The 288,358-nt window shown below is 40.2% G+C and overlaps 1 protein-coding gene across 4 annotated transcripts; it reads right to left on the reverse strand.

Annotated features, from left to right (window-relative positions):
- Nucleotides 1–20,382: 20,382 nt before the first annotated feature.
- Nucleotides 20,383–183,917, reverse strand: LGR5 (leucine rich repeat containing G protein-coupled receptor 5). Of its 4 annotated transcripts, XM_036251768.1 has the most exons (19): nucleotides 183,913–183,917; nucleotides 180,736–180,982; nucleotides 120,879–120,950; nucleotides 104,911–104,982; nucleotides 96,207–96,278; nucleotides 77,854–78,069; nucleotides 75,777–75,848; nucleotides 72,673–72,741; nucleotides 70,853–70,924; nucleotides 66,656–66,727; nucleotides 66,436–66,504; nucleotides 66,223–66,294; nucleotides 62,118–62,183; nucleotides 61,090–61,161; nucleotides 27,043–27,114; nucleotides 26,144–26,269; nucleotides 24,652–24,797; nucleotides 22,908–22,991; nucleotides 20,383–21,661 (listed from the first exon to the last, which is right to left on the reverse strand). In XM_036251768.1, the coding sequence occupies exons 2-19, from the start codon at nucleotides 180,945–180,947 to the stop codon at nucleotides 20,574–20,576; spliced, it is 2,724 nt and encodes a 907-aa protein (XP_036107661.1). In that variant the 5' UTR covers nucleotides 180,948–180,982; nucleotides 183,913–183,917; the 3' UTR covers nucleotides 20,383–20,573. The 4 variants fall into 4 exon arrangements, with proteins under 4 accessions (XP_036107661.1, XP_036107665.1, XP_036107664.1 ...); XM_036251772.1 differs by lacking the exon at nucleotides 77,854–78,069; XM_036251771.1 differs by lacking the exon at nucleotides 70,853–70,924 and having other exon boundaries at nucleotides 183,913–183,916.
- Between the last annotated feature and the right edge of the window lie 104,441 nt (nucleotides 183,918–288,358).

The following is a 288,358-nucleotide window of genomic DNA, read 5'->3' on the forward strand; positions in this document are numbered from 1 at the left end:
AAAAGGAACACGTCCTTCCTGGTTTTATCAAGAAGAGATTTACAATTTTTGAGGCCAATTTGATTGGTCTTAAGTGATGAGACAGTGGTGAGTGCTGGTCGGTATGGATTTTTCCTTCAATGTGCAGATGCAACTTACTGCATAGAAGATAGTGAATAGAATGTTAAAATTACATGAGTCATTTGTATCACACGTTGCATACAACAATGAATGTTTTACTGCTATGCAAGACATACATTTTGGAGGCCACCCAAAATATAAATGAATATGACTCTTCGGGTGCTATAATCTATGAAGTAAAAAAAAAAGAAAACACCTAAAACCAAGCATGAAAACAGCTGTCAAAAAGAATATACTGCATTTGCCCTTTACTTGGTAATTTGAAAGCTTCAAGATGACCTACTCAGTCAAAATCAAAGATGGATTCACTATGTTGTTTGGTCAATCCAGTAAATTTAATCTTGCAAGTGTTCTTTACCCAGTGATGGAGGCCTTAGGAAAGAGAATGATGGCCAGTAGCCTATGGGGAGGTGAACCAATTAGGAAGAGTGATACAGGACTGGGAGCTGTTTGCACTAATGGAGATAATCAGGGCATCTGCTGCCAAGACCAAAACAAACACTCAACTTGGCACATCATACAGTAAAAAATGAGACTGCCTGTGGGTAGGGCTGGCACTTCCTTGCTGGTTGGAAATGAGTTACAAATAAATAGTTTCAGGAAATAAAACGAGTGTGAACCAATGTGAGTAATGAAAACATATCTAAAAGATCTGGACATTAGATCTAGCTCCACTAATTAGCTGTGTAATCGTGACAGGCCATTTCATTGCTCCTTGTCTGTTTCCACATCTATAAAATGTGAAAATATGTGCACTGATCTCGGGTGTTGAGAGATCAAGTAATAGAAATTATCTTTAAAAAATAATATTTGCAGCCCTGGCCGGTTTGGCTCAGCGGTTAGAGTGTCCACCTGCAGTCCGGAGAGACCCGGGTTCGGTTCCCGCTAAGGGCATGTACCTCGGTTGCAGTTTGTCCCTGGCCCTGGTTGGTCATGTGGGTGGCAGCCACACGATGTGTCCCTTTCACATCGATGTTTCCCTCTCTCTCTCTCTCTCTCTCCCTCCAACTCTATCTGTACAAAAAATGGAAAAATGTCCTCGGGTGAGGATGAAAAAAATAATAATATTTGCAGTTTCAGATCATTTTCCAAAATTTTGACGGCAAAGAGATACTACAAAATGATAGTTTGTTTTTTTCTGGATATAATCTCAGAACCATCATTTGGAGCATATGCCCCTAACTGCTCAAGCATAAGTTAGTTGCTGTCTCTAAGAAACAAAACAGAGAACATTGCCATCTAAATTCAGATTACTCCTGGTATTGTTCAAAATAACAGGTAAAACTATCCATTAGCAGATGGTCTTAACTTTAAGTCAAAAGGGATCAATGTGAAGATTTTACTGTAAATGAGGCCCAACCTGGTGTAATCTGTGGCCCCAGTGGTGGAAAGATAAAAATCACAGAATGTGAGCAGAGGATAATTGGTAGTATTCACTTTGGGTGACTGATTAATGAGGTACTCTTTTTTTTTTTTTTTTATCCTCACCTGAGGACATTTTTCCATTTTTTGTACAGATAAAGTGGGAGGGAGAGAGAGGAAGTGTGAGAGAGAGAGAAACATCGACATGAAGGGACACATCGAGTGGCTGCCACCTGCACGACCAACCAGGGCCGGGGACAAACTGCAACCGAAGTACGCGCCCTCAGCGGGAACCGAACCCGGGTCTCTCTGGACCGCAGGCCGACGCTCTAACCGCTGAGCCAAACCGGCCAGGGCTAATGAGGTACTCTTAAAAGCAATGTGATCTGGTGAGGAGAAAAAGAAGTTATGAGTCAAAAGAGCCAACAGTAAAATCCAGGACTTCCATCTTGTTGCAAATGAGCCTTCTATGTTAGGACTGACGAAAAGAAAAAAGCAATGGCTTAATTAAACAAGATAGAATTTTCTCTCAGGTAAAAATCCAAGTAGGTGAACTAGGGCTCATTTGGTATGGTACTCTGTGATGGTGAAACCTAGGACCACCTGTCCTGTTGCTCAGTCCTTTGTGACCTCTGTTCTCAAGAGTGCTGCCACATAACGGTTCTGCTGTTCAGGTCCCTCGCGTGTCAAGAGGCTGGGGTAGTAGGGACTGAAATTGAGTCCATGATCAGCATATCAAGCATCCTAGGGCACTGATTGAGTTGGCCTGGAGGAAGGGGGGGCCTCTAAAATTTACACAAAGGGACTGCCAGAACCCCAAATTCAATGGGGAGGGTAGGCCCTTTTCTAAATTGAGTTACAGCTTTCTGCGGGTGGTGATCCTGATGATTCAAGATGGCTTTTCCAGTCCCAACCCTTTGGTTCACATTCCACTTAGCAGGAAGGATAAACAAGAAAGATAAACCTCTCTTAATACTTCCAACAAGCTAAACATCACCACATCTGCTTTTGTCCCATTGTTCAGAACATAGACATGAGCCACTACAAAGGAAGCTGGGAGATGTAGAATGAAAGGACAGACTACATATTTAGGAACAGCTGAACATCTCTGCCACACCTCCATTCAACAATATAGGATGAGGTTAGTGGCTTGAACCAAATTGCAATCTCCAATAAAGATACTTTAATGGTGAACCATGAAAATCTCCCTTCAGGTAGTGAAATAACCTTCCATCCTTTGGTACCATCTCCCTTTGAAATGCGACTTCATCCTTCTGCTTCAGGTGATGCCACCTGCTTCTTGATCAGCTCTGTGCATCTTTATGCAGTGTCCCACACAGAACCAGGCGTATGACCAACCCAACCCATTTTACATCTCCTTATCCATACACTATTAAAATGGAAAAAAAGTGCAGAAGAGTATTGTTAATCTCCACTGAATTTTGTCTGGGGTAGATACCTTCAGTTGTATATAAGAGATATTTAAACTTTCTTCCTCATTGCAAAGATATTCAGAGGAAGAACAATATTCTAGAGATTGTAGCAGGCAAAATCAGGTACAAAATCTTTTTTCCAATTATAGCAAAGCAACATATCAAGAATTCTCATTTTTTCTTTTTTTATTAATCCTCACCAGAGGATATTTTTCTATTTATCTTCAGATAGGGTGGGAGGGAGAGAAAGGGAGAGAGAAACATTGACGTGAGAGAGACACATTGACTGGTTGCCTCCCGCACGACCCCAACCAGGGCCGGAGATGAACCACAACCGAGGTATGTGCCCTTGGCTGGAATCGAACCCACGACTGGTCTGCAGGCCGACGCTCCACCGCTGAGCCAAACCTGCCAGAGCTGAATTCTCATTTTTTCTATTGGAAAACAAAGTGATGTCAATCGGAAACAATGACGTTTGGTCTACTTGAAATCAAAGGTCCCTCCATACCCCAGAGGGCTAATTCTGCTCCTGTTAAGACAAAGGCCTTGGGTAAAAAGCACAAAGTGTTCTTCCTCTTTTTGTAGGCCACTTCCTTATTGTTACTTCTAATAAACTTCTAAGTGGTTAGCAAGTTTTAACCCAAATGTCAAGCAAGATCTTTTTCTTTCTTTTTTTTTTAATCCTCACCCGAGGACATTTTTCCATTTTTTGCACAGGTAGAGTGGGAGGGAGAGAGCGGAAGAGAGAGAGAGAGGGAAACATCGATGTGAAAGGGACACATCGAGTGGCTGCCACCTGCACGACCAACCAGGGCCGGGGACAAACTGCAACCGAGGTACATGCCCTTAGCGGGAACCGAACCCGGGTCTCTCCGGACCGCAGGCGGATGCTCTAACCTCTGAGCCAAACCGGCCAGGGCAAGCAAGATCTTTTTCTACTATGGAATGGAGTTTTAACATTTGAGGAGTTAATCAGATGAGTATCAGACACACATGAGTTGCAATCTCTTCAGTGAAAATGGAAACTTTCCTATAATTAATATATCTCCATGCCCCATTTTACCCTTAATTTTTACAATTAATTGGAAAATGAACTTTGTTGACAGATGCAATATACTGTGAGTGTTAACATCATTTTATAGATGAGCACTCGGAGGAAGGGAAGTGAAGAAACTTGCCAAGGTCACACAAGGGTTAGAGCTGTTAAGGGTTAGAGCTGGGATATGAACCTAGACCACCTGACTTACGAATCTGAGTGTTCAGCCACTACATTATATTTCTCAAAGTAACCACTCAATCCATGTTTACTAAATAATTGAATTAACCTAAATGTGTGCTACACAAACTCTGTAGACAAATGTAAACAAAGGATGGAGTTGTCTATAGAGTACTATAAATATTTCTTAGTGCTTTAGCCGACATTTTCACTCATTTTTCTTTCATTTGAAATAAATTTTCTCCTGTCTGCCTCCACAGCTGTGCTTTTCTCTAACTCAGGATTGCTATCTTTCTTTTCCTTTTGTCTCCTGTTCTCCCTTGCCCGAAGAGTGATATATCGCTCAATTCTCCCATAAGACCAAGCTCCTGTGGGCAGTAGAAGGCAGTCCTCAAACTTGAGCTTGCATCAGAATCCCCTGGCCGGTTAAAACACACACTGCTGGGCTCCAGCTCTGGAGTTTTGACTCAGTAGGTCTGGAGTGAAACTTGAGAATGTGAATTTCTAGCAAATTTCCTAAGAACCACACTTTGAAAATCACTAGTGTAGTTACTCAAATGCTTCTCAGACCTAGCTTCACTATTTACCAGGTACATGATCAAACCTTTGTTTGATCAAAACTGTGCTATAGCTTTCTCATCTAGAACATGGGGATGACAGGCCTCATCTCATAGGCTTGCCGCCTAATTAAATGAGGTGTTGTACACAAAAACACCCGATACTGAACTGGTTAAGTCTCCAATAAAGGTTAACTGTTATAGTGAGCTGGCTTTTCCAGACATGCAACTACTTAAAATATATTTAACAATAATTAATAGCTATTAGCAATGAAGAAAAAAGTATTCTTCATTCTTAATACTTCCTTCTCCATAGAGGAAGCTCTGGTACTACACTGTCCTGGCCGCTCAGCCCACTCGCTGACTTCTTCCAGGGGAGTAGGAATGATCCATCTTAAAGTTTGGGGGAGGCATCTGACCTGCTTGGGTAACCCCCGTTCTCTTTCTCTCTCTTTCTTAAATTTGGAACTTGGAACCATCAATTCTGCTGTTCCATAGAGTAACTATAGAGAACCTGGTCTCCGTGTGGGGAGGCCGTCATCCAATGCCTCTTGTGTCTTGGAAAAGAATATGGCTAACTCTGGAAAGCTCACTTGCCAAGATATTTAAGCCACAGTCTGCAATATTAAGTTTATGATTAGAAAATGTGACAGAATTGATCATATCTGCATTATTATTATGATTATTATTATTATTATTTCTCACTTCTTTAGAATACAGGCCAAGAGAAAGGGTGCTGTTTATTGGAACCCTTCATGTGCAGTATGAGATTTGAGCCTTAGCAACGTAGTATTGTGACCTTGGCAGATTACTGAGGTTTATAGAGGCTGTATCCAAAGATGAATGTGTGTTTTTATACAGACTGTACTGCTGTTAAGCAAGACTGGGGCATTGGAAAGCTGGGAAAAGGCCGGGTCTTTTGTAAAATATGGTAGCACAGAGCCTTCTACAGATAAAATCTCCTGCCCCCAGTGCTCCCAGGAAGGTGTCTCCTAGGAACTGTGATTTCTGGGCAAAAGGGGGGGGCACTTTGGCCCTGGCCGGTTTTGCTCAGTGGTTAGAGCATCGGCCTGCGGTCCCGAGAGACCCAGGTTCGGTTCCCGCTAAGGGCACGTACCTCGGTTGCAGTTTGTCCCCGGCCCTGGTTGGTCGTGTGGGAGGCAGCCACTTGATGTGTCCCTTTCACATCGATGTTTCTCTCTCTCTCTCTCTCTTCCTCTCTCTCTCCCTCCCACTCTACCTGAACAAAAAAATGAAAAAAAAAAAAAAATGTCCTCGGGTGAGGATAAAAAAAGGGGGGGGCACTTTGTGAAGGTGCGAATAAAACTGCCTAGATGCTCAGCTGAAGTTCTCCCCTGAGGTGACTACCATACTTCTGATTACTCACAGCCCTATTGGTTAAACCTAAGGATTGAATTAAAAGAAGAAAACACAGTGAAGGGTATGGGAAGAAATCATGTTCCCGCTTCTGATGTTTCCTTCCATATGGGGGGAGCTCTATTACAGTAAAACTTCCGGAAGCACTCCATCCGCTCACTGACTTTCCCTGTGGCGAGGAGAAGCGACATACGATAGAATTTTGGACAGTGGAGTTGCGCATTTTAGTTGGAGAGGTCTGGTCTGTGAGAGACAATAACCTCACAAAAGCCCTTCACACTAGATTGAGTAAAAAAGGGGGGTTAGTTGAAGTCATACAACAAGCAACATCATGGACATCTCCAAGAACAAGAAAAGAAGCATGACCAGGCCACCGAGGAAATGGAACTTTCTAGAAAGTCCATCTTTCATGGGGCTGCTTGCCTCCTCTTCTTTCTCTTTGCCACATCTTTTGTTTTTCTTTGCAAAGTGGCTATTTCTGCTTCCCAAAACATTTAAAAAAATAGATAGATTCTTTAAATATTTTTTAATTATTTTAGAGAGAGGAAGGAGGAGACAGAAAGAGAGAAAGTTTGATTTGTTGTTTTACTTATTTATGCATTCATTGGTTGATTCTCCGGACCGCAGGCCGACACTCTAACCGCTGAGCCAAACTGGCCAGGGCTGGTTGATTCTTTTATGTGCCCTGATTGGGGATCAAGCCCGCTACATTGGCGTATCAGGATGATGCCCTAACCAACTGAGCTATCTGGCCAGGGCCTTCCAAAACTTAAATGTACATGCAATTTTTTTTTTTTTTTGGCTTTTCATGGTGTTAGTGCTCGCCAAAATTCTGTTTAATTTTTCAGTTCAAGCACACACATCCCATCATCATCTGACTTAGATGTCTTAGTGTCCTAATTTTAGATCCTTTGGCGAGAAGATCTGATTGACCTAGTTTAAACCAAGGAAAATTTAACAGGGGTTGTGGCTGGGAAGCAATTGCAAATATGAGGCATGCCTTGGCTGGACAAGTACCTCCGATCTGTCTCCCTTCATAAGGAAAATCAAAATTAGTCATATATACAGAACAGCCCAGTCAAGAGTCCCCAGAGTCTTCTAATAGATCCTCGCCCATGGTTCCCCGCAGAGAAAGGTGACCCTGGCTGGTTCCTTAAGCATCGAAGGTCAGGGTTTTGACCGTGTGACCAAGAGATAGCCTATCCATTGTCCGGGCAGTGACCTGAGATGGCCTAGCCCCCAAAGCTCTGCCCTACAGGGACAATGATCAATCAAATCCTCTCCCTTCTGGAGTTGGAGTGGAAGCTACAAAAAAAAAGGCAAGGCAATAGTAGTAAGTGAGGGTCCTAAAGTGAAACCTTGGGGAAGTGCAGTCACTTTGAGGACAGTGGGCTGAAGTCATGAATAATACCAAATCTATGAGTTAGAGAAAAGTTACAGAACAGAAATGGTCAGTTGGTAGCAACAGAAGTGGTTGAAGCAAAAATAAACACACAAAAACTGGGTTAGTCGAGTGGTGAGAGATCCATAAATTGAAGGGGTATCAGGAACTCTCCATTCCTAGAGCTAGCCTTCCAGCTCTCCAACACCACACTAAGGTCCTGAGGGAAGTTTGACTGTCCCTGTGTTCCCTTGAGACTCTTGTTCTTACTACCACGTGGGTCCTTCCAATCACTTTTCACTTTCCTCCATTACTTATGATCAAGGAAGCCTAACTGACCAGTTACTAAATATGTCATCTCAGTGTTGTAATATCTACAGCCTGGCATCCAAAACAGGGGGAAGGAAGAAGAAAGACAAAAAGTGGAGTGAAAGACAGATGTATAAGGACTTGAAATAGCCCTGGCTGGTTTGGCTCAGTAGTTAGAGCGTCGGCCTGCGGTCCAGAGATACCCGGGTTTGGCCCCCGCTGGGGGCGTGTGCCTCGGTTGCAGTTTGTCCCCGGCCCTGGCTGGTCATGCGGGTGGCAGCCACTTGATGTGTCGCTTTCACATCGATGTTTCTCTCTCTCTCGTCCTCTCTCTCCCTCCCACTCTATCTGGATAAAAGGTGGAAGAATGTCCTTGGGTGAGGATTAAAAAAAAAAAAAAAAGGCTTGAAATAGCTAAAGAGAAAAATTGACAAGTGGTGTGTCTACTTGGGTATCCATGCTCTCTGGGCTAGTACATTCTCTGACTTTGTGCTGTGTGTGACTCTTTGACTTCCTTGCTGTTACCTGCCCCTCTTACTCCCTGGGGAGAGATATCAGCAGAAAGAACAGACGTTCATTCTGCTATTGAGACAGACTAGTAAGCCAGGACAAGTGGAATAGGGAAACTGAGACAGATAAACGGTCAAGCAGTTTACAGCCATGTAGTAAATCGCAAAATCATATCTTTCCTAACCAAGGGCACTTAACAGTAAATGGTTTACACTTCTTTTCCCCAGTCATAGGGTAAATAGCTTAAAGCACCCTACTAAGGGAGACAGAAGTAGAACTCCAATTAGTGACATTTGTGCCAACCACACCCAAGGACAGATGAAGTCGGGAATAAATCTCATTATGGTACATTAGCATAAAGCTGGTGAATGTTTTATTGAGATCCTCCCCTAAGCCTCCCCTAAACTCCCTGCTTTTAAAACCCTCAAGATGGCCCTGGCTGGTGTGGCTCAGTGGTTGAGCGTCTTCCCATGCATTGAGAGGTTCCTGGTTCAATTCCCGGTCAGGGCACATGGCCAGGTTTCAGGCTCAGTCCCCAGTAAAAGGGGCACGCAGGAGACAGCAGAGCGATGTTTCTCTCATTCCCTCTCCCTTCCTCTATCTCTGAACTCAACAGAAGCATATTTAAAAATAAACACACAAACCCTCATGACGAGGGACCCAGCGCATGTGCTCTCCCTGTCTTCCAGGTGCGTTACCTTTGCCTTTCTCTCTCCTAAGCTCTAAGGCCCCTTCTTTTGCTTCTGTAAACTGTTTCCTGAGCCCTCCTAGCCCAGCTGGCTCACGTCTGCTATCTCTGTAACTTTCTCAATAAACTTTCTCTTATAATTTGAGTCCTTGTCTCTGAATTCTTTCTTTGCTGAACACAAGAACCAAAGTCCAATTTTGCCGCCAACACTAGAACTTTAGAGAAGAGGGTGGGGAACATCGGCCTGTGGGCCGCAGGCCCGAGACATCGCTGGGTCTGGCCCCGCCAAGGCAACTGCAGGCAGGACTTAGAACTCAATCCATCTAGGAGTTTTTTTCTTTTTTCTTTTTTTTAAATTAATTAATTAATTTTTGTTACAGATGTTTCTCCTTTTTTCCCCCCTGATTCCTCCCTCCCTTTCCCTCTCTGCCCCGTCCCCCGCTTTGTTGTGCATGCCCACCGTTCATGCCTACATGCATGTAAGTTCTGTGGTTTATCTCTGGGAGCTTTTTTCATGGCAATATACATTTATATTAAGTAAGTCACAATAATAGCGTAAATTTTGAGGGACAAGCAAATAACGTCCATTATGGGGTAGACAGAACACATATGAGTACATGACGGGACAGACACATTTGCTCCTCATCGGCTGCCTACAACCCGTTTGCCTGTATTGCGGTGACTCGGAGGACAGTCAGTGCCAGGCTGGCTGGGAGTGTACACGTTTTGAAAGGGTTAACACACTGTGGTGACATAACGGCAACCTGGTGATGATGAGACGAGATGTGATGATTCCTCACGACGTTGATGACCTTGCCTCTGATGATTCTGATGTTGTCGACTTCTTTGTTAACGCAGATGATAACTCCAATCCAACCTTCATACACACGTCCACAATCAACAGTACTCAGAAAAGACCTCAAGAGTCGATGATACGAACATTGCATATGTTCCAAATCCAAGATGCAGAATTAGAACAGCGATCGAAGCGAAATAATCACGTTGCTGGCAACACACACACTGGAGTTAAACTTAAGTTGTGTGACATCCTATAAATGGTGACTACAAAAAAAAGAAAAGTTAATGCAGAGTGTATATTTTTCCAAGAGAAATGGACAAATGATTTTTTTGTTGAAGTCAAAGGCAAACCTGTGTGTCTAGTTTGTGATGATGCATTAGCAGCAATGAAAAAGCCAATCTGGAGCGTCACTACAGCTCAAAGCATGCTCAACTCAATGAATTGGGAGGCCAAATGCCTCTGGATAAAATCAATGCTCTTTAGTGGAGTTTGGAATCACAACAAGCCACTTTCACTAGGCCTTGTTGTGACAGAGACAAGGTTTTTCAGACCAGTAAGCAAGTTAATCACTAAGAAGTTGAGGCCTCCTGTAGAGGGAGAGTTTGGGAAAGAGAGCATGGTGGCTGCTGTGGAGTTGTTAACACCAGGCACAGTCAAATTGTTTCAGTGTTAGTTTGTCTCAGGGAACCATCTCAGATCAGATTACTGATTTAGCACAAGATATTGAAAAAACACTGAAGGATTCTGCAGGGAATTTCCAATTTTTCCCTCTGGCTTGTGACGAGATGACAGATATAACAAATACTGCCCAACTTGCCGTTTTCCTTCGTGGGATAACTGCAGTTTGACACTCGAGAGGAACTGCTGTCACTGGAAGTCATACATGACACTACAAGAGGTGAGGACTTGTTTTATCAGTGACAAAACTTGAGCGAACATTTAAAAAGTTAAGTGACCTTACTTCAGATGGAGCTCCAGCCACGGCTGGCTTGCAAAAAGAGTCAATTGTATTTGTCAAGAAAGAACTGAATCATCTCAGTCTTGAGCCAAGGGATTTAATTATATGCCACTGCATCATACACCAAGACAGTCTCTGTGCACAGTCGTTGCAGCTCAACGATGTGATATCGACATCAGTGTCATGCATACATTTTGTCAAAAGTAGGTTCAACAGCCACCAGTTTAAGGAGTTACTGAATGATCTTGACTCTGAGCACCGTGATCTTGTTCATCACTGTGAAGTGTGGTGGCTGAGTCTCGGGAACATGCTCATGAGGTTTTACAAACTGCGGGATGAAGTCAAGCAGTTCATGGAGATGAAGGGAAAACCTGTCGGGGAACTCAATGACAGCAAATGGCTGTGTGATTTAACGTTCATGGTGGACATTACTAAGTACCTCTCAGAGCCGAATGTCAAGCTGCAGGGCCTCAGCAGCTTCTCAGCGCCCTGCTTTCAAATGTGAAATCATCTGAAGCTAAATTAAGGCCATGGAAAGTGTGACTGGAAAGGAGTAACAGTGCATTTCCCCACTCTGGAAGGACAAAAGCCCTCTATGACACTTGAGTATGTTGGTGAACATGGGAAACGAATTGAGGCATTTAATGAAAAACTCAAAGACGTGAAAAGTAAACAAATGGAAGTGAACATCTTTGCTACACCATTCAATGTGGAATGAGCCGATGTGCCTGATAACCTACAACACGAAATCATTCAGCTGCCAAGTGATGATGAGCTGAAAGCTGGGTACAACCACTTCCTGCTGCTGGAGTTCTGTAAACACTACGTAAGCAGTGATGGATTTCCCACCTTGAGGAGACGTGCACTGAAATATGCATCTGCGCTCAGAATAACGTACTGCTGTGAGCAGTTCTTTTTTTTTTCTTTTAATGAATTATTTATTTATTTATTTGTTACAGATATTTTACCTTTTTACCCCATTGGCACCCCCCACCTGTGAGCAGTTCTTTTCAAAACTCACTATCTCAAACAGTCAACTGAGCTCCAGATTGATCGATGCAAACCTAGAAAAGAAGTTGCGAGTAGCAACGCCATCAGTACCAGCTAACATCACACACCTCACCAAAGAGAACCAGTTCCAGCCATCACACTAGGGGAGAGTTAATTAAATGTTTGATCAGATACAGCAGACTAATTTTTAAGTTGATAATTTTGTTTGGTCCACGAATGATGTTATAAATATTCAAATACCCTTGGCAGAAAAAAGGTTCCCCACCCCTGCCTTAGAGAGTTGATACTGTTTCATCAGTAGCTTTAGAGAAGAATCGGAGGTGGTCAAGAGCTGAAGTGTCTAAGGAGGGGTACATTTAAGGCCCAAGCCTTTCATCACCACTGAAGGGACTGGCTGAATGACCATCAGTCGTGACACACAAATATGTGTTCTAGGTTTCAGGATGTTGATTTAAGATTTTACTGCCTTCCTCAGGAATTTACTAAATCTCTAAAATTCCTTCTGCGATTCCGACAATGATTCCATTGTGTGGGTCCTCCCACCACCTCTTCAGATGCCAGTTGTAGGTCCCAGGTTGTTATCTGTGCATCTGACAAACTGGCCATAGATGGGAGGTTCCAAAGACTCCTGCCTTGGGTTCAATTAATTTGCTAGAGTGGCTCACAGAACTCAGAGAAATATTTCACCTATTAGATTACTGGTTTATTATAAAAGGACATGGCTCCAAAATAACCAGATGGAAGAGATGCGTAGGGCGGAGTATGGGAGCAGGGCGTGGAGCCTCCGTGCCCTCTCCAGGCAGTGCCATCTCCCCACAGCTCCAGGCATTCATCCACCGGGAAGCTCTCCATGCCCCGCCCTTTAGTTTTTTATGGAGACTTCATTACATAGGCACAAATGATTAAATCACTGGCCATTGGTGATTAAACTCAATTTCCAGCTCCTCTCCCCTTCCCAGAGGTTGGGGTGGGGTGGGAGGGATGGGAGAGGGGGTGGGACTAAAAATTTCAACCCTCTAATCACTGGATCGGTTCCCCTGGCAATCCTTAGGTGACCTAGGGACTTCCCAAAATTCACCTCATCAACATAACAAGAGACACGTTCCGACTCTCATCACTTGGGAAATTTGAAGGGTTTTAGGAGCTCTGTGCCATGCATGGGGACCAAAACCAAATATATTCCTTATTATCAATCACAATATCACACCTTCCAAGAAGACTAACAATAATTTATTCAAAACATTGAGAATTGAGAAAGCCATTATTTGATCTGGCTTCTCACTCACTATAATGAACTTTCTTTGGTATCCAAGACATCTGATGAATGAATCTTGCTTAGATAAGTTCGCCTGTCTCCCTGAACCACTTACCAACTGGTTCTTATTCACTGAGAGAGGAATTCAGCTGATTTCATGACTGCCTTTCAAGTTCTATTAAATAAAACCCAAGCTCTAATCCTAGCTCCTCGTCTTTGACATTAGGGGTCACCTATCATTTTCACTCTCAATTTCTTCATCTGCAAAATGGCAAGTCTTGCTCTGCTCATGTCATATGTTGTTAAGAAAGGGGAGAAAAACAGTAGCCCCTTATTAAATATTTCCTATGTTCCAGGTGCTGTGATGAGAACTTTATACACACGGAGTTATTAATACTCCCAACCCTGTGAGACTGGTGGTATTTTTACTGAGGAGAAAGTTGGGACTGGATAAGTATTAGGTAGTAGGTAGTAATAAAACTAGGATTTGAATGCAGGTTCTATCTGGCAGCAAACCTTTGGGCCTAACCATTTTACTCTTTGGCCTGCTATGAGCTGGGACTTAAGATAGCACTTAGTAAATTTCAATTATTCAAATATTTCAAATGTTTTTCTTTAGACTTTATTCTCACCAAAGGATATTTTTCCACTGATTTTGTTTGGGGGGGTGGGAAGAAGGGAGAGAAAGAGAGAAACATTGATGTGAGAGAAACACATTGATTGGTTGCCTGCTGCATGACCCTGATCAGCACTAGGGATGGAACCTGTAACTCAGGTATGTGCCCTTGACTGGGAATCAAACCCGAGATCCTTTAGGCCATGGACCGATGCTCTAACCACTGAGAAAACTGGCCAGGGCAGATGTTTTTTCTTCAGGTAAAATGTTTCAGTTCTTCTCAATTATTTTTTGGTGAGTTATTTTCTCTATTCATAGTGTTAGATTCATTGTCCTCATGGAGTGGCATATTTTTAATGTCCCACTTAAAATGTAGTAACCAGAATAGGACGTCATGTCCTGATGTGACTAGAGTTGGAAGGTCCATATTCCACAATGCTTCCCGGCTTATCACATCTGTTTTCGCTCATTTTCTGAATCCAGACAAGCTAAAGCTTTGTTATCATCCAATCCAATTGGCGTCAAGGGTCAGACATGCTTGAACTTGTGTTTAAGATGAATGAGTCATTGTCGAATCTGAGTTCAACATCTTCACTTACAAGGAAACTCTACCATAACCTAACTGTACTTCAGGGCCCAAGAGAGAAAATTGTTGGTGTTGAGTGGCTTGGAGGGAAATAGTCTCTTTTACTGACGTAGTGGTCTGTAAAATAAAATTGCTGAATTCTGAAGAACATGAATGGACCCAGAATGATCACAGTGAGCCCCATCTTAGCTAACAGGCTCAGAGCTACATGTAATGGTATGTTTAACACAAAAAACAAGATATAGTTATTTTTTCAGATGTTGGAGCTTTTTTTGGTTCTAAATGAACAGGGTGTTGCTAATTGTATTACCTTTTACTGATATGTTTTTCCATTTTTGGTCAAAACAAAAGGAAAAGATGTTTTCTATTTCATTTAAGAATGGTTTTCTCCAGTAACACTTGTGAGAAAAAAAATGTGTAATAAAACATCTACTTAAGCTATTCTTATATTAAAATGTCACTCAAAACAGTTTGCCATAGGTGACATGTGCATAGAGGAACTAAAAATGAGTTTTATTGGTGGAACTGGTTGAATGCTAAAGCAAAGGGAGTTCCTTTTTGAATAAGATCTTAGCTTAGTAGGTGCCTTTCCTGAGACCTTTCTTGACCTCTGTATCTAAGGTAAATGCGGTATCGCGTCCTCCCACAACTACATCAAAGTTACAACTAAACTACAGAACAACCATCCTTCAAAACTGCCTGAAATCAAGCTAAATGGAAGTCCTACAACTACGGAATTAAAGCAGCAGCCACATGGAGACTGGTAGGAGGGGCGGAGGTGGACGGGTTGGTCCCACACCCATATGTGGCGGATAAAAATCAGGAGGCTCCCGCAGCTGGGAAGGTCCTTCCTGAGGACTGAGGGGTCCCCGTCCCACACCAGGTGCCCCGCTCAGGGTTCCAGTGCCAGGAAGAGAAGTCCCCATAACTTCTGGCTGGAAAAACCAGTGGGAACTGAGGCTCAGGGAGGCTGAGGCGGCTGGAGCCCCAGGCAGCTCCCTAAAGGGCCCGCGCACGGACTTATCGGACTCTCTCCCTCTAAGCTTGGAGGGGAGGCAGCTCGAGGGGCACCAGAGACACACAGGGAGGAACTGAGCTGTTTGGCACTGGAGTGAGCGCTGGAGAGGGGGCTTTCTCCGGGACAAATGTGCTGTCAGAGGCCTTTGTTCTTTTGGTGAGCCCTTCCCTGGGCGGCAGACAGCTGCCATATCTGGGACTCCAGCAACCTGGCTCACACTGGTAGCCCCGCCCTGGTGACTCCCTGAGGCCCCGCCCCACCCAACTTTCAGGCCCACCCAAGCTGTTGCCAGTTGCTTAACTGTCTTGGATTCTGCTTAAGGTTTTCCTAAATTGTTTTAAACAAGCAGGATCTGGTCTCAACTAGCCCCATACCTCCTATTAAGTAATACATAGAAACAAACACAGGGAGGCAGCCAAAATGAGGAGACAAAGAAACAGGTCCCAAATGAAAGAACAGAACAAAACTCCAGGAAAAGAACTAAGCGAAATGGAGATAAGCAACCTAACAGAGGCTGAGTTCAAAACACTGCTTATAAGGATGCTCAATGAACTTAGTGAGAACTTCAGTGAACTTAGTGAGGGCCTCAAGAGCATAAAAAAGGACCAGTCAGAAATGAAGGAGGCACTAACTGAAATACAGAATAATTTATACAGATTCAATAGTAGAGTAGGTAAAGCCAAGAAGCAAACCATCGATTTGGAATATAAGGAAGCAAAAATCACCCAATCAGAACAGCAAAAAAAAAAAAAAAAAATCCAAAAAAATGAGGATCATGTAAGGAGCCTCTGGGACAATTTCAAGCATGCCAATATTCACATCTTGGGGGTGCCAGAAGGAGAAGAGAGAGAACAAGAAATCGAAAACCTATTTGAAACAATACTGGCAGAAAGCTTCCCTAACTTGGTGAAGGAAACAGACATACAAGCCCAGGAAGCATAGCGAGTCCCAAACAAGATGAACCCCAAGAGGCCCACACCAAGACACATCATCATCAAAATGCAAAAGGTTCAAGAGAAAGAGAGAATCTTTTTTTTTTTTTTTTTATCCTCACCCGAGGACAATTTTCCATATTTTGTTCAGATAGAGTGGGAGGGAGAGAGAGAGAGAGAAACATTGACGTGAAAGGGACACATCGAGTGGTTGCCACTTGCACGACCCAACCAGGGCCGAGGACAAACTGCAACCGAGGTACATGCCCTTAGTGGGAACCGAACCCAGGTCTCTCTGGACCACAGGCCAATGCTCTAACTGCTGAGCCAAACCGGCCAAGGCCAAAGAGAGAATCTTAAAAACAGCAAGAGAAAAACAGTTAGTAACCTACAAGGGAGTTCCCATTAGACTGTCAGCTGATTTCTCAAAAGAAACTTTGCAGGCCAGAAGGGAGTGGCAAGAAATATTCAGAGTGATGAAAAGCAAGAACCTACAACCAAGATTATTCTATCCTGCAAAGCTGTCATTTAGGATCGATGGCCATATAAAGACTTTCCCAGACAAGGAAAAGCTGAAGGAGTTCATCACCACCAAACCATTATTATATGAAATGTTGAAGGATCTTCTTGAAGAAAAAGATAAAAAATATGAACCAAAAAAATGGCAATGAATACATAGCTATCAACAATCGAATCTACAAACAAAATGAACAAGCAGAACAGAAACATTCTCATAGATATAGAGAACATTTTGTTGGTTGCCAGATGGGAGGGGGGTTGGGGGAATGGGTGAAAAAGGTGAAGGGATTAAGAAGTACAAATTGGTTGCTAGACTGACAAACCTCAAAGGGAAGGGGGTGGGGGGGTGAGAAGAAATAAACCAAAGAATTTATATGCATAACCAATGGACACAGACAACAGTGTGGGGAAAGGCAGGAGGGGGACGGGAGTGGGAATGAGCCCATCAATGGGGGAAAAATGAGGAACATCTGTAATACATTCAACAATAAAGATTAAAAAAAATAATAGTTAAAAAATAAAAAAAAATTAAAAAAATAAAGTAACATGCCTATCACTGACTTGCTATTCAGTTTCATTTCCCTCATGTCCCTTTCAGATATTTCCTTGTTTATATTTGCTTATTGTCTCTCTCTTCTCCGCTGGAATGCAAATTCCAGACCTTGTCTTATTATTCCACGTGCACAGAACACGGCACATAGTAGGTACACAACGTGTGTGGACTGAGTGCATCCAGTTTTGAAAGCATAAAATATTGTTAACCACTTACTCTAGGCTAGTGCACCTGTTTATGTTCTTTAGATTTTTTGTTTTTGTTTTCTTCAGTCTTTCAATATTTATCATATCTCTTTTCTCCTTCTCACTGTAGACTGATTTACCTGTGGCTGTAATCCCAGTCATTCTGATTTGCGGTGTTACAGGGGAGAGCATTTAGTAGACACTTGATAGAGCAGTGTTTGGTGTGAGATGTATTGTACCTAGATTTTGCTGATAAAGTAATAGAGCGTGGAGATTTTTAAAGAAATACATGTGAGTGGATTTGTTGTTTTCCCTTTGAAAATTACTTCACTGACTTCTTTTCTCCAGCGGGAGAGAAAGGGGTGGGCTTCCAGGACATGTTCCTAACTTTGGACACTGAGAAGCAAGTTCGTCGAGAAGAGAAACTGAAGCCCATTGCTCTGGAGGCAACTTTTGTATTTGCTGCCTGGGCTAAGAGGAGTTAGATTAAGAGGAGGGAGACTATGTTATGATCCTTGTTGCAGCTGAAGACAAACCAAGTGTGGACTGTACAGTAGGACTCCATTGGATGCCTGTTAACGAGAGTAGGTTGAAGCATGTGGTTATAGCTGATGAATGGTAGGAAATTCAGTGCTAGGTGCCCTGGGGTCCCCAGTAAATCTGGGTTGATCCTAATAATAATTTTGGGCCTCCAAGCAGCATTTGATGGTTTTATATTATAACCTATACAGGGAGATCAGGCATCCCACTGAGGCTGGGAAGGTCTGGCCCAAGGTGTTTAGAAAAATCATTTGTCTTATGTTTGGGGAACAGAAACTGAAGGGGACCGGTGTGTTTCTTTGTGCCCTGAGAGTCCCATGTCCTTATGTTTTGACCTTGACATAGTCATGTAATTTTTTTTTTTTTTTTAGTTTTTATTGAATTTATTGGATTGACATTGGTTAATAAAATTATATAGGTTTCAAGTGTATAATTCTATATCACTTGTTATATATATATATATATATAGCTTTTGAGAGTACATTTGCTAATGCTGGGGATGGGAAACAAAGGAAGCGCTCAGGGTAGAAGCAACGGGAGAGGGCTGGGCGGGGCCCTGCTCTGCTCTAGAAACGTGCAGGGAAAGCAGTAGCCAGGGCGGGGCTGCTGGCAGCTCACTGGGAAGTCAGGACCTAAGAGCGGTATGTTTTTTTCAAAGGAAGAATATATAGAAAAGTCATATTCATATTAAATAATTAAAAAATTGATTTGTTATTTATACATTTCTTTCTTTCTATTTTTATCTTTTTTTTTTTTTTTTTTACATTGCACAAGAAATAGGTTGTGGCTATGAAGCCCAGACTACCAATGGGGACCATCAACTTCTCCAAGTCATTCGTCATGACAAAATGGCTGATCAGTCACAGTTAAAACAGTCCAGGATTCAGTAAAGATATTTTGTTTTGTTCTTGTGAAAGATTTACTTCTTAAGGTAAGTCCAAAATATCTAACATACTAAAGTGTAAATAGTTAGATAGCAAATGTACTTACACATCAAAAATAAAAACATTTAGGACATCATATATTTGCCTATGGGCTCAATAAATAATTTAAAAATATTTTGTTTTATAGTCACACATTTTATTACAAATTTCTTTATTTTGTACCCAACAGAAAAACAAGTTTGGAAACTATTTACAAGTACTATACATTTACATATATTATATACAGTTAATGAATTTAAAGGAAATAGGCAGAGAAACACAATATATATGGAAGAATATGCCACTGTACATGGTTTATTATCATGGTCATTTGTGTTACTGAATCTTTACTGTAGTAATAAATACAGTTCTATATTTACACATCTTATAAAACATCTCATAAATGTATTTTTTTCAATTCCAAGTTAAAACATCTGATCAAAATAAACATGCTTATATAAAAATAAATCTACCTAACAGTCTTTTGGTTTGAATGTATTGAAGCTAATGCAGTATATTAAAGTTACAAATTAATCCTTTGACCTTTAGTATTTAATAATTTTGCCTCTTAAAATACCTAACAAGTATTAAATATGGAATAAGCAGAGAAGTCATGTTCCTGACATTAATGTGTTGATCCAAAACACAACACAGCTAAAACCAAGCTAAATAAACAGGATAATATGTTACCAAGTCTCTGTTGAGTCTAAAGTGATTTCAGACATCGTTGCTAGAGCTACTAGAGATGCATGTGTGAGAAGTTATGTCAGTGGACTTAATTCATGTCATGCCTGCATTTGATCATTACCTTAAGATGTATATCAGTTTGAGTCAACTGATAAAACCTCCTGCGAAAAATGTGCATGCACCCAGGAGAAAGAAAAAAAAAATCAGAGATTGCTACCATCTTTACTAGGTATGCCCATTGCCAGCAATGGACTTTTCTGCTGACTTTTGGGCACCAAGGAGTTAAAAATGAATTCAACAAGGCAAACCTCACCTGTACAGGATTGCCTTCATGGCAATTTAAGAATTTAAGTTCATTTTCCTTTCAAAATATTTGTAAGTAGTTTTATGCCACTGAGGATGGAGCCATTGAGTGCTGATAAATGAGGCATTTCTAAAAACGAGGTGCATGCGAGTAAATGAATAGTGCCTTATATTAGCCATTCGTGGGGTGGGGGGGATTGGTGACATGGAAGGACCCTTGCTGCGGAAAGGCAGAGGAGGACTAAAACATCTCCACATGGTCGTTAAAATGAAATCCTCTTGATTACAACCTTTGCTTGGTACCGCAGGCCATTGAAAACCCTTATTTTTCTAATACCTCCAACCATCGTTGCATCTTTTAAGGGGTTTGGGTGCTTAAAACTCCTTTTGTGAGTCAGGGTCACACCCCTCCCTCCCCCAGTCAGATTGGTGATTTTAAAAAGAATTCAATGGAAATCATGGAGAATCTTTTTTGAACATTTCAATCTGCCTTTAAAAAAATCTGGGCTTACCTAAATAGTGTGACTGATCTATCTCTTTGCTGAACAAATTACACAAGCAGCATTTAGACTCACTTTTCACTCTGCAGTCTCAATAGGTTTTCAGCTTTTTCACTCTGAGAGATTTAAAAAAAAAATCAAGTTTCAACTCAGCTCTTTTCAGTTACTGCTCAGATATACTCAATCTCACATTTTGGGGCTTTCAATTTTTGAAAACGTTTTCTCTCACATTTAATTAGAGACATGGGACAAATGCCACCGATGAAAGGTGACAGCTTTCGGTCACTGGATAAGCGGATGGTGAGCCGGAATTGGGCGGCAGGTCGTAGGCTATGCTGGCGCTGGTAAACGTCACCAAGGCTTGGGTTGAGTCACAGGACTGCTTCTCGACGTCGTCAGAGTTAATGGACATCAGACTCGAGTGTTTCGACCTTGCCCAGAAGTGGGCTTGCTTTCCCAGGCTCCCCAGATCCTCCTTAAAGTGGGGATTGAAGAGGATGTAGAGGAGGGGGTTGAGACAAGCAGGAAGTGGGCCAATCACCAGAAGGATAAACTTAATGACCTCGGGACTGATGAACGTGAGGTTCAGCAAAGAGGAAAAGGACAAGAAAGCCACGGGGCAGTAAAGAATGCAGTTGGTGAAGAGCAGGAGAGCGATGTGCTTCACCATCGAGCAGTCCCAGACGTTCTCCAGGTCTCCCTTTTCCAGGTTGCAGTAGAGCTTGGTGTAGGCGATGGTCATCACCAGGAAGCAGAGGGAGTTGAGCAGGACGAGAGCCACCATGTAGCTGGTGGTGCTGGGCTCCCCGAAGGGCAGCGGCAGGCAGAGCGGGGAGGCGCTGTACTCGCGGCCGCCCAGCAGGGGCACCGTGGCGATGGTCACCGCCAGCACCGCGCACAGCAAAATGATTGCTTTCAGGCTGGAAAACGGAGTTTTCGTTTCAAACTTTGCAGGGCATTTCACCGAGAACCCGCGCTCCAGGGCTGCCAGGGTCAGCAGGAAAACAGATGATTCCGAAGCGAAAATGGACAGAAACCCCACGACTTGGCACCCTGCCCCCTGCTCCCACCACGCGCCGTGCCGCGCGAAGCTGCCGAAGGTGACGGCGTCCACGCCGGCCAGCACCGCGCTGGACACCCCCATGAGCATGTTCACCGCTGCGATTAACCCAATGAGCAGCTTTATGGAGGAAATGTACAGAGGGGCCCGGAACACTGTTGAAGTCACCAGGGCATTACAAGTAAGGGCCAAAACTGCGACGGTCCACACTCCGATTCTGATCAGCCAGCTACCGAACAGGTACTCGCAGAGCTTGAAGGGGCCTAGAAGTCCAAGGAAGAAAGACTGGGCGTCAAATCACGGCTCACCACTCTTGCCAGATTACCTCTTTGTTTCTTTCATTAGGACACCAATAATGGCCACAGTGACACCCAGCTTCCTTGTGGCACACTTCACTTTCTTCGACCACCATCACTGCTCCTGTGGCACTGACGAGGTTGGCACACCAGGAGCTCATGTGTCCCAGCTGTACACAGACACATGGAGATGGGGAATTTAAATCACTTGATTCGAGTCCCCCAAAAACAGCAGTGTTAGGGCCAGGTAAAAAGCCAGGTCTCCTGGGCTTTTCATTATGGTTTTTAAAAAAATGTTTTTATTGATTTTTTAGAGAGAGAGGAAGGGAGAGAGAGAGAGAAACATGGATCTGCTGCCTCCTGCACACCCCACTCTGGGGATCAAGCCTGCAGCCGAGCACATGTCCTGATCAGTAAGAACCTGGACCTCTCAGCCCATGGGACAGTGTTCAATCCACTGAGCCACACCGGCTGGGCTCATTATGGTTTCTTTGTTTGTTTGTTGTCCCCAGAATGCTTCAAGAAGATTCTGTAACCAGAAAAGGAGAATCCTAGGAAAATACTCCATAATACCAGAAGAGGCAGTATGGATAGTATGAAGGCATGTTTCTTGAAACTCTTGTCTTAGTTTTAGAATGGCATCTGATGTTTGAGAGAGCAAGGGACATTCTAATTGTTGAAAATAAAATGCTAACCTTCCCAGATGTCTTTTTTTTTTCAACTGGCCCATCCTATTTCTGGGAATGGGACAATTAATGAAGTCCATAAAGATATATTTTATTTATATGTATAAACTATTACTTGCTTTAACCAAATAGCTATTTAGGGAAGACTTGAAATAAATCACTGTAAAAAAAAAAAAAAATCAGTGATGACAGGAAGCAAGACTGTTGCATACTACTAGTTCAGGCTAAATTGCTAATATCATTTTAAAAATTGCATATGCTCACCACCACCACCAAATAAAAAGAATTCCATATGCTTCTAGCTCCAGTTTCCATGAACCTGAATTAAAAGTCTCCCACAAAAAATATTTTATGAATGGAGACCAACTCCAGGGAATGAACATTTGTATTTTAAAGGTCCCCATGGGGAGGGACAGCCAGGAGCCACAAAGGTGGCACAGATTTCCCTTTGAAGGGCAGCCATATGTCACTGATGGCCTCAGAGTCAGTGGGAGCTGCTGCTGAGGCAGTTCTGGCCCCGTTCTCACCTGGGGACGGTGAGCATTGCACCGAATGAAGGGCTTTCAGGTCTTCCTCAAAGTCAAGCAGGAAATCTTCAAGATCACGCTCATCTGCAGGGATGAGAAGTCCTGGAATGATTAGTTCTATCTCTTTTCAAGGCACCAAATATCAGGGAGGAGGCTTCTGGGCTGCCTGCACTTGAGGTGTCACAAAGGGATGGAAGGTCGAACATTCTGCTCTTTCCTGGGCTCTGGCTTTCTTGTAAGTCCACTACAAAGTTGCCTTTGGATGTTCTACTCAAGGTACTATATGATACAGTATTCCAGCAAAACTGGGGGGAGGGGAAAATAACCTCGGACTCCTGGTCGGAACATCTGAGCTCTCTCATTCTGTTCTTGTTCCTTGGAACTCATGATGGCCCCAAATTGCCCTGACCTAAATTAGAGAGAGGCTGTGGGCCTCTCCAGTGGAAGAACCATTTTATCTAATTTTCTGACACTTAGCTATAGTGCAAATGTTCTGGGCTGTGTTCTCTGATGGTGCTTGGTTTAGGTTTCTATGACACAAGAGATTTGCCATCTGACACTTTCCCAAATATGCTGATTTGTATGATCTGTTGTGGGGCGTGGGCATGAATATTTTTAAAAACTTCCTTGTGATTCCAGGCCCAGGGTTGAGAATCACTGTCCTTGAAAATAAACTCCATGAAAAACCTTGCGTCTCTTGTTCACTGTGTACCTCTAGGACCTAGAACAGTGCCTGACACATAGTAGGCGCTCTAATTGTTTGACTTTATTTTTTAAGAGCAAAAACTAAAGCAAGAACAAGCACAGGACACGTGCTGTGGCCTTAAAACAAAAAAGTAGATGGCCAACATGACAGCTCCTTAAGCCGACGTGTGGGGGAAGAAATGTGAAGGTTATGTGCAGACAGAGTGAATCACCCTTGCTTAGGAATCAACAAATCATTCAGGCCCAAAGGAAGAAAAGCCAGTCTGTTCAGACTCTGTGCAAACATGCAGAGTTGGCAGGGGAAGGAAAACGGGGCTGTCCAGAGCACCTCCTCATTACCACAGGTGTGGCTTGAGGTACATTGCTGTGTATTTAAGTAAGGTCTTACTTCAAGGAAAGCCAAGTGCTCCACAGACATTATCTCATTTCACCTTCCTGACAGATACCCCTGTGGGGCAAGAGGGGAGAATGCTTTGGAATTAATTAGATAAGAAGTTGGATTCTTAAGCCCTTCTGCTGAAATATGGGGGCATCTAAAATGCCTATATCCTCCACATAGGAACGAAAATGGACTCTGTCTTCTGGAGAAAAGAGCCCAGAAGCATGTTTGAGATAGGTAACCACAGAGATGAGGCCCTTTGAAAAGTTTATGGAAATATCAATATTAATAATTACCCCATATTTATACTATATATGCTAAGGATGATCTAATACATATAAGAATTAAAAATTTGCCCTGGCCGGTTTGGCTCAGTGGTTGGAGCATCGGCCTGTGGACAAGAGAGTCCTGGGTTCAGTTCCTGCTAAGGGCACGTACCCCCTCCCCAAAAAAAAAGAATTAAAAATTCACTTAGAGAAGAGCTGAAGTTTTAGAATGAATGCTCAAGGAACTTTCTCTTTCTCTGGGAGTTTTTAAAAAGTGGGATGGACTCCCAGCTTGCTGGGGATTACACAGGGAGGTGTCTGGAGTTCAGGTCTGTCTGATGACTTTTCAAGACCCTTCCAGACACAGTTTCATCACTGGGACAGCTGGTCTTACCTTGAACTTGAAACATTCCAGCATCTTTCTTATGAAGATCATCTGTACTGCTGTTGTCACCTTTATTCCATTGATTAGACATTTTATAGACATTCTCACACACTCCAAATGCACAGCACTGGTAAGCGTAAGGCATTTCTATAACCCTTTAAATGAACAAAACCAAAGGAAAAACATACACTTAGAGAAGTAAATTGTTATCCTAAGCAAAACAAGCCAAACAGAGAAAGATAAGTATCATATGATCTCACTTATTTGTGGAATATAATGAACATAACAGTCTGAGGAATGGGGTAGTCCCAGAGACGTGGAAGTGGGGTACAGACTGACAAACCTCAGAAGAGGGGGTGGTGGGGGAGAGATAAACCACAGAACTTATATGCATGTATGCATGAACAAAGGTCATGGACAACAAAGCTGGGGACAGGGCAGGGAGGGAGAGGGAGGGGGAATCAGTGGGGGAAAAAGGAGAAACATCTGTAACAAAAATAAATTAATTAATAAAAAAAATAAATAGAGAAGTAAATTGTTAAATATAGTGTTCATCTTCTTTCACTCAATAATTCTGCCTTTGGATTTTAGCCTTAATGCATAATCTAAAATATTAACCATGTGCACAAAGAGGTTTATTACAGCACTATTTATAATAACAATGGAGTTATTAAAATTATTGCTATGAAATGTTAATAATTGCTGAGGTTGAGTGATGGGTATATTATTTTCTCTACTTTTATGTTTGAAAATTTCTGTAATAAAAATGTTAAAAAATGACTGCTAGGAAAATTGTAGCACCATTAAAAGGTACTTATGGGATGACAAAATATTAAGTGACAAAATTATAAAAGTTTGTATATGCACTATGATTCTAACAATTAAAAATACATTGGAAACAAAGTCTAGAAGGAAATAACATAAAGAGTTGTCTAGTGGGTATTTTTAGATGTTTTTTCTCCTTTCCTATTTTCCAAACACTCTACTGTGTTATGGTTTCAAAGTATGTGAAAAGTACTTTGATTAAAAAAAAATGTATACATAATCTTTCAAGGAACTTTTTTAAAATTTTTTTATCAATAATAAGCATAAAAGGCTTTAAAGAGCATTACTTCCTCAAGCAAATATTAATTTAGTACATTTTATTAGAACATATACACAAGCTAGATGAATTTAAAAATGTAAACAGGAGTACAATAATGTTATAATGTTATTTAATTACATGTCCTAGTTTATATCCCATGGATCAGTGGTTTTCGAACTCTTTCCATGAACTCAGTGATTCCGGGAGGCATCTTTGGGAAAACGGAAATGTGGTCAGGAAGACCCGTTCTCCCACTTTGGGACTTGTCCTAACAATGCCCCAGGGGTAGTGGACCTGAGGGCATGAAATGCAATTCAAAAGAGTCCCATGACCTCATAAATTTTGAAAACCACTATAACACGTCTGTTATTTCACATGACCACAAATGTATCTTATTATTTTTAATGACAAACTCACTTGAGTTCTGGAAAGTTTTCAGATGATATCAAGCTCTGTAAGGCATGATTTCCTGTTAATTTTAAGTGAGTTAAACCATGTAACCCAGTTACAGGAAAAGACGACAGGCGGTTGGACGATAGATCCCTGCAAAACATCAAACAACAATTGGCTTTTAGTGTGTGTTAGCATAAAACATTTACGTTAAAAAAGTAACCTAAAGATTATTACAATGTTCCATAAAAACTTCTAAGCAGGGTCCTCACTCGTAATGGTAAAAGTAACCATTTTGGTTTTAGCTCCTGATACCTTTTATTTTACAATCAGAATGGCAGGGGGAAATGTTTTAATCACATCCAGATTAGAATTTCTATGCTCAGCTTAATTTTGCTACAGTGGGAATATCATAAATGAAGTGGCAGGTGTTGCCTCTAATTTGAAAAGTGATGCTGACTGGCTTAAGTTAGGGGTGAGGGGTAAAGTGTTGGGGATTTATTCCCCTCCTTTTCCCCTTAGCTTCTGTCTGACCAATTCCTTCTTTCTCTATTAGACAAGGGAGATGGAGACAGAAAAGAACAAAAGGTGGACAGGGAGGGAGAAAAAGGGACAGAAAGGTTTTCTATTAGTCAAGATGGCCAACTATAAAATGAAAGCCCTTTACAACTGAATTGACAACTTATTTCATTCCACTTGATTACTCAGCAAAAATGGAAAGTTGCACCTCAATAACAAGAACCAGCTGTCACCCAGATCTTCAGTTATCCACATAATGGCCCACATGGCCTTGGAGGGGTAGGGCTCCGCTCTGTTCTGCTATAGCTCTAGTGTGAACACTGAGGGCTGGGCAATTTGTGTACTGTGGGCTTAGAGGGCCCCTAATTATGAAAAGACCTGCCATAAACAAGTAATAAAATACTCACAGCTTTCTTAGAGATGGCAAAGTAGAAAATGCATTGGGGTGAATAATGGCAATTTTGTTCCAAGCTAAATTCCTATTTAAAAGAAAAAGTGAGAGGATTACATAAAAAAATAAAAGAGATGATCATGTGAAGTTTTACCATATATATTTAGTCTTCTAACAAAAATAAATTTTCATTCAGGGCAGGAACAATTAACTTATCAAATAATCCTTAAGATAAAGATATTAGTAGTATAAAATAATTAAAGAGAGAACTTTAAAGTAACCTTGTTTAAATTAATCAAGGAAAATTAGTCAGGCAGATATTTTAGTTTTTACTCTCTTCTTGCTAAAAAGTTGACTTTAACATGGCTGTAAAATTTTATTAGGGCATTTTTGAGATGAATAGGGGTAGGAGAGTGGGAAGAGGCAGGAACTTCTGAGGTTGGTTCTTCCTCCGACAAGCAAGTACATTGCAAGTTATACAATGTCCCTGGACGTGTAATGAAATTCAACAAGAATTTGTCTGCATTGCCCATGTGTGTCAGGCCTTAAGAGAAACAGAGATTCTTTCAAAAAAAATTTTCAGTAAAGGAGACAGACATCTAAATTCTTAACTGGGAAATGAATAAAAGAGGGGCCAGCATATGTTGGAAAGAAAATCTTTTGATAACAAAAACAATCTACAATTTATGAGAAATATAATTTTCTCACCCTTCCCCCTCCACAGACACATATGTATAATGAAATGTAGATAATTCCACAGGAATAAGGACTTTTACATTAAAAAAAAAAAAAAGTAGCCCTGGCCGGTTTGGCTCAGCGGTTGGAGCATCGGCCTGCGGTCCAGAGAGACCCGGGTTCGGTTCCCGCTAAGGGCACGTACCTCGGTTGTGGTTTGTCCCCAGCCCTGGTTGGTCATGCGGGTGGCAGCCACTCGATGGGTCCCTTTCACGTCAATGTTTTTCTCTCTCTCTTCCTCTCTCTCTCTCCCACTCTATCTGAACAAAAAATGGAAAAAATGTCCTCGGGTGAGGATAAAAAAAAAAAAAAGTAGCAATGAAGTTAAAATTCGCATTTTTAAAAATGCCTAACCAAAAAGGGTAACAAAAGTACAGATATTTGAATAAATGGAAAGTTATCAGAGATCCGAGATGGCACTTCCCCCCAGGACCAAACTAAATTACATCTGAATCATAGAACAATCAACCCGCATAACCAACTGACCAGCTGGACAGAAATCTTACAGCCAAGGATTTCCCGGAGAACCCGCATCGAGGCTCGCAGAAAGGGCAGAGAGGCAGGAAGTGCTGGCCCTGCTCCCATGGGTGGCCGCTGGGGGGATATCTTAGGTTCGAGGGCTTCCCCCTTCAGAGAGAAGGGTCTCAACCTCATGCCAGGCTCCCCAGCCTGGAGCACCTGAGCTGGAAAGAGGAGCCCACATAACACGTGGCTGTGAAAAAAGTGGGGATTCTGTTTGCCAGGGAGAGAATGGGGGTCTGCTAGAAACTCAGGGTCCCTCTTAAAGGGCCAGTGCACAAAATCTCATTTGCAGCCACTCACCATGGGCTCTGGGTGGCTCAGAGGGTTAGTGGCTTCAGGGAGAAGGCTAAAGTTACAGAGGCCAAGGTCCCTTCAGCTCAGTCCCTCACTCATACCACACACAGATGCCATCTTTCTTGGGTTGAGCACTCCCTACCATACAGCATCAGCCTAAGGGAATGCACTAACTCCACTCTGCCGACTCCCTGTGGCCAGGCAGTGCCAAGCTCTTGTCCTGAGGGGGAGTCTGCTGGCTGCTGCCAGCCTGGGCTCACAGTGCAGACTTTCTGGGAGGTCTCTTAAGGAGGTCCGGGTGGACTTGGATTGTCAGAGAGAAACAGGAAAAAACTAAGTTGTGTGACTCTAGGGCGAGGACAATATCTTTCTTTACAACAAATCAGAGTAGCTACTCCCACCCCCGGCCCCTGCCACCCACCACCGGGAGATCACTAGCCCCATCCTTCTGACTCACTGTGGGCCTGTACTGCCAAGCTTCAGCCCTGCGGAGGAGTCAGCTGGGCGCCACCACCCTGCGCCTGCAGTGCAGACTTTCTTGGAAGGCTCTTGAGGAAGTCTGGGCAGGCTCAGGGGTGGAGGGACTGAGTTGTGTGACTCTAAGACAAGGGCCATTTTTCTCTTGCACACTGGTGCCACCATTCCTATGCAAACCCTCCCTCCACACAACCAAATATTGGTCTGTTGTAACCTGATGAAGTCTGCTGGTCTCACCCTGATGACTCCCTGAGACCCTAACCCACTGCAAAGGTCTGCAAGGCCCTGGGGGTGGGGTGGGGGTGGCAGCTAGACTTGGTACACCCTGAAACTTTTGCTGAGTGGCCTCAGACTCAGCAATGTGCTAAGTTTGAATTTGTATCAGCCTGGTGAACACCACTCGCCTCTACCTGGTGACTAGCTGGGAAGCTACCTCACACAACTCACATACTGCCAGAGGCTCCTTCAGTGACTGAGCCTAACAGGTGGAGGCAGATCTCAGGATTTCTTTAGTTTCTGCTGACCTGCCCCTGGGCTTGGTGCTGGTAGAAACTGGCCTTGGTGTGTACCTCGGCCCCTCCCATTCACACCCAGGCCCAGCAATGACAGCCACAAGCTGTGGATCACTCTACAGCTCCAAACAAGTAGCTCAGGGTCTGTTACAGGCAGCAGCTAACACTGACCTGCACTGGAATCTCTCCCAAAAGGCCCTAGAACCAATACATCTGGTGGTGAACTTCAGACCACATCAGAGCATGATCCAATTAGCTCTACAAGTGACACACTCACAGGGAGATCTTGGCAGGCACCAAACTCTACTGGATAGAATTCCGCTTCTTGGGCTCAGCCCTGCACATCAGCTCTTATACTACGGTTAGGGTCAATCCTCATAGTCATCTTGAGAGTCAACCCCGCCCATGAATGGGGCAACAGCAATCAAGACTTAACTACAATAAGAGGGCTCATAAAATCCACACAAAGGACATTCCTGGAGCACTTAGTACAGGTGATCAGGGAGACTGTGCCATTGAGCTACACAAGACACCATCATATCAAGACTGTGAGACATAGCAGATCTACCCAATACACAGAAAAAAATACAGAGAGGCAGCCAAAACTGGAGGATAAAGAAACATGTCCCATGTGAAAGAACAGGAGAAGTACTCAGAAAAATAACTAAATGAAATGGAGGAAAGCAATCTACTGGATACAGAGTTCAAAATAATGCTTATGTGCTGGCTGGTTTGGCTTAGCGGTACAGACATGGCCCTTGGACCAATGAGTCAGGGGTTCAATTTTGGCCAAGGACACGTATCTCGGTTGCGGTTCATACCTAGCCCCGGTTGGGGTCATGCGGGAGGCCGCCACTCAATGTGTCCCTTTCACAGCGATGTTTCTCTCTCTCTACCTCACTCTATCTGAACAAAAATGGAAAAATGTCCTCAGGTGAGGATAAAAAACAAAACAAAAACAAAACCAAAACAAAACAAAAACAATGGTTATAAGGATGCTCAAGGAACTTAGGAGAAGAATAAATGAACACAAATGAGAACTTAAAGAGACAGTATGCATTTAAAGAGACATAGAAACCATAGAACAGTTAGAAATGAAGAATACAATATCTGAAATGAAGAATACACTAGAAAGAATCAATAGTAGGTTAGACGAGCAGAGGACCAAATCAGCAATTTAGAAGATAAGGTATGAGAAAACACTCAATCAGAGCAGCAAAAAGGAAAGAAAAAAAAAATTAAAAATTAAAGGACTTCATTACTACTAAACCAGTATTACAAGAAATGTTAGAGACTTCTTTAAGAAAAAGAAAGAAAAAATGAGAAACATAACTATAAAGAATAAAATGGCAATAAAAACATACCTATCAATAATCACTTTAAATGTAAATGGATTAAATGCTCCAATCAAAAGACCTAGAATAACTGAATGGATAAGAAAACAAGACCCATCTATGTGTTGTCTACAAAAGACCAACCTTGGAACAAAAGACACAGACTCAATGTAAAGAGATGGGAAAAGATATTTCATGCACTGGAAGTGAGAAGCTGGGATAGCAGTATTTACATAAGGCAAAATAAACTTTCAAACAAAGATTATAAGAGACAAAGACAGATGTTATTTAGTGATAAAGGGATCAATCCCACAAGAGGACATAACCTTTGTAAACATTTACACACCAACATAGGAGCACCTAAATATATAAAGCAAAACTTGATGAACATGAAAGGAGAGATTGACAATAACACAGTCATAGTAGGAAAATTTAACACCTCATTGACATAAATGGATAGATCTTCCAGACTGAAAATCAACAAGAAAATAGCAGTCTTAAATGACACATTAGACCAGATGGATTTAATTGATATTTCTAGAGCATTTCCTCTCAAAGCAACAGAATAGACATTGTTTTCTAGTGCACATGAAACTTTTTCCATACAGAACAAGTTTCAATAAATTTAAGATTGAAATAATATCAAGCATCTTCTCTGACCACAATTGTATGAAACTAGAAAGCAATCACAAGAAAAAAACAGAAAAACACACACTATGCAGGCTAAATAACATGTTACTAAACAATGAATGGATTAACAATAAGATCAAGGAAGAAATAAAAAGATACCTTGAGATAAATGAAAATAAAAACACAACTCAAAATCTGTGGGACACAGAGGAAGCAGTCCAAAGAGAGAAATTCATAGCATTACAGGCCTACCCAAAGAAACAAGAAAAATCTCAAATAAGCAATCTACCCTTAAACTTAAAGGAAATAAAAAAAGAAAAACAAAGCCCAAAGTGAGTCAAAAAAAGGAAATAATAAAGATCAGAGCAGAATTAAATAAAACCGTCTAAACAAACAATACAAAAGATCAATGAAACCAAGAGCTGGTTCTCTGAAAAGATAAACAAGATTGACAAACCTTTAACCACACTCATCAAGAAAAAAGGAGAAATGACCCAAATAAATAAATCAGAAATGAAAGAGGAGAAGTAACGACTGATACCACAGAATACAAAAGATTATAAGAAAATGTTATGAATAACTGTATGCTAATAAATTGGACTACCTGGAAGAAATGAATTCCTAGAAACATACAGTTTTCCAAACTGAATCAAGAAGAAAGAGAAATCTGAACAGACTGATTACAACTAATGAAAAGGAAGAAGCAGCAATAAAAACAACAACAACAACCTCAAAAACAAAAGTTCTGGACTGGAAGGTTTCACAGGTGAATTTTACCAAATATTCAAATAAGAACTAGCACCCATCCTTCTCAAATTATTCCAAAAAATTCAAGGGGAGGGAACACTCGCAAGCTCATTTTATGAGGCCAACACTGTCCTAATTCCAAAACCAGATAAAGATACTACAAAGAAAGAAAACTATAGGTCAATATCCCTAATGGACATAGATGCAAAATCCTCAACAAAATATTAGCAAGCTGCCCTAGCCAGTCTGGCTCAGTGGATAGAGTGTTGGTCCATGCATCAAAGGGTTGAGGGTTTGATTCCCAGTCAAGAGCACATACCTGGGTTGCAGGTTTGATCCCTGGCCCCTGTTGGAGTGCATGTGGGAGGCAACTATTCAATTTTTCTCTCTCGCATTGATCTCTCTCTCTCTCTCTCTCTCTCTCCCCCCTCCCTCTCTTCCACTTCATAAAAATCAATAGAAAAATATCCTTGGGTGAGAATTAACAGCAACACAAATAAAATATTAGCAAACTGATTCCAGCAATACATTAAAAAGTTCATATACCATGATCAAGTGGGATTTACTCCTGGGATGCAAGGTTGGTACAATACCTGCAATTTTTTTTTCTTTTTTTCTTTATTGATTTTTAGAGGGAAAGGTAGAAACACTGATGAGAAAGAACATTGATTGGCCACCTTCTGCATGCCCCCCACTGGGGATTGGGCCCAGAACCTGGGCATGTGCTCTGACCAAGAACCGAATTAGCAACCTCTTGGTGCATGGGTCGAAGCTCAACCACTGAGCCACACCGGCTGGGCCATTATCTGCAAATTAATGTGACATACCACATAAACAAAATGAAGGATAAAAACCACATGATCATATCAATAGATGCAGAAAAAGCATTTGTAAAATCCAGCACCCACTTATAATAAAAACTTTCAGCAAAGTGGGAATAAAAGGAATATGACCTCAACATGATAAAGGCCATGCATGACAAACCCACAGCTACCATCATACTCGGTGGGAAAAAACTGTGTTTCCCTTAAATGAGGATTAAAGAAAAAAGACAGGGATGTCCACTTTCATCACTCTTATTCAACAGAGTACTGAAAGTCCTAGCCACAGCAATTAGACAAGAAGAAGAAATAAAAGGCATCTAAATTGGAAAATAAGAAGTAAAACTGTTATTTTTTTGCAGATGACATGATACTGTATATAGAGAACCCTAAAGATTCCACCAAAATCTACTAGAACTGAAATACAAATTCAATAAAGTAGCAGGATACAAAATAAATATGCAAGAATCAGTTGCATTTTTATACACCCATAGGGAACTATCAGAAAGGGAAACTTAGAAAACAAACCCATTTATAATTGCATAAAAAATACCTAGAAATAAATTTAAAAAAGGAGGTAAAAGACCTGTACTCAGAAAATTATAAGATACCAAAGAAATTGAAGATACAAATAAATGGAAGCATGGGCTGTGCTCATGTATAGAAAAAAAATAACATTATTAAAATGTGCATACTATCCAAAGCAATCTATAGCTTCAATGCAATTTTTATCAAGATATCAATGGCATATTTCACAGAACAAATAATCCAAAACTTTATATGGACCCACAAAAGACCCTGAATAGCCACAGCAACCTTAGAAAGAAGAAAAAAATTAGAGGTATCATATGACCTGATATCAAACTGTACTACAAGGCTATGATAGTCAAAACAGCATGGTACTGGTGTAAAAACATACATAGATCACTGGAACAGAAGAGAGAGTCCAGAAATAAACCCACGTCTATATGGTCAATTAATATTTAACAAAGGAGGCAATACTTACAATGGAAAGAAGACAGTCTATTCAGTAAATGGTGTTGGGAAAATGGACAGATACTTTAAAAAAAAATGAAAGTAGACCACCTTGTTATACCATACACAAGAAGAAACTCAAACCTAGCCAGTGTAGCTTAGTGGTTGAGCGTCAACCCATGCATCAAGAGGTCACCAGTTCAATTTTCAGTTAGGGCGCATTCCCAGGTTGTGGACATGATTCCCAGTGGGGGGCATGCAGGCGTTGGCTGATCGATGTTCTCTCTCATCAATGTTTCTATCTCTTTCTACTTCTCTCTCTAAAATCAGTAAAAATAAATAAATAAATAAATAAAAAGAAGAAACTCAAGATGGAATAAAGACTTAAATGTAAGACTTGAAACCATAAAACTAGAGCAAAACATAGGCTGTAAGACCTCTGACATATCCCTTAGTAACATTTTTTTTTTCTGACATATATCCTTAGGCAAAGGAAATAAAAGAAAAATAGACAAATGGGACTACATCAAGCTAAAATGTTTTTTTTCCAGTTATCAAATATTTTATTGAGTATATTAGACATTCCCTACATTGTCATCTTGACTGAAACCCTAAAATAGTTTTGCACAGCAAAGGAAACCATCAACAAAATAAAAAGACAATCCACTGAATGGGAGAACATTTTCGCCAAAGATATATCTGATAAGGGGTTAATACCCCAAATTTATAAACAACCCAACACCAACGAAAACAATCCAATTAACAAATGGGCAGACAACCTGAATAGCCAGTTCTCCGAAGAGGAAATACACATGGCCAGTAGACATAAAAGATGCTCAACGTCACTAATCACCAGAGAAATGCAAATTAGAGCTACAATAAGATATCACCTCATACCTGTCAGAATAGTTATCATCAATAAATCCACAAATGACAAGTGTTGGTGAGGATGTGGAGAAAGGGAACTCTCATGCACAGGTGGGATGTGGAGAATGCAGATTGGTGCTGCCACTATGGGAAACAGTATGGAATTTATACATCAACTTCAAGCTTTGTTTTGTTTTGTTTTTGCCAAAATCTGTGTATGAACTTTATCATATATATGTTTTAAATATCTTCTGTTTTTACTTCAAAAGGTTAATTGAAAATGAAATGTTATATCCAAATCCTACCTGGAAAATGATCATAATTTGCCATGAAGGAAAGGAGAGCATTAAATAAATATAATTAACATAGTAATATGAAATCCCAGCCAAACAGCATTTCTTACTCAAAGGTTCTGATCCTTAGGTTTGTTTGTTTGTTTTTTGTTTAAAAAAGAAGATTAGCAGGAATTTGAGGGAGTTAAAGATAACCTTGCATCAAACTGGAGAGTTTTCCTTTGTAATAATTACAAATGCTAAAGTAGAATGGAAAAGGGAATTATATTATGAAAGTGTGAATCTGTATTACTTAATGTTGAAACCCTGCTACTTATAAACATTTCCTACACTATTCTGTCTCCCATGCTTTGGGAACCAATGGTCTAAACCATTTGGGGCAAATAGAATATTTGTGCTTTCTAAAAGATCTGCAGAATTGAAGAGTTCACAAATTTGTTTATTACCGTACATCCCAGTTCAATCCCAGTCCAACTTCACACTACTGTCCCAGCATAATCATTAATCACACATCCCCTTTTATACTCTAAAGTGTCCTGATTTGGAACAATTCACTATATAGTCACCACACTGATGCTTCGTCTGTCCATCTTTTTCTGAGTACCTGCTCTGGACCTGGCTCTGTGATAATGATGGGAAAGAACTCAGGAATGGCAGATCAGGGCAAGGGGGGGAAGGGAACCACTAATGACAATACAAAGTGATGAGAGTCGCACACAGGGCTCTGCCACATACTGTTGGGATCACAGGGAAGAAGGGAAGATGAATCAAAGGAACACGGCAGGTTCCTCAGTGAAAAGGTCAAGATCAGTAGATCAGTGATGTAAGAACCAATGAATTGGCTTCACAGTGGCAGGTAGGTCTTTCCTTTTTATTTTTTAAAAGCTGATCATAAACATCTGATTCTTTTTAAAAAATTGTTTGTATTGAATTTTTTTTTTGTAGAGAGAGATAGAAACATCCATGTGAGAGAGAAGCATCTATCGGCTGCCTCCCACACGCCCCCTACTGGGGATCAAGCCCGCAACCAGGGCATGCAGCCTGACCAGGAATCCAACGGGGACCCCCCAGTCCATGGGTGGACACTCAATCCACTGAGCCACACTGGCCTGGCAGATCTTTCCCTTATAAAACAATGTTTTACTTTGCATTTCTGCATGTTCAGGGGACTGGTGTGGTAAGAAGTAAAATGGGACAAAGAAATACAGTTTCTTACTCATATTCTTCATTGGTTCTAAGGCATAAGAAAACCTGCCCTGCCTGGTGAATCTTGTAATATGTAGAAATAGATAAAAATGTTTACTAGTTTTAAAACATAAATCACATCATGTTACTTCCTTGCTTAAAACCAACCCTTCATGGGTTGATTGCTGTTCTCAGAATAAAATCCACACTCCTTCCCATGGCCCACAAGCTCTGCCCTTGGTCTGCAGCCACACTCCTGCTGACTCGCTACGCTCTGGGCATCTTGAAAAATGCCAAGTTCCTTCTCACTTGAGCACTTTTCTTTACCTGTGCTGTTCCCTCTGCTGGAGCACCCCCCTCCAGTACTTTAACAGTCTGACTCATACCCAGCGAAGGCCCACCTGAAAATGAAACCAGCACTGAGTGAAGCAAGCAAAGCCAGGAGGTCTGGAAAGAGATTCCTGATGACGTCCAGCCGGTGTGGCTCAGTGGATGAGTATTGGCCCATGGACTGGGAGGTCCCGGCTCGATTCCTGGTCAGGACACATGCCCGAGTTGTGGCCTCAATCCCCAGTAGGGGGTGTGCAGGAGGCAGCCGATCGATGTATCTCTCTCACATCGATGTTTCTCTCTCTCTCTCTCTTCCTTTTTCCCTAAAAAAGCAATAACAAAAAAAATGTTTAAAAAAAAAAAAAAAAAAGGGATTCCTGATGTCACAGAACACCTGGGTTAGCTCCATGAGCATGGAGACCTCTGCCTGCTTCACCCACTGCTGTGCCCTGGTGTGTGGAGCCAGCCGGGCAGGCTGGGCGCTGGCCTCTTTCCTGCAGAAACACATGCAGTGCTGTTGGCAGTTCCCATAACAAAGTCCAAGCGCTACATCACTACACGCTTCTCAAACGACAAGACGCACAGCTCCCGTTCTGTGCAGGGAGGATGAGAAACAGAGTATTCAGTTCATCGTTCTGGAGCATCAAGCTAACTACAAAATTTGGAATAATTAAATACTTTAATATGAACCCACACAAACATGGGAGAAAAGATGAGCAGGGGAAGGAGAAGGGCCCCAGGAGAAACAGTCCAGTTTCTTAAATTTCATTCAGATGGGGGCTGAAGGGTGGACCTGCAGTGAGGACAGCTTCTCCTCTTGACCCCTAGGGGTCACCCTCCAAGCTTAGCAGGTATTTTGGATAAGATGCTCTGGAAACCATGCAGACGTTAAATACCCTCCTTATACGAATCCCATGTAGAGAACGCCATGACAGTTTGCACACCTCCATTGTCCCCTGGACCAAGTCCTCTCACCCAGGGATCCTTGCACACACAGCATGTATTTCTAGAACCTCTCTCACCCGCAGCTGTTTGCATCCACCCTCTGGCTCATCTCCCACACCATGTGACCAACCTCCTTGGAGCTCAGCACCTTCAAGTTCAGCATTTAAAACGCAGGGAGTGTTGCCCTGGCCCATGTGGCTCTGTGGTTAGTGCATCGTCCCGTGCATCAAAGGGTGATGGGTTTGATTCCCAGTCAAGGGCACGTACCTGGGTTGTAGGTTAGTACAGGTGGCAACCAATTGACGTGTCTCTTCACACTGATGTTTCTCTCTTTCTCTCTCTCCCACCTTCCCTACCTTCTACTCTCTCTAAAAATCAATGGAAAAATTTCCTTAGGTGAGGATTAACAAAAAAATAAAAATAAAATGCAGGGAGTGTAGCTTGATGTCCCTCAGAGTCTTTGTGGCCCTGTCTTGGCCATCCACAGCTTTAATAGTTGTATTGGCTTGACTCTTGCCCTTTTGAGACGCTGCTTGTCAGTGGATGGCCCCATCGTGTGAGTTTTAATAGGAAACTAAAGATCCTCCTAGCCACTCCTTGCTGGCCCTGGCTGTGGCCAGAGGGAGAGGCTGTGGTTTTGCCATCAGGCTGCCCAGGGTGGAGGGAGTTTTCATTGTTGGTTCCCTCTGGGGCCCACTACCCCTGCTGCTGCTGGGGGGCTAGGCTGGGGGTGGTGGTCCTTGACTCCAGGTTGGCTGGGAGAACGGTCATCTTCGACTCCAGGCAGCTTGGCGGAATGGCAGGCTCTTTGGCCTTCTGTCCTGGTGGCTGAGCCTTCTGGGTTTGGGAAGGGCTACAGTTGCTGGAGTCAAGGGAGGGGCAGGGCCTTACCCTGATGGTATAGCCCTTCACCAAAGTGCCCATCACTTTGTCATATTTTCTTCCTGTTCCTGACTCCTGGATCTCATCCTGCTCAAGTCCAGGTTCTTCATTATTTCTGTTACCTGGGGTCCATGTCACCACAGGTCCATGTTACTGTTGAGCCATGAGTCTTTCATTATATCTTCCAAGCTTCTTCTTTTGTGGGGTTGAGGGTGATTAATATTTTTATAGTTTCTGACCTTCTATAGACATATGGTATGGAATAGGGAAGTCCCTGCCTAGTGTCTGCTGCTTCAGTTCCCCAAATTCCTCCCCCGCAAATGGCAGGGTCTCTGTCGCTTTCCTAGAAAGATCCCCCCAGGCCTCCATGTATCAACCTTGGGGTTGTCATAGGTTTGGCGCTGGAAGAGCTCTGGGGCAACATGAGAGGGTAGCACAGAACGTGCTCAGCTTATGCTCAGTAAATTTACTCCTGAGGCCAAAGTCTGCAAGTTTGACATTCAGCTCAGCATCTATACGTGTACTTCCTGGTTTCAGGCCCCGTGGACGGTGCCCCTCTGGTGGCAGTACTGTACTGCTGATACCAGCTGCCGAAACACGGCTCGGGTCTCCTCGCTCGTGCAGCTGTGGTCCTCAGGACAATCAAACAAGTCGCCTCTGCTCACACGCTCCATAAAGAGGAAGGACGTTTTCTGGGTGGCAATCACCTAGAATTACTTTATGATATTTGGGTGATTCAACCCCTTCATACAATGGACTTCTCAAAAAACTCTACAGGAGCTCCAACAGAATTTTTAATGACTTTGACAGCCACATCTGTTCCAGTGGGGATGTGCTGGATCAACCTCACCTTGGCAAAGGTTCCCTGGCTAATGGCCGATATGGGGCTCCTTGTGGGCAGAGATGACTGCAAGTTAATTTGAGATGGTGACTTGTACTAACTTACAATACTATCAATGAATGCTAACTATGCTTAACTATGCTAACAGACAATAATACCTATACAAACTATGGAAACTAATAATAACTGCACTAACTATGCTAATAATACTAATAAATAATGCTAAATATATGTATATATATTTAAATATGTTTTTATGGATTTCCTAGAGAGAAAGGGAGAGGGAGAGAGAAACATTGATGCTAGAGACATATTGATCAGCTGCCTCCTGCACACCCCCTAATGGGAATTGAGCCCACAACCAGGGCATGTGCCTTGACCAGGAATTGAACTGGCGACCTCTCAGTGCATGGGACAACAGTCAACCATCTGAGCCACACTGGCCAAGGTGATGCTAACTATATTAACTATACCAAAATTAATTATACTAACTAAAGAAATTCTAAAGTAAAAACGAGAAAAAACAAAGAATATAAAGGAAAAATAGAAAAAATTAAAAAATGAGAAGAGAACGAAGAAGAGAAAAATTGAGGAAAAAAGTGGGAAAAAAGAAAAATGAGAAAAGAGAACAATAAGTAAAATAAAAAAGAAAATAATTTAAAAAATGAGAAAAAAGTGAAAAATAAGAAAAAACAAAACAAAAACAAAACAAACCCAAAATGGAAAAAGAAAAAGGAGAAAACCAGCTGACTAGTCCAAGTCCACAGCTCACCACAAATCAGCTTCCAGGGCTGCGAAGGACAAAACCCTCAGCCAAGCCAGAGTCTCACACAGGAGCTGCCCGTCATTCCATCACAACAGCACCATATGAGGTCAGAGCAAGAAATGGATCAGTCACGGCTGGGGGATAAACCGCAGTGATTTTCTCCAGACCCCTTTACTAAGGGAAAAAAAAAAGCTCCCACAAAGAGCTTTTTATGTGGAATATTAAAAATTGATATTTATTTTATTAGAAATAAAGATCTATAAGATACAAAAAAAACCACACATCAATTAAAAATAGAAGTTTGACTTATTCTCATGCTCCAGGACTCAATTCAAATGTCACCTGCTTAGAGAGGGCTTCCCTGATCCATCCCTCCCTACCTACCTCACCCGCCCATCACCTTTGTCATCTTCATGGCTCTGACCACAGTGTATCTGACTCTTGTTTACTACTGTCTGCCCTTCCCATGAAGGGACAGGCATGACTGTAGTGGTCCCTGTGTCCAGCACAGTGAGTGGCAACAAGATACATGTTTAATAAATATTTGTCGACTGGATTAATAGAAGAATTTGGTGGGGCAAGGAGGAGGAAGATATGGCCAATGACTCATATAAAAATCTTTAAAAACAGTCATGTTCTGGACTACATCAAACTAAAAAGCTTCTGCACAGCAAAAGAAACAATCATCAAAAGGGAAAGGCAACCACTATAGGGGAGAACATCATTGCCAATGATACATCAGATAAGGGGTTAATTTCCAAAATGTATAGAGTGCTCATACAAAAGAAAGACAAAGAACCCAATTAAAAAATGGGCAGAGGAGCTGAATAGACAGCTCTCCAAACAGGACATACAAATGGCCAAGAGACATATGAAGAAATGCTCAACATCACTAATCATCAGAGAGATGCAAATTAAAACAACAATGAGGTATCACCTCACACCTGTCAGAATGGTCGCCATCAACAAATCATCAAACAAGTGTTGGTGAGGGTGTGGAGAAAAGGGGACTCTAGTACACTGCGGGTGGGAATGCAGACTGGTGCAACCACTGTGAAAACAATATGGTGTTTCCTCAAAAAATTAAAAATTGGACTTCCATTTGACCCAGTGATCCCGCATCTAGGAATATACCCTACGAAGCCTGAAACACCAATAAGAAAGAATATGTGTACCCCCATGTTCATAGCAGCACTATTTACAATAGCTAAGATCTGGAAACAGCCCAAGTGTCCATCAGTAGATGAATGGATAAAAAAGCAGTGGTACATATACACAATGGAGTACTATGCAGCTGTAACCTTTGAGACGATATGGAGGGACCTGGAAAGTATTATCCTAAGTGAAACAAGCCAAGCAGAAAAAGACAAATACCACATGATCTCACTTACATATGGAATATAATGAATATAACAGTCTGAGGAATAGGGTAGACCCAGAAACATGGAAGTAGGGTACAGACTGACAATCCTCAGAAGAGGGGTGATGAGGGGTGGGAAGAGATAAACCACAGAACTTATGTGCATGTATGCATAACCAATGGACATGGACAACAAAGCCGGGGATGGAGCAGGGAGGGGATGGGGAGGAGGGTGTCAATGGGGTAAAAAAGGAGAAACATCTGTAACAAAAAATAAAAAAAAAATTAATTAATTAAGAAAAACAAACAAACAAAAACAAAATAGGGACAAAAGGAGTACCTCCCTCAAAGAGTTGTCGTAAGGTTTAAGTTAGTTAATACATGTAAAGTGCTTAGAGCTGTGCCTGGTATGCAATAGAGGTTAAATAAACACGAGCTATTTGTGCTCAATTTAGAGTTAGCCCTAAGGTTGATTCCCAGCTCCACTGGGCTAACTAGCTGTGTGCCCTGGGAAAAACACTTCACTTTTCTGATCTTTGGTTTCCTAATGGATAACGTGGAGATTAAAGATAAAAAAGAAATAAAAAAACAAAAAACAAAAAGCAGTCATGTTCTGTCCTCACTCAGCTTTAGGGGCAGATAAGATAGGAGAGAGGAGGGCTGAAGCCTGGGTTCCAGGTATGTGGGCGCTCGGTGAGGCGGGGGAAAGGCCAGCTGGTGGGGGCCTTGCTGTAGAGATTAAAGGAGATTTGTCCCTCCAGGGAGACTTGCCACAGGAAGCAATGAAGCTGCAAGGTACTTTTACATTCTGAATATCCATCTCCAGATTACACAAACGATTTCTCAGGTGACCTTCAGCAGGCCATTTAGGTAAATTTCTGTTACTTAAATGAACCATCTTTGTGGAAAGAAGTGATGATGAGGCTCGTTAATTTACATTTGTAAAAACACTTTGAGATCTGTGGATGAAAGAATTCCCGCAGAGATACAAAGGGTGGGGAAATATGTTGGGTCAAATTCTACCCTTTTATGGCGGCAGAGAGGGAGCAGGCAGAATGGAGGGCACTTAGCCTTTGGCACATTATATTTCAAATTAATCTTGTATGAGAGCTCCCTACTTTTAGTACCTAAAATGTTTCAATCACATTTATAATATTTTATTCTAGTAATTATTTTCCTTTCACATACCTCTCCTAACATCTCAGCTTTTTGTAAAGGGGAATCTTTAGAGGGATTTGCCTGTGAGGTTTCCCATCTACAACATTTACTATGAAGAACATGATAAATGCCTATGATCAAACCATGGCACCTACCTACTCACCCCCAGGTTCTTTTGAAGGCAGGCACTACAATGCTACTCACTGTAGCATTCCTAGATGTAGCGTTCTTGCACATAGAAAGTATTCCATATACATTTGATGCATAAAAGAATAAATAGTTATAAATGTTGGTGAAATTGAAACATTTGAGTATAGCTCTATAGTCTAGTTTTTTAATTTTTAGGAAATAATACTAACAGAATAGAACATTTTCTTAGCATAATGCTCTCTTTTGGCAAAATAAACGCAGACTTAAAGATAAGACATTTAATGTAAAACTGTCGGGGCAAAAGCCAAGCTTGAGAGAGAGAGAGAGAGAGAGAGAGAAACAGTCAATCATCATCTTTTTCAATACACTACATCAATTACATAGTTGCGATGGTACCCAAATGACCATGTAGCTTTTTAAATGTTTTTCTTGACCTCATTATTTTGTTTATTGTGGGAAGCAGGTGGGCAATAAATAATTTTATTACTTCTTTTCAGGAATAGGCAGGATCAATTTGCCTTACTGTGCCTGGCCCTTCCTGAAAGAGGAGCGAGCTCCTTGACCTTTTCAATGAATCTAGACAAGTCCCTGGGAATTGCTTCTTTAGATCTTGATGTTCTTTCTCTGTTCATCGTATCTCTCTGGGATTTTCTTTACCTCTAAAATCTCTTCTTCCTTGGGAGATAGCGAGGCCCTTCCAGCTGCACAGGCCAAGCATAGTTGAGTTCTTTCCAGGTCAAGTCCTGCATGCGTTAGTGAGCACACACCAGCTCATTACTGTGCTTCCTAGACCACAGCCAAGACTCTGGTTAGATGAATACTGCACAGGGAGCCACAGGAGAGGCAGTCCACAACCAGCCTTAGGACTCAGGGTTTCTCCTTGTCTCCTCATACATGAGCTGTGTGAATGGAGGGGGCCAATCTACTCCTTGGACTCATTGGTCACTGAGAGCCATAGCTCACATTTCTCCTTTTTGTGCCAAAGTGATCTCAGCTTTTGAACTAGTTGTCTTAAGACAAACCCATCACTTCACGCTGGCTGGAAAGATGGAATGCACAGTCCCTGGGGACTGATTGGTAAACTGCTATCCTTCTGATTCGTCACCTTGACAATATAGTGTTGAACACTATGACATAACAGAAAACAGTTAAACCACTAAATTACTCTGGGCAAGGCATCCTAAACAGAGGTTAAGCTGCTATCAAGAATATGTTTGGCATTTCAAAATAAGTGGCCTTTGGATGATTGCAGAGTTTTCTTTAGCTTCTGACAGGACACCTATGTGTTCTGTTTGATTGACAAAGAGCCTGAGGGTCTTGACTTGAAAGAAAGCAACTCAGGGTATCATCACCATCAACTACTCAGCCAACATCTTATATTTATTGAGCAACCACTGAGTGCAAAGCATGTTACACTATACACTATAAAGAAAATACATCTTTCTTTTCAAGGGAAAGCACACTTTAAAGGATGACTCCAACAAATGGATATACTCATTTTTTAGTTACTTATTTGAGCACAATGCAAATAGACAGGTTTCTGGGGTATTAAGGAGGCTTGTTAATGGTTTACACGTGGGTACATCTTTGCACTCAGGTATTGGTTCTATAAATTGTCTCAGAGTCCCCTACATTTAAAAATGGCATCAAAATCCTGCAGGGACTGTGGAAAAATAAATAGGAAACCCCATTTGTTTAGAAGAGCATTTCAATTTGATACCAATCAGGGAGCAACTATGTTCATGTCTAACCTGCTAACCCATTGATTTTTCTCATAATGACATGCTTAGTACCTTCTGTGGTTCACCAAAAGTTTTCAGGGAGGAGTGTAGTGTGGTAAGAACGAGGTTTGAGACAGATAGACTAGGATTTGAGTCCAACTTCACCCCTTATTTACAGTCCTCTCTCTGTAGGTAAACAAAAACATCTTGCTTCCATGTTTTTATCTCTAAAATGGATATAATAGTGTTGACTTCATATAGTTGTGCAGGGGGAATGAGATCAAGTATAAAAAGACATACCTGTAGAAAGCCTGAAAGGAGTAAGTATTCAAGAAGCATGAGTAATTTCCCTCCATTTGAATAAAAGTATGTGTCAGTGAATGAAGGGCACAAGAACTTTTAGCAATTGTGTCTCTTTCTCCTATGAATTTGTGCATATTTTACTTAAAGTTAATTTTATTTTCATGGCAACTGTATATCATCATGTAACATCTCTTGTGCTATTTAATATTTTAATTGTACTACCTATTGGTTATCCATTTAAGCAAACTAGATATTGTCTCCTCACCTGAATGAAATGTCCTTGAGCATAAGACTTGTTAGAATCTTTTATACATGCAATTTTACAGTATATTTTTCTAATATATATTTAAAGTGTTAAATATATATTTTTCTAATGACAAACTTGAATAATATGATAAATGTCTATGGTTAACCCCATGACACATATCTACTGATTCGCAAGTTCTTTGAAGGCAGACACTACAGTGTGCAGGGAGTTACTGAAGGTCCAGTGTATGTAGGACACTGTCTTTATACAGCAGTTCCTCCAGTCTCATTAGCCATTATGTCATGATCTTACTCATTTTAGCATTCCTGGATGTAGCATTGTGTCTTCTTGCACATAGACAATATTTCATATACATTTGGTGCATAAAAGAATAAACAGTATAAAAGTTGGTCACTGAAACACTTGAATATAACTATGAACCATGTGGACGTACCTATAGTCAATGGGAAAACATGGTTACAGATGATCTAAACAGCTTCAGGCAATCTAGGACTCATGGAGTGCTTTCAGCTTGGGGGGCTAACATGATAAATAATGATAAATGATGCTGTGACATCCCAGGGGAAGTTGGTCGCAAACACTGCATCATGATAAGCTGACTCCCAAAGTCTAACAAAGAAAATATACCTAAACCTCTGCTGATTACTCCATTGGGTAAAAAGAAGAAAAATGGTTGTTTAAAATTATTTAGGATTTGCAAACTTGAAATAAATGTTTGCCTTCGTGGTTCATTAGCTATGGGAATCTTCAATTGAATTGTCCTGCCTTGCAAATAAAAAGTGATTAGTCTCATGATTCATGAATGCTTATAAAAAGCTTCTTCTTACAGTTCTAGGAAACTGAGGCCCCTCTAGTGTGGTGGTGGCAGAAGAGTTTTAAAAACAATTCCATGAATTTGATTGTTTAACATTATACTTTAGGAGATATCAGGGTAGATAATGCACACATACCTGCTCTCTAAGAACTTACACTCTAGTAGAGATTCAGATAGATATATAAATAACTGGTTATAAAGTAGAATAATGAGATCACTCAAAACCTTAATAATTATGATCTACATATTATTTTATGAAAAGCAAAATTTATTGCTACATTTTCCACATTGCATATTCTGATTTTTCACTACTACCTACTCAAACAAACTATTCATCGTTTAGAGATTTTTTTTATCCTCACCTGAGGACATTTTTGCATTTATCTTCAGATAGAGCAGGAGGAAAAAAGGAAGGAAGAGAGAGAGAGAAACATTGATGTGAGAGAGACACATCGAGTGGTTGCTACCTACACCACCCCAACCGGGGCTGGGGACAAACTGCAACCCAGGTATTGCCCTTAGCAGGAACTGAATTCAAGTCTTTCTGGTCTGCGAGCTGATGCTCTAACCGCTGAGCCAAACTGGCCAGGGCCACTTAGAGATTTTAAGATATCACAAACACCTTCTTAAATTCTGTGTGAAAGATGTTCGTCACATCTACTATATGAGCCTCTATTTTAGCTGATATATAATCCCACTATGGCTCATATTTGTCACATGCAATTGTACTAAAGTCCCAAAGTTTCTAGAGAACAACAATTTTCCTCTAGCAACATGATAAATGACCCTATAATTTCTCATTTTGGTCTTCAGGTCTTGCAGGACTTCTGGTTGTCTTTGTAGTGTTGCTAAGAAGGCATTTCTCTTTGTCTTCTTCCAGGGGAAGTTAAGCAGACAGACTGTCATTATTAAAAGACTGCTTGGGGACTTTTTGGAGGTCTCAGCTGCTAATCTTTCCTGATATTATCCTCCCAGATGCAGGACAGGAAAAAATTAACTTGGGGGTGTCAACTTATTTTCTGTTCCTAAAAACTAACCCATGGATTCTGTTTGCAGAACCCTAAACAGATTTACCTCCAACAGATGTTACGGCAACAAATTTTCTCTGACCACCTAACTTTGCAATCTCATTGATTATTTGCATTTCTTTCAAATGAAGAATAAGAGTAAGAGTAAGAATAAGAATAATAAGAATAAGAGTTAAAAAAAAAGAAGAAGGAGGAGGAGGAAAAAAAGGGGGAGGAGAAGAATAAGAAAGAAGAAGAGGCCCTGGCCTGTTTGGCTCAGTGGTTGGAGCGTCGGCCTGTGGACCAGAGAGTCCCAGGTTCAGTTCCCGCTAGGGGCATGTACCCCACCCCCCCAAAAATCAATAAAACATACAAGAAAAAAAGAAAGAAAGAAGAAGAGGAAGAGGAGGAGGAAGAGGAGGAGGAGGAGGAGGAGGAAGAAGAAGAAGAAGAAGAAGAAGAAGAAGAAGAAGAAGAAGAAGAAGAAGAAGAAGAAGAAGCAGCTGCCGCCCCCGCCGCTGCCCAAGGAAGTTTGTCCAGAGGTCACAATGTTTAAGTAATTAAAGAGTTTCTTTGGTTTTAGACTCCAGACAATAGAAACAGAATGTGATGTTAGTATCCTCGCAAAGAACCAACATTGCACTTTTTCTTTTTTGTCCAAATGTTGCTGGACCTACGTCCGTAGACAATTCCTGATCATTGAAGTACCAAGTGGAGTTAAGAAAGGAGGCATCTAGATCTGAAATGCCTAGATTCAAACCCAGATAACAGCAACATAATGGCCATTTCATCCAATGAAGGCTTGAAAGCCTCCCACTACAATTTGTGGGAGTAAAAGAATGAGTACAGTATTGGCCTGACATTTATGGTATTAGTACCTCCCTGGGTGATGGTGTATGAGACAGGAAATTGCTTCTGGGACCTACATGTGCCAATAAGTATCTGGGTGATCCTCAGCCTAGTCACTCATTTCTCCAAATCCCCATTTTATCATTTGTTAAAGAATTCGACATTCTGTAGGGATTATATTTGCTCAAAATCTTATGATTCGTTTAGAGTTTCCTCTTTGTTAAAAGTTGGTAGTTTCATGTGTCCCTCTTTGTCTGAAGTAAAATGAAGTGATTTTAGAATTGAACTCTGAGCTGTAGCTACTACACTCCCCCGACCCCCAAGGTTAAAGGTGATTTGGCCTCTTCACTCATTATTAGAAATTTGTTGGTGCAAGAGTTCAATACATTAAAAGAGGAAGAAGAAGGTCTTCTGGTTGGGTTGCCAATTTATGCTCAATCTCCAAGAAAGTGATTTCCAGCTAACGTAGTGAGTAATAGGATAGGCATTTGCCAACCAGATTGTTTTTTTCCAGAGACCTTCCCAGGCCTTATATGCACAGTTCAGGAGACAACAGATTGTTACTGTAGAGATGCCCACGACTGGCTGCCTCCTCCTTCGCCAAGTCCCATGGGGAAACCAATGTGCGTGATTTAGTAAAGGCACAACCCCTTTTTTTTAATCCCTGAAAAAAACCTCAACCAACCTACCAACCAACCAAACAAAAAAACCCAGGAACTTTCATACGAAAAAACTGTTTTCTTAAGTTCTAAATATAAAACATGCTTCCAGGTTTCATTAGCTTTTAATTTGGTCTTGATGTATGTATTTCTCCCCCTGTTTTAGAGGCATTGAATCTCTAAGGTCAAGTACCTTCAAACAGCCATGATCTCAAATTGAAATAGACACATTTTTAGTAGAGGAAAAAGTCCCTCTCTACTCAACAAATATAACATTTTTTAGAAAACTATAAAAGATGCCCAAATAGTCCTTTAAAAAAAAGATTGCTATTTTCTGTTGTTATAGCTACAGGTCTGCAACAAATTCATTTTTGAACAAACAAACAAGAAAAGGTGATAGAGGGGTTCCAAATAGTGGACTTATACAAAGTTGTTTTTTATTTTTGAAGGAGGAAATAAATTTGATACATGGGAAATCATCTTGATGAGCCAACTTGTATAAAGTACCTGCTTTGTGCTAGTCACAATTCTGGGGCTCATGAAGATACAAGAATACATGACGTATAGTCCCTGATATGGTGTTCATTATACTACCCTCACTATTTTTATATATGTTTGAGGATTATCATAATAAAAAATAGTTACTGACACCTAGCTTCCAATAGTACATGACTAGAAAATTGATATATGGAAATCTATCTATAAAATTATATATTACATAAATGTGTGATGCTGGTAGATATGGATCTCCCTGCAAATGGTGGGGTAGGAGGAGAAAACATGCTGGCTTGGAGATAAAGTGACGATAAAAAGGGGGTTTGGTGTGGGACATGGTGAGGTGACCATAGATCTTCAAGCATAAACTATCTTGAATGTAACTAGTGATCCCTTCCCAAATTGATACATCTGAATTATAATACCCCCAACTCTACCCACTTTATCAAGAGAATTAGAAATTGCTCCAAGCAGGTCTGGCTTTAAATAATAGGTCATAAAAAACATTCTATTGAGTTCCTATTGGTCAACAAATGAGTTCCTCGTGTTGGAGACATCAACTCATTGCGGGGAAGGAAAAGAGATCTGAGGGGAAAACAGAAAGAGAAAAACAAGGCAAAACAAGATGAGAAAAAAGAAGCTGCCTTAGGCTGTGATATCCGTGCTCTCATCACTGAGACAGAGCGAGCCAGAGCTGATGGACCTCACTGACAGCCTCTGGCAGACTTGCCTAACGTGGCAGGATTTGGTTGCATGTCTTTTTCAGCCAAAAGTTCCATTAAAGTTTTCTGACATGAGACTCATTTTCTCCTTGAAATCCAAAGAACTCAGGGGAATGATCCTTTGTGATCAGGTTGGACCCCTCTGGGAGAAAAATTCACCTACGAGACTGCAGATGTCAACTGTCATTCAACACTTTGGCTCTGAGTTTTTCTAGGGAAGTGACATTCCTCCTGACTACCCATCCACTGTTTGCACCTATAGAAAACCGACACAATGAAAATGAATAATGGCAGGTGGAAATATTTGTAGATTTTCTTAAAAAGCAGAAAAGAAAACAGAATCGAGATGAACTCTGACTTGCCTTTTGGTAGCCTCTCCTTAGTGCTATCGAGCAGATGGACTTTATGTAGCCTTTGCCTACGCAAATTAATGAGCAGTAGGATATGATGACAAACAGGGTAGTAGTCTCTTTTACATTTAAAAACTAAATTGATGCCCTGGCCAGTTTGGCTCAGAGGTTAGAACATCGGCCTGCTGTCCGGAGAGACCCGGGTTCAGTTCCCACTAGGGGCATGTACCTCGGTTGCAGTTTGTCCCCGGCCCTGGTTGGTCGTGCAGGTGGTGGCCACTCGATGTGTCCCTTTCACATCGATGTTTCTCTCTCTCTCTCTCTCTCTCTTTCTCTTCCTCTCTCTCCCTCCCACTCTACCTGAACAAAAAAATGGAAAAAATGTCCTCAGGTGAGGATAAAAAAATAAAAAATAAATAAATAAAAAAAAACTAAATTGATGACAGTGTTTCTCCACAGAAAAATTGTCTTTTTCAATTCAAACACTCAATTTATATAAACTAATATACAGCCAACTTTATAGGAACAGATTCACTACACAAACTGCCAGCTGCCATGTCTTATATGTAAATTGCTCCTGCTCAGGGCACTTTATTTTTTGATAGTATTTTTCATTTATTGATTTTAGAGAGGGAGGAAGGGAGAGGTAGAGAGAGATAGAAACATCGATGAGAGAGAACACCAACTGGCCACCTCCTGCATGCCCCCCACTGGGGATCGGGCTCACAATCTGAGCACATGCCCTGACTGGGAATTGAACCAGCGACCTCTTGGTGCATGGGTCGACGCTCAACCAGTGAGCCACACCAGCCGGACACCAGGCCACTTTACAGAGAATCTTAGAGTCACCTCCAGCCAGAGTTGACTGCTAAATGGTCAGGAAACTTGGGGAAAAACCAAATATTTGGGGGTTAGAGAAGAGTTTTAAAATGTCACTTTTAATGGCTATCTTACTCAAAATGTATTGTCATGCCCATTTTAATTATAAAATAACACTGAAAAAACTGTCTTTTGCTTCTGCACAAATCAACTGCTCAGTTATGTAATGATAATAATAATAATTAGTAATGACTCCCATTTATTTAGTGCTGTGCCAGGCTGTCAGCTAATAGTGAACATATGATGTCTCACAATGCTCACAATAAGCCCACGATGTTGGTTATATTATTACACACGAGGAAACTGAGGCAGAGACATTACATAATTCTCCCAGCATTGTGCAGCAGTGAACAGTGAGACCGGGTGTTTGGTCCAGAGCTCCCTTTTAAACAGCACACCATCCTTCACTACCTGCCCACACCTGTTGATTTAAATATCAATTGCTCAGTTTATCACTCAAAACTCTTCAAGCTTTACCTCACTTGACCCTTTCAGGTTTATCTCTTCTATTTCAAGACTTCTCCACACAGATCCCAGACTCTGGACAAAATGAGACCGGCTACTTCCCCATACATCCTATGTCTCCACTTTACAATTTTATAAATGATATTTTCTCAACGTAAAGTGCAGTCTCTTATTAAGAACAGAACGGGGCCCAGCTGGTGTGGCTCAGTGGTTGAGAGTCGACCCATGCACCAGGAAGTTGCTGGTTCAATTCCCGGTCAGGGCACATGCCCTGGTTATGGGCCAAATCCCCAGTCGGGGGCATGCAGGAGGTGGCCAATCGATGTTCTCTCTGATTGGTGTTTCTCTCTCTCTCTCCCTCTCTAAAATCAATAATTAGTAAAGAAAAATAAATAAATAACAAGAAAAGAGTGGGGATTGAAGCCCTTTAAAAAAATATACATATATGAACATTTTAAAAGCAAACATTTATTGATCAATTACTATATATCAGAAGCTGTGTAATCTACTTACATAACTCTATCAGGAATGCAATTATGTGTAATACTAATAGGAAGTGTCACCCTGATGTTAAAGAGGAGGAAACCAAGCCTTAGGGGATTTAAGTATCCTGACTGAAACAACTAATAAGCAGCAGAGTCAAGCTCCAACTCTGTCCGACTCCTAGGAGTAAGCTGTTAACCATACATTCTAGGCTGCATCCATTCCAAATTCTAATTTATGTTATAGTTGCTTGAGAGTAAGTTTTACACTCCTGCTAAACTGTACACTTCTTGGTACGAAGGTTAGATTTTGCATCTCTGAACACCCCACGCCCCAACACACACGGTTTTGCGCACAGTGTTTATGGAAGTGTCGAGTAAAGGCAAAACATTCTAAAGTAAAATGACAATTTCAAGGCTTCTGAGAAGTCTTTTTTAAAATATTATTTTTAAATTTTCAATTACAGTTGGCACACAATGTTATATTAGTTAAGGCTTCTGGGAAGTCTCGAATCCCAGGGAGGAGCACCCTTCCCCCGCCCCCTTGAAGTACTACCTATGTTAAGTGTGCACTGTTCTTGCCCATGGGTAGACGGATGGGAAGCAGACTTGCAGAAAGAGCCAGTGCATAATGGGTCCTCCTCTGTGCAGCTCTGCCCGATCCCAGGTGGGTTCACAATCCCTCGCCTTGATCTGAATGCTCACGCAAAGTGTTTTGGTTTGTGACATATGGGAACTAACATTAATTCAGTTTTTTTAGAGATTATAAAGCCCCAGAGACTGTCAAATCAGGTAAAAAATTTTAAAGGAGCTTATTCTCTGGGAGCTGTCTTGTATTCCTAGTTACATTGCTAATAGGTGTCTGAGAAACATGTATTTAAATGAAAGAAAATTAAATATACCAGAGCCAGAAGATATTAAAATCTGATGTTTGTTCTAAAAATGGACTAAGACTTGAGTTAGCAAAATTTGAGACCACTTCTAATTTTATCTGACCCATTTGATTACATGCTGTTTCTTAAGAAAATATCAGTGCCTGTGGTCTCGTAGAGAACTAACCACTATGGTATACGGAAAGAACACTAGATTCTAAGTCAGGAGACATAGATCCAAGGTCAGGTCAGACGGTCACTAAAAAGTAGAGTAAGCATAAGGAAGTTATCTGGTCCCTATGAGCCCCATATTCATATGAAAAATGGGGATGGCCTGGTGTACTGACTCTATACAAATCCCACATGAAATACTTTGACATTTGTAAGGCCTACAACATGAAATGCATTCATCAGTAGGGGCAAAAATTGTAGCCAACATAACGACATATTTGATTATAAGACAGAATAGGGTTTTCTCTCTCAGCTCATCCTTTACTTCCTACCTTTATTCAATTTTTTAACAAATATTTACCAAATGCCTAAAGTGTGCCAGACCTTGTCTTAGGTGCTGAGAATAGTGGCAGACTAGTCAGATAAGACACCTGTGGGGGAGGGAGGGGGAGACGACCAATGAATGTGTAAATAAATGAACGAATAATTTCGGAGGATAAGGAAGACTAGGAAGATCATGGGAATGATTACAAAAGAACTTTCTGAGGAGAGAACACAGGGCTGCCACCTGAATGATCACACATAGTCTGTGGTACAGGAGAGTAAAGAGGGGGAAGAGTATTCCAGAATGAGACAACAGCAACAGCAAGTCCCTAAGACCAACATGATACTGGCATGTTCAAGACACAGAAATCGGGCCCTTATAGTAGTATGATGCAAGGAGAAGGGGGGGTTACGAGGTAAATTGGGCAGGTAGGACATATGGGAAGGGTCCTGAAGACTGTGGTAAGGAATTTAGATTTTACTCTAAATTCAGTGGAAAGTCACTGGATAGTTTTAAGTAAGAGAGTGACTTAATTTGACTGCGTGGTTAGAATCTTTGATAAGACCAACTAAAGAGGCAGAGTCTTTGTTAACATAAAAACACGGACTTTTTTTTTGTTAAGAGAGACAGGCAATATTTAGCTTTAAAAAAGGTTGTCCACAGTGGCGACTAACAGACATCTCAAACTCAGCCTGTTCAAAATTGAGATTTTGCTCCAACAGTCTTCCCTCTTTCAGAAACAATCATTATATGCTTCCAGTTTTCAGAATGAAAACCATGAAGGCATCTGTGATTCATCCAACTCTCAGAGAAGCTTGAGGTCATTTCTCACTTTCTTCACTACCACTACTATGGCCCAAGCCTTACTCATCCCCCACCTGGACCACGACAGTGGCCTTCTCTCTCCCTGATTTCAACCATGTCTCTCTTCAGTCTCTTTCAACACAGCTGCCAGAGGGAGCCTATTAAAATAAAAGTCAGATGATATTATTTCTCTGTCCTAAGCCCTCCGTTGTTCTCTTACCTCTGAGTCAAAGTCAAGGTCCTCATGATATCTTAGGAGGCTTGATAACATCTTTCCCACTTACCTTTTTTCCTGCATTTTCTGCCAGTTTTCTGCTCACTTACTCTGCTCCAGTCACACTGGCCTGTTTGCTGCTCCTTGACCACTGCCTACTCCTACCTCGGCCTTTGCTTTCCCTGGCCCGAGTGCACGAAATATAGTATCTAAATACATAAGACTTTCTCTTTTGTTCTTTTAGTATTTTACTGAAATTTATCTTCTCACACGAGGTAGGAATTTGATTGTTTGGATATACCAATATTTTTAAAATGAAGTCAAAGCCAAATTTGGCTCATTTTTATCCTAATGACTTCTGCAAACTAGTCACCATTTATTCATTGAGTAGATGGACATAGTCTGATGATTTTTTTAAATGCTGTCTGGAATTATATTCAGTGCCTTTTTGATACTGAACTTGTAGGCATAACTTTACAAATTTCTTTTTGTATTGTAAAGTTCACATTCAATTACTCTGTAAACATAGTGATAGATAATCGAGGATTTAACTTGCTGATCTGAAGCCTGATGAAGACCAACTCTACCTAATAGCACCTGATCTCTGGGATGCAGTATCTTCATCATTATATCATCACCCTTTATTGGCTTCCTCATTGTTCTTGGGATGAAGACCAGAATTTTTACCGTGACCATGTAGTCTGGACCCTGCAAGTCTCTCAACCCCATCTGATGCCCCACTCCCTCCTTGCTCCCTGCCTTCCAGACACTCCAGACTTCTTGACGGTCTTTGAACATGTAGTGTTTCCTCTTACTTTAGGACTTCTGCAGAGGGTCATCCTTTGGCCTGGAATATTCTTACTCTCTCCTCTATATATCTTGCTAACTCCTATACTTCAAGTCCAATAGCCGCCATCACTTCCTTGAGGACGTTTTCCTGACCTCACTCAACAGGTCAAACACTCCATGCTTTTCTTAGGTACTCTTATAATAACATAGTCCTTTTCTTCAAAATGTCTATCATAGTTGTGAATTTACATTTATTAGCTTGATTCTTTGATTATTTTTTATCTCACTCACTGAACTGTACAAAGACCAAGACTGTGTGCATATTTGCTCTCTAATCCCCAGAATCCAGCACAGCACCATGCCCATTTAAAAGACTTTGTAATTATTTGTTAAATAAGTAAATGGATGAATACATATTAAAACAAACAAATAAACAAACAAACAAACCACAATTTTAAGGGCTTCAATTAGCTTTTAACAGAATATCATCATTATCTTCCCATATCCAGAATTTCTAATCTTATCATTACAATCTGATGACATGCCCCCCCAATACTAATAATTCATAATTCGCATGTGATTTTCATCTTTCAATGAGTTTTCACAATCATTTCTATATTTTGCTCAACTTATTGATGGAGAATCTAAAGCTCAAAATGCCACATAGTTCATAAGACACAAGGCTAGAATTCTAATGATGCCAGGGCTCCTGGAAAAGCTGTAAAGGGAAGGTGAGGAACTGGAATTCGGGTCCACTTCTGAATCCCTGGGGAACGAGATATAAAAATAGAGGTATCTCTCCAACCCCAAACCAAAACTGATTTAATTTATTAAAGGGATTATTTTATTTTATTAGAGTTGAGTTAGATTGGGTCACATAATTATCTGACCGGAGAGTATATCTGATATGGAAATCTAAAAATGGAAAAAAAGTCAATCTTTTACATGGCTTAGACAGTAACTGTCACCAATTTCACCTTTCTGTCTCTGTTTTGTGCTTATTCTTTATACTGTATAAGCACTAACTTAACAATCCCGCCTGTTTTCTGTTTGTCTATACAGTGCAGTTTAGCACTCCACTACCCACCTGGCTCTCAATGTTTCCTATTTATACTTTTAGTCGCAAGATTAAAATAGAAATAAGTAGAACTATGTCTAATCACAACTCAGTGCCCTCTACTGCAGGGTCTTATGGGCCATTTGAGCCAATCACCTCTTTTTACAGAAGTCACTAGGCACCAGTCATTCTCAAAAAAGATTACTAAGAAACTGAGCTTGGATTTTGAGAGTGTTGAGTTAGAAAGACAAAAATTGGAGAACCATGTTTGAAATTCTTAAGTAAATAAGGAGAGAGCCATTGCATTAGGCTCTGGAGATAAGAAGATAAAAAAGTTCTTGTTGTTTTCAAGTAGGGCATGGTTCACCTGATGACAATGCTGAGTGTTGAGTCCTACAGCAGAGAATGGAAAAGATTCATGTTCTTATGGGATGGACAAGGGCAAGTTAAGAGTGGGAAGGAACCAACTGGGCCACAAGACCAGGAAACAGTCTGTGTGTCAGGGAACTAAGAATGTGTGGGTGAAGATGACAGTATTCCAGGAGGTTGGGATCAAGCTATAAAGGGCAGTGCTAGGAAATTTGGACTTGATCTTGAAGACAATAGGAGATAAGTATATATATTTATTCATAAAAATACATCTTTTAGTGAGAACAATTGATTTTAGTCTCTTAGCAAATTTCAATAATGCAATACAAGTATTATCAACTATATCAGCCTTTCAAAAAAAAAAAAAAAATAATAATAATACTGACTTTTGGAAACAGCCAGAACTCCAACCTGGTGAATAAATTAGGAAATAAAAGTAGGCAATGTATTTTTGTTTTACATTTATTAAATAACTAAAAGAACTTCACAAGCTGATTTAGACCAAAAGTAAGGAAAAAGCAATACAATTAAATTAAGAACAAGATGGTTTTTAAAGTAAACTTTTGGGAGTAGGAGATTTTTTTTTTTAATCCTTACCGAAGGATATCCCCCCCCCTCCCCATTTATCATCAGATAGAGTGGGAGGGGGAGAGAGAGAGAGAGAGCGAGAGAAAGAAAGAAACATCAATTTGAGAGAGACACATTGACTGGTTGCCTCCTGCATGACCCGACCAGGCCAGGGCTAAACCACAACTGAGGTATGTGCCCTTGACTGGAATCGAACCCGAGACTCATTGGTCCATGAGCCGATGCTCTAAATGATGAGCCAAACTGGCCAAGGCAAGGAGAAAGAGATTCTTAAAGATGAATTTAAAATGTTTTGAGGAATGGATGCCCAGCCAGTGTGGCCCAGTGGTTAACCGAGCATGGACCCATGCACCAAGAGGTCACAAGTTTGATTCCTGGTCAGGGCATATGCCCAGGTTGTGGGCCTGATCCACAGTGGGGGGCATGCAGGAGGCGACTGATCAATGTTCTCTCTCATTGATGTTTCTATTTCTCTCTCCCTCTCCCTTCTTCTCCCCCTAAAATCAATAAAAAAAGAAAAAAAAGAAGAAAAAATGTTTTGAGGAACGGTATTATTTTATGAAGGTATAATCTTTTAAGTATTAAGAAAAACTCTAGGAAATAAAAGATTTTTAACAATATACCATAGTTTAAACATTGCATATTGTCATCATTCATCAAAATTACACTGAAACCCAGTTGTAGGATGGAAAAGTTTTTACTGTCATCAAAAAAGAAAATCTGTTACCAAGTGTTTTTTCATTAATGATTAATATAGAGGGTTTTCAATCATAAAGTGGAATTAAATATTTACAAATCTTACTTGTCTGAGCAACAGAGCATTTTGAAGACTGTTGTTGTCAACCTTAGTTACTTGTTAAAATGCAGATTTTCAGGCCCCACTCCAGAGATTCTAACTCATGAGGCAGTTGAGGACCTGGAATCTGTATACTTTACATTCACCCCCCACGTGATTCTTCAACATTTCGTGACACACTTTGAAAAACTGTTAAGATTTCTGGTCAAGATGGTAGCATAGGTAAATGTGGTACTTGAAGCCTCCCACAACCACGTCAAAATTACAATTAAACTACAGAAGAAACATCATTCAGAACTGCCTGAAATCGAGCTGAGTGGAAGTCCTACAACTAGGTTTTAAAAAGTCCACATTTATGTGGTAGGAAGGACAGAGATGCAGAATGAGCTAGTCCCAAACCCATATGTGGTGGTTTAAAATCTGTAGGAATAACTCAGCTGCGGAGGTCCCCCCTGAGGAGCAATGGGGTCCCAGAACTACACCAGGCTCCCCAGCTCAGGGTTCCAGAGCCAGAACTTCTGGCTGTAAAAACCACTGGGGACTGTGACTGAGTGAAAGGAGGGCAGTTCCTCTTAAAGGGCCCACACACAGACTTGCTCAGACTCCTTCCCTCTGAGCTCCAGTGCTAGGGTAGCAGTTTGAAAGAAATTAAAGACATATGGGGAGGAACCGAATTGTTTGGCATCAGGGTGAGAACTGGGCAGCAGGCAGCTTTCTGCCAGACAAAAGTGCTGGCAGAGCCCATTATTCCTTTTCTGAGACACTGTCCCCATCCACAGAGCTGGCAGGCGGGTGCCATGTCTGAGTCTTCATCAACGTGACTCACACTGTTCGCCTGCCCTGGTAATTCCCTGAGATCCTTGACCCACCCAGCTTGTGAGCCCACCCAACCCATTTTTAGTGGCTTTTCCATACAAATGGCCTCTCTTATCTCATGCTTCGAACTGTCCTAAAATCTCTCAAATAAGAAGCAGCTCACGTCTGTATTCCTATACCTCTTACTAAGTGGCTCCAGGCCTGGCACTAGCAGCATTGGCCTTGGTTTGCAGCTTGTCCTCTCCTGGGCACCTCTAAACCCAGTACAAGTAGCACCCATCTGCAGATTGCCCTATAGCTCATGCGAGTAGCCCTGGGCAAGGCACAGGTGGTGAATGACCTTTCATCTCCTGGGAGGTCCCAGAGCTAGAACACCCAGTGGACAGTGTCAGATCACACAAGATTACAACCTTACCACCTCCATGAGTGACACACTCAAGGGGCAGACTTGGTGAGCACCAAAGCCCTACGGAAGCAAGTCCTCCTCCATAGGGCTGACTCCTGTACAGCGGCTCCTCTGCTATAGTCATGGCTGATCCTTGAAGCTGAGCAGCCTCCCCCAATGACACCAATAGTAATCAAGGTTCAATTATAATAGGACAGTGCATACAGCGTACATAGGGGCACACCTCTAGTGATTAACTCAAGTGACTGGGAAGGCCATGCCACTGGGCCCTACAGGACACCTACTATACAAGGTCACTCTACCAAGTCCAGGAGATGTAGCAGCTCTTCCTAATGCACAGAAACAAATACAGGAAAAGAGACAAAATGTGGAGACAAAGAAACAGGTCCCAAATGAAAGAGCAGGAGAAATATCCAGAAAAAGAACCAAATAAAATGGAGGCAAGCAAACTATCAGATACCAAGTTCAAACTAATGGTTATAAGGACGCTCAAGGAATTTAGTGAGAATGTCAAGGAATTTAGAATTCAACAGCATGAAAAAGGACATAGACATGATAAAAAAAGAACCAGTCAGAAATGAAGGATACACTAAGTAAAATGAAAAATAATTTACAGGGAATCAACAGTGGAGTAGATGAAACCAAGAATTAAATCAACAATTTGAAATATAAAAAAGAAGGAAAAAAAAAAACCCAACCCAGTCAGAACAGGAAAAAGAAAAAAGAATCCAAAAAAATGAGGATAGTGTAAGGAGCCTCTGGGACAACTTCAAGCGTGCCAACATTCGCATCTTGGGGGTGCTGGAGTGAGAAGAGAGTAAGAAATTGAACACCTATTTTAAAAAATAATGACAAGAAACTTCCCTAACTTGGTGAAGGAAATAGATATACAGGAAGTGCAGAGTCCCAAAAAAGATGAACTCAAGACACATCATAATTAAAATGCAAACAGTTATAGACAAAGTGAATATTTTAAAAGCAACAAGGGAAGAACAGTTACTTATCTACAAGGGAGCTTCCATAAGACTCAGCTGATTTCTCAACAGAAACTTTGCAGGCCAGAAGGGAGTGGCAAGAAATGTTCAGTGATAAAAAGCAAGGACCTACAACCAAGATTACTCTATCTAGCAAAGCTATCATTTAGAATTAAAGAACATATAAAGAGCTTCCCTGACAAGAAAAAGTTAAAGTTTATCACCACCAAACCAGCATTATATAAAATGTTAAAGTGTCTTTTTTAAGAAGAAAAAAATATAAACAATATAATGGCAATAAATACATATCTATCAACAATTGAATCTAAAGAACAAAATAAATGAACAAGCAGAACAGAAACAGACATAGACACAGAACATTTTGATGTTTGCCACATGGGAGGGGATTGAGGGAGTGGGTGAAAGAGGCCAAGGGATTAAGACATACAAATTGATTGTTACAGAATAGTCATGGGGATATAAAGCGCATCATAGGGAATATAGTCAATAATATTGTAATAATTTTGTATGGTGTCAGATGGGTACAAGATTTATTGGAGTAATCACTTAGTACTTTATATAATGTCTAATCATTGGGGCGTACAACTGAAACTAATATAATATTGTATGTCAACTGTAATTGAAAAATAAAAAATAATTTAAAAAGAAGAAAGAAAAACTGTTTAACCGCCAAAGAAAAAAAGGGCAGGAAGAATTGTGTGGTCATTTAATCATCGTATGCAAAACAATTCCTGACAATTCCAGATCATAAACAGAAACACATTCTGTCAGCTACTCCACAGAGTGGCCTCCTTCCTCTTTAGTCAACGTTTCAGGTCTGCTGACTGGCAGGGAGCAGAGTGCAAATTTATGACTTTTGAATTTATTTCCGGAAATGATCTGGAGCAAAATATTACCCTTTTCATAGCAAATTCATTCATGAAGGCCTAACAACACAGATGTAGAGTGAAAATAAATGATTAGGGAAAGACCCAGAAAGAAGGAAAGTGCCCGGTGATGGGAGGGGCCAGAGGCAGTACTCACAGAGATCGGAGGCTAAGCAGCTGCTGGAAAGTGTCGGCCTTAATTTCATAGATTTCATTATGTCGCAGGTCTCTGAAATAAGAGAGTTCCAAAGATTGATTTCAAAGTCACTGGTTTCAAAGATTAGTCTTCAGAGAACTTTTACAGAGAGATTACCTGCCCTCAATCAAAGAAACACATGAAATGTGACTTTCAAGTGACCGTTAAAATTTTTTTGTTCTGTTTAAAAAAGAACATTACAGTTTATACACTTAAACAAATATTGTTGCTCTCTCCTTCAAAGCAGCTCATTCCTTTAGGTGAACATAAAATTATGTTCCAAATGCCATCTTCATTCAAACTCTGTGAGGGTGCCTCTCCTGGTTCTGCCTTCTGAGCCTTTGTTGTATTTGAGGGTCTTCAGGAGTTTCAGATCTACCTTTCAAAGATAGATTATTTTTTTCTCCCTTAGTTGCCCAAAAAAGTAATTAAGTGGGAAAATTAAATGGGAAAGGATAAATGGTTAATATTGTTTTGACCACATCCAAAGTATGACTATAAAGAAATAAGGCTGATATTTTATGGAGCTGGCAATTTTAAGAGAGGAATTCTAAAATGTGTCATGTGTAAGGAGCATCAATGGCATCTCAAATATGACAAATGAGGCTCCTCTTCTAAAGATGACTATTGTGAAACAAACATTCCAACAAACTCAAGTCCCCCATATTAAAAAACAATACCACTTTTCGGATATGTAACTTTAGCAAAATCCCAAAGCTCAAACAACCCTACTTCATTATTACACTAAGTTCAGGGTGAAAAAGAGGAAATATTAAATATTTTACTTATTGTACAAAGCATGGTAAAATAGTGTTATCTGTATTTCCCAACCTTATAGCCAATCTATACAGTCACATGTTGTGTGTGTAAGAAGGAAACACATCAAATGTCTTCCAGTGAACCACAGGGCAGGCAAATCAATGAGCCTTGGAAATGTGAGTGTGGGCTCTTAGTCTTTGCTAAGTGACTTAGAGACTTTATGGACGTACATTTTCTGAATCTTTTGGCAGACTGAAAAACTGGGCAAATCTTCCAGCAGGTTGTAAGATAGATCTCTGAAAAACAGAAGGTACACAAGGGAAAGTCTGTTACATATTAATCGTAAGGAAACATACTTTGCTCCCCTTTACCCTACAAGATGATGTATCTCCCAAAGGCCGACACTGAACATTTCTCCAGCCTGACATGGAGCAGGTAGTCACCAGTATTATTGGATTAAGCAGAAGATTCAAACATTTACTAAAATGTAACTGTTATACTTCTTTAATTGATTTAAATAATTTACTTAATGAATTTATTTATATTTTGTTAGTGATGATCTACAATGTTCTAGCTATTATCTTACTGAAATGAGTACAAATCAAATTAAATAATTTTACCTCTGTTTCTAAGAGCTGCTATATTTCTACAGCTAAATGAATCACTGTGGGTTCTTTTCTAATTAACTAAAATAAAACACCCAACAACAATTCAAAACATAGCATTAACTTTGAAATCAATCACTACAGGAAGAGGGGGGTGGAAATCTAAGAAAGTCTTCAGCCAAAACTCAACAAATTACAGAATAACAAAACCATCTGGATATATTTAGAGTAAAATATAACTAATCTAAAACAAGCCATGGTAATTTGCAGAAAGCTTAAAAAAAGAAAGCTTGGTAGATAAAGTTTTAAACACACACACACAGATATGTATATGTATATATATTTAACTTGTCTCATATTTTAGAAGTTATTAGCTAACCAGCTAACATGTTTTCATGCCTGATTTTAATTCTTAAAACCAGATCACCACTATGCAACTAAAAAAGTCAGTACTGTTTCCTAAGAGGCTTTTAAGTTATTTTATTCTTTTTTATTTAAAACAAATTTTTTGGTTTTTTTTGTCCTCACCTGAGGACATTTTTGCATTTATCTTCAGACAGAGCGGGAGGGAGGAAGGGGGGAAGAGAGAGAGAGAAACATCGATGTGAGAGAGACACATCGAGTGGTTGCCACCCACACAACCTCAACCAGACTGGGGACAAACTGCAACCGAGGTACTTGCCCTTAGTGGGAACTGAACCCGGGACTCTACGGTCCACAGGCTGACGCTCTAACTGCTGAGCCAAACTGGTCAAGGCTGTTTTCTTTATTGACTTTAGAGAGAGAGGAAGAGAGAAGGAGATAGAAACATCAATGAGAGAGAACATTGATTGGCCGCCTCCTGCTTGTCCCCCATTGGGGATCAGGCCCACAACCTGGGCATGTGCCCTGACTGGGAATCAAATCAAATCGGCAACCTCTTGGTGCTTGGGTCGACACTCAACCACTGAACCACACTGGCCAGGCAGTTATTTTATTCTTTAATAGATTACTTTATCCTACAGTTATAGAAAAATTGGATTTATATAAAAATACAATTAATTTATTCCACATAATAAATAGTTCAGATAAAGCTGTTTGCAAACACAAATTTGCGATTTATACTAGAGGTTTCAAAGACCAAACCAAATATAAAACAAAATAACAAAACAATACCTCCTACCTATACACAAACGTACCTGAATTACGGTATATAATTTTGAAAAGTGAGTAAAATAAAACGGACACAGGTGTTATCAAAGCTGAAAATAATGTAGTTCACTCATCTCCACAGACTTCAAGGGGACAAATCCTTCCTGTGTACCTCTTAGTAGAGGTATGTAAAACCTTCTACATAAAGACACAGTATCACCTCCTACCTCACTTCTACCTAATGATTTTCATGGTTAACACTGAGCAAGAACTTCTTATATACAGATACCATGTTTACAGCTATTTCATTCAATCCTTGTGGTCACTTTATGAGAGAGACACTGATTACCCCCATGCAATGTGAAATGACTTGTCTAAGATCACCAGCTGGTAAGTGGGGAAAGCCACACACAGCCAAGTAAGTCCTGTGGGGACAAAGCAACTTGGGGGCAAAGCCACCCAGGGACAATGAAATTTCCTCATGTAACAGAGACCCAGCGGATGATTCAGCTGCAGGGACAGCTCTCAGATCCCTACTTCTAGAATCTAGACTGTAGTAGAGGTGAGGACCCTGAGTTCTATTCTCAACTTCAACTCCTGGTACCTGGTTCACTGGCCAAAGCATCGGTATCTTCTCTCCTTCAACGAGAATACCTGATTTGCTGATGTTGCAGAGGTATTGTGAAGAACAAAGCAATAGTGTAGTGAAGTGCTTTGAAAATGGCAAGATACTGCCATTGGTGCATTTGTGTTTTTCAAGCCCTTCTGAGAAAAGAATAATGGTATAAAGGAAGCGAGAAACAAGACGATGAGTTAACACTGCCTGAGAGTTTACAATGTCCCCAGTGCTGGTACAAGTATTTGCAGGTAGTTACTCATTTAACCCTCATGATGATCCTCTGAAGGAAGTAATTAATTACACCTCTATAGGCTGAGAAACAGAGCTGAGAAGTAATAAACAACTTGCTCAAGACACTCTGCTGGCCCTGGTCAGTTTGGTTCAGTGGTTAGAGCATCGGCCCATGGACTGAAGGGTCGCATATTTGATTCTCAGTCAAGGGCACGTACCTGGATTGCAGGTTCGATCCCTGGCCTTGGTCAGGGTTGTGTGAGAGGCAACCAATTGATGGGTCTCTCTCACATCAATGTTTCTCTCTCTCTCTCTCTCTCTCTCTCTCTCTCCCTCCCACTCTGTCTAAAGATCAATGGAAAAATATCCTTGGGTGAGGATTAACAAAAAACAAAAACAAAAAACACTGCGCTGGTACATAGAGAGACAGGACTTGAACATGAAAAACAGACCCCAGAGCCTTTATTCATAACCAGTTTATCAGTCAGCCTCCATTTATGCAGTTCTAGACCTGGTGGTTTACCATTTACTGTGACATGGTGGAGACAGATGCAGTTTAAATATTGGCTCCTTACTTATTAATTATGGGATGTAAAGTCCTAGTCACGCTATTGAGCCAGTTTCCTCAAGAAATGAGGCTAATTATACTTACTCTGGGTGCGGTAGGCAGAATGCTAAGATAGCCCCAGGGTTTCCACCACCTGCTGTTCAGACACTTTTGCTCAGTTATTCGATCAAACTGCTTGTATTTAAAATTTGGACTCTGCTACTTTCTTTCAGTGACTTTGACAAATGCACTTAACACCCTTAATCCTCAGTTTTCGCATTTGTATCTACACATCCCAGGGCAATATGGGGTGAGGAAGAGGAGACTAACTCTGTCCCTTTCCTTCCAACGTGGGTGCCTGACTCTAAGGCTGTCACGTGGTGAGTGCAACCCCTCATCACTGAGCAGCTGTGGTCCCACGTGACAGCGGGCTGGCGAAGGGGAGGCACCACGGCGGCCCTTCCCATTCTTCCACTTCGCATGTGTAACCCGCTTGGAGTTCTGCTACTAGGTAAAGCCCAGGGTGCAGTTACAGGCCTTCAGCAGCTGCAGAGGTCTGCTCAGGAGAACAGAGCCCTGGCAAACGGCGAAGGGTCCTTTCATTCCGTCCCAACAATGCTCGAGAGGACGATTACAGAGCTGAGTGGGATTTGAGAGAGAGGGCTGAGAATGGAAGGTCAAAGCAAGGCTCTTTCAGTTCCTATAAACTACTTTTCATAAAACATAAGACAGGCAGAGAGAAAGAAGGAATATATGCAAACAGTTTAACCATTAGAGGAAGCATCAGAACATGGCACCTGCAACCATACCGGAAGAATCTTTATCAAGGTTTGTCGCTCATCTGTCAGCTCAATTTTTCATGTTGGCATCCATAGTGGGTTTTAAATCTATTTTGCTATTTTTTTCTTCTTCTGCTCTACAAAGGCTTTGGGGGGGGGGGATGAAGTTATGTGGGCTTGTTCATATCCATGTTCTGAAAGGAAATGTGTGCCAGTTGGAACTCCAGTGGGAGACCGTCTGGAGTTTGGACCCAAAGGGGCAATGCCATCACGCCAGGATCTGCCCAGAGCCACTGCCTGGCCCAGAGCGGCAGAGGAGGCCTGACCTGCTGGAGCCTTGCAAGGAGACAGCGTTCTCCCCTTTTAAAGGACCCCAAATGGAAGCTACTGTTCACACAACGTCACTGCCTCACTGATACGCACAGCATTTGGAGGTCAGGTGACTGATCACACACGGTCTGAGGAAGAGATGAGATCTGTGCTCCAGTCAAAGTCCTGTCGAAACACAAACCAGACATAGTTCTTTTATTTAGGCATCCCAGAGTGACATATTTTGACTCCCTGACATTGAGACTGGTCAGGCTTTAAAAACAGTGCCTGTTCTGGTCAAAGTCAAGAGACTTCTCAAGCACTTACAGACTCTCCAGGCTCGCTGTCCCAGTTAAGTCCGGAAACTCAGTTATTTGTGAGGCACCATTCAAAGTCCTAGAAGGAGGGGTACACGAGTATTGTTGGGAGAAGATTCCGGAAAATGGTGATTTTTATTCCCATTTTCAAAGCACTTCAACTGATAGTATTCGTTTGGTTTTTATAGCAACCCTACAAGGGGAAAGGGGTATGTAAGAGAAAAACTTACAGTGTTCTTAGCTCAGGTAAATGTTGAAAAGCGGATCTTCCAACCAGCTGGATGGGGTTGTCATAGAAATGTCTGAAACAAATCCAAACAGCAATGTCTTTTTATGTTTGTTTGTTTTTTGTTGTTTTTTTACGCTCACCCAAGGACTTTTTTCCCCCATTTTTGTTTAGATAGAGTGGGAAGGAGAGAGAGAGGATAAGAGAGAAAGAGAGAGAAACATCGACGTGAAAGGGACACATCGAGTGGCTGCCTCCCGCATGACCCCAACCAGGGCCAGGGATGAATCGCAACCAAGGTACATGCCCTTAATCAGAATTGAACCCGTGACTCATTGGTCCGTGGGCTGATGCTCTAACCACTGAGCCAAACTGGCCAGGACCAAACACCAATGTCTTAGTATAAAACTTGAGTGGCAAATGAGTACTCGTTCAAAATTTCAACAAGTACATTAAACGTATTTACGTAATTTTCATTATACTATATTACATAACATTCCTGATCACATGGTTTCTGGCAAACCTCAGAAGTATTTTAACTCATATTACGAGACTTTTGGTAAGAAATCCATGCTATATAAAATCGAAAATTTCTGACAGCAACGCAAATATGAATGATAGTTACTAAGGAGAAAAGCAAGTGAACTGTTGTTACTGCTTTAAAATCTTCCCCTGCACATGGAAGTAGGGAACCCTGACAAACCTCAGAGGGAAGGGGGTGGGGATGTTGGGAAGAGATGAACCAAAGGGCTTATATGCACATACGCACAACCAATGGACACAGACATTAGGTGGGGAGAGCAGGAGGAGGTGAGGGCAGGGAGGAGGGGCAATGGGGGGAAAAGCGGGAACTTTCAGCAATAAAGATAAAAAAAATCTTTCTCTGCCTCCAACATTTGTGGACTATGCATTGAATGGCAAAGTGGTAATCCAAGGTGCTGGCAAGCATATCATTAATTAAAGAAAGGTGAAGGTCTATATATCTACATGAAGATGATATCCTCTGGACAAATCTTATCATAACACACAAAAGGGACTCCTCAAATTATTTGAGAAGAAATGAGCTATTCTGGTTTTTCTTTTATAATGTCAGAATTTTTTGGAATTAATTATCGCTTTAAAAGGTGAGACGTTATTAGAGCTTAAAAAATATTTTGTTTTACAGATGTTTTCAATGTCGCAGTGGTATTTGCACTGCCTGGTCAATGGGGCCCCAGAAATACTTCTGAGATGAGACATCTTTCTAGTTCAATGAAACTCAACAAATATTTATTGGTATCCACTATGCTCAGAGTATGAGGGTAGCTGCTGCAGGGACTGAGACCGATCCATTAACGGGGCTGTCATTGGGTAGCTACCAGATGCCTGGCATTATGCTGCATGCTAGGGGTGTGAAGGAGAATGATTACATATTTCTGCTTTAAAGAAGCTTGGAATCAGTTGGGATAAAACAAATACATAAGATTATATCACGTTCACCCCAAAAGTTGGTTGGAGCATCATCCTGTACACCTAAAAAGTTGTGATCCTTGGTCAGGGCACGTACAGGAGGCAACTGATCGATGTTTCTCTCTCACATTGATGTTTTTCTCTCTCTATATATATATCCCGTCTTCTCTCTCTAAAGTCGATAAAAACATATCCTCAGGTGAGGAGGAAAAAGTTGTTTTTTTTTTTTTAAAGATTATATCACTCTGTAGTTGACAAAGCATTTTCAAATGGATCTATCCAACAATTTAATAAAATCCATAGCATAGACACTTAAATACTATTTTCCTTATTTCCAGAGGAAGAAACTGAGGCTCAGATACTTTAGCGAGTTTATTACCACCTAGAGCTTCAATTTTCTAATTTGTTGCGCTGGGAAAATGATGGTTGTAGGGTCTGGGTATGCATTGGTGGAGCCGCTGCACGCGTAACGCCCGGCACAGTGCCTGGGGTACAGCTGTCACCCAACACACCTAAGTCCCCTTCTGTGCTTCTGCACCCTGACCTCTTCTTTTCCCTTGCATTAAATAATCTGCGAGAGAGAGCTAGAGCTGGGACATAGGCATGAGCATTAAAAAATGGAGTTTCCCTCATAATATTATATTCCTCTTTGTCTCCACTATATGCTTATATGTTCATATGTGTGCACACTGGGCAGATATAATGCACGCGCTTGTATACATCAGGCAGAGGTATCATAAATACAAGTAAGGAGCTATAGGGTTCTCAGAAAGGAGTACTCTCATGAGCTCAGGAAACACTTCATGGAACTGTCATTTGAAATGGACGCTGGAGTCCACGGCCATACCACCCTGAAAGTGCCCGATCTCGTTATGAAATGGACCCTGGAGAAGAAAACGTCCATAAGTACAGGGAAGAGATAGAATCACAGGAGCAAAGGAAAGAGGGAAAGAGATTCATTCTATGAATTTAGCTTAGTTGGTCAGGGTTAGGCGAAGGGTAATTGAGTTGAGCTTTGGTGAACTGATCGGGAGGTTTGGCTTGGGCCATGTAGAAGGCTGTTGATGTCAGGTAAGGAGTGTGATTTAATGTAAATAAGCAATCCTGATCTCTGTATGTTTCACAGCAACAGAGTGACAATACGATGTTATGTTTCGAGAGAGATGATCCTGCCCTGGCCGGTTTGGCTCAGGGGTTGGAGCATTGGCCTGTGGACCAGAGTCCTGGGTTCAGTTCCCACTAGGGGCATGTATCAATAAAAAAAAAAAAAAAAAAAAGAGAGAGAGAGAGAAAGAGATAACCCTGCCAGTGGTGGGGGTGGGGAGATGAGCCTTAGATGAATCAGACTCTAGAGGCAATGGCTAGCAGAGAGGCTGATGGCAGCTGGAATAGGAAGTTAGGCACAGGATGGGGAACAGAGGTAGAAATGAGGCCTGGGTAGCCAATGGACACAGGAGGCCTTCGCCTTCACAGAAAGTGGGAATCGTGGAGGGGGGGGCACAAAGGGGGGTGGCAATGACAAGAGATGAAAACAGAGGCAGAAGCAAGGAGAGGGGAATTTAGTCAACATCAAATATTGGATAGAAGCACTAATAATTTTGGGGGCTGTTATCCTTCTTAAGCCGTATTAGCATATAAAAAGAGTGGCTTAAAAAACTAGTCCTGCTGCTGCTAGGAAAAAGAAGCAAAGGCAATGCAATTTGCCAACCTCTTACTATGTAAATACTCTCTAATGAGGACTAATATTTATTGGCAGTAAACTTTAAAACCCTTAGTTTTCCAACAGACTGTCAGAACGCTTCAGGAATGATGAATGGTATTTTTTTCAGTTGTCAGGGCTAATTGGGGCTCCAGCTCATTTGTGACAACTGCGACAGTCCCAGAAAGCCGCTCGATCAAGCTGGCACAGGACGGATATCTGCCAAGAAGTGCCCCTAGAGTCCTGTTCCCCAAAGGTCCTTACTCTCTTCCTCCAAATTCAGGACCCTTCCCCCATGACCTCAGTCCACTCTTATGTCCCAAATCCGCCAGGTGTCTTTTAACTAAGAGCCAGCCTATTACCTATTTTCTTCTTATATACCTACATATGACCAATCATGTCAGTGCTAAATGTGAAACATAGAATCAATTACACATTATTGTTGTAAGTCTATGTTGTGCTTTTATGATACCTAAATCCTCATACATACCTTTCTAAAACATGTGTATTTCTAGAATTGCAACGTAGCTTGTACTTATATATGTGACTCGGTGCTCGGGCATGGCTCGGGCATGGCAGTGAATGGGTATAGAGATCGCATGAAACAGTCTTCCCACCCCTACCATCCCTTAGGCTGGCATCTCTTGTTGTAAAGGACTCTATTTGTATGTAATAATTTATATTTCTAGTACATTTGAATTAATGTTCTGAATGCCTAGGTGACCTTGACATTGATACTTTAAAAATCAGTTTATTCCTTAGAAGACAGAGAGAAGCAAAGCGCTTTATAAGATTCTTGTGAAGTGAGAAAAGGCATCTGAAGATACGAAGCATAACGCAATGCGTATTGAAGGTCCTTTGAAAAAAAGAATCTTTTATATTATTTTAGCATTCAGCTAAAACCTGGCAAAATATCTCTCTATATACCTCTGTGCAGTCTTACATTGACTGAGAAACTCAGGCAAATTTAGAACAGTCATTGTATTATATTTAAAAGCGTAATACATGCTCTATTTCAGGATGGAAAACTCAGAAAGAACTATGGCCACTTACATTGTGATAAGAGAAGGGTTGCCTACAAATGCTTTCTCAGGTATCGACTTGATGTTGTTGCTGTGAAATCCTCTAGAAAGAGAAACAAAAACAGTTTATAGAAAATAGAGTGTGGGGTAAAATGATTTAATAGCCCTCACCCCCTCTCCCTGGGGCAATAACCAGCACCTTCAGTAACTAGACGACAAGGTGAAATTCCTCTATGCATTTTGAAACATGTGCCCTCACTCACTCTCCAGGGGAAAGAGAACTCACAAGCTGTCATCTTGAAAGAGAAATAAAGGATCTGAACATAATAACTGTGCTTTATGGAACTTACAATCTAATGTTATGTAAGGAAAATGTAGCTGTTAATATCTGATAGATATTAACTTGAAACAGAGGGAACCATTTTCGGAGACAGATTATGATCACCCTCCTGACCCCATATGAAGCTAGGAGACGAGAAAACAGACTTAAACTGTAGTGGAGATTAAAGTAATCTCCTTGTGAGGACAAAATTTCCTGAGCTGAAGGAAGGTGTGCTCAGTGAGTCTGTAATAACAAACTGATTCTCTTCTGTTGACACTAATGTCTGGATGGTTGAGGGGCAGAGTCAAAGATCTGGGGTCCTGTGTGGGCCTGTGGCTGGACCAGATGAGTGGCAGTCTTTGGTCTGCCTCGCATGGACAACGATGACTTCCCAGTTAGGCCATAAGTGGGTTTTCCTGAGGCAGAAACTCCTAAAGGGGTGTGTGTGTGTGTGTGTGTGTGTGTGTGTGTGTTTTATAAACAAGCCCTGCAGTCTACCACCTTTAGCTGTGTGTTTTATTTCTCTCTGCCAGGAAAATAGGTTCTATGCTGATTTTCCTTTCCAAGTGTTAGAACATTGCTTACATTGGTTATAGGTACAATAAAAACCTAATTATAGTACGTAAAAGAAAATATATGCAATGTAATAGCTGAAGGTTAGCTCTACTTTAGCAAAATTGTGGGTTTTTAAAAATCAAGTAAGATTCACGAAGTATTTAAAGAATGTAAAGTAATGTATGTGAACTGCATTAGGCATATACATTTTATTCCAGTTTGCATAGACTTATGCACCCTAGAAATGTTTGTCAAAATGCTCAGCAAATAACTGAATTCCATTACAGTTCTGTACAAATCTATAAAGTATATAAATATTGGGGGAATATATGTTAGAAAAAGAGTATGGCTTAGAAAAATATGTATATTTTTTTCTAATATACATATATTAGAGAAATCCATTGTAAATTTTAAAAGATGAGCTGATAAACCAAAGAATTTATATGCATATATGCATAACCAGTGGACATAGACACAGTACTATAAAGGTGGGGAAGGGAGTGGGGGAAAAAGAAGAAACAGATGCAACAAAAATAAATGAATTAATTAAAAAAATAAAAACATTATCTGATATTTGCTGGTGATAGAATCAATTAAAGTATATTTCAAGTGTACTTAACTGACATTTGTATGAATTTAAATTTTTTTCTATTATGTCATATTATGTACAATGATCAAACATATTTTATTTTTTATTTATTTCTTTATTTTTTTTAGAGGGAGAGGAAGGGAGAGAGAGAGAGAGAGAGAAACATCGATGTGAGAGAGAAACATCGATCATCTGTCTCCTGCACACCCTCCATGAGGGTGCCCGCAACCCGGGCACATGCCCTGACTGGGAATTGAAATGGGACCTCTCAGTCTGTGGGATGACTCTCAGTCCACTGAGCCACAACGGCAGGGCAGTCAAACATATTTAAAAATAAATTCATGAAGAATGGAGATCTCCCATTAAGTCTGTCCTAAATACTTACAGTTCTTTAAGGTTGGAGAGTGTCCTGATTGCAGTGGGGAATTCGTCAAGGTTATTGTAATTTAAATCTCTGAAAATAAATAAACAGTGTTTTTAGTTTTTCATTGACAGGTTCATATATACTACATTTACATGGAAAGTTAACATGTTATTTCAATGGACTGGTATCACTGATGAAAATTCTCAGTCCTCTCTTGACGGAGAGAGATTTGCTGGGCTTGCTGACCACCATTTCTCAAGTATCTGCATTAAAATGGTTGTTAGATTGATCATGAGAAATTTTAAGGAGTCAAGGCTCAGTGGCACAGGGGTATTTCAAAAAGGGAGGGGACGTGTCGCTGTGCTGATGTCCAAGCGGCTGGGACACTTGGCCAGGTGTTGGCAGCTGCTGGCTGATGTGGCTCTTCGCCTGAGCCTCGCTCACTAAGCTGCCAGATAGTGTGTGCACTGCTCGGGGCTCCTGAGTCACAGGCCCTTTCTTGTTCCCTCCTCCATCCTCTCCCCACCCCCCGCTGCTTTTAGTCTTGCCTGAGAGGACATCTTGGAGAGCTGCTTTGTCCCTGGAGCCTGTGGAGTGCCTGTATCCCCCACAGCCCGAGGTCCAGGAGGACCTGCTCCTGGAGGGATTTGTAATGTGCAGGGTACTCTCAGGAAGGACATTAGGTCCAGAATTTTCTCGGGGACACAAATGGCGATTCAGATCAGAAGCATGATGTTTTCCTTGGTCTGTGAGGCAAAGCTCCGTGTTATCATTCAGGCACAGAGACGGAATAGCCAAACCATCTCAAATCACTAATTTCTCTACTTGTTCTGACACAAATGGCTTTTCAATCCCATTACTCACAAGAGCTTTATAGATTTACTCCACCTTATATCTACATCTTTGTATGAAAAAGTAATTGCCTCCTGGTCTCTGGGAATGGCAGATTTCCCAGATGACACAGAAAAACCCTTTGGTCAGGCAATCAGATGTAGTCAGCTCTTCCTCTGTGGAGAAGAACGGCTATTTAATTTTGAGAGAGAGATAATTTAACTGAGTAAAACATGAATCAAGATTCCTACTTGTCTGACACAAACCATCCTTAAGCTATACTGCAGGCAGGAAACTTGTGTCTTTGGTGGACATAAATTTTCTTCCTGTTTGTAAATCTCTCCAGATGCTCTGTTTTGATTAAAAAAGGATTGGGCCCTTATAAATTACTTGGATTTCTAGTGAGGGAAAGGAAGAAGTTGGGAGTAACCAATTGACTAATCCTCCTTAGCCCTGGGCAAGGTGAGGGGAGGGGAGATAAGACTCACATGAATTTCTCCTGAAATGTTTTATTCTATGGTGTTTATATGCAATCCTGGGTCCTCACCTCAAACATGAAGAAAAAAGAAGAAAGAAAGAAAGAAGAAAGAAAGAAGGAAAGAAAGAAAGAAAGAAAGAAAGAAAGAAAGGAAGGAAGGAAGGAAGGAAGGAAGGAAGGAAGGAAGGAAGGAAGGAAGGAAGGAAGGAAAGAAGAAGAAAGGAAGGAAGGAAGGAAGGATGGAAGGAAGGGAGGGAGGGAGGGAGGGAGGAAGGAAGGAAGGAAGGAAGGAAGGAAGGAAGGAAGGAAGGAAGGAAGGAAGGAAGGAAGGATTCTATTTATAGAAACACCCATCAAAGCCCATCTTGTTTTTGTCCCTGTAGACTTGAAAGGGACCGAAGGTGTTTTCCATTGCTAAGATCCTCCGCCCAAACCCCGTGTAGATAAGGGAGAAGTTCTCATTTTTCCTAGCAGCTGATGGAAACTGCTTGCCTATGCCATTAACCTGACATCAGAGTCCTGCCTGGACGAGTTCATCTTGGCATCTCCTTATGAGGATGATTCCTCCCTTTCTAGAGGAAATACAGAATGACTTAAGTAACCCTGGAATGAGACCTATTAGTGCTGATAGGCCTCAAGAAGACCACCCACAATAGATGGTATGGAAAGAAATTAGTGGACTCAGACCTGGTTAGAAGTTAAACTGATCATGTGCAACTTGCTAAGCTCTGTAATCAAATGAGTAATGGGCTCTAAGGCCACAAGAGGGTGGTCATTGGTCATCTCCTTCTGCAGTCCTGGTCAGAGCCAACATTGTAGAGTCAATGGCCCTGTGTGAGTTATTGCACTTGAGTATTAAAAACATGGGGGTTTAGGTTGGGGGCACAGCTGGAACTAACCTCCTCTCCCAGCACACTCAGAACCCTCACAGTCAGTCACCCCCTTTCTCCCTTATAGTATCACTCCCACTCAACAGGGCAATGAAGCAGCCCCTCACCTGGGAAAGGCTCGGCCAGGGTGTGGCCCCCAAGAAGCTCTTCTCCAAGTGGCTCTGGGCTACACTCTAGGCTACAGTCAGCAGGCTTGGCTCTATTTTTATTATAAATAACAACTCAAAACTAAATTTTTGACCTATTCTTGGAAGTAGACCATGGCAGTAAACATGGATTTCAGAGTCAAACTGAAGAAGGAAGCAAATCCCAGTTGTGCTATTGACTAGCTATGCAATGCTGGTAAAAGACTCAACAGCACTAAACCTAAGATGAATAGTAATGTCTGCTCTTATAGAATGGTTGTAGGATAATTGAAATCAAGTATGCCAAATGCTCAGTGCAATATGTGACTATAAGATATACTCAACACATGGTAGCTACCATTACTTATTAGTCTTTGGATTTGCTTTTAGTATGAAACCTTACTGTTTCCTAAGGAGACACTTGTTCATCTCAGATTGGACCTGGTGTGTACTCTCTCATTCAGTGGGGAGTGAGCCTGAATCCCAACATAGAACTGATCCCTGACAGAATGCACATTCTCAAGCAAGCAAGTCCCTGCTCAATGGAAAACACCTCCTTTAGCTTATAATGATTCTAACTAATTTATCACTCTTGTTGCATTAAGATAAAATCTGAGTTTTACTGTTTAGCTTTACAGGTGTGTGTGTGTGTGTGTAAGATTAAGCCACTGTGAATATCTGTTTAAAGCTCAGGCAATTAACCAAACCAAACTGCAAGTTTGACTTTAAGGCTATTTTGATTCCTTTAGAATACAAACAAAAACACTGAAAAAAAGGGAAACAAATAAAAGGTCAACTCACAAAGTCTCTAGGCTGTGGAGACCATCAAAGCATTTCTTTCCCAGAGAGTGGATTCTATTGTTATGGAGATGCCTGCGGGAGAATGTTATAGTCAGGACACAGAAGTTTAGGCACAACATTCTGATTGCTTAGAGCCAAAGAAATTTGCACTAAAGAATGCACTAATTATATAAAGAAATGTTTTGTTTAACTTTTTTTTAAAAAAAGGCTATCTGCTCCATTCACTGTTACCATAGATGATTCTATACCAGAGAATTTAATAGGCAGTCCCTTTACCTTTACCTTTTGGGTTTGAAAAATCAGGGAGTTTATCATAATAGGAGCAACATGATTGATAAAAGTAAATTCAGATTGTTCAGTGTGATTGTTCAGCATATTTTCCCACAAGGGGTATTTAGCATGACTTTGGGGAGTAGAGTGATAAGCAGAGATTCTGACTGTACTGACAGCTGGAGGATGGAGGAAAGGTCCCAGGTGTACTAAGCACGGTTTCTACTGAAGCTGGTAGCTTATAATGGCTACATTCTCCAGGTGGGACCACAGGTTAACAGAAACAGCAAGTGTGACTGCAGAAAATCATGATCATATTCTTTGGCTGCTCAAGGAGAGTAATTATCTTGACACAGTATTTAGTGTGTATAATTATCACCTTCAGCTCAATGGTAAGTCAGTTAGGGCAAAGCCAATGAAAGCAATGGTGTGCATAAGTGAAAAATACACCAAGTTCCAAAGAGATTTTTGGAAAATTAGCTTTAAAAAGACAGAGTGAAAAAGAATAGCTGGATCTCTGTAAATCTATTCCTTGTGGTCGACTGGTGTGCCGTAAGAATTTTTAAACATGCAATACTTGACTATTTAGTCAAGGGCACTGTCCTCTCTTCCCTAGCATTGTCAAATAAAAAAAAATAAAAATGACAACTACCAACAGAACAATAACCATCTGATGTGAATGAATCAAAATTATACCTATGTTTTGGGGGTCAGATCAGCAAAAATATATTTTTTGGTGTACTGCAGGATTTTAGTAATCAGTTTATGTGTGCCATGAGATGAAAAAAGGCTGAAAATCACTGCTCTAGCGAAAGAAAGATTAAAGCACCTATCCATCTACTGGTATGTCCATAGCATCATCTTTGTATGTGAAATCCGGTTTAGAAATTTGTTAATATCACCAAAAAATGTATTATTCTTTCAGACTAAAGTTCTTCTAATAAATATGCTTTGGGTTTATGCGAGATCTGTGTAATACTTACTGAGGATCTTCTACATGCAACATGCAGGGAATGGGGTCGAGGGGAACCTCAGTAAATGGGTAAGATGCTGGCCAGCTCTTCAAGCAATATACAGTAGCGTGCAAGAGACAGACATGCAGTCAGGCAAAGTGGAATGACTGGGGACAGAGGCGGGCAGGTGAGCAGGTGCGGCGCGAAGGGAGAAATAGTGCAGAAGAGGCCTTGGTCAAAGTTCCTCCACGAACTGACCTTACGGCCTTTCGAGCAGCTGCTGTTTCCCTGTATCAGTATCGACAGACATTATACACGTGGGGCATATTGCTACACTGTGATAAAAGACTGGTTATTTTTCAAACCATTACTTGAAGATCATTTTGATTTACTAAAATAATGAAAACTTGACCTATGAGGGGGCACAGATACATGTCGTTCATTGTCGGGTTCATTCTTGCTTCTCTGTTCTTGGCAGGGGTTTGAGAAGTACTTATGAAATAAAAAGAATAAGAAGGCATATTTCAGTTTGACCTGAATTATAAGTTAATATCAGAAATAAGGCATTTTAACTAACTTTGGTCACTGAACTAATTATACATTGTGGTGATTACTTGTACAATATCCAATGGGCAGAGATCATATCTGAGAGTGCCCAGTAGTACTTGGCACATAGCAGGTGTTCCATAAATGTTGTTTCAGTCTTTTATACAATCAGAACACTTATGAGGCATTCTGGGGAGAGATTCATGGGGTTTTCCATCTTTAAAATGTCTCTATTCAAGGTCTTACAGTGAACTTAGAAATTGTTAAAAGGGAGAAAGAGAAAAAAAAAAAAAATCAATAGAACTTACAGAACTACCAAGCTGGAGAGGTTCCCAAAGGCATAGTCTGGTATGTGATGTATTTTGTTCAGGGCCAAGGTCATGGCCTGCAGTGCTGATAAACTTCTGAAAGCCTGTACAGGGATTTCCGTCAGAGCGTTGTCATCCAGCCACAGGTGCCTCAGGGAATGCAGGCCACTGAAACAGCTGGGGGGGACATAGCTGATGTGGTTGGCATCCAGCCGCCTGAGGAAGAAAGCAAGCAAGACTGGAAAAGAGAGCAAAGCCCAGGCAAAGATGGGCCTTGCAGGAAAACCCTCCATGTGCTGATCAACAAGAGTAAAACAGGGCGGGGCTCTCCTGATCCCCTGATGCCTGGAGCATTTTGCTCTCTTGATAGCCTCTCTTTCTCACTCAAGAAGAGAGCCATTGCCTGGCCGGTGTGGTTCAGTGGTTGAGTGTTGACCCATGCACCGAGAGGTTGCCAGTTTGATTCCTGGTCAGGGCACATGCCCAGGTTGTGGGCCCGATCCCCAGTGGGGGGCATGCAGGAGGCGGCCAATTGATGTCCTCTCTTATCTTTCTCTCCCTCTCCCTTCCTCTCTCTCTCAAATCAATAGAGAAAAAAAAAAGTGAAAAAAAAAAGAAGAAAGCCATTGCTTGTTAGGGCCCTTGGCTGTAAAATTCCAGCTTTTGGTAGCTTTCATGCACGCAAGTGGCCTCCCCTGAGGTACACGGATTCAGGTGAGGATCTTTTTGTTTTCCTTTCTGACACCAAGAGAGACACCCTCTCCCCTCCCTCCCACCCTAAACCAAATACATGCCTTTGTGTTCCCCGACTGTTTTGAACATACTGAACACACTAATCCACTAGTTTGTTTATTAAGCTTTTATTAAGCTCTAGGAAAAGACTGTTTCAGTATTTGAAAGGAATGGAGTAATTTTTAAAGGCTGTTACAGTGCTTGGAGAGCCTAAAAGAACTTCTGGCTCCTTGCTCATCCGAACTGCTGGCATTGGGCAGGATGTTTGTTTTTCCTGACATTTTAAATGAATAATAAAATTAACAGCATTCCCAGCTTTTTGCTTCCTTTTCCACACACCATTTTTTTCTTTTTTTATGGGAAGAGGCATCTAAATATAGATCTGGTTAATGAGCTGTTGTAATTTCAGAGCCAGCAGAGGGAGTGCAAAACATTTATTTCCCTCTAATCCAACAAAAACGGGCTGTAATCACCATGTCTTAACTTTCCTTGTTGAAGTGACCAGACAGATACGTAATTAAACTGTTCTGTAAGGTGCATGGACAATAGAACCACCATCGCTCAGCTCTGCTTCCAACAGCTCTCACTCACTTTTGCCCAATCCATTCTTAAGGCTCACCCATTTGTTTGCATGTTTTCAAAGCTGGAATTTAAAAAAAAAAAAAAAAAAGACGACTTGCATTTTAAGCAGTCCATATATTAAGAAGGATTAGAACATCGCGAGTGGATTTTGAAAAATATTTTAGGAAGCATTTACGACTAAGCAGATGGAGGAAGCACAGGATCAGGAAACAATCCCCTGTACACCACATCGAAGCAGTTCAGAAGTAGAGAGAATTCTCTCGGTGGTGGGGAGCAGTGGAAAGTGGCTCCCTCACTTTTGGTCACAATGTCACTTCACTTGTCCCCTGGCTTTTGCTTCTGATTGAATGGGAACAAGCGACATCTTCAAGGTTGTGGGCCAAGTTTTGATAGTAATGGAGATAAGGTCACTTGGAATGAGTTCGAGTCACACTCCACTCACAAGTAAATTTCCCGTGGAACAACGGTTACAGTAGGGAGCAGAAGCCCAGCTTCCAACTATCTTAAGGTTCTGTCAACAAATGAAGCTGAAAATGTTTAGGAAAACTCAACACCACCTCTTCGTCTTTCTCTGGCAACAACCTGCTCAACCCATGTTCAAATAAAGTGTCATTTCACCAAGGGATGAGGTGATGGTTATTTTCAACTAGAAGTAAAGCACATTTGTAAACTCTCCTTTATGATTGTACTGATTAAAGAATGAACACTTCATTGAAATAATATGAGCTTCCATGTTTTAGTTGACATATTGTCCTATTACTGCCAGTTGCTCAGGCATTGAAACGCCTAGTGGCTTCTAAGGGTCCTGAAGATGACCACCCAAAAGTTGACTGCAAACCTTGGGTCTTGAGTCCTAGGTTTGTCTTCTTTGATATTTAAGGTACTACCAAATTTTCTGCTGGATCTTGAAGTGACCCAGTGATCAGTTTCCAATGTTAATAAATCCATTTCTCTGGATAGATGTTTTTCATGAATCACCCCCCTCCCCCCAAAAAAGAGATGTAATCTGGCCTCTACACTGTACATTTTAGAGCAGTTTACTATCTGAAATGAAATGAGTAAGACAGGACAATTCTCTGAACAAATACTCCCAGACCCAATACTTGGGTACCCTGAGCGCAGCACTAAAATATCTCCCTGCCCGAATAGTTTCTTCATATGAGAAGCTCCCAAAATGATGCTCCTTCCAAATGCAGTGATTGGAAGTCCATGTCCACCTGGCCTCAGTGGCTCAAACTGACTTCAGAAAGTGGTATGTTATTCACCTTGCGAGGCAGTATCTGGTTTAATCTTAACAGAAGATCCCCAGGCTAAACCTGAGCATGGAATCAATTATCCAGCCAGTCATACAGGTGGTTCTCACAGAACAAGGTTAAGACTGCGGACAAAGCAGCTGGCAGGGCATGACTTGTGCCTGTTCTGTGAGCAAACAAAGAGCTCATGTTATATCAATCTGCTCTTTTTGGGCAGCTGGACATTTTCCATTCATATGCTTGGAAAATGCAATATTTAAGCAGTGGGGTATAAGAAAAACAACAGTAGACAGAAAACGGAAATACATAAACATGTGGTTCTATAACATTGTCAGAAGAAACAAAAATAACTAAATTGAATAGCTCCATTTTTAAGTGTTTCTTTGTTATTATTTCCTCGTCATGCAAGTCACAAGGTGTGTGTGTGTGTGTGTAGACAGCTCAGAATCTGCCAATTAGTGCAGAGATTTGGGTAGAGAAGTCTTGGATCCAAGTCAGTATAGTAAATTTTGTTTTCCTTTATTGATTTTAGAGAGAGAGGAAGTGAGAGGGAGAGAGAGAAACATGAATGAGAGAGAATGTCGACTGGCTGCCTCCTGCATGCCCCCCACTGGGGATCGGGTCCACAACTTGAGCATGTGTCCTTACTGGGAATTGAACCAGCAACCTCTTGGTGCATGGGTTGAAGCTCAACCACTGAGCCATATCAGCCAGATGCAAGTCAGTATAGTAGCTCTGTGAGCATGGCCAAGTCAATAGACTCAGTTTTCACATCTGTAAAATGGGGAAAACACTTCTCTATCTTATAGGGTTGCTTATGATTAAATAAAATAATACAATAGAGCTTTGTAAACTGTGATGCACCTTAATGATCTTAAAGTATTATAACTTGAAGCTGGTTAACAGTTTGTGCTTTTGTCTTTTGACCATCAAAACAATTCAGAAAGGAAAATAAAAGGTACACTCGCCTGGCCAGTGTGGCTCAGTGGATTGAGCATTGTTTCATTGCTGAGAGGTCCCAGTTCCATTCCCGGTCAGGGCACATGCCTGGTTTCGGGCTCAGTCCCCAGAAGGGGGCATGCAGAAGGCAGCTGATCAATGTTTCCCTCTCACATCGATGTTTTTTTCTCTCTCTCACTTCCTATCTCTCTAAAAAATCAACAAAAACATATATTTTTAAAAAAGGTAAACTCAAATGTTGCTTTAGTCAAAAGTAGTTAAAATAGATGCTAGGTTGTTAGTTCTGAGAAATGCAGACGACTTCTTTCACCTCTCATAACAGAAATAATTAAGAGGTTACTGCCATCATACTTAAGGGAAGTCACCCTTATTTTTCAGCCTTCAGTATTATCATTATGTGTGTGTGTGTGTGTGTGTGTGTGTGTGTGTGTGAGTGTTTTGTTCCTGATACATTACTGACTATATCATCTTCTTTCTAAAGGCAAAGGAGATATGGTGACATGTGATAGATGTCACATTCTCGGAGAAAGTTCCTACAAGTGATGGCATTTAAGTATCTATCCATCAATATGTGATAGAGGCAGCAAAAAACCTGCTTGCAGTTAGACGCTGCAAACCCAAACACTTTAACAATGGGAGTGGCTGTAGGAAGATCACTCCTAGATGGAAAGATGAGTGCCTGAAAGAAGTATGGAAACGGAGAGGAAAGTGATGCTAAGTAAGCAAGCCTGACGGAACGCGGGACTAGCCTGATGTGGCCGGAGGAGGTAAGGAAGCTATGAGGACTCCATGTTCCATCTCGGGCCACTGGGTGGATGGAGTCCATGTAAGAGCAGGGACCATTGTTACCGGGTATTATATAGGCTAAAAATAAAACAGAACTGCATGTGCGCCATGACTGTAGTACTTTAATATCAATGTATCCTATGTGATGAAGAGCTAGGAAGGTAACAAGCAAAGAAAAAAAAAATCAATCTTTTATGTCAGGCAATGACAAAAAACAAAAGCCCTCATTTTTAACATTCTGTCTGAATTTTTTTCCATAGTGTTTTCATGCATAAAAGGTTAATTGTACAAATCTTCTTTTTTAAAAGAAATATTTTGCCAATCTGCTCCATACCCTTGAAAGGAATTTTTTATTTCTAAAGGCATTATTGTAGGGATTAGAGAATCTATGACCTCATTCTTGTTATTGTTGTTCCAGAAGAATAATCCTTTACATATATCTTTTATATGATACTTGGCCAATGTATCACACAAACTTATGTCTTTGTTTGAGAATGTCTTTGATGAGCCATTAACTACAAGAAAGAAAGCGTTAGTCAAAAGATAAGCCATTGATCTTGGCTGATTTCATATCTGAGATGACTGCAATAATGTCAATTATTAACATGGGTGACTCAAGGAAAAAAAAAGCCAAGGTGTGAAGAATGCTGCAGCTGCAGGTATAATAGAATGTGAGGGTTCTTTCAATAAATGAGGCTTCTTTTCAACTATGAATCATGGCATCTTCATGACTGACATTGCTATTTTATATTTGGATGACCATTTTTCTTCATAAGTTTTAAAGAAATGACCAACTCTCTTGTACATTCATTTGTACATTTGGTGAGACCATTTTGAGCAATTCAAGAATAGTCAAAAGACCACAGTGATTTAGTTCATTTATAAAATATTAAGAAATAAAAGCATTTTCAATTATTATTTTACTTTTGCAATGAAATGAAATCATGTAATTCCAAGCTTGTGTATAATACAATTTGACGTTTCCAGTCAAGATGGTGGCGTAGGTAAACGTGGTACTTACATCCTCCCACAACCACATCAAGATGGAAACTAATCAGAACAACATCATTCAGAACCACCTGAAATCTGGCTGAATGGAAGTCCTACAACTAGGAAATTAAAGAGAAAGCCAAATGAAGATGGTAGGAGGGGAGGAAATGCAGAATGGGCTGGTCACACACCCATGTGTGGCAGATAAAAATCAGGGGGAATATTTGCATAGGTTCCCCCTTGAGGAGTGAGGGGTCCCAGCACCACACCAGGCCCCTCAGCTCAGGTTTCCAGCGCCAGGAAGAGAAGTCCCCATAACTTATGGCTGTAAAATTGAGGCTGAGGGAGACAGAGGGCTTCTAGAGTCCTGGGCATTTCTCTTAAAGGGCCCCTACACGAATGTACTTGGACTCACTCCCTCTGCACTTCAGCACTGGGGCAGCAGCTTGAAAGGCACCAGAGACATATGGGGAGGAACTGAATTGTCTAGCATCAGGTGACAGCTTTAATCTCCTAGTTGTAGGACTTCCATTCAGGGGCAGCGTTCTCCCAGGAAGAAGTGCTGGTAGAGGCTATTGCTTCTTTGATGAGTCCTCTCCCCACAGAGCTGGCAGGAGGGCGCCATATCTGAGACTCCATCAACCTGGCTCAAACTGTTTGCCTTGCCCTGGTGGTTCCCTGAGGCCCCACCCCACCCCACCCAGCTTTGGGGCCTACCCAAGCTGTTTCCAGTGGCTTTTCCATCGAATGGCCTGTCTTGGCTCATGCTTCAAAATTTCTTAAAATCTCTCAAACAGCCCGGGCCGGTTTGGCTCAGCAGTTGGAGCATCGGCCTGCGGACCAGAGAGTTCCAGGTTTGGTTCCCGCTAGGGGCACGTACCAAAAAAATAAAATAAAATAAAATAAAATCTCTCAGACAAGCAGCATCTGGCCTCAGCATGCCCCATACCTCTTGCCAAGTGGCCTCAGGCTCAGCATGAACAGCAGCTGGTCTTAGTTTGAAGCTTGGCTCCACCTGGGCACCTTCAATCCCAGCACAAGTAGCAACCATCTGCAGATTGCTTTGCAGAACACAGGTGGTGGCTGACCTTGGCCTGCACCTCCTGGGAGGCCCCAGAGCCAGTGCATCCAATGGACAGCTTCAGACCATGTCAAAGCACCATCCAACCACCTCCACAAATGTCACACTCAAGGGAGGACTCAGCAGGCACCAGAGCCCTGCTGAGGTAAGTCTTATTCTATGGGGTGGGCCCCTACACAGCTGACCCTCCATGGTTGTCAGTGGTCACAGCCAGTTCTTGCAGTTGATCAGGCTGGGGGCAAATCCCTCCCAATGGTGTGCCAACAGCAATCAAGGTTCAACTACAAGGGGAGAGTGTCCATAGCCCACATGGGATTGTACCTCAAATGCCCAGATTGGGTACCTGGGGAAGCTGTGCCACTGGACACTACAGAACACTGACTATATTAGGTCACTCCACCAAACCTGGGAGACATAGGAGCTCCACCTAATATCTAGAAACAAACACAGGGAGGCTGCCATAATGAAGAGACAAAGAAACATATTCCAAATGAAAGAATAGAACAAAACTTCGGAAACAGAACTAAATAAAAGAGAGATAAGCAATCTACTAGATGTAGAGTTAAAAACACTGGTTATGCCTGGCTGGTGTGGCTCTGTGGATTGAGCATCATCCCATGGACTGAGATATCCTGGTTCAATTCCTGGTCAGGGCACAGGCAGACTTGATCTTCGGTGGGGCTCATGCAAGAGGCAGTCGATCAATGTTTCTCTCTCACATTGATGTTTCTATCTCTCTTTCCAATAAATAAATAAATAAATAAAAATATATCAAAAAAACAACAACACAGGTTATAAGGATGCTCAATGAACTTAGTGAGAACCTCAACATCATAAAAAAGGACCAATCAAAATGAAGGATACACTAACTGAAATGAAGAATAATTTATAGGGAATCAACAATAGAGTAGATGAAATCAAGAACCAAAACAGCGATTTGGGATATGAGGAAGCAAAAATCACTCAATCGGAACAGCAAAAAGAAAAAAGAATACAAAAAAATGAGGACAGTGTAAGGAGCCCCTGGGATTCACATCGTGAGGGTGCCAAAAGGAGAAGAGAGAGAGAGTGAGAAATTGAAACATTAATGACAAAAAACCGCCCCAACTCAATGAAGGAAATAGACATACAAACCCAGGAAGCACAAAGAGTCCAAAACAAGATGAACCCAAAGATGACCACACCAGGACACATCATAATTTAAATGCAAAAGGTTAAAGACAAAGAGAAAATCTTGAAAGCAGCAAGAGAAAGCAGTTAGTTACTTACAAGGGCGCTCCCTTAAGACTCAGTTGATTTCTCAACAAAAACTTTGCAGGCCATAGGGAGTGGCAAGAAATATTCAAAATGATGAAAAGCAAGAACCTACAACCAAGATTACTCTATCCAGCAAAGCTAGCATTTAGAATCGCAGGACAGATACAGAGTTTCCCAGACAGGAAAAAGCTAAAGGAATTCATCACCACCAAACCACTGTTATATGAAATATTGAAGGGTGTTCTTTAAGTAGAAGAAGGAATAAAAAAAGAAATTTTGAAGGTTGCCAGATGGGACAGGGCATTGGGGGAGGGTGAGTGAAAAATATGAAGGGATTAAGCAGTACAAATTGAATGTTACAGAATAGTCATGGGAATGTAGAATACAGCATAGGGAATAAGTTAATAATATTGTAATAACTGTGTACGGTGTCAGATGGGTACAAGATTTATTTGGATTATCACTTAGTAAATTATGCAATGTCTAATCACTGGGGTGTACACTTGATACTAATATAATAATGTATGTCAGTTGTAATTGAAAAATGAAAAACAATGATTAAAATACCACAGTTCGACAAGGTACCTCGAATCTTTGCTATAGATTAAATTTGATTATATTGGAACCAATGGATCATTAGAGTTGAATTTGTCAGGAGATCAATATAATAATACTATCAGGATAAAATGTTATCTATATGAAGTATTGAGTTCATATTAATATCTATAAAGTCTTCATTATAATATGTCACTTTTGTTGTTAGTATTTTTATTTGTTTTGTTTTGTTTTGTTTTTATCCTCACCCGAGGACATTTTTCCATTTTTTGCACAGATAGAGTGGGAGGGAGAGAGAGGAAGAGAGAGAGAGAGAGAGAAACATCAACGTGAAAGGGACACATCGAGTGGCTGCCACCCGCACGACCAACCAGGGCCGGGGACAAACTGCAACCGAGGTACATGCCCTTAGCGGGAACCGAACCCGGGTCTCTCCGGACCGCAGGCCGATGCTCTAACCGCTGAGCCAAACCGGCCAGGGCTGTTGTTAGTATTTTTAAAAAATATTTATGTAATGGTCACAATGTGAAATTTTTTATTTTTTATTTTTTATCCTCACCCGAGGATATTTTTCCATTTTTTGTACAGATAGAGTGGGAGGGAGAGAGAGGAAGGGAGAGACAGACAGAAACATCGATGTGAAGGGACACATCGAGTGGCTGCCACCTGCACGACCAACCAGGGCCGAGGACAAACTGCAACCGAAGTACGTGCCCTTAGCGGGAACCGAACCCGGGTCTCTCCAGACCGCAGGCCGACGCTCTAACCGCTGAGCCAAACTGGCCAGGGCACAATGTGAAATTTTAATGACATTTCGCACCCATATCCTAGAAAGATATTAAGTGTATGACTATATAAATATCATAATTGCCTAAATGGGAGTTTCTGCTTTTGTTTTTTTTTAAATATCCTTCATCTTACTTGTTGGTAAACTTAATGTAGACAAGCTAGAAAAATTATAGCTTTAGATTTACCACTGAAAGAGTAAAAATATTTTTTTCCCACTTGTTCAACTTGGGGAGAGATCAGGCCCATAGGTTCACTGAAGTGCAGTCAATGTGAGACTAGTCAGCTGGCTTGACCAGCAGCCAGATGAAGTGCCAGCTGAACCAAACCTCTGTCCGTCTGGCATCATTGGGGAGTGCAAGACCCCAGTGAGAAATGTATTTTACAGTCAATTTACATTAAGTTGTTCAGTTTCTCAGAGGTCACCACTGCTGTGAATTTTATAATGGAAGATGATCTATAGCAAAATTAACACGAGCATTAACTTCTTCAGTTTCATTTTTCTCCATAGAAAACAAAGACTATCTTTTCATCAGGGGCACCATTCATTAGTCTCCCAGGTACCACCACGGTTTGAAACCTGGGGGTCATTTTGAAACATCCATTGCTTTCCAGCCAATCATTCACCAAGCTCTCTCCATTTATCTTCATCTCTGTTTCCACTGTCTCGTTCAGTCTCTTATCTCTTCACACCTGTATTATTGCAACAGGCTCTGAGCTGGTCCTTTTGCCTTTGATCTCTTATCTCTTCAATTAATCCTGTAAACTGCTGCCAGATTAATCTCCCTCAAATTGTGCGTTAGGTCATTTCCCTGTTAGGAATCCTTCGTTCTTCCACATTACCGCTCCTTTCACTCAAGCTTCCCATTCTGATATCCAAATCTGTCCATCCACTTGATCTAGCCAACTTCTCTCTTATTTCTCTGTCCCAGTCCAAGTCTTTCCCACAGTACTTCTGGGCCTTGTGTTCATGAGCTTCCCCTACCTCCTGCCTATTCAAATCCCATTAATCCTCGAGGACTGAATATTCTGGTTCTTCCCTCAACCTTACTCTTAAAGTAGAAAGTCCTCAGCTAAGACCATGGGAAAGTTAATTCTTGTAGATAGATCAACCCCAAATTTCCCAAAGAAACCACTAGGATCCAACTTGCATCTCAGGAAGGGCAAGGGAATGAAAGCCAGGGAGCAGACCCAAGAGTTGGCAGCCCGGAGATCAGTGAACACAGGCTTCAGTCAAACTGGGAGATGAGCTGGTCCTGAGCAGAGTTTAGGACATCACTTAGCGAGCGAGGCTTCAGCTCAGCAAGCATTTCTTGAGTGGTTTCTTTGCTGTGCTGGACCTGGTGCTGGAGATCTGGCAGTAACCCAGGCTGACATGGTCCCCACCTCTATGAGGCATGCTTTCTACAGGGTAGTCGGATCATCAAATTATTACAATAAAGTGTTAGGTGAAGAGAACTGCATGGTAGGAGGACAGAACCTCAATTTCTTTTTTCTTTGAGATCCAGATCTGGATTTCAATCTGTCGATGTGTAAACTCTATTTACTCTTTTCTCTTCAAACATGTGTTTAAGATCAAACTCAGTATCTCCACCCAAATGTAGTCCTCTACAAGTGCTTCTTATCTCAGCGATGGTCTTCGCTAATCATACGGTGACGTAAACCAGACACTCGAGAATCGTCCTTGATACTTCTTCTTCCTTCATCCCTCACAGCTAATTCATTGCCAAATACCAGCAATTTCATCTAAATATTTCTCAAATCCTTCTCCCTTTCTGTATCTCCATTGCCCCCACCCCGACAAAGCTTTCTTTTCTCTCCCAGACAGTTTCGGTCATCCAGATCTGACCTTGCCCTTTCCTGCTGAAAATCCCCCAACGGATTCTCATTGCTTTTACAATCAAGACTAAAGCCACGTTCCTAATGGCTCTCAAAGGAACTGGACCCCACCTGCCTCACTAGGCTCTTTTTTCACTTCTCTTCTGCTTCGCCACACTGACCTTCTTTCTTTCTTTCTTTCTTTTTCTCATTTCTCTTTTTTTAAAAATTAATTTATTTAATTTTATTTTTGTTACAGATGTTTCTCCTTTTTTACCCCATTGACACCCTCCTCCCCATCCCCCCCCCCCCAGGCCCGTCCCCGGCTTTGTTGTCCATGTCCATTGGTTATGCATACATGCACATAATAAGTTCTGTAGTTTATCTCTTCCCACCCCCCAACACCCCCTCTTCTGAGGTCTGCCAGTCTGCACCCCACTTCCATGTCTCTGGGTCTATTTTATTCCTCAGCTTGTTTTGTTCATTATATTCCACAAGTAAGTGAGATTATGTGGTATTTGTCTTTTTCTGCTTGGCTTGTTTTACTTAGGATAATACTTTCCAGGTCCCTCCATGTCGTCTCAAAGGATAAGAGATCTTTCTTTCTTACAGCTGCATAGTACTCCATTGTGTATATGTACCACAGCTTTTTTATCCATTCGTCTACTGATGGACACTTGGGCTGTTTTCAGATCTTAGCTATTGTAGATAGTGCTGCTATGAACATGGGAGTACATATATTCTTTCTGATTGGTGTTTCAGGCTTTGTAGGGTATATTCCTAGAAGCGGGATCACTGGGTCAAATGAAAGTTCAATTTTTAATTGTTTGAGGTAGCACCATATTGTTTTTCACAGTGGCTGCACCAGTCTGCATTCCCACCAGCAGTGCACTAGAGTCCCTTTTTCTCCACACCCTCGCCAACACTTGTTGTTTGATGATTTGTTGATGGCGACCATTCTGACAGATGTGAGGTGATACCTCATTGTTGTTTTAATTTGCATCTCTCTGATGATTAGTGATGTTGAGCATTTCTTCATATGTCTCTTGGTCATTTGTATGTCCTGTTTGGAGAGGTGTCTATTCAGCTCCTCTGTCCATTTTTTAATTGGGTTCTTTGTCTTCCTTTTGTTGAGTTGTATGAGTACTCTATATTTTGGAAATTAACCCCTTATCTGATGTATCATTGGCAATGATGTTCTCCCATACAGTGGGTTGCCTTTCCATTTTGATGATTGTTTCTTTTGCTGTGCAGAAGCTTTTTAGTTTCATGTAGTCCCATGTGTTCATTTTTTCCTTTGTTTCTGTTGCCTTAGGTGATGTATCAGTGAAAATTCTGCTGCGTATGATGTTTGAAATTTTGTTGCCTACATTTTCTTCTAGAATTTTTATGGATTCACGGGTCACATTTAAGTCTTTTATCCATTTTGAGTTTATTCTTGTGTAGGGTGTAAGTTGATGGTCTAGTCTCATTTATCTGCATGTTGCTGTCCAATTTTCCCAACACCATTTATTAAAGAGGCTGTCCTTACTCCACTGTATGCTCTTGCCACCTTTGTCAAATATTAATTGAGCATATTGCCTTGGGTCCATTTCTGGGTACTATATTCTGTTCTACTGGTCTATATGCCTGTTCTTGTGCCAGTACCAGGCTGTTTTGATTACACTGACATTCTTTCTTGATGTGCCAGCCGCACTCCCTACCCCCTGCAAGATTTTGCACGTGTAGTTCCCTCTGTCTGGAATGCTTGTCCCTCATGTTTTTGTCTAATCAACTTTTCCCTTTGCCATAGACACAAGATACCTTTCTCACTTACGGTTTCTCCATCAGGAAGGTGGAGTCAAGTTCTACCTCACAGGTAGTGAGATAGTGGACAGCCAAATGTGTAGGGAAACACTAAAGAGAAACAACCGGGCCACACTATAAAAAGTATTGTTGCCTTTTCTACGTCAATGTATTTCTTTCTGTCCTGCAGCGTTACAACTTTTCTTTCTTTTTGTAAACCTTCATCAACATGCCTAGAAGAGCAGGTGCTCGGCCAAGCTCTGTCCGTCCCCTGACAGCAGTGCCCTGCAAGGAGTCCCCGAGGGAGGCGAGTGCAGTGGGGACGTGGGCAGGTCGTGGAGTCAGAAAGACCAGAACTTATTTCAGACTCATTAGCCTGACTCCATTACAAGCCATATGACCTTGAGAAGGTCAAGTAACCCCTCTGAGCTTTTTGCTTCTTCATCACTAAGGTTGCTGTGAGGATGAAGTGGGGTGATGCAGGTTAAACTGCTCAGTAAATGCTGGTGGCTGCTGCTTCCCCAGCCATGGGATTTACTCAGCTGGACATTCTGATTTTGTTCCTGCAGTGTTCCCATACTCTGCTGCTTCCTGCTGTGCCTTCCCACAATTCACCACAAACCCCATCTCTTCCGAAAAGGGGGAAACACTGCCCATTCACAGTGGCCTTCCCATAGCTGCCACCGCTTAGCTTCTCCAGAGTTAAATCTACTTTCCAAAGTTAACTTTCATGTCACCTCAGAAGGTAGAAAGAAGTTTATTTTGCTTCTCATTCCACGATCCGCATGTTCTCTTTTAGGTATTTGTCTATCTGATCTGACTGTCATGTATGTGATTTATCAGAGTTCTAGCAGATAACTTGATGTAAGGATCTTTCTTTTTGTTTTCTTTATTTAATTTTATTTTGTCCAACACCATTTATTCCCCGGTGTAGGGATCTTTCATTCATGAGGTCTTGCATGAAGTATTCACATTTTTTTTTTCCATATATGATTCTGAGAACAATGCTCTAATTTGAGCTCTTTTCTTGTAAGCACTGTGTAGAAAGGGCTTTGTGTCTGAAAATAATTTTCTTCTAATGTTTAAATGAGGCGGGGGGGACAAGAAAAAACTTCTCTTCCTCATCACAATTCACTGGGTGCTGGTTTGCACTTGGTTCCATGGAGAGAACTCTTGGTGTCATGGACAAAACCCTCGACCCCTAGAACTTCCAAGTCCACCTTCATCCCACAAAATATACCAACGCTTTTGTGATAGAACAAACCAAACCACACGATGGGGTATATTTATTAAGTAGGCCTGTAATTTCTGTCTCTGGAGACTATTTTAGTGGAAGGAATAATGTCACTAATACGAAAACCATTACCTTTCTCCGTTTTTGTTTTTTTTAACCCCCTTTGATCCTTTAATCTTATCCTCTTGGTGACCTCACCTTCTTTCTTTTTGTCTGCTCACACCTCTTTGTCTTCTTTACTTCCTTCCCGTTCTTTATCCTGGTCAGAAACCCAATAGGCTTCTGGGAGAAAACCGCTGCTAGTTCGAGGCTTGCCTTTCTTTCTGCCCAGCACTGCGAGTCCCTGCTTCCTCCCCACCCATTCCTCTTGCTTACTCTCTTTTTAGACTATTATCAGCAATAGCCTACCTAGGAAGAGTCTGGGTGAAGTTACTGACATTTCCCAGGGTCCAGGGGTGGGGTCTGTCGCTTTGAAACTGGTATTACAATAAGAAGCATGGGCAGATCATGTTCCAGGAAGAAATTATACATTCTTGTTAGATTTTAAGAGATAGCTTATACTCTGAAGGTGAATATTAGCTAGTTGGAGAATAGAGATAGTACTAAAGATATGTCTCATTCTCCTTTCACTTTCTATTTACCAAACTGTTGTATTTTTGGGATTGTGCATGCTCTGCAATTAGCTTTGGTAGTACAGACTTGGAATAAAAACCAACATGGGTTAAAGAACACCCTGGTTAACTGGATGTGTCATTTCCTTTGATCATCTTGACCGTCACTAACGACATGACTACCAGCAAATGAAGCAAAGATTTTTTTTAATAGATCAATTTCTTAACTATTAATACAAGGTGTGAGGGTATGGGAGGGTTAAGTTTTAAGTTTCCATCAAATCACTGTAATCTGACCCTCGTCCTGAGATGACTACAATGCCAAACGTTTCTCGGTGAAATACAACTCACTGTGAATTCTGATTACATTTCCTATTCCCTTCCAAAAAACAGAAAGGAAATTAAGTTATGTTTGATTACATTACAAAAAATCCACTTGGTGTCTGGGCAGTCATGACCATGTCAGAAGCCAAATGTGCATATTGTACGGGGGCCGGCTCTGGACGGCTGGCTCTGGCACACGGACTTGCCCTCTTATTCATTAGCCGAGCAATTTGTAAGCATCAGGAGAGAATTAAAAGAATACACACGTACCTACCTGTTTGCATTATGAACAAGCAAAAATATCTTCTGTTTATGCGGAATCAATGGAAAATTACATCCCCTGAAACATGAGTACGGTCTCTTTCTTCCTCACAGCAGTGTTACCAATTTCAAGATGTCAAGTTTCTTAAACTTGACTCATTGAAGCCAAGTCTATATGCATGGAGCAAAGTATACCAATGATCTATTTCAGTAGTTCTCACTCATTTTTGGTTTGTGGGCCACTTTGTTAGTATTACCGAACAGGAGCGAATTAGGTTTCTCAAATACATTGGCTATACGAGTCACCTGAGAATTTCATTAAAACGAAACTTCTAACTAAGTAAGACAGAGATGAGGCCCAAGGTTCCACATATCTTAGGAGGTGCCGATGCTGCTGGACCACAGCTGAATACAGGAGGTGTCCTCCTAACTTTACCTGCCCCAGGTTGCTATTAGAATCAATAGGCAGATGTGAGCTGTTTCCATTAAACACAAACAAGGCAGCCCTGATTTTTATCCTCTATTCCAAGTACATTATTAGTTCACACTGAAAATGCAAAGTGTGGGTTTTGTTATCATTTCATGTTTAAAAAGAATTCAGGAGAATATCTACATGTCATCTGAAAGAATTCTACAGGACGCTAGCTGTCCCAATTTTCATGTAAGAAGCTCTAAATTATATAATTACACGAGAGAGAAAACACTAACATTTGGATTGAATTGTGCTGGGGGTGCAGCCGAGGCTTTGGGACTCCCCGGATGCTGCTTCTTTGCAGATAGGGTTGAGAAGTGCACCCTCCCCGAGAAGCGACAAAGCCAGGCAAGTGTGCGGGCGATGGACTCACTGCCCCGTGCCGGGTGGAGTACTTCTTAGAGGGTGCATGTATAATACAAGGAAAATAATAACGTGCAGAAGAATAGAGTGAATTCAAGAGAGAGGAGAAAAGAGGAACCATCAGATAAAGGGTGAAGGCCCAAGGGCTGCTGCGGCCCAAGAAGGGCTGTGTAACGGAATGGAGGTCGCCCAGGGGTCAGCGGCCCGGATGAGACGGCTCTCCCCTTCTTCGTTACTCAGGTCGATACCGAAGTAGTGCAAAGGCTTAAGCAGAGCATGGAAATGAATGAAAGGGGTAAGGAATGCATGTCCGGAATGAGCATTTGACTCAAAACTGATGCATAAAGGAAGCAGGAGAAATACTATGAAACACCTTGAATCTGGAACAATAGTAAAATTTTAAAGGGGCTCACTGTTGCCCAAGCCTGAAAACTGGGTAGGGGGTTCCTTCTGTGTGCTTGGTGGTTAAATCTATGCTTTTTTGTGAAATCTTAATTCTTATATCAAAGCAGCACAAAGAAATGTAAGTGAGAAAAAGAGGCATGGCAACACACAGCGCCAACATTCGGCACCTCCCCTGGGTCTGTCTGCGCCCAGGGCAAAGGGACCCCAGACAAACAGGACATACCCAGCCGATACAATCCAGCGCGCACCAGGGCCAAGTGTCTATCCAGATGCCTCCGTTTGGATGTGATAAGCGTCATACTAGAACGTTAACCCTTGGCTTTTTCTTTTACAGGGAACACATACTTATAAAGTTTCAAAGGTAATTGTTTTTGCGAACTAGAAACCAAATGCAAGAGACACCTGGTGAATAGTAAATATCTAGACGGTAAGAAACTAAATCTGAACTGCTTTATCAGAGAGGCACCACCCAGTTGGAGTGGACAAAAGATTCATGGTTTTCTCTTTCTCAAAGAGTTCACTTCTGTGTGTGTTCTGGCTGTGATCTTCTTTCAGCTGATAGTGGCTTTTGGTTACAAACGTATCCCTGCCTCACAGCTGTTTCAAGTTCCTATTGGCCACCGCTATTATTATCTGGCTTTCAATTCAGCCACTGGACCCCATGCCCCTACGCAGACAACCCACGGGAGAGCAGTTTGCTTCTCTGACTGCTTCTTCCCTTCAGGAAAAGTCTCGTGCAACAAAGGAGGAGCGGTACTGTTATGTCACTAAGGAGCCCCTGAAAATGTAGCAGACCTGTCCTATGCCACAAAGGGGCCCTTGTGGGCTTGTTTATCTATAGGATGGTGAAAACCTAGGAAGTCACTTTGTTTGACTGGAGTGAAAAGCTTACATTGGTCTCAAGCCCAGACTTGCTTTCATTAAAAGAAGAAAAGATCAAAGGAAGAAAGTATCATCTCCAAATCTCACGTTCCTCCTCCTCTCATGTCACCTCAAGAAAAGGCATTAAGCAAACTGTGTGTAATGATTAACTGGTGGACTTTTTACAGCGATTTTCAACTAGAGTCTGCAATATTTATTTATGCCTTTGTTATGCCTTTATCTCCTTCATCATTCTAGACCAGAAGCCAGTATTTTGTTTGCAAGATAAGGACCTCCAGTGTGAGCAAGATGAGAGCATGTATCACACACGTGTACACTGGAAATGATGCAACATATTGTAAACACTTACACCTGCTGATGAGGTAAAGATTTACTGACCAAAAGAATACTCGTGGCATTGTCTTGCCAAATAATCACTGCAAACAATTGCTTACAATCCAAGCTCCAAAATATCTGATAGGTAAATTGTATTTATTCAGAGGTTTTACATCAGTGGAGGGTGGAAGTTCCTGATGGAAAAGTGGTGGACTCAAAGTAAGACACACCACACTGCCTCTGCTGTGCACGTTTGTGTTTGTGCATCTTGTGTGATCGGTGGTGTGTGTCTGTTGGGTTGTTTGTACATTTGTGTGTGATGATGGGGAAGTTCTCAGTTGGTGGATCTGTGCAGTAAGGCTTTAAGCATACTTTTAGATCCTGGCTTATTGATTTGAGAACTCCTGATGTTCATACAGAATTAAAAAAAGATTAAGTTTTTATTTGACTCAGCAAATTTTATTACAAGGCAGCTCAGATCATCTAAAAACAGAATAAATTAAAGATGCCAAGGTGTCTAGATTGTGACACCCATTTTTCTAGATAAAAGGAGAAAGTAACATTCCTGATTTGAATGCAGGAACTTTAAGTTACAGGGGAATGTAGGACAAGATTCTGGAAATACATGTTTGTCCTGAGATACCAGCATATATAAGAGGCTTCTGGCTGCAGGTGTTATCATTAAGCCTCTGCCCTGAAACCCCAAACCCCAACACTCGTCCTCCCACACATATGGTTTAATGAGGATGCCAAAAACTGCTGCCCCAATGGAAACTCTCTTTCACAACTTAATTTAGGTATAGCCCCCAACCTAGGAGTTTACTAAAATGGTCACTTGGACCCTGCAATACTCTTTCCCAAATTGATCCTGAGGACATTTTGCAATTTCGACTGTACTTACAGGGATTGGAGGCTTCGCAAATTCTGTAGAGCTTCCGTGGGTACCTGCCTTAGGTGATTATTCTGCAGCATTCTGCACATTAAAACAAATAAAGAAAAGTATTAAAGAAAGTTAACAATAATGAACAATAACTGGCCATAGTGGTGTCAGGCACTGCTCCAGGGGTCAGAGAGACAGCAGAACATCAGACAACCCTTGGCCCTTGGGGAGCTTAAATACCAGTGGGCAGCGACAGGTAATTAAAATTGATGAATGAATATATAACATGAGACAAGTGATAAGTATTATGAATAAAAAACAAAACGTGGATTTTGGATAAATGATAACAAAGAGTGAGATTTTTATTTTAAAGGTGGTCATGAAAGGACTCTCTTAGGAGCTGATATTTGAGTAGAGACCAGAATGGAGTCAGGAAGCAAACCATGTGATATCTGGGAGGAGCTACTGAGGAACTGGGAAGAGCAAATGCAAAGGTCCTGAGGTTGAAGCTTGCTTGACTTGTTAAAGGAGCAGCAAAGGATCAATTGTGACCGAGGAGGAATGAATGAGTGCAAGAAATTGGAAGAGAGAACCTGAGGCCATCTCATGGAGGACTTGCAGGCCATGATAAAGCTTTATTTCAAGTGTGATGAGGAACTCTTGTTTAAATGGGAAATTATGTGATCTTATTTATGTTTTTAAAGGATCACTCTGGTGACAATACAGGTTAGACAAAAGGAAAATAAGGATAATGGTAGGAGGCTACTAAAGATCTCCCTTTTTGTTCATGGTCATATTTTGATACAAATTACATTCTTTATGTGAAGTATTTGCACTTTTGCTTACCTAGGTTCAATAGTTCTTTTCAGAACATGGGGACTACAGAATGGAAACACCTGGCAACAGTGCAATAAAAGTATCATTGCTAATGGGAAAATAGCATGGAAACAATTCCCATTAGATTCCTTACATTTTGCTACCTTATTCATAAACTAACAATAATTTTGTGGCCACTCCCATCCCCCTGAGTATTTCATGGCCCATGTAAGCCAGAGGCAGAAGACTATTTTAGGAAAGTAGACATTTTACAGAAATGTTTCTGCTTATTAGGTCACAAAGCTATGTTTGGATTTCAGAAACAATTTGCCTGGTTCCCTCATCGCCACAATCAAAGTTTCCTTTCATTAGATGACTAGCTGGGGTTCAGCTCCAAGTATGTCTGACTCTGGAGGAATATTTGCTGAATGTACATGTTCTCAGGCTGCATGGTGTCTGGTAGGATTAAGGACTAGTTAAGAGCATGGGGTCTTGAATCTGAACCCCTCTTCCCTGCCATTGGCTTTGTGGCCTGAGGCAAATCACCCAATCTCTCCATGTCTCAGTGACCTGTCATTATACTCCCCTGCCAGGGCTTATTGTGACCATTCAGTGAGTGACAGTACATAGCACGATACCGCCGCACAGTGAGCATTCAGTAAAAGTTGGCCTTTTTGTATGATGAATCCCTTCTCAAAACTACCAACGGAGTGAGATTGTACTGACTGTGACACTTTAATGCGAAAATAAAATCCGCAGCAACAACAAAACCAGTGCCAGTGGTTCTCAAACTTTCGGGTTGCGCAGAACCCACTGAAAGGCTTGTGAAGTCCCCGTCTGCTGGGCCCCACCCCCAAGGTTTTCAGTGCTGCTGGTTTGGGTGGGGCCAGAGAATTTGCATTTCCAACACTCCCAGGTGATGTCCTTGGGACGGGGCAAGGCTCCGCGCACTGAGAACCGCCCTGTGCTATGCTAAGTATTTCTGATAGAGTATTTTCACATGAACTTGAGGCTACATTGAGCTTGGAGATAAGTCCTAAATTTTAAGTCTTGGGAAGCCAATCATTTAACCTTCCTAACACTCGATCTTTTATCTCTGTATAATGGGAATAGAATAATATCTGATAAACAAGGTGTTGGACAATTAAAATGTAAAGGTGTTTATTATACTTTCATGTGTGCAAATGTGAGCTCATATACAAATAAGATGTGAAAAATATTTGGAGGTCTAACATTTATGCTTGTCTCGCCATGGCCAGGATTCTGTTTTCTAGGGAATCTGACTGTGTCACTTGTATTCCAATAGTTTTTCTCAAATAATTTCATTGTGTTAAAGTTGAATTCAACTAACGTTTCATAAATTAAGAGTCTCAAAAAACATATCGATTCCTTACAAACAAAGTCAAGTTTTAAGGAGATCTCACACTTCACTAACCAGTTCAAGAGTCAGGAAAATTGTAGTTGAAATTCTATATGTTGTATAGTTTACCTGAACATTAAGAGTTTACATTTCTATGTTAATTTATACCTTTCCAAGCAGTTTTAATATATTATATAATTTTAACTTCATTGAAATGTTTTCTAAGTCACTGATGATTGAGTGATGAATTTAATGAGAAGATACAGATAATAAGCTTAATTAATATTTAAACTCTGTAGGTAGTATATTACTGGTATGAAGTATTAACTGTTCTACTATGCTTTGCTAACCAAACCGTGAAAATATTAATATGTGGTCTTTCTAAAATGCTGTAAAATTGGAGGGGGAGGGGCAGGGGTAGGAGATATTTAGATGGTTTTCCTTCACTGAATCGTTGCAAACTTTCCCAGTAGCTTTATATATCTGGCCTCATAAAATGGAACTTAAACAAGCTTTATTAATGATAACTTTTAAAGCTACCCTTGACTTACCTCCCGGAATTTAACTTTTCAGCTATTAGTAAAACACCAAAAATATAATTAAAAAAGAACAAAACAAACAAAACACCAAACAATTTAAATTTTGATCTTTCCCTAAGTACAGAACTTTTGCTTAATTACTTTCAAATGACAAAACAAGAGCAAGTTATCTCCATTACATCCTTATAAGTCTCCAGTGAGTTAATTAGAAAATTCTATTTTTGTGTAAGATATTCCAGTGGAAACAAAACAATGAAGGGGTTTACAGCACCGTGGAGGGCAATTAAAACAGAAAGCATTCCCAGCGTGGCTGCTGATTTCTTTTGCAAATGCTCTTTTATTCAGTACACTGGATATAAGCACAATGTTCCTGAGCTGAATATGGGTTTAACCTCTTACAACTTCATTTTTTTCATTCACATGTGGGGAAGAAAAGAAAATGAAACACTTTCTCTAGAGACAATGGATGACTTCATAGTTTCTTAATTTTTTTCCCTGAGGAGCTTTCAAATATTCACTCTTCCGTACTACATCCCATGCTATTCTAACAGTACAATTTTTGGGTTGTGTTTTTATGCCAACAGGACTAAATAAGAATATGGACAGTGAGTGAAGCAGAGGGAGATGAGATAATATGTCGAACGGGGACTTCGGAACAGCTGATGGCTTGGTATTCTCTCTGACTAATCGTCTTGTGTTTAGGTATCATGTAACTTCAAGGCTCTGTACTGGGCCTCTATGGGGATGAGAAAATTTTGGCAAGTTGTGACCTTTCTCTGTTAGTTTTACCCATCACCTCTATGTGGCTTTGGTTCTGGTAGTGGGTGGCTGGAAATGAGTCATTCCTTGACCAAATGGCCTACATAAGAAAATGAACCTCTGCTGAGGATAGCCTGGTTCAGAATTCCACAGGACTGAGTTTTTTGGAACACAGAACCAATAACTTATTTATGTATTGTTAATCCTCACCCGAGGATATTTTTCCATTGATTTTTAGATAAAGTGGAAGGGAGGGTGAGAGAAAGAGAGAGAGAAAGACATTGATGTGAGAGACACATTGACTGGCTGCCTCCTGCACGACCCTGATTGGGGTTGGGGATTGGGGATCAACCTGCAATCCCTTGATCAGGAATCAAACCTGTAACCCTTCAGTACATGGGCCGATGCTCTAAGCACTGAGCAAACCGGCCAGGGCTATGAAGGTCAATGTTTACAGGGATAATAATCTTAAACGTTGGTGATGTTCCAGAGTGCACAGTGACACGTTTGGTATAAAACAGTCCTAGCCAAGGACGGTTGTTGCGATCTTCATTGTCCATCTCGATGGATTGTATTATTATTATATTTCTCTTCTTTTACCATATGCCCTCCTTACCCTCCTTATACTGGTCCAGATAAATATTACTTTTATATTATCTTTCTCACCATGCTGCAATACAATCAGTTATTTCTTTCTTCCCATGACTTTTGGACTTTATAAAACATTCGAGAGTCTCCATGAGGGGAAGGACAGGCCTGAATTGTTCAGCATTTTACCTCTAGCACTGTGGTTCTCAACACTATTAAACCTAATTTTCCCTTTAATAATAAATATTTTGTAACGCTTCATCTACTAAGATAAAATTCATAAAAATATAACCTATCTACATACATCATTTCATGGAAAAAATTCAACAAAGTGTACTGCTTTAACTGTATCATAAAGAAGAAGTAAAAGAAGAATTTATAAAAAAATGATATAACTTTATACAGGATGCTCAGAAGTGACTACCCAAGGACACATTTTTCTGAATGAGTCAGACGTTTGTCTCTACTTTTCATGAATAAGGTTGGCTGTGAGAGACATAACATGGTCAGAAGCTGAATTTTAAGAGTTCAAGAACAGGGAAATAAGAGTGGAGGTCTAGACGGACACTAGAATGAGAACTAGAGTTAAGATGTATCACAGACAACACCTATATTGTAAGGACAAGAAGGAAATAACCCTTAATAAAGTAAATATAACATAGCAAGACAAATTATAGATGTTGTAGTGGCGAAATGAGGAATTGTGACATTCTTACAAATGAACATGGGTATTCTCACAAATAAGTGTTCCTTATCAATGAGTCATGTCGAAATAATTCTCTATCTTTCAGGACAAGATAGGGCTGAAATATCACAGGAAACATTGATTCTATCTCAAAACTCCATCATATGCTGAAGGGAACACTTCAAGGGGCCCTGGAGAATATATCCCACAAGAGGCAATGGGGAATCAAAGCTGGATGGAAAAAGAAAGAGGCACGAAACTGCCCTCATAGCAGGTGGATACTGGAAGAGTAAAATTAAAAAAAAGCAACAGGCCACCCCTAAATGAGTAAATCATATCATTGTCACAATATCGATTTTGCTCCAAAAAATTTTAAAGGCCATAAAACAGAACATTTATAAAGCAGCCCTTGTTAATAAAATTCAGTGAGAGCTCTGTGTTTCATGTTTCTCTGCTAATTTAATGATAATTATTTTAAAGAAGTTTTACATCTCTGTGGTTCTACATCTTGAACTGTTTTCTGGTATTTGGGGAATTTGTTCTATTGTGGTAACAGCATTGTCCACTACATCTGTGGTTAGAAATCATATGATACCTAGAATGGACAGGATGCAAAAGCTGAATCAATTACTTAATAATTTTGAGAGAATATATTTATTCTATTTAACTTTTCCTGTAGAGAATTATTAGTCTTATGCAGAACTTCTTGGAAAACCTTTCAGTATTGTTAGGCACGAAGAGTTACTGACGTACATCTGGTGCAGAGAGCCAGTCGGAAGTCACGTCCAATGTGGTGATCGAAGGCTTTATGCTGGGCTACGCGGCACGGGACAGCGTACCACATGTCTACCCTCTGGAAACCAAGACACCCTCACACATGACCAAACCTCTATGCAGGAAGTACCACCATGGTTGAGGACCATTGCTCTAACACTGAAATACTTCCAAAATATCGGACAACTGAATTTGCTCCTTAGACATTAATCTTTCCGTCAGCAAAGTGAAGGGAGGAGGGCACATACTTCCCGGAGAGGTCTTGCTCCTCTTGAATCCTCCTCACCTGGACAGTGATCTAGCGAAACTGAAAAGTCTGAGCATAACGTTCTCTTGCTGGCATCCCTTCCTCCTCACTGTGCCTAGAACATACTAATGCCCATACTTTTTTGACAGGATATCTGGGATTCCGGAGACCAGGACTCTTTCTATTTCTCCAGGCTCTTTTCCAGATACTCTCCACCTCCTAAATGCTCAAGCCCCAACCTGCTGGGAGCTGCCTGTGCATGCCAGGTGCTTCCAGCCACTGGGTCTCTGTGCATATTGTCCCCTCAGACAGCCACCACATTTGTCTGGCTAATTCCTAGTTGCGCTTCAGGATTCACTCCGAGGGCATCTCTTTGGGAAAACATCTCTCCTAGGAAGCTGAACCTTAACCATCAGACTGGACTATATTCTTCCCAACCTCTGTAGTTCCACAGTGTTCTCTACTCAGTTCTCGACACACTTTCTAGAAGAATCAGAGGTGAGCTAGTTGTCTATCTTGGTCCCACTATCTGGATCCTACAATCTGCCACTAGATTATCTCTTTAGGGCATGAGCACATTATTGATCATTATGTTTGCAGTAGTAATGTGTTCAATGTCACTTTGAGTGTCACACTTACCAGACTTTGCTGAACCCCTGACTGTGTAGAAGACAGGAGACAGCGGTTAGTTAGAAGAGGGTGAATGAGGGTATTTAACTGAACACTATATTGCTTGTTTTCTGGTGGAAAGGGTACATATAAAAATGATAAGCTTGAGAGATAACCTATGATTTTCAGTTTTTAATTCAGATTAATCCAAAGCTCTCTGAAGTGTTCAGGCAAAATATGGCATAGGAAGCAGCAAAGTGTGCAGAAGTACTCTGGGTAAATAAAACATGCCGATGGGTAAACACCCACATTTTTTGTTTAGAATGAGACAGATAAGCCATTAATAAACATATAGCATTAAGTCAACATCATACACAATGAAGAAAGTTGGCAAGTTTAGAAACCCCTTTTTCTCTCTGTATCATCAGTCAGGATAATTTATTCAACAAATATTTCTTGAGTGTCTACTATGATTCAGGCATGTTCTAGGAGCTGGGGATAGACCAGTGGACAAGACAGACAACATCTCCAATTTCATGGAGGTCTGGTGTAGTATGATAAAATTAGAAATATATAATTAGAAAATTAAAAACTATTATAAAAAATTCATACTAAACTTGAGTAATTCAAACATGAAAATTCAAAAATGTAAAATAATAATTCTATCTAATGATCATATCTAGTGTATATCTAATTCATAGATATTTATATTATATAATTTATATGTATTCACATTATATTTTCACAATATACATATAATTATGTTGGCTGAAGATACATTTTATACGCAGATATAGATACACACACACTCTAGCTCAGTATATCTAATTTACATTTTGTTAAGTGAATTAAAATGACCAGTTCCAGTATAATCAATTTAATAAGTACCAAAATACTTAGTGGTACATAGGTCAACAAAGGAAATACATCACCTTATCTGTCTTATCAAACTTGATTAATGTGATACATTTAGAATGGTTCCAAATATTTTGCTGTGTTCATGGAGACACAGGTGTAGTGAAGTTGGTGTTATACCTCAGAATTCTATCACATAATGAATTAACATTAGGATTTGGCAATATGACAATTTAAAAATATTTCTGCCTAATAAAAATAATTCAAGGCTGAGGGGCCCAAACCCAATCACCTAAGCAGACCAAAATGATTCTACTGTTTAATTTGACCTTTAACAAGTTTAATATGTAACAAATATTAAATTTAAATAAAATGGCTTTTTAAATAGCCTATGTATCCCCAAGGTGAATAAAATGTAATTTCCGTTAAGCAGAAATATATCAAATACCTTTTTAGAGTTTATAACTTTTATCTCAGAGAAAAGAAATAAAATCAGGGTATTTTCTCTGAGATAAAATTTTCCTGTTATGAGTTTCAAATTGAATTACCTATTTTCTCTACCTAAGTGCCTCTTTTTTTCCTGCGCAGAATAAACTGAAAAAAAATTAAGCAATGGGTACTAGAAGAAGGAGGTAGTCAATAATAATGAGTTTTCTGATAAACAAATTGGGAAGGTGGATATAGAATAATAAGAAAACACACTTTTGCCCTGGTTGGTTTGGCTCAGCAGTTAGAGCATCGGCCTTTGGACCGAAGAGTCTCAGGCTTGATTCCCAATCAAGGGCACATACTTGGGTTGTAGGTTCAATCCATGGCCCTAGTGCGGGAGGCAACCAATTGAGACACATTAATGCTTCTCTCTCTCCCGTCCTCCCTCACTCCTTCCCTCCCACTCTGTCTAAAAATCAATGAAAAAATATCCTCTGGTGAAGATAAAAAAAAAAAAAGACCCACTTTTACAAGTCTCAATGAATTAACATTTCTCAAACAATTACTCAGTATATCTACAAACAATAGGTTTTTTTTCACACTAATTCATAATTGTAACATAAACTTGGTTTTTTTTTTGTTTTTTTTTAGCTGATCCTTAATCATAAGGACACAAACTTTGCAAAAGGTTTGAAGATGTGATCTTATTATGTTAGTATTGTGGTGATTTATTCACTCGGTGATCAAAATGATTCAAGAACTTCTCCCCAACTTCATAACACAAGAGGAACTGGAAATCCTCTTAAAAGTTTGAGTTGATAAGCTGGTTATTTAGGGGCAAACAATTTTAGATATCAGAGTTAGAAAAAGAGAGGCATTTTTTCACACACGCACCCAGCCAGGTATAATATGGCTATTTGGTATCAGTGAAGGTAGACTTAGGTTTAGAGGAATTACCCCCTGGCTCCAAATAGCTTATTCAAGGAACTCAGTCTTTACAACTTAATTAGCATGTACTTGCCGCTAAAGTCGGAACTGTAACAAATAACGCGCTGTTTACTTACAGAACCTTCAGGCTGCAGAGGCCAGCAAACGCTCCCTTGGGAATGTAGGTCAAAGCGTTCCCGGCGAGACGTCTGCGGGTTTGAAGGGAGAGGAGGGAGAGTGAGCACCGTTCTCTTGTGTGGAATTCATTCAGTTGTTAAAAAAATACAATTCGATTATGTTCAAACCACAAATGCCGAAAACAGCTGTTAAAAAACCTTGTTTTGTTATCCTTTGCGAAACGTGTCTGTACATTTCTAGTTTTCAAAAAGCCGGCAAGAGAAGTGCTTAAGAAGAAACACAGTAAATGCCCCATTTTACGGAAACCACCCGATAGCTCACACACTGTGCTAACTGTCCTCGAACCGTTTTTTTAATATAAAAGCGAGGCGAGGGGCTGGAGAGCAGGGGCGGTGGTTGGGGCGGTGGGCTTGTTAGCACAGAGCAGACGGTGGGAGAGGGCCGGGCCGTGAGGGTGTCAGCAGAGGTCCGCGCCGAGCAGGCATCGTCGTGAGAACAGCATCATGAACGCCCCGGCGGGCAGGTGCCCGGTGTGGCCCGGAGACGGCCAGGAGGCCAGCATGGCAGGAGAGGATGGCCCGGTGGGGCAATGACAGGGGTGCGCCTGGGGGGTGTCTGGGGCCATTCCACGCAGGGCTTTGCAGGCCACACAAAGGACTTGGAGAAGGGGGTTGATGTCAGCAGATCTGTGTTTTAAAAGGGTCCTTCTGGTGGGACTTTTGTTTTTTCTTGTTTATTTTGAATTTTTAAAAATGTCTGTTAATTTTCAATTATACTTTACATTCAATATTATTCTGCATTAGTTTGAGGTGTGCCTCTGACTGGTTAGACAATCGTATACTTTACAAAGATGGGAGCTTTTGAGAGGGGAGACGAGAGGGAAGAGTGGAAACACGGAACCCACTGCAGTTCTAGTGGAGATGCTGGTGCAGCCGGCGGGGGTGCAGGTGGTGAGGAGAGAGGATTGATGTGGAAGAAAGAAAAATCCAACCCAACCACCCCCTGGGGTCAAAGAACAGTAACGTTTTGTAATCCTGGTTACATTATAGATAACCCACAAGCATTTGATTGGGTATCCCAAGTACTCTACATAACACTGAAGTAATGAATTGTGTATGACCGTTAACATAAAAGGGTGGCTTATTGAATTAAGAAAGACTTGGACTTGGTTGACTGATGAGACTAAACTGACTAGGAACTCTTTAGGGACAGCCAAAATGTCCCTAAGGATCCTGCTCACAGTCATGATTTCGACAGCACATGTTTGAGTTCTAGAACACAGCCGTGAGCCGGGCTCCCCTCTTCCTGCTCTACCGCATCAGCCGCTTGACGGTTTCTGAGACCTTGACTTTGAAAACGAAAGGGAGTGTAAAAGGTATTTATTTATTTTATTAGTTTAAATTACTGTTAGGGTAAATACCGGTCTGTTACATTTCCTGAAACATAACTCACTTCACACGAATTGTTTTCCTTCTCTAGGCAAGTCTGTGTTCAGAACTAATTTGGGGAACCACTGACCTGTGTCATCAGGGGAGTTTGTCTTGAAGCAAAGGAATTTATGATGTGTGATTGGCTACTTGCTGGGCTGGTAGAAGATCTATCTCATTGACAAAAACAACAATTTAAGGAAATCATTGCCTCCTTCCCCTCTTATTTCTTCGCTATGTGGGATGGTTTTAGTAATTTTAAACTACAGGAAAAAAAGACTTTCAGATGAATACACAAATAGTGAGAACTGCACACAAATCTTGCCTGTGACAATCTGAGCTAAGATATCTCTGGGCAATGGTGTTCGGACCCTAGAGACCTACACACAAATTAGCTGAGAGGTTGTTGCTTTTTTCTCTCTGTTTCTAAAGTTATTTCACAGGGATATCACTTTCATTATCTTCATTTCTACACTAAGACACATCTTCATAAGCAAACCTTTTAATATCCTATGAAAAAGATCATGCTCTCTATATAAGACCCATATTGTGCCACTATTATTAGTTTTACTGACTTAATTGCCATTAACAAGAAACAAAATCATTACGTAGATATGTTCCTCTTCAAATAGGTCAACTAATTAGATGCCTTAATGCTGTAACAACCTACTGAAATGTGTTTGAGAATGTATGTTTCTTTGAATCTTTACAGTAATTTGGATCCCTAAAGTAAAGCAATCTAAAGGGTTGCTTATTTTTTTTTTGTAGCTTCATTTTGTAAAACGGAGGAACAAGGGCAAAGGAATCAGGTGTGGGCCTGATTCCTCCTCTTGGGACATTGGCCTGAAGAGAGAGAAGTATGTGTGGGTGAAAACGGGGTGAACATTGAGAGCAAAAGGGGGTACTTGTCCCTGCTTTCTGATTGGCACCCTTGGGAAAATTACTGTGCAAGGAGCAATGGTCCAACATGGGTGGCCTGCGCCGCATTCCAAAGGTGGAGAGGAATTTTCAGAGCTAAGCGAGAGGGCCAGGTGAATTCCACCAGCCCTCCCAGGTCAGTGCTTAGGAGAACTCTTTTGACTTCTAACTATTAGTTGTTTAGTGTTTTTGTTTTTTTTCCTTTCCCTTTTTTGTTTTCTTTCTTCTCACCATGAATTTGCTGTGAGACTTAACACAAGTCACACTATTTCCCTGGATCTCATTACACTTATTAAAAAAAAAGTGTGTGTGTGGGGGGGCGCTGGCTTGTTTGGCTCAGTGGTTAGGGTGTCAGCCTGTGGACCAAAGAGTCTCGGATTCAATTTCGGTCAAGGACATGTGCCTTGGTTGCGGTTTGGCCCAGCCCTGGTCAGGGGCATGCAGGAGGTAGCCAGTTGATGTGTCTCTCTCACATCAATGTTTCTTCCTCTCTCCCTCTCTCCCCCTCCCTCCCACTCTATCTGAAGATAAACAGAAAAATATCCTTAGGTGAGGATTAAGAAAAAAAGAATAGGGTTCTTCCACTAAGGTTTCTTTTTCCTGCCCTAAAATGTGTTTTTATGTTACATGTTCATTTCCTGCTTACCCTTATTCTTTTCTCTCTCATCCTTCCTCCACCCTGCTTTTTCCTTCTTGTTTATTGTAAGATTTTTTTATTGCATGTCACTAACACTTAAAAGAACTTTGTCATACTTTATATGAGGAGGTAGATCAGATATTATTATTATTCACCTTTGTAGATAAAGATACCAAAGCTCAGAAAAGTTTTATGTAAAACGAAAAAGATGATTGCTTTACAATGTCATTTAAACGTAATCTAGTCTTTTCTTATGGAGCATGAAGCTATGTAACAACAGTGCTACTTAAACAATCAGTGGAATGAACTTGAATGTGGCATCCTTATTTACAAGAAAACATTTCAGATTACTTAGCGAATTCATGCTGGCTCCTAGAAATTACTGCTTTAGTTTCCAACTTTTACAAAGTACACAAAGGCATATACCCAAGATATGTTAAATTGATTTGTTCTAGAAATTTGGTGAGGGCTAACATTGGGCTCAGAGGTGGTAGTTTTCCCTCTTTTCCTATTCTGAAGATGTGGATGACTCTAACCTATTCCGGTTTTCTGGTACTATTTTTCTTTTCTGTGATTTTCCAATATTAATTTTGTGGTTCCGTTACTATTTCTGAATTCCTTTCACTCCTGTGTGTTATAATTCACCTACTAATTGTAAACTATCACTTAAACATCAAATTTCTGAAGTTTCTTATTCTCTTCTGGTATCAAAATATTCCCATTTGAAAACAAAAATTCTCCTAAAATAAAAATAGCAGAAACCACACTAATATTGTATATTGTAATTCGGTACTTTCAAAAGAGAGTAAAGTAAAAACAAACAAACAAACAAACAAACAAACAAACAAAAAAACAAATATAATAATGAATTAAGATAGACTATTCATGATTCTGTTCAGTTGATAAAGTGCTCTTGTTTTGGGGGCCACCACAATTACAGGTTTGGCTTTGGGTTTATCCACACAGAAGCCAAGTGTCTGGGTCATCAGAATTAGACACGAACAGAAGAAAACTCAATGTTAGCTGTATTCTACTAATCTTGCCTCTGCTGACAGTAACGCACCACTGTTGTACCTGACCAAGCCCACCTGTGGTAGGTTTTCTTTTGTAAGATGCCCAGGCTCATCAGAAGGGTCACATAAAGTGTAAGCCTCTGGAATTCATCTTTGTAAGATTTGCTGAAGCCTACTCAGCAGCCTTGGATACAAAGATTATGACTTTCCATCTACTTTTTCTTCCCATTGAAGAAAACGTGTCTTTCCTAATATGCCTCAAGAAATTGTAATTTTAAAAAACTGGGGTGTCTCCATGACCCACCCGCCAATGGGTTAAGCATATTTAATTGTTCAAATCCAGCCCCAAATCTTACTTTCTTTTCAAAGATATTTTTTCTTTATTGATTTTAGAGAGAGAAGAAGGGAGAGAGAAAGAGAAACATTGATGAGAGACAACATCAATTGGCCGCCTCCTGCACGACCCCACGGGGGATTGGGCCCACAACCTGGGCATGTGCCCTGACTGGGAATCGAACCAGCGACCTCTTGGTGCATGGGTCCATGCTCAACCACTGAGCCACACTGGCTGGGCCAAAATCTTACTTTCTTAAACAGCGTATTTATAAACTTTCCATTTTGTTTTCATTATTAGATAGGATTAAAAAAAATCACTTTTCGAGATTCAAGGGCTAAGTCCACTGGACAATAAGTGAACTCTTCAGGACAAAAGGGGATCCTTTTGTGGAATATTGCCTTATGGTATTTTGTTCTTGTTAATCCTCACCTGAGGAAATTTTTCCATTGATTTTTTAGATAGAGTGGAAGGGAGGGAGGGAGAGAAAGAGAGAGAAAGATCAATGTGAGAGAGACACATCAATTGGTTGCCTCCTGCCCAAACCCAATGGGAGCTGGAGATCAAACCTACAACCCAGGTACATGCTCTTGACCAGAAGTCAAACCCGAGACCCTTCAGTCCATGGGCTGATGCTCTAGCCTCTGAGCAAAACCAGCCAGGGTGCCTTATGGTATTTTTTGTTTTGTTTTGTTTTGACTTATCATTATTCTTGAATGTATTACAGATGTCCCCCCATTTTCCCCCATTGACCCCCTCCTCCCCAGTCCCACCCCACTTTTGCCTTCCCCACACTGTTGTCAATGTCCATTGGTTATGCATATATGCATAGAAGTTCTCTGGTTTATCTCATCCTGCCCTCCCTCACCCCTTCCCTTTGAGGTTCATTAGTCTAACAACAAATTTGTACTTATTAATTCCTTCATCTTTTTCACCTACCCCTCCAACCCCCGTCCATCTGGCAAGCAACAAAACGTTCTCTGTATCTATGAGTCTGTTTCTGTTCTGCTTGCTCATTTTGTTTGTAGATTCAATTGTTGATAGATATGTATTAATTGCCATTTTATTGTTCATATTTTTGTTTTTCTTTTCCTTCAAGAGGACCCTTCAACATTTCATATAGTACTAGTTTGGTGGTGATGAACTACTTTAGCTTTTTCTTGTCTGGGAAACTCTTGATATGTCTACCAATTCTAAATGATAGCTTTGCAGGATAGAGTAATCTTGGTTGTAGGTCATTGCTTTTCATCACCTTGAATATCTCTTGTCACTCCTTTCTGGCCTGCAAAGTTTCTTTTGAGAAATCGGCTGACAGTCTTTTAGGAGCTCTGTTGTAGGTAACAAACTGCTTTTCTCTTGCTGCTTTTAAAATTCTCTCTTTGTCTTTAACCTTTAGCATTTTGATGATGTGTTTTGTGTGGACCTCTTTGGGTTCATCTTGTTTGGGACTGTGCTTCTTGGACTTGTATGTCTGCTTCCTTTACTAAGTTAGGAAAATTTTTCTGTCATTATTGTTTCAAATAGGTTTTCAACTTCTTGTTCTCTCTCTTCTCCTTCTGGCCCCTATGATGTAAATGTTGGCACACTTGAAGTGGTCCCAGAAGCTTCTTACACTATCCTCATTTTTTTGGATTTTTTTTTTTTTTTTTTCTGTTCTGATTGGGTATTTTTTGCTTCCTTATATTCCAAATTGATAGTTTGCTTCTTGGCTTTACCTACTCTACTATTGATTCCCTGTAAATTATTCCTTTTTTTAGTTAGTGTATCCTTCATTTTTCACTGGTCCTTTTTTATGTTGCTGATGTTCTCACTAAGTTCCTTGACGGTCTCCTTAAGTTCCTTGAAGGTCTCACTAAGTCCCTTGAATGTCTCACTGAGCTCCTTGAGCAACCTCATAACCTGTTTTCTGAACTCTGCATCTGGTGAATTGCTTATCTCCATTTTGTAAATCAGAATTTGTATATACTTGTTCTCATCTATCTGAGAAGCTGAAGCAGGTAGCAGGGATCTAGTTCACTGGTAAACAGGCTCATTCACACACTCCAAGAAACTGCGGCCAAGCAGACTTAATCCTCCCAATGGACAGGAAAACCTTCCCTGGGGTACTTGCCTTATGGTATTATTATTTTTTTTTAATCCTCACCCGAGGACATTTTTCCATTTTTTGTTCAGGTAGAGTGGGAGGGAGAGAGAGGAACAGAGAGAGAGAGAAACATCGATGTGAAAGGGACACATCGAGTGGCTGCCACCCGCACGACCAACCAGGGCCGGGGACAAACTGCAACCGAAGTACGTGCCCTTAGCGGGAACCGAACCCGGGTCTCTCCAGACCGCAGGCCGACGCTCTAACCGCTGAGCCAAACCGGCCAGGGCGCCTTATGGTATTTTTAACCACAGACTAATGAAATTCAGTTTTCAATTCCTTTCTGAAGTCTTCCATAATTACCTCAGTCCATAGTCAACTTTCCTGTAGGATCTATCCTATATAAAGCTGTCTAGAAAGGTTAATTTTATACTCTTTTGTACGTAGTCTACCTGATTCGATTATAGCTTCCTAAAGTCAAAAATTTTACTGCCTGCACAGAGCAAGAGCTGAATCAATATTTATTGATTGATCACTTGCTCATATTTCCAAAGTCAGCTGGCCATAGTGCCACAGTTGCTTCAGGTCTGACATAGCTATTCCAAGACAGCGGCTCGGTGATGACATGAGTAGACCAGGAGCAGCTGAAAAACTCTCCTTCTTCAATGCTAAGTACTTTATATACATTGTGATATTTAATTATTGCAGTCCTATTGAACAAGTGACATGACTGTTCCCCTTTTATAGATGGGAAGGTGAGCCAAAGAGAGGCCAAGTTATTTGCTCATGCTTACATAGAAAAGTTTACACAAGAGAATTTAGTTCAGTATTGCATTTTGGTTATACATTTTGGGTTTTTAACCATAACTTTGGTTGAAAGTAAGTTGGTCTGGAGCTTAGGTTGGTCTAAAACAGGAGTAACCAAGGATACGAACGGCTGCCTTGGTGTTATCCTAAGAAAACTGTTGTTCACAGCTCCTTATTCAAAGTCCTCTTCCCACTGGCTTCCCGATCCCACCCACTCTCACTGTGCTCACCACTGACTGGCTCTCTTTGTTTCTTTTTCTTGCTAGCCCCTTTTTAAGTTCTCATTCTCCAAACAGATGAGCCTCAAGTCTCTGTTCTCACACCTTTTCTTTTTTTCTCTATCTAGTAGTGCTCACTCTTCAGTGTGTATTGCCGTTGCCTTAAGAGCCATAAAACATTTAGAGCCCCAGGCCCCAACCCAAATTTAGTAAATCAGGGTTTCTTGGGGGAAAGGTTTGGGAATCTGCATTTTAAACAAGCAGCCCAGGTGATTTTAATATGGGTCTAGAAACACACTGGGAAACATAGAACCTATATCCTCTCTCAAGATACTCAAGAGGTATCTCCCACAATCACCTCTTTGTAAAGGTCTCCATTGTTATCTCTAGAACAGGCTCATCATGCTCCAGACTCACATTCTCACTTTGTTAATGACATTTGCAGTTGGATGTCCTGCTGGTACCTGACACATTATATTCCAGAGCCAGACATCCCCTTGCCTTCAAAACACCAGTTGTTCCCCTTGAATTTCCTGTTTCTATTGACTGTGCCTCCCGGTATCTAACCTCAAAACCTTACTCCGAATCATCTCGCACCTTCAGAGCTTCCTTCAGTGCCCACATTCAATCGACTGACTAGTCCCTGACTCTTCCTCTGCTTTGATGCTTCCATATCCCAGTGGGTCTTAGCTCCCCCACCCTGCAGACTTCAAAAAAAAAAGATGTCTGAGTCCCCATTGAGATCCATTAAGTCAGAATCTCTGGGAATAAGCCCTGGTAATTAGTAGTTTCAAAAATGCTCCAGGTTGACTCTAATGCATATTCAAGATGGGAAACTGAAACAGTCCTTACACAGTCTAATATTGTTGACAAGTTAACCTGGGGACCTTCGTGGTCTCCATCCCCAGAGACAGTGATTCACTCATTAATTAATTAAAGTATTTTAACAGTTATCCAGAAGAATCAATAAGAACGTGACCTAGGTGGTGATAAAACAGAGTCAACAGATGGAAAGACAGTGGGGAACAATGAGCTTTCGAACTTTGAAATGACTGAGGTAGAGGGTGGGAGAGAAGGAATCACAGGTTTGGACAATCAGGATGCTGCTGGCAAGGAGGAAAGGCAGGAGAAAAGGCCTTTGAGGGGGAGGCACCAGTGAATCTGGTTCTATGCTTTTGAGTTTTATTTTATTTTTTTTAATCCTCATCTGAGGATATTTTTACATTTTTCTTCAGATAGAGTGGAAGAGAGGGAGGGAGGGAGAAACATGGATGTGGGAGAGACACATCAACTGGTTGCCTCCTGCAGGACCCGACTAGGGCCAGGGACCCAACAGTAATCCAAGGTATGTGCCCTTGACCAGAATTGAATCGGAGACTCTTTGGTTGTGGGCCAACACTCTAACCACTGAGTCAATCCAGCCAGGGCTATGCTGTTAAGTTTTGAAGCATTGACGGAGTAGGTGGAGGTGTCACTTAGGTAGGTGATGATTCTCAAAGTGTGGTCCCTAGACCAGCAGTATTGGCATCACCTGAGAATTTGCTATAAATGAAAATTCTTGACATCCTCCCCTCCCATTCCCAACCTACTTAAAAACACTCTGGTGGGGCCCAGAAATGTGAGGTTTAACAAGCACTACAGGTAATTCTCAGAACCACTTAGAATTCAAGAACCTCTGCCCTAGAGCAGTGGTCCTAAAACTTTATCATGCGTCAAAATCACCTGGGGATCCATTTATCTATCTATCTATCTATCTATCTATCTATCTATCTATCTATCTATCTATTTATTTTTACAGATGTCTCTCCCTTTTCCCCCATTGACACCTCCTTCCAATCCTACTGGAGACCCTTTTAAAAGAGAATTTCCTGAGCCCAATCCTGAGTTTCCAACTCACTAGATTGGGGTGGGGCACAGAATGTCCATTTCTAACAAGCTCACAGGTGGTGCAAGGCTGCTGGTCCAGGGACCACACTTCCAGGAGCACTGGTCTGTCTAGCAGTCAAAGACAAAAGAGATTTGATTTGGCGGGTCACCTACATAGCAAAAATAGTTCAAATGTTGGGTTTCCTGCTCAGACAACTGCAATGGTCTCCTAACTGGTTTGTAGCCTCCTACTGGGCCTCTCTGCTTCCATAACCCCCCAATATATTTTGCATATAGAAATCAGAGAAAAAAATTAAAAATCATCAATCCTATTGTTTCAATAAGCCTTATATAATTCTCCACTGGCTTCCCATTGCTCTTATTTGAATTGTCTACATTGTCTGAATGGTCCTGCTTGATCGGGGCCTCTTCTCCAGCCTCACCCTATGTCACTGCCCCCTCCCTCTTCTCCAGCCTCACCCCCTGTCACGGCCCGCCCCTTCTCCAGCCACATCCCATGTCACTGCCCCCCTCCCTCTTCTCCAGCCACATCCCATGTCACTGCCCCCTCCCTCTTCTCCAGCCTCACCCCGTGTCACTGCCCCCCTCCCCCTTCTCCAGCCACATCCCATGTCACTGCCCCCCTCCCTCTTCTCCAGCCTCACCCCCTGTCACGGCCCGCCCCTTCTCCAGCCACATCCCATGTCACTGCCCCCCCTTCTCCAGCCACATCCCATGTCACTGCCCCCCCTTCTCCAGCCACATCCCATGTCACGGCCCGCCCCTTCTCCAGCCACATCCCATGTCACTGCCCCCTCCCCCTTCTCCAGCCACATCCCATGTCACAGCCCGCCCCTTCTCCAGCCACATCCCATGTCACTGCCCCCCTCCCTCTTCTCCAGCCACATCCCATGTCACTGCCCCCCTCCCTCTTCTCCAGCCACATCCCATGTCACTGCCCCCCCTTCTCCAGCCACATCCCATGTCACTGCCCCCCTCCCTCTTCTCCAGCCACATCCCATGTCACTGCACCCCTCCCTCTTCTCCAGCCACATCCCATGTCACTGCCCCCCTCCCCCTTCTCCAGCCACATCCCATGTCACTGCCCCCCCTCTTCTCCAGCCACATCCCATGTCACTGCCCCCTCCCCCTTCTCCAGCCACATCCCATGTCTCTGCCCCCCCCCCTCCAGCCACATCCCATGTCACTGCCCCCCCTTCTCCAGCCACATCCCATGTCTCTGCCCCCCCCCCTCCAGCCACATTAATCTTTCAGATCCACAAACACACCACATTCTTTCCCATCTCAGGGACTCTGCTCACGTCACTCCCCTGCCAGAACCACTCCACTCAGCACTTAGGACCTGGTACCAACTCCTCGCCTTCCTGATCTCAGCGTCGATGTCACTTTCTTAGAGAGGCTCTCTCTCCTGTCATCCTTTGTTAATTATTCTCTACCTAACCATGTTTGTGTTCGTCATCACTCTGGTCACAACCAAACATCGTATGTGCATGTTGCCTTGTTTATTGTCTGTCTCCCCCACTAGACTCTAAGTCCCCCCAGGGAGGGTATTTCTTGAATGAATGAATCAACTGTAGCAAGTCCTATTCATTCTTATGTTCCCAGTGGCTCAATAAATGCATGTTGAATGAATTAATAGAAAAGAACTGAGAAAGGATATAATAAAACTAAGTGCAGAAATTGGAGGAATGCCTGCATTTTATAGGAGTTGGGAGTGGAGAAGAAAGGAGGCTAAAGGGAAAAAGAACAGAAGGCAGAGGGGTGGTGCACTTCTGTAACAAAAATGTCTCTAATAAAATGTATGTACATACACACATAAATACACACATATTCATGAACACACACATACACACACATATATACACACATACATACACAAACACAGATATCTAAACGCCTATATCCTGTATGGATAGACATTTGGAAGAGAAGCAAAATAACTTCCGTGAAATAGCACTAGAGAAAAAAGTTTCAAAGAAACAGCATTTATAATCCACTTCCAGATCTAGGAAGACAAGAGATTGAGCATTGTCAAAGCCAAGAGGCAGGAAGATTATTCATGGGCATGAAGGTGTTTTCATTTTACTAACACAGTACAATAGGTAAATTGAAGTTTACCAAAGTTCTTTCATTATCATTTTATTTGATCCACAGCGAAAAAAAAATTTCAAAGGACAGGCAGGACAGCTGTCACCATTTGCAGCAACATGATGAGGAAGTAGCAGTAACAAGTGCGGATTGTGCTTTCAGGAAGTTTGGTGGTATCTCTCATTACAAATTTCATCTGCAATAATAGATACCTACTATTTATACAAAGATTCTTCAAGGCCAACCATAATATGAGCAAACAAGGCCAGAGAACAATAGTAACTTAGAAACAGATCTCCCTAGAGCTTCTCATGTTCCCTACCTAAATAGAATACTTGATTCCAGTAGCATTAGAATCTGGGAATATTATAAAATACGACGAGGAAATGAAGAACTTAGACTGTTTAAAATGGTAACAATTCATTGCCCCTCTGGTTTAGTCAGCCTGCCAACGTAGGTTTAATGGAACTGGTAGAAGTGAGCATTAGGGACAATTAGATCCTAACATCTGAACCATACTGAATGGACCAAGTGTAGGATCTTTTATGTGTCCAAATAGCAAACATTAGCATAAAGCCCCTAGTAGAACAGAATAACTAGAACAGGGGGAGATACTATTAGAGAGAAATGCAATTATTGCTTAGGATGTTAAAATTTGGTAAAGGATTATCTGCATTGGTTGTCTGTATCTATCAAAGCTCCGTGTATCAAGTCTCCATCCACCAACATGCACCCCCCCCAGACCCTCTTCCACCTTCCCCCGTCACCCCTCCTCTGGCAATTACCACACTGTTGTCTGTGTCCATGAGTTTTTAAAACGATGGCACTGTTGATAAGCTCCAGTGATAAGTGAGTAATGAACCATGGCTGTCTACAGGTTTAAAACCTAGTTGAATAAATTAAACCAGGGAAACAATGTACAGGGTGGGCCAACAGAAGGTTTACAGTTGTGAAGAGGTGAAACACAGAGTTTATTCTTGTATTATTATTTATTCATTATGGTATTATTTTCCACACGAACAACTGTAAACTTACTTTTGGCCCCGCCCCCTGTATTGTATAATTAGCATTAAGAGGAAGAGTGGTAACTTGGATTTATTAACAGAGATTTTTAAAAATTGAGTTTTGGGGTGGGAGTTTTATTAGTATTATTGACAGTATCAGTAGCAGTTTTCTACATAAGGTATAAAAAGATAAAACATAGAGATGAGCTCAATAAACCAAATGAAAGAATACTTGCAGCCCTGGCCCGTTTGGCTCAGTGGTTGGAGTTTCAGCCCGCAGACCAATGAGTCACGGGTTCAATTCCGGTCAAGGGCATGTGTCTTTCTCACAGGATGTTTTTCTCTCTCTCTCCCTCTTTCCCTCTCTCTCCCTCCCACTCTATCTGATGATAAATGGAAAAATATCCTCAGGTGAGGATTAAAAAACAAAAGAAAACTTTCAGAACAATGCCTTAGTTGTCATAACAAAAGATATACACTCACACACACCCACACAAAATGATAGCTATCTGAATGTCTATATCTAGCTGTATGGTTGGTCTTTTGTTAGTTCATGTAGAATATTATATGAAAGATGCTGCTTAATTATATGCACGTATATTTAACAACATCAGTTACGGTTTTGTACCTGTCCAGCAATGCTAAATTGGTGAAGTTCTACACCTGAAAATTCTGATGACATTTTTTTCTTAGCCGATCTATGAGACCAGTGAATGGGTAACCTGGGCATCCAGTGTCTTCCTGCTCGGTTGATGGCGCTCGGTTGCTTTCTCTCTCACTCCCTCTTTTCATTCCCTGACAGGTACACATGCACAGACACAATATACATACTATCATTACGAAACTCAGTTTCAACCATGCTTTCAAGTGTTCCACTGTGCACACCACTGTGCTGGGCACTGTCGAGAACAAAAGCACGGATGAAATACACACAATTCTGACCTTTTTTCTCCTTTCTGAGTCTGGCTTTGAAAGCAGGTTTGAATCTTAGCTCTGGGACGTTCTGACTCCATTTTCTTGGATGAATTCCTCATTTCTCTATACTTAGGCTTTTTTTTTTTTTTTTTTTAATCTGAGAACTGGAAATAATAATAATATCTAACTTTATGGGTTTGTTAAGAGGACTCAGTGGGATAATATGGGTAAAATATTTTGCATAGTGCAAACTATAATTGTTGTCATTATAATTATACTATTTAGAAGATTTTATAGTCTAGAAAAGAGCATGACTTGAACACAGCTAAGTCTAATAGAAACAATTAGCAACATAACAAAGGCAAGCCATAAATTTAGCCTTGGGAATAAAGGAATAAACCAAGCAGAGTTGATCATTTTTCCAGGTTCTATAAATACTATCCCCTTTGCCACTAAATAAATAATGATGTCTTCTAAACATCAGTTAGATGCAACCTAGAATTATATATGGGAAAGTGGTCTCACTTTTAAATTCAGCAACTTGGCCAGCTCAGCAGAGGGAATTCAAGAACAGAATGAAAAAATGGAATGAACAGTTTTTAAAAGGTGTCCTCTATTACTGAAATTCTATGATTCCATGGTCAAGAGGTTTGATGGAGTTTCCAGAGATATAAAAAAAGACAATTTAGAAAAACAGCATTTTCAAATGGTAGTTCCCTCCCCTTCCCCTCCCCCCCTGACTTTTCTCAATTGCTTTTGAAAAACTGACCTTGGAAGAACATTAACATTGACCTCATGAAGAAAGAGGAGTTATTTTGAATAAGCTGGGTCACAGAGGGAGGAATTCTATTAAATAAAGTCCCTGGGGAAGTGAATTATTTATTGATTCAGTTTGTGGTATAAAATTGAGGTGCCCTTTTGCCATTTCATAGTATAAGGAAATTAAAGAGAAAAGGATAGAAAATGCATGTCTTAAAAATATGGGGATAAAGAGGACTAAGTGTGTATATTAATTATGAAGGGAGGATGAGAAGGATGTCAATAAAGAAATAACACTGATGTTTGAAATTTACTAAAATTAATCTTTAAAAATATTGGCCAATGTCAACTAAATTTGTTACTTTTTTTCAAGGCAGCTAAGTTGTACAAGAAACTTCTTTTACATATTTTGTTTTCTTATTAGTTCATTCTTTCATTCATCAGAAATGTATGATTTATTGCAAAGCAGCTGTGATGGAGACAGACATGATCCCAACCTTGATGAGGGTTAAATTTTAGTCACGAGAATGACCAGAGATAAAAGACATAAAAAGATTCTCCTGGACAAGCCATAGTGAAAATCCACTCATCAAATGAGTAAAACTTGCTGTACAGACTAGTAATCTAAGCTTCCCCAACAAACCCCTCCATAACAGTGTGGGCATATTTAGCTGATTTAAGTATTAAAACAATAGCATTGGTTAAAAACATAATGGTATGAAAATAAATATACAGGGTGTCCCAAAAAATGTATTCAGGGTGTCTGTAGATTCTATTACATTTTGAAAATTAAATGTATTTTAATAAACACTGGCTTTATAACTGCACTTTTTTCTGTATACATTTTTTTGGGGGGACATCCTATAGATAAACTAAAGGGGAGAAATGTGAGGATTTTATCCTCTTTGGGAAAAAAGACTGATGTAGTGTAAGTTGTTTGTGATGGAACATCCTTCCCACCTCCCATGGTGGATCTTGTGGTTCATCAACAATTTAAATTAGTCCCCAAACGTGACCCTGACTCTAGGATTTATTTTTTTTAAGTATTTTTGAAAGAGGAAATTGCCTAAACAATCCCTTTAATCAAAAGTCAGAGGGTTTACTCAGCGGATGGTCTTCATGAAGACAGTGAAGGTACTTCACTCCCTTCATCCCCATCACTCAAAAGGGTAAGAGGATCAAATGAATTTTTAAATGCAGATTTTCGGTTTATACAGTTCTTTTTCATCTTCTGGAAATTGATTACAAGACTTAATCAAGATTCCTCCGTGTATCATTAACCAGTTTGGCTTCCTCATTTTTTATTGTATTTTATTTTCATAGTGAGTTTGGGAGAGCTTGGTTTGAAGCCCATCGTGGATTTCACGATTTTCTGTCCAGGCCTGGAGGGAAGCTAAATTCAAACATAGGAAAATAGTAATTAAAAGTGATCAGGACAAAAAGCTTTGGTGCTATGAATTGGGAACTCCCTGGCACAAGGCAACCAGGCAGCAGTTTTGGTTTTGATTATAGCTTTACTTACTATTTTAATAAACATGAACCAGTATTCAAACTTTCAATATCCTGCTGCTTAACTATTTCCAAAGAGCCATCCAGCTCTTTTAAACAGTCTTTGTTTTAAAATTTTAATTTGTTTGGCCCTGTCTCACCTTAGAATGCCTTAGCCTCATGGTAAACTCTTTTATAAGTTGATTTCCAGAATCACAAGCAATTCTTTTATTTCCCCCTCCCAACTAAGTGCTTCCTCATGTGCCAAAATTGTTGGTGCTGACAGCTTTTCTGCCTTGTTTTATCTGGTTCCCACAGTAAGTATGAGAGACAAACACAAGAATGTGTCCAGCGTTGACTGGATGCACCATGACTACATTGGTACTTACAGCTCCTCTAGGAAGCGGAGACTGTGCAGAGGACTCGGGGGCAGCTGACTGATGTTGTTCATGCTGAGGTCTCTGGAGAGGAAAACAGACAGCGAGTGAGGAGCAGCGTATGCCACCACGGGGAAATCCAGCTGTTCAATTCACACATCTTCAAGCAGTAGAGCCAAATGAACTCATTCTTTTGCTTGACAAATGAATCGCTATTTTGCATCTTAAACATAGTCCTCTCCTCCCACCCCACCCCCCACCACCATGGACTATCAATTTAGAGACCCTAGAGGAGCTTATACAATCATTCAAAATGATGTAGGCCATTCATGGGCATGGTTGTAATTCTTCATGTTTAAATCTACGGAATAGGACAGCCAGGAAAGACATAACTCAGTGCTAGACATAACTCAACCTTGTGTCTTGCTTTACATTTTGTGACTAAGAGAAATGTCTTCACCGTGCAACTCTGGAAGTCCTGTTTCCCTGGGACCATAAGCACCTTGTAAAAACAAATGTTTTGATTCAAAGAAACTTAAAAAAACAAAACAAAACAAAACAAGACAAAAAGCCTATTCCCTCCTTCTAACATGTTCCTTTTACAGGTTCTCAGATTGCATTAAATAAGTGAAATGAACCATAAAACAAGGGTGTAATGTGATCCTACTCTGTAGCACACTTCCTGCTGGGCCTGCACAGTAGTTCCTGGCACAGGAAACAACAAGCCACTTTGGGCAGAACTCAATCAATTTTTGTTTTAAGCGAAACTCCATGTAATTAGATTTTATTCTGCTTTTACTTTTGTTGTTGTTGTTGTTTTTTACTGTGTCCCACATAATCCTACAGCATCACTGGGGTATGCTGTCTGCCTCTCAGCTCCCCACCAATGGACTGCTAGACAGATTTTAATCAAGACCAACTAAGACTTTATATAACAGTCAGCAAACCCAAAGATTCAGAACTAATGCTATATAATCTCAGACCAGATCTATACATTTTATCTTGCGATGATACAATGAGCTTCATATTTATTCTTTTTATATTGATTTAATTGGCATATAACATTGTATTAGCTGTGCAACATAATTTGATATATGTACATATTGTGAAATAATGACCACAATAAGATCAGTTACAATCCATTACCACACATAGTTACAATTTTTTTTTCTTGTGATGAGAACTTGTAAGATTCACTCTCATAGAAACTTTCGAATACACAGCACAGTATTTTCAACGAGCGTCATCATGCTGTATGTTACATCGCAGGAGTTATTTATCTTATAACTGAAAGTTTATGGCCTTTTTTTTTTATCCTCACCTGAGGACATTTTTTTTTTTTTTGCATTTATCTTCAGGTAGAGTGGGAGGGAGAGATGGAGGAAGAGAGAGAGAGAGAGAAACATTGACATGAGAGAGACACATCAAGTGGCTGCCACCCACACAACCCCAACTGGGGCCGGGGACAAACTGCAACTGAGGTACATGCCCTTAGCGGGAACCGAACCAGGGTCTCTCTGGTCTGTAGGCCGATGCTCTAACCACTGAGCCAAACAGGCCAGGGCTGGAAGTTTATGTCTTTTGACCACTTTCACCCATTTCACTGATGAGCTTTTAAAAAATTCTAAATTTTTTCTGTTATTGAAGTGGCCACCACATTCATTGCGCCTAACCGGTTGATTTCAGTATCAATAGCTTGGTTCCTTTATCAAACATTAACTTTTAATCAGTGGGGCTAAGAATTGAGGAATCATTCACTTTCTGTCTTTAAAAAATGACTAGTGGGAGCATTTTAGAATTTGCTTCCTGGCAATTGTCCTCAGATTTGGCTCAAATAAATTCTTATAAAAATAAAAATAAAAGGTCACTAGTATGTACAAGGAAGATAAAATATTTTGCTAAATGTTTTAGGGTGTGGTAAAAAAGCAGACTTATTCATTTTAACGTTGGTGAACAATAATATAGCTGAGTTAATGGCTATATTCTCAAGCTCAAACTAAACAATGCCCAAAACACGAACTAAAAATATTTCTATTGCCCGCGTTTTAAAAATCTGGATTTTTCTGGCATTGTCTAGATAAGAGAACCAAATAACTGATTAGCACTTTCCATTTCTTGTGTGCAGAGATTTCTCTGAAGTAGTCAAGTTGTTTAGTTCCCCGAACAGACCTGGATTAAATTAATCAGTGCCGTTTCTGGATTCCTCACCGCGACTATGTAATTTCTGCGAGGACTTGATATTTCTTAGGGATATTCGTTTATTTTTTTAAATTGATATCCCACTTACTTCCTAAAAAGGATCAAGGTGGTTTGCTTTCGGAGCATGTTTATTGGTGACTATGGCACTAGCCCAAACATCGAGACAGCGGGCGTGGAGAGCCCAGCTTCCTCCGACACGTTCCTGTGTGGTGTGCAAATCAGTCTGGGGCGAATCTCGTCGGTGTGCAGAGCGCTCCAACTAGAACCAGGAAAGCTACACGTTAAGGAGATCCGTAAGCACGCCACGTTATTTGTTACCAGATTTCAGGGACCTGGAAGCGACGCTCACCTCAGCCTCCCTCTCAGGCTTCCTTCCCCCTGAGCCCTGTGCCCTTCCGATGGGAGAGCCGAGGGCAGGCCGCTAGGGCTCAACGTCTCGGGCTTGATTTCAGGCCTCTCCATCCACTAGCTGCACCACCTCGGGAAAATCAACCTCCCTCTGCCAGCTTCCTCAGATTTATCTATTTATTTTTGTTCAGATAGAGTGGGAGGGGGAGAGAGAGAGAGAGAGAGAGAGAGAGAGAGAGAGAGAGAGGGAGATATCGACATGAAAGGGACACATCGACCCAACCAGGGCCTGGGGACAAACTGCAACCGAGGCACATGCCCTTAGCGGGAACTGAACCCGGGTCTCTGTGGGCCGCAGGCCGATGCTCCAACCACTGAGCCAAACCGGCCAGGGCTAGCTTCCTCAGATTTAAATCGAGGTGTCTCTACATTCATAGTTTAAAACCCTACGATCAGCTGTTTCTAATCAGAAGAAAGTGACTTAATTTTATTCTTAAAAAAGGAGAGTCCCCCCTTTGCCAAAAGGAATTCACAGCCTCTCCCTGCTACCTGACATTGGGGTTCCTCTCAGAAAATGAGCTCGCACTGCTAACCCGCAACCTTAGCATCTGTTTGCGCGCACGGGCTGTTTTCGTTTCCAGGCAGGAGGATGAGCGAGAGCAGGGAACCACCCCTAGTCCTGGCAATCTAAGGTAAAATGAAGCAGGCCTTTAAAACAGAGATTCACAGTGGGTAAGATAGAATGTAATTTGTTTGCAATCACTTTTTCCTTCTCTGTGTGCGAAAGACCAAGTTTTAAAAATGTCTAACTTGCTGAGGCCTTATATTGTTATAAAATAGTTAAAATTAATGATAGAAAGAGATAAAAACACAGATATACAAAATAGAAGCCTCGATATTTTAGGTGATTCAATAGAGATCGTTCAATTACTATAAAAGTTTCCAAACCTTTATTCTCAAATTCCTATCTGTTGTGAATCAGTAAGAAACAACTTGGACAGGGGGTCCTCAGGCCACTCTCGGTTCGCAATGCTCCTCCGGCCTTCATGTCAAGAGGGCGAGACATAAACGACTTGAGTAATTTAACTCCACTTTGAGTTAAAAACGATAGAATAAGAGCAACCTTTCTACTCTGTATAAAAATATCCTCATTCTGACGCTTGAATTATTTTTAAATCTTTCCTTTCATTTTCCTATAGTATTTGGTCTTTCTGACACCTGGAACACATATAATCTTAGCAACAAATGAGGGGGATCTTAAAATAATTTCCCAGCCTGAACGGTATTTACTTCTTAAACTATTATTTTTAAAAATGGCTCTATTGTGCACCATCTTTTGCCCATGATTCAGTTTCTCAAAATTAGTGAAGCAATAGAAAAGATTTCTTTAATTCCTTTCATCTTTTGCCAAGATGTTGAAATTAAATTTGAAGAACTGATCACTATGTAAAAAGATCTCAGAAAAAAATGGATGATTCATTGTGCCAAGATGGTTAATTATGTTAAACTATTCTGCCCTGTCTTACCCTGTTCTCATCTATGTGCTAATGACCACGTCTAGTCTAGAAAGGGGGCAGCAAAGTTCTATGGGAGGTGTTGACCATGTATTGGAACCACCTTAGGAGTTTTAAAAAATATGGATGCCTGGATACCACCCCCCAGAGTTTCTGAGTTAATCTGTCCAGTATGAGCCCCAGGACATTTATTTTTATTTTTAAAATTTTTATTTATTTATTTTTAACTAAATTTTTGGGGTGACACTGGCTAATACAATTATACAGATTTCAGGTGTACAATTCTATAATACATCATCTATATATTGTATTGTGTTCACCACCCCAAGTCTAGTTTCCTTCCATCACCATTTATTCCCCCTTTACCCTCTCCTACCTCTTCCCACCCCCCTTTCCCTCTGGTAATCACCACAGTATCGTCTGTCTATGGGCCCTGGGATTTTTAGAAGCTCTTCAGATAATCTGACTGTCCAGCCAAGGCTGAGAACCACTGCGCAGGAGCAACTGTACATTTCTAGATGAGTGTCCTGAGCTCTACAAGTCATTCAAAAATTAGGAGGCTTAAGATGATTGAAGATGCTGTTTCCTATGACAAGAGGGCTCCATGCAAGCAGAACATGTTTTTGTTGCTTGCAGCTCTATTATTTTTCCTTTGACAAATATTAATTGAGCATTAACTGTGGGTAGGTCTAGAAACACAGTGGAGAACAAATTCAAGTCATCTTCAACTTTTCCCTTTCTCACCGTCCCTCTGTCCATAAGGTGCCCAGTGTTAATTCTGCCACGGAGCTTGCCTCTGCATCTGGCCTCTCCATTCTTCTCGGCTGCTATGATCAGGTCCTTGTTATACTGATAACTGCTTACTCTGTCTCCTTATTCTAGATCATCTTCTACACCATGGCCAGAGAGATTGCCCTGAAAAGTTCATCTGATCGTCACTCCCCTCAAACCCACTGTTAGCTAACAGGAAAGACACCTCCTCAGATGAATGATTTGGAAAGGGCTCCTCCACTGGAGGTGTGTGTACACTACAGGAAAGATCTTTCTCCCACTGAAGCAGCCACAGAGTGGGGTGGATGCCTTGGTGAGCAGAGTTTGGCCTGGAGTTCAGCCCCCAAGGAGGAGCCCCTTCTCAGCTTGTACCCGTATGGGACTCCCCTGTCTGAGAACTTCTGCTGGGTCCAGGCCTCTTAGAGGAGCTAATGCCTTAACTTCGTAGGCTTCTCACGATCTGGTCTAATGTTTGTTTCCACCTTGATTTGCTGCCACTTGTCTCTGTGCAATGTGTGCTCCAGATGCACTGAAATCTGTGCTGTTCCTCTTTGCATCTCTCTGTCTTTACACGTGTGATTCTCTTTTTCTGGAATGTATTAGTCTCTGTTTGCAAATTACCTCTCCTGTGCTCCCTTTTGCTTCTCTCGCCCCATGAAAGATTTAGCTTACCAGACCCTTGTGTTTCTGACACAACCTCTTATCTTTCCAGCTTAGTTGTTCTCTATTTCAATCTCTAATCCTTTGATACTTCCAGTATCAAAGCCTTGTTTTAGCCTAAGAGCCTAGCTTAGATCATGCACTGATCACCTGGATCACTATCTCATCAACACATTCGACTCCCTCGTTCCCATCTTCTGTTTCACTCTCCTGGCAAAACCCCAGCTCTGGAAAAACACCATGATTCTCTTTCTCAGTTACTATCCCAGGGTACTGAGTGATACTAGAAAATAAAAACTCACAACTGTGAGATTAGTGACTATAAAATCATGGTCTTTTGGGACTCACAGCACTGCCACATAATCCTGTTACTTGTGATTGCTCAATTTATTCCCACAGGGACTGTTGCCAACCTTTACCACTCGCCTCCAACCTCTTCATCAACAGCCACTCCCATTACGGGACACCTTCCCTCTACCTCATGGAAATAAATGAATTCTTCAGACCACCAAACATGTTATAGGCCACATTTTTGTTCTCTTTTATCACCTGCTTATTATACTCATACTTTTCTCCTTGCTTGGCTTTGCTCCTAGATCCCATCCCCTCCAGGATGCTACAGCACTCCTTGAATAATCCCTTTGATTTCCTGTATTTTTTTCCAACCTCTTCTTCTCTTTCAATGTGTAAACATAGTTAAGTCTTTTTCGCGACTAAAACCAAAAGAAAGCAGGATCTTTCAATCCCATGTCTTCCTTTACCTGTTACCTAATCTTTCTCATTCCCTTTGGGGTTGTTTCTGATCTCCACTTCCCATTTCCTTTCCGACCATAACACACAAGCCCCCATCCCCACACTCCAATAAAACCGCTCTTGCCAAAGAAACAGCAGCCTCCATTCTGTCAAGTCTAATGAACACACGGTTTACTGGGCCTCTCTCCTCAGTAGATGCGCTCTTTCTGGAACTCTGTGCTCTGTTGTTTCCAAGTCATCATTCTCTCAGGATTCTTTTCATATTTTCCCAACCTTTCTACTTTATAGACTCCTCTGTGGAATTTTCTTGTATCTACTCCTTAAATGTCAGTGTTCTCTGGAGTTGTGCCCTTGGCCTAAGCTCTTCAATCTCTACCCTTTCTTCTTGGAGGCTATTACTTACTCTGAGGGGTTTAAGCATCACTTAGAGGCCCATAACCTTCTAAATCCATATTCCTAGTCTTAATCTCTCTCCTAAGCTTCAGAGTCATATAACTAACCCTCTGGATGTGTCCACTAAGCAATCTTACAGGAATGCATCATGTACAAAATAGAAAAAAAATATATTTTCTATTCCAAACATGTTTGTTTTTCTTAGAGCTGGTTTCTAGTTAATGTCACTATCATCTTCCAGTCAGAAGAGCCCAAATCTTAGATTCTATCCAAGCCTTTCCCCCATTTTTCATCATCTCTGCCTACCCCGTTTCTCTCTCCTTACTCCGCCCTGCTGCAGGCCCTCACCACCCTGTCCCAGCCACCGAGACTGCCTCCCAGCTCTGTGGTTGGCTGACCAGTCTAATCCTGTCAGTCCCACCTTCCAAATGGCAATGAGAACCAACTATTAAAAACATTCAGAATTAGCCAAGTCACCACCCTACTTAAAACCTTTCCAAATGAACTCCACATTTGTTAGTATTACATACAAACCCCATTGGGTTTCACACCAACTCTTTTTTTTTTTATCCCTACCGAGGACATTTTTCCATATTTTGTTCAGATAAAGTGGGAGGGAGGGAGGGAGGGGGGAGAGAGAGAGAGAGAGAGAGAGAGAGAGAGAGAGAGAGAAACATCGATGTGAAAGGGACACATCGAGTGGTCGCCACCCACACAACCCAGCCAGGTCCAGGGACAAACTGCAACCGAGGTACGTGCCCTTAGCGGGAACCGAACCCGGGTCTCTGGACCGTAGGCTGACACTCCAACCACTGAGCCAGACCGGCCAGGGCTAGCACACCAACTCTTAACCAGCCTGGCATATTGATTCTAATTCATCCTTCAAGATCTGAGGTAGGGTGTCATCTCCTCCAGGCAACCTTCTCTCACCTCTCCGGTCAATGTCAGTGACTTGCTCTCCGTCCTCCAGCATCACTGCACATATTTAACAGCATCATGTTGAAATATGTCTGTGTGTCTATTTCCCACTGCAGGCTGTACTCACGATCAGTGGCTTTCTTTTTTAATCACAGTACTTTTAGTGCCTAGCCAAGCCTGGCCATGTAGAAGATACTCGGGGAATATTGAACTGAACCCTCTTCGGCCTCCTTTCTGTGAGTGAGCAAATGATCTTACCCCTTTTTGGAAAAATCACGTTTCTCATCATATGGCTACACTGCTCCTAAGTGTGAAGTATATCATCCTTCTGGTATAAAACACTTTTGGAAACGAACCCACCTTTCACAGTGATTTCTGCTCACAATGCGAGTTGTGGTTTCTCTTTCGAGGCTGTCCTACTTGCTTTCTGTCCTGGGGATTCCTGAGTCTTACTCCTGGGAAGCGCCCCTTCTTCGCCCAAGCTCAAGCACTTCTACACTGCTGCTGTTGCTTCCTCCCACCCTTCTCTCCTCCTCCTCTTCTTTCTCCTCCACCTCTGCTTGCTTCTTCCTCCGCTTCCCTCTTCTGTCCTTCTGTGTTCCCTTTTCTGCTCCTTCTCCTGCTAAAACATCGTTCCTTGGGTTTGCATGGATTTGTCGGAGGGAAGCCTGCAGTAGGTACTTAGTCTGCCGTCTCAAAGCCCAGCCACACTGTCGACGTTTGAGACTTGGTACACCTATCAGTGAGCAAAAAAAGCTGTTTCTTATAGTGTGACTATTAAACAAATTAAGAAAACAACAAAAAATTGTTCTTTCATCTGTGCCGCAGTTGAAGACAAATATTTTCTTCTTTAGCAGCACACTGCAATTCCTATTTCTTCTAAGTCCAACCATTTGAAACTTGCCTTGGGAGATCCAGGCGCGTCTAGCTCTGTGCCAGACACCTTTGCTAACAATGGATCTAGGCTGGAGCCATTCCAGCCTTTTTAATTGATCACTTTTCAAATATGCTTCTGAAGATAAGCCGAGAACTTCAAAAGGAAAGGTACAGGCTTCAGGAGCACCTCATGATAATATGAATAATGTTGTTTCCAGGTACTTTTCTCATGTCATTGTTTTTAACTCGAAAACAATGTACCTTTGAAAAGGATTTTTTTACTGAAGTGTAACTAACATATATGGGGAAAATGAATAAATCTCAACTGGCCAGCCTAATAAATTTTCAGTGTCACCCTGGTACTCGAGAAATAGAACACTGCCGTCATCTCAGAAGCTCCCTCATGTCCCCCTCCTCTCACTACTTCCCCCAAAAGGAACTAGTCTGCTTACTTTTAATACATTATATTAAGTTTTGCTTAGTTTTGATCTTACTATAAATGGAATCATACAGTTTATAGATTTCTTTTAAGATTTTACTTTTAGCGTAGTTTTAGGTTCACAGGAAAATTGAGAAGAAGCTACAGATATTTCCTACACACTCCCTTCCCCACATGCGCCCAGCCTCCCCCCTCAGCAACATGGCCCACCAAAATGGTACATTTGTTACAACCGATGAACCTGTTGACACATTATAATCGCCCAAAGTCTATAGTTTACATTATCATTTACTTTTGGTGTTGTACATTCTATGGGTTTCGGCAAATGTATAATGACATGTATCCACTATTATAGTATCATAAAGAGTAATTTTCTTTAAAAAAAAAAATCTTTATTGCTTTTTAGAGAGAGATGGAGGTAGAAGGAGAGAGAGAAACATTGATCTTAGAGTGAAACATTGATAGGCTCCCTCCTGCAAGCCCTCTACTGGGGACTGAGCCCAAAACCTGGGCATGCCCCCTGACCAGGAATTGAAATGGCAACCTTTCAGTGCATGGATGACACCCAACCAACTGAGTCACACCACCCAGGGCGAGTATTTTCACTACCCTAAAAATGCTCTGTGTTCTGTTTATTCATCCCTCTCCTCTCCTATCATCCCTCCTGGCAATCACTGAACTTTGTAATGTCTCCATAGTTTTGCCTTTTTCCAGAGTGTCCTATACTTGGAATCATACAGTATGTAGCCTTTTCAAATATTTTTTTTCAGTTAGCAATACAGAGTATAGTTGTTTTTTAAAACTCATTATGTTTATGATATTTTCGCACGTGTAGTTCATAGCAGTAGTTTATTTCTTCTCAGTGTGATACAGTATCTCATTTTATTATTATAACAACATTTATCCATGAAACTGTTTGGTTAAATATTTAGGTTCTTTTCAGTTTGTGGTTATTATGAACAGTGCTGCTATAAACATTCTTACATATGTCTGTTGTTGAACAAATTATATGTGTGCATTTCTACTAGGTATATATCTAGGAGTGTAATTGCTGGGTCTTGGTGCATATACATTAAGCTTTACTATTAGATCCTGCCAAATGATTTTCTAAGGTGGTTAGATGGATTCATACTTCCACCAGTATTGCAAAAGAATTCCAATGGTTTGACATCCAGTTGTTTTCATTTGTTATCACCAAATTGGCATTATTTTTCATTTGAATTTTAGTCATTTTGGCTAAATTATCGTGGTATCTCATTGTGGTTTTAATTTGCATTTTCCTCACGTCTAATACAGTTGAGTATCTTTTCATTTGACTTTTGGCCACCAGCATTTTTAAAAAGTGCCAGAGGAATGTTTTGTCTTTTTTGATGACCTTCAAGGTGAAAGTAAAACTTACTTGTAACCAATGGAACTATACATTGATACGTAAAGGACAAGCTAATAATGCTCTTGCTCTTTTGCTCATGTCATTATTCTTCCTGAGGTTTCGAAGGTATTCTTTGAAATAGCTGGTAGCATAATAATTAAGAGGGTGTATCCTGGAACTATTCAGCCGTAGTTTGAGTCCTGGCTTTGCTATTTCCGAGCTGAACATTCAGCAAGTTATTTAACATCTCTGTGCCCCAGTTACGTAATCTGTGAAATGGAGATGATAGTAACAGTATCTGTGTTTTGGGATTGTGAGAAATAAGTGAGCTAATCTATGTAAAGCACTATGGATTTTACTATCATCATTATTATAATGGAAACTCTTAGTGTTTTTACAAATTGAAACTATTACTTGTACAAACATAAGAAGAGTAGAGAAATGTTAGCTAATGGATGCTTATGATTATCTTAAAAAATTAAAATTTTTACAGGATAATTTTTTAAATGTTTAGAGACATTATGTTCTACTGGTCCCTTTACTTTGTGAATAATTTTTTTAATGGAAACTTTGAAAGACAGAACCTCAAAACAAAGCTCATTTGAAAAAAATTACAGTGTCATTCTCATCTCATAGATGGAAATTGTTAATGTGACTGGGCACTTATCTGCCTTATTATAGTAAGAAAAGAGATGGATGTAGCTATTTGGGGGAGATCACTTATCTAAAAATCTTATGTGCTTGGAACACACTCTAAAATAGAGAAATAAGCAAGCAGACAACAAAACAAAAAACGACTACAACAAACCAAACCCTTTTGGAAAAGTCAGAATCAAAAAAGCTCACGAAGTTAGTCATGAATATTTATGTACTTTTCTCAGAGGAAAAGGTCCCAATCAGAGGAGAATTGTTTTGTATTTAGGCAATCTTGGTGGGTTTTTTGTTTTGTTTTGTTTTGAAAGCCATAGCAACAAGTTACCAGTGTGGGGAAGACTCAACAGAGCTGTTAATGACGTGGGAATGCAGATGGAAGAACTACAATAATAATAATAAATAATAATAATAACATCATTATAGAAAGCAGAGGTCTTTGATGATTTTATGGATATTTCAAAAGCTTTCAACAAATTTGGAACCAATTCCTTTTCCACACCTCCTGTCCCCCAAGATGATAGCACTTTATATCTTCTAGAGAACTATTTGATCACCAAAAATCATCAGAAAAGTTGAAGTATCTAGGAATACCACAGGGTTCTACCTCTTCTGCCTTCTTCTATTTTCTGTGAACAATTTCTAGCCTTGAATGTGCACCCGTGCTACCGATCTGTTTCTAAAAAGGAAACCGATCGGCTTCCTTTCTAGCTTCTCCATGTGGTTAATTGGCCAGTTACCTAAAATGCAAAACACTTTAAACTGAACTCATTTTTTACTTCAAAATCACAACTGCGCTACAGCACAACCATGATTCAGAATCACCTGAAATCGAGCTGAATGGAAGTCCTACAGCTACGAAATTAAAGTAGCAGCCACATCGAGACTGGTAGGAGGGGCGGAGAGGTGGATGGGCTGGTCCCACACCCACGTGTGGTGGATAAAAATCAGGAGGGACACCACGGCTGGGAAGGTCCTCCCTGAGGAGTGAGGGATCCCCATCCTACACCAGGCGCCCAGCTCAGTGTTCCAGTGCCAGGAAGAGAAGTCCTCATAACTTCTGGCTGGAAAAACCAGTGGGAACTGAGGCTGAGGGAGGCTGAGGCTTCTAGAGCCCCAGGCAGCTGCTCTTAAAGGGCCCGCACATGGATTTACTACTCAGACTTGCTCCCTTTAAGCTAGAAGGGGAGACAGTTTGAAAGGCACCAAAGACATAAAGGGAATAACTGAGTTGTTTGGCATCAGGGCAAGAGCTGGAGAGGCAGCTTTCTCTTAGACAATGCGCTAGTGGAGGCCTTTGTTCCTTTGGTGAGCCCTTCCCCAGGATGGCAGACGGCCACCATATCTGGGATTCCAGCAACCTGGCTCACACTGTTGACCTGCCCTGGTGATTCCCTGAGGCCCTGCCCCACCCAACCTTCGAGCCACCCAAGCTGTTTCCAGTGGCCTTACCATAGAATTGGCTTGTCTTGGATCCTGCTTCAGATTTTCCTAAAATCTCTCAAACAAGCAGCATCTGGTCTCAGCGGACCTCATACCTCTCGTTAAGTGGACCCAGGCCTGGCTCTAGAAGCAGCCAGCCTTGGTTCACAGCTTGGCTTTTCCTAGGCACCTCCAAGCCCAGCACAAGAAGCATCCATCTGCAGATTGCTTTGCAGCTTATGTCGGGTGGCCCCGGGTAGAACACAGGCAGTGCCTGACCTTGCCCCAGAGCCAGCACACCCAGTGGACAGTTTCAGACCACACTGAAGCACCACCACACAACCACCTCCACAAGTGACATACTCAATGAGTGGACTCAGTGGGTACCAGAGCCCTGCTGAAGTAAGTCTTGCTCTGTGTGGTGGCCATCCAAGGGAGTCAGAGGCCAGTGGTCAGTGGGTATAGCCAGTCCTTGCAAATGATCAGCCTGAGTAAATCCCTCTGATTGATGAGCCAACAGCAATCAAGAGTCAATTACAACAGAAGGGTATACAGTTCACACTAGGGGTGCACCTCGAGGGCCCAGCTGGGGTGATCAGGGAGGTTGTGCCACTGGATTCTACAGGACACCTACAATAATAGGCCACCCTACGAAGCCTAGGAGACATAGCAACTCTACCTAATATATAGAAACAATCACAGGGAAGCAGACAAAATGAGGGGACAAAGAAACATGTCCCAAATGAAAGAAAAGAACAAAACTCCAGGAAAAGAACTAAACAAAATAGAGACAAGCAATCAATCAGATACAGAGTTCAAAACACTGGTTATAGGGTTGCTCAAGGAACTTAGTGAGACATTCAAGGAACTTAGTGACACCTTCAAGGAACTTAAGGAGACCTATAACAAACTTAGAACATCAACAACATCAAAAAGGACCAGTCAGAAATGAAGGATGCACTAACTGAAATGAAGACTAATTTACAAGGAATCAATAGTAGAGTAGGTAAAGCCAAGAAGCAAACCATCAATTTGGAATATAAGGAAGCAAAAAACACCCAATCAGAATAGCAAAGAGAAAAAAGAATCCAAAAAAATGAAGATAGTGTAAGGAGCCTCTGGGACAACTTCAAGCATGTGAACATTGACATCATAGGGGTGCCAGAAGGAGAAGAGGGAGAGCAAGAAATTGAAAACCTATTTGAAACAATATTGACAGAAAACTTCTCTAACTTGGTGAAGGAAACAGATACACAAGTCCAGGAAGCACAGAGAGTCCCAAATAAGATGAACCCAAAGAGGTCCACCCCAAGACACATCATCATCAAAATGCAAAAGATTAAAGACAAAGAGAGAATCTTAAAGGCAGCAAGAGAAAAGCAGTTTGTTACCTACAAAGGAGCTCCCATAAGACTGTTAGCCAAGTTCTGAAAAGAAACTTTGCAGGCCAGAAAGGAGAGGCAAGAGATATTCAAGGTGATGAAAAGCAATGACCTACAACCAAGATTACTCTATCCTGCAAAGCTATCATTTAGAATTGATGGACATATCAAGAGTTTCCCAGACAAGAAAAAGCTAAAGTTTATCACCACCAAACCAGCATTATATGAAATGTTGAAGGGTCCTCTTGAAGGAAAAGAAAAACAAAAATATGAACAATAACATGGCAATTAATACATACCTATCAACAATTGAATCTACAAACACAATGAGCATGCAGAACAGGAACAGACTCATAGATACAGAGAACTTTTTGTTGTTTGCCAGATGGGCAGGGGCTGGGAGGATGGGTGAAAAAGATGAAGGAATTAAGAAGTATAAATTGGTTGTTAGACTGATGAACCTCAAAGAGAAGGGGGAGAAGGAGGGCAGGATGAGATAAACCAAAGAACTTCTTTGCATATATGTATAACCAATGGACACTGACAATAGTGTGGGGAAGGCAGGAGGGGGGCAGGATTGGAGAGGAGAGGGCAATGGGTCAAAAAAGGGGGGACATCTGTAATACATTCAACAATATAGATGAGTTTAAATAAGTAAACCGAACTCATTTTCTCTTTTCCCCAACCAACTTTTCCCTGTGTTTCCTCATCCTGATTAATGCATTGCCATTCTTTCATTCAACCAAGCTAGAAACTTAGTGTTTTATTTATTTATATATTTATTTTTACATTATTCGATCATTCATCTCCACTATCCTCTAAATGGTCATTAGTCCTATTGATTATATCTCTGCAATGTTTCTTGAATAATAATAACTAACATTTTTTTTTTTATTCCTCACCTGAGGATACTTTTCTATTTATCATCAGATAAAGTGGGAAGGAGGGAGGGAGAGGGAGACAGAGAGAAACATCAATGTGATAGAGCCACAATGACTGGCTACCTCTTGCACAACCTGACCAGGGCCGGGGATGAACTGCAACCGGGGTATGTGCCCTTGACCTGAATAGAACCCATGACTCATTGGTCCGCTGGCTGACGCTCTAATCGCTGAGTCAAACTGGCCAGGGCTAATAATAACTAACATTTATCTGTGCCAAACAATTATAACTAACATTTATCTGACACACACACACACACACACACACACACACACTCTGACACAATCTAATGAATCTTCAGATAACAACCCACTTTATAGATAAAGGAACAGAGACACATAAAGCTTGAGCTTTCCCAGCGTGACACTAGTAGTAAGTGGCAGAGCCAGCGTCTGAACCAGGTCTGTCTGACTCCAAAGTCAATGGGATCAGCCACTATACAGCTATACTCTATACTGGAGTCCATGCTTTTATTTCCAGTTTTTGCTTTTATAGCTTAAGTTTAGTTCTTAATATTTGCTTGACATTTTACACTCCCAAGAAGTACCATGCATGTAAGGAGGCGCCTCAGGGCAAGTCTCTCCACTTCTCTGAACCTGTTCACACCTTTGTGGCATCTCTGGCATCTCTTACATCATGGCCATTCCCTTTGGAGTGACTCTATTTGGACCACCTTTCTAGACCATCTACTCTATTTCCATTCAGCCTTCGGGCATCAACTTTTGGGTTCTGCTTAGCTCCACGGTCTATATGGTCCATTTCTTTCCTTTCCCCAGATTCCAGAATCCCAGTCGAAACCTTGGGCTTCTCACTCATGTCAGAGGGGAGATAAAGCAATTGCAATGAGTTCTTAATGGTCCTCTCTGTCTTCATTCTCTCCTCTTTCCCAGTCCCATCGAGTTATCTTACTTTTTTTCCCAAAAAGATAAAAGAGCTATTATTTTATTTTGTGTTTCCTTTTTTTTTATTTAACAATAACTTCATTTTTTTTCGGTTTAGAACTTGAAAGTTTACAAAGCACATTCATACCCACACATTCTTCCCAATTTGTCTTAGAAATGCAGAAATGTCAGAACATAATTTACACTATATTTCCAAAAAGTTGCTTTGAAACCAGTCAAAAACTGTTTTCCTGTGTGATATGTGAACATGGGTATTTGCAGAGCCCTAACTAAGACTGTGCTATAATTCACAGTACTACTGTTCACTTGAGTAACATATTCTGATTTTCCTTATGCTTAAAAACAAAACAACTGGCTTTGGAACTAGGACAGAGTTTCTCAACCTTGAAGCTACTGACATTTGGGACCGGATGAGCTGTCCTGTGGACTGTAGGGTGTTGAACAGTGTCCCCGGCTTTCCCCACTAGATGCCAGTAGCCCCTCTCCCCACCAAGTTGTGACAACCAAGAACTTTTCTAGACTGTTATGGGCTGAACTGTACCTATATACTTCCCAAAACAATTCATATGTTGAAGTCCTAACCCTCAATAACTCAGAATGTGGTTGTATTTGGAGATAGGGTCTTTAAAGAGGCAATGAATTAAAAATGAGTTCATTAGAGTGCCCTACTCTGATATGACTGGTCTCCTTATGAGAAGAGGACATTTGGACATAGGTAAGGATAAGAGAAGGCCAGGCAAAGACACAGGGATAAGACAACCCTCTACAAACCTAGGAGACAGGCTTCAGAAAAAACCAACTATGCTGACACCTTGATCTCGGAAGGCTAGCTTCCAGAACTGTGATAAATGGCTGTTATTTAAGCCACCCAGTCTGCGGTGCTTTGTTATGGCTGCCCTAGCAAACTAATGCACAGACATTGCCAAATAAATATCCCATAGGGTCAGATCGCCCCTGGTTGAGCATCACTGAGCTAGTACCCATGAATTACACACAGGAAACTATTAATTTTGCCTTTTGTGATGACAGAAGAAGTAATTTCCAATGATTTTTTTTTCTTCAAAAGAGGGAATTGAGAAGGACCTTCACTCCACACTCTTCTTTCACACCATAAATGCCTTTTAGCCGATAATTTCATTGCTTCATTATTGGGTGATGACAACATAAAATAAAAGGCAGAGTACCCGGCCCGTGTGGCTCAGTGGTTGATCATTGACCCATGCACCAAGAGGTTGCTGGTTCGACTCCTGGTCAGGGCACATGCCCAGGTTGTGGGCCCGATCCCCAGTGGGGGGCATGCAGGAGGCAGCCAATTGGTGTTCTCTCTCATCGATGTTTCTATCTCTCTTTCTCCCTCTCACTTCCTCTCTCTCTAAAATCAATAAAAACAAAAACAGAAAAGGCAGAGTAGAGGCTTTAAGATGTAGTGCTTACATGATCCAGGGAGAGACTGCACCGTGTCATTGACTCTCCTAAATAATCCTGGGCCTGTGGCTGTGCTTAATGGTTCCATGATAATTATCCAGAAAAGACCCACAAGGCAATATTTCAAAGAAAATCTTCCAAAGTTTTCATTAAAGGAGCTAGATCTATTTTAGTTCACTCAGGCATACATTCCCATTGTGTTCCCTGCCCTGTGCAATAAGCAAGATGCTGAAATATCTCGCAGTTAACATGGTGTGACTATGGGACCCTTTCATGCCAACAGGTTGAAATCTTTCTCTCCCATGCACATTCCATCTAGTATCCTGAAGCCCATGCGAAGGCACTGAGTTGTTATTCAAAAAGGTGAATCTGATCATCACCCTACCCTGTCCCATGGGTTCAAAAGGCTTTTGCTGGTTGCCCATCATCTCCAGAATGGAGCCCAGATGTTGTTATCCAGCTGTGTGGTGAGGAGAGGAAAATAGGTTAGAGATTTGGAAAAGAGGCCAGGGTCTCAGATGACGGTTCTGCCACTATGTTGCTGTTAGAACTTCTCACTTTAATGCTTGTGTGGCCTGAACTTCTAAGGCTATACTGGAACACCTATTTCATGATGCCACGGTGAGGGTTAAATGAGATAATGTAGGTGCAGGCCCATAGCTCAGTGTCTGACGCTGGAAAGGGCTTCGCCAGTTGTTGACTAAGTTCCTATGGTCCAGTCCTAATTCAATGGATTAGGTTCACCTCTCTCTAAACCTTTCCAAACAGTCTATATTCCAGTCACAACAAACTGCCTTTGATTCTTTCAATGTGTCCTGCGGTTTGCCTCTGAGGCTGACACGGGAAGTGTATTTCCGATGAACTTTCTGTGCAGGGAAGGGATGTGGAGGAGCCGTGTCCTGTGGTTTCCTGCTCCCAGGCTCTGCCGGAGCTGTGCAGGCGAGTGAAGCTACATGTCAAGTGCCTGGCACAAGGCCCCGTCCAGAGGAAGCAGTCATCATCCCCTCCTCGTCACATCTGCCGGCCTAGGCCCCACTCAGTCCCCATTCCTGAGTGCTCTCCCGCTTCCTGCTTCCACTCCTGGCCCCGTACGGATGCTCCACATGGCAGCCAAACACAGCTTTCGAACAGCATTAGATCATTCCCTAGCGCGGCCTGCAATCCTGCAATGGATTCCTGTTTCCTCTTAGGTTAAATGCAAATGCCTCGGTGTGGCTGACAGGCCCTGACCGACCAGACGCCCCCTGACCCTCTGTGCTCACCCGGATGCACAGTCCCTGGCTCAGAGGTGAGCCCTGCACCCCCACAGTCCCTCCTGCACCCCAAGTGCTTTCCCTCCTTGGGCCTTTCTCTGCCTTTACCCACGCCCACGGCAGTCCCCTGCACCTCACCCTCCCTTCCAAAGGCTGGCTCTTCTTTATTCTTAAAGATCACTTTTTCAGATACATTCCCTTGAACTTCCAATCCAGAATGGGTCTCTCCCCACTTCTCCTTGTTCTTCCTGCCTCCCCCAACCCCTTCCCTCCACACTCCTCACCTCAACTTCCCACCACCTTTCTTTTCATTTAGAACCGTCTGTGGCCACATCTTCACCTCTGTCCTGTCCCCTCCCTTGGCCATGAGGACGGGGGATGCGAACTCACCAGCTCTCCGCACAGCGTCTGGCACGTGGTTGACAACAGTACAGACTTCTGTTGCGTGACTGCCCCGCTGAACGAATGCTACATTCTCTGACATTATTCCCTTCCTTTCTTATTTCTGTGAAGATGACTTTTTACTCAGTATGTTTTGTGGGTCTCAGAGGATAGTATAGAAAGCAGGTGAAAGAATACTGTGTCTTCCTTGTGTTTCCTTTAAACATTGGCTAAAGTGTACTTTTAAAAAGAACTCTACTATGGATGCTAACCTATCAAAAGTATATTAATGAATAGAAAAAAATAAAAAAGGACCCAATAAATCTCATCGACTGGTTTTTGAGTTAGTGTCTTGTTGAATGTGGAAGATGTAGAAACATGACTGTTTCAAAATTAAATAAAGAGGGCATGGACCCTATTCTTATTTCGCTATTAAGTAGCATGTGGCCTGCTTGGATACCGAAACTTCTCCCTACATCAACTCCTTTCTCTCACTAAATGGAAGAATCTTTACTGTTCTTACCTCAGTGGTATGGGGAATGTGAACGTGATATTTCTAAAGCATATTCGGAGATCCTTTGAAGTCCCTACAGTATACTTAATGAGCTCTTGGTATTTTTGCAATGCTTTCAAGCATTTTACGCTCAAAACAAAGTAGTAAAAACAGAAATGTAATCATCCAAAAGAACAAAAGCTACAAGATAGACCCTGAATTGAATTCAATTACCCACGAGTTTGATTTAAACATCCTTGTCTTTAAACTAAAATAACCCCACAAACACTGGCTTGCACTGGAAAGAGAGAGACCCCACATTTCTCCATGTTGCAGCGGCACTCTTTGGTTATGCTACGGAAATACTTTTCCAGCTTAATGTTTGTCTGCATTTCAGTCTGGGCTGACAGACTAACTCTGAAGAGAGAGAAACTATTCCATTTCAGAGAAACTGATTTTTCATTCAGTTTAACCAAGTTTCCAGTAGAGGGAGCAGAGTCAACAATGAAAGAGATTTTTAAAACTCAGAGGCTCAACAGTGAAAAGACCAAATGCTGAACTGATTTGAGGAATACGTACTTTTAGGTACCAATAGCATGGTTTATCTATTCATCTTCCAAATTATTGCTGTCACAAAGGCATTTGTTTGCCTTTTCTTAACATCTGCCAGGAAACATTCATTTCTATGCTTATGAGTGTCTCAAGAGCCAATATGTCACTGATGCACCTTTAAAATCAACCAGAGGAGTAATCATTCATTGTTATTGGTTAATGAGTTACAAACCTTAAGGAAATGCAAGAAAAGTATAACATTTAGAGTCTTTTAGACCAAGTCTGATTACATATAGAATCAGAAACTCAAAATGTCAGTGTAAGCTACATCGAATGTATAATTATTAACTGAGAAATGATGGAAGAGAAAAAAAAGGGGGGGGGGACTTCAAAAAGGGAAAGCCCATGCTTGTATCTTTGCAATGAATCTTGTTAAAATAACTGAGCTATGTGTGGGAACTCAACAAGTGCATGCAGATGATTAAGCTCAAAGAGTAACAAAGGCAAGGAGTTGTGCCAGCCATGAGGAAGTGAGTTTACAAATCTTACTACAAATTAAACAGTAAGAAGTGGAGCTTGAACACTCATGGAAACTTACTTGAGCCGTCCCATTGCCAAGTCCGGCTGCCCTGGGCTGGGCATTCACAGCTTGTATGGCTGTGTGTGGCAGTCCTGCTTACTGTGTTCTCGGCAGTTTAGTGTCATGAAAGGAGGCCACTATTACAAAAAAAATTCCCAGGGAAGCTAGATGAATTTATTAGTGATAGGATAGGATTTTGGCTCAGCGGTTAAAGCATCAACCTGAGGACCCAAGAGTTGTGGGTTCGATTCCCGGTCAAGGGCACATACCTCTGTAGAGGGTTCAATCACAGGCCCCAGTCGGGGTCGTGTGGGAGGCAATCCGTCAATGTCTCTACCTCTCCCTCACATTGATGTTTTTCTCTCTCTCTCTCTCCTTCCCTCCCACTCTAAAAAAAATCGGTTGAAAAACATCCTTGGGTGAGGATTAAAAAAAAAAGATAAGAATTTTGTCCACTAATACAATAGTGTGTAGTGTTTTGTTTTTTTTTAATCCTCACCTGAGGACACTTTTGCATGTATCTTCAGATAGAGTGGGAGGGAGAGAGAGAGGAAGGGAGAGAGAGAGAGAACTGTCGATGTGAGAGGGACACATTGAGTGGTTGCCACCCATACAACCCTAACTGGGGCCGGGGACAAACTGCAACCGAGGTACGTGCCCTTAGCAGGAACCAAACCCGGGACTCTGGTCCACAGGCTGATGCTCTAACCACTTAGCAAACCGGCCAGGGCTAGTGTGTAGTTTTAAATGTCTTTTCATGAATACAAAACATATTTTTAATTTTACTTAAAAAAAAGTTTTTTTTTTCTTTATTGATTTTAGAGAGAGAGGAAGTGAGAAGGGGAGAGAGATAGAAACAGAAACACTGATGAGAGAGAACATCGATTGTCCGCCTCCTGCATGCCCCCCACTGGGGATTGGGCCCACAACCTGGGCATGTGTCCTGACCCGGAATCAAAGTGGCGATTTCTTGGTGCATGGGTCGACGCTCAACCACTGAGCCACACCAGCCAGAATATTTTACTTTTTAAAATTAAAATTAAATTAAAATTTTACTTTAAGTTAATGATTATATATGTGTGTGTATATATATATATATATATATATATATATATATATATTTAAACAACTATAAACTTTATAATAAAACAACAAATACAAAAACAAAAACAATCTCACCAGGTCCTTGTCTCACCTCTTCCATATGACTCCTACTTCCCGGGGGTAACCATTTGCACCTCTTAGTCTAGAGTCTCCCAGGGGTTACTTTCTTTAGACTGTAACTTTCTAGTCTTCTACTAGGATTATTGTTTGTGGTAGGAGTTTGGGTGGTCAGTAGACAGTTGTCTGGCTGTGTGAACTAAGGGAGATGTATCACTGCTTATTATTAAAACTTTCAATGACTTTCCCTATTTTCAACAATACTTGGATCTTCAAAAGTACCCCTTTCTGGGGTTTTACATAGCATTGGCTTGCTTCTTGACTTAGCTCTTGCCATTTCTCTACTAAGTCATTTCACAAATTTGTTAACACATCCTGTCTATTATAATTGTCTCTCCTGTTCTCTTTGTCTTTTCTGTCACTTGAGATAAACACGTGTTTAATCTGCTATGTGTTTATGATATATTTCTTAAGCTGAAACCACAATACCAATTATTCAAATATCTGCTTGTTTTAGGTACAATGCTTTATTTTCCCAATCCATACGAGCCTGATTAAAATAGCCATGATTTGTTTACATGGCATTGTTCCTAGTCACACTCAGGAACTTTAGTCCCTGATAAATCTCCTTCCCAAATTACTCTGAAAGTTCTAGTCTTGGCTAGGATGACTCATCTGTATGCCAAGAACTGGACCTTTTGACCATAGTATGGTATCTGCTGTTGACCTCTTCTTCTTACTGTTGATTTGACTTGCCGTGGTGATGTGTTAAGATGCTATCAACGATCGGTCAATGGTGCCTCAGATGCTCAACCCAGGCATTTTCCACATGAAACTAAAAAGTATACAGTGCTTTATTGGTACCATCAACACCAATGCCACCACCTTCATCAGTGCAACTGCTCTTTATTCCAATTTTGCAGTTGGGCACTTTAGATAATTTTTAGGAGGGTTCTGGGTCTTCCATGTGACTAAACCCTTCCTCAGTCATGCTCGAATCCCACTTATAAGTCTGTATGCTTCCAAAGAACATGTCTTTAAATACAGCATGTCCAGAAAGATGGCAACACATTTTCCACTTATCAGAAATGGCATCTTGAAGGAGATGAGATTTTCATAGCGCTTTTTAATGTCAAAAGAAGAATAGTAAGGAAGGTAAGGTGGGTGTTCAGAGGGAGCAGTTGGGAGTTCCGGCTGGTGGGCTTTGTTAACTTTGCTGTCCACCTACTGATCTGGCTGGTGACAGTGTCCTATTATTCCCTCATTAACATGTCAGTCCCATCTGACCTGGTGCTCAGAAAACAACCTTCCTAGGTAGAGCAACGCTGTGTTTCAATCATGGACATATTGATGATTTTTCTCTCATTCAAGTACAAATCAAGCCCGACCCTGCTTAGCTTCTGAGATCCGATGAGATTGGGCGCGTTCAGGGTGGTATGGCCGTAGACTGATGAGTTTTCTGTCCTATTAGCATCTCCAAGTTAACTCTCAAGGTCCCAAGGTGGGAGTAAAATGACCAAACAGGAAATAAGATGTACAGAATCAAAGTTTTCTCAGTAAGATAAGACTGGTGAAAATTTCTTAGTCCTATGAGATCCAATATAAGACCAATCTCCCCTTAAAATCCTTCCGAGATCTTAGCCGGTTGGGAAGGAATCTCTTCCTCCACCAATCTTCCAAAGAACGCTCTTTTTATTTACATTAAATAGTCTGTCACAACGTTTCTACCATCACAGTGTTCTAAGAGCCATCTACCACTTAAACTGAACCTTAGCGAGATGTGTTGGCTAAGGTAAAGGGAGGGGTGAAAGAGGGAAGAGCATTTCTGGTAGGGGAACAGCATGCATAAAAGCATCAGAGCAAAAGAGAGCAGGCTGTTCCCCAGAAACTACAAATAGCTTGGCACAGTTGAATGGGAATTGCTTGTGTTGCAACACGACCCAACACAAGGCCGGAAAAGCATCAAGGGTCAGAAGCAGACCAAGCTGGCCCCGTTCGCATGTCCTGTTGAGAAGCTCAGAACATCCTGGAGGCTCTGAGAGCCATTGCAGGATTTGAAGCAAAGATATGACATCATCTTTGGATTTAGTAAATCTCTTGGGTGTTAGTTTTTTTTCTCGAATTTAAAGACATAAAAAGGGAGTGGTGTATTATTTTTGGAGATTGTGTAGTATATTTTAGTTAATTTTCTCTTGTTCTTGGTAGCAAGTATTGGATTTTTGGGTCATTTTTGTGCATATTCCATATTAATCTTGCATTAGACACACTAACTGGCTTAAATTAGAACAATTCTTCACACGTTCTTTCTTTTGTGGTCAAGCAATCTTCCTAGATGCATTTTTTAGGAGAATTACATGTCTGCTAGCCTCAAACTGGCTGTAAGGATCTTCTTGAACCCTCTTGTAGTTCCAATTAGTCATAGATCAAAACAATAATGTGGACAGATTAATGCAGAAGCCCTCATGCTTTATTTCCTAATATCATCTGTCTTTGCTTTGAAAAGCACACCAACGGAATCTTCTGCATCTGTACACCCCAAAGGCAATTTAATCTCCCTTGGCCAACATTAAAGCTTTAAAGTAACTCTATGCTATGATGTATTTTTCCTCCTTTTCCAAGTTCAAGCATTATATAATTCACTTTTTATCAACCTCATTCTTGTAGCTGGTCAGTTGTCACATTGTTTATAGTTTTTAACATCATCTAAAAGAAACCTTACAAGCTTAAAGTTAAGTAAATTGATTTTTCCACATATTGTCATGTGAAACTGAACATAAGTAAGGATATAATCTAGAGTCTGGTAACACATGTTGCTTTTGTAATATTCTTACGAATCCAGTGCTTTAAAAAAAAATTGGAAGTAAACCACTTATTTATGTATCTTAAATGCAAAAACAATTTCTCTCCATTTACTGGATTTATTTTAGAAAGATTTCCATCTAAATTCAATCTTATCTTTAAAATGCCTAAAATTTTAAAATGTTAACATTTCAAATATAAATCTTTAAAAAATTTTATTCTATCCATTAATGCCTTCTTTAAAAGAATTTACATTTTCCTTGGTTATTCATGGTTGCCATTATAAAAATACCAGTACCTGTGCTGGAACATTTTTTGAAACTACCGAGTGCAAGCTGTAGGATTCTCTGCACACCAAATGAAGGCAGATAGATTTGTTTTATTTGGGGGGTCTAATTGGGGAATTCTTTCTTGTTATCAGTTCATAAATTCTGCAGTTATCGATGAAAAGTGAAAGACTTGGTGAGTAGCTTTTATGTAATTGCAATTTATACTCCAATGTGCATTCGGAAGCTAAATAATCAAGCTTATCAAGATTGAATATAAAAGAAAACAAATAAGATGTGAAAGAGAGTCAAAGCCTTCTTTTTAAGAGGCTTTAGTGTATGGGATTTGTACAGTAACATTTGACACTCAGAGTCCTATTCTATTTCTCGGCTCTGTTTGAAGAGCCTGAAGTTGCTCGAAGACTGACTCCAGCCAGCGAGAGGGAGGCATTGCCCGTCCCGAATACGACACCAATGCTAATGGCTGTGGATGAACACACAGTGTATCACATCAGGGTCTGAAGATCTATCTGTTTTACCATTTCATTTCTTTCATATAATACCAGTAATCTGGTAAATTGAATAATCATTTTCTGAAAATCAAGAATGACTTAGGTTATCACCCTAAATTTACCCTTTTTAAAAAATCAGATCTTAAAAACATTTTGAAATGAATTAAACAGATAGGGCAATGAAATTAATAAAAACCTTATTTAGCTTTCACTCTTTCTGAAAATTCAGCTTGTCATATTGATTCATTTAGAGTCTATCCATTCATCATCCAACAAATTAATAATGAACATTTTGAATAAATGTTAATTTATAAACATGTTATGTAATTTCCCCCAAATCATAATTCACTCACTCATTTACTCATACATTGACTCAACCAACATCTATTGAGAACCTCCTGTATGCCAGACCCATGAAAAGTGCCGGGAATGCAAAATCCAAGTCATGGACATTGTTAAAATCTTTTAGATCACATTGTAATCTCTTCGAAGGCAGAGATTTAATGATAATTAAATACTCAAATATGATCATACTCACATATGAATTATTTATAATATAGTATATGTGGGCTGAAGCTTGGACCCGTGAATTCATTGAATACTCTAGCAGAGAAAGAATTTAACCTGAAACCATGATGTTTGTTCCCAGATGTTCCAAGTGAATTCTGCTATCCACTTAGGATTAGTTTTGCATTGTCCTTTTTGATCATGGGATGTGCCTCATACACTCAGCTCATGCTGTGGTATGCATATGCCATGCGTAACACATTTTTTGCTACTGACTACAATGATTGAAGTCAGATGTTATAAGCACTTGTTTAGCCAGTATTCTTAATAGTGTCATAATGCTGGTGTTGAGAGACAAGGATCACACCCTTGTGGTACAGACCCCCCAGGCCCATCCTTTCTTAGGTTATATTTATTTAACAGCATTCTCGAGACAAAGGCTCTGCCTATTTTCCATTTCAAAAGAATATTTCTTATTGTAAAATTTCAGACCAGACAGGAGGGCCTGTTGTGACAGTTTGATGTGGAAGATGTGTTTAAATAAGGACAGCAATGTGGAGCCCATCATGTCCACTCAGACAGTTCTCTCCAGGGGTGATCACCCTATTTGATGGGTATGTATACGTGGGCACGCTTTCACATAGGAGAGCTTGGTGTGCCAGCAAGGGCACTGGCCTGGGGGTCAAATGCCTTACATTCTGCCACTGTTAAGGCATGGAAATCTGAGCAAGTCGCCCGCTCTGTGTGTCCTTCCTTTTTTTTTTTTTTTTTTGCCTATGGAGCTACTAATAGTTTTAAGGTTGTTTTGAAAATTAAATTGCAACATAAAGCGTGCATGCATTGCATTGTGAATTGTCCATAGTATATGCAGGATGTCTTATTAACCAAAAATATTATACGTGGTATAGGCACATCACCATTTGTGAAAGAGCTAAGACAGTTGGTATTATAAGTATATTAAAATGTCATATTTTTCCTCATGATTCAGAATATACTACATAGCCTTTTAGCAATAACGACAGTTAATATTTTCAGAGGGCTATTTCACAGGCACAATGATAGGCATATTCAATCTTCACAATGATCTTTTGTGGTGAGTCCTTTTATTATCTCTGTTTTACAGAAGAGAAAGTGAGTCACAGAGAAACCAAATACCTTGCCCATGATCACTAGCTGGTAAATTGTGGAGGATTCAAAATCAGGCAGTCTGACTTAGAGCTCTCACTCTTTTTTTAAAACATCTATTGGTATAAATTTACATACCATACAATTCACCCATTTAAAATGTACAATTCAGTTATTTTTTGTATTCCCACCAAGTTGAGCAACAATCACCAAAATCTAACTTTAGGAGATTTCGTCACTCAGAAAAGAAACCCTGTGCCCATTAGCAGTCACTAACTGATACCCTCCCACTGTCTTGACCCTAAGCAACCACGAATCTGCCTTCTGTCACCATAGCTTTGTCTATTCTGGACACCCCGTACACAAGGTTCACTTGTGTTCTATTGTGTATCAGTACTCTGTTCCCTTTTAAGGCCAAAAAATATGCCATTGTGTGTATATACCACATTGTATTTATCTAATGGACATTTGGGTTGTTTTCACATTTTGGTAGACCCCTCAGTTTTATAATTAACATAGACTGCATTATTTATATATCATTTACTGTACTATTATTAAGGTTTTGGTTATTAGCTATCCTACTTGTTTGCCTTTTAGGTAAAAAGAATGTGCTAATTCATTAAACATTTATTGAAGAAATACTGTATTTCAGACAGATGTGTAAGAGACCTAAACAAAATTCCTCTCCTCATGGGGTTTGCAGGCTAGGAAGAGAAAGAAACAATTTAAGAGGTACAGAAGTGATAACTAGTCTAATAAAGATGTAATCAAGCCCTGGCCGGTGTGGCTCTGTTGGTAGAGCGACGACCTGTGGACTGAGAGGTCGCAGGTTAGATTCTAGGTCAGGGCACATGCCTGGGCTTCCGGCTTGATCCTCAGTAGGGGGCGTGCAGGAGGCAGCTGATCGATGTTTCTCTGTCTCCGTTTCTTTATAAAATTAATAAAAACATTAAAAAAAAATGTGACCAAGATGCTGTGGGACCTCCGTGGAGGGACACTAATTCAGCCAACAGAAGCATGGGAAGGGTGGGTAAAATAATGGGACAGAAAGGCTTCCTTGAGGGATGGCCTGGTGCTGAAACTGGAGGGATGAAGGGGAGTGTTTTAGATGGAGAAGACCCAGGAAGACGATGGAGGCAATAGCGACAGCGCATGCTCGACAAGGGAGCCCAGTTTGTGCTGTGCATGGCTTGCTAGTCTGTTACAAGGTTTCAATGAAGCAGTGGAGGGAGCTGGGCCCATCTGGAGATAGGAGTGAAAGAAAGATTATAGTGAGATTTATAGGCCATGTAAGGAGTTTGGATTTTATTTCAAAGCCCTGTGTTTTCCAAACGACTTCTTATTTTGCCAAATAATAACAGTAGCCGAACTCTGCATATATATGTACATATGTGTGTATATAACTGTGTATATGTAGATTATTACCTAGGTAAGTTCAGTAAAAATGGAAAATTTCTATCAGTACCTATAAGTAGAAAACCAGTTTGTCAGCTGTCAGAAGGAAGCTGGTAAAGTATATACAATGCAAACCAAATGATGTTATTAAATTCTGATTGGATTCGTTAGATCTGCCAGATCAAACTGAGCCTGAAACCCGTCTTCCCTTTGATAAGAAGGGAGTTTAGTGTGTACAAGGGAGGTGCTGAAGACAACGTTGCCGTTGCTGAGACTCTCCCTGATGAAGCCAGAAGGGTTGTCAGGGAACTGAAGAGGGAGTAACGTTCCCACTATGTGATGAGATGTTTTAGGTTCCCTGACCACGTACCAATATTCAGCCACTGCTGGTGGTATGGGTACTGCAGGGGTCACTGAAGGTGTTTTGGCAGAAACATGTCTGATTTTAGAAGATTTCCAGAAAGATCGCCTTGGAGATAAGCTAGAGAGAGAACTGGAGGACGGTCAGCGAAGAAGGACACTCCAGTAACCCAGGTGACAGAGAAGGGGCAGACGTGGCCATCCTTGCCAGCAGGTGTGCCCGGCAATGCCACTCACTGTGGGTGAGCTCTCATGAGGTTCTAACTTTTAAAAGAAAAAGCAGGAGAGTGACTGCTAGGCTTCCCAGCTGCTGTGGAGAGGGATTTGAGGCTCACGCGTCCAAACCCTCCTTCGTGGCCTGTCCTTGTTCCCGAGGCAGCCAAGTGGCCGCATTTCGTCCTGCGCGCGCGCGGGCCGGGGTGGGGGTGGGGGGTGGGGTGGGGGCGAGGCGACTGAAGTGAGCTGGGAACGAGCTCTAAGCCTCCACGCGTTTATCGGCTCAGCTTCCACTTCACTGGATTTTCTCAGTTTCTCTGCTTTGACCTCACCCCCAACTCCTGCCCCTCTGGGCTGCTTTGTGTCAGTGTCACTTTCGTCGGATCGCTGTCAGGGACCCAGGGGAATAGGCGAACAGGGCGAGAGCATGCTGCCCTGAACCCACAGGGGCAGCAACAGGCAGCTAGGGGCTGCCAGGCCTGGCCCGCCACGCAGTGCACCATCTGGTTCTGCGGGGATGGCGGAGGGAGTCCTCCTGGAGATGACATCACCCGCAGACCTCACTGCAGTGAGTGGACGCAGCATGCCAAAGTATAAAGTGGGGCCAGTTCTAATCCCCATTGTGACTGGATAATAATTTTAAATTGCATTCGGATTTTTACCCAGTGAAGAAATGTTTTGAATGCAATCTCTTTGGAAACGTGTTAGTCTTCAGGCTGAATAAAGTTACGTGGGCCAGAAACCAAAGGCAAAATGCGCAGAAGAATGACTGTGGACGGAAGGAAAATGATGCCCACGGTCATTAAACTCTGATTTATAATGCATCGGAGGCTTGATAGTCTAGAAACCTAAAATAATCTATATATTGACATGAAATCTACAAACCCAGACACCTTTAAAAAGCATTCCTTGTATATTTGAACAATGTTACACTAACCTTTCAATATTAGAGGCCTATTTACAAACCCTCTATTAACAGAAAGGTAATTGAGAAACATACGCTATATGTACAACTGTCTGGCAAGGGTTGGTTTAACTCTCACTAACAAACAAAAGTATACAGGTACCTTAACATAGAAACCTATTAGAGGAAGGCCTATGGTCTTTTTCTGAGCCACATGCTTTAGAAATTCAGCAAAGATAGGGGGCGGGGAGACGCAGGAAAGAGAAAACTCAAGAACATGTCTGCATACCTAAAACCAGAGGCTGCTACGGAGATCCTTCAAAGTTGTCTTCTTTAGTGGGAGGATTTCCTTTAAATCCTTTTCAAAAGCATATGGCTGGCTTTGAAAGCTTAAATGGCATTTGTCAACCATCAGTAAATCTTTAAAATTGTTTCTGCAAATAGGCCAACTTAGTTTCGGCTTTTCCCATTAATCTTTAGGTAGGACCACTGAAGACTTTTTCAGGGCCTAGAGAATGCCTTGATTAAAAGGCTCATTCAAAAGAGAAGGCTTTAGCATTCACCTTGGGTACATAGTCATTTCTCCAGGGTATTCATGGGCTGTTATTTCAACTCTGCAATTGTGACCCAAACAAGACATTTTTTGCCACAAAGCTTTGAGTAGAGACATTCTTCAGTGAATTACTGAAATCTTGCCCTTCTATTTGTCACAGCTTGTTATTTATTTATTTATTTTTATCAAGTGTGAGCGGTTCAAATAAGAGCCTTGGACTGACAACTTTACAATTATTACTATTTCAAACAGAGATCTCATTTTATTTTTCCAAGTCCTGCTCATGTACCTGTCTTGGGTATTGTCTTACTCACCAGTTCATTACTTACAGCACTTCTGTGTTCATTCAAATACAAAAACAAGTTCAACTAGATGAAGGCTAAAGCATTAAAAATATTTGATTGCCATTTTTAACTTTCACAATGTGTAGTAAAATCAATCTGCTTGCCTCACATTAATATTACATAATGTCCCTTGGTCTAGCTAATAGTTTTAAAAGCATTTATCTCAACTTTATAGAAATACTGTGAGAATTAATAAGAATTCAGATTAGGCTCTCTGGGAAATCTTTGGATGTAGTGGTGCTATACACGTTCAAACAATAAAATACTTCTTTGTATTTTCATGAGATTAAAATACACCTGCTTAGGGATTTCACCTGAAGTTCATCTCTAGTTCTTACAGCATTTTTGCAGAAATGATACAAACAGAACAAGTAGTTTCTAGGCACAATATTCAGAACTATGGCAATTAAAATACTATCCATGTCATGTTCATGCAACCTGCCAAATTGGCATCAATTATTCTAGTCTTCCAGGTCCAATGGAAAATATCAGCTTTGATCTCTATCATTATTCCAAGATATTTTTTTGTTGTTACTAATTATCACTGAAGTTACATGCAAATTACTCTCTCCTTAGAAAGCAACACTATTAACTGGCAACAATCAAACAAACAAAACCACTTTGATTATCCCAAGAGAGATCATGGTAATCAGAGACACTGTTGAAATGACAGCCAGCTATTCCTGATGCAGATGTTAGAAACAAAAACAAATGGGGACTGTCAGTATCCTCAGTACTGAATCCCCTGGCACTTACCATGTCCTCAGTTCTTCAGGCCAAAGTCACTCCCAAAACAGTGGAATCTTGAATAATTCTCTCTCAAATATACAATTATTTTCACCATTTAAAAAAATATATATATGTTTTTATTGATTTTTTTAGAGAGAGAGGAAAAGAAGGAGAGAGAGAGAAACATCAATGAGAAAGAAACATCAATTGGTTGCCTCCTGCACGCCCCCTACTGGGGTTCGAGCTGGCAAATCAGGCTCATGCCCTGACTGGGAATCGAACCAGTGACCTCATGGTGCATGAGACGATACTCAACCACTGGAGCCACATCGGCCAGGGCTTTCACCACTTTTTAAAGTAACTTTTTATTAATTAAATGAGATGAAAGCAAGTTAAAATAGTCATCACAGCTGATGTTCAGGTAAAGTTCACATTTGGAAATTCCTCTTGGAGTCCGAGGGAAAGCATAGGCTTAGAGATCAGACTTCTCAAATCCCCTCTCTGCAATTTACTAGGTTTGTGACCTTGGACAATTCCTTAACTTTCCTGAACAGAAATAACAAATATCACTGGTTTGCTATCAGGAGTAAATAAGATAACATATAGGAAGTCTGGCACATTATAAATGGTGGCTACTTTTATTTTTAAAAAAAGTCAACAAAACTTGTTTTCCTTTTTGCCTTCCTCATACTTCAAGTATTCAGATCCTGCCTCAAATAATTATTTTGGTAACTCTCATTATCATTCCAGATTCACTGCAATGTTAAAATCAACTGCATTCTTCTTATTTTTAAGGAAGACATGCTGCCAATTTTACTAAATAATAGCTCCCTAAAGAGCCATAGTTATGTTCCTATCTCTTCCTTAAATTTGGAAAATCTGAGAATGACAACCAGATTTAGATACCCAAGAAAGCCTTTTAATTTTTCAGTTTCTTATAATTTGCCAGATCTTCCTTAGATACTATTCATAAAAGGCCAGAGCTGACTGAGGAAAATATTAATCACATGTAGCATCCATTTTTGGGGGGGGGGGGGCAAGTAACGCAAATGCAAAATAGTATCATCATGAAGAACCATAGATATAGAACATCTTTTTTTTTTTTCTTTATTGATTTTAGAGAGAGAGAAAGTAAGAGAGAGAGAGAGATAGAAACTTCGATGAAAGAGAACATCAATTGGCCGCCTCCTGCATGCTCCCCACTGGAGATCGGACCTACAACCTGGGCATGTGTCCTGACTGGGAATCGAACTGGTGACCTCTTATTGCATGGATTGAGGCTCAATCACTGAGCCACACCAGCTAGACGATGCAGAACATCTTTTTGTATTACTTTATTTTTATCCCCAAAATAAATGGATAATTTTGATTTAATCTTCTGTATTTACTTTGCATTTCTTCATTATGTTCCCATTCAATTTAAAGGTGTCAATGCAAGGTGATTTTTCTCTGCATGATACCTTCATTTTCATACCATCTAATATTTTACCAACTAAGAAGTCCTGAATTACTGCAAGCTTAGTAAGAACAAATACATTAAACAAAATTTTATTTCATAAAATAAAATCTTTGCTAAAATGAAATGAAAGAATTTTAAGCCCTTTCAAGTTTGATGATACAGAAGTAACATAATTTCATAATCTTCCTTGCTCCTTCAGTTCTCCTCTTGATTCATAAAGGATTATACCAGTATATTTTGTTCTCATTAAAAAAATACAAACACAACACTGTTCTATTCAATGGATAATCCTCATAGCAGTCTGTCTAGATGGTTTAATTCATGACTTTTTACTTCTACGTAAAGGCGCAGGAATCACTCAAGTACACCAGCCATCTAGTTGGTGGCAGCCTGCCAATCTTCCCAGGTGCAGGGCTGGATAAAAAATTATCTCATTCTATTGAGTTCTAACAGTGTGCTAGACATTGTGCAATGGAAAGGAGCACAGAACAGGTGCTGTCACTGCTTTTCAAAAGTTCATAGTTGAAGACCAACAAAACATCTTTGCTACTATTGTTTCACTGCATTATTTTTATTTAGATTTTTCTGAGTGGTTAGGAAGTGGCCATTTGATAACCATTGTGTGGTGGATTACAAGACTGCTTGTTTTTTCATTTCCAGTTAATCAGTTTACATTACCTGAAGAGTGAGTTTTGAGGCAAGTTTCTAATAGAGGAATTGAGAAACATACTTGTGCCATGTGTTAAATGGGGGCAGGCTTACCTAATGGACCAGGAGAATATAAATGTAGGAAGAGAGGAAGTTTATGCAGCTGGTTGGGAGATGAAGTTGAGCTAGTACAGTAGTATTCAGAGGTTCCCCTGTCACTCCCTGAGGAATCCTAGAGACAGAGTTTTGTTTAAAAGATAGGTGGAGGAAAGCCAAAGAGTATAAACATTCTTTGGGAGAGTAGAAATGCACAAACATATATACATCTGATTAAGATAGAAAAGGAACTGGCTGGAAAGTTAAAGGAGCCCATGGAACGGAAGAGAAAGAATGTGGAGGAGGAAGAGGACTCAAGTCTGAGATCATTTTTAGGATCCTGTTGAGGGTTGATCATTCTCAGAATAGCACTGCCTTATTTTGGCAAGTCAACTCTGGTTACTTTCCCAAGAAACATGGCAGCCTTGCCTGTTCTTCCCTCTTCCAGACTAAATTGTATGCTGCCCAGATGCCCGACTGCAGGGTTCATCCCCACAGCTGCCCAGGGCTCCAGCTGAGTGGTCCTGCTGAGCAATTAAAGTGAGCCTCCATGCTCACTGGGGAAGGGGAGGGTTGGAAAGAGACCTGCATCCAATAACTGGCCCAGCGTAAGGTATGAAGGGACACTTCCAAAGGGCCACCCAATGTTGAGTCCCTATGGGATTGGACAAAGACTTTGTTGCAACTTCATCTCAGTTCAACTTCTCCCTCTGCCCAGTCCCGCCTCCTTCACTCCCCTCTCCCTGCAGGTCTGAGCCTGGGGACGTGCCCCAAAATACTTTCTGTACACAAGTACTCCCTTTTCTGTGGTTTCACTTTCTTTGGTTTCAGTTACTTGCAGTTAACCGAGGTCCAAAAATATTAACTGGAAAATTCCAAAAAAAACAATTGATAAATTTTAAATTGTGCACCAGTCTGACATGTGTGATGAAATCCCGCACTGTCCTGTTCCACCCTGCTGGGAACGTGAATCATCCCTTTGTACGATGTCTCCAGTCTGTATCCACTCCCCACCCTTGGTCTCTGACTAGCCATCTAGATTATCCAATCAGGGTACTGCAGGGCTTGTGTTCAAGTAACTCTTACTTTACTTAATAATGGCTTCAAAGTGCAATGATGCCAAAGGCATTCCCTTTAGTGAAAAAACGAAAGTTCCTGATTTAAGGAAACATTGTATGCTGAGGTTGCTAACATCTAAGGTAAAAACAAATCTTCTATCCGTGAAATTGTCCACGTTATAAATGCAACTCTATCATAAGTATGTATGTAGAGAAAACTCACTATATAGGGTTCAGTACTACCCATGGTTTCAGGTATTCACCGGGGATCTTGGAACATATCCTCCACAGATAAAGAGGGCTACTACACTCAAATCTCCAATTCCAAGCCTTCTTCCCAGGATAGCTTTTCTTTCTAACAAACACTTCTGTTTTCTGAACATAAAAATCTCATGCCAATTTTTAATGTTCGAAGTACATCAAATTAACTATCACTACTAGAATAAATAAAAATAATCATGAGCCCTGGCCGGTTTGGCTCAGGGGTTAAAGCATCGGCCCGCGGAACAGAGAGACCTGGATTTGGTTCCTGCTAAGGGCACGTACCTCGATTGCAATTTGTCCTCAGCCCTGGTTGGGGTTGTGTGGGTGGCAACAACCCGATGTGTCTTTCTTGCATCAATGTTTCTCTCTCTCTCTTCCTCCCTCTCTCTCTCCTGCTCTATCTGAAGATAAATGCAAAAGTGTCCTCGAGTGAGGATAATATATATATATATATATTAATTATAATATTGAATGTACTTATTCAAACAACATTTATATCTTTATACCATCTAGCCTGTTGAAACTTACTCTAATAAGGACTTAAGACTATTTTTCTTCTGTCTACTCAAGGGCTATAATTGTAGCTTCTATGATATAATTCTGATTTTTCTTAACTTGGATGCTAATTTTTCTCTCTTCTTCACTCCATCTTCTGGATCAGTCTTGAGCCCTACCTCTCCTATATTTATGTTAACCTCTCTGGACAGTCATCATCTTCCTATGACATTTACTGAGTGTGCTGAATGGTACATACTTTTGAATATGTCACATACCCCTAGCTAGATTATACACTTTGGTGGGTTAAAGTTGTCTTAATTATACTTCACATTTAGTTCAAAGTTTACTCTATGCATGACTCCTGGTTCTCCCTTTCTCCTGTCTTTTTTTCTTCCTTCCTCTCACTCAACAAATATTTACTTGGCACCTGCTATGTGGCAGGCACTGTGCTAGGCTCAGGGGATTCTACAATAAACAATACAGGCTTACTTCCTGTCTTTCTAAAGTCTTACATTGAGATAGTTGTCATGGAACAGACATGAAACATCATAATGCAAATAATTAATTATAATTATAAGTGTAAAGAAAAATAATATATTTAAATACAATAAATATGGTTCAAACAATCTTTTTTTTAAAACTAGTATTTAAGTTTACTATATAATTATATAGTCTAGCAGAGGCTTTTATATCACTTTGGCCAAAGATTGATCAGCAAGTTATTTTTGAAACATTGCCTATTTTTTTTCTTTTTTTTTTGTTAATCCTCACCTGAGGATATTTTTTTCATTGTTTTTTTAGAGAGTGGAAGGTAGGAAGGGTCGGGAGAGAGAGAGAAAAACATTGATGTGAGAGAGACATATTGGTTGCCCCCGCACATGCCCTGAAGGGGCCAGGAAATGAACCCATAACTCAAGTACATGCCTTTAACTGGAATTGAACCCATGACCCTTCCTTCAGTGTTTGGGGTGATGCTCTAACCACTGAACAACACCAGCCAGGGCAAAATTGCTTTGTTTTTACCTATGTCAACAAAGTCCTCCAAACACTTTTGGCTTAAAGGCAAGACAAAGTCAAGAACTTTTAAATGGTCACTTGATGTATTAAAGATTACACACACACACACACACCCCACGTACATCTACATGTATATTACATATACAAACCATAATTCACATGCTAAAATGTATTCTAATAACCTACAGAAGAATAATAAGTATAAGAGATACTAATGTCTACAAGTGGAGTGATTGACTAACTTGTGTTAACATTTCCTTCAGTACTATGAAAATTGGTCTTTAAGCTACATAACAAATTAGAAATTTGAAGAGATGGACTTAAAGAATCATCATTGTCATCATCATAGTTGACATTTATTGTTTGCTTGCAATGGGTTTGGTGCTATCCTGAATATTCTGTGGACTCGATCTAATTTTATCTTCCTCTACCGAAAGTATTGTCATCGTCCCATTTTACAGGTGCTCAAAGTCACACATTTAATAAGTGACAAAACTAAAGTCCTAACCCAAATGTTTCTGATGCCAAAGTCTGGGTGAAGAGAACTGTGCACAGCGTAATTCGAGTTGTGTGATCCAGTGATCTTGATAACCTGGGGTATTCAAATCCAGATGCCCAGGTTCATCTCCAGATCTACCAAATCAGAATCTCTGGGATGATATTAGGAATGTGGACTTAAAAAATTGTCCACGAGCCCAGCCTGGGTGGCTCAGTGGATTGAGCACCCTCCCATGGACTGAGAGGTCCCAGTTGGATTGCAGGTTGGGGCACATGCCTAGGTTTTGGGCTCCATCCCCAGTAGGGGGCGTGCAGGAGGCAGCCAATCGATGTTGTGCTCTCACATTGATGTTTCTCTCTCTCTTTCTCCCTTCCCTTCTCCCTCTAAAAAAATAAAATAAAATAAAATAAAAAACTATTCTTTAAAGAAAAAAAAAAATCTCCATGTGAGATCCTGATTTTTGCTCCAGTTACCAACTACTGAGCTGGAGTATAAATGCATTCAAATATTTATGGAATTTAACCTAATCTATTGTTAAGTGGCTAAATGTGCTACAACTTTAATATTGTAACTAGATTTTAAATAATATATAAAATATATAACAGTTGAAGTTTTTTTTAAAGTACACTTTGCATATTTGTTGATTTTGTACTAACTTGTAAATGCACTATACTAGTCCTCAGATTAATTAATATAAAAAAAATCCAAGGCTCTTATAGCCCATTGGCCTCCATGTATGAGTTCAACTGCCTTAGCTTACGATCGTCCTGAAGAGTGTTGACAGATGAGAGAACTAAAGTTATCTGGGACATTTTGGTTGAAGCCTTTTGAAACCTTGGGTAAAGATGTTGGGTTGAGGCAATGGACTATGTTAAGTCACGGAGGATCTTTAAGAAAAAGAAAGAGGTGGCAAAGTCAAAGCTGGCAATGGGAAGGCAGAATTGGCCAAAGAGCAAAGGCGAGCCAGTGCGGCAGGGGAAGGAGTGAGGAGCCGATTACAGTGGTCCTGGCAGGACTCCTCTGATGTGGACGGACCGTCAAGAGGAGGATTGGCATCCATTGGGTGGGATCATTCCTCCTGGCCATGGCAGAGAAGATAGCACCTGAGAAGAGCCTGAGGAAGGACTTTCACACAGGCGGACGGCAAAGAGGGACTCGCAAGAAAGCAAGGAGCAAGTTAGGGGAGAAGGGTCCATTTTAATGTGCCTGAAGAATAGGAGACTTGAAGGGAAAGTGTGGAAAAATAAGTCCAAAAGGTAAAATCACAGAGTGGAGCTTTAGCTTTCACTGAATCTACTCTTTCCACTTGCTAGTGAAGACTCTAGCAATCAAGAGATTAAATGACAAGTAGCCAGAGGCCAGGCTGAGCCCGGGAGCCGCAGGGGCCTCCTGTGGGAGCACAGCTGGGCTCCCCTGGGGCTGACGGGCAGCAGAGCTGGGCTCCAGCCCCTGGGTGTTGCCGAAGCTTTCCGAACAGGGAAGTGGCGTGATCGTCATGACGTTTAGAAAGATTAATTTGGCAGCTGCTCATGTGTGAGGTGAGAAGGAGGCAAGGAGAGCAATTAGGAGGCTGATGGTGTGTGTGTGCCAGACACAGATAATAGGCTTTATTAGCCCCATTTCATAGATAAGGAAACTGAGCTTTGGACTGTGGCCAAACCCAGGTCTGGCAGATTCCAAAACGTGTGCATTTTGAGGCTGGAACTGTGAGTACTCGCTCTGCTTAGGGTGGAAGAGGGGATGGTTGGCAGAGTCTTAAACTGCAGAGCGGCCTGGGATGATGGAGGGCTGAGAAAAGACCATTTCAATTTGGCAGTAGGAGGTCACTGGTGGTGTTTAAAGAGAGAGTGATTTTAGTTGAATGGTGGGGGTGGCAGGCTGATTTCAAAAGGAATGAAAGAGTGAGTGGGTGGTAATGAAATTGTGGCAGTGAATGTAGCCTTCTCTTTCAAGAATTTTGGCAGCGACAGAAAGGAGAAAGAAGGGAAGAGAGTTTGAGGAAATTGCAGAATAGAGAGAGGTCTCCTCATTCCACCCATATAAAACATTTATATACTACTTACATGTGCCAGGTAGTGGGGAACGTGATTATAAAAAGACTAAAGAGGAAGAAAAAGAGGATGCTATGATGGTAACTGTTTTTAAATAGAAATCTCTTTATCTGGCAACATATCAGGTTACCAAATTTAATACAGTATGGAATGACACCAACCTTTTAGATTTCAAACTTTTAGAAGAAAATGAACTGATATTGTTGTCTTCATCTTTATGTCTTCCCATAGTACCTTGCATAGCACACTCTGAGTACAAGTTTGCTGAATGGCCCTGGCCGGTTTGGCTCAGTGGTTAGAGCGTTGACCTGAGGACCAAAGAGTTGAAGGTTTGATTTCAGGTCAAGGACACATACCTGGGTTGCAGGTTCGATCCCCAGGCCCTGGTGGGGTCATGAGGGAGGCAACCAGTCAATGTGTCTCTCTCACATTGATCTCTCTCTCTCTCTCTCTCTCTCTCTCTCTCTCCCACCCCATTCCCTTCCTTCCACTCTGTCTAAAATAAATAAATGCATGAATAAATAAATAAAAGTTTGCTGAACAAATAAATCATGCGTCCCAGGAAATGAAAGGGAAATCCCAGATGGGGGATAGCTTGGGAAAGAGGCAGGACATGCACCTTTGAGACATGCGGGAAGGGGAGGTGGAGCAGGGAGGACTCAGGTCATCAGGAGCCTGGCGGTCTAGACAAAGCTAAACTGTGGATTCCGGCCGCAGTGTTGACAGTCAGGAAAGGTGCAAGAGGTGAGATTATGGCTCCAAATGGGAGAGACTCTGGCAACGAGAAGGGATAAGAAGCGATGCCTGGGGAAGCTCTGTCATGGTTCCATTTTCAGCAGAGACATGGCCTAAAGGCCCTCAGAGGTGAGTGGGATTGAGTTTCAAGCAGAGTTGAGTGTGTCATCCAGAAGCCATTCATTCATTTATTATCTTGAGGGACGGGAAAGAATGTGGAGAAAAAAAATAAATTAATCCTGTTTTATAATCGGAAGTGAAGTGTAAGGCAGGTAGGAATGGAAGCCACTCTGTCCGGGAGGAGGGAGGATGGCACTGGCTGACTCCTGCGGAAAGACGCCGGTTGTGGAGAAGTCCCCCATCTGATTCCACCTCCACTTTCCTCCTGGCGTGTGGACATGCAGTGCCTGTGCACGGAACATGGTTGGAGGCATTCGTTTGCATGTGAAGCATTCCTCGCTGTATATAAAGTCAATCCAGGGTGATATTTGCACTAAAATGGACACTGAATAGATGCTTTCATTCAGCAGACAACAAAACAGATCAGAAAGGGTAAACGGTAGACGTGAGAGGGCAAGGTTAAAACCCCGGCCTCGGAGCCTTTGTCTACTCTGGACCAGCCGGTCCTCGGTGGAGGAGCCACCCCACTGTGGAGGCTCGGCCATCTGAAGGAAAACCTAAATAAAGCCATGAGACGTTATTTGGCAGGTGTCAGTCAGGATCTGAGCTGCATTTTACAAGTTTCTCCGTACTAAGCTTTCCGTCTCTTCTCGGGGGTTCCAGCGGCCATGCAGGTGCATTCTGTGGTCCCTGCTTCACAGCCCTCGCGGCCCGTCTTTGTCTCACACGCAGCAGATCTGAACGTTTCCTCCACGTGCGTTCGCTGTCCTCGGCCTCTGTTGGTAGCGGCACCTGCACTCTGAAGGACGTGCCCGTCCACGTGGGAACTCTCCCCCGACATTTAAAGGCAAACATGAGCCTCTCTGAGAAGTACTTTCAAGTCCAGATGGAGCAAATGGTTTTCTTCTCTACGCTTCCGTAAGACTTTATAGCCACCTCTATGAATACCAGCAGCTAACTTACCTTATACTTACTGCCTGCCGGCACTGTTCCAAGTGCTCTCGAGTAACAACCCTCAGGAGCAACCCTATACGAAACACTGCTTTCCAGATGAGGAAACTTAAGCCACAGAGGAGTGAAATTATTGGCCCAACATGGTAAGTGGCAGTGGCCAGGATTCCAACAAAATGTGTCTGACCCTGGAGTAAGCCTCTTAATCATGACACTGCTTTGGCTTACTTGTCTCTCTTCCTCAACAAAATTGTGAACATCAGAGGGCAGAGTTCCTTGATTCACCTTTATTTCTTGGTCTTAGTCTAGAACCTTCCTGATAGTAAGTACCAAGTAAATGTTAGGTATAATTAAAAGACTGGATCAAAGTGCACCCTTAGGTCTGACCAGCTTCCCCTGTGAACAGACACTGGAAGGGTCTACTGTGAGTGAGAAGACAAATGGAAAACTTGCCTTCTACTTCTTGGCTCTCTGCCTAATCAAGGGAAAACATACAGGTCCATATAACACAATTGCCACCTCTTCTTTTCAGGTTATTATTAGGGGTGCAAATAAATAAGTGCATAATTTAGTTTCAGAAGGACTGAAAATGAATTTGGTATGCCCATGAAATTACAAGCTAGTAAAGCAGAAGATACACTTAATGAGACCGGAAACTGCAGAACCCCTTGTCGTACAGCCGTTTAAAAGAATTCTTAGTAAGAACAGGTCAGATCTCAAAGGCGAATCCTGACCCCTAGGGGTAACCGTGTTAAGACTTCGTTCCCCAAGTCCAAGGTACTTAAAGGGTCCTCAGCCTCATCCTGTACGTTACACTTGCAGAATGCATAGGAGAGACTTCAACCAGTGCTCAGACGTCAATTGGAAAGTCTGTCTAGAATCCTCTTTCCCTCTCCTTTTTCTGGCCAACTCCACTGTCCTCCAAGTTTCAGATTAAATGTCACTTCCTAAAGGAAGTCTTCCCTGACTGCCAACACCAGGCACGTTCTCTTTTACTGCACTCCCATGCTCCATTAGATCCCTTTCAAAATCTTAATAGTAAACATTTAAATGAGTATTTGCTGAATATCTGTCTTTCCTGCAAAGACAGGGATTTTGTCTACCTTGTGCACTGCTGTATTCTCAGCATCCAGCACAAAGTAACTAATCAATACACAGTAATTATGTGAATGAATGAATGAATGAATGAATGAATATGCAGGAACATGAAGTTGACCCTGTTAAAGCTCCCCCCCATAGCCATGGACTGAATTCCTCGTCTTACTAGTTGCTATCTTTTCTAGACCTTTGACAGTTAGCAATAAAATGAAGAGACTTATTTGCCATTTTGAAGACTGCTATTACTGAGAACTTTTCAAACAATGGTAAAAGAGTTAAAATGTTTGTTGACTGCAGCTTCCTCAAAGGGGCAGAAATACATGAGAAAAGGTAAATCAAATCATTTTAAACAATTTAAAAAAACAAGTTAGAATAGTGGTCTTAAACTCCTATTTTCTAGTTTCCTTTGGAATTATTCTACAATAAAAGTTTCTATATAACCTTGAAACTTCGTGAGCTCCAACTTCCCAGAGAGATCCACTTAATTTAAAGACACACTGAGTCTGACACGAAATGCACACCTTGGTATCTAAGAACCCAGCAAAGGAGATTAGTGGCCAAAAAAGCAATTAAGTTTACAGTAGGGTTACAGATACCGTATCTAGTACAACAGCTTGGAAAAGGAAGTAATGCAAAGGTCATATCAACAAGAAAAAAAGTGAACACTAAATAGATTTTATTGGAAGAAACAAAATCCCATATTCCAAAATCTTTCCTTCTCATCTAATAACTACATGTGTTTGGGTGTTTAGGAAAAAAAACACGACCAGAGGACGCGGCATTATTGAAGTTGGTAACTGGCACACAATCCCGTGAGCCAGGCTGTGAAATTCAAGCATCTGTGGAGTCCGGTTCCTGATTAGCTTTTTCAGTTTGATCTCGGATCCTACTCTAGTATAACCAGGGTTGTAGAACCCCAAGCTGGCTGTGTCTGTGTGCTTTAAGGAGAGCCGTGGCTCAGGGCTCAAGTTAACACATCCAACTGCCCCCAACAACTTAAATATAACAACTGAGATGCAGAGCGTCTGGGAAAACCAACAATACTCTGAAACTAGGTGATAATTGTAACTTTTCACATGAAGGTAAAGGTGTCTCCACAAAAGGACAGGGCTGCATGACACAGACACCAATTAATTATAAACCACCCTTTGGTCATTCTGTTCAGTTACACAGCACTGTGGGTCCCGGAATGTACAATGGTTGTGCAGCCCATGAAACTATCCTTACCCCGAGCTCCTCTTCTGTGTTAGCATCCTATTTTGAACTAACAATGCTCTCAGATGAGCCGAAAAGATGTATTTAACTCCCACCATTACAATTTCTGATCCTCTTTACTTTAGCTCTTTTGAAACAACATGAAAGCTTTGGCTTGCTAATTACTTTTATCCAGCCCATAGAAAAATTAGTTTATCTTCCTGATCAAAGCAAATTAGGCAGATCATGGCTTATTAGAATGCAACAGTAAAATCGCCATACTTTCTTTTCCATCCCCTTTCTCTCAGAAATAGGGCCTGTGTCAAATATGTAGGTATTTCCCACGGCCAGGCCGGACTCTGTTTCCAACAGGGACCGCGGCTCGGACAATGGTTCTTACACAGACACTAAAGTTCTTTAGTTCAGTCATTGTGTTCGAAAAGAACTAGTAACCCCTTAGCTAGCATTTGATGAAACATCTAGATTTACATATTTCCTTAATTGCATTTTTGAATGTGACTGAGATTTATCTGACCAGAGTTAAATGACTCCTTTATTCCCCTACCCAAAGCAAAATTCAACTCCACGCTCTTTAAAAAAAAAAGTGAGGTAGGGTGTATGGAATCTTACTCAGTTCCAATCTGAACAAATTTTAGGGTTTCAATAAAGTGGGAGGAGGGAGTTCCATTACCAAAGACAGGAAAGATATACCTTTACCTTTCAAAGTGGAAATGTCAATTTCTAAAGCTTTGGCTTTACTCCGTTCTTTCAAAAAGGCTATTTTGATTTTAATAATGAATGCTATTCCTTGTTGCCAAATTCCCCAAGTCAGTGGCTAAAACCCTCCGAAATTATTGTCCTTGGTTATTTCTTGCTGAAATTTCTGTTCTGTGACTGTAAAAACATAAGAGTTAGTTTTTTCTTTGTATATCTACTATAAATTAACAGTAAATCTTGTATTTAGCTCCATTTAAACCTCCCTCTGCAGCTGCCCATGTGAAAAATAAAATGGTTGCCTTCTTGCACTTCAGTAGGCACAATACAAAACATCCATTGAGTGTTCCCTTTATTGCAGCTGCCAATGCCCAGCCGACTTTTAACAAACCAACCAAGCGGAATCACAATGCAGCTGCAACATTTTATGGTATTTCTGTTGGTTCTCTTTTGAGACTGAAGGTGTTAATTAGGAATCAAAGAACACAACCCTGCCAGCTTTCTTTCACAAACCGCACCCTGGTCACTGCAGTTTTCAGAAGAAAAATAAATCTAATAAAGGGATAAAAATGTTGTTTGTCACACCAGTAAAGTGTACTTAAGACCCTTTGATCAAAAGCTTTTATGTCGTCTTGTCAGATGGGCTGGAAATATTGTATTTTTCCCTTTTCTCTCCCTTCATCGTGCAGACTTCTCTGAATTTTGAATTTAATTTAAGACTGGAAGGAAAAAAGTACAAGCATAGTCATATGTAGGATTCTTTATGGGTGATAACTGTTTCATAGAGTACAATCATTTTGCTTCTTAGGAAATTATTCATATACAACAGTCACAGCTTCACGCAACACTGGGCCTTCTATTAGCATATATATGATATTCTAACCACAGGTCCGCATGCTTACACTCTACATATGCAGCTGTCAATACTCTACATAGTGTAATAATTACTTATTACATAAATCTAGTATTTCAGAGCCTCCTTTTTTAGATACACAGAATTGAGTATTTTTATAAGCATAAAATCACATATCTATGTACACACACACACACATAAACATGCATATATAATATTAATTTATCAAATAGCGTGTCATTTTTGTATAGGTTTTTATACCTCTTGAGTATCATGCATTCAAAACCTAGCGTGAAGTCATTACCTTTAATCTTCAGTCAAAGTTAAAAGCTTAAAGTAAGTTTATGAAGTTAGCGCTGCTGGGAATTAGTCAAGCCTGCTCGCTGTCTCAGCACGAGGTTCTGCTGCTAGCTGCACAAATCATGCCAAAATCCATTAATCCTGCTCGAGAGAGGCAGAAAGAAGGTCTGCTTGTTGATTTAATGTTAATGAAATGAATGGGCTCCTGAGGCTACCTACAGAGGCCCTCTAAACTGTAAAACAAATAAAGTCGCTTTAAGTAATGCTCACTGCAGGAGAGTAAACAATGCTCCCAGATTGGCGGCACGAAAATGGTGTGGGTGTGTAGAAACTGCCTTTTTTGCTACACCTGCCTTGTTACAATACCCGCAAACGTCAAGCCGACTGATTCATAGAACGATAGAATTAGGAGAGACCTCAGAGCATGTGCTCACCTCTTATTACAGATGCAGACACGGAGGCAGGGAGGTTATCCTCTTGCCAGAGAGTCCATGTCTTGTTGGTGGGATACCAAATTCTAGCGTAGAGGTTCTTAAAACTCAACTATACATTGAATTTGCCTGGAGGAGTGAAAAAAATCATTCGAATGCCTACATTCTTCCACTGGAGACTCAGCGTTAGTTGGTTTGGTGTGTGATCAGGGCCCCGAGGTGGTTAACATTAGGTTCCAGTTGGAGATAACGCGCAGACAAGTTTGAGAACCGTGCATCCAGGCTTCTAGCACACCTCTCCTCTGAATGCTTAGGGTTTGTTCTGATTTCCTGCACCATAGTGTTAACTACTTCCCAGTTCTGAGGAGTGTGCCAGTTGCCTTATCATTGTATGGTGAGTGTAGGTAGATATATGTATTTTGAGATTTTGGGGTTGTTTCCAAAATGAGTTTCCTTTTTTTTTTTAACAGATGTGCCCGTGTGTGTGTGTGTGTGTGTGTGTGTGTGTGTGTGTGTGTGTAGACCTCTTGAAGGACTGAACTCTACCCACTGGGTAAGCCAACCCCACAGCAGAGACAGTGGCCAGGGGCTGTGCCACGCGTGGCAGCTTGTCATCTTGCCTCACTCTTTGTCCTGCAGTTCACCTCACCTTTGAGCCCCTCTTGACATTTTCTAATTCTTTTCTCATTTGCCACAGTCTCCTCTGGGCCATCACTTCCCTCTTACCCTTGCTCCACTTGGAGAATTGGCGTCGCCTGAGAGAGGACCTTCTGATCCTTCATTTAAAATCGTTCAACTTTTGCTGCCTTCGGGTCCTTCTTGGTTTAGTGATTATTTAAGCTGCGTAATAAAGCTGGGCTGATAGATCCCATTCTCCCATCTGTGCTGCTGGATAACACGTGATGGATGTCTCCCTGAAAGTTCTTCAGTGTCTGTGTTAGGGCTGTAAAAGAAATCATCTTCCCTACTTCAGTAATCAGTAGGCGCATGAGAATTCCAGAATCATATTTTCACATGTAGCAAGACACACAAATTTTGCTACCGGGGAGATTACTCTTGTCCTTTTCAAACCTGCTCTCTTGGTTTCATTGGTTACGGGTGACACAGCTGGCCTGTGCTGGAGGGCTGTGGAGAATCTGTGGAGAGGGTGAGCAGGGCTCATCCGTCGGGTTAGAAGACTGGCCAGTCCAAGGACCTCCCATCCATCTCTCCTCTCTGCTGGGCATCACTGGACCTCATTCTGGAGGCCCCTGCTCAAATACAAGCCCAAGCAGTGCTTTGACCCTCTGTGTAACATTGAATCCCCTCCCCTCACAGATTCAAGTCACTGGCATCTATTAGTCCCCAGGAAATAATTTTAGCCTTGTTGTCTTCACTCACTGCAAAGATTCTTCCTATAGTTGAGTTGGACCAACTGGTCTTTTGTCAAAGACAGCGACAAAGAGGTTCCTCATAAAAATTTGACTCTTTTGAATGCATTTTCAGATAAACCTAAGTGTATCCTTTAAACCGGTTTTTCCCTTCGAGTAGAACTGGTTTTTTAGTTAATGTAAAAAAATAATCAAACACATTTTTTTTTTGTGTTAAAAACTTGGTTTTTCTTGAGCACGTGGTTGGCTCTGCAGGAAGGTTGGAGTCCCAATCTTTTCTCAGTCCCCTAAGTCCTCCTCTCTTACCTGCTGCTGTGTGTAGCAGGTCAGCTGCGGAGACTGGAGCTTCTAAGAGCCCAAGAAGTTACTAGACTGAATTTTTCTTCTTTATTTAGGAAAAATCACGGAGATGGGGGAGATGAAAAATAAAAAACAATTTAAATCTAGGGCCACACATTGTGGGCCATTCATTAAATTGTGTCTGGGGAATAGTTTGCAAACTCTGGGCCACCAGCCCACACTCTGTGACGAAACTTTCACCCAGTAGTCACACCTCGAGGCTTGTGCAATGCCTGCACAAGGTTATACACCCAGATGAAAATCTAAAATTTCATCCAACACACAAAATCTTTTATCTATTTGATACCAGGGATCAGAGAGGAAAGTTACACTTGTTTTACTTAAACAGATGCCGGGTGACACCCTACTCTGCTGAAGCTGCCCTTACTTACTTCCGCTGTTCTTTTATCAGCTAGACACATCGCTACTGTTCTCTAACTTGTTTTTAATGTTAACAAATCTTGTTTCATGAAAATCGTTTACACTTGTAAAATCCCAGGGCAATTAATTTAAATATTTGGGAAATAACAATAAGAGCCAGCATTGCGTATTTGAAAAGTGTGGGTTTAATGTTAAAGCAACTGTAGCATCATCACCAAAAACCACATATGAGGTCCTGTGCAAAGTGCTTTATGTGCATTATCCCACCCATCTTCACAACAACCTGGTGAGGCGGGTATCATTATTATTGCCATTTTATAGATGAGAAAATCGCGGCACAGAGTACCAGCTAAGGTCTCTCAAGATAGGGCTGTGACCCTTGTCAAGAAGCGCTGTTACCAAAAGTGGAGATAGTGGTCCCTTCTTTACTGTTTGTTATGAAGGTCAAATGAGAAACTGGTGGTAAAAGGGTAAAAGTACTATTTGGATGTTTTTCTGTCATGGGAGTTTACAAACAATACAGTCTGCCAAAGTCAGAGGGAAGGACCTCTTTAGTGCCACATTATGATTATACCAGAGGTTATGCCAGCTCATCTACTGTTACACATTTGGTGGCCGGACCAATGGTACATTGGATCTTAGGTGTGGACAAAGTACAAGTCCTGCATAGACTCCAGGGAAACATTAGCATGCCTCCTAGAGAGGGAAAATGTGCCTTGGCCTCATCCTTTTTCGAAGTTGCCCAGGCACCAGCATGTATGGGCGCAGTGTTTCAAAGGCAGGTTTGAATAGTATCAGGACGGTGTGGCCGGCTGCCCAGGACGCAACTGCCATTGAGAAGACAGTGCGTTACAGTTGCCCAGAGTAGGGGACACATCAGTTTGCAGGGCCACACAGGGAAGCACCTGGGTCTGTCCAGAGGCAGAGGGGTGAGAGAAAGGCAGGGGCGACAGCCTTTATTGTGTTCTCCACGGGAAGAAATGGGCAGGGTAAACAGGCTCAGAATCAGCCGGTCAGAGTCATTTCAGCAGATCGTGGGGTGTCGGGCTGTCTCAGGTTGTCTGATACCTGGCTCTGGGATGATTAGGATGGGGAATATTGACCTGGAGTGTAAGTGCCCTGCAAGAGCCTGATAAAGCAGGTGCCTGGGGGCGTAGACTTTGGTTGGTGGGCTTGCATATGGAAGGTGTGCTTGCCCGGAGTCACCGCTGCCGGTAGGAATTAGCCAGCCCTGGCAGGGGCCGTCTCTCCTACGTCAGCAGGGCCGCCAGACAGCAAAGCATCATCAAACACAAAAAATGAAAAACACCATTCATACACAGGGATTCTGTGTTCTGATCCAAGTCAGGGAAGACTCCTTTCTTCTTGGGTTCAAGAAAATGGATAATTCAAGGGACGTATTATATAGTCCAGTAGTACAAACAGAAGAGTAAATCAAGTGTGGTGACCAAGAGCGGGAATACTGTGACAGGTGCGTTCGCATGACATGGGAGTGTCCAAGGCAGTTTTCTAAGAGGGTGGGTCACAGAAGTGTTCTGTGGTGTTTGAATCGAGTCTAGAAAGACACATAGGAGTCAGCAAATGGAAAAGCAGAAAGACATTTCGAGCAGAGACCAGCACGTGTGAATACCTGGAAGCAGGAAACAGGCAACTGCAGGGGAGGTTTGGCGTGGCTGAGCGGAGAGCCAGGGGCGAGGGAGGCACTGGCAGCAGCGTTGGCCGTGGGGGATGAGGCGGGTGAGGCTGGCCTTGTGGGTTAAACTGAGGAGTTAAATTGTATCTTGACAGCCACTGGATAACCCTTGAGAGACTGACTGTAAAACAGACATGACCAGAGATGCATCTCGGACCAACTCACGGGGTGGTAGGGAGTGTGTGTGTCCTGGGGTCCATCCAAACGGAGACAGGAGGCTGTCACAGTAATGCAGGAGGAAAGTGAGGAAAGCTTACACTCCTGTAATTTCAGAGCTTGTGGAGAAAGGGAACAGACACAATAGACATTTATGAGACCTGAATTTAGTCAAATTAATGTCACTATAAAATTTAAATTACATTGCCCTGGCTGGTTTGGCTCAGCGGTTGGAGCATTGGCCTGCAGACCAGGACCAGAGAGTCCCGGGTTCGGTTCCCGCTAGGGGCATGTGCCAAAAAAAAAAAAAAAATCCTTAGGTGAGGATGAAAAAAAACAAATTTAAATTACATTAAGGGCACGTTAATGTACTGTGAACAAAAATTTGGGAAATTATTTATTCCTCAAACTAAGTTTGCTTGTTCCATTCTGCTCTACAGATTTTTAGGCGATTCTGAGTACACTTTACTGTATCTACAATGGGTCAAAAAAGGTGATAAGGTTAACATTCGGGCACACACTTAGATATGTGCATATATAACATACAAAAGCAACAGGATCTTTGGGAACATCTAGAGAAGTAACAGAGTTTTAGGATTCATTGGAGTATCTGGCACTGGGACAAAACATTGACAGGAAGGAGCACACAACTGGGGTTGTTAGAACATCTGGGTTCCAATTCCGTTTTTGCCAGCTACGTGATTCTGAGAACATCATTTACCCCTATGAGCACGACTGTGACCATCCATGAAAGAAGGTGTGGGATTAGGTGACTTCCAAGGTCCTTTCCATTCTCAATCCCATGCAAGAGTAGACATTGCATTTGACTCATCAAAAACTTCTGCAATACCTGTAAGTGATTTTAGTTCCATTTATTTGGGCAATCAGGACAAAGGTCTAGTAATCACGATTAAATTTCAGTCTTGCACTGTGTAACGTGACCTTAGGTATACAGCTTAGTCATTCTGCTAATTTGTGAATAAAAGATTATCCTTTGAGTTCTTTACAGAACTTACTCTAAATGTAGTTAGCTATTAGCTCAAGTTCTGAATTGGTTTTATTATAATTAATACACACCTACTGAAATTAGCCTTTTCTTCTCAGTATACAATTAACTATGTCCTGAGGAGATTCTGTAGCGAAGGCAAAGGGAGCTTCAAATTACTGTGTAATAGTCATTTGGGACCAGTCCATATCCACCCAACACTTCTCATAATTATAAGAACCTGGGGAAGTAGATTTTAAGCTGTAAGGCCCAGCAGCTGTAAGGTGGAAGGTGGATACTTGCTGTCAGTTAATCATGTTGCTAAAACTTCTGAGATCTTCAAATAAGATATGCTTACACCCTGGGAGAATCTGGTTTAACTAGGATTTCCTCTGCTACCCGAGCTTGAAGACTCAATGAAAAAAGATCTTGAACTTCCTCCTGTACTCTGTTGCCAGGAGCCCCAGAGAACAACAGCTGCTGGGGAACGGGGGCTGTGAGGAGCTAAGGTCTCCCACCACAGGCTAGTGACGTGGCTTCCCGGAGTTAAAATCAAAGACCCCAATTTCGGTGCACTTAGAGTTGATACTTTTATCTCAAAGACTCTTCTTTCTAAGCTTTCCTTCATCTTGTAGTTTGAAGCCCTGCGGAGAAAGTGTCTGAGATAAGAAAAATGTATGCTTTTAGTCCTCCTCTGATGCTATCTAGAAGCGAGGGATGGAGAAGGATTAAGAGAGACAAGGGAGAAGTGAACCACCTGGGGACAGGGTGCCCAGTAGAGGTCTCTCAGTCTCTCTGTTCTGCCTGCACTGTTCCTTGGGTAGCAGATTCCCTCGGTTAGCCTTACCATCTCTCTTGCCTTTATTTTCTTCTCGGACTAGGCTTTACTCTACTGGGCAGTTGACACTATATCAATAATAGAGTAGACCTATCGCCAAACGCAGACATCACTGCTGAGGGCCCATCGGAACAGGAAGGATGAAGAGAGAATAAAGAGGAAGACTTCCTACCTCAGCGTTTCCTAGATGACTCCAAACACATTCTATAGATTCATTGTGAAATAAATGTTTATTGCAAAAGTCTCAATATATGTACAAAACAGAGGATTAAGGAATGTAACTCCTTCCATGGGAATTTTTATTTGGTTTTTATAACCAAATGATCCTATTTTTGTGAAAAGTGAAAGCTTATTATTGTGCTGATAGATTGAAAGACCAATTGATTATGTAACAGAGTTCCTTCAAGTGCCTCACAAGAAAATTTATAACCTAAAAACTTCAAGGGCCATGTGGTGTTTTGTGTGTCGAACCAATAAACTCATTAAAATAACACTGGGTGAACCCAAACACAACACAACGAAAGTTCTAACACAGCCCACATTAACCAACCACGTTTAAAATAATACCTTTGTTATGTGCTAAGGTTAAAAATTCAGCAAATTCTTTATATTTTTTCCACTTGAGATCATGTGTGGTTTTCTACTTTCTTGAGAACTACACTTTTGTGGCTTTTTGATCAAAGGAAGGTTATTTTTGCAAATGGATATCTTTTGTAGAGGTTCCTGTTCTACGTAATCAAGGTTTCAAGAAAAAAAAGATCAAACATATTTACTAGTTTTTTTAGTAAAACATAAAAGTTCTTAGGCTCTCTTAGGGTAGACGTTGGGAAGGAAGGTGTGCATGTTAGGTTAGCCATCACATTATGTGTGTGTGTGTGTGTGTGTGTGTGTGTGTGTGTGTGTGTGAAGGAGGGAGAAAAGGAGGGGAAAGAGGAAATAAAGGAATTTGGCTGCAAAATTGAGTAACAGTTTAAAACATTTGGCTTCCATTTGTGAAAGATGAGCAACACTGGGGAAAAGGCTGGGCTAACAAGGGACCACTTGAGGAAACCTTAATCTCAGCTGGCAGGCTGAGAGGAAGGTCAGCTCGGTGCACGCGTTCTCAGCTGGAGTTGGGCTCCCTTTGCCAGGACAATTGTCTTCTGCATTTCAGCTTCTGAACTGAACTGAAGGTGCCTTCGCACAGCCAGCTCAGTCTCTCCCCTCAAAAGAGTTGGCTCTCTGCTGCCAAACCATGTCAATGTTATGTATCATTTCTACCGAGCAAGTGGCACGAAAGAAATTGTTTCTTGCTGGCGTGTCGGGGTGTGTGCGTCAGTTCACTTTCTTTGCCCCGACCACCAGTCCTTGCCAGAAGATAGAACAAAACTCCTTCTGAAGGCAAGAAGGGTAAAATGAATATGCAAATAATGTGCATGCATTAAAAAATGAGACTGAAAATCAGGGATTGCTAAACAACTTTAAATGAATAGTAAGTTAACAGAAAATAAGATTTGAGAGTACTGTTTTAAGAAATTTTAGAGATTATATTTCAATGTCTCCTAAATTTTCTAAACATCAGTATGTACTTGATGAGGAGCTATTTATATAGATTATAATTTATAATTAATTGGCCACCTATTCGTTTTTCATGGTTACTTTGTAATATAATAAATGTTTAGCACATGTTATGTTTACAGCAGCAAATGAACTGAAGGACTGAAAATAGTTAAGGGAGGCTTCTTCCCTGGCTTATCTACATTTCTGAATTACAAAGAAATCTATATCACTGCCATAATTTTTAAATTATGCATTATATATATGTATGTATATATGCATTATATATGCTATATAATTTCTTAGGTTCCCTTCTTAGTGTAGACTTTGGGAAGGAAGGTATGCATGTAAGATTAGGATATATATAAATTAACATTATATTTATATATAATATGTATAATATTATATTATATTTATATATAATATTTTGAAATCATTCTTCATTTTGAATCAAATAAATGACAGTATGGAGAAGACCTTCATGACATCAGTTCATTTCATCTCATCAGTTTATAAAGGTGAATACAAACTCAAATAACATTAGCCTGTTAAGCAAGTTTATGTCTCTCTAAATGGAGAAATAATTCCAAAGAATGCAACTGCTTTACTTGACACATAGATCTGATCATAGAAAAAAATAGTTTTATTCTTGACTTGGAAGTTATCAGTCAGTTGATCACTCTTTATAATTCCTGGGCAGCTCCCACAATTTATCCTTGACTTGAAGACAGGAAAAAGTGAAACGGTATTTACTAAACTTAAAATCTTGGCCTTAAGCTATATAATATAATTCTCATTTTATTGAAAATTAAAAACCACATTTCCCAGAGCTTCATAAATTGTGTTCCTGAAAGGAAAAATGTGCTGAAATATTTCAGCACCAATTACATTTACTTTGAGGCATAACCATAAATTAGAAGGCTGGTTTTCTTGTTTCTGGTAAACTGGTCCTGAAGATAACTTCAAAGAAGTTCAAAAATATTTTTAAGCAATGGAAATATCCTTGGAATAAGTTTATAGGCCCCCAAGTTAGGAATGAAAATAGTAACTGTGTTATAAGGTTGCTGTGGGATTTTTGGTTGAGTCAAGTACTTAGCATAATGCCTGGAACTCAGGAAGAATTATATAAATGTCAGTTGTTGTTACTATTAAAATAATAAAATAATTTAGATACACAAATTCTGGTGTGTTTGTTAAAAAAAACAAAAAACACAACTCGTTGCATCATTTAAGCTGAACACAATTTAATTGTATTTCAAATGGGGCTGCACCATAATTGTGGGATACCAGTAACCTGTGTTCTGTTACTTTGCAGATAAGTAGTTCTTCTCTATCTTTCTCCGACCTCTTTTAGCCATTGGGATTTCAGCAGCCAGTTTAGCCAATTCTACTCAACTTGGCATTACAAATATTTAATAAATATCCCTTAAGTGTCAGACACTGATGTGGGCACTGGGATAGAAAGTGGAAATTTCCCCCTGCGGAAGAGCTTACAGCCCAGGGAGGAGGATGAACCCTGAAGGAAAGAGCCAATCATCACAGCCTGGAGTTAGGAGTGTTATTCCATCTGACTTTAAGGAAGATGACTTCATGGACATGGGTTGGCTCCTTTGCATACTCTCAAAGTAAACAGTTTCTCCAATCCCAGATTCAAGCACTGAGAATAGGGGTAATAGATGGGGGTATGAGGAAGGACTCCTGCTTATTGAGCATCTTAAAGAAGAGGGAGAGAGAGAGAAACATTGAAACATCGATTGGCTGCCTCCTGCATGCCTCCTACTGGAGATCAAGCCTGAAACCCAGGCATGTGCCCTGACTGGGAATTAAATCCGACACCTCCTGGTACATGGGATGCTGCTTAACCACTAAGCCACACCTGCCGGGCAAGCCTGGAGCATCTTTTAAACTAGGAATGCTAACACCTTGTTAACAGTCTTTGAGCACTATCACCAGATAACTTGAAATCAAATGACTAATGTTCTACCTACCAGTTTCAAATAAGGAATATCCATTGGGCTTAATTAATGTAACAGAAAAATTAACTGGGAAAGGTAGGAGAAAATGCCAGGTGTTTCAAGAATGGGCCTGCTTCCTACCATGTAATCTGTGGAGAACAAAATTAATTTTGAATTATGAAAATTTTTATGAAAAATTCTACCTTATAGCCTGTGAAATGTCTCCCTTTCCTATAGATAACGAATTCCACAGGTGGAATTGGGCATGTGGTTGGTATCTGTAATGACTGAATAGAAATGTGGATTGAAGCTGACAGATCTGGTAATAAGAATTCTAGTAAGTCTGAATTCACGAGCAGATATAACAAATACAATTTTACTAAGATACAGCAGAAAGAGCAACAGGACTGGATAACCAGCTCGTTTTCTTTGGTCTGTAATGTAGCAGTTGTGGCTCTAGTGCTCATGGGCTGCATCTCTGCTACAAGATTCCGTACAGGGAAACATTACAACGGGAGTGAGGAGATTGAATCTTTAAGAAAGGACTTTGCCTTCTCAAGAAAAATTCCATTTCCCAGAAATATCTACTGTGGGCTGTTTACAAGTAAAAGTGCCACTTAGTGTTATTTTAAATTCATATAAATAACCAAACAAAACCAAAAGAATTACTTCACTGCTGTTTTCTTTTTATAAAATTTATTTTAAAAAATTGATTTGAGAGAGAGGCATCGATATGAGAGAAAAACATCCATCGGTTGCCTCCCATTACTTGCCCCGAATGAGGATGGAACCCGCAACCTAGGTATATGCCCTGACAGGAATCGAACCCACCACCTTTCGGAATATGGGATGACACTCTAACCAACTAAGCCACCCGGCCAGGGTCTGTTTTTCATTTCTCTCTTTTGGCATGTGATCTGGATTAATTGGAAACATACTTAAACTTATAGCTAAAATGACTTAAATGTATGAATTTAATAGAAGAAATATAAAAATGCTTTTTCTAAAGTGGGTAGATATTAAGTATCAGTTATAAAAGCATAAATATTCTGCAGTGTCTTTAATTTTTAAATGATAGGTTTATTGGGTTAATAATTGCTTAGTTGGTTATTAGTCTTATGCTTTTGTTTTAGAAATAAAAACAATCAAATAGTTCTGATTAATACAACTTAACTATGACAAATCATAGACCATTTTAGTGTTTCTGAACTTCTTTAAATACATCCAAGTGGAAATGCTCCCATTATAAAAAAATTGCTTTCTTTAACTACAAAGGTTTTTTTTTATTCCAATCTTATAACTCATTTCTGATTGCTACCTTTCGTTGCCTATCAGAACTCCTTTACTTTGAAGAAAACTAATAAGAAGGAAAAAGATTGAAGATCATATTGAATTGTATGTAAAAATTTATTCTTGTCACATAAACTCTACCATGCATATGAGGAACATAGTCAGTAAAATATTTATTTTAAATCTTGTTTGAATCAGAGCTACAACTTCAAAAAAAAAAAAAAAAATCACTCAGACTACTTTAGTCAATTAGTTTCAATAATTGCTTCCATAATGAAAACAGTAAAAAAAACCCCAAAAAACAAACAAACAAAAGAAACCCTGGGAATCCTGGAGAAAAAGAGACAACTTGATTAAAATAGAGAAAAGTCATTGGCATCAATATATTTTTAATGAATTTCAAAAAAGTAGGCTGTAGATGATCCTATAATTTTGACATTGATATAAATGTTAAGGCTGTTATACAGTTAAAGCTTCTGTAACTATTGCTAAAGTACAAACATTTTCATTTATTTAAAATACTTTGCTTGAAGGGAAGCAGAAATACAGGAAACCATTTTCAAAGATTTAAAAAATTTTTTTTAAATATTGAAACTGTACTTTCAATGTTTAAAACACATGTATGACACCAGGGCCATACTTAATTTAGCAGGTTCTTTTTGACAGGTTCTTATTAATACCAGTTTTACTAATTGTGTGCAAAATTAAATTTTGTTCCAGAGTTACATATGGAAAAGTAACCAATCTACATTCATTAAATTAAAAAACAAATCTTTCTTCGGTTCCTTTGGTTCATGTGACACAAATTTGCTTGTGGATGAAATGTTCATGTCCTTAAGCAACAGCAAGAAAAAACACTGTTTTTATTTAAAAATAAAATGGCTGTTGTAAATCAATAAAAAAAGTATATTTACTATATTAGGATGTTCAATAGGATTTAGTTTTCTATTTGGATGCTACACTAACTGGATGAAAGACACATCAAAGTAACAGAGGAGCTTATAGTCAAGAGCTTATTTAAACACATTTTCAAAATGTTCACATTTGGTACATTAAGATAACTCACCTATAATAAGATTAGAAGCTAGAGCTACTTTATTTCTGATAAATCATGACTGGTAAATTGAGATGTATTAAACACTGTCAATTATTGTCTGCTTTGTCTCAACCTTGGTGTTTTTCTTATTTTCTGCTGAGTGAGCTTTATTGGCCCCTTTTGTAAAATCAGAGCTCATAACGACTGAGAGAGAGAGAGAGAGAGAGAGAGAGAGAGAGGATTAAGACAGATTTTCCAGTGTTTCCACCATGTTCCATGGTCCAATTACAGATCTACTGGGCAATGCAATTCAGAAAGAAAAGAGAGTTACTATTAATGTTGGCTTAAGATTTAGCTTTTCTGGGGAATAAAGAAAGACTATAAAACTGCACATAAATAGCTCTAGCCTTCTATGAAGAGAGTCAGGAAACTTTCTTTACCTAGGAGTCTGACTAACCAGTTCTCAGATTGTGACAAAATCTATTTGCCAAATGTGTGCCGCTGAGACTTGCCATCATCAATCTATTTGAAGAAAATGAAATGCTTGTTCTTTTGTGGGGATGGGAGGAAGATTAAGAGATAACATTTTGACTCAAATAAATGGTGATAACCTACTACAAACAAAAAAAGATAGTAGACTGGCCTTTTACCCACGAATCATTACACACTGCAACTTTCTCACCAAAGCTTAATTACCATCAGGCCACAGTGGCGTGGGGGCTGTAACTTAGTGTTCTGTTTTTTTAGTCTTAAAATAAGAAAAACAGTAAGATACATAATTATTTAATTTGAATATGAGTAAACAAAAATTCTTCTTTTAGGTTACGAGTGTACAAGTGAAGGTAGAAATGGTTAGATAATTCTAGGTGTAACCAAAAGAGGGCACCATCTACCCTTAATGTCTGCACAGATTTCCCATGGTTGTAAAAACAAAAACACAGAAAACCCCCAAACCCTCAACCCATGAAGTAAGGGCATCCCATGGGTCCTGGCATTTGTACTCTACAAGGAGACCAAAGTCTGAAATTGCGTATTAAGAAGAACATCAGTTGAGTTATTTACTTAGGACTGATTTTTACATTGTGCACTCAAACCCCGTGAAATGTTAGCCATTAGAAGCAAGTATTTAAAAATCACTGTGACACTTTTCATAGACACTCCGAGTTTAAGAAAACTTCCCCTTAGGCCAGGGTACAGACTGTCATCAAACAGTATGAGAAGATGACAATTTCCTAATGGTACTTCAGCTCCAAGGAGTTATCTATAACGATAGATAGTGAACAGTGGCAGCAAGATCTCCTGAGCACATGGAGGATGCAGTTAAATGCAATTGCGGTATGTGGGAAATGATTTGAGGCAGCATTTCATGCCAACTTTTAGTAACAGAAGCCTAACAAATGTTCGTTCTTTCAAGTGGGGGGAAAAAGCATCTTGGCACTATTCATACATTTACTTTCTATATTCTTAAACATGTTTTTAAATGAGTGTATGATTTTAATAGGTGAGTGCTGGGGTGGTTTGCACACTTATCTTGTATATAGTCAGTTTCTTCAGGGTGATGGCAAAGAATAGTTCTAGGCTCTTAAGTGAAACTGCCACACGACTCTCAGGAATTCACTCCACAGGAGAACACACGAAGCTTGAAACCCTGGGTTTAGCAGTTAAAGCAGAGAGTTTAGGGATGAGCATTTCACTCTGTAGTGTAAACAGCTATTTAGGGGGAGAAAATGAATTCTTAGAGAATGATCACGTAGGAGAGTAGATTTCTATCCTTTTGAAAATATCACTGCCACAGGCAATGTGTGCAATTGAAGGGAGATCTGGTGGGGAAGTGGATAATTTTATAATCCTTTCAGGTAAAGAAAAGAAGTTAAAACAGTTTAAAGGCACATGAGGATGGGATTGCCACTGATACCAAAATCTAGCAGCATGGTCCATATCTTTGAATGCATATTAAACAAGTAAAAAAAAAAAAAAAATTTTTTTTTCCCCCTCATTCTGTCTCCAGAAAAAGAATCACTATTTAGTGGAAGGCGTTGTGCAAGCCTTTTCATGTTTCTTCCCTCCAGAAAACAACTAAACAGAGGAAAGAATGAGTTCACAAACATCCCAACCTGCTTCTGCCAAGGTACATTAGAGAAGCCCAAACTAAGATCGCGTGGGTTTGGGGTGGGCTCAGATGAAAACCGAAACGTGTCACCTTGCAGTTACCAGTGCCCCTTTTCCAGAGTGGCCTCGACCTTGGTCTCTGTCTTAAGGAACCAAGCTCCAGAGTCTCCTTAGGGGGAGGGGGAGTAGTCGCCTTGGTCCCCTCATCTACCCAACCACCTGTTACCCTCCGGGCCTGGCTTTTCCAGAGACAAGATTATGAAATGAACCGCTGCCTCCTCTTCGCGGTTGGAGCTTTGGAGGTTGTGTTGGGGGGAGCAGGGGGTGAGAGGATCTCCAAGGGATGACAGAGAGCTTCAGGTCTCCGCTGGGGTGTCTGCGCCACTGTTTACCAGCCCCGCCGCCTTCAGCCCACTTCCCTTTTCCTCCCGGGAGGAGGAGATGGTTAAAGATTACACCGTGGCGGCCGGCACTTCAAAGGCGGCCCGGGCAGCCAAAGGTAAAGATAACGTTCTGGCAGCTCTAATCGGGGTTTGTGGTTGCCACATTTTAATCACTCCATTTAAAAAAAAAAAAAAAAGGATAAAAGAAACAAAAAAAATGTTACATTACACGACCGTGCAAGAGATGCAGAGTAAGCTCCTTTGTAGCTGGGCTAGTTGGAGTTCTCCTTTGGGGAAACTTTTTACAGACCATCTCTTCATGAAACGTGACAGGACTCGGAGAGGAGGGGAGGCTGGGGCAGGGACCAAGCGGGCGGCCCGCCCTTGGGTTCCAGGCTCAGGGGCACGAATGCCCACACTGCAGGCAAATGCCTACACTCGGAGGAATTCGCTCTGCGACTTGCCCAGAGCCGGGCCGGGAAGCTGCGGCGCACAGTGCTTCCCCGGGGTGCACTTGAAGTCGTTTCTCTGCGGGCCCAGAAAGTGCGGTCATGCTACCCGCTGAGACACGTGCATTTCCCCGAGGCCCAACATGCCCTTTGCAAACCCACTCATCCCCTCCCGAGCAGGCGGGGGCCGAGGGGCCCCCAGCCTCGTTCTGAGCTGGCCTCCTTTTCCCCCTTATCCCCATCTCGGAGTGGAGTGGGGGCTCACTTACAGGTAGGAGGTGAAGACGCTGAGGTTGGAGGGCAGCTCCGAGAGCCCCAGGTCGGAGCAGTCCACCCTGAGCAGCATCCTGCCGTCGGGCTCGCACTGACAGTGCGCGGGGCAGCCCCGGAGCAGCGTGCCGGGTCTCGACGAGCCGCCCCCGGCCGCCAGCTGCAGCAGGACAAGCAAGGACAGGAGCGCGCGGACCGAGGAGGTGTCCATGGTGCCTGGGCAGGGAGCCGCGCGCGGGACGCGGTCTCGGGGCGGCGTCGGGTTTGCTGCGGACCGTGGCGCGCCAGGCGCGGCTCCGCGGGCTTCTGCAGCTCAGCCGGCTTCTGCAGCGCGGGGCGCCCTGCTCCTGCCCCCCGGCGGGGCGCCGAGGAGAAGCGCCGCGGGGCCGATCCGTGCCCGCTGCCGCCACGCGGACCTCGGGAGCGACCCTGGCTGCAGCCGCTGCAGGGCGGTGAGCGGTGCTGCTGCAGTCGCCTGCTCTGTGTGGAGCAGCATCTCCGCTCGCACGCTCGTTTTTTAAAGCGTTCCAGCCCGAATTGCGCGCCCAGTGACGTCAGCGCAGCCCGGCTTCCCAGGCACCCCCCGCCCGGCCCCACTTTCCCTCCTCGGGCTCCCTCCCTCCCTCCTTTCCTGAGTCCGGGCTGGGAGGTGCTGGCGGCAAGAGAAGCGGGTGAGTTCTCTGCACTCCGACTTTGCCTCCGGGGGGCGGGTTCCAGCGTTTAGCGCGCGTGAGAAGCCGAGGACCCCCACCCTCAGTCCTGCTCGGGTCCTGGCCACCGAGATCCGAGAGCCAAATGAGACCTGCTTCGGAGGGACGCAGATGGACGCGTAGGGACCAAAGGATGCGGCAAGCTTCCTACAAGCCCACTTCACATAATGGATGAAATACAGGGAGTGCTTAAAAACAAACAAACAAACAAACAACCCCTAAAATCCAATCCAGAAGGAAGAAGGCGTCCCCAAGCGGACGGTGGGTGGGTGGTCTCTTTCATCCTTACCTCATGCCTCACTGGCTCGCTTTTGCCCTAAAATCAAAGTGCTGGGTTAATGGCTACATAAATGCAGCTTGTGAGCAGCAAGCTCTCCAGTGCTGCCTTCTTAACTCATCGGTGAGAGGTCGGAAGTGACTGTAGTTTCAGCGTTTTAGGACTCTTTGGAAGTTACCTTTTGCAAAACGTTGCGGGAAAGACAGAGAGATGGCTGTTTGCTTTTGTTCGAGGCCTTTTCATCGTTAGTGTCCCGGGGTTCTGTGCGTACGTGCAGTCCCACCCAGGTGAGAGGCACTGGGCTCCACTGCCCAGGGCCACTGCAAAATGCGTGTTCTTACACATTGAACCTACAGGAGAACAGAGAAAGGACTCGGGCCTTCTTGGAAAGAAGGCCTCAGCGAGGAACAAGTCAGTGTCTGCAGACCCGGGTGCGTGGCTGAAAGCGGTGATGGCCCAAGCCTGCCACATCAACTCACAAAAATGCACAATGTTCACTCCGCAGCACAATGCCTCCTTGCTTTACGAAAGCAGAGAACCTTTTTGGCTTTCGAGGCCTCTCTTAATCTTCTTCCAATTAGCCTGTTCTGATGACTTTCCCATATGAACTTTTGAATTTCAGTTGGGAAGACACCCCCCCACCCCCCCACACACACTTTTGTGTAATGTGTACTTACCCTCCTTCATTTAAGAAGTGATTCTCAAACCTGGCAGGTCACATGTGGGACTTATAAAAATATATAGAGATTCTTGGACCTAAATTAGTATTCTGAACATGCTCCTTTCTTGGGTGAATCCCATAATTAGTAACTTTGTGATTCTCTGGATTAGATGGAGAGAGAGAGAGTAGCTAAGATTTATAGACTCCATCCTCCTCATTTTGCAAATAAAGGAACTCTGGCCCAGAGAGTTTGGAAAATTTGACAGTAGCTGCTGAAAACTGTGAGTTAACCCTGATTTCTGGATATCAGTGCTGTGTCCAGTGCTAGCCTGTTCCTTATTCCCCCTGTGCATACCACATCCATCACCATTCCTTTCCTTATTTTCACATTGTTCTGGTTTCTCCCAGCCGTTCCTTCCACACTTATAGAATGAATCTCACTGAAGGGTATGTTATAAATACCACGTAGTTTAGCTCAGAAGTTTTCTTGATTGCATATTTGTTTCGTTTTGCCAACTTGACTGACGATTGTGGAGGCAGGGACTAGGCCAGATGTCTTTACCTGCAGGACTCATACTATCAGCTCATGGTAGTGGGAAATTAACAAATATTTATTGACTGACTGATTTATCAGCACAGATATCCAAATATGATAATGTTTACCATCTCAGGAATTTAGGCAAACCTTTCTGATGTCAGGGTTGCTAGAAAGAGCGTATGGAGCACTTTGGTTGTGGAATGAAACGGGCAGAACCAGCTTGGAATCTGGGTTCTGCAGGTTTCAGGCTGTTGGATCAGAGGCACAGAATAAGCCTATCTAAGTCTCAGCTAGCTTCGCTGGAAAAGGGGGATGTTATTCACCTACATGGTTTTAAATGTTAAAACGTCTGGAACTTGGACTATAGCAGAGTAGATTTTCAATCTGTGTCGGTGTCTTTCTTTTCAGGAATTGAAGCTCGTTAATAAGTTCATGTAGAGCAGAGGGATTTCTGATTCAATTAAATGGAGAAGTCAGGTGAAATGAACATCTGTTTTTATTTATTTATTTATTTATTTATTCATACCTAACATTTCTCCTCTCTTCTTTTGGTAAGAGTACAGCTGCACTTTCCTTGGGAAATTACCTCCCAAACCTTAGGTGGTTCTGATAGGGCTGTTACTCCTGTGGCCTGGCCTCCCTGCCTCTGGGTAGATGCCTGTATGACCCAAGTAGAGCAGTCTGAATATATTTGGAGGATTGTCATGGACCCTGGGGTGAGAAGGTGTTCTCCCCTGGCTTCATGAGCTCAAAAGACACGGAAATATGGAGCTCAGGGAGCCTGCCATTCTGCGTTGTGGAGAAAGTTCACCAGATACTGAATATTAGCATTAGAATGAGAGAAACAAAATCTCAAGGTCATCTTTTAAATACCTGGAGCTAAAGCCATTTCTACTCCATTATCTCCCAATTAGACAAACCAATAAGTTTTGTTTTGTTGTTTTGAAGTAGTGAGTAAGGACTTAGCGGGTAAGGATACTCAGGAAAAACCCGAGAGCAGCTCTGGCCAGTTTGTTCAATGGTTAGAGCTTCTTCTGGAGGACTGAAGTCCCAGGTTTGATTCCAGTCAAGAGTACAGACCCACCCACACCCTCCCACTCTATCTGAAATCGATGGAAAATAAAAACAAAAACAAAAACTGAAAGCACAGGAAGCTTGAAAGCTCAAGGTCTTGTAGACCTTAAAACATAAAAAATCACGGGTGGAAAATAAGCATGGATAATGGTGATTTTATTACCTGAATGCATGTATATCAATCACTTTATCTTAGCTGATACAGAAGAAAGCACAGCAAATGTGATTCTTTGCACACACACACACACACACTCTCTCTCTCTCTTTCCCTCTCTCACAGAACATTCTAGTAAGTCCACTGAGTAGAAATCTCTTTGTTTTGTGGCAAATATTATTTAATTTAAAAGATCAGGTTCTCAAATTGCATGATAATGACCATCAGCATCGGTTCAGCCCTTCACACCATACACATGCTCTCACTGGGTTCTCATAACAATCTTCAGAGGTAGATAATATTCTAACCTGAAGTTTAAGGCTAAAAATGCAAGTGGTTTTCCTAATGGTGACCAGTAAGTCGGTGATGGAACCAATATTCAAACCCAAGTTTTCTAACTTTACAGCTCTGTATCCCTTTTTCAAATCTCTTGGGAATTCTAGCCACATATAGACTTAACTGGATGGGGACTTGGGTTTACTATTATTTTATTGAGACATTCACATATTTCTTGTAAAGAAAAGTATAGTGTTGCCTGGCCTGTGTGGCTCAGTGGATTGAGCACTGTTCCATGGACTGAGAGGTCCCGGTTCGATTCCTGGTCAGGTCATATGCCAGGGTTGCGGGATCGATTCCTGTTTGGGAGCATGCAGGAGGCAGCCAATCAATGTTTCTCTCTCACGTCAGTGTTTCTATCTCTCTCTCTCAAACATCAATAAAAATACATTTAAAAATTTTATAAAAATGTGTAGTGTTTTTGGACTGTCGTGGAACCAGTTGGGGAAAGGATGGTGATATTTTAAAAAATCTGAACAATAGGGATAAATATATTGAAACCTTTTTCCTCTTAAATGTATATATTTCTAATTTCACCAACCAGTTATTCACAAGAATATATACTAAGGTGTCAGAGGTAAACAACACCCTTACATGTGATAGCAAGGTTAATAGGCTAAAGAAGATTCATTTAGTCTTTTGTCTAGTTGAGATATTCTTATGTATGATTTTGGAAGGTATCTTGGTGTTAATGAGCTGTTGTGTAATGGAATATCTCATGCCAGGATTTAAATCACTTTTTACTTCTTAGACTCTTAGTTTACAAGTTTCTAAAATCAATTCTGGTAAAGGGCAGTCTGGTACGTGTCTACTTTCTGGGCTTGCTAAACGGATGATTTCCTAATTCTTTAATCTTTGATAAAAGTCCAAATCTACAAACATTCATGTACACCACAAGAATTACTAATAAGCTTAGTTGAAGCATGCCAGGATAATTTTAGTTAACAGGTAAGTCAATATTTCTTTTACAAGTATAGTGAAATAGTGTTTACACAACTGGTGGGCTATTATGGACTTATTTAACTTGTTTAAAAGAGTATAGAGCCCATTATTTGCCCTGCTCATTTTACATTCATGATATAATCAGACTTATACTGAATTTCTTAACTTCCTTTCACCAACAAAGTCTAATTAATTGAAAAGGGAGGAGAATTAAAGAATAAAGCTCTATTTTCTTTCAGAATTATTTATTTTGCAAGAAAGCATCAGTTCAGCTAATTCATTACTTTGAAATAGCGTATTATATAAAATCAATTGGATCTGTCTTTCATATTATCCAACATAAAGGAAACCTTTAAATATATCCATATGCTCAAAACATGCTAAAAAAAAAGGATAGCACTATGTGATATTATCAATCCTTTAGTTCATTTTGATCCCCTTGTCTTATTTCATGTATGATAATGAACATGGTTCTACTGGTATGCAGCTTGCTCCCTGAGAACATGTGTCCAATCAAACTCACATGTAAACCATGGGTAGGTTTTCTTTTCAAACTAAGAATAAAACTAATGAGAAAAAATAAAAAATAAAACCCTTGAAATTAAATGATCTTTCTGCTTATTCACACCCTTTATTTAATTCTGCCAAATATTGTGTTAGGATCCAGACAAACTCTTCCATATGCCCAATGTGATGAATCTTTTCCTGGTCCCTTTAGAAATAGACTCTTAGAATTTTTAACCGTCCACCATGTCCACATGCTCATGTTTAAATGTCAGGGCTTAGACAGAGCTTGAGCCTTGCTCCAAAACGGGGAGGGGCTAACAGGTCCTGTTTGCGGAGCTGCGTCTCCCAGGCCTGTCTGCAGAGTGTAGACAGACCCACACCCCTCATCTACAATTTAGAAATCCTAAGAGCTCTGATAAGGAAAATATTTTTTTGAAACAAATTTGGTGGTCTAATTAGAACTGAATAGACAGATTCTTTTTATAGTCATTCTCTTATTTATTTATTTTTGCTGCAGAAATGTTGATGTGTTTGATTATAGGGTGTTTCCCCTGACTCCACTAGGGGTTGTATACAATATCTGGACTAGCATCTGAATATGTTCTCTTTTTTTTAATTCTCCAAAATTCTTCATTCTGCAACGTCTGTGACCCTAATGTTTTTGGCAAAGGGATTATGACCTGTAAACATCAACAAATCTTGGAATATTTATCTCATTAACAATATTCAAAAGAAAAAGAAAGACAGAAGAAAGGAGCATTGGAACTCACTGAATGAGGAAAGGGTGGAAGTATCATCAAGAACAAATCCCAGGGGGCGGAACAAAGACGTGTTCGGCTCAGGTGAGTGAGTGGCCATCACGGACAGGTTCCCCTTTGCAGAGTACAGGGCAGAACTTCCTGATTCTTGTTCTGGCCACACATTTGGGAAATGGCTAGTAGAAAACATTCTGTGTCTCAGGAGTTAGCTTTCTCGCACACTAGATAATAAATAATAATTGAAAGCATGTTTCAGAAAAGAAAAACCATAGGTATTGAGCAGAAATAGTAAAAGTAAGGAGAAGGACTTGTGCAGCTCACCTACAAGAACAGATTTTTGGATTTTATTCCTCGGAAATACAAGATTTATAAAGTAAAATAAACAAATAGAGAGCACACTATTTCCCCCAATGCTGTATTTTGTTAAGTCCGGTGTATTTTACTTGGGTATGCATAGTAGCATTTCACTGCAATTACAATCTCATAAAGCAGGGCAAAATATATTGCACAAACATTGTGCCTCGAGTCAATGAGTCATAATAAAACATTGTCCAGATTGCTGCAATTAAAATTTACAGAAACCTTTTGTTGAGTGTTGTTAGGTTTGTGGATTAATAAAATGAGCCTGTTTGTTTTAATTTTTCTTTAACAGGACTAACATTTTGATTTGAAGTTTCATGGAGTTTTTTCTTCTGCATAGATTTTGGATTGGTACTTGGCAGAAAGAAACCTCCTTGCAGTTTCAAAAAATACATTCTAAATACATTTTCTAAGAGACAATCCCCTTTGTTTCCTTAGTGACGTTCACTTTTTTCACATTCGCTGTTTTCCCCGCTCCCCCTTTTCTCCCTAACTTCCCACTAGGATGGCTGGGAGTGGCTGGGATGGCATGGGTGTGGCTGGAAACCTAAGAGAAGGGCAACATGGCATCGCAGTATAGTACAGTCTTGGGTTCTCATCGTCCAGGGTTCAAATCTCTGCTCTGCCATTTACAAGCTGTGGACCTTGGAGCAACTTCATCTCTGAGGCCCAGTTTTTTCATATGCAAGGTAAGATCATTGTACCAAGTTTACAGAACTGTTAGGAGAGTGAATTTATTCCAGAGTTTTTGCAGTAAGCATTTTTTTTTTTTTTTTTTTATGGTAGCAATAAGGAAACGTCCCATTCTCTTTTAAGGTGTTATTTTCTTAAAAAGTCTAGTCAACCCTATAGAGATGGGAGACCTGAAACAGGCAATGGTTTACTTGTTTTTCTTTTGCTAATGACATGGGTATTTGAATATTTACTATGGTTTCACATGAAAGTAGAATGTTATAAAATTATGAGGTCACCTTGGTTGGGAATATTTGCTAGTGAAACAGTCTGAGTTACATTTAGCAGGCCTCAGTTTCCGGTTTTAGTGAAGCCTCAATTCCCGGTTTGTTTTGTTTTTTCAATCCTCCCCTGAGGATACTTTTTTCATTTATTTTCAGATAGAGTGGGAGGGGGAGAGAGAGAGAGAGAGAGAGAGAGAGAGAGAGAGAGAGAGAGAGAGAGAAACATCAACGTGAGAGAGACACATCGACTGGTTGCTTCCTGCATGACCCCAACCAGGGTTGGGGACTGAACTGCAATCGAGGTATGTGCCCTTGACCGGAATCGAACCTGTAACTCTTTGGTCTGCGGGCCGATGCTGTAACCACTGAACTAGACTAGCCAGGGCTCAATTCCCAATTTTAATTAGAATATATTTATTCAACGGCATCTACTGAACATCCAGTAGAAGCCAAGCCCTGGAAACATGGTGGTAAATGCATAGTTACTGGACTGGATGGGGCCGAATGCTCAGAGTGCCAGCCAAACGCCAGCTCCGAGATGATTTTATGAGAAGGAACTTTATCATAAGCCAGAAATCCAAGGCACCCGGGATCGTTCCCAGAGTAGTGTGTCCCGAGCAAAGCATCTAATCTATATTAGGGGAAATCATGCATACACAGAGGGACACTTGCACGTATAGATGGGGACATTCCAGAGCATCAGGGACATTCAGAAAACATGGCTATACATATTTCACATGTTCAAAAATGGTTGAAAATCTCTGCTCCTGGATGGAGATTTCAGTATTACAAATGAGGAAAGTTCATAAGGAAGTCACTGGAGGGTCCTTCGGTCTCAGGAGGTTTTCAGCCATCAGGAGATTTCAGTGGGTTCACCCCCTGGTCCTGCAAAACATCCTGCACTTGTTCCTAAAAAACGGTTCTAGCACTCAAGGTCAGGGCTTGATTGCGGAGATCTAGGTAAACATCTGTCTAGGTTTTGGTCGTTCTATGAGGCTTGCAACAAATTACAAGATAGCATCACCCAAACCTGATAAATTTTAGCACAGTCTAAGTGGGGTTACAGGTTAATTGAGACAAAGTTTTAAACTCCAAACAAAGGTTAATCTGTGCCACGCTACCTGCGGTTAGGTTACAAGATGGCACTTGCTTTCAAGTCATTCATTGTTGAGTTGAGAAGACAGACATGGGAAACAGATAATCAAAATGCAGAATATAAAACACAGGGATGAAAAAAATGCTGTGAGGTTAAAAAACAGTGGAGCAACTGTCTCCGAGAAAGGCTTCACAGAAAAGGTGATGTTTGGAGCGATTTTTGAAGACTCAGCAGGAGTTTGTTAAGTGAGGAGGAGTCAGATGGAGACAAGATGCAATTTTTCGACAGTGATTAGCATGGCTCTAGCTTAGGGTGACTGTGTGTGAGGCTTGGGAGCTTGGGGGCCTGGCCCAAGGGAAGCTGGAGAGGTCACACCGGGGCAGAGGGGTTGTGAAAGTGGTGTTGTTAGGGTTGGGCTTGAGCCTGGGTACAACAGGGGGCCAGAGCATTTTAATGCAGGGGAATGACATTGTCATATTTTACCCTTGAGAAAAGAGAACGTTAGTGTCGGCTGGAGACCCCGTTGGAGGAGTCGGAGCTGAGTGGTAAGAGCAGGAGTGAGGAGTTACCACTAATTTGAGTGTGCAGATCGGGGCAAGAGGCCAGACAATCTACAGTCAGTCAGTAGCAGTCGATGCGGGGAGGGGGGAAGTGTTAGATTCCTGAGATATTTCTGGGGCAGAATTGGCAGAACTTCTTTTTACAAAGGAAAATGAGGCTCAGTGAAATTAAATAACATTTCCGAAGCCCACTTTTCCACTTATTGGCAGAGCTGACGTTGACACTGTGGCCTCCTGGATTTCAAAGCCAGGCTCAGGCCCCAAAGGGGAGCAGGCTTTGAAAAGAAGATAGTAAATTTAACATTGGACATGTTGAGTTTGCAGTTGAGAAGTTTCCAAAATCATGAAGGTGCTGACCAGAACGTGTACCTTTGGAGCGTCAGTCTTTCTTGATGTGGATTCTCCTATTGGAGCCAGATGTCCATTCGTGACCACAGGCTTGATGCGGTGCCCCCTTTGCGTGGCTCTCTCCCCGTGTTAGACTGGGATGCAGGGGTCTAAACATCTCAATTCAGAAGCTGTGCTGAGGTCCTAGCCCAATAATGACAGCAAATATTTTTGGAAAGTGATTTATAAGGTTCTTTATTCTCCTTGATCCTTTCCCAGTCACATTATGGCTGAAATCTGATGCATTTTTTAGGCATAAATGTTTCTTCCCACTTTTTTTTTTTTTTTTTTTGGATGGTACTGAACTTCATATATTACCCTAGTAAGTAAAAAAAAAAAATTTTCCTTTTATAAACTCTTTGGTCTCAACATTTTTGTATCATTAGTTCACAATTTGTGTCTGAAGGCATTCTATAAATGTTTGTTTTATGAGTCAGTTATAAGAGGAATACAAGCCAGTTGTAGAAACATTGGAAAATAAACAGGTACAGAACAAAACAAAAGCCATACACAAACTTGAAGGTAAGAGCTGTTATCTATTTCTTTTCTGCCTTTTTAGTTGTGCATATATTTTTACATAATTGTTATAATTTTTCACATATGATGAGGAAAATAATATCTCTCCGCATTAAACATGTTTGTAAACATCAGTTTTAATGTCTTCATGATAGTTTATTTCCCCCATCTTACAGATGATGAAATTGAGGCTTAGAGGACTTGAAAACTTCCCTAAGTATGTAGCAAATTTGACTCTGTCTTATATGCTATGCAAACTCTCAATCTGGCAAGGAATATTCAAATTTTAAATAAATAACCACACTAGGGTGTAGCATATGGGGAATTGTTTAGGAGAAGTTCAAAGGGCTGTCGTGTTCGTGTTCGGAGGCAGGAGGGAATACGTCTTGCTGGTAGAACACGGATGGTTTTATGGAGCAGGTTGTATCTGACATGGGACTTAAAGGAGGGGCAGACTTTGACATTGGAGAAAGACAGTGATGAGCAGGGGACAGTATGAGCAAAGGGTTGAGGGCAGAAAAGCTGAGTACCAATTGGGAAAATTGTTATTAACTCAATTTTGTTGACTTTTGGAAGCTCTGGCAAGGGATAAAGCTATAAAACTGAAGATAAGGAGAATGAAAGTTCAGATGGATGCATATAGGAAAGGAACTAAGTCTGAGAATGCCCATGTTGATGGAGGGAAAAGGTGACAGAAAGGGCTGATTCAGTGTATACTTGTTGAGCACTATGATGCGCGATGTACCAGCTAGAATATAATAGTTTCTCATCTGATTGGTTGAGAGAAAGGTGGTGCTAAACATGAGCAGATGTGGGGAAGAAGAGTCCAGATTTGAGTGTGTGGAGTGTGAGTGGACCAGGACTCAGGCGGGTCTTCAGGCAGGTGCTGCAGAGAGAGGACGGGGATACGTGACCCTACGTTTGGGAATTTGGTTGATGGGGTGGTCAGGGTCAATATTGGTATTGAGAGATGGTGGATATAATTGTGGAAATTGATGAAATTGTGGCAGAAGCGATGGTAGATATCTTGCATTTATTCAGTGCTAACTACTCATCAAGCACCATTCTAAACATTTTACAGGTATTATCTTCTTTAATCCTCACGATAGGTACTATATAGAAACCCCCATTTTATAGATGAAGAAACCGAGGCCCAAGATCACACAGCAAGGAGGAGTTAGATCTGGGATTTGACCTCAAGTAGGCTGACTCTAAACCTATGCTGTTAGCCCTACTTTTTACTAGTGTTCAGACGGAAGTGCAAGAAAAGACAAATCTGAGAAATAACAACACTTAGAGGAGAAACCAGGACGAGGAGTTAGCAGAGAGCAAAAAGGAACAGTTAGAAAGAAGCCCAGAGAGGCTGCGGCCAGGAGAATAGGTAGGCACAGCCAAATACTACAGACGTGTTCCGTCTGTCGAAAGGAACATCACTGTTGGTATGAAGCAGTGTCAGTGGAACCCCAAGGCTGTAGCTACGTGATTCGAAACAAGGTTTTGTTTAGTTACTTAGCCAGGAAGAATATTCAGAAGAAATATGATTATTAAGAAACATTCCTGGTTGGTTGATAAGAATCTGTATCTACATTGAAATATTCTTAGCTGTTCAACATCGAGACCAATCAGTAATCGATGGACATTTGATACAAGCACACCCTCTAATAATTTGGAATAGCTGGGGAAATATTCATCTGAGGGCAAGGAAAGTCTGACTCATGAGTTTTGTTGAAAAGAAATATGCTTACTAATTTAGAGTGTGAACAAGAAAGAAAACTGCAGCTGTAATTGGGTTGAACAAAACAGTGTCACATTAAGCACATGCTTGAAAGAATGGTTACAAATGTCTTATAATTATTATTTGAGTGGCTTAATGAATGAATTTGTAATTCCAAAACCACTTCCCTCAAGATTATCCTCTTAATGCAATTTAATAAAAACTTTATTGACCACTATTATGGATTTAAGCTATGTTAGGCACAGAGAGTGCTATAAAAAGGGACATTTATTTATTTGTTGAATAAATATTTATTGAGAATTTGCTCTGGGCTTGGCACTGTGTTTGGCACTGAGGATGTGATGGTGAGTAAAATGGAAATGGTCCCCGACTTCCTGGAGCTTCTGGTCTAGTGGAAACGACAGACATTGATTAGAAACAGACACGCACAACTTTTTCTTTCTTTCTTTTTTTTTTTACAAACTGATTTGAGTGTTCAAACTGATCTGAGTGTTCATGAATAATCTTTTGGGCAAGATTTACTAATGAAATAATAAAATAAAATGGCATGCAAACATAAGCTACATTTCTTAGAATGGTTTTCATACCATTAATTTGTTTAGCAATCTCTTTCCATAGGGAAAGTAAGCACTATTCCAAACACTAATGAAATTATTATCCTTTTAATAAAAGGCAAAACATTTATATGATCCGAGGAGAAACCAGAGTATATAATTTGTTATCCTTTTAAATTAATGAAAGTACAGTTTTATTTTTCATCTGCCTTTTATTTTAGCCTCTCTCTCTCTCTCTCTCTCTCTCTCTCTCTCTCTCTCTCTCTCTCTCTCTCCTTTGCATGTGAAGTTGTATAATTGTGATGCTGGCCTATTGATGGTGGTTTATTCTAGTGGCAAGCAGACAAAGAAAATAGAGGTTTAAACAAATAGAAATTTATTAATAAATGAGGTTTAACCACCTCAATTTCAAGGCTGATTTGAGTGTTATAAATGGTGTGTGTGCAGTCTCCGTTATGGGGCTAGGTGCACACAGAGTAGCAGAGCTTGCTTTAGGTACGTAGTAAGTTGAAATCTTTTAAGGGCAAGATCAGTGTTTTCTGCAGTGTTAAAAAAATCTCCCGAGTGATCACTCCAGTGCCAAGTTGCTGTGGACAGTCAAATTGTTAATCGACACTAACATTGACTTGTAATGCTGGTTTGTATTGTGGGTTTGTCTATATATGAAACGTCAGAGGAGGTTCTGTTTTTCCATGAAATTGAAAACATTTGACAACTCGCTTTCTATTTTATTTCTAAATGCTTTTCAACCTTCCCACTGAGATCCCACGCTCATAGCCCGGGACAGAACATGTGGCAGAAATCTGGCAGGTCTTTTTTGGAGGAAAAGGTGTATTAGTTACATAGAAAGAAAGGGTGAATATCACAGACTTTGGAAATAGAGGAACATTTTAAAGGAGAGATCATTGTGTCAAGAAATAAACAACTTAGTTTATTCTGAGGTATAAATGGGAAATATATAATATAATTTCTAAAATTAACTTGTTTTCCTTAGAAATTCTTGAGATAGGCAACATTTTTCACTAAAACCATTTAAAATGTAAAGTTATTGTTTGTTTTACATGATGTGGGTACGACAAAAAAACCAAAATAATTTAAAAAGTATATGGCAGAAGAGTATTCAAAACAGTAGTTCATTAGGTGGTAAACTTAGAATAGCAAGAGAAATAATACTTAGTTACTATCTCTGGCTACAACATAGTTCTTATGCCCACTTACTGACCAGAGATACAGGATGGCTTTTTGTAAGAATCACATTTCTTGAAATCCTAGAGGATAGTAAAAACAAAAACTAAACACTAAAATTTTTAAAAATGTGTTTAATAAAAAATGTTGATGGAATTTCATGTCCTGTAATTTATTTTACTATTGGCTATTTCACCTAGGTTGTAGGTTCTAAGATGAAGAAATAGATTGTTTTCATTCTATTATGAAAGTATGAGAGCTGTTCCTTGATTTTTAATTTAAATTCATATATATATATATATATATATATATATATTAGCTATAATCCCCCCCCCCCCCACTGTATCCCCAAAGAGAAGCAAGAATAGAAATTGTTGAGAGAAAAAGAGCAGCATATAACTGTGGTTTAAATTTTGGTTTGATGTATAAAGTAAACTAAGTGAGGCACTATAAAAGGAATGTGTTTGCCTAATGGGACACACACACACACACACACACACACACACACACACGCACACCCAGTATTGGATACTATGGGACTACCTATAATTCGTGCTATAATAGACTTTGTTTCATAAGCAAGTTTTTAAAATTTAAAATCATTCTAAATGCCAAAAGCCTTAAGGCTTTAATTATATTTAGGAGGTTAATTAACATCTACTCTAGGCCTAGGAAAACTATCCCTTCATCCTTTATAGTTACTCAACAAATAGCTATTGAGTTCCTGCTAGGGCAAGATGCTGTTCTTGGTTCTGGAGACACAGCAGGTAAACAAAACAGACAAAAATCCTTTCCCCTTACTCTCCAGAGAGTTTACATTCTAGAGAAGCAGATAATTACCAAATAGATAACTAAAATATATAGAATGTCATGTGGAAATCAGCTAAAAGAAAGCAGAGATGGGGTCATAAGGAGCGAGAGTAGGAGGGTGAATGCGGTCATGAGTGGAATGTCCCAGGGAGGGTCCACTGAGAGGCGACATCGAGTGAAGACCTGAAGGAAGCTGGACAGTGGGTCATGCAGGCATCGGTGGGGAGGGAGAACTAGCGAATGCAGAGGCCCCTGGGTGGGCAGGAGCAGGCCTGTCATGTTTGAGGGACAGCAAGGATGCCAGGGCTACTTGAGGGCACTGGGGAGGGAAGAAGGACCTCGAGATGGTCATTGTAAAGGCTTCAGGTTTTACTTGGAGTGAGATGGGAGCCACTGGAGGGTTTGAGCAGAGGAGCGATTTGGTCTAGTTTTCATTTAGAAGAATGACTGTCTGCTAGGTGGGGAAGAGATGAATTATGAAGAGGGTTAAATGAAAGGTCAAGGCTACTGTAATCCAAGTGAGGGTTTGGCCAGGATGATAGTGGAGGGGATGACAAGTGGCTGGATTAGAGGTTGGATTCAGGATATGTCCTGAAAATAAAGCTGACAGAATTTGCTGATGGATTGAATGTGGGGTTTGTGAGAAGGAGGGGGCAGTCGAGGAAGAATTCAAGGTTTTTGACCTGAGCAACTGGAAGGATTGAAGCTGCCATTAATTGAGAGGGGAAGCCTGTGGGAAGAAGAGGTTTGGGGGGAAAAAGAAGAAGGTTGGAACTGGACAGATTAATTTTGAGAGCACATTATATGCCTGAATGGAAACACTGACAATGCTGTTGAAATATATCTGGTGCTCAGGGGACAATCCCAGGCTGGAAGTTTAAATTTGATCATTGTTAGAATGTAGGAGGTATTAAAAGCCATAAGACTTTTTGAGATCGTTAAGAGAGTGGGTTCAGACCGAAAAGAGAAGAGATCCAGAGACTGAGTCTGAAGTACTCTGAAAACTGCTCTATAAAACATCAACGGCAGACCAGTGATTTTCAACCTTTTTCATCTCATGGCACACCTAAGCTAATTACTAAAGTTCTGTGGCACATCAAGAAATATAGTTTTTGGCCCTGGCAGGTTTGGCTCGGTGGTTAGAGCATCGGCCTGAGGTCCAGAGAGACCCGGGTTCGGTTCCCGCTAAGGGCACGTACCTCGGTTGCAGTTTGTCCCGGCCCCAGTTGGTCGTGCGGGTGGCAGCCATTCCATGTGTCCCTTTCATGTGGATGTTTCTCTCTCTCTCTCTTTCCCTCCCACTCTATCTGAACAAAAAATGGAAAAATGTCCTCAGGTGAGGATAGGGAAAAAAAAAGAAATATAATTTTTGCTGATCTGACAAAGGAAAAAAACAAAAGTATAATCTTGATTCATTCACACCAGATGGCTAATGCTGTGTTGCCTGTTGTCATATTTTTATTTGACAATCTAAGGGAAAAGAGGTCGGTGTCCCTGACTAAATGGTGAGGTATTGCAGGTTCTAGAAGTTCTTGAGGCGCACGGGTAAAAATCGCTGCTTTAGAGGAGGAGGCGAGGGGACACTCGCAGCAAAGCTTAAGGAGTGACCAGTGAGGCAGGAGGAAAGTCAGGGGAAGGGCAGGGTTTTCTGGAAGCCACGGGAAGAAAATGTTTCAATCAGGAATGAATGCTCAACAGTAAAACATGCCTCTAATAGACTGAAGATGTAGAGGGAGAACTGTCTATTGGGGTTAGCTTTGTGCGGGTCATTATGAATCTTAACAAGAACAATTTTTATAAAGTGACGGGAACAGAGTGTACTTGGAATGAATTCAATTAATCTGTTTGAAATAGACACAGAAGTAATCTAATCTACTTGAAAATATCTGAGATAAAACACTGTAAAATATTCTCTTTTCAAAGACTTAAGACATCCGTTCAGATATTGAGACAAAGAACCACCGACAGATTCAGCACCTGCTTGTGCAAAGGTGTTCTACATGCCTGATGTTATCTGGCTTCCACAATAGGCCTGTGAATCAGGTGCTGTTATCTTCATTTTAAAAGTGGAGTTTGCATTGTTTAAGAGGCTTTTCTAAAGTCATGTAACAAGTAAGTGAGGAGGCTGAGGGGTTGGAAATATTTTCATAATATTCATAAGCTGAACAATCATTTTGTTTCGAAGGGATAGAAATTAGTAGTCTCTTTCTTTAGAAACTACTATTATGCCATTTTGTTCATTCCATTTATGCCATGTGTCTTTATTTTTCCAATATCCAGCACTTCTACAATATCAAAACTATAGCCAGTTGGTTTAATAATTATTTGCTGTTATGATGTAGTCAATTAACCCAAAATATTTCAATTCATTGAATAGATTGACATGCTCAATTATGTTAAAATATAAGCAAAGATAATGTAATATTCTAGAGTGATTTCTACATTTTCCATAAAAGTTAATTTTGAGGAACTGGGTTAAATTTTTGGAAGTACATTCTTAAAATAACCATATGAGAAGCCATTGAGCATTGGACGTGTTCACCTTACGTTACAGCCTCTCTGCGAGGTAGACATTAGTATCATCTACGTTTTACTCACAGAGAGCGGGAGGCTTGGAGAAGCTGAGCAAATTGCCCAAAGTCACAGAGCTTGTAAGTGGTGGAGTAAGGATTGACCCCACATCCTCTGAAATTACGTTCCATGCTCTTTCCACTACAACATGCATATAAATTTAGTTAATTCCCAAGTTGGGCTTGAAATAGTATATCTTTCTTCATCTGTGTAAAATTGATTACCTCATTTGATGCACCATTGTAACTTTAACAGCTGGTGCGACAGGGGCCTGCAATTTTAGGAAGCACGTATACATTTTTAAAAATTAGACATGTTTTCTCTGGGAAACATGTCCATGGGTTGATTTTTTTTTTTCTTTCTCTACTAAGACTAGCTCTACATACATCCAGAGAGGGAAAATCAGCATCACTATTGGCTTGCTTATGCCTTTGATAGCTATGGATCCCTTCTGAGGATGCAGATCGGAGTGAGCACAGGTGTTGGAGCCTGCCATGAAAGGGGCCCAGAGTGGGCATCATTGTCTCCAAACGGAAGCGGAGATGGATAAGTGGGTCAGTGTGAGTTTGTTTTAAAGAGATGCATTTTCACATCAACTTTTCTATCCTTTGGGTAGGGATAAGAAAAGATAAAACTCAACTCTCCTTTATTTTCTCTAAAGAAACATTCATTTTCTAAAGATACTCTTTTCTAAAGATACTCTTTTCTTCTGTCCTCACGGGATACACGACGGGGTGCAGAGTGGGTAAAGCTATCATTTGAGCTCCCTCTGCTGGTGGTGAGGGATGCTTTTAGCAGAAAACACGCGAAGCCGGAGCAAGTGTTGCTGAAAAGACAGGGATGAAACAAACACCTTGACCATTTCTGCCCACTCCCTGTGGTAAAAGGTAGCAAGCACATGCTCTTTTGGCAAAGATTTTTTAACAGACAGATTGAGATATAATGTACATGCCATGATGTTCCTCTCTTTAAAGTTTACAATTCAATACTTTTTAGTATATTTATAGTTACACAACCATCACCATCATCTAATTTGAAAACCGTTTTATCAACCCCCCAAATAAACCTTTCACCCATTAGCTATCACTCCTCATCCCTTGTGTCACTCTCCCTGGCCCCTGGCAACCACTAATCTTCTTGTAGCCATAGATTTTCCTATTTTGGACATTTAGTATAATTGGGATCATACAATATGTGGTCAATATGTGACTGCCTTATTTCACTTAGCACACTGTTTTTGAGCTTCACCCATATTGTAACATGTATTGATATTTCATGGCTTTTTACTGCTGAAAAATACTCTATTTTTTAAATAGACACACCACATTTTGTTCATCTATTCAGTAATTGATGACATTTGGGTTGTAGTTTCTACTTTTTGGTGGTTGTTTCTTCTTTTTGCCACTAAGAACATTAGAGTGTACATTTTTTTATGTAAATGTGTGTTTGCAATTATCTTGGGTATATACTTAGGAGTGGAATTATTGGGTCATATCTATGTTTAACATTTTGAGGAATTTCCAAATTGTTTTCCAATGTGGGTGCACCATTTTATATTCTTACACACCTGTTCTTTTGGGTCAATTTAAAAAGCTGTACTTAAGAGCAAAAACACTAAAATTGAATACATGTCCTTACACTTACTCTTTTGTTTTACGTCGGCACTTGCACATCACCTCCATTCACTTTTTTATTGTCCAATCTCTCTCTCCTCTGGTACCACTGCGAAGCCTCTCTAGTTCTCGCCTGTGTAAAGATGGGTGATGGAATGATGTCCAACCTCCCACTCAGCTCAAAAATATTGGATCAAAATGAAAAACAACAACAACCACAACAAAAACAAATGAAAAACCAAAGTACTGTTTTGGTCATTAGCTTCCTCAATGACACGGCTATAAGATTCCTCTGGAGAAGCAGATCGCAATGGCTCAGAGTTCTGCCTCTGGCGTCAGGTTACCTGGCTTAGATCCTTGGTCTGCCACGTTTTCATTGCATAACCTTGGGCAAGGACTTAATTTTCTGTCTCATGTATAAAATGGGAATAATAATAGCAGTAATTTAATGAGACAAAGTGCTTCTCACAGTGTCAGGTACATATACAGGGAGCTCTCAGTAAATAGTGGGTATTTTTATGAGTCTACCTAACAGTGGTCCGATAAATAGGTCTGTAGGCGCACCTCCTGGAAGAGAATGGATACTTCATGAAATGAGGGCTCCTTTGCAAAGCAGGAAGAGGAAAAGATTACACTGACGTCCAAATATGCAGAATCTATGCCTCTAACTTCAGAAGTGAAGTGTTTGACCTTGGCAAGAGTTTTGAGGCATCCAAGGGCTGAAAAATAGCATAAAATAAAGATTTTGAACATTTTATTAAATTAACTCCCTTGAAACTTTTGTGGAGGATATTTACCCTATTTAAATCGCATAAAAGCCATGGCCCTGTCGACACCAAATGTTCTGATGTGGATATTCCCAACATGTGCATAAACTCTCAGGGTAGCCTCGCACCGGCGGAAGGCTGTCGAGTTGCTAAGAAGGGCTGCGCAGGCACAAGCGCTGTTTTATTTATGCAGTCCCCTGCAGGCATCCGGGAATTCCTTGCTTTTACTTAAAACAGCTCTACTCGCATTCTCAGAAAACTCAGGAAAATGCATGTTAGTCACTGTGTTTAAACTATTAAAATGGCCAGTTCATCCCCCCCCCCCCCCCCCGTCCCTTCCAGTTTTAAAAAGATTATACTCATGGAGTTCAGAGAAGAAGGGGAGAGTCTTAAGTTCTTGGCACAGCAGAGACGAAGAGAAAATGATACTCAGAAAACAAGGCATGGCTCCCAAGTATGAAGAGACGTTTGAGCTCGGCTGTGGGGTTGCTAGGCCGTGTCTGTGGAAGCCCTGAGCACTTCTACGCGGACGCGAGGACGGGACACGGAGAACGTGGTGGCCTTCCCCGGTGTGGAACGGACGCCGGAGGCAGCGCTGCGGGAGGACTGGGGGCCCCTGGGAGGTGGCCAGAAGCCTCAGCATCTGTGCATAGTCCCAAATCTCCTGCCAGAGCTTGGAGCTCCGTTAGATTCTCTGAGACAAGGGACACCGAGTGGGTGCAGAGGGCCCAGTGGTTTGAGGCTCCTTCCTCTGGGCTGGGGAGTTCCTATTTTATCTCTGGAACTTGCAGTGTAATGTTGAGATTAGATATAGGATGAAGGCATTTTTTAATTTTTATGTAGATGTTCACAGATGAGGACGATACCTCCAGATTTCCCGGTGTTCCTCCCTTCTCTCTGATTACCATTCTATTACTTGCTTAATCCTTCTCTCTTGCTTCCCACCTCCCCAGATCCCCAGCCCTGGTCGTGGGATGTGAGACCTACCGTTCCCGTTCCTGGAAGTTCCGATGGGAGTCAGCGTCTAGTGTTCTTCAGCGATGTGGCTGAGTTTTAGGTCTTTACTCTTTCACCCATATAGTTAAGATGAAACCGGGAATTCTAAATCAAGAAGCTGAATCTCCAGTGTGGGAGCTGATGGAAAATGTTGTATAGTCATTTATAATTTGGAAATTTTTATTGCTAAATATGTTAAGTTCACTCTCAGGAAATGGAAAGCTATAAACTGCAACTCTAATCTGCTACTGTGAATAAGATGATCACCAAAGATTTTATTTTATTTTTTTTCATGAGGGCTCTTTGGACTTACAATGCAAGAGGCATTTCAAAGTTTGGATCGCCCTTAAAAAGAAAAGGCCAAGCATGTTAAATTGTGCATTTAGTTTTCAAGGTGGAGAAATGAATCTCAGATTCAATAAACTAATGCGATCCTTCAGAGCTTGGAAGTATATTTGCAGTTAAGACAGTTTGCTTGCTGCACACTGGCTGATTCTTTCTCCTGCAAAGCTTTGTTTCTCTGTGAGACTGAAAATCCTACCATTTACTCTGTACTCACCAAGCCCTGTCGATTCAAATAGGGCTCCCAGAGGTGGAACAACAGCAAAACTGAGCGACCCAATTCACTGAGCTTGGGTTACAGGAAACATATTTAATGGCAGACAGTTCCTGTTTTCATTCTGAGTTTCTACAAAATCAGATTGTCTTTAAATAGATGCTGCTGCCATTGGGACAAGGTTCAGTTTCACATCCCTTAAGAAATAAAGAGTTTTGTAAAAATTCACTCTACCTCGGCCTCACATATAATGGGCCTGAGTCAAGCCAAGAGGATCAAGATGGATATCATGCTAAAATAGTGATAGAATAACAACACCGAAGATGGGAGACACATCCTTGTTTAGACTCTATAATGTAGCCCTCGGTAACCAAGGGATAATTGCTGGTGGGTGGATATGAAAAGGGATTGTGTTTGAGAGCAACCCCATTTGGACTGTTTGGGAAGCATAATACAGGTTGGTCTTAAAGATTTCTGAGGAAAGAAAGGAGGGGAAGTAGTTTGAGAAAACTATCACTTATGATCGATCTCATTGTTTAGAAGGGTCCTGGATTTGGCAGGATTCTGAGTTTTGCCTTGAAAGAGATTAACTCTGACCAAACAGTACTAATGCTAATGCTAATGCTAATGCTAATGAAGATGATGACTAATTTACTGAGCACATAGTATGTATTACAGGTCCTATGCTTTACATTTTCTCTATATGTGCTCATCTAATATAATAACCGCTCATAATATTTGAATTAATGCCTCCATAGTGTGATGGTTAAGGGAAGGTACAGGGTTTTAGTTCCATCGCTAATTAATTGACCTCAAGTTATCTCTGAGTCATGATTTCTTACTCTGTAAGAAGGCACAACAAGGCCTCATTAGTTTTTGTGAGGATCCAATAATGCAGGCCAGCAGCAGAGACCAACAACCCTGCAACATGAATACAGTGAGGTGTGGACGGAGAGCATGGGAGCATCTCACAGAGGACTTTCTGCTCTCTCAAGACTTTGGGGACTCAGGACTTCCGGGGGAGCCACCTGTCAGTGGAGGCCTGGAATGTGGATGTAAACAAGCCAGGAGAAAGTAACGAGAGGGCGTGCTGATTGAGGGATCGATGTGTTTTTGGGGAACAGCATGCTTGCATGTCTGCGAAGGCAGGGAAAGGAAATGTAGAGAGACATGCTGGAGAGAAAGCAGGCCCGGTTCCGAACGGGCTTTGGATGGTATTTGAGGAAGGCTGAGCTTTCTCCTGAGGTCAGAGGGGAGCCACTGAGGAGTTTTAAGTAGGAGAGGGATGTAATTAGGTCCACTTTTTGTGACATTCACTCTCTGAGATTAAAAATACTATCTGTGACTTTCTCGAACCCACATTTGAGCAAATCCAAATCTCTTTGGTTTGGGGAGTGTCATCAAGTGGGCTATCAGGTACTTGACTCTTGCTGTGATGATTTCTGTTATAGACTCTATTGCTCTGAATCGCTTTCCTTTTAAAAATTATTATTGATTTTTAGAGAGAGAGAGAGAGAGAGATATTGATGTGAGAACAAAACATCAATCAGCAGTTTCTTGCACACCCCCTACTGGGGATTGAGCCAGCAACCCAGACAACTGCCCTGACCGGGAATCAAACCAGCAATCAAACCGGTAACCTTTTGGTGCATGGGACACTGAACCAAGTGAGCTACACTGGCCATGGCTGAATTGCGTTTTTCAATCTGAGATAAGTGGGGTGGTTTAGAGGGTGGAATGGAGCAGCTCTGCTCACAGACATGGCTGCGGCCCATGGTGTGGGCCACACGAATACATTTTTTTCCCCTCGAGTTGCCTATTTTGTGTGGATTATATACTTAATATGTTAAATGCAGCTGAAATTAAATCTTGGGTTGACTTTCAACTGCTTTCTTCTGGATTGCAACCATTTACTGAGAATTGGTTAAGCGAAGCAAACCATTTTCCAATGTTACTCTAAGTAAAACAATAGTAAAGAACATCTGTAGACATCCTGTCTCTTCTTACTCCCATCCTGGCTGCTTGTTATATAAAATCCAATTGCATAAGTAATATATATATATTTTTATAGGGGGGAGGGTTATTGGTGCTTCTGCTCACTTTGAATAGAAAATTGACTCTACTTTATGATTACAATCTTATATTCCCTGAAGAGTCCAAGAAAATAATCTTTGAAAATAAAATTAGATAACAATGTGTTTTTAGGTCATATTTTGTGAAATGATTAGCAATTATTATTTTACAAAATACTTTTCAGAATAGCAATACCTGCATAGTTACAAGACTGAAGTTAGAGATGACAAAAAGAAAAGAACACATTGGACTGTTTGGATTTCTGGTGAAGCAGGCATTCAACATATTGAAATCAGATGAATTTGCATTAAAACTCCTTATGTTCTAGTCTTGTGGTAAAATTAGAACGCCGTTAATGTATCCACAAATAATAATGTGCATAATATCCACAGGGTAAATAATTATAATTAAATTTTGAGAGACATTAAATGTCAGAGGACTGTGATAAAACTTTTATTGGAAAATTTTTAAAAATTTTAAGAAAAAAATATGTATACTGGAAATCAAATATATTGGCTTTGAGTTGTTCGTGAAGTGACTTAGCGCTCTTGGAGCATTTTATGTTTTACAAAAGCTGTTAAATCCCATCTGGTGTTTGTAAAGTCTTTTACTATCCCCTGCTGGGACAGGCAGATATTGGTTTGCATGACTGTGTGTTCCCAAAATATTTTTTAAAAGTATCTAGTGGATTTATACCAACTGTAGCAGGATGATAGAAGACCACATTTCCATTATAATGCCTTCAGGAATGGAGACAAATGTCATCAGGTCACAAAAGATCCATCAGTTTTACACTGTGTGACATTTGGGGAAGAATGTGAATGATTAGTGGTTTTTAAAAGTTGTTTGGAATTCAACATTCTGTGTAGATATTAGTTGAAAAATATTTATAGGTTCTGAGTCAGTGAGATGCAATTTATTCCTCCATGGAATTCATTTGAGATTATGGAATATTGCCTTGAACCTTAGTAGTTCCAATATATTTCCTGGAAGTATCATTATTGTCAATAAACAGGTTGTTCTGCCTCCGTGAATGATTTTTATTATATTATGACTGCCCTAAATCTCTGGAAATCAACAAGATCTTTGTATGAAGAGAAAATAACTTAATTCAGCAAGAATTTATTGAAAAACGTCTATGGTCAAGGCAGTCTGAGAGGCATTGAGAGAAGTAGAAAATATTGGACATGATCCCGACTTTTAAACAACTTATAGTCTAAGTGGAGAGTCAGATAAAAAACAAGGTAAGCTAAGTTTCAAAAGTGAAATATAATAAAGATGTTATACTAACACTGATAAAGGAGTGATTAGATTTGATTAGGGATAAAAAAAAAAAAAAACACAATGGGGAAAGTAAAACAGGCCTTGAAAAAATATATAATTTTAATTTAAAGGACTTGGTAGATAGGGGTCAATGTATGTAAAGCAAGTAGTAAATTATAAAAATTATTGTATTCCAAAGTAAACTCATGTAGAAGTCAGAATGTAGTAAAAAGAATTTGTGGATAGACACCTGAATTTTAATCTTTGTTCTGGAAGTACTGATGTAAATTTAGGCTCAACTAACATTTACTACTTACTCAGGCACTGTTTTAGGTACTGGAGTTACAATGTTTAATGTAACAGGCAGGGTATCTAATAGCATTTTAGTGTGAGAAGATGGAAAGAAGTAAAAACAAAAACAAATGGAAAACAGAAAACAGCAAGTAGTAATTAATATTGTCATAAAATAAAACTAGGTAGCCCTGGCCGGTGTGGCTCGGTGGTTGGAGTGTTGGCCTGCACACTGAAAGGTCTCAGGTTCGAATCCTGATCAGGGGCACGTATGTGGGTTGCAGGTTCAATCTTGGCCCCAGTCAGGGTGTGTGTGGGAGGCAACCAATTGATGCCTCTCTCTCACATTTATCTCTCTTTCTCTCTCTCTCTCCCTCCTTCTCACCCCTCCTTCCCTTCTACTCTCTCTGAAAATCAGTGGAGAAAATATCCTCGGGTGAGGATTAACCACAAAAATAATAAAATAAAATAAAACTGAATAGTGTGATAAGGAGATGAGAGTGGGCTGCTTTGTTGTCATGAGAAAAGACCTATCTGAGGAGTAACATTCCAATTGAGACTTGAGTAACAGTGAATTTTCCATGTGAAGCTCTGCATAAAGAGTTCCAGGACAAAAGCCCTAACGTAGGAACAGTTCAGAGTGTTCCGGGAGTAGAAATATGCCCTTATGGTTAGAGAGAGAGTCGAGAAGGGCTTGAAATTGGAGTTCTTGGCAGATCATCCAGGGCTTTGTCTACAGGGTAAAATAATTTTGATCATATTTTAAGTATAATGGGGAATGATTGAGGTGTTTAAGCCAGTTTGTTTTATGGTAATATTTTACAAAGATCACTTTGGCTGGGTTGAAGTGTGGGGTGAGCAAGTGCGGAAACGGGGTCATGAGTCAGGAGGCTTCTGCGGTAGTCGGGGTGGGAAGTGATGGTCACTTTGCCTCGTAGGTGTAGCAGTGTAGTGGAGATAAAGACGTATACATTTACATTTCAGGGATAATACATAGGGCTTTTTTCTTTCTTTCTTTCTTTTATCAACTGACATTTACAGAGAGATCTGGAAGCTTGGAGGGCAGACCTCTTTTTTTTTTTTTCTTTATTGATTTTAGAGAAAGAAGAAGGGAGAGGGAGATGGGAACATTGAAGAGAGAGAACATTGATTGACCGCCTCCTGCATGCCCCCACTGGGGATCGTGCCCACAACCTGGGCATGTGCCCTGACTGAGAATTGAACTGGCGACCTCTTGGTGCCTGGGTCGACACTCAACCACTGAGCCACAGCGGCTGGGCGAGGGCAGACCTCTTGATATGTCTAAGCCTGTTGCCCCAGTTATAAAATGTCAGTGATAATAACTCACTTACTGGGTGGTTGTCGTAAGAATTAAATCACATGAAGGAACCTATGTGAAGTATCTGGTGCAAGTGAGGGCTCAGTCATTTCCAGTTACCTTTTCTATGTCAAATACCAACTTTAGACAAGTTCCAAAAGAAAGGAGAGGTGAAAATAAATTATATATCTTTCATGATTCCAGACTTCAATGTATGTAATGTTTACAAGGACATTCGCATCCCATATGTCTTATACAGAACTAATTCTGAACATGGTTTTTATGCCTGTGCTGGATGTGCTGCGGCCAGGACATGTTCTGCAGAGGCAGCGATTCCTGGAGGGAAATGCAAGTGGAGCCCTGAGTGTGGCCTGTGACGGAGCCCAGAGGTGTGCCGTGTGAACTGCTTCCTGTGCGCCTTCAGGGATATTCTCATCTTAAGACATGCATGTGGTGGTTGAATTGGACCATATTATGATGCCCACGGGACTTAATTCAACCCTAGTTGCAGTGGGACTCTTGTGTCACTCTGTTAACTGGTTCTAATGCTTGGCCCTGCCGTAGCATCATATCTTCATATCTTCTGGGTGCCCTACTTTCCAGCTGCTCAGCATTGACTTTTTGGAGGTCACCCATCTTCTGGCACCATCAGCCACATTTATTGAAAGCAAATGGTTTTACCTGGGACTTTCAGTAGTCCTCCTCATCCCCACCCCACAAGGTGCTCTCAAATGTGGTAACTGCAAGCTGTGAGGGCTGAAATAATTTCATAAAGACTTGCTATAGAATTTCAGACACCGAGGCCACTGGAGATGGCTGAGAGGCAGTTTCCATCATTAGACCAATTTAACACCCAGCAACCGAGTTATACTCTCTTACAGCCCTTGATGTAAAAGGGGTAGAACCTCACATTGTGATGAAGTACCTAAGAACAGCCCATCAGTGCACGGATTTTGTTTCCAAACTGGAAAACACTGGGAATTGCATAAAACTTAAGACATAAAATATGGAGGCATGCATTTATTTCTTTAATATTTATTGAGTGCCTAATATGTGTTACGCACTCTTTCAGGGGCTGAGGAAACATTATCAAGCAAAACGTAGTTTTTGCCATCTTAAAGCTTATATTCTAGTGCATGAGACTAAAGGTAAAATGTGAACAAATGCATTTGTAATATGTAAGGTAATAATAAATGCTTTGAGAAAATAATAAAGCACCATAGAGGATAGAATGATAGGGGGTCTATTTTACGTAAAATAGGGAATACTTCTTTGCCTGGGGCCATCGGAGCTGTGTGAGAGAGAGAGCCACCCATTGGAACACTTGGAGAAGCAGAGAAAACTGTGTAGGAAGAGCTCTCAGCTGGGAGCAATATAGCATTTTCAAGTAGCAACACGGAGGCCAGTGCAGAGTGGGAGGAACAAGAAGATGGTTTTGAAGAGAAAGCCAAGGGCCATATTTTGAAGAGCTTGTAAACCAAGATAAGGTGTTGGAATGTATTTTGAACGTGATGAAAAGCCACTGGAGGGTTTAAACATGGAAATGACATGATCTAGCAGGGTTTTTTTGGCTACAATGGACAGGAGTAGAAGAAGAATATTGGTTATAATGCAGCCATTGCAGTGCCGTAGCAAGGTGATGGTTTATGAAGGGTGGGGTCAGAGTGGTAGCTGTGTAGTTAGTGAGATGTGATTGAATTTGGAATGTATTTTGAAGGTAAATCCAACAGAATTTGCTAGTGGGTGGGTATGGGAGGTGGAAGAAAGACAAGGACACTCTAGATTTGGGGTTTGAGTCCTAGAGTACATGGTGGTATGGTTTGCCGAGATGGAGAATTCTGGGGAGGGTAATCAAGAGCTCAGTTTTTTTTTTTAATCCTCACCCAAGGACACTTTTTTTTTTTTTTTGCATTTGTCTTCAGAGCGGGAGGGAGAGAGGGAGGGAGAGAGAGAAACACATCAAGTGAGAGATACACATCAAGTGTCTGCCACCCACAGGACCCTAAACTGCAACCAAGGTACGTGCCCTTAGCGGGAACCGAACCTGGGCCTCTCTGGTCCGCGGGCTGACGAAGAGCTCAGTTTTATGCTTGTTACTGCAGATATTCAAGTATTGATGTCAAGGAGGCAGATGGGTATAACATTTTGAGTTTAGGGAAGAAGTCAGACCTGGAGACACGTTTGGAAGTCCTCAATTCATGTAGGTAATATTTGATAAGAAGCCCTAGAGAAGGAGTATAAAGAGGAGAAGCAGTCTGAGAACTGAGTCCGAGGCATTTCAATGTTTAGAGATCAAGAGGAGGAGGAGGAGCAGTCAGGGCAGACCGATAGGGTGAAAGGGGACCAGGAGATTGAAGTAATGAAAGCTCAGGGAAAGATGCTGTTTTAAGAAGAAGGGGGTGAGCAATCAACTATGTTGAATGTCTGTAAGAAGCCTTTTGGACTGAGAACTAACCATGGTCTTGGCAATAAAAAAAGTCACCAGTAATCTTCACAAAAGCAAATGTAAAGTTCATCTCTCTATGTATCACTCCCTAGACTCCAGAAGAAGGGCTAGTGGGATGTAAATTGAACGGAAGGCAGAGCGACATCCAGGTCCTAACTAAAGAACTAGTAATGGGACTAGTGATCCTAAGCACAGAGCTGGACTGAGGGAAGGGAAGTAGGTAGAGGCAGTATCATTGGTTGGTTATGGAGTAAGCATGTTAAAATGGTTCCCCCATTTGTCTATATTTTTCTGTATCCCTAGATCTGATCAATGGTGTTTCCAAACATGTATGGAACTGACTTATCTTTTGCTTTCACAATAGTTCTTCCAATATCTTTTCATTATAATCTTATGTTAATCCATTACCTGTCTTAAAAAGTGGTTCATTATAATTACATCTGGGAAACGTGATGAAGAAGCATTTGGTTTCTCTGCTGCCTTTGAGTTGGAGTGTGATTTGTGTCAATTTTTATGGATTAAGAAGAATGAAATGAATTATATGTTAAAAGAGCCCAGGACTAGGAGTCAGGTACATTGAGTTTTAGACATTCCCAACTCTGCCAACTTAGAGTAGACACTGCACACTGAAAATGGTTATTAAAATGAGGAAATGTTTTATAAGAAAACAATGTTGAGTTTGGGTGGGTCCAGATTTAGTTAATAATTATTATGATTATCAACCAAATACTATGATTATTAACTAAATATTATCATGATTATTAACTAAATATAGGATAATCATAATATATCCTATGAGGTAATGAAGTTATTATCCCTACTTTATAGCTGTGGCTGCTGAGACAGAAAGGTCAATTCATTTGTTCATGGTCACAAAACCAGTAAATGACATGCAAGGTTTTACTCTCATACTGCAGACCACACTCTTAGCTGTCCTTCTGCCTCCTTTGGCTGTTCAATCAGATGCTTTCAATTACATTGTTTGCTTTGTCTACTGATATCAAAATTACATGAAAAATGGATGTAAACTAGACTTAATTGTGGTGGTCATTTTTCAACATATACAGCAAATCATTACATTCTATACCTGAAATGAATATACTATGTCAGTTATACCTCTCTAAAAAAGATAAGTGGAGAAACCACGTGGAAACTTGAAAAATAATAATCACAGGTTGACTACCAAGTATCAAGCTGTGCTAAGAGAGAACTGATCCTTGATCTTAGGAACTGAGAAAGGTTTTTGTTTTTAACATGCAGTGAGAGATTTTGGACACTAGAGGACACTTTGCAGAATACATGCTTCAGGACACAGCAACTGCCTTTGTTATGGTAATTAACTAGTTAATATTAATAAAGGAAAGAAAACAAAGGGAAGTCAGACATTGTAAATAGGATCACTTGGGAAGCTTCACTAGGAAGCTACAGCTTCACACAGCATTGTTTCTCCAAGGGGATTAACACCCCTCCCTTCCCCTATGGCTACTGGATTGTTGGGTGGAGAAGGGAGCATTAGGCACATGCTCAGTAGAAGTCGGGGTGATGAAGGGGAAGTGCTTGTCCGTGGAACAATGGAATGGCTAGGGGGTGGACGCTATCAGAAGCATGCAAAGTCTTGGAAAGTTAATTGGTTAGTTTGAAGAAGCTCCCCAGACAAAGAGTTCCCTCTCTCCTGTGCTCTATGACCCACACTGCCCACACATTCGCGAGTTCTCCCTCCACAGACACCTGGCCTTGGCAGCCAGTGGCCCATGCTGCGTGGACTCCACTGCAGGATGCTGGACTGGACTTCAATATGGAGCAGGAACTATGCGCCGCGGCCTTTATCCTCATCCTGCTGAAGACAAGATTGGACCTCTTCTGTGGGGCATTGGGCAGAGATGGGACATTGGAAACACAGGGGTTTATTTCCACGCCAATAAATATTACTTATCCTCTCGAGAGAGTCTCAGGAACATCGCAAGCATTCCACTTCCACCGATAACACCTTCCATGGGCCTAAGTCTTCAGGCAGTACCATGTCTTATGGCCTTAGAAAGAGGGTCTTCTGAGTACCACTGAAGCTGTCACAGACTCCTAGTGGCTGTGTTGGCGGTCTACCTTTGTCCAAGAGACACCCCCTGAGGGCCTTCCCCTTTTTACCCAAGGTGCCTATCCTGTGGGTCAAGCCTAAATATACTTTCTAATTAGGCTAAGTGTACCCAGCTCCTCATTGGTCCATCTGCTTCAGGAAACTGCCTATATTCTAAAGTTAGTTGAATTGAATTGTTTTCATTCATTCTTCTGATCCTTCTCTTGAGCAATTGCAATGATTTAACTATTAGAAAAAAGTCTAGGGTTGTCTAGTGTTTATTTTTTGTTCTTTTACCCCGGAACAAGTCTAGGTTTGTCCATGTTGATACTGGTAAAATTTCTAAAACCTGATCTTTAAAAAACATTTTTTTACAAAGTACCCAACACACGTGGGTGCTTACACAAATGGGTAAATAGAAATTAATTACTATTTATAGTTGAAATTCAACAAGACAAATTATAGACAAGAATTACAAAGTTTTCTGAATAACAGACTTAATTCCATCTGTAGGCTCAGAAATATACTCGCCATATTCACTGGGTAGAGAAGGCAGAGTAACAGTGGAACTGGCGTGCGTTCCTGGGTGGAGAAGTGAGGGGCCTGAGAGCAGGGTGGGGAGCAGTCAGGCTTTTTTCAGTCTTGCAACTGGGTCAGACTTGCAGGAGGAAGTTCTCAGGTCTAATGTAAGTTTTTAAAATAAATTACCTTCTTTTTGTTAAAATTTTTGCCACAGTTTTTTATTTAGAGTGATTAAAGATATGGTGTCTCTGAAGTTAATAACTGGGACACTTTAGCAGTGCTATTTACAATAGCTAAGATCTGGGAACAGCCCAAGTGCCCATCACTAGATGAGAGGATAAAAAAGCTGTGGGACATTTACTCAATGGAGTACTATGCAGCTGTAAGAAATAAGGACTTCTTACCCTTTGAGACGACATAGAGAGACCTGGAGAGTATTATGCTAAGTAAAATAAGCCAGTCAGAGAAAGACAAGTATCACATGATCTCACTTATATGTGAAATATAATGAACAAAATAAATTGACAAACAAAATAGATCCAGAGACTTGGAAGCAGGGAACAGACTGATGAACCTCAGAGGGAAGGGGAAAGGAGAAGATGGGAAGAGATTAACCAAAAAATTTTTATGCATATAGGTGTAACCTATTGACACAGACAATAGTGTGGTGAAGGTCTGGGAGGGACTGGAGTGGGGTGGAGGAAGTCAATGGGGGAAGACGTGGGGGGGGGGGGCATCTTGCAACAATAAAGATAAATTAAAAAAATAAAAGTATAGATTTTTAAGATATATATAATTTATGAAGTCTATAGAAACCAATTACAGTAGATATTATATATTTTTTTCTTTTAAATTTATTCATTAAATAGGACATTATTATACCTTTATTCTTAATGCCATTTGATATTAGAGAGGCCTGAACCTTCTATTACCTCTATTTACCATCTCTTATCATTGATTTTGCAAGTCATCCTGTCTCTTCTCTCCACCAGACCTTTACTTAACTATTGTTTATATTAAACATGAGGCTTAGGAGAAGCTTCCTGTGGCAGACAACTCACTGATGCACTTGTCTGTAGGACAGCCGACTTGCTGTGGCTGTAGCAGCACACACAGGCCCAGTAGAGAGTAATGTGTTCTTTTCCCAGGTAAGAGGCAGGTACCATGAAGAGATAGTAAGTGATTCCTCAGTCTGTTTGACCTGATTACAAGCTTCAAAGAGCATTAAATCAGATAGTGGGTAAATCACTGCTTTTGAATTTTCTTTTATATCTTCTTTTTTTTTTTTTATCCTCACCCGAGGATATTTTTACATTTTTTTGTACAGATAGAATGGGAGGGAGAGAGAGGAAGGGAGAGAGAGTGAGAAACATTGACGTGAAGGGACACATCGAGTGGCTGCCACCCGCACGACCAACCAGGGCCGGGGACAAACTGCAACCGAAGTACGTGCCCTTAGCGGGAACCGAACCCGGGTCTCTCAGGACCGCAGGCCGACGCTCCAACCGCTGAGCCAAACTGGCCAGGGCCTTTTATATCTTCTTATTCATTCAAAAGAAGTCTTAGTTTGGTATTAATTACACTTATAACATCTTTCTAACACTTTGAATCTCTCATTTTGAAGAGGGGAGCAGCTCTCATACTCAGTCTTGGTAGGTATTTATGTAGCATTAAAGACATTTTTTCTTGTTCTTTTTTGTACCTTTAAAAAGAAAGTTCTCTTTTGTAAAAGAAGAGTTGACTTTAAAGAAAAATATAAGTAACTAATAATACAAAAATACAGATTGTATACAAATATCTCAAACATGTGGAAGTTGTACCTGGCTGATGAGAGCTTGTGAAATCTTGATGTAATTGGTAAGAGCACAGGATCTAGATCGGAAGACTGTCTCTTCCATTTAGTCCTTGAGGTGGGTGGACATAGAATCAGATCTAAAGCTCAGTTTCCTCAACTCTAAAATGGGATAATAACAGCACCTGTCTCATATGTTACTTTGAAGACTAAATAAAATTTAATATTAGGTTCTTAGTACACTGCAAGCATTCAAAAAACATCAGCTTCCTTTACTTCTACTATTATTTTTATTGCCACTGTTACTTTTATCTGTATTTTTGGCCGATCTCAAAGAACTATTGAGTAGAAATTAAAAATTACCAATAATATGGGTTTTGCTTCATCACCATAGCTTTATTTTTATGAGTGTTATAAGGCGCTCTACTTTCCTTTAGATAACTTAGTGACTAAAATGTATTGAATTGTTATTGATAAGGTTAATGAGACCTCTGGGGATAATAAGGATAAAGTATGAGGTGCATGATGGAGGAAGGGAAATTTAAGAAGGAAAACACAAAATCAGTATAATTCTTCCTATTCTAGGTAGATTTTTCTTCTGTATTAAATTTATGGATATTTCTTTCAGTATTTGTTCTACTTATTATGTTCTTCAAAATAATAAAATTGGACCTTTACGTTGCACCATATATAAAAATTAACTTGAAATGGATGAAAGACCTAAATGAAATTGCTAAAAATATAAAATTCATAGAAGAAAACATAAGGCAAAAGCCTTATGATATGCAATTTGGCAATGAATTGTTGGATATGACATCAAAGACACAGGAGGCAAAAGAAAAAATAGTAAGCTGGACTTTATTAAAATCAAAAACTGTTGTGCATCAAAAGACACTATCAACAAAATGAAAATGCAATTCATGGAATGAAAGAAAATATTTGCAAATCATTTATCTGATAAGGAACTTATACTTTAGAATATTTGAAGAACTCCTACAACTCAACAGCTCACAACAACCCAATTAAAAAGGGGGAAAATGATCTGAATAGACATTTTTCCAAACAAGATATACAAATGGCCAATAAAACACATGAAAAAATGTTCAACATCGCGTTGGCCAGTTTGGCTCAGCAGTTAGAGCTTTGGCCTGTGGTCCAGAGAGACCCGGGTTCGGTTCCTGCTAAGGGTATGTACCTCAGTTGCAGTTTGTCCCAAGCCCTGGTTGGGTTGTGCGGGTGGCAACCACTCGATGTGTCCCTTTCACATCGATGTTTCCCTCTCTCTCTCTCTCTCTCTCTCTCTCTCTCTCTCTTCTTCTCCCTCCCTCCCACTCTGTCTGAACAAAAAATGGGAAAATGTCCTCAGGTGAGGATAAAAAAAAAAAAAAAAAGATGTTTAACATCACTAATCATTAGGAAAATGAAAACTAAAACCACAATGAGATTCTACACATTAGGATGGCTATTATTAAAATGAACAGAAATAATAAATGTTGACATGAATATGGTGAAATTGTGCATTGTGGGTGGGAGTGTAAAATGGTACAGGGTGCCCTAGAAAACAGTATGACAGTTCCTCAAGAAATGAAACATAGAATTACCATGATCCAACAATTCCATTTTGGGGTATATACCCAAAAGAAATGAAGGCAGGGACTGGAACAGATGTTTGTACACACATGCTTATAGCAGCATTATTCACAATAGCTCAAAGGTAGAAGCAACCCAAGAATTATACTGTATATATTCTTTTGTGTCTAACTTCTTTGGCTCAAAGTAGTATTTTGAAACTCAACCCTGTGCATGTGTATGTGTGTATCCTTTTTCATTGCCAAGTAGTATTCCACTGGCTACATTTTGAATGTGAAGCTAACAAGATTTTCTGATGGATTAGATGTAGAATGTGAGGAAGAGGAGAATCAAAGATCCCACCATTTTTGGCCTGAAAAACTAAAAGTTGTTATTAACTGAGATAAAGAAGGCTGTGAGGCCCTGGCCGGTTTGGCTCAGCGGTTGGAGCGTCGGCCTGTGGTACAGAGAGACCCGGGTTCGGTTCCCACTAAGGGCACATACCTCGGTTGCAGTTTGTCCCCGGCCCTGGTTGGTCGTGCGGGTGGCAGCCACTCGATGTGTCCCTTCACATCGATGTTTCTCTCTCTCTCTTTTCCTCTCTCTCCCTCCCGCTCTATCTGAACAAAAAATGGGAAAATGTCCTCGGGTGAGGATTAAAAAAAAAAAAAAAAGAAGGCTGTGAGAAGAACAGGTTGGGAGGTGAGGAGGTTAGGATATCAAGCACTTAGTTTTGGACTTGTAAATCGTGAGATGTATATTACATGTCCAAATGTAGATGTTGAGAATGCTGTTGCATATATGAGTTTGGAGTTTAGAACTAATGATGTAAAAACTTGGCCATCCTCAGCATTTTGATGGTCTTTAAAGCCCTGAAAGTTGAAGTGATCAATGTATATAGAGAAGTCTGAAGATGGAGTGTTGCAATACTTGAATTGTGTTAAGAGACCAGGAAGTTGAGAAGGAACCAGCAAAGGACACTGACAAGGAGCAATCTATGGAGTAAGAGTAAAACCAGTAGCATTGCTACCCTGAAAGACATCTTGAAGTCCTCTATAGCATATGACAATGCTAAATAGTTATTTTGTTTTTAATTTAACACAGAAATCATTTTTATGGTTCTTAACAACTTTATGAACAATTGCATTAATAATATTTCCAGGAATACAACTAGTGAACTAGTGGCTATTATAAAAGTGGTCAACAAATTATATCAGTGATAATTTTGAAATGACTAAGGATCTATTAATCAATATGCTTTTATGATGACTGTTTACTTTGGAGTTCAATTTGATTCTTGGGCTTTGTTAGTGCATGAAACTGATCTTCTCTCATAAGAAAATTGGCCATGGTAAGCTTCACAGGAAACAGATTATAGAACCAGAGACCCAAGAAAAATATCTTAAATCCATACAACACCAAATAAAGCTTTTTAAAAAGGTTTGTAATTCCACACAAATGAACCACCATGTGTTCAAACATCCCCCAACTTTTAGAGAGAGTAGGGAGTTTCTCTTTAAATATCACCTTAAAAATTAGGCTTGAGCTGACAAAACTCAAAAGGCGCCTTGGATAAGCCAGGCCTAGGCTAACTTCCATCTAAATATCAACTAACAGTCCGCCAAGTGACATCCCAGTTCTGAGTTTCTCCCAAGCAGTGATTGTCAGCTTTGCTCATGTCATTGCTGGCTTTGGTTTTCTAATAAGAATAAATGACTCCTGGAACCAGGCAGCTACCATGAAATTTCTTTCTCTCTCTCTTTTTTTATGTGACTGTAAGCAAATTACAACCGTAGAACCTTATATTACTTATGATACGTCTGTGGAACTTCTGACGATAATGATGAGAATACCATGTGTGCTAGTCTGATAGTATAAAACTGCAAGTGGGAAATTATACACTATGTCATACTCTCCATCTTAGCTATTTTTTCAGATTTCTCAGAGCTGTTTAACACAATGGTGCTATGCGACCCTCCTGCCTTCAGAGAGAAAATTATATAGAAAATGACTCTTAGCAGATTGATGACTTGCTAATGATGGCATTGTAACCTGTTCTAATGGGAGATTTGTCAACAGCATTTCAGATGGCTGACCATGTGGTGTTGTGGTCTAGTTACAGCTCCTGGTTGGGTTCATTGACAAATGCTTGCTATTTCAAACTATTTTCTTGGAAGTAGGTGAAAGATGGTGTTAAATTCCTTGAAAGAGCTTTCCTCCTATTTTAAAATGTGATTGGAAACTTTTATTTGTTGAGAGTGAGGTTATAGACAAATAAATAAAAATATGAGAGGCAAACTAATCAGTGTCAGATTTAGACATGATTAGCCTTTTTGTTTGGTATCTCTTCGTCTTAGTTTTTAGTGAGTGTGTGTGAGATATGTGTTTTCTGAAAGCAGCTCTAAAGATGTGTAGAGTTTTTTTTTTTAATGGAAATATTAATATCAAATAAGGAATTAACAAAAATGTTTTTTCCCATTCCAAGATGTGTTTTATAAGGTTAAAGTGCCTGGCTCAGAGTAGATGATTATTAGTTAATTCAAATATCCACTTATTTTGTAGTTGATGCGTGCCCTGTGTAGTATACTAAATCTCACGAGGAAATACAGGAATTTGACGTGAGTCTTGATTGCAAAGGATTTATAATTTCAAGTGGGAAATGAGATATATACAAGGAAAGAGAAAATAAAGTAGAAAATATTACAACAGGAAAAGATGTCTGAGTTCAAAGTTTATAAGTTCTAGGCTCATAGACTTTTGGAACCCAAAGTGGTGGTAAGTTCAAGCTCACTTGTAAATATTTATTATCTTTGTTTATTTACCTGTTATAAACTCTATTAAAATGATGTAATAGGAATTTTTATTTAATGAGATATCCAATTCTATCCTACGGAGGCTATAGTTCTAGTGAAATCAACATGCAATCTGTAAGAGGTTGGCCACTGCTACCAGTTGCCTTGTGATGAGTAAGGCTCTGAATTTGCTGTGGCTAGTTTCTTCTACAGGGGGTTTATAATGAAAACTTTTGATACTTGAAATTTTAGACATGGAAACATGGTGTTTTTTAACGTTTTTTTTCTATTCTAGAATTTCTCTTAAATTTCATGCCAAAAGTGCAACGCTTTTCAAAATTAAGAGGTACAACGAAACAGGTGGCTGTTACTATGATCCTGACTGCCTTTGTAAGATGTTTCTAAGGCTTTGACAAAACAGAAACTATAAAAGCAATACTAACTGCATATTTTGTCATAAAACATTCATTTCTTAGAAAGGTATTCAGAGTGGTTATACTAGGGAGTAGAATTATAAGTTATTTTTTTCTCTTCTATAGTTAACAATTTTTAATGTGGATACATGGAAAGTAAAGCATTTAATTTTACTGCAAAATATAAAAGAATCATATAATAAATATGGCATATGCATATTTTTTATTAATGTTCAGCTTTAACTATATTGAGATTTAAAAGATTATTTGGGCTCTGGCTGGTTTTGCTCAGTGGTTAGAGCATTGACCATGGACCAAAGAGTCACGAATTTGATTCCAGGTCAAGGGCAGGTACCTCAGTGTTGGGTTCAATCCCTGGCCCTGGTTGGGGCACATTCAGGAGGCAACTAATTGATATGTCTCTCTCTCCCTCTGCATCCCTCCCACTCTATCTAAACAAACAAACAAACAAACAAACAAACAAACAAAATCAATGGAAAAATATCCTCAAGTAAGGATTAAAAAAAAGATTATTTGGCTGATTTAATTCTATCAGTAGGAAGGTGCTATTGACATTCTCTTCCTTCTGGATTATGCTACATTTTTTCATTTATGAGAAGTTTATACATTGAAACTACAATCCTTTGTTTTCCTCCTTATTTAGTCTATTATGTAAGTTAGAACCGTGTCATGTAGATCTGGATATGAATCTTAGATTTGACATATACAATAAATAAAGATGATATTAAAAATATTTAATAATCTGGAATTCATGGTCACCAACTAGTCTGCCTGAGCTCTTCTGCTAACCAGCTGTTAGCCTTTTTTTTTAATCCTCACCCGAGGACATTTTCCATCTTTTGTACAGATAGAGTGGGAGGGAGAGAGAGGAACAGAGAGAGAGAGAGAAACATCGACGTGAAAGGGACACATCGAGTGGCTGCCACCCGCACGACCAACCAGGGCCGGGGACAAACTGCAACCGAAGTACATGCCCTTAGCGGGAACCGAACCCGGGTCTCTCTGGACCGCAGGCCGACGCTCTAACAGCTGAGCCAAACTGGCCAGGGCCCAGCTGTTAGCCTTTTAGTTGCTGCATCATGGAGAGGTACGTGGGTCCCAGGGGAGAAGATGGAGAATTGGGGTGGGGGGAGGGGTCAGTGGAACTTGGCATGCTTGGGCAGTGAATCCTTATGTAATTAGTTCCAATTTTTAACAACTGATAAGAATATGTCATTGTATGCCCACTGAATCTTAGCCCTGTCTATAAAATTAATTTTAGTTTCCTCATCTGTAAAATAAGTAAAAAGCACATATTCACATAGGCTCTACCTGCCTCATAGAGTTTTTGTGAGATTTAAATAAAGTGTTTGTGCAATAATAAACAATAGCTTTCTGTCATGCACCACTGTAAGTGTTGTAATCACTAGAACATACAATTTTTACCACAGTCTTATGAGTTAAGTATTACTATTTCCATTGCAACAATCCTGTGAGCTGACATGTATATAATTCACATTTTCTGAAGGAGAAAGTGAATTTAGTGAGATTAAGTAACTTGCTTACAGTCACGTAGCTAGTTAGTTCCTGGGTAGAGATAGGATTCAAACACTGATCTTCCATGAAAATATGAATGTAAACACCGAATATTTAATAGTAAAAACAGTTCCATTAGTTAATACACCTAGAGAACTTCAGTATATATAGTTCAAACTATAAATCATTTAAATCTTTTTATAGATGGCTACTAATAAATACTGTTACACTCTATTCCCTTGGTCAAAATTTGGCAAAGGGAAATGAACAAATACGGGAGGAAAAAGCACAATTAAAACTATTTTAAGTTGGAAAAATGTGTCCAAACTTTTAGTTTAGTTTGGAGCTTAGTGTTATTTTGGCAAGAAATTCTGTTTCTCAAAATGAGGTTTTCAATTTCTTTATTAATAAACACACCATTTGAGATTGCAGTGTCTAAGTGGCAGATCTGGTAAAAATGTTCAAATATACTTAATGGAGTAACCTTAGAAGCTTTATCTTTAAGGTCAGTAATGAACAAGGATGCTCGCTATGATTCTTTCTGTTCAACAGAGGACGGGGTGTCCTGGCCAATGACATATGAGAAGTAAAAGAAATAAGGGATAAGACTATAAGAGAAGAGACAAAATGGTTAGTACGTGTAAATGCCTTAATTATTTACACAGCAAATCCAAAAGAATCAACAGACAAGCTATTAAAGCTAAAAAAGAGTGCAGCATGGTTGCTTGAACACAAATCAATAAGTAAAAATCAAAAGAATCAATAGAATTCTTTACACCAATAGCCAGTTAGAAAATGTATTAGACCATAACATGATATGTAAAATAGCCAAAAGGAAAGAAAGTATCTAGGAACTGACTTAAAAGTGCAAAAATTATTGTGGAGAACATTTTAAAACATTCCTAAAGGACATCGAAGCAGACCTGACTAGGAAGAAAGAAATATCACACTTATGGATGGAAGATTTAACATTGTAAAGATGTAAATTCTTCCCAAATTAAAATAAGTTCAATGTAGTCATAATAAAAGACATAATTAAATATCAAATCATGTTGTACACCTGAAACTAATAAAATGTCATATACCAGTTAAAAGTAACAAAAATAAAAACAAGCACATTAAAAAGACCCCAAAAGATCTGAAATGGGCCCATATGAATCTACACATCGTTAAAATAATTCTTAAAAAGAAGAATGATATAGAGAAATATCTTATCCGATATTAATATATGCTGCCAAGATGTAGTAATTCTGTGTGATACTGGTACTATAAATGCTGAATAGACATAGAATAGAATCTAAGACAAACCCATGTGTATATGGGAGCTTGGTGAATTGTTGGTAGATATTTGAGGAAACGACAGATCATTTAATAAATAGAATTGTAAAAACTGGCAAAACACTTGGTGAAAAAACATGGCCAACACTCATACCACAAAGTAATAATAAAAACTTCCCATTGGAATAGCGAAATAAAACTGTAAAGCTGTTATACTATAATGTTGGAGAATGGCTTTGTAACAACAGAGCGGTATTTCTTAAATGAGGTGGGGAAAAAAGCACAGACCATAAAGAAAAAAATCCTCAGTGTAATCGATGACACCAAAATGAATGGTTTCTGCAGAAAGAATGGGAGAAGATACTGGCAATCCAATAGAAGAACAAGCAAAGAACATAAAGTGACAACTCACAGGAGGAGGAAAAGTGGAATAACTAAAGAGCATATGAAAAGAAGCTCACCAAGGATGGTTGCAAATTCAAATGTTACCCATGAGAATGACAACCATTAAGAAGTTGGATAAGCCCTGGCCGGTTTGGCTCAGCGATTGGCCTGCAGACCAGAGAGTCCCCTGTTCAGTTCCCGCTTGGGGCACATACCAAAAAAAAAAAAGAAGTTGGATAATATCAAGTACTGCCAAGGCCATGGGAATCAGAAACCCCTCTTTACTGCTGGATGGAGTATAAGATGGTTGCCATCCTGGAGACCAGTTTAGGAGTATAGGGACATTACATGTGCACAAACCGGTTGCCACAGCAATTCTGTGGCTGGGTATTTCCTCCAGTGGAAATCTCATACAGGGAAACAAGGAGACCTCAGTAGTGTTTGTGATAGAATTTTCTGAACTGATTGAACCCTGAGTTCTAAAGCATCTAATTGGACAAGCACTGGAGAAACAGTAATTTTAGTGAATAGTCCTTAAATTTAAGGTCATGTCCAGTTAGAATGTCAATGAATATAGGTATCTTCCTACATCACTATCAAATAAGATCAGCTTATTGGCATAATATGATCTATGTGCTATGAAATGTTGTACTCAAAAGAGCTCTGGAGGTAAGCTGCGTGTAAACCATACCAAGTGTTCTCTATCATAGTTTGAGAGTTTGCCAAGCTCTCAAACATAGTATAATAGTTTGTCATCTGATTATATAAGAATTTTGTTCAATGTAGAAAGTAAAGAAATCATTTACTTTTGAGAGGTGTAGCAATTATGCAGATGACTGTTTTAGAATGATACTACCAGGCTGAGAATTTCTTTAAATAGAAATGGAGTATTTATGGAATCATTGTTGAAATTTTTTTCTTTTTTCTTTATTGATTTTAGAGAGAGAGGAATGGAGAGAGAAAGATAGAAACATAGATGAGAAAGAACATCGATTGGCTGTCTCCTGCATGCTCCCCACTGGGGATTTGGCCACAACCTGGGCATGTACCCTGACCAGGAATCGAACCGGTGATCTCTTGGTGCATGAGTCGATGCTCGACCACTGACCACACCAGCCAGGCCGTGGAACCATTTTTAAATAAACCATCTAACATTGTGTTAAACAGTATTGTAGTTAATATACCTATAGAAATTAATATGCTCTAAATGGATATTACTAGTGTCTCTAGAAAATGAGATTACTAATTATGTTTATTTTCTTTATACTTTTCTATATCATGTAACTATTTTAAACTAATATTTATTGATTTTTAATCAGAAACAATAAAATTGTTTTTCTTTTGAAAATAAATTGCATATTAATTACTTTATCAATGTGAAGACTGGAATAGTAACAATTTTCATCCTCCGTATAAATTGAGAAATGCATTACATGTTTAATTTCTTCTTCTATCTCTTCCCACTTTTGAGTTTTGTTTTTTGACAAAAGATTCTGGAATTTTAGATCCAGAATATTTTTACTAAATATTTGTAGCATCCTTTATGATATCATATCTTTTAAGACTTTTTTTTTTTACATTAGACAGTTTTATAATAATGTTAACAACAATTAGGTGATGCATTATGTTTCACTACGTTGTTTCAGAATTGATTGCTATGTAACAAACCACTCCAAAATTAGTGCTTGAAAAAAACAAGGATTTCTATTTATCTCTGCAAGTTTTTGGGTTGACTGGGCTCATATGAGTGGTTTTCACTTGGGGTCTCTCATGTGTTTATAATAAGATAGAGGCTGAGACTGGAGTCATAGGAAGGCTCAGCTGGGCTGGATGTCTGAGGTGCTCCATTCTCCTCCATGTGGCCCCTCTCTCTGCAGAATAGGTGGTTCTTCCTACATGCAGCTGAGAGCTTCAGGAGAAAGGAAGCAGAAGCTGCCAGGTCAGTAAAGGGCTGTGTCTGGAACTAGAATAGTTTAACATTTGCAGTAATCTGTTGGCCAAAGCAGTCACAGGTTTAAACCCAAATGCATGAGGGTGAAGAGATAGGTTCCACCTCTTCACTGGAAAGCAGCAAGGCTACATTACTGAAGAGTTTGTGGGAAGGGAGGTAATGCTGCCATATATGAAAACCTGTCACAATTGTTCATACACTTTTTTTTTTAGTTTTCAGATTTTTGCTTTTTTTTTTTTTTTTAAATTTATCTTTACTGTTGAATGTATTACAGATGTTCCTCATTTTCCCCTTTTGACCCCCTCCTCCCCTCTCCCACCCCCCTCCTACCTTTCCCCACACTGTTGTCTGTGTCCATTGGTTATGCATATATACATATAGGTTCTTTGGTTTATTTCTTCCCAGCCCCCACCCCCCTTCCCTTTAAGGTTTGTCAGTCTAACAACCAATTTGTACTTCTTAATCCCTTCACCTTTTTCACCCATTCCCCCAACCCCCTCCCATTTGGCAACTAACAAAATGTTCTCTGTATCTATGAGAATGCTTCTGTTCTGCTTGTTCATTTTGTTTGTAGATTCAATTGTCAATAGATATGTATTCATTGCCATTTTGTTTGTTCATATTTTTTATCTTTTCTTCAAGAAGACCCTTCAACATTTCATGTAATAACGGTTTGGTGGTGATGAACTCCTTTAGCTTTTCCTTTTCTGGGAAACACTTTATTTGTTTGTTTGTTTGTTTTTTAATCCTCATCCGAGGACATTTTTCCATTTTTTGTACAGACAGTGTGGGAAGGAGAGAGAGGAAGAGAGAGAGAGGGAAACATCGATGTGAAAGGGACACATCGAGTGGCTGCCCCCCGCACGACCAACCAGGGCCGGGGACAAACTGCAACCGAGGTACATGCCCTTAGCGGGAACCGAACCCGGGTCTCTCCGGACCGCAGGTGGACGCTCTAACCACTGAGCCAAACCGGCCAGGGCTCTGGGAAACACTTTATATGGCCATCGATTCTAATGACAGCTTTGCAGGATAGAGTAATCTTGGTTGTAGGTTCTTGCTTTTCATCACTCTGAATATTTCTTGCCATTCCCTTCTGGCCTGCAAAGTTTTTTGAGAAGTCAGGTGAGTCTTATGAGAACTCCTGTGTAGGTAACTAACTGCTTTTCTCTTGCTGCTTTTAAGAGTCCCTCTTTGTCTTGAACTTTTTACATTTTGGTGATGATGTGTCTTGGTGTGGGCCTCTTGGGGTTCATCTTGTTTGGGACTCTCTGTGCTTCCTGGACTTGTATGTCTGTTTCCTTCACCAAGTTAGAGAAGTTTTCTGCCATTATTGTTTCAAATAGGTTTTTGATTTCTTGTTCTTTGTCTTCTCCTTCTGGCACCCCCAAGATGCGAATATTGGTACGCTTGAAGTTGTCCCAGAGGCTTCTTACACTATCCTCATTTTTTTTGGATTCTCTTTTCTTTTTGCTGTTCTGATTGGGTGTTTTTTGCTTCCTTATATTCCAAATTGACGGTTTGCTTCTTGGCTTTACCTACTCTACTATTGAATCTGTGTAAATTATTATTTATTTTAGTTAGTGCCTCCTTCATTTCTGACTGCTCCTTTTTTATGCTCTTGAGGCCCTCATTATTTTCACTGAGGTTCTCACTAAGTTCATTGATCATCTTTATAAGCAGTGTTTTGAACTCAGCATCTGTTAGGTTGCTTATCTCCATTTCACTTAGTTCTTTTCCTGGAGTTTTGTTCTGTTCCTTCATTTGGGACCTATTTCTTTGTCTGCTCATTTTGGCTGCCTCCCTGTGTTTGTTTCAGTGTATTACTTAATGAGAGGTAAGGGGCTAGCTGAGACCAGATGCTGCTTGTTTGAAAGAATTTAGGAATACCTGAAGCAGGATCCAAGACAGGCCAATCCTATGGTTAAGCAAGTGGCAACAGCTTGGGTGGGCCTGAAAGTTGGGTAGGGCGGGGCCTCAGGGAATCACCAGGGTGGGGCAAACAGTATGAGCCAGGTTGCTGGAGTCCCAGATAATGGTGGCTGTCTGCCGCCCCAGGGAAGGGCTTACCAGAGGGACAAAGGCCTCTGACAGCCCATCTGTCCAGGAGAAAGCCCCCTCTCAAGCCCTCGCTCCAATGCCAAACAACTCAGTTCTTCCTCATATGTCTCTGGTGCCTTTCAAGCTGCCTCCCCGATGCTGGAGCCTGGAGGGTGCGAGTCCGAGTAAGTCCGTGCCCGGGCCCTTTAAGAGGAGCTGCCTGGGGCTCCAGTTGCCTCAGCCTCCCTCAGTCTCAGTTCCCGCTGGTTTTTCCAGCTAGAGTCATGCGGACTTCTCTTCCTGGCACTGGAACCCTGAGCCAGGTACCTGGGGTGGGGCGGGGACCCCTCAGTCCTCAGGGAGGACCTTCCCAGCTGAGGTGTCCTCCTGATTTTTATCCACCACATTTGGGTGTGGGACCAGCCAGTCTTGCCTCCGCCCCTAACAGTCTCAATGTGGCTGCTGCTTTAATTTTGTAGTTGTAGGACTTTCATTCAGCTTGATTTCAGGCGGTTTTGAATGATGCTTGTTTAGTTATAACTTTGATGTGGTTGTGGGAGGATGTGATACGGCATCTACCTACGCCGCCATCTTGACCGGAAGCCCTCTGTTCATGCACTTTTTGATCCTTTTTCTTTCAATCCTTAAAATACTCTGATTCAAGTCTCAGTTGGTTCAAGTACTCCTTAGAGTAATTATTTCTAGAAGTGATGTACTTCCTGAATCTGTATAAGATCTCTTTGCTCTTAGATGTAAATGATAATTTGAATGAACTCAGAATCCCTGGATAACAGTCTTTATCTTTAAAACCATCTACAGCATTAGTGTTGTAGAGGATACGTCTGTTTCTAAACATTTTTGTTTTTGTGCATTTTCTCTTCTCTCCCCACCTCCCAAGCTCTATTCTGGTCTGGATATATGTAGTTTTCTTTTTTTAAAGACTTCAAATCCAACAACTTCATGAGTGAATAACTAGGTTTGTTTCTTTCTACATAAATTTGACCTGGCATTCATTATTCCATTTGAGCTGAAGAGCAAATTCTCAGATAAAGACAATCTTATTTTGATTTCTAATAGTTTCTTGCTTTAACTTTATATGTTTTATTTTTTGCTTAGTTACTATTATGAGTAAATTCTATGTCTTGGATTTGTCTTCACATTTGTTATTTTTTGTGTCTTTAGAAAAAACCAAATTCATTAATTCAATTTTCTATGGTAATCTATCATAAAACTTGATACCACTATGGTAATAATGATTTTGAGTAAAACAATATTTATACACTCTATATTATTCTATATTCATTATATATTCTATATTCTATATAAACTCTATATTCATTCAGATATATATTATATTTTTACTCTTGCTTGAAACACAGATAAAAGATTTTGTAATGCCTTCTCCCATTTCTTTCAATAAGTCTGTTTAAAGAGAAATTTTTACCTAGTGCTTCAGATCACTAACCCTCTTTAAAACTTAAACATGGTCTTAAGTTGAATGATCTTTCTAGTTTTGCAAATTTCCACATTGGGGATGCGGGATTAATGTTTCCCCAACATCCGTAGTTAGGAATGTTGTGGATTATGTGGATTGTCATTCAGATCTCTGAGAGCCAACTTGAACAGACCAATAACAACAAAAGAAATTGAAGATGTAATCAAGACTCTCCCAGCAACAAAAGTCCAGGCCTGGATGGCTTCACAGGGGAATTTTAGTGAACATTCAAAGAAGAACTAATACCCATTCTCCTCAAACTATTTCAAAAAATTCAAGAAGAAGGAAGACTTCCAAACTCGTTTTATGAGGCCAGAATAATTCTAATTCCAAAACCAGAAAAAGACACTACAAAGAAAGAAAACTACAGGCCAATATCCCTGATGAACATAGATGCCAAAATCCTGAACAAAATACTAGCAAATCGAATCCAGCAATACATCAAAAAGTTATTCACCATGACCAAGTGAGATTCATCCCAGGGATGCAAGGCTGGTACAATATTCACAAATCAATAAATGTGATACACCACATAAACAAAATGACAGATAAAAATCATATGATCATATCAATAGACACTGAAAAAGCATTCGACAAAATCCAGCACCCATTTCTGATAAAAACGCTCAGCAATCTGGGAACAGAGGGATCATATCTCGACATAATAAAGGCCATATATGAAAGACCTACAGCCAACATCATACTCAATGGGCAAAAACTAACAGCATTTCCCTTAAGAACAGGAACAAGACAAAAATGCCCACTTTTGCCACTCTTATTTAACATAGTACTGGAAGTCTTAGCCACAGCAATCAGACAGGAAGAAACAATAAAAGGGATCCAAATTGGAAAGGAGGAAGTGAAACTGTCATTATTCGCAGATGACATGATACCATACATAGAAAACCCCAAAGACTCCATCAAAAATTTACTAGACTTGCCCTGGCCGGTTTGGCTCAGCGGTTAGAGCGTCGGCCTGCGGTACGGAGAAACCCGGGTTCGGTTCCTGCTAAGGGCATGTACCTCGGTTGCAGTTTGTCCCCGGCACTGGTTGGTCGTGCAGGTGGCAGCCACTCGATGTGTCCCTTTCACGTCGATGTTTCTCTCTCTCTCTCTCTCCCTCCCACTCTATCTGTACAAAAAATGGAAAAATGTCCTCAGGTGAGGAAAAAAAAATTTACTAGACTTAATAAATGAATTTTGCAAAGTAGCAGGATACAAAATTAATGTCAAGAAATCAACGGCATTCTTATACACCAATGATGAAATCACAGAAAGAGAAACTAAAAAACAATCCCATTTACCATCGCGCCAAAAAAATTATGATACCTAGGAATATACTTAACCAAAGAAGTAAAGGACCTATTTGCAGAAAACTACAGGTCATTGAAAAAATAAATAGAGGAAGATATAAAAAAGTGGAAGCACATACCCTGTTCATGGATTGGAAGAATTAACATCATTAAAATGTCCATACTACCCAAAGCAATCTATAGATTCAATGCAATCCCCATTAAAATACCAATGACATACTTCACAGAACTAGAACAAATATTTCAAAAGTTCATATGGAACCAAAAAAGACCCCGAACAGCCACAGCAATCTTGAAAAAGAAAAGAACAAAGTAGGAGAGATCACATTACCAGATTTCAGGTTATACTATACAAAGCCACTCTAATCAAAACAGCCTGGTACTGCCACAAGAACAGGCAGATAGATCAATGGAACAGAATAGAGAACCCAGAAATGGACCCAAGACAATATTCTCAATTAATATTTGACCAAGGGGGCAAGAGCATACATTGGAGTAAAGACAGCCTCTTTAATAAATGGTGTTGGGAAAATTGGACAGCTACATGAAAAAAAAAAAAAGAAACTAGACCATCAACTTAAACCATACACAAGAATAAACTCAAAATTGATAAAAGACTTAAATGTGACTCATGAATCCATAAAAATCCTAGAAGAAAATGTAGGCAACAAAATCTCAGACATCATAAGCAGCAGAATTTTTACTGATATATCACCTAAGGCAACAGGAACAAAGGAAAAAATGAACACATGGGACTACATCAAACTCAAAAGCTTCTGCACAGCAAAAGAAACAACCACCAAAATGGAAAGGCAACCCACTCTATGGGAGAGCATATTTACCAATGATACATCAGATAAGGGGTTAATTTCCAATATATATTGAGTGCTCATATAGCTCAACAAAAGGAAGACAAAGCACCCAATTAAAAAATGGGCAGAGGAACTAAATAGACCCCTCTCCAAACAGGACATACAAATGGCCAAGAGACATATGAAGAAATGCTCAGTATCACTAATCATCAGAGAGATGCAAATTAAAACAACAATGAGGTATCACTTCACACCTGTCAGAATGGCCGCCATCAACAAGTCATCAAACAAGTGTTGGCGAGGGTGTGGAGAAAAGGGGACTCTAGCACACTGCTGGTGGGAATGCAGACTGGTGCAGCCACTATGGAAAACACTATGGTGTTATCTCAAAAAATTAAAAATTGAACTGCCATTTGACCCAGTGATCCCACTTCTAGGAATATACCCTAAGAAGCCTGAAACAACAATCAGAAAGAATATATATACCCCCATGTTCATAGTAGCACTATTTACAATAGCTACGATCTGGAAACAGCCCAAATGTCCATCAGTAGACGAATGGATAAAAAAGCAGTGGTACATATACACAATGGAGTACTATGCAGCTGTAAGAAAGAAAGATCTCTTATCTTTTGAGACGACATGGAGGGACCTGGAGAGTATTATCCTAAGGGAAACAAGCCAAGCAGAAAAAGACAAATACCACATGGTCTCACTTATTTGTGAAATATAATGAACGGGGAACGGGGCAGTCCCAGAGACGTGGAAGTAGGGTACAGACTGACAATCCCCAGAAGGGGGGGGGGGTAAACCACAGAACTTATATGCATGTATGCATGAACAATGAACATGAACAACAAAGCTGGGGACAGGGCAGGGAGGGTGGAAGAGGGGGGAATCAGTGGGGGGAAAAGGACAAACATCTGTAACAAAAATAAATCAATTAATTAAATTAAAGAAAAGAAAAGAAAAATCTCTGAGATCCTAACAAAAGAAGAACAAGACATTTTTTTTTGCTGCAGCCATCACTGGTTCCAAGGCTGCTGGGCTGAGGGAATTAGGTGTGGCTCCTTCTTCCCTTCAGATCTTAGTTCAGGTGCCACCTTTTCAAAAAGGCCGCTGTTGACCCTTATTCTAATTCCTCTTTCTCTCTCTCAAGGGTTGGCAAATTACGTCCCACAAGTTAAATCTGGTCCCCTGACTGTTTTTGTAAATAAAATTTTATTGGAACACAGCCATACCCATTCATTGATGTATTGCCTATGGCTGTTTTTGTGTTGTGATAGCAGAGTTGAGTAGTTGCAACAGAATTGAGTAGCTATGGCCTGCACAGCCTAAAGTATTTACTATATTGTCCTTTACAGAAAAAAATGTGCTGACTCCTGCTCTATCTCATCACCTATTTGTTTCCTTTAGGCCTTGTCTTACTATGCTTGTAATTGTCTCATGTATTTCTTTGGTTATTTATTATCATATCCCCAGAAGAACAAAAGCTCCACGAGGTCAGGTACTGAGTCTCCCTTGTTCCTCTCTACATCTCAAGTACTGGTACAGTGTTTGGAACGTAGTAGACACCTAATGTTTGCTGAATACGTAAATGACCTAGATGGATTTTTAAATGTTATCTTGTTCTACTCATTTCACTGGGGATTTCGGAGCAGGATCGAGGGAGTTAAACACATTTGGCTCAGCTAACACATCAAATTTGAAGTCGGTAGCAAGAATATTTAGTGTATGAAACAAAGAAGCTTAGAAAGCGAGGTTGAGATAGAGTAGCTTGAGAGATATGAGGAAGCCAGCAGAGAGTGGTGCCCCAAAGTCAAGGGCAGAAGGATTTTAATGGCAGGGAGTAAATAACTTTGTCAAATGCTATGTATAGAGAGAAAATAAATGAGTCTTGAAAATTGCCCTCTGGATTCAGCAACAAAGAGACCATTGTGACACTGGCGAGTGGTTGGGGTGCATTAATTTGCTAGGGCTGCCATAACAAAGTGCCACAAATTTAATGGCTTAAAATAACAGATATTTATGTTCTCTGGAGGGAAGAAACAGAAGCCTCGAGGCTAGAAGCCTGAAATCAAGGTATTAGCAGGGCCATGTAGACTCCAGGAGAGGACCCTTTGTTGCCTCTTCCTGGCCGTTGGTGGTTGTCAGCAGTCCTTGGTGCTCCTTGGCTTGTTGCAGCATCACTCCCCCCTCTGCTTCCGTCCTCCCACGGTGCTCTCTAGGCACGTCTCAGTGTCACCGGGGCTTCACATGGCTTGTCATGAGGACATGCATTGTTGGAGTCAGGGCCTACCCTAATCTTGTAAGGCCCTACCTTAACTTGAATTCATCTGCAAAGACCCTATTTCCAAATAAGATCACATTCATAGGTACTGTGGGGTAGGATTTCAACATATCTTATTGTCTTTTTAGGGGACATAATCCAGTGCACAACAGGGGCAGAAGTCAGACTGCAGCAGGCTGAGAAGTGAATGCTGCAAGGGAGATGATTAGTAAAATCTTTAAAAAAATTGGTGGTGAACAGGAGAGAAGCAGAGCAGCAGTTAGAAAACACAAAATAATAGGGGCTTAAATAACATAGAAATGTACACAGTGTAGGAGGATGTTTGAATGGTGAAGGGAAATATGCACTAGAAAGAGGAAATTAAATATATAGAGGAAATTAAAATATATAGGGAATGGGGAGGAGAGTGTCAATGGGGGGAAAAGGAGAACATCTGTAATAAAAAAATTAATTAATTAAAAAAATTATAGAGAGAAAAGAAAATGTGGGCACAATGAACATTGTGAGAAGGCTGCGTAAGACTGGTGGAGGCTGTTACTCCTCTCTCAATATCCATTATTCCTCTCTCTGCTCCCCTTGATTTTTTGCTGTGTTCATAATTGTGCATATTAAGAATACAAATGAAGCTTCACTTGGTGGGCCTTGTGATTGGGTTCTGGCCAGTGGGGGGAAAGCTGACGCCCTGTGTGCAGACTAGAATGCATATGCATTGGCTGGAGCTTCAGGAGTTATCTTGGACCATGTGGCAGAAGCCATATGTTGAGAATAATGGAGACAATATGTTCAAAGGAGTCATATCTCTGATGATTGTGGGGGCATTATATTAGCCTTGATTTGCTTATGTAAGGTCCTAATTTTACAAACAAGAAATACATTTCTATGTTATTTAAGCCCCTATTATTTTGTGTTTTCCTTCAGTTGCAGTTGAACTTAATTAAGATGAACTTAAGTGTGACTGAACATAGACAGATCCAGGGCATGATGTGGAGATCAGGCAGAAGAGATCCTAATTGACTGAGGCAGGAGGGGCGGCTGGAACAATGGTATTGGTTATAGATGCCCTTGTAAGCAGATGGTAAGAAGTTTGAAGAGTTTCTGTCTTAAGGCATTGATTTTTCTCTAGAAAATAGAAGTCGATTTATTTGTTGAGAATAACAGAAGAGGTTTTAGTAAAGCAGGTTTGAGGTGAATAGCGAAGATTTAGCAAAAATCATTATGAGGCATGAGAGAGCTCTGGCAAGTAAGGGTTGGGAGTAGCACTGAGGTTAGAGACTACATAATTATAATAGTGAATTTCTCTTGTGCTCTGTGGGATGGAAGAAGGTTCAGAGGAGAGGCATCCATGATTACACTTCTGCTTCATGGAAATAAAGAAGGGAAATGGGAACTTGGCAGCAACACGTTAGTCATCTTCTATTTGATCTCCCCCGCAGGAGAGATGGAGTGTGTGAACAACTAATATGCAACAATGCAAACTTCCCTCCCACTGTGACAGGAGCCGGTTTGAAGAAAGCTCCTGAACACAATAGCGCAGTGTGTGGGAAGATGGATGTGTACCCTTTCTGAACGTGTTGAAAGGTGAAGAAATGCCCTAACGTTTCAGAGGTTATATCCTAATTGCCATCTTTAAGACAAAGGTATGTAAATCTAATTGGGCTGACTCACCGCTGCTCCAGGCTTGATTCTACTGAGTTTTTAGGACAGTTGTGCAATAATACAGGCTACCTGCTCTGCTTCAAACATTTTTTACCTCAAAGAAGCCTTTCTTTGACTAATGTTTTGTTTTGGTTGATCACTGTGGTGAAAAAAGTATTATCATTTAGAGATAACAGGAAACATCTGAACAAATAGTGATGTAATCATAATGAATTTTTAAAAAATGAGGTTAGTACTAGACTCTTTTCAAGATAATTCTGAGTATATGTTATCTCATTTAATCTGCAAGTAACACTGTTAAGGGGGGTTTTATTAGGACTACTTAACTTACGAATGAGGACACTGAAGCTCAGAGAGGTTAATGACTTTTCCAGAAGACGTAACTAGCAAACATTAGAATAGAGTTTTGACTCTAAGTTCCAATGGACGCATTTTACTGTGTCCATCCTCAATATGGTGATTACTCATACTACATAATTAGTCTGGACAGCTCCATTGCGAAGTAGGCAAGGTTTTCATTTTCCATGAAGGTTCTCCAAGAGTCTGAGGCTTTTTCAAATTATTATTTAAGACTTCAATTTGTGGTTTGTGGTTGTTAGTTCAAGGCAACATATCCACCTAAAATGGAACCTCTCTTTTCTTGAATTTGCTCTATTTTCTAAAGCCTATAAATCTTAAACTCCTGAAGATTGTACTTTGAGACATCGTTGAATGAATAAAATAGATCACGTTCATGTTGGCCTCTAGGGGTCACAAATGCAACAGAATCTTGTTCCCTTCTCTTCTCTTCAAGAGTGTTTTTGACAGCCCACAAACCACTATGGTTTTCATGCATGTGTGTGGTCACTGAAATGCTCACAGTTCGAATGGTTGCATTACAGGAATGAGTTTGCTTACAAATATGTTCAGAACTTTACTTTTTAAACCAGTATTTTCTGAGGATTTATATCCTTCGAGACTAGGATAGAACAATAGAAAGATTTTTCTTTTTTTGAATCTCTGCAAACTATTTTTAAAAATGCAGAAAGTGAGGCCATGCTATTCTGAGATCAGTTGGAATTATTTGCTGTCACGTTTGGGATCTGGGTAAATCAATGTATCAATGAAAAGTGAAAAGCACTTAGTTCATAAATGCAGGCAAAAAAGTTTTTGAATATACTTTATGTATCTGTATATAAAAATAAGTGGAAAGGTATTATTAGTTTGTTATTTACATGAAATAGTTAAAACATAATTAAAATGGGTTAAAATATTATGAAAACATTTTTAAAAAGCAATAAATTTGGCCACCAGTAGTGCTTTGAATTTTTTAATATCTGGATTTTATAATGTTTTCCTAAAATCTCTACCACTTATTGGTTATTTAAAACCCACCAGGCATCATGCTAAATGCTCTTTAAATGTATTCTCCTATTTATTTCTACAACAACCCTATGAAGATCTTTTGTTAAATTGAAATACTGATGCTTTTCATTTGCTTTTTTCTTAGAAAATGTTTACAACTCTTTCCCATTATATATTGATCTTGAGACAATAAGCATAGCTATTTTAAACTTTAAGTGACCATTTTAAATGAAAAGATTTGTCAAACACATATGTTCTCATCGAGAGACAATTGGAAAAAAACAACAGCCTCCGATCAATATAAGCAGTTAATAAAACATGGCCTTTACTGCCATATCACTACCCTACTTTTTGCTTACTTCATGTTCCCTAGAGATCTCTTAATAAAGCCACTTCTCAATATATTGCATGCTATGAATTATAATAATGAACAAAAAATATTTAGTAGTAATACCAACCAGGAAACTTTGAGAATCCCTCTCTATGTTGTTTTTTCCGGAAGAAAGGGTAAGAATCAGTGAGATATATAGACACCAGCATGAGCTCCTTCCTGCGCTTGCTTCTTCAGTGGAAAAGCGCGCCTGGGCTTCGGAGGTAAACAGAGCTGGGTTTGCATTCTGACCCCGTTATCTGGGGCAAGTTATTTATCCTCTCCGAGCCAGATCTCCCTTGGTGAGGAAGGATAATTATACATCCTTGGTGTGAAACTGCCGCCCGGTGCCCGCATGGCCGTCCTGCCTCAGTCCTCTTCACCTTTCCCTGACAGGCGGTCATTAACTCCCCAGCGCTCCAGGGAAGAAGGAAGGAAACAGCTGTGAGGTGGAGTCTTCCCGGCTCCCCTTGATCTCCTCCACGTCCTCCCCAGCGGATGAGTTCTAGGAACTCTCAGCAGTCACTATTTTTTAATTAGATGATTGGAAAAAGAAGGGGGATCACGATGACCGCTGGCTGGCGTCTGGTTCTGTTGGCAGGGCAGTTTGGATCGACTTACACTGTGAATAAAGGGTTTTGTGCATGATGCCCTAGGGCTGTCGGAGCAAATCTTCAAGTACAAAGGACAGCAAACGTGAAATACTATTTGTAAAGTGGACAGGCAATATGGCCTAAGAATTGTGAGAACAGGCTCTCAAGCCACCCCGGTTTAAAGTCTACCTCTGCTGCTTGCTGGCTGCAGAACCTTCTGCAAATTACTTAACCTTTCTGTGCCTTAGTTTCTTTGTCTTTAACATGCTGATTATTAGAGTTCTTACCTTGTGGGCTCTTGTAAAGGTTCTATGGGTTTTAGTATGTGTAAATCTTTAAAACAGGTTGTAAGCACCACACAGGTCTTTACTGCTGTTGTTAATGATTACAAAATAAAACAATGCGAACTTGGAGGTCTAAATTAAGGAAAGTTTAAATTAGGGTCATTAATATAGGCTGTTCCCTCCTCACCTTGAATTTTGATTCTGGTATGTGGGTTTGAATAAATGAAAATAACACACAGTTGAAATCGGAGTGTAAATTTCAGGAGATGAAATAGAGCAGAACTACCACATTTATGATTTTCACACCAAACTTAATAATAATCCAGGTTTGCTTAAAACAGGTACCTTTGTTTGGTTTGGTTTAGTTACATTTTATTTTATTAATTGTCATTTATTTTTAAATTTTTTATTGAATGTATTGGGATGACATTGGTTAATAAAAATTATATAGGTTTCATGTGTACAACTGTGTGTTACCAACCAAAGTCAAGTCTCCATCTGTCACCATTTATCCCCCCTTTACCTTCTTCAAACTCCCCCCACCCCCTTTTCCTTCTGATAATCACCATGCTGTTGTCTGTCTGTGGGTGGTGGTTGCTGTTGTTGTTTTTGCTTAGTACCTTTACTTTTTTCACCCATCCTCCCAACCCCCATCCCCTCTAACAGCTGTCAGTCTGTTCTCTGTATCTATGAGTCTGTTTCTATTTTGTTTGTTAGCTTATTTTGTTCATTAGATTCCACATATACGTGAAATCATATGATATTTGTCTTTCTCTGACTGGCTTATTTCACTTAGCATAATACTCTCCAGGTCCATCCATGCTGTCGAAAGGTAAGATTTTTTTTTACTGCAGAGTAGTATTCCATTGTGTACATGTACCACAGCTTTTTTATCCACTCATCTACAGATGGGCACTTGGGCTGTTTCCAAATCTTGGCTATTGTAAATAAAGCTGCAATAAACATAGGGGTGCATATATTTTTTTCTAATCAGTGTTTCAGGTTTCTTTCCCAGAAGTGGAATCGCTGTGTCATAAGACAGTTCCATTTTAATTTTTTGAGGTAAATTTATACTTTGTACCACAGTGGCTGCACCAGTCTGCATTCCCACCAACAGTCTGTAGGGATTCCCTTTCTCCACATCCTCACCAACACTTGTTTGTTTATTGATGATAGCCATTCTGATAGGTGTGAGGTGATGTCTCATTGTGGTTTTAATTTGCATTTCTTGGATGATTAGTGACTGTTGAGAATCTTTTCATATGTCTATTGGCCATTTGTGTGTCCTCTTTGGTGAAGTATCTATTCAGGTCCTTTGCCATTTTTTAAATTGGATTTTTTTGGTGTTGTGTTGTAGAAGTTCTTTATGAATTTTGAATATTAACCCCTTAACAGATATATCATTGACAAATAGTCTTCTCATACTGTGGGTTCCCTTTTCATTTTGTTGATGTGTCTTTTTAGTTTGATGCAGTCCCATTTGTTTACTTTTTCTTTTGTTTCTCTTGCCTGAAGAGATATATCAGAAAAAATATCACTACAAGAAATGTTCGAGATTTACTGGCTATGTTTTCTTCTAGGATTTTTATGGCTTTGAGTCTTACACTTACGTCTTGAATGCATTTTGAGTTTATTCTTTTGTATGGTGTAAAAAAGGGATCTAATTTTATTTATTTTTTGCATGTGTGCCCAATTTTTCAAACACCATTTGTTGGATAAACTATCTTTACCCCATTGTATATTTTTTGCCTCCTTTGTCAAATATTAATTGATTATAAAGGCATGGCTTTATTTCTGGGCATTCTATTCAATTCTATTAGTCTATATGTCTGTTTTTATGTCAGGACCATGCTGTTTTGATACCTAGGGCCTTGTAGTCTAGTTTGATATCAGGTAACATGATTCTTCCAACTTTATTCTTCTTTCTCAAGATAACTGTGTCTATTCGGGGTCTTTTTTGGTTCCATATACATTTTTGGAATATTTGTTTTAGTTCTGTGAAATATGCCATTGATATCTTGATAGGAATTGCATTGAATCTATAGATTGCTTTGGGTAGTATGGACATTTTAATGATATTAAATCTTCATATCCATGAATACAGTATATGTTTTTACATATTTGTATCCCCTTCAATTTCTTTCTTTGGTGTCATATAATTTTTCAAGTACAGGTCTTTTATACCCTTGGTTAAATTTACTCCTAGATATTTTATATTTTTGATTCATGTGTGAATGGTATTGCTTTCTTAGTTTCCCTTTCTGATAGTTCATTATTGGTGTATGAAACTGCAACTGATTTCTGGATATTTATTTTATATTCTGCTACTTTATTGAATTCATTTATCAGTTCTCAGATTTTTGGTGGATTCTTTAGGGTTCTCTATATACAACATCATGTCATCTGCAAATAATGACAGTTTTACTTCTTCCTTTCCAATTTGGATGTCTTTAATTTCTTCTTCTTTTTGTCTGATTACTGTGGCTAGGACTTTCAGTACTATGTTGAGTAAGAGTGGTGAGCTGTCTTGTTCCTGATCCTAAAGAAAATACGTTTTTGCCTATTGAGATGATGTTAGCTGTAAGCTTGTCATATATGGACTTTATTATGTTCAGGTATGATCCCTCTATTTCTACTTTGCTGAAATTTTTTATCATAAATAGATTTTTATCAAATGCTTTTTCTGAATCTATTGATATTATTGTGTGGGTTTTTAATAATTGATTAATCCTCATCGAGGATATTTTTTCCATTGATTTTTAGAGACAGTGGAAGTAGGGGGGGAATGAGAGAGGGAGAGAAACATTGATGTGAGAAAGACACATCGATTTGTTGCCTCCCGCACGCACTCAACTAGGGCCAGGGATCAAACCTGCAACCCAGATATGTGCGCTTGACCGGGAATCAAACCTTTGGTGCGTGGGCTGACACTCTAACCATTGAGCATACCAGCCAGGGCTCGTCATGTGGTTTTTATTCTTTATTTTGTTTATGTAGTGTATCACATTTATTGATTTGTGAATATTGTACCAATCTTTCATCCCAGTCCAGGCAGGTGACTCCTCAGCAGGACATAAGCTCTGCAGGGTGGGGCAACACAGAGTCCAGAGAGTGGGCTATTGCATTCTCCCAGCCTGATGCCATAATGAGGAGAGTGGTCCATCCAAGAAAGATGGCGTCTGTGGTATGGGAGAGGAAATAAGCACAGGGGTTTGGCGGCTTTCACCAGTCTCTTCTCATGTAACTCTAGGTTGTTCTGCCATCCCTCTGCTACAGCCCAGAGTGAGTGACTATGAATGAAATTTTCTGGGTTGGACCTTTAAGAAGAGCCCTGTGTCTCTAGCTCACTCCTGTCTCTCCCTGGAAGACAGAATCCTTGCTGATTTTCACAGCCAGATATTATGTGGGCACATCTTCCTGGCCCTGGTGCTCGGAGCTGGAGAACCTGGCTTGGGCTGAGACCTCAGCTCCTTAGGAGGAAACTTTGCAGTGAAGATATCCCTCTGGATTCTTAGCTGTGGCCCATGGGAGCAAGCTAGCCTGCTTTTTCATCTCACCCTTTCTACCAGTCTTTATGTGGCTTCTTCTGTAAATCCTTGGTTATAAGACTTCTCTTCAGCTAGTCTTCAGTTGTTTATTCAAGTTGATTGTTCTATATTTTACTTGTAATTCCAGTTTGGTCATGGAAGATGGTGAGTGTAACATCCACCTATGACACCACCATCTTGGATCTCCCAGTTTGGTTTAGTTTTAGAAAGAAGGTAGTCCCTCTAAGGCAGTATGCCTTTTGCTAAGTGTTTCAATATGTGCAATGAAGCTTCAATGTTTGAACTAAAACAAGGCCAGGTGAGCTTGTTATTAAACATTGGCTTGATTTGCAAAATGCATTTAGAACCTCTGAAAAAGAGAATTGAATTTTGCCAGATCTAATATTATAAAGACAGTATGATATTATTTACCTTCATTTGCCTTTTCTCCCTTCCCCCACTTAAATTGCACACAAATTTAAGAAAGCAAGTTTGAAAAGTAGCATACTACATGAATTTAGATGATACATTTAATTGCTTGTGGGCAGATAACTTCCTTTACATTTCAGTAAATTTTTATATAGGTATCTACAGTTGGCTCCACCTCAATATACTCTAAGGAAACTCACTTTCTCCCTAAAAACTCTTGTTTGCAAGGTCACTCTAGTTCCTCCTGATGTTTACCTTGGAGAATTGCTTCTACCTCATTCAGTTTTCCATCCTGGATACCTTTGAGCCATTGTTTTGATCATAGGATCTTGTTAAATCTACACCTGGAATAACAGTAAAGTCGGTCTCTTTCATTCTCAAGATCAACCTCACCTTGTGCCAGTCTTCCCCCTACAGCTTATGGTTGGCCATGTTAGACAGTCTAGACAACCTTTATGGGTTTGGATCTCAAATCTAAAACTCTGCAACCAATTACTTTAATATATTGTTTTAGTTACCCTCTAGAATCCCAGTTTACATTAATTATAGAAATCAGCTTCTCTCTCTAAGGATCCGGGAGATCTTTTTTTGTTTTATTTTCCTGAGTAAATGTGTGTCCTGGAACATGGTAGATACTTTTTGAATGTTTGTTCAATGAATGAATAGCCCCCAAAACTGTCAATTTGTTCATGTGCCAAAATGGCTTCACACAAGGTGATTTCAACTATGAAATAGTTCTAAGAAACAAAATATAACCATAATTTATTTGCATGAATGGCTAGGAGGGATTCTAGTTTCACAAACATATACATCCTTGTAGGAAATATAAGATTTGAGGAGAGGTACTAATGAAGACCAAGTTTTTCTAACATTCAGAAAGAGTCATCAATTAAATTTGCAACCAGATATATTTTTTAAATGTGATAGCAAAAAAAAGCCAATTTCACTCTGACCCTCCCCACAGAAATCTATGGCAGGAATGGCTCGCTATCCATCAGAGACTTTTCTCCACACTCCACAGTGTCAAGTTGTTGCTAGGAAACAGCTGCTCCAGCTGCCCTCCCAGGTACATGTGAGACTGTGTCATTAGTTTCTGCCAGTGGATAATTGGAGATGTGAATTACTTTACTTCTAGGCTAAGGAGGTTAAGAAGTTAGAGAATAGTCACAAGGATATAAATTACAGCATACAGAATACAGTCAATAATATTGTAATAACTATGTTTGGGGCCAGGTAGTTACTATAATTATTGGGGGGACCACTTTATAAAGCATATAAGTGTTTAACCACTATGTGTACACTTGAAACTAGTATAGAGTAACATTGAATGTACACTGTAATTGGAAAAAGAGACTGGCATGCCTTCTCTTTTAGATCCTTCATATCCACCAGTGGACATTCGAGGACTGCAGAATTCAGAAAGTGGCAGAGAAAATGGAGAGAGCATCTTTGTTGTAACTTTGTTAAATTAACACTTGTTAAGTAGAGCCCTAGAATGTCCGATGATGAGCTCAATTCAACCAAAGACCATGGGGAGTAGAAATAGAGGTTATCACTCAGAAGTCCTGGAGGAGGTACATGGCACACTCAGTTGCCTTTCGAGGAGGTCAAGGCAGGGTTTAGGCAAAGAGAACAGCAAGGACTTGGAGTGCATGCCTTCATTAGGACCGTGAGTAGAATACTTACGGGTTCCCCCGACTAAAGCCCAATTCATCAATTCAAACCGAAAGAGTGGCAGAGAATGCTTATCCAAGCACAGTTTCAGGAATCATACCAGGAACTAACATTTCCTTGTGACTCTGTGGACTGTTATCTAGGGCATGTGCTATAGAGAGAGACAAGTGTCAGTTCAAGGCCACTGCAGGCCACTTAACCACACAAAGTGGATGCCGTAGAAGCAACATTATAAAGTAGTTTAGCTAAATTTTCAACAACTGTCAAATGGAAGAAAGCCACCTCAAAGTGGGAACATGGACAATGGACTTTTACTTAAGTACATAATAGACTTATATTGTGTTAGGTCACCAGAACTTTGGGGTATATTTGTTAATAGCTACTAGTATTTTTCTAACTAATACACTATCCTATCCTGTGTGTACAGATACTGATTCTATAATAATATTACATGTCCTTTGCGGGCTGACAATGTGTCTCATAAATTTTTGTTCCCACCATAATATTTCATATAGGGCTGCTCAGATTCTTTTCAATTTATAAGCATCTGCGTTTACCAAATTTTGGAGATCCGATAAGATGATTGAAAGTTATTTTGAGGCAAAAATTCTTTTATAAAATAACTCTTGCTGTTTTCTTAACAGAACAGTAGTTGGGATGGTAAGGACATGTTACTTGATTTCTTGTTTAAATAAGCTGAACTTTACTGAGGACTTTGCAGCCACAACTTTGACTTTACAAGGCTTTTCCTAACAGCTTTACCTCATATCCCTGATGTAGAAATGACTAACCCTTCTTTTAAGCTTGTAAAGACATTTCCTATTGTAACTACAACTCTGTATTGCTTTTAGTTGCTTGCACAGGGTGGGACAAAAGTAGATTTACAGTTGTAAATACGCAAAACACAGTTTATTCTTGTATAATTATTTATTAATTACTGTATTATTTTCGATACAAACAACTGTAAACCTACTTTTGCCCCATCCTATATATCTGTATCTCTCCAATTCTACCAAAAGCTCTTTGAAATCAGGCACCATGTCCTATGCATCTTTTAATCTCAAAAGCTTCGAAATTCACTAGTAAGTCTTAGCCTCTTCTCCCAAAGTGCTACTGTCTTTCGTTTACTAGGAAGTAAGGAATAGATGTCTTATCTTTATGTATTCCTCTGTCTTCCTAAAGACCACCGAAGCAAATTGTGGTTTGTTATCAAGAGGAAAAATCTCTGAAATGAGATCAGTAGAATAAAATAATGAAAAATTTAAATATATAAAGATATTACCCATCTGCAAATCTGGAAAAGTGAGAATGTTTTACTATAGCTACTACCTTGCCTAGAGACGGATTCATAAGTGAGAGTAGGTAAGCAAGACAATCACATGTTAAAAAACCTGGTGCTGCCCTGGCTGGTTTGGCTAGCAGTTAGAGCGTTGGCCTGCGGTCCAGAGAGAACCGGGTTCGGTTCCCGCTAGGGGCACGTACCTTGGTTGCAGTTTGTCCCTGGCCCTGGTTGGGTCATGCAGGTGGCAGCCACTCGATGTGTCCTTTTCACGTCGATGTTTCTCTTCTCTTCTGTCTCTCTCTTTCTCCCACTCTATCTGAACAAAAAATGGAAAAGTGTCCTCAGGTGAGGATAAAAAAACCCAAAAACAAACCTGGTACTCTACTCACTGTATGTTAACTCACAGTGTTTCACTTACTTTACCTTTTATTACTTTTTAGAGAAGCAGAATTATAAAATAGAAAGAACATGGCTAGATTGTGAGTCTTGATTCTGAAGTGGACTGTATATTACTGGGTAAGTTATTCATTTAACCTTTCTGGGCATGAATCAATTTCTTACCTGTGAAACGGGATTGTTGAATCATACATTCTAAGTTTATAGTTTCACTCATTTTGAGTGCAGGGTGACTAAAATATATGATGTTCATTTAAAATATTTTGTCTAGTAATTATTTTATTCAAATATATTATTTTAAAAGGATTTTCTGCATTTTAAATGTTTGCAATCATTTCAATCTTGTGACTTACTTTTCTTTTTCAATTACTAATCTTTTAAACAATATAGTTTTTTACTTATTTTACATAAAAGTATAGAAAGAAAATATAAATTATCAATAAAATCAATCTTATAGTTCTTTCACTCAAGGAAATTACTGTTCATATTTTGTCATAGATCTTTTCAGTATTTTTATTGTATATATTTTATAAATTGGAATTGTGCTGTGTATATGCATTTTCTTTTTCTTTCTTCCCATCTTTCTTTTTTTACTTTAACACTGCCTTTAGAGCATGTTCCCTTATCATTGATTTGTTATTCTTTTGTATGGAAGATCCAGAATTTATTTATCTACTTCCCTGAGTTTACAGTGTAGTTATTTAGGTAGTTTCACATTTTTAGTTAGAAAAAGCTACTCTACATAGATTTTATTCTCATCAAGCCCTGTTTGTAAAAGCTGATCATGAAATACAGTGATACCTCGGTTCTCGAACGCCTCGGATTTCGACCAAATCGGTATTCGACCAGGAGATTCGAGAAACTTTTGTCTTGGAATCCGAACAAATATTTGGAACTCGAACTTCCGAGATGAGCCGAGTTGAGCCGAATGGCGTTCATTCGGCCCAGCGCGCCTTGCTCGCGTCCTCAGTGTGAGTGCAGAGAGAGAGTCACGCTTTGTGGAGAGAGTCACGCTTTGTGGAGAGAGTCACGCTTTACACTGAATTGAACCCTTAGACATACTGTACACTTTTATTTCTTGTTGAGACTTATGTTTTTCTACATATTATATACAAATTAGGCCAGCAAATAGGCATTTTCTGGGGCTTGGAACGAATTAATCCAGTTTCCATTATTTCCTATTGGTTTCATTGCTTCGGTTCTCGAACAATTTGGTTCTCGACCGTCCTCCTGGAACGAATTATGTTCGAGAACCGAGGTATCACTGTATAGCAAAATGCACTTCAAATAGAAAAGACTAAAATTCTATATTCTTAAGATAGTTTTCTATGCATGAGAAGGCAGGTTGACAGTGGTCACCATCTATTAACTTATATTTTACTCTTAATAAAGAGTTCCTTAATTACTAATAAAGAAAAATAGACTAGAAAACTGGAAACATCAAATATTGTGAAAGCCCCCTTTTTTATGGGTCAGAAAGTATTTCTAGAAACCTTAAATAAGTAATTAGAATGGTTTATGTTCTATTCTTTTAAGAAATTATTAATTTAGTGACACTGAGTCAAACTTATAAGTAACAATAAAGCTATTTATATAATTTTCCTTCAATAGCATATAGTCAGTGTGTTTAATCACTATTCTACTTCTATTTCTTGCTAAATAATGATGAATAAAAAGAGTTATTTGTATAAAGTTGCTTTGTGTTTATATTTCCTGCAAATGAAGATTTGATTATTGATATTAAAAAAAAATTACAAATTTTTAGCCCAGCCGGTGTGGCTCAGTGGACTGAGCGTTGCCCCATGAACTGAGGGGTCCCCATTTGATTCCTGGTCAGGGCACATGCCCAGGTTGTTAGCTTGATCCCCAGTAGGGAGTGTGCAGGAGGCAGCCAATTGATATTTCTCTCTCACATTGATGTTTCTATTTCTCCCTTCTTCTCACTCTAAAAAATCAAAAACATATTTTTTAAAAACTACAAATTTTAAATATTGGTTTTAAAAAATGCATCCTGAGTAAAAGGTTATTATTATCCATTATACTACAAATGAGGCTGAGCACTCTGGGGAACCAGTGGCATGGTATGACGGAAGGGCACAGCTCCAGAATGTGGAACATCCATCTTTTTGTCTTGGCTTTGTAACTATTTAGCTATGTGAAATGAGTCAGTAAACCTCCCGGTGCTTCCGGTTCCATTCTGGTAAATGAAAGGATTGCCTTTCAGCTCAAATTTTATGGATCTCTGATTTTGTTTTTCTAAAGTGAGGAGACAGAAACAGGTTGTATCAGGAAAATAGGGATTTTCATCTATGACACGTTGCTGGCAGAAATGACCCCAATTCCCCACCCTTCTCTGAATTCATACTCATTGTTCTGTTACTTTGAAATTGTTTACATCTTTTAAAAAAAATAAATCTTTATTGTTAGAAAGTATTACAGATGTCCCTGCTTAATTAATAGTCTATTTCCCTAGTCCTGGAGTCTGAGCTGGACTTATAACTTGCTTTGGCTGGTAGAATGCAGAAGCCAAGCTGTGCCCAGTTCTGCACCAGGTCTCAGTAGGTCTAATGAGCTTTCATTCTCTGTCACTAAACCTTGCCACTGCCTTGAGAATGAGCCTGTTGAAGAATGAGAGATACAGTTTCAGAAAAGTTGCACGAAATTTCTAACTGATCTCTCTTGGTGTATCAGCTCTCCCATGAGTAAGCCCAGAACCCTGCAGCAAACAAGAGGACACGCTAAACTCATCATAAAGAGATCTATCCTTGTTGGAAACTTGAATGAACTATTGCAAGTACAAACAATCAGCTATATGTAATCTAAAACCCAGGTCAAGAGTTTTGTGGAATTTGCAAAAATAAAAAATCTTTAAAATCTCAGCAATCAGAAAAGAAAAACAAACCATTGCTACATCAAGTTTGTGTTCATCTCCTCACTTTCTAACACGTATGATACTCAGTAAAATTTGTTGTTGCTTTGCTTCCTTTTAATCTTTAGTGCTCCTCTGTCTGAATATCACAAGTGTGGTGCAATTTCACATTGTTGCATTGAATTCCACACTTAGGTTTTGTAAATATTTTTACATACTGATGTGTGTAACCAAAGCAGGAGATATTTAAGCTGACACATGGTTTTTCTTCCATCAGAACTAGAAAGAGTCCCTTTATTTTGTGGCTTTATGAAAAGTATACGTCTGCTTGTGAACATCAGCCCCTGCTTTCAAAGATTGGAACAGCTACAAAATGAAAGAGGGTCTGTGGTTGTTAAGACAGATGTTGGGCTTACAACGAAAGTAAATAGGATTTTGTGGCTGCCACCTAATTTTTGGTGACAATCAAAAGGGTGAAAAGAAAATCTTCCTATGGTTGGGAAAAGGAATCTGGGGTCTTTCAAACATTATTAGGCATTAACCAGATGCAGAATCTTGCTGGGAAACAGTCTTCTGGTATAGGGGTTTCCCATCTGAAACACCGTCAGGGCTACTGGGAGCGTACCCAAGCAAAGCCAGCAGAGTCCTGAATCTGACCGTGTTGTGGGACCCAGTTATCTGTATGCTTTACAAGCTGACTAGGTGATTTCGGCCAGGCATAGAGGCATATCTGGGCTCAAGTGTAGGACAAGGTAGCTACAACCTATTTCTTTTTTTAGGGCAGTGCTCGTTTTCCCAGTGCTAATTTTCTAAACTCTCTGAATAAAATTTTTGTTTGAAGAAAAAAAGACATTATAATAATACTTTTTGTTTGTTTTTTAACCTTCACCAAAGGATATTTTTTCCATTGATTTTTAGAGAGAGTGTGAGGGAGGGAGAGAAATGAGAGAGAGAGAGAGAGAGAGAGAGAGAGAGAGAGAGAAATATCAAATGGTTGCCTCTCATATGTGCCCAGACCAGGGTTGGGGATTGAACCTACAACCCAGTTATATGCCCTTGACCAGGAATCGAACTTAATGATTCTTCAGTGTGCAGGCTGACAATCTAACCACTGACCCACACTGGCCAGGGCTATAGTAATAATTTCTTTTATACATAAGAGAAAGAAATGGGAGTCAGGTACATTTTTTTTTCTCACCTAAATATTGAAAAATAAGTTTTGGTTAAGAAACTATATAGGCTTCTGGTTGTGGAATCAAAATTTCAAACTCGTAGAAAGAGAGTAGAATGGTGGTTGCCAGGGGCTGAGGGTAGGGGTGGCATGGAGGAAATGGGGAGATGGTCAAAAGGCATGCCCCCCACTGGAAATTGGGCCACAACCTGGGCATGTGCCCTGACCGGGAATTGAACTGGTGACCTCTTGGTGCATGGGTTGACACTCAACCACTGAGACATACTGGCCGGGCAAAAGGTATAGCTTTAATTTGTAAGATGAATAAGTTCTGGAGAGCCAATGTACAGCATGGTGGCTGCAGTGAATAATAATGTATTCCACACTTGAAATTTGCTAAGAGAGTAGATCTTGTGTCCTCACCACAAAAAGGAGATAATTTGTGAGATGATGGATGGTAACTAGGTTGATAGTGGTAATCATTTCCCAATCTCTATACCAAATCATCACATTGTTCACTTAAATATATACAACTTTTACTTGTTAATTATACTTCAATAGAGCTGGAAAAACACAAAAAGTTAAGTGTGGGGGGGGGGACTATATAGGCCTCCATTTATGACAAATTGTGGGTATAAACCTTTAAAATGGACATTTCTCTATTTAACCAGAGGAAAAATCATTTATTTCAGGTGGTGATAATTCTTATTTTCTTTATTTTGCCATCTGGGCATCTTGTGATAGGGAATATTGCCTTTAAATATCCTTTAAAATGCCTTTAAAATATTATGCTTATCATTTCACAAGGCCTATTTGCAATGTCAGGTTGCTTATTTTGTACTGCAAGTTAAAAAACCCCCGTTATAGCCAGGAAGCAACCAGCTTGTGACAGTTGACTGAAAAAAGGGAGAAATCCTGAAAGAGAAGGGAATAGATAAACCCTTTCTGGGAAAAGTTGGTCTGAAAACAAGTTCTAAAAATGCAATAATTTCTCTAGGGATAAAGGGTTGAATTTTGTCAAAACTTTGGCTTCCTCCATTTAAAAAAGAAATCAACTGCCAAAGTCTCAGCTAACAGTGCTGAGAGCTGTCAAAAGTCAACCAGATGGCAGCTTACCTGCCTTGATGAAAATGAAAAATTAAAACAACATGTGAGTGGGAACATGCGAAAAAGAAACAGCTCTTCTATACCCTTGTTTCCACTTGGAGCACTTTTTAAAGGATCAGATATGTGCAGGACCACCGCCTAAGTTTAATGCATCATTTAATTGTTTTGAACCAAGAATAAATGAACAAAAGACAACCCAGTGGATAAGTCAAGAATAAAAGGCAGAGATGGATCTTTTGTATGAAATAAAGTTGAGTTTCAATTATTCAACAAACTCTTCTCTGCTAAATTAATTTGTATCACACCGACAAGTGTGAAACACTAAATTTGGTATTATGACTGATCCAGAATAGTTTCTTGATCCTTTGAAATTTATTTTTATTCATTTAGTTTCCAGATTTGAATATCCATTGTGTGCTAGGGATAAAAGAATAGATAGTTTCCTGCCCTCATTAACTTTTTGGTTTAGATCAGGATCATTAAACTATGGCCAAATCTGCTCCCTCTCATGTTTTGTTAATAAAGTTTTATTGGTACACAGTCAGGCTTATTTGTTTACGTATTGCTTAGTGCTGCTTTCTTGCTACAAAGGCAGAGTCAGTCATTGTGATAGAGCCTTATATAACCCTCAAAACCAAAACTAGTTACTATCTGACCTTTTACAGAAAAAGTTTGCTGACCTTGGTCTAGGATGGAGAACATAAAGACAGAAAAACATCAAACGCAAATATATTTTAAAAAACCCACAATGCCCCACACATAGCAGATGCTATAAAAGTCTCTTAATTGGATAGGAAACATCTTTTGCTGGCTAGCTCAAATAGTTATAACCCATGTTAACAAGTCCAGAACCATGTACTCAATCCTCGTGTGGAAGTTATTTTTGCTCTAGTTATTACAATTTAGTCTATGAAGACAGACTTAACTATCAATGCCAGTGGACTCTGCTGCAGGTTCATGATATTGGTTATAAGGGTGACAGGTTGAAAGTGTGTGAGTCAATGCAAATTTTTTAACATGGCAGAACAAATAACTTAAAGCATATCTCTTGCTGAAGTGTGGCTCATAGTGTCTTTGTGGGTTAAACTGAGAAGTGAGGAAGAGTGATGGCCAATGGAAAAGAGACTGCAACAAAACAGCAGCACCTCTAAGACAGTCTTGCTGCTCAGTGGAGGTGGCTGCTGTCACAGCCAGATCACGATCCCCTTGGAAGAAGCTTTAGTTGAGAAAACTCAAGACTTTCATCTTGCAAGACAAAATTCAGGGACAGGGACCTAGTGCCACCTCTTATCACTAAACTACTAGTTTAAGGATCTCCAGTATTGCCCCCGTAACCTTGAACCACCTGGAGAAACCTGCTTCTAACTTTGAGCTGTGAAGCAGAGGAGTCACTAGAGAGGATGTGGGACATCATCACTATGTGAGTTTCCTGTCTGCATAGGATGATGAGTCTGTCACCATGACTGTGTGTCTGTGCAAACCCACCAACCCTGAATGGAGGAAGCGACTACCTTTTCACTGCAATGCCTAACTAAGTAGAGAGACACTGGGGCTCTTCCAGACCTAAGAACTTGGGGCTAATAATATTTCCGTACTCCTTATGTTACAGATCGGGGCTAAGCTTACTGCATATGCAAAATTCCTAACAGTTTATTTTATTAAAACAAAAATTTTTTTCTTTATTGACCCTTTATAGAGAGAGAGAGGAAGGGAGAGGGAGAGAGAGAGAAACATCAATGAGAGAGAACATTGATCGGCTGCCTCCTGCATGGCACCCACTGGGGATCAGGCCCACAACCTGGGCATGTGCCCTGACTGGGAATTAAATCGGCAACCTCCTGGTGCATGGGTCAGTGCTCAACCACTGAGCCACATCAGTCGGGCCTTACAATTGATTTTTTTTTTTTTTTTTGTTATGTGCCCCTAGTGAACCCGGGACTCTCTGGTCCGTAGGCTGACGCTCCAGCTGCTGAGCCAAACTGGCCAGGGCCTTACAATGAATTTTAAAGTGGCTTTGATAAATGGCCTCCATGGCAATGTTTTGGGTTGGGTGAGAAAGTGAGAAAATGAACAACTTTTAATTTTATTGAGTCATCAAAAATACAAGACTTCATTTTCTTCAATTAAATTAGCTTTGCTTGTTCGTGATGTAATTTCTGATATCAAACTTGTTGAAACATATACATTGTCTAATTTTCAGTCAGTAGGTGTGACCAATTCAAGCAAATGGCTTCACTTGATCCAGGAAAAATCAAGTCAATACTCAATAAAATGTCTAGAGAGAGAGAAGGAAATAACATCCCAGCAGAATAAATTTATTTAAAATGATGAAGCTTAGTGGATTAGGCAAACTAGCTGGTTTCAGGATCTTGGCACTCAATCTGGGCATCATGAGCTCACTGCTATGTCACTGCAAGTTAACTTCCTGCTGGTGCTGTGCCTTAAAAGTTTTTATTTTTTAAACAAAACCAAACATCCCAATGGACTAAATGTATAATGCTCTCTATTTTCGTCTTCTATAAAAAAGCACATGGGGTTGGGGAAATTCAGTTTCTCTCTTAGAAAATATCTTCATAATAACATTAACTCTGTTTCATAGATAGTTGTGAAGTGCAAACATAGGCTGATGTATATAAACACAAAATATTTTTCTCCCTCCTGTTCTTATAAGCTTATTCTTATTGATGACTCTTGCTAGTTCTTTTTTAGGTCTCTGTCCAATTTGGTTGAGTCAACTACTAGGGTGGCCCCAACTTTTCATCTTTCCTAGGACCAGGGGGAAAGATACTTTCTCTGACACTATTTTTCTTCTTTTCTAAAATAAGGATTATTATAATACCTAACTAGGTTTCTCATGAGGATAACCCCATGCATGTAAGATACTTAGCAGAATGTCTAACACTTAGCAACTATTAAATAAATATTAATTATTATACTGCAAAGTCCAAAATAGAATGTGTCAAACATCTTCCTACCCAAACAATGAATGTGAACTGAGTTGGTGCCTCTCACTGTAAATCTGAGTTTGTGGGTTTACATTTCAATATGTAATTCTAACTGTTTCATTCAGAGGAATCCAGACAAATTTTTCTGAGTAGGAATAATTTCTGTTCTTCTGAATTCCCGGATCCCCTGAGTATGGTAAGATGCTTTGGCCAGAGCAGAAACAAAGCAGAGAGACCTCATCTTCCCAGGAAAGAAAAGTGTGGCTTAGATGTTCTGACCATCCAAGATTGTTTTTACATCATGTCTAGGACCCAGCTAAGAGGCATGATGATAAGGCCAGGGGAGGCTGGGGACCACTCCTGGAATGTATATGTGTACTGTGAGTCAGAATGAGTATATTGTAAAGGGGATATGACAGCCTGGGAAGGCAAATTATTCACTTAGTATAATTTGATTTGATGACAATGGAGTGGTTGGATGAGTGGTACCACCAGGGAGCTTTTCAGACAAGAATGAGGATGTGTGATTGAGGATATACGGAATGTCCACCGCACTGTGAGCTTTGTGTAGGTTATCTCATAGGAGCCTCACCACAAACATACGCGATGCCTATCATTACTTCAGTTCACAATATGTTATTACTTCATTCTCACAAATAGAGGCCATGAGACGTTAAGCAATTCTTTTGAGACCACATCGCAAGTAAATGGCAGGACTGGGATTAAGATTCAGTTCTCAGGCTCTGAAGTTCACGTCCTTTTACTTTATTTTTAAATTATAAAATACTGCCTGTCCTTAAAATAGGATGAACAGGCAAAAAGAAAGGAACACACAGAGATAATTCATTTGCTAAATACCTGGGCTTGTGGGGTTGCCAACCTGCCTTGAAGAAAAACCCCAAAGCTCGGGGCACAAGAAACTGGAAGTGGAATTTGTAATTGGGAAACTCCGCAGTGCCCCTTGGCACTCAAGCCGGGATGGTACTTCAGAAGCGTCCTGACCCGAGCCTTTCATGGCTTCTCCTCCAGTCAGTGGATGCAGCTGCCTCTGGGGACTGGGCATGGCTTTGGGAGGGACACCGTTAGCCAGGGGATTGTTTTCTGAAGGGGACTCAAGTATGAGCTGTCAGCAGGTGACGTCATTGGTGCTGTGGGAAGTGGGCTCAGGGGGGCACCCCACAGCATCCACCACATCTCTGCTGTCTCGAGTAGTCACCCACTCGCATCCTCCACCCCCCTTTCCTGCACTGCTTTCTTCCACCTCAGTCCTCCAACGTAGGGGATGGAACCTTCCTATTTACTGAGTATTTTGTACCTGGCACTGTGGTAGGTATGATACATATCTCTATCATCTGATTCTGTATCTGTATCTGTATCTGTATCTGTATCTGTATCTGTATCTGTATCTGTATCTGTATCTGTATCTGTATCTCTATCTCTATCTCTATCTCTATCTCTATCTCTATCTTTATCTCTATCTATACTTGTTTATTTATTTATTTTTGTTACAGATGTTTCCATTTTTCCCCCCATTGACACCCTCCTCCTGATCCCCCCACCCCAGCATTGTTGTCTATGTTCTTGTTTACACATACATGCTTACAATTCTGTGGTTTATCTCTTCTTTCCCCCCACATCCACCTCTTCTGAAGTTTGCCAGTCTATACCCCACTTCCATGTCTCTGGGTCTATTTTGTTCCTCAGCTTGTTTTGTTGATTATATTCCACAAATAAGTGAGATAATGTGATATTTGTCTTTCTCTGCTTGGCTTGTTTCCCTTAGGATAATACTCTCCAGGTCCCTCCATGTCGTCTCAAAGGATAAGAGATCTTTCTTTCTTACCGCTGCATAGTACTCCATTGTGTATATGTACCACTGCTTTTGTATCCATTTGTCTACTGATGGATACTTGGGCTGTTTCCAGATCTTAGCTATTGTAAATAGTGCTGCTGTGAACATAGGGGTACATATATTCTTTCTGATTGGTGTTTCAGGCTTCTTAGGGTACATTCCTAGAAGTGGGATCACTGGGTCAAATGGCAGTTCAATTTTACATTTTTATGTAACCCTTAAAACAGTTCTCAGAAATAGGAGGAAACAGATTTACAGAGTAACTTGCTCAAGGTGGCAAGGGCCAGAGCTAGGTGTCTGATGCAAAGCAGTCTATGGCCAAAGGCCATGCTCCTCCCACAACATGGCTGCAGCTCTTCCATGTCCCCATCATCTCTAGTCTTCTCACAGTTTTCAAAATTACTATTTCTAATATCCTCCGGCAGACAGCTCTAAAATATGCCTTACCAAATAACTTTTTGGAAATGTGTTTATTTTATTAAAAATTGCCTAAATCATCCCATCCCTTTTAATACACTGTATTTAATTTGCACGGAGCTATACAACTTAAAATCTGGTAATCATCAAGGATCTATAAATACTGAAGTGAAGACAAAATAATTTTATTATGTTTATCAGGAGCTCACTAATTTAATTTTGAGTCTCTTTATCAAAAATTTTTATAATATAATAAAAACAAATCTTGAGACTGAGAACAGTTTCTTAGATCCCATATATTAAGTCATTAAAATTCTGTCTTCCTGGGTGGGAGCAGGAAGGAGAGGGTCAAAGGGGGACATCTGTAATACTTTCAACAATAAAAGGAAAAAACCACCCCAAAATAAAATAAAATTCTGTCTTCTCTCACCTAGAGTAATGGCTTAGAGAATCACCTCTTGAAAGCAATAAAATAATCAAAGAAGTTCATCTGACTATAGAAAATTGGGATGGTTTTCTTTTTAATGAGAGTAGTAAAGTGATATCAATTTAGTGACAGATAAAAGGTAATTTTCTTTCCTTGATATATTTTTCCCTATGAATTTTCCCAGTGGTCTTAGCTTTTTTCCCCCCCTTCTTTTAAAAAGAAGCACTAAAAGGGAAAGTGTTTTTTTTTTTTTTTATCCTCACCCAAGGACATTTTTTCATTTTTTGTTCCCATAGAGTGGGAGGGAGAGAGAAGAAGAGAGAGAGAGAGAGAAACATCAACATAAAAGGGACACATCGAGTGGCTGCCACCCGCACGACCCAACCAGGGCCGGGGACAAACTGCAACTGAGATACGTGCCCTTAGCGGGAACTGAACCCAGGTCTCTCTGGACTGCAGGCCGACGCTCTAACCACTGAGCAAAACCGACCAGGGCGGGAAAGTGTTTTTTGATCAAATTTCTTTTTTACAGAGCTGTTGACAGTTCAGTGAATTTTAAATCAATTTCTGGTTCTTTCCTTATTCCCACTGAAATCTTTAAAATACCACTGAAAAAATTTTGTGTCAGTCCTACAAATTACCTCTAAAATATATGCACCTATATAATTTTGTTAACCAGTGTCACCCCAATAAATTCAATAAAAAGGAAAAAAATATTGCTGTGAATCAAACTTTCATATGAGTGACTTTTCCCTCTACTGCAAAAGGTAACATAATACTCTCCAGGTCCCGCCATGCTGCCTTTTTTTTACAGCTGCATAATAGTCCATTGTGTATATGTACCACAGTTTTCATCCACTCCTCTACTGATGGGCACTTGGGCTGTTTCCAGATCTTAGCTATTGTGAATACCGCTGCTGTGAACATAGGGGTACATATCTCCTTTCTGATTGGTGTTTCGGGATTCTTAGGATATATTCCTAGAAGTGGAATTACTGGGCAAAACAGCAGTTAGATTTTTAATTTTTTGAGGAACCTCCATACTGGTTTCCATAGTGGCTGCACCAGTCTGCATTCCCACCAGCAGTGTGCTAGGGTTCCCTTTTCTCCAGGTCCTGGCCAGCACTTGTTGGTTGTTCATTTATTGTTGGTAGCCAGTCTGGCAGGTGTGAGGTGGTACTTCACTGTCCTTTTTATTTGCATCTCTCTGATGATTAGTGACTTTGAGCATTTTTTCATGTCTTTTGGCCATCTGTATGTCCTTTTTGGGGAAGTGTTTATTTAGGACCTTTGCCCATTTTTAAGTTGTTTTTCTTCCTTTTGTTGACTTTTATAAGTTCTTTATATATTTTGGAAATTAATCCCTTAATTAATTGAATGTATCATTGGCAAATATGTTCTTCTGTACAGTGGGTTCCCTTTGCATTTTGAGTATGGTTTCTTTTTCTGTGCAGAAGCTTTTTAGTTTGATGTAATCTCATTTATTAACATTTTTCTTTGTTTTTCTTGCCCTAGGAGATGTATCTGAAAATTCTGGTATATGAGATGTCTAGGATTTTGTTGCCTATGTTCTCTTCTAAGGTTTTTATGGTTTCATGACTTACAATTAAGTCTTTTGCCCATTTTGACATTATTCTTGTGTATGGTATAAGTTGGTGGTCTAGTTTCATATTTTTACATGTACGTATCCAATTTCCCCAACACCATTTATTGAAGAGACTGTCTTTACTTCATCGTATGCTCTTGTCTTCTTTGTCAAATATTAATTGAGCTTAATGTCTTGGGTCAATCTCTGGGTTCTCTGTTCTGTTCCATTGATCTATATGCTTGTTCTTGTGCCAGTACCAAGATGTTTTTATTATAATAGCTCTGTAATAAAATTTTATATTTGGTATTGTGGTCCCTCCAACTTTGTTATTCTTTCCCAAAATTGCTGTGGCTATTTGTGGTCTTTTTGGTTCCATATAAATTTTTTGATTATTTGTTCTAGATCTATGAAATATGTCATTGACATTTTAATAGGCACTGCATTGAATCTATAGATTGCTTTGGGTAGGATGAGCATTTTAATGTTAATTCTTCCAGTCCATGAACATGGAATATGCTTCCACTTGTTTGTGTCTTCCTCTATTTCTTTTTTCAATGTCCTATAGTTTTCTGAATAGAAGTCTTTTACCTCCTTGGTTAAGTTTATTCCTAGATATCTTATTTTACTTGTTGCAGTGGTAAAAGGGATTGCTTGATTAGTTTCTCTTTCAGAGAAACTGTTATATGTGGAATCCAAAGAACAAAGTAAACAGACAAACAAAATAGGTCTTACGGTGTGGAAATATGGCACAGACTGACAGATCTTAGAGGGAAGGGGGTAGGGTGGCCAGAAAATAACCAAAAAATTTATATGTATATATGCATAATCCACAGACATAGACAGTGTGGTGAAGGCCTGGGGTGGGGCGGGAAAAGGATAGAGGAGGGCAATGGAGAAAAATGGGGGGCATCTGTAATAGTCTTAACAATAAAGATGTAAAAAAATGTAATGTATTTCTTTAGTATTGTTTGGCAACTAAATTTTCAAGCGCCAGAAGCTACTGGTTTTCTATACATATCTATCAAATCAACCAATCCTGCTTATTACAGAGATGCCTCTGTAGAATGTTGAAAAAATCATATTGCTGGGTGAAAAAGATGAAGGAATCAAGAAGTACAAATTGGTTGTTAGACTGATGAACCTCGAGGGGCCGGGGAAGGGAGGACAGGGAGAGATAAACCAAAGAACTTCTATGCCTTTATACATAACCAAAGGACACAAACAATAGTGTGGGGAAGGGAGGAGGGGGTCAATTGGGGAAAAGGGGGGGACATCTGCAATAGATTCAACAATAAAGATAAGTTAAAAAAGAAAAAGAAAAAATTGTATTGCTTCTTTGCCTTCATGGAAGGAGCTATTTTCTGTTTTGTGCATTTCCTTTCAAAGAACGGACTTAAGGAACTAAATCCATGTTTCAGAATCACAGTCATGGTACTCAACAGAGAAATGTGGCAAAGTCCTAGGCAAAGGTCTGTGGTCAACATGCTACTTTTTCTTTCAGTCTCAGACAGATGGCAGAAGGCAAGATTGGTTTCTGACCTAATATGTGACTTTTATTTTCCTCTGGTAGTTCACTCTTGCTCTTCACACTTGGAGCTAGATCCCTGGGCAGGCTCTGCCAAGGATCCTTCTCTGCTAGAGTTCCTTGAAGGTTTAGTTGGTACAGACTGGTGGCCCAACCCTGTAGTAAGATAACTTCTGGAAAGCTCTCTTTGTTTCTTAATGCCATCTTCTCCATTCTTTTAGTTTATTCAAAACCAATAGTATTTTTTCAGCACCTTGTTTTTTCAGCATTTTCCATCAGCACTTCAAAAAAGAGAAAGTGTTTTTGAGTTTTGACCACCCTGATTAGTAAAAACATTGAAGCACAAAATGATTTAAAAGTTTGTATGCTTTAAAGATCAAGTAATTAAAAAAATACCCTTTGTTCTTAGTTTTATGTGTAGGAAAATCTTGAGGTTAATTCGCTGACCATGTGGGATAATTTGACTCTCAATCAGTAAATTTAAAAAATCTTTCATAACATAAAAAAGATCCAGCCCTGCCAAGGACAAATGACTGGCACTGAAATTCCTTTGTTAGCTTAAGTCATTGATATGTAAAACAAAAGAAAACTCTTTGGCAGAAAACAGAGGAATGTCCAGATGGTTTCTATCTATTTTCTCATTGATTGTATAATTAAAATCCCCTTTAATCATCAGAAAAATCGAGATAGAATGTTTGTAATAGAACAGTACTGTGTTTTGAAGAAATACTTCTTCTGTGGTAGGTTCACTAGTAATGAAATACTGGCAGCAAGTAATTTGTGAATTTGCTCTGTGGAAAAAAGGTATTTCACCAGCCTATTTGTAGCATTTTGTTGGTTGTGCCAGATACGATCAAACTGTAATTCATTAAGATGAATCTGAATTAGCAATGGTCACCTAATTTTTAGGTGACATTTCCCTTTACCTGAAGCTGAATTCACACTTGGATGAATTAAGAAGTGGACTAGTTAGTTACTCATGAAAGCACCAATAAGCTAGTTAGTAAACCACTTACTAGTTCATATCATCAGCAATCACGGGACAGAATTCATTTACCTGGGGAACCCTGACCTAATCTTGCTAAACTATATGCTGTGCAATGATGTGCCTCTTGATAAACATCAATAATATTGGTCACCAGAACTACATTACCGTGTGTTCCTTCTACATTCCATCTTCTGATCACTAGATTGTATATTATTACTCTAGACATAAAAATGTAAATGTAAATGTAAATGTATATGTATATGTATATGTATATGTATATGTATATGTATATGTATGCTTTTAGTTGCTGGATGACTGTCTTTTTAGGTTGCAAGACTACTTGACCCTTGTGGTGACTTTGTATGACATTATATCTATATATATCTTTTTTTTTTTAATCCTCACCCGAGGATATTTTTTCCATTTTTTATACAGATAGAGTGGGAGGGAGAGAGAGGAAGGGAGAGAGAGTGAGAAACATCGACGTGAAGGGACACATTGAGTGGCTGCCACCCGCACAACCAACCAGGGCCGGGGACAAACTGCAACCGAAGTATGTGCCCTTAGCGGGAACCGAACCCAGGTCTCTCCGGACCGCAGGCTGACGCTCTAACCGCTGAGCCAAACTGGCCAGGGCTATCTGTATATATCTATAATCTATATCTATCTATCTATCTCTATCTCTATCTCTATCTCTATCTCTATCTCTATCTCTATCATCTATATCCTATCTATCTGTATCTATATCTAATCTATCTATATATCTATATATAATCTATCTCTATCTCTATCTAATCCATCTATATCTATATCGAATCTATATCTGTAGCTCTTCTTAGTTGATAAATAGTATGAGTAATGATTTTAAAATGGAAAACAAATAAACCAAAACAAAAATTCTAGTGATTGACCGATAATTTCTGAAGTGTGTGTGTGTTTTTACTTAGGGGTTATTTTTAAGGTCTTCACATTGGCCCAAGAAATGAGAAAATATTGTTATGACTTTTTAAGATGCTGATGAGGCAAAATAGATAAACATAGGATCTCCTTTTTTGTTTTGTTTTTATCCTTACCTGAGGACATTTTTGCATGTATCTTCAGATACAGTGGGAGGGAGAGAGTGAAACATGGATATGAGAGAAACACATCAACTGGCTGCCACCCACACGACCCCAACCAGGGCTGGGGACAAACTGCAATCAAAGTACGTGTCCTTAGCAGGAACCGAACCCAGGACTCTTTGGTCTGCAGGCTGACGCTCCAACAGCTGAGCCAAACCAGCCGGGGCAACATAGGATCTTTCCAGTAGTTCTATAGCGATAAAGTAATGGCAGACCCAGGACTACAGAGAAAGCAGCATTGCTGTAGTTGCTGGCTTCAGACCGGGAATGGGGAAGCCTGTGGAGAGGGTTCAGTTTTCTGAGGCTCCTGCGAGCCTGTGTAGCTCCCGGTGGGTAATGACTCACAACCGGACTGCGAAAGGCACAGGAAGGTAGGGCAGGTACATAGGTACAAACAGCTGCTGTTTATTAAGTACTTACTTATAAACCATGTGCAGTTGCTAAGGAGTTCACATGGGTTACCTCATTTAACAGCTAGAGATGGGTACTATCATTATCCTAGTTCCACGCATGAGGATTCAGGAAATTAGGTAATTTGGATAATCTGCAATTTAAATTTGGGCACTTCCACTCGAGAGGCAACCTCTCTGAGCCGTTACATTGTTCTGCCTCAAAGTATAAACACATCCTCACTGCATAATCAAGCAAAGGTGCTCATCGCCATTCTAATTAGGACTTTGAAAGATCTGTGTCTATACAAGATAACATTCCTGCAGCAAACGTTGTTAAGAACAAGAACTGCAGTCCCTGCAGTCTGCTGGTTTCCATTCCCTCTGAGCCTTGGTGGTTCAGTAGGGAGTGAGGATCACAGGAAAGACTGGAAAGAGGGTTTGACCTGTCATGATTCTGCTTGCCAGTGGCAAGAATGTCTCAACTCCTGTTCTGCATTTCCAAACCAAGATTTGTTTTTGTGCAGGTTTTGTATGGTTTTGGTTGCCATGTGAGTATTTTTTTTTTTTTTGGTTGATGGATAATTTAGAGCCCTGTGGTGATCCTGCAACAATGTGACCTATTATTTAGCACATTGCTTTATTTAATTTTCCAGTGATCCAAGGAGGCAGGTACTATTACTACACTTCATCAATTCTAAATTCCACATTTCCCTCCTCCCCCATATTTTAACATCTCAAAATCAGGATATCCTTTGCAATTGATGGTGTGTGTGTATCTAGTTTTTTTTTTTCCTTCAATTTTATTTATTTATTTATTTTTTGTTACAGATGTTTCTCCCCCCCCCCCCCAAGACACCCTCCTCCCCATCCTGCTGTGTGTATCTAGTTTTATTTTTAGTATTTTTTTCCCTTAGTGGCACATAAAATAATAGCACAGCTTTAAAAATATGATGGTGTTTTGGATGCAATGAAACCACTTTACATAGGCAACTGTGGAAGTTAAATAATTAATTCTAGAAACTGGTTGTGACTTGTGATGGCTAGTTGTTGAGAAAAATCAGTTTGCCTTTCATCCTGGGCATAGTTGGGCTACATTTTCCAAAATCCCTCGAGGTTAAGTTTGGCATCAAACACGGTTCCAGATAATGGAATATAAATGGTTAACTAGACCCAAAGAAACCACTCACTTTTCAACACTTTTTCTTTTTCTTAGTCAGCCAACTGGACACCAATGTCCAGGGCAGCCCTAGGAGCCACCTGTCAGAGATGATTGAACTTCTGCCATTTTGAGCCATGAATGTGGGTGGAGGAGGGTCTCCCACTTTCTCTAGTCTACTGCTTGGCTTTATGTGAGTGAGAGATACACTTAGATTGTGTTAAACCACTGAAATTTGGGGGTTAATATGTTGCAAATAGATTGTTACCTTAATGCATACACTGGTAGAGCTGGGATTCAAACCTTGTCATTCTAATTCCCGAATCTGTCTTCTTAATTAGCATAGCTTAAAGTTAGTATTATATTGAATAAAGATTTCCACAGTAAAAGAAGTTTGGGAAAGAGTTGAGCAAGTTTTCCAATGTAAGCCTTCTTGGAACCATGCCATATGTATTGTGTATCTCTAAACTGTCATATGCAGTTTTGATAGCTCTCTAATGTCACTGACATTGACTGTGTGATAGACTCTGAATGGCTTTAAATCATGGTCTGTGTGAACATGTGTTACTTTGTATAGGACCATATTCTGTATGGAGGCTGGGAAATATATTTCAAATTCTACTTATGAAAAAAAATCTCTCTGATCCTCATGATTTTCTAGTGTTGCGTTTTCCAGTCTGGTCAGTAAATTTTGTGTCCATTCAAGGGACTTACTCACCAAATAAGTTATTTTGTTAAAGTTATTAAATGATAATTTTTTTCCTTTTTAACATGCCAGAAGCATAGAAGTATTTACTATGAATGGAACCAGAAAATCTCTAAATCCATCTAAAACCATCCAGCACTTCCAGCTGTAGGATTTCAAAAGTAACTGTTTCATTTTGTATTTAGGGACCTTGCTATATCCACCTCCCATCCAGCCTTTAAAACATTATTATATTTGTGACATGTTTCTTTGTCTCTTCATTTTGGCGGCCTCTTGTGTTTGTTTATATGTATTGGGTAGAGTTGCTATGTCTCCCTGGCTTGGTAGAGTGGCCTTATGTAGTAAATATTCTGTAAAATCCAGTGGCACAACCTCCTCGAACACCCCAGCTGGCCACTCCAAGTGTACCCCCCACCTCATGTTGGCTGCGTATACCTTTCTGTTGAAGTGGAGCCTTGGCTGTTGGTACACCAATAGGAGTGATTTACCCCTGGACTGATGAGCTACAAGGCACTGGCTGTGACCACCGACAATCATGGAGAATCAGCTGTGCAGAAGCCCACCTCATAGACCAGGACTTACTTCAGTGGGGCTCAGGTACCCACTAAGTCCACCCTTGAGTGTGTCAATTGTGGAGGTGATTGAGTGGTGTTTCAATGTGGTTTGAAGTTGTCCACAGGGTGTGATGGGTGTGGGACCTTCCAAGAGGTACAAGCCAAGGTCGGCCACTGCCTGGGTTCTGCCTGGGGCCACCAAGCATGAGCTACAAAGCAGTCTACAGATGGCTGCTACTTCTCTGGATATGGAGGTGTCTGGGCGAGGCCAAGCTGGGAACCAAGACCAGTTGCTGCTAGTGCCAGGCCTGGGGCCACTTAGCGAGAAGTCGGGGGGGGGGGGGGACACTAAGTCCAGATGCTGCTTGTTCTGAGAGATTTTAGGAAAGTCTGAAGCATGAGCCAAGACAGGTGATTCATATGGAAAAGCCACTGGAAAGAGCTTGGGTTAAGCCCACAAGTTGGGCGGGGCAGGGTCTCAGGGAATCATTATGGTGGGGGATGGGAACAACAGTGATCGCCAGGTTGATGGAGACTCAGATATCATGCCCATCTGCTGGCTTTGTATGTGTGTGTGGGTGGGGTGGGGTGGGGTGGTGTCTCAGAAAAGGAACAATGGTCTCTGCCAGCACTTCTTTCTGACAGAAACCTGCCCCTCCAGCTCTCACCCTGATGCCAGACAATTCAATTCTTTCCTGTCTGGCCCTGGTGCCTCTCAAGCTGCTGCCCGTGCTAGAGCTCAGAGGGAGTGAGTCCAAGTAAGTTAGTGTGTGGGTCCTTTAAGAGGAACTGTCTGGGACCTCAGCAGCACTCCTCTTACTCACCCACAATTCCTGCTGGTTTTCATAGCCAGAAGTCATAAGAACTTCTCTTCCTGGAACTAGAACTCTAGGCTGGGGGGGCCTGGTGTGGAGCTGGGGCCCCTTGCTCCTCAGAGGGGAGCTCTGCAGCTGAGATATCTCTCCTGATTTTTGTCTACCACTTATGGGTGTGGGACCAGCCTGTTCTGAATCTCTCTGCCTCTCCTACAAATCTCCACGTAGCTTTATCTTTACATCCTTAGTTATAGGACTTTTATTTAGCTAGATTTCAGGTTCTGAATGATGGTTGTTCTGTAGTTTAGTTGTAATTTTGATGTGGTTGTGGGAAGATGCTAGTACTGCCTTCAATGATAATTTTAATTAAAGCTCTTTTGAGGATAGGGTTTGAGGTTTTCTTGTTTACCACTGTATTCACAGCTTCCTGGCACAATGCCTAGTACATGGTAAACATTAAAAAAATACATGCTATTCTAGTTAAAGAGGTAACATTGTGCAGAGGGATGAATGTCGAATTAGGTGTCCAAAAGTGGCCCTAGGATCTATGAACCTTACTTTCCTCATTTATAAAGTAAGTATAGTGATGTTATTCCATTTACTTCAAAAGATTCTGTGGTAATCAAATGAAATAATAATATATATGGGTGTTTTGTTTTGTTTTTCAATAATTTTTTTTCTTTATTGACCTTAGAGAAAGAGGAAGGGAGAGGGAGAGACAAAAACATCAATGAGAGAGAACATTGATTGGCCGCCTCCTCCCTGCCCCTCACTGGGGACTTGGCCCACAACCTGGGCATGTGCCCTGACTGGGAATTAAACCAGTGACCTCTTGGTGCCTGGGTTGATGTTCAATCACTGAGCCACACCGGCCAGGTTATATGGGTGTTTTGTAAACCTAACGTAAGATATTAGTACTACCACTGGAACGGAATTCTCAGTGTTAAGTAGACTGACTGTATTTAAAACATGAATTTCCCCACAATTGTTAACCTTTGGTACAGACTGTATGTTATATGTAGGTGATAAACTTGAATTATATGTTCCTGCCCCTTGGAACATGAGGAAAGCTGAAAGGCAGGACACGTGTGCCCTCGTCCTTGCTGAGCTCCCAGAGCCATTCTGTTTTCTGGGCACACCAGGTTGTCATATGGAAATGCGTTCAGCGAGTATCTGAAAAAAGGATATAAAGAACTCCAGAGGATCAGGAAAAGTTAGTTAAAAACCACATAATGAATAATGTTTTAGATGATCTATCTGGGAAAAACAGAATTCAAGTTTGGAAGTCTTTTTCTTCCTTTCCGAATTTTGCCATGTCTGTTTGCCTTAGAATGAGCAACACATTGATAATCTAAAACAGATCAGTGTTTGAGTAAGTGTCCTTCACGTCAACCCCCGATTTCCCTTTGGTTCTATATAAGAAAAGGTTCATTACTTTTATTGGCATGAGCTTCTTATTTCGAAAAGTACTTGGCTGAAATGTGTCCTGTGGTACTGAGTATTCTCCCTATGAGTGTACTTTGTATATTCGATGTGTTGTCGAGTGTATTTGGACCCTCTTTAAGTGTTAGCAGTGAAATTATCTTAGATTGCTTTCTTTCAAACATAGACCTTTCATCGCTGCTGGATCAGATGGTTTTATTGCCAAATGACAGGGCCACATGTGTGGGGTATTTTCAGGCAGCAATGTATGGGTGCTGCAGAAAGAGAAGGGAATAAAGCCCTTAGGTTTTGGTAAAGGACTGAATGACTTACTCCCTTTTCCAAGAAACAATTCCAGAAACAAAATGTTTTCTCCCGAGCTTAAATGAAAAGCAGATACAACAAAGGCTTTAAACTGAGAAATAATAGATTCACTGGCATCAGGTACTGAAGGAATTGCACATTATTTAGACTTCTCAAAAAATTGGCTATGCTTGTTAGCTGGAGGTCCAAAAATTCTCTGGAAATTATTGTCTATGTTAACTATAAAACTACTAAACAGTTTATTATTGTCAAATTCACTTAAAATGGATAACCTTGATCTCCAAGTAATTCCCTTTAGGGAATTGCCTGTGGTAAGAATATATTTTAGAACTCCATTGTTAAGCGTTTCAATAAATCAATATGATTGAGGAAAATTTGATATTCCTATGGAAATTTCCATGCTTTTATTGCTCTTTCCATATTATTAAGACTAGTGATTCTTATGCTAAAGAATCTGGGACTAGCATTTCTCAGTTTAAAGTACAGTTTAGATGGAAAGAATGTTACTGTGGAAATTCATTTATTTTCCATAGTCTGCATTATCTATCTTCTTACTCTCCAAGTTTACCTTAAACTCCTGTCAACCTGAATTAGTTCTGTTGTCTAATCACAGATATGGCCTATATATTTACCATGAGAGGGATGGAGGTCCCAAATATTTGTTTAACCTAGTTTTCTGATGCAGGCTTATAAAAGTTATTGTTGAAATCATATAGAGATTCTATGCTTAGCTGTAGGTAAACAACATCCCCGTTTGCCCAGGACTGAGAGATTTCCTGGGACACAGGACAGTTTTCTGCAAACTGGAACAAAGTCGTCATAGTGTTTAATGTATATTAATAATATACATTAAAATGACATTATATGCATTAAATTAATGTATATGAATAATACATTAAAATTTACAGGAAAAATACCTAACCTAACAGCACAACAGGTCTTCATTTTCTTAGGGATTGCCATTAGATTAAACTCATTCTTTAAAATATTGTTTATTTAATTACTGATCATTTAAAATATTTAAAAAAAATTATTTTACTTTATTGATTTTAGAGAGGAAGGGAGAGGGAGAGAGAGATGGAAATATCAATGAGAGAGAATATTGATTGACTGCCTCCTACATGCCCCCCAGAAGGGATTGGGCCCAAAACCTGGGCATGTGCCCTACCAGGAGTAGAACCAGCAACTTCTTGGTGCATGGGTTGATGCTCAACCACTGAGCCACACCAGCAGAGCAATTACTGATCATTTTAATAGATATAAGAATATTTCTGACTTTAATAATTATTTATTTATTTCTCTGTCCAAAATATAAAATTTGTTGAAAAGTTTCTTCATTCTTCCTTAATTTTAATTCAATAAAGCATAAGAAGTTATAGACTAAGAACTTCATTAAGAAATATTTTTTAATGGCTTATTTTTCATTTGCTTATTTTCTATGTTGAGATATTTACTTTTAGAGGTCATTAAACATATTTCCATTCCTCTATGGATTTGAGCAAAGTAATTATACAGTTCTTAATGTACTGTTTTTGCAGAATCAGACACTTAGGTTTTACATGTCTGAAAAATAAATCTCTTGTCAACACTCCTTTTTATTTCCCAGAGCTCTGGTTGGTAAAACAGGCCTGATATGTGTTGGCGTTCTCTTACAGATGACTGCTCCCCCTCATGAAATGTTGTAATCTAAAGTTCCAATGAGCTTGAACTATCTCAAATATTGGATAATTAAAAAAAGTTTTTTTAAGTGAGACTTAGCATATGGGGCAAGAATGCCTACCAGATTTCTGGAGACTGAGCTTGAAGGAACAACCCTAGAAAACGTCTCTCCGATTCTTACAGTATATCTGAAGGGCTTTCCTTCTTTCAGAGTTGAAAAGAATCAGTTTGGTCTTAGAGGAGTAACCAAGTTTATAATACTGAACATAACCAGGTTGCAAAAGCACATTAATTCACTCTGGTTATAGCTAATAAAGTTGCACTGTATGGACAAAACTTCCTGGTCCATTTATTCCTGCTGATGGAATGTGGGATGAATGGCAAACATGTTGAGTGCTCATTTTATTCCTGAAGGAAGTGAGAAGAAACAGAAGGTTTGGCTAGTTCCCCACTCTAGGAACTTACAGAAATAGATATTCTAATATTATATGGCAGGTGAATATAATCAATGAATAGGTGACCATAATAAATGAATTTGTACCCTATTTTTCCTTTTCTTTAAAAAAAATTTATCTTTATTGTTGAAAGTATTACAGATGTTCCCCTAACCCCTCATTCTATTTTTCTCTTTCTTGTGTGGTTCGTTGGTTGTGTTACCATTCTGTACATTATCAAGGCCTCCATGCCCTCTGTGATCTAGTGAGCAGATCCTATCAAAAAAAGAGCCAAGAGTTGAACTACATGTCATGTCTAGTATAAGGTAAAATCCTACTTCCAGGAAGAACTATTACCATTTTCTTTGTAGGTTCTTTCTAGAATCAATCTCTCTCTTTCTCTTTGTGCGTGTGTAATGTGTAAATATATTTTTAATATTGTTATATTTAAAATATTTTAGTTTTTTTATATTTAGTGTACTTAGTGTTTTTACTATTCATAATATATTTACATTTTTTCAACAGGAAAATACATTTTAATTATATCACAAACAGCTTTTCATGGCATCAATTTATACCTATTTCTTGAGTCTGAAATAGACAAGTAGACAGCTAGTAGATAAATGATGATAAATAGATGATAGATAGATGATAGATAGATGATAGATAGATGATAGATAGATAGATGATAGTTAGATAATAGATAGATAGATAGATAGATAGATAGATAGATAGATAGATAGACAGACGACAGACAATTCTCTAGAAGGGAATAGCTAAGTGGTCTTCCATGCTGTCCTTTCCTACATAAAGGATTCAGTTGTGTATCAAGGATTTATACCTGACAGCTGCACAAGAAATGTTATTTGTTTTATACTTTTGAAAAGTAAATTTATGTTTTTCTCTTTGGATGGGAATGGAAACACCAGGATATGTAAATTTTAATCCCTAATGACGATCCTTAAGATTTTGCTTCCAGGTCATTTTTTTTTTTTTTTTTAAATTTGATAGTCTTTCTACAGTCCTAAGCAATGTATAGCAAGTTATCTACATCCTAAGAAATGTAAGTCACACATTATTTTTGTTCAGAATGGAACATCTGGGGTTTTCTCTCCAGCAATTGTGCTTTACTCACATGTGCTAAGTTATTCATTCCCACCTGTCAGCAGTTTCTCAAATGGAGCCGTGGACAAGCCTGAAGTGGTCAATCGTTGGTTGTTCTCTGGACAGTCGAATGTGCAGTGTGTGTAGCCAAATATCTATGACCAAAAGCACAGTGCCTGAGGAAATTAAGCGTCAGGGCCGTGCAAAAGTAGGCTGGGGGTCTGACAGAGCAATAAATGGCCATTACCTCTCCTTCCAGTGGCATATTTGTCAGCCACACCCTTTCCCAGTTCATCATCAGACTTTAATACTCAAGCAAATCAACTGTCCTATCTTCGTGGGGCCCGAAGGAAAGGATTCTGAGTCTTCCTCTCTTCCTGATTTAGATAAGTGAATTTGACAGGATGGGTCCCCAAGCATCCCTGTTTCTCAGAATTTCTTTTGGCAAAGAAGATCTGAGGAATTTGACACCTTGGTGAAAGGGGAGCTAGCAAAGTACATGAAAGGAAGGAGTACCAACCGTGTGCTTTGTGACTTAGCAAGGTCTGAATCCATCATGCCTTCTTAACTTCTCTTTGAGGTTGCAAAAGAATTTGCTGTTCTTCAACAAATTAAAATTGTATATAATTTTTAAGTTGTACATGTGATGATTTAACATAGGCACACATTGTGAAATGATTACCACAATCAAGTTGATTAACATATCCATTACCTCTCATAGTTACCATTGTGTGTGTGTGTGTGTGTGTGTGTGTGTGTGGTGAGAACATTGAAGACCCACTCTCTTAGCAAATTTCAAATATACAATATAGTATCATTAATTATAGTCACATATGGGATGGGAGAAAATATTTGCAAAACATATATATGATAAAAGGCTAATATCCCAAGTATATAGGAAACTTATTTGACTCAACAGCAAAGAACAAATAACTTGATTTAAAAGTGGCAAAGGACGTGAATAGACATTTTCCCAAAGAAGACATGCAAATGACCAACGGGTAAATGAAAAGGCACCCAACATCACCAATCATGAGGAAAATACAAATCAAAACCACAATGAAATACCACCTCACGCCTGTTAGAATGGTTATCATCAAGAAGACAAGAGGTAAGTGTTGGCGAGGATGTGGAGAAAAGGAAACCTTTGGGCACTGTCGGTGGGAATGTAAACTGGTGCAGTCACTATGGAGAACATTATGGAGGTTTTTCAAAAAATTAAAAATAGAATTACCATATGATCCAGTAATTCCATTTCTGGGTATATATCCAAAGGAAATAAACTTGCTATTTTTTGAATGTGCCAAGATCCCGTGCTAAGCCTCAGAGACTTTACATTTGCTCTTCTTCTGCCAGGAATGTTTCTTCCCCAAATCTCAGACTGGGTTTTTCACTCCCTTCATTGCAGCCTCAGCTCAAACGTCTTCTCAGAGAGGCCTTGCCTTGCAGACCACACTATCTGCTTTACTGTTTTCACTAAAACACTTACGACAGAGAGACTGGGGTTGCACATCTGTGTTCATTCATTCTTTATTATTTGTCTCTGCCACCAGAATGCAAATTCCATGTGGGCAGGAGCTTTGTCCAGCTTATGACTGCACCCCACAGCCTTAGACACTTGGGGCACTTGATAGATGCTTGCTGGTGAATGAATGATTGAATTTAGAGCAAAGTTAAAAAAAACAACAACGTTATATAGGTCTTCTACTATATGAAGGAAATACTGTTCAAGTTAGAAGCACAAAGAATCTACTTCTGGCTTTAACATATGCCAAGATCAGGTGAGAAATTGCAAATTGCTTATAATGGACACCTGATGGTGAGTTATATGGGAACAAAGGCCCAACTGAGAGGAAAAAAAAAAAAGAATATTTTCCTAAACTCCTAAGATCTAAATCAGAAGCAGATCCTGGATTTAATGCTTCCTATGCAGACAGTCTATGTCATCATCATCACCACATGAACACATGTTTATTGAACAGTGAAACTGTACCTTTCTTCTGACTATACCTACAGGCAACAAGGAAGAAGCAGATGGCGCTTGCAAATGGAAATGAGCAGAAGAAACTGCATCAAGTTATGGGGGCATCTTGGCTCTCAGTCTCTTCTTCATCTCAGTTTAGTTTATGTCTCAAGAGTACGTGGCTCTGATCCCTCACCACTACTTGAAAGTACTCCTTCTTGCTCTATATTAAAATACATGCTTGTCCACTGCCCCATTTCCTTAACCAGCCCTTCTTTCTTGGTCTTCCCTTTACAAATGGGCATTCACTAAAATTCTGTCCTCTTGTCATTCAAATTCTACCTAGTAGCCTCTCCTACCTATTTTCATGCTGATGATAACTCCATAACATAAACTTTTATACATTGTCCTTTCTTTCCGTTCCCACCTTGAATTGCCAACAGTTAGATACCTTTGCATGAATTTTCCTGTAGGCACCTCCAGATTATTTTTCCTCAAACCAAATCCATTATATCCTTCTTCTCCTGCTTTTCTCATTTTAGTTTCTAGTCATCTAAAGAGTTGTCTTCCTCTTGACCCACATCTCACCAGCTGTCTCTGTGTTACTAGCCTCCTCTTCACCCTTTTCACAGTCACCCTGCAGTTTAGACTTTCATCATTTCCCACCTTAGCTGTTGTAAGAACTATCATGGCTTCTGATGTCATCAATTCCTTCCCCTTTCCTGCAGACTCCTTTTTTTTTCCAGAAGAAATTTCCAATTTCTTTATGCAGGCATAGAAATTGTCCTGGAAGATGGCCCCAAAATATCATTCTAGCCTCAGTTGCCTTTTCATTCTCTATGCACGCAGCCCTGTTAGATCGCTTGTGCCCCGGGACATCCCTGTGCCTCTGTCCTCTGCTTCTGCTCTCAGTCTGTGCCTCCCCTGGAGTCTCCACACTGAGAAATGCCACTCACTCTCCGAGATCCTGCATGAACACCCACTCTGAGGCCTCCCTCTGCACTCTGAGAGCTCATGTCTTTCTTCATTTAAGCCGACCTTGTGGGAGGGTGGCTTTCTCCCTCACTGGACTGCAAAACCCGTTCCAATCAGCTGCCTTACCTTTCTCTTTACATAGCCTTCCTTACAGTGTGTCTTGACTGTAGAAGACACTCAATGAATATTCCTTGAAATGACATGTATTATATGTGCTGGTTTCAGAGAGACGTGTCCATTCTAAGTGATAGCTGATGAACAATGGAAAATTCACTCTTCTCCTCTTTGCAGAATGCTATTCACAAGCTCTTCGTGTTTAGCAAAGCGGTTCAGACGTGGGCTATGGAATCAAGCAGATCCAGGTTTGATGTCTGGCTTTGCTATACACTAGTTTTAAGCCTTGGGCAAGTTAATAATCTTCTTTAAACCTCAATTTACTTATATATGAATTGAGACAGAATATTGCTTATCTAATGTAGGATCATTGTGAGGACAGATGAGATGAATATAAAATGTTTAACACAGTGACTATCACATAGTAGGTTTTCAATCAAAGCTACTTATTATTCCAAGCCTCTAAGTAGTCATTCCAAGTCACTGAGTAGTTATGTCAGTCCTAAGATATCTTCATATCAAATATTAACTGAAGAGCAAGCTTTCCATGTAACAATCCCTTTATGTCTTTGGAAAAAGAGTAGGCACATTTCATAATATAATGTCTTTGGATACATATTTTCTCAATATGCCTATCGTCACTGTTGCCTTTTGTCTATGGTCTTTTGATGGTCCCATGGCACAAACAATGCTTGTAAATGATATAAAAACAAAACAATTGTAACCTGATGTGGGTTACAAAGATAACACACTAAAATCTCCATTATTGTCTTCTTTTCCTTTCCTTTTGAATAACCATTTATAGCTAAATTAATTTAGATTGCTGAAATATAATCTTGGCTACAGTTTCTGGCATCTTAAAGCCAAAAGTAAAATTGCAGTTTAATTGGCTTCCCTGACTTTGGCAATACATAGTATAATAGATTTTACTTAGGAAATTTTGACATTTTCAACAGAATCATGAATTGTTTTTAACAGTCTCTGAAAGACTATATTTAAACCTGGGGGATGGGGGAGAATGAGAGAGAAAGAGAGAGAGAGAGAAAGAGAGAGAGAGAAAGAGAGCGAGAGAATATAAATCATGTGAGAAGTATATATTCTGGCTCTGGATGAATATAATTTTTGGATAAGAAATTGGACTTAGGTGATGTTTGTGAGGCAATCTAAGCTTCATGAAAGAAAACTGGCATAACAAACACAGCTTCATTATCTGCATATGTGTTTATGTGGCATCCATCAATATGCTGTAAAAGAATTAAAAAAAAAGACATTTAATAGATGTTATTGAACAGGAGGGGTATCAGGTTAACACTCTGAGGAACACTGGATCCTGGAGTCTCTGAGGAATCCACAGAGTGGCCAAATTCTTTCCTCTGCCCAGAAATACACCTACAATCTACAAGAAGATTAGTTATTTGGGTTCGCGTAAAGGTTTTCTGCAGGTAAATTCTGTCCGTTGATCTCAAGGTTAATACTCTTTACTGGGAAAACTTCTTCCACATCCTGAGAAGTTGAGCTCTTTGTTAGTCATCATTGATGTGTAGCTGCTATTTGGGTACCTCTCTTATCTAAACACCATGGTCTTATTTGTGTATGCATTTAAAAATTGCTTTTAAAAAGTAACTAGACTTATTGTAATTATTTCTCAGTATGTTCATATAGAGAATAGTTATTTTGTGCACTGGGAACTAGAATATTGCTATATGTCAACTATATCTCAGTAAAAATAGTAATGTATGTGCATACCAATAGTCAAAACAGTATAGAGATGTACACAAGAGAACGGGAAGTTTTCTTTTCCTCACCCTCATCCTATTCCTCAGAAAAAAACATTTTGGTCTCAGGACCCTTTTAGACTCTTAGAAGTTACTGAATATGTCCAAGAGCTTTTGGCTATTTATTATACTAGAAACTTAAACTGAGAAAATTATGGAATATGCATTTAAAAACCATAACAATAAACCCATTGCATGCGAACATTTCAAAACACCATTTAATGAAAAATATTGAAAAAGATTTTCCATGGTAGTGGAAAAGTGACATTGTTTTGCATTTTTGTAAATGTTTTAAATGTCTGGATTAATACAAGATGGGAGGATTCTCATCTCTTCTTCTGTGTTCAATCTGTTGTGATATTATACACCCTGCAGCCTCTAGAAAACTACACTGTGCAATCATGACAAAGTGAGGCTGAAAAAGGCAAATGACATCTTGATATTATTATAAACATAGTTTTGATCTTGTGGGTCCCCTAAAAGAATCTGTGGATTCACTTTGGTCCAGGGCCATAGTTGAAGAATTACTACCTCAGACAAAATTGTTTTGGACCATTGCAGGGCTTGTCTTTTCTGATTATGACGGCCACAATGTTAAATATTATGCTTAAATCTTAGTTGTTTACGTTCTGGTTAAATTTGTATTTACTCACTCCTGATGAATGTGAGACACTCCTCTTTCCTTCCAGCTGCAGAAGATGAACACCTTGGTGAGCTGACATTCATTCCCTCTCCCCCACCTGTCCTTCTCCCCTTCTCTTTTCAAAATCTGCCAACGTCACCGCAGCTTTACGCGGGCAAGTGCTGCAGCATTTGAATTCGCCATGGCTAGAACCAGGGCTCCCATACTGTCAACCACTGTTTTCTGTTTCTATAAACTAGACTTAAATAAGAAGCATTTAAAATGTGATGATTATTCAAATATTTCTATATGTAAAAATCCATAGATAAAAACAATAGAATCTCACATCCCCCAACCTGTACTGTTTGGAAGATGTTCCAAGCATGCAAGTCAATGTTTTCTTTTTTCAGATGCCCCTTGCCAGGGTGCCTGAGGACGTTTTAATAGGCTTCTGACTTAACCATACTTTTGTTGTACAGTTCTTTTTTTTTTTTTCTTAGAGTTTCCAATTGTCTTTTGTGTGTGTATGTGTTTTTTTCCCCCACAAAGAACTTGTGCCTTATTATTTTTTTAATGTATCCCTAAGAAAATTTGGCTTCTTAATGATGCTATTTCTTAGATGCACTAATGTGTGCTCTAGGCCTGCTACTGAGGCATTATTCTGGGCATTCTTGTGTCTTATGTCTTCTTTTGGGGGGAGGGAAGGTTCTTTTTTGATTTAACTATAGTGCATCTTCAAATAATTTTATTTTAAAGAGGGAATAAACTTACCGATTGTACAAAAATGTCTTTACAACTTCACATTTTGATTAACAAGTAGGCTAGGTACAGAATTCTCAGGTGAAAATAATTTCTTGTTTTATCTTTGAAGGCACTGTTTCACTCATTTGCAACAATAAATTTGGCTGATGAGAAAGGTGCTACCAATCTGATTTTTGCTTCCTTTTAGGTAATTTCTTTGTCCCCCTGGATAGTTATTGTATGTGCCCAGGTATGGGTGTTACTTCATTTATCCTGCTCTGTAACCAGTGAGAGATTTAAATTTGAAGATATCTGTTTTTAGTTCTAACAAGTTTTATTTCAGTATTTCTTTTGTTATTTCCTTCTCTTGATTTTGCTTTTTCTCTGTTTCTGGAATTTTTATTAGGTGGAATTTATATATCCTTGATTGATTCCCTGTCTTTTCTCATTTTCTCTCTCATATTTTTTAATTGTTATACCTTTTTTCTTTACTTGTAGATTACCTTAACTTCTCTTCTAACATTTAAAAAAAATTTGTTTCCTTTAGTTTCTTATTTTATTTTTCAATTACAGTTGACATTAAGTGTTATTTTATATTTGTTTCCAGTAGTTAGAGAATTATATAATTTATAAAATCATACCCCTGATAATTCTAGTACCTACCTGGCACCATATATACCTGGCGCCATATATACTTATTACAATATTATTGACTATATTCTCTATGCTGTACTATACATCTCCATGACTATTTTGTAACTGCCAATTTTCACTTTTTTTCTTTATTGATATTAGAGAGAGAGGAAGGGAGAGGGAGAGAGAAATAGAAACATCAGTGAGAGAGAATATTGATTGGCCACCTCCTGCATGACCCACACTGGGAATTTGGCCCACAACCTGGGCATGTGCCCTGACTGGGAATTGAACTGGCGACCTCCTGGTGCATGGATCAATGCTCAACCACTGAGCCACACTGGGTGGGCCAATTTGAACTTCTTAATCCCTTTCTTCAACTTTTTATTGAAAATTATTTTGGCTATCAGATTATTATTTTCAAAGAGCTCTTTCTTTCTCATTATTCCTTCTTAATCTTATCCTTTATATGTTATCAATACCTTCCTTCATATATTTGATATTAATTTAAAATTTTCTTGATTGAGTCTGAATTATTTTTGTTTTCTCTGAGGTCAGTTCTATTTGTTCAGCCTGATCCTTCTGTTTGGTATTGATGGTCTTCCTCAAATGTCTGATGACCTTGGTTTCTTATTCATATTTGTGAATGAAGAATGAGGTCAATTTATATAGATAAATACATGCTTTGTTCACCTGACTTCACCAGCCCATATCCGGAACGAGAGAGTTGACTAAGCTCTATGTAACACAGAGAGCTTGCTGCCTGTTGCATCTCACTCTAGTGTCAGAAAGGCAGAAATCTCTCCCCCCAGTCCCAAGACTTGTAGTGAGGGCCCTACTGTGTGGTTTTAGTCCTTTATTTGGAAGCCCTAGTTCCTTTAGGCAGACAGCTCACTGTCTCCACAGCACAATTTTCTGCTTTAGCTTGGATGCATATGGCCCCGCTGTGCACGAAGGAATGAAAAAGTCAGCCAGTTCAGGTATTTTGCAAACAATTCTTCAACCAATCACCCTGTTCTCTCTCTTTCCCTCTTTTTTACTCTCGTGCTCTGTTTATTCTTACTTCTGCTCTCTAGCTGCTGCCTGGGTTGGAATAGGGCTGGACAGAGAGCTCAGCAATGAGGAATTTCTTCCCTCTACTGATGTCTCCTCTCGTGGATCTTCAGGGTTATAATGACCAATGTTCTTTAGTATACTTCTGGTCCCAATTAAACAAGATGGTCATTAGGTTACCCTTTAGCCTGCTTCAAATAACAGGTCTGGTCAATTCTCATTTTCTACTTATACCGTGAGAAGACAGCTTTGGAGTCTCATGACATCCAGATGGGAATGTAAGCAAGCACATCTAATTGACAAATTAATTCAACATCCTGCTGAAGAATTCTAACGTGGCCTGTTTTTCCTGTTCCCAATATAATCTGAGGAAACTGGACACATAGACCTGCAACCTGGCTCAGTCTGAGAGAGGTGTGGAGTCACCCACAGGCGCAAGGAGGCTCCAGAAGCAGTTCTTTGGAACGTAAGCTGTGCTTTTGGACAGAGGGGGGAAAATTCGACATGTTAATTCAAATGAAACAACCTGATTCAGTGAATGCACATGCTTACATTTTTACAGCGGCTTTCTTAAATGATCCTCTCAACAATGTACGTCAGCCTTTATGAACCAAACATGAATGTTTGCCAAATGATATTTTTAGGAAGCATTTAATGAGTGCCAATATGCCTACAGGACACTGAAAGGAGAATAACAAATGCTGCATTTTTGATGTCAGTAGTAGCTTGTAAATCTCAGACGTGCCTTCACACCCAGAGATCGCTTCACTGCCCAGAATGGAAAGCCATTTTCAAGGGGACTCCTGGCATCCAGTTTAACAGTGCTCTGTGCGTGGCCACCGCGAGGCTTCGTGTGAAGGGCAGCAGAGTGGCAGCTGGTGAGTGCATAAGCCTCTCGCCTCTGGAGGTCTGAATTCACAACTTCGTCTTGCTTTGGCCACAAGAAAAGCTCCACTCGGTTCCTTCTGCTCAGCCTCATTAGAGAACGACCACACTCTGGCTCGGTTCGCTGCGCTGGCAGCGGCGGTGGAAAGGAGGCCAGGGCTTGGCTAAGCCGGCCCGCGGAGGTGTGCTGGCTCGCCCGTGGAACCCTGCCTGCCACCTGCCCGGGCCTGAGCTCTCGTCAGGCCAAGCGCTATTAATCCTTCTCCGTCCTGAACAGGAAGTCCGTATCAAACATTTGTTTGGTTTGTTTTATTCTAAAACCGATTCATTGGGTATTTGCTCTTCTGAAGTTGGAATCAGTGAAAGCTTAGAACTGAGACTGATTTGTAAGTGCAGCTGTTGACTAGCATGAGGTCTGATGTTTGGAATCGTTTTGTTTTCATCTTACCAGGGCACTCACAGGCACCCTCGCCATTTGGATACCACTGTCTGTCTATTTATCATCTATCTATCTATCTATCTATCTATCTATCTATCTATCTATCTATCATCTATCTATCTAATCATCTATTATCTATCTAATCTATTATCTATCTATTTATCTATCATCTATCTAATCATCTATTATCTATCTATCATCTATTATCTATCTATCTATCTAATCTCATTTTTGAGGCCTGGAAGTAAGGTGTGAGTGTTTAAGGTTCGTCTTAAACAGTTTTTAGGGGGAAAGGGGGTGACCAGTTCTACAGGACTGAGAGATATTGACAGGTCCTGCTCTTTCTGCATGAATCCTAAGGAACTTCTTGATCCAAAAACAAAAGAGATCTAGCAAGGTGTTAACCAGTGATGTAGGAAGTTCCCTAATAGGCTTTTGTGTGGAGCCACACCGGGGCCCCTGCTTCAGGCCGCCGGTCCTCACTCTCTGGGCTCCTTTGTGGCCCTGTCCTTGTGGTCCCGTCTGCTGCACCATCCTCTTCTGCTTCTGTCCCCTGTGGCTCTGCTCTTGAACACAAGCACACAGGCCCTTTCTGTTTTCAAAGTGTCCAGCTTAGCCCCAGGGTGCCTCAATTCTTTATAGAAATTTAAAATCCTTCTCTGAAAATAGCATAGTAAATGATACACTGCCATGAAGTCAGACCAAAGAACCAGCAGGGAGGAATCTTTCTGAAATTCTGCGGAAAAAAGGATTCAGAAAAAAATTAATCCCAGTATTTTGAACTCAACCCGATTGTGTCTTAACAAATGTTTTGAAAATAAGGGGTAAGTGGCCTGTCATTCACTTTGCTGCTCCAGTCCTGCCATTGGTGGAGGGACAGCAGAAACATTTGAGAAGCTGCAACTGAAGAGGAAACACCACACGTGTTCTAATTGAGAGGATACAGAATCTCCGAGGCTACATTCTGTCATCCACTAGAAGCAAAGCTGTACAACTCTAAGGTGTGTTTCTATTCTCAAACTAAAGGACACGTGTTTTTGGAGAGGCCGTGTCTCTGAATGAGATTTTAAAATTCTCACAGCAGAGTGAAGGGAAAACTGGACGTAGGGGGACAATCAGAATTCACCTGACACCTCACTTTTCTATTCAACCTTTGTCACCAGGGAGCCCCGATGGATTGCTCTCTCCTACCTTTTGAATGTGGCTCTCTACTGCACACTCAACAAATAAGTACTGACCGCCATTGATTTATCAGGAAGTGCTCTAAGTGCTGGGGATAGAGTGATGAATAAAATAAATGTGGTCTCAGCTTGCAAGGAGCTTCCATTGTAGTAAAAGACAGGCTGTGTGTTCAGAGCTTCACCCAACTTGCAAGAACCTGAGTTCCCCCCTATTTACCAGCTAACTAGTTAGCCTGCCAGTTTCGTGAATGCTGTTAGAAGAGATGAGATGGCTGGGTCAGAGGTGGACAGTTTATTACTCAGAGTAAAAGCAGTTGCCAGAGAGTCAGCATTTCTGTGCAACCTGGATTTCCACAGGGTGAAGGTGAGGAGGGCTGGATGATATACCTGCATCTGCGGGAGGGAGACACTCCTGTTCAGGAGTTTAGGAGTCTTAATACAATGGGCAGTAAGTGTGCCGCCCTTGGTTGTCTTGTTATGCTAGGAAGTAAGCGTGGCTGGCCCTTTCCCCCAGAGGGAGACCCTATCTCTGTCTCCCAAGGCTGCTCACTGTACAAACATCCTTGAAAAGATGGTCTGGAAAAAAAGAGCTTCATTTGCAAGACATGCGGAAATATGAGAGACCCGTGGAGAACTCATTTCCAACAGTTCAAAGCAGAGACAGCTCTGCCTACAGGGGTGAGAAGTGAATTTTCACATGCTGCCTTCTGGGGTGTATGGATGTGACCACAGTACGGTAAGGGGCATGTCTTTGGGTGGGGCAGAGTAGGAGCCGGGCCGGGCCAAGGGAATCTCTGATGTGACAGTTCAGTTGGCAGCTCCCAGGAAATTTTACAGTCCTGTGACAATACGAAACATAGCTGCACACCTCAAGGTTAGAAGTGGGCTGCAGGTGTCAGCCAGGCCAGCCACCAGGGTGACCAGGCATCTACCCAGAGTGGGGGCTGAGAGACTTGGAGAAGAGATGAGAGCCAGTCATGGAATAATTGCATTAAAAAAACTGGTTTTGAAGTTAATGAGCCTAAATAAGTGTCTCATGTTGGCCAGGATTTATTTTATTTAAACCTGATATACAGGAATTTAGAAACAGCCATATGGATTTTCATGAAGGTTGGTAAAAACAAAATGTGCTTCTAAGCTGTCTGCCAAGTTTCAGCTGTAGTTAATTTTCATGGATGAGTTTTTTGCTCCCAAGAAACAAATGTATAATAGAAGTGCTGATGTAGACACAGACTTCGCTGTGAAAACATGCAGTGGGAGCTGAGATAGACATCATGGAATTTTGCAGGAAGAATTTGATCAGGTGCATTTGGTGTGATGAGACATTTGAAACAGTAGTAAAATGAAGTAAAAATAAGTAAATAATTACTACTGGTAGGAAGGATGCTTAAAATGTCTCTGAATCAGAAACCCCAAAATATATAGTGTGTATTTCCTGAAATCCTCAGCGCATATCTCTCTGGAGTAACAAAATGACCTAATGCAAATTGTTAAATTGACCTAATGCAAATTATCTTTGAATTCTTGGACCCTCTGTCTGAATTCTTTCTCAATAAAAATGTTAACAAAATAGTAACTGTATAGCAAATTTTCTAGGCTGCCAAGGAGAGAAGCTACTGTGCATTTGATTAATCTTATTGAATTTTTAAATTTTAATCTCCTTCCTCTGTGCTCTCTGGGTCAAAATTGCCATATGTATACTTGAAAAGGTTATTTGTGTTTCACATTTTTTGTTAAAGTTCACACAGTGCTTTTGCATACATTGTTGTGCTTGACCCCACTTACTCCTAACAATTTCATTTTGTGTAAAGGAATTATCTCCTTTTTACAGATGGAGAAACTGAGACAGGCAGAACCACGGTGATAGCTGAGAGCCACAGAGCTAGTGAGAGCAGAGAACAGTGAATTTTCAAAATGTGTTCAAATTTGGTTCCTCCTGAAACATCATTGTTATGTAAACAGCTCATTTACTTGGTGGGATGGCAATTTGTAGTTTAGATTACTATTACAATGCAACTATTGCCATTAAAAGAAGTAATCAAAATGTATAAATAAACAAAGAACACACACACACACACACACTGTTTTCTGTGGTACAGTTTTGTAAGAGGAGAAATTAGACCAGTTTTGCCAATGCTTCAAAAATGAAGGAAGGGAGAAAATTAAAGGAAAAAAAGATGTCAAGCGATGCCTGAGATTCTTTTTGGACCTTAACCTCTGGCTTACAAAAACTTCAGAAGTTGGGGCAGAACAGTTGGAACATTTGGAATTCAGATGATGACTTTCTCTTTTAAGTAATCACACAGCCTATTTTGCTGAAAAACTTTAAAAATTAATTTACTTAATAAACATAGTTTAAGAAAGCAAATTTTTTTTTAATAAGGAGAACAACTTTGAGTACTTCAAAACATTAAATCTATTTTTAAAAATTGATTTCTAGCTCATATAATTTTGAATTACTTTCCTTTCCAGTTTAAAAAAAAACATTTTAGGGCTGGTTTAGTACTAAATATAATAACAATTGACATGAGGAAAGCTTCACCGTCAAACGGATATTGAATTCAGCAGTAATTTAGCTAACAGAATGAGAAAACTGTGCCTGTGTTAGCAAAATTATGAATTTTAAAATCTTTATGTAAAGAGAATGAAAGTCAACAGGGATATAGTATAATTGCTATAGCTTTTCTCATCCACACTTACACACGAAGTACAATGGCAGTTATTAAACAAAAATAGTATGAGACCATGCAGATCTGGTTCCGATGGTGACCAAAGGTTACTTCAGCCAAATCCACCGTTTTCTGCTATGGTAAACTAATTTATTTTATATTATTTATGTATTTACTGAGAGAAAGATAGAGAGACAGAGAGAGAAAGAAGTTTATTGTTCTACTTACTGATGCTTCATTGGCTGCTGCTTGTCTGTTTTCTGAACGGAGATCTAACCTGCAATCTTGGTGTATCAGGATGATGCTCTAACCAGCCGAGCCAGGGGCAGCTACGATAAACTTAAAATAAAAGCTCCTTCTCCTTAAATCCGCTGTCCATATACTGACACAGAGACATGTGAAAGAGACAATTAGCCTCATCCTGAAGACTCATCCCTGTGCTGGCGAGGAAACAGCACCAGGTGTTATACCAGTGGAATCAGACAGGACCTCGGTTCAGCAGCCCCGGTACTTGAGGGCTGGCTAGGAACAAATTCAGTTTCAAGACCCAAACTATAAGAGAAAATGTATTTGGAAAGTCACAGAGGTAGAAGAAGTGAGCCATAGAGGACATGGGCTCAGGAAACTAGTTACAGAGGCGAAAGAAGGCCCCTGGAGCTCAGGAGAAAGAGGAGGCGAGGAGAAGGCACTGGGGGAAGGGGTAGGGAAAGGCACAGGCGTGCCCCATAGAGGGAGCCATGCTGGGCCATCTGTCCTGAGGTCCTTTCAGGGTCATGATCTCCACTGGTTGCTCGGTGCCAGGTAGGGGTCATTAGTCATCACAGCTGGTCTTGAGCTCAGCCATGGGATCGTTTATCTGGTTTTGCTGCTTTTCTGGGCCTGGAGCTGAAACACAACAAAGGCCTAGATATTATCTCTAGTTTGACCGAAACTCTTTCTCTCTGGTCAACAGAACCCAGGCCTTGTTCCTAAGATGAATTGATGTGGGTTAGAACCTTACAGTCCCGGGGCTTGATGATTAAGGGAGTGGTCAGCAAGGCTCGTACGGGATTTGTAGGAGGCTACTCTCCTGCCCCCTTGTTTGTCCTCCAAAGGGGTCTATAGCACAACTAGAGACATGCCCGGGGAGAAAGGCCAGGGGAGGGTCCGAACCACATGGCCAGCGATGTGCTAAGGCAGCGATGGTTACCGTGGGGTGCAGTTCTTGTTTCACCAGTGTTGCTCGTTGGTAGGCATCTGGGGTTTTCTGCCCTGGCCCATTGTGCTTGCTTTGCTCACGTCTGTCTAACTGCCTACCACACCTGGAAGACGCAGCAGAAATTTAATAAGGCGTACGGGATTTACCATAGTTCACAAATGCTCTTACAGCTATTTGTATGGTTCCTTGCCCCAAATACATGCCTGACCAGATACTTAGTGCTTAAAATTTCATCAGTGGATTTATTACTTTGGGTTTTAAGTGCCTTTGTGTCTTTGAGAATCTCTCTGAGAGGGAGAACACCCAGTATTGGGCCTGACGCACAATGGGTGCCCAATACAGGTTTTTAAAAGGAACCTTTATTGCCTTCTTATGGAGATTAGCTGACAGCCGGTGAGGTTAAGTGAGGTCCTCAGTTAAGACAAGGGGGCAAATAGAGAGTATCTCAGAGGTCAGGAGTGAGGTTATGGAAAATTTAAAAAAAGCATACGCAAAAAAACTTTGTTCAGTTTATAGATTCACTGAGGCTTTTTTATCTCCTCATAAATAACTTGTTAGAACTTACTTTCTCTTATTTTTATTCTTCTTTCTTTACTGATTTTTCTCTCTCAGATCCTTTATCTTTCTTTCTCTTCTTCATCTGTCTAGTCCCAAAATAGACTTAAAGGTGTACTAGAAGTTAACATTATTATAAGCATGAAGACTACATTATTTGTACAGATAGTAAATTAGATTTATTTCAATCAGCTATGCACCAAGCCAGGGAACTTTTTTTAAAAACATATTTCTATATCTCTCTTATGCTTATCTTCACTGTTTTTCAGGATATTTAAGAACATTAAGCATATTTGAAAATAGTGTACATTTTACTCTATGAACTCACAGGGGAGCAGCAAACTTGTCTTACCATCTTAATTGTTGTGTTTTTAATCTCATAGTTAGCACAAATAAATATTGAATATCAAATGGTGGTGAGATCACTACTTAATATCTGGAATAAAAAGACAATGCTGAATTTATATTGTATAATGGGGAGAACTATGCCAACCACACAGTCTCCCTGAGAAGAGTAGAGTGCCAACTTAGGTAGAAGTTTTGAGCAGCATGGGGTTCAGGGATTGGCATACTTGGAGAAGCATGCAGTGTGTTGACATCATCTGTTCAAGCGGAATTACTCAAGTGAGGTTGTTGTTGATTGGTTGGAACTCAGCGGCATGTTTCTTGGACTAAATCTTTCTCATTCACTGACTTTTAAAAGTGAAGGACTGTTACTGATTGGTTGGCTTGCAAAAGCATGTTAATTGAGGCAAAACTGTCACTGATCAATGGAATAAATTTAAAAGTGGTTCTGAAAGATGAAGGAATTAAGAAGTACAAATTAGTTGTTAGACTGATGAACCACAAAGGGAAGGGGGAAGGGAGGGCGGGATGAGATAAACCGAAGAACTGCTATGCATATATGCATAACCCATGGACACCGACAACAGTGTGGGGAAGGCAGGAGGGGGGCAGGACTGGGAGGAGAGGGCAACGAATCAGAAAATGGGGGACATCTGTAATACATTCAACAATAACGATGAGTTACAAGAAAAAAATTGGTTCTGATGGCTCCTTGCTACCATAGCTAGAGAACAATCACTCATGTCCCTAAGATCACGTGAACATTTTTATTTGCCCTCCCCCATTTTGGTCCTTATCCAGATGAAGCTGCAGGAAGATTGCCAAGATATTAATTACTATTGTTTATTCTTGTGAACATGAGATTCCATCTTTGATCAGCAGCATGTTTTCATCCTGTTTTTGTTTTTGCATCATTTGTTAAATCATCTGTTTGGACAGTGGCTATGCAGAATCATCCAAGATAATGGACAACAAATATTAACTGTGACACAAACAAGTATAACTAGAAGTGTTATAAGAAGGGCCTTGTAGACACTCTGGAACCATGACATAAGGTTTCTCAGATCTAGTGAAGAAAATAATTTCTTGAGTCTAATACAGAAAGTCAGGACACTTTTTTTTTTTTTTTTTTTCGAGAGATTTTTTTATGAATGTATTGGAGCCAAACTTGATGACAATTGCTGGGAAGCAAAATTTCAATAGATTGAGAAAATGCTTCAGAGAATGGCAATTTTGCACCTTACTTTATACATTAGAGTCAAAGGAGGAAGACATAAAGGGTTACACATGATCCATTGGCGGTAGATTAGGGAGGCAGGAGAAAGAAAAGGGGACATCTTGTTAATTATCCTGAACCCATCAATGTAAAAGAAGTATTTATCTCTTCATTTAACTTTTAATCCAATCTCAAGACACCCCCCCTTTTTTTTTTCAGTTTGGATTTAGAAGGTTTTATTGTCACTGTTACATTAACTCAGGTATAACATGAAGTAGAAACAATGGTGTAGAATCCCCCTAGATAACCGAAATGAATAAATAAGTAAACAAATATGCACATGAATAAATAAAGTCTAAGGCTATTGTATTGTGTTGAAGAATTAATTGGTTATTGTGCCCTCGTTGCCTGGGCTGATTTGTTACTATGTCAGTGAGGAAACAAATATTTTTGATGACTACACCAAGCTCCTATAGATAAAGTTGTTATCTTCTAGAGAGTTATTATTTATTTCCCTAGTTATTATTTGCTATATGTATATTTGAAATGTAATAGATATTTTCCTGGAAAGTCTGATTTAAGAACAAAACAGAAAAAATCATATAATGTTAGGTATGATAAAGAAAATATAACTATAGATATTATTGAACTTAATAGAATTTTAAGAATATTATATAGAATTGTCTGGTTATGAATTGAAATTTTATTATATAATTTATTATGTAGTTTATCAAGCAAAATATAAACACCAGATTTTATCCTAGGAAATATAGAAAAACTAAACAGACCAATTGCTATAGAAGATAGTAGAAATACTGTACAAGGTTGTTCCAGAACACTCAGTGTTTTTAAACATGTGAGACCCAGATGGTTTTACATCTGCATCCTAGACAACATTCAAAGAGAGATAATTTATGTATAATATAATTAATTATTCAAGACCATAGAAAAAGTATACATGCCGTTTACAAAGCTAACATAACCTTAATATCAAACTAAATACTGAAAATATAAAAGTTATAGACCTACACTTTTTTTTTTTTATCCTCACCTGAGGACATTTTTCCATTTTTTTGTTCAGACAGAGTGGGAGGGAGAGAGAGGAAGAGAGAGAGAGAGAGAGAGAGAGAGAGAGAGAGAGAGAGAAACATCTATGTGAAAGAGACACATCGAGTGGCTGCCACCCACACGACCAACCAGGGCCAGGGACAAACTGCAACGAAGGTACATACCCTTAGTGGGAACTAAACCCAGGTCTCTCTGGATCGCAGGCCGATGCTCTAACTGCTAAGCAAAACCGGCCAGGGCTAGACCTAGACTTTTATAGGCAAATCAAATTTTGCTGTTTATTACTAGAATAATATATCAAGTAGATTTTGTTTCAGGTATGCAAGGATGGTTCAAATAAAAAAGGGCCATCTACATAATTCATTTTATTATCAAATGAAAGAAGAAAAAAGCAGTATCATTTATCAATAGAGTCTAAAAAAAAAAAGCAAACTAAATTTAAAATTAACTGAATTCCCAATAAAAATGCTAGAAAAAAGAAAACAATAGAATATTAGTTATTCTCATTAAGAGTAAGACTAAGACTAGAACACTCACTATTCTTCTTCTTATTAAATGTTATTTTGGAGGTTCTAGATAAAGCAATGAGACAGAAAAAATCAGTGGTATAAATATTAAAAGAGACAAATATCTTTATTTTCACATAACCCAAGTGATTGTACTAAAAGAATTAAAATTTGCTAAAGTGGCTGGATATAAGATTAGTGCAAAAGCAAATTAATTGCTCTTCATTATGTTAGTAATCAGAATGAAAGGAATGCATTTAAAAGAAAGTTTCAGAATATGTGTGAACAAAACTATAAAATGTTATTAAAGGTTCTAAGTAACTGAAAAGACATGTCCTGTTTCTGACTTGAAAGAGTTAATATTATGAAACTATCAGTCATTTAAAAATAAATACATAAAATCAATTTATATGTATTTAATCAGAATTTCCACATGTACATTTTAAAGTAGAACAAAATAATTTTAAAGTTCATGTGAAAGAATACATGTTGCAGGATTGCCAACAATTCTTGAGAAAATATTGCTGATGGGATTCTTGCATTACTGGATATCAAAACTTATCATAAAACTACTGTCATCAAACCTGTATGGTTGGCATGGAAATAGATGAGTAGATCAGCAGAACTAAATAGAGTCCATTTATATAGCTTAATATATTATGAAGACGACATTTCAACTCAGTGGGGAAAGAATGATATATTTAATAAGTGGTGTTGGTAAAATTGAAAATTAGTTGGAAAACACAAAGTTCGATACTTATGTGATATCATGTATGGAAATAGATAGAGATATATTAAAGGCCTAGCTATAAAAAAGTGAAAGAAGAGAAAGAAAAAGAAATGGAAGAAAGAAGGAACACCAGAGACCTTAAAGAAATAGATGGATGACTACAGAAAACATACACTTCTCTCCATGTTGAACTATAACACAAGAAAGTCAAATGGCAAATTCAGAGAAAGTGTTTTTAATACTAATGAGTTCTTATTGCAAAAATTAAAAAATTGCTGTGCATTGCTTATCAAAAAGAAAAAAAACTACAGAAAAAGAGTAAAAAGTCAAATGTTCAATAAATATTTGAAAATATGATCAACCTCATTAGTACTCAAGAAAGTACATATACTCATTAGTACTCAAGCAATAATAAAGTATAATTCTTTACCCATCATAATGAAAAGCACTAAAGAGCTTGCTAAAAATCAACACTGACATATACCTGGAGTGAGCTCATTTAACTCTTCAGAAAATATATTTGATGGCAGATTTCTCTTTTGGAACTATAGAAAAATACTTGCACAGGTATGTAAGAAAACATGTATATGGATGTTTGTAGTAGAAACATCTGGGAAAAATCTGAATGTCCATCAACTTAGAGAATTATAAAAATATTTATTTTATTAATCTACTTTGTAAAATATTATGCACGCATCAAAACAGAATAAAGTCAATTCATAGATATATTTACCTACAGGCATATTCAAGACACATTTTAAAGTGAATTAAAACAAATTACAGAATAATATATAAAGAATAATCTGAATTTAAAACAAATGAAGTAAAAAAAACCCAATATATGGATATATATGTTGGTATATGCCTTGATAAGTATAGAGACAGGTCAAAGAGACTGGATACCACACAGGTGGCATTGGTAAGCTCTTGAGATGGAAGTGATTGGGAGTTGGAGGAGATTATTAATTTTTTTTCTACCTCTTATTTAATTTTTTACAATGAGTACATACTGCTTCAAATAATTACAATAAAAAATCAGAATGGATATTTCTTCATAGACATGTATGGATCATGTAAAGCATTGATATTAGACCTCTTTGGAAAGTTAGAAACTCCAGATGAAAGAGTAAATGCTACAAATTCAACAGATAAGACAAACACATTTGGAGAACTAAGGGTAGGAAGAGAGATAATAAAAATCCTACGAATTTTTGGAGTTCCCAAAAAGCACAATTCTAAAATTAATGCAACACTAAATAACTGGTGTTATTAAGGGTTAGTTATTATATCCTACACCTATATATTTATAGTCATATATCTATATATTAGTATAAAAAAACAAGCAGCAAATAAACAAGAACCTTGAAAACAGACTCTCTAAGATTTTCTCATGTTCGGAGCCTGGAATTATTAGTCCCGACTCTTGTGTCAAAAACATAACCTCTGGTTCTCTTGGTTCTCATCCAGCCTTGCTGTCCATATACAGATGTGACAGTAAAGCATTCTCTGAGTCATCAGAACTTGACCAAAATAATGTTTACAAGACGTGAACTGTGAGAAAACTGTGACTCAGGAAGTTCCAACTTGCCCAAGTGCAGGTGAGTCAGTGGTGAAGTTGAAATGGGTCCCAGATAATCAGTTATTTAAAATAAAAGTCTCCCTCTCCATACAAAGTTTAGGTAGTAAGATTAGCCTTTATAAGATTATGCCTTTCCTCCAGCAAAACATAAATAATGCTTTTGAAATAAAAAATGAACACATGTGATAAGACTACAATTGTTTGATTTTTTAAATACCTAAAGTTTGTCTCATTCTTTATAGTTTTGGTTTTCAGTTTGCTGTCTGTAGCCAATGTATAAACTGACTAGATTAGAAGAGATTTAAATCCCACAGATATCCTGTTCCTGTTGTTTTTTCTGCATTGACATTTTACAGGAGACAGAGCCAGAGATAACAGAAATGCAATGTAAATAACAATGTGGATACTTCTCTGAACTCTGTAAACATATATGGTTAATTTATTTAGATTCTGTGCATAAGTTTAAAATGAAACACACACACACACACACACACACACACTCGAAGGTTAGGGTCCCTCAGGAAGATCCTGATGGTACTTAATTACGTTTATATTCATGAAATTGTCACTGATTTTCCAATGAATTATCATTTAGAAAAAGAAAATTTTAAGCCTAAGGGAGTATAGCTCTCAATAGAGTACATTTTTTTCCACTTACATTCACAATATGATATGGGCATATTAGGTCAACCATTGGAGGTTGAAAATTAGAATTAAATTACCATTTGTATGTATTTTGAGTTTGGTTCCATGTAAAAAAATATTTAGAAGCTTTTTTTTTTTGAGAAATGGCTTTAGCTTCAGTTCTATTGGGAATAATTGGAAGCAGCTTTGCATGAAAACATTCGCTGATGCTGTGACATACACTAGAATCTAGGACTGTTTTTCACATGGCTCATGAGCTAAGAATGGTCTTTACATTTTTAAATGGTTGAAAATATTTTAAAAGATTTTATGACACATGAAAATGAGAAGA

The sequence above is a fragment of the Molossus molossus genome, unplaced genomic scaffold (assembly GCF_014108415.1).
Source record: "Molossus molossus isolate mMolMol1 unplaced genomic scaffold, mMolMol1.p scaffold_m16_p_10, whole genome shotgun sequence".
NCBI classification, from domain to species: Eukaryota; Metazoa; Chordata; class Mammalia; order Chiroptera; family Molossidae; genus Molossus; species Molossus molossus.

Excerpts from the sequence above, each read along its gene's own strand:
- LGR5 (XM_036251768.1), bottom strand. The coding sequence starts at position 180,947 with ATGGACACCTCCTCGGTCCGCGCGCTCCTGTCCTTGCTTGTCCTGCTG. Across the intron at positions 78,070-96,206 it reads TTGCGAAGCCTCCAATCCCT|GCGGCTGGATGCCAACCACA; the intron begins GTAAGTACAGTC and ends TTTCTTCCTCAG. Across the intron at positions 66,505-66,655 it reads TTACCTGAGCTAAGAACACT|GACTTTGAATGGTGCCTCAC; the intron begins GTAAGTTTTTCT and ends CCCTCCTTCTAG.